Below are 288,358 nucleotides of genomic sequence, written 5' to 3' on the forward strand. Positions count from 1 at the left end.
TCTCTTGTTGGTGATGCCAAAGTTTTCATAGGACCAGTTCTCATAAAGGAGCATGTTAGATAAATGCTGATGGCAGTTCAGTCACCCGTGTAGTAAGGATGATGATGAGACCTGATAGAATAGTTCATTCATGAGTGAAAAAAATATATATCATGGATGTTGTAGTTTTTTAGGAACAGAGGCATTTTCTTATAGCTTTCCCTGAATGTTACTGCCTTAAAAAATAATAATTGAGTAGCACTTCTTTCATAGTTGTACTTCTAGAAATTTCTCATAACTCAGTCTTCATGGCAGAAATGCTTTCATTAGGGCCTATATTAGTCTTAGTAAGTCAGGTTTCTTAAATTAGAATGCCCAAGGAGGAAAGAGGAATCCCGAATGTTTGTTCTCATTGTACCGCACGTGAGCTTATGTGACTTGATCTTATATATGACTTGTTTTGTATCCTCTTAAGTGGGATTTTTCAGAATTAAAGATCCAAAATTAGGAAACATATTTGGAAGTGAATATACTCTAACAATTCCAGGTCTTCTTTATCTTTTATTTATTTATTTAATTAATTTATTTTTGGCTGCATTGGGTCTTCGTTGCTGCGTGCAGGCTTTCTCTAGTTGCGGTGAGCAGGGACTACTCTTCATTGCAGTGCACTTCTCTTGTTGCAGAGCACAGGCTCTTTATGACTCTTATGTTATTGCTGGTTGCTACAGTTGCATTTGCTTTTCTCTTGGGTTTTGTAGTTACTTGTAAGCACACCTTTCTAAGTTCTTACTTTCTTAAAAATGTGGAAATGTATTCTTTCATGGTGGCAGTAAGTCAAAATAATATTTCCTGTTTTTAAACTTTTGTCCAGATGTCCTAGGTCTCCAATGATCTAGGAGGAGGAGAGATGGGATTAAGTTGGATGTTGGTATTGGAAGAATTTTCACTGTTGGCTTGATATTTTCTAGAAGCAGCTTATTTTTCCTCTTTACTATAGAAATGAAAAATAAAAAACTGAAAACTCCTAGCTCTGTTTTGCTATTAAGCATATATAACTCCAAATTTAACACATAGCTTCACAAAATATTTCCAGCGCCCTCTGACCCTACATAAAAGTACATTCACTTATGGTATGAAAGATACATTCCAATCAAATGTGGTATAAATATGTCGTAGGGTCATAATAAATTACAACTAAAGGGCCCTGGAGACCTTCTGGTTTGCCTTGCCCCTTCCTATGTCCTGTATCCCATCCACACGTTAGCAGTCAGGCCACTGTCCTCCCAGTGGGTTGTGATTTAGCCATCGTCACCCATAGGGAGACCAGCTTACCCTGGTTTGCCTGGAACTTTCTTAGTTTTAGCACTAAACGCACCCCCATCCTGGGAAATCCCTTAGTCTCAGGTGAACTGGGACACTTGGTCACCCTAGTGTCAGAGCACGCCTCAGAAACCTGGTTTTCAGACTTTTGATTCAGTACTCTTTGGACATACTTTTTTTTTTTTTTTTTTTTTGATAACTTCAGAAGGCACGAAGGATTTCTCTTAAAAATATTTTCTTTGGGACTTTGGGGCCCCTTTTTATAGGTCATATAAAAATCAGATGTTGCTTTTAGATGTCAGAAAGGAGGACTTGGGACCAGTGTACAGGGAACTCAGATTTTCAATAGAGTTGTTGTTTTTTTTAAATTAATTTATCTTATTTATTTATTTTTGGCTGCATTGGGTCTTTGTTGCTGCGCGTGGGCTTTCTCTAGTTGCGGCGAGCGGGGGCTACTCTTCATTGCGGTGTGCGGACTTCTCATTACGGTGGCTTGTCTTGTTGTGGAGCACGGGCTCTAGGCGTGTGGGCTTCAGTAGTTGTGGCACATGGACTCAGTAGTTGTGGCTCACGGGCCCTAGGGCGCAGGCTTAGTAGTTGTGGCGCACAGGCTTAGTTGCTCTGCAGCATGTGGGATCTTCCCGGACCAGGGCTTGAACCCATGTCCCCTGCATTGGCAGGCGGATTCTTAACCACTGTGTCACCAGGGAAGCCCTTCAATAGAGTTTTTAAATTGCAAAACTTCACAGTTGTGCACTCATTCACATACATGCAAATAAGTGCAGTTATTTCATAGTTTATCATTGCATTATTTAGAAGGGCCAGGTTGAGAAATGTCATAGCTGAAGAGGAAGTAACATGGGTTGAAGCTTTAATGGCATGTTCTGGAAAAATTCCATTTTGGTCAGGGAAGGTTTCATACACTTCTCTGTTTGTTCAGCATGCTTTCATATGGTGTTTTGCTTCCTGCCTTTCCAGACCCATCTGTACTTGGAGGACTGGGCATATCAGTTCTGCCCCTGAAAAGTAAACTAATAATTTGCTGCCCCATGCTGTTGAGCCTTCCATAGACTTGTGAAATGTCATCCACAAGCACGATTATATTGTCCCATTCTGTCATTAACTTCTATTTTTCTTTTAGCAATTCCATACTTACGCCTAAACTTTCAGATTTTTCCAATTCTCCCAGACATTCCCAATAAGCACTTAAACTTTTGACTGTTGGTGTAGCTCAATTGTGAGTTTATTATTTGTTACGGAATTGAATTGGATAATCTGCATTTTTGCTATAATTTGAACAAATTAATTTTACGTAGCTTTGATGAGCATCCTTTGATTTATATTTTAAACTATCAACACTATACCAATATACACTTAGTGGATGAAAGCCAGAGGGAGTATATATTATTTGGAGTTCACCTACCAGGACTAAGTAATGCTATATCATTTATGTCTGGAGTAGTGCTTTTACTTAATTTATGCAATGTTGTATTGAAACTAAAACTAAAATTTACCATGACTTTGTACTTGGTAGGTTTTCCCCTCCTAGACTTCAATTATTTTAATTGTTTTGAAATAATTCTATAATTCTACCCATGACAGAGTGGAGGCCATTTGTAGTGTTTATTGTTATAAAATGTTTTTTTTTTTTCCATTAGAGAAGAGAAGTGTTAGTAATGACAGGGGTTTTGCTGTATTAAAATACAGGGATTTTTGCTCGCTTCAGCAGTGCATATACTAAAATTGGAGCAATACAGAGATTAGCATGGCCCCTGCGTGAGGATGACACGCAAATTCATGAAGCATTCCATATTTTAAAAAATAAAATAAAATACAGGGATTTATTCAGCTTAACATATTGCTTTTTAACTGTACGTTACAAACTTGATCTTGGAGCTCCAGTGGAATTCCATGCTTTCCTTCTCTACAATGCAGAGGGCAGGAGAATTTTACTTCCTTAGTGGAGAGCAGTATTTGAGTTTAAATCCTCGACTCTGATACAAGAGAATTGTGTGTGTGGCCATAGCTGTGCATATTTTTTTTTCCTCATTTTTTTAGCCATAGCCACTCTTTCATATGAAACATTTGGAAGTAAAATGCAAAATTATGAAATCAATATAAGGCTTAGCTTTCAGGTCCATGTGAAAGGCTGTTTATTTTTGTTCATTGAACAGAAGTGGAAAGTTTAGATTTTTTTTTGCTTTGAGATAAACTGCCTAACTTCTTACCTGTGTTTTTATTCATTCGATAATCTTTACCATTGGAAGGTTTTAAAAAAAAAAAAATACAAATTATGTAAGTATAGTATAGTTTTATATAAGTATAGTATAGTTTTAAAATTAGAATAATGGGTCATTGTCCCCTTCTTGAAAGCTTTGGCTTACATAAGGAAAATCACCTTTAATTAGCTCTTCCAGTCACTCAGTTTAAAAAGGTCGGAAAGAAATTGAGCATATGTATGTTTGTGTCTTTTTCTTAAATACAGTTTTTATTTATGCACTTTTCTGTGCTGCAGTGCATGGCAGAGATAGGAGCATTGTAGCATGCAAGAAATTATTAGGTGCATCCCCTTTTTGTAATAAATAGGTTTCCAAACATGAGTATGAAAAAAATTTTTGTAAATTTCATCATATTTCATGTACACAATAATGGATGTGTATAGGAATTCGGTTAGGGAATCCTTTTAACCTGTGAGTCATCCTTCTGTTGTGTTATTGTTCCCTGAGCTGTATGTTTTTTAGATTTGACTTTTCATGTATGTAAGAATGAGGTCTCTTGTGAAGAATATACTTGCATGGGGATCGGACTCATATCAAATTATTGAAAAGCTGCTATGTGTGAAATCAGATTTGAGGAATTAGAACATTTAACTTAATGAGAATTGTTATCAGCTAATTTTTATTAGCTTTTGGATGTGATTTCCTGATCCCCTCAAAAGTTTTCTAAGGGGTAGCTGAAGATGAAAGGGTGGATACCTTCTTTTTATTGCCTCTTTTCTGCCTTTCCCTTTCTCAGTTTAGTAATTCACATCTTATTCTGTTTAAAGCCTCACAAGTGAGGTTAAACATGTCTTCACCATGCCAAGAGGCAAGTGAGTGGCTAGGGAGGGGAGTGAGAAGTAGTTACTGGGTATTTGACTAAACTGATGGATCAGTTGTAAGCATTGTGGTTTTGTCAGCTTTAGGTGATTTTGGAAGGTTAGTTAGGGGAGTTAAAAAGTGGAACTAAATAAATATGAGGTGGTCTTAATAATATATTTATGTATTTTTTACAAATTGAGATATAATTCACATACCATAAAATGTATCATTTTAAAGTATATAAATCTGTGGTTTTTAGTATACTCACAGAGCTATGTAACCATCACCACTAAATGTTCTAATTCTAGAACATTTTCATGTACCCCATACTCATTTGCAGTAACTCCTCATTCCTCCCTTACCCATCTCCTGACAACCATTAATCTACTTTCTGTATCTAGGGATTTGCCTATTCTGGACATTTTGTTTAAATGGAAACATGTGGCCCTTGTGTCCATCTTCTTTCACTTAGCATAACGTTTCAAGGTTCATCTATATTGTCGCATGGATCAATACTTCATTCTTTTTATTGCCGAATAATATTCTATTGTATGGATGTACCACATTTTGTTTATCTATTTCTCTTTTGATGGACATTTGTGTTATTTTTACTTTTTGACTGTTGTGAACAATGCTGTTATGAACATTCATGTACAAGTTTTTGTGTGAACATAGGTTTTTCATTTTCTTGGGTATATACCTAGGAATGAAATTCCTGGTCATATGGTAACACCATGTTTAACTTTTTGAGGAACTGTCATACTATTTTTCAAAGCAGGTGAACCATTTAGCATTCTCACTGGCAATATATAAAGGTTCCAATCTCTTCACGTCCTCCCCAACAATTATTCCTTGTCCTTTTTTTTTTTTTTTTTTAAATAGCATCCTGGTTGGTGTGAGTTAATATCTCACTGTGATTTTGATTTGCATTTTCCTAATGACTAATGATGTTGAGCATCTTTTCATGTGCTTATTGATTATTCATATACCCTCTAGGGAGAAAGGTCTATTCAAATCCTTTGACCATTTTTAAAAAATGGTTTTTTTAATTGTTGAATTTTAGGAGTTCTTTATATATTCTGGATACTGAACTTTATCAGATATATGATTTGCAAATATTTTCTCTCAGATGAAGGGGTTGTCTTTTCATTTTCTTAATGATATCATTTGCAGCATACAAGTGTTTTAACTTTTGATGTAGTCCAATTTATTTTTTCTCTTGTCTTTTGTGCTTTCGGTATTGTATCTTAAAGAACTCAAGGTAATGAAGATTTACTCTTCTGTTTCCTTCTAAAATTTTTATTGTATTAGCTCTTACTTTCAGGTCTCTGATCCATTTTGAGTTAATTTTTTATATATGGTGTGAGGTAGGGGTCCAACTTCATTCTTTTGGAGGTGGATATACAGTTGTCCCTGTACCATTTGTTGAAAAGACCATTCTTTCCACCATTGAGTGGTATTGGCATACTTATCAAAAACTGGATGACCATAAATTTGTGGGTTTATCTGGATTCTCAATTCTTTTCCATTGATCTACATGTGTACTCTTATGCCAAAACCACATAGAAGACTGTAGCTTTATAGTAAGTTTAGATAGAGGTCAGGAAATATGAGTTCCTCTTCTTTTACAAGACTGTTTTGGCTATCTGGGTTTCTTGCATTTCCATATGAATTTTAGGTTCAGCTTGTCCATTTCTGCAAAAAAGGCAGTTGGAATTTTGATAGGGATTGCATTTAATCTGTAGATCAATTAGGGGAGTTTTTCCATCCTGACAATACTAAGTCTTCCGATCCATGGACATAGGATGTCTTTCCATTTACTTAAGTCTTCTTTAATTTCTTCCAATGTTTTATAGCTTTCAGTGTACAAGTCTTGTGCTTCTTTGATTTAATTTATTCTTGTGTTTATTCTTTTTGATGCTATTGTAAATGGAATTGTGTTCTTAATTTCTTTTTCAGATTGTTCATTGCTAGTGTATAGAAATACAACTGATTTTTGTATATTGATCTTGTATCCTATAACCTTGCCAAACTTGTTTGTTAGTTCTAATTGTTTTTTGAGGATTTTTTTATTGTTTTCTATATATAAGATAATGTCATCTGCAAAGAGAAATAGTTTTACTTTTTACTTCCTTTTTTTTTTCTCTCTTGCCTAATTACCCTGGCTAGAACTTCTAGTACAATGTCAAATAGGAGTTGTGAGAATGGACATCCTTTTCTTATTCCTGATCTTAGGGGGAAAACTTCTAGTCTTCCACTATTAAGTATAATGTTAGCTGTGGGTTTTTCGTAGATGCCTGCAATCAGGTTGAGGAACTTGTATACCTAGTTTATTGAGTGTTTTTATCATGAAAGGGTGTTGGAGTCTAACAATGTGTTTTAATGAAGAGATGGGCAGATTTTGTTGTGAGTTGAGTTCTCGTACTATTTATGTCAGGAAATAATTTTCTTGAAGTGAGTTTCTAAATCTATACAAGATGCTAATCAGGTTGAAGCCATAGAAGTGCTTCTTGATGGTTTTTACAGTTTGTCAATTGATACACATTTAATGGTTTCTAAGACTATTAAACTGATCCTCTTCATTAACCCAAGTTAATTTGAGTTTGTGTTCACTTGCCTGAAGATACAGAGACACACAGACATGAGAGATAATTTGTTTCTGTTGGTTGGTTTATTTTAATGCCTTTTTATTACCTGACTTTTTGCTTCTCAGACTTAGATATTACAGGAGTACTAGGAGAATGCCAGAGGGTGTGGATAAAGGCGGACTCTATCTCCCTGAACAGTCGGGATTAGAGCTGTTGCAATTTTCTTCTTCTGCCTATCTTGGGGATACCTTGGTAGAAAAGCTTGAGAACCAGCTTCCTGGAATTGGGTTTCCTAGTGTGTTTGTCTGCATCTTTTCATAGTACTTACAGGAAGTGCAAGTATCACTGAATTACTGGGATGGGGAAGAAGCTATCTCAAAAACAACACTTGATAGCTAATTAACCTGCAGCATTGCTGTAGGAAAGGCTTTTTAAAAAATTATTATTCTTATTTTTAATCCTGTGTGTGCACGTAGTAGGAGCTTTTGCCTGACTTCAGTGCTGGGCCCTGGGGGGCACACAGGGATGACCATCATCTGCCCTTGCCCTGGCAGATGCCTTTTGAAAAAACCCTCCTGTTCTGCTCAGAAGACCTATTCTGAGCTTCCTGTACACAAATACTAAGCCCAGATTTTTTAATGTAACCCTAGCCATGAATATAATCATTCTGAAATTCCTCTAGGAAATTATGTCAGTAAAATAACTGGTGAAAAGTTCGATGTTATTTGTAAACAACGCTTCCCCAAATGGTTTGGAAGATCACCTGCAAGGTCGAGTTTTCAAGTCTGACTATCTTTTAATGGACAGAGCTCCACTGGCATTTTTTTTCATGAGTAATATTGCTAATGTAGTATTTGACTGAATACTACAGTTCTCTAATTTTGTACATATGCCCCAAGGGCCTTTGGTTAATGGCTACATTTTTAATAAATCTCATGAATGTGCTGGGTGAATGTTAATAATCTTCAATGGAAATGCAAATATCAAACCTAGTGGAGTTATGATCCTAGATTTTGGGCATGCTACATCTGTAATGTTACATGTTTACTAAAGATGTTTGGGAAAAAAAGGTTTCAAAGAGAGGTGTACTTTCCTACAAATGTATTCGGTACTATTCTTAACAACTGTTCTTAGATATAATAGGATTTCCAATTACTAGTCATCGAATGCTTGAATAATAGCCACAATTCCTAAAATTTATAGAGCAATGTAAATTATGGCAACTTTTTCTTAAGAAATAATGTACTGTTTCATAATTCTTTTATTTTTCCTTAGTACTTTTATTAAGTATTATGAAAATAAATCTCAGACCCTAGTTGGTCATCCCAAGAATCAAAATTTGCTAAGAGAAAAAATAAAGTATAACTAGCAGTATATACAGGGAAGCACGCAGGGCACCGAGGTAGTAGGTATTAATTGTAAAGATGCAGCAGCAGCTGCCTGACCAAGTCTGGCAGTTCTGATGTCTCTCCTCCTGCCTCTCAGGGTTGGCATTACTCTCAGCAGTGTGGCATCTCTGCACCTCTTCCAGTATCTTCTCTGCTTGTCGATTTCCACTGGTTGAATCTATTCTTTTTTCCCTGTTCAAATTCCAGAGTAGTATTAGCTTAGCCTTACTGTCATACGCAGGTTGGAGGGTGGTCTTCCAGGCTTGGGGAAAGCAGTCTTTTTGAGGTGGAGATGTTGCCGTGGGCAGGGTAGCTATAGGAAGGACCATGATACGGTCCGCAGAGCCACTGCACAGAACCACACCCTGGGCCACCACGTTTATGGTTTTGCTGATTGGATGTGATGAGCAGGCAGTAGTAGCAGGCACTCAGTGATTGGCCTTGTCTGGTGCACTCAAAGGAGAAAGCTCAGCCAGAGCTCCAGGTGCAGTTGTGATTAGCCACAGGTATGAGAGTGAATGGTCCTGTGGACAGAAGCAGTGGCTGGTTGAGGTGTTAGGAGCGTGAGTGACACAGGAAGGCCCCGTATAGAGCAGAGTGGGGAGCAGTGCACTGAGGCGGGCGTGGGACTGAAGAGAAAAAGAAGCAGTGGCTGGTTTGTGGCTGTCTCTAGAGGTGCAAGTGTTTGCAGTGGTATGTTGGGTTAATTACTAAATAAGCAGGTTTCTAGATCCCTTCAAACAAAGGAGCGCTTAACTTGGTATCTACACTTACCACTCCTTTCCTCCCACCCTCTGCTGTTAACCAATCAATGTCAGGACATTTTTGCAAAGAATCGAAAACTTGAGGGTGCTTTGTGCCTGTTCTGTAGGAATTGGCAAGAGGCTCCACAACCAGATGATGCCTGACATCACTGTGGAAGTGGAATTTAGGGGTTGTGAATCTTTCTGGTTACTCTGTGTATTCCTCTTTTGATGGAAACTTCCATTTTTCCATCCACAGTCTTAAATTCCTTTTTGTTCATATGCCATCAAGAATGAGGTTACCAAAATGTTTTGCTCTTAAATTTTCCAAATTTGGGATATTATTTGTCATTATTGTTATTATTTATTCAGTTACATGGTCTAATTTTTTGAACCCCATTTTGTTTTTCTTATGTTGATCTAATTTGGAAATGTAATAAGCAATTCCTGCTGCACTTCCTTTAGAACGATATTTTTCTAGAGTATTTGATTAAAGTATTAGGTGAAAATAATTAGAATATTTTTTCTTGTTAATATCACCGGGACTTTGACAGAGGAAATGAATGCTGTAATTGTCAAACTTAAAAAAAAACCACCTTGTCATTAGTTTACCTTTGTATTTAAGCATAATGAATACGGTCAATTTGCATTTTAAGGAAAACATTTTAACGTGAATACAGTTAGTAATCAGATTTTTTCACTGAATGTCATTGCATCAAACTATTCAATAATTAAAAATACTGAGGGACTGTAAGTTTTTGGACTAGAGCAGAAATCTGGGGTATATTTTTTCCACTTTATGTGGTATTAATCATTTTTTCTCTTTTAGGGCCCCAAACTGATGGCTTACATGTTAATGCACCAAATGGCCTATGACAGATTTGTATTATCTCTCATTTTATACAGCCATTGACTGGAAATATCCAAAGATAAACTGTTACACTGTTTCTAACTTGAAAGTAAAGAATAGATCTACTTTTGTAAAGGTCACAGAGTGTAGATTTTTAAAAATATATATACCAAGTTATGGATTATATTCCATTTAAATTATTTATGTAAAGCTGTGTCTGTTTTGCCCTAAAAAGTACCTTACACATTCAGTCATTTTTATATCACAATAGTTCATCTTTATTTTAAAAAAATGATAGGAAACTTTTTATTTGATGTATTTTAAAATTTGCTTTTTCCTAAATTTAATTTTGCTCCATAAACTCATCACCTCACTATCCCTCATGAAACCAAGTCCTCTCTCTTTAGTTAAGAATAGCTTGAATTTTGGTGCACACTTTTGCTATTTTCAGACCAAGTTTGAAGTAGCCTTATATCAAAGGTAGCCTTATGTGGAGAGCCTTATTGCAAAGATTTTAGAGTATTTAATTTCTAGTATTTTTTCTAGAATTCAGAATCTTGGGTATTTCTGGACATATAAGAACTTTGAGAAGAGTTCTCTATTTAGTTTTTGGTGAAATATGTTAAGCACATTGAGAATGTCCTTACACTTTCTGACATTTGTATTTATGTTAAGTAAAGTTATACCTCAGTTTTTCTGTTGAATTTTGTACTGTCATATGATAAAGTTCACCAATGAATAAATTGTTATGTATGTATGTGATAAAGATACTTGCCTTAAAATAGAGCACTCCTGTTTTGCAAACAGTCTATAGTCAAATCGTCTTTCCAGTTACTAATATTTCTGTGCGCCTGGTGAATGCAGGCCTGATTAAGTCCATGGAGGTAGGAAAGAAGATGAATATCTTTTCACTGTTAATAATCTGAACCTGGATTGAAAAGTATCTTGGACATGTAAAGATTTTATGGAAAAAATAATATGAGTGTTGTGTGGCGTTTACTCCTAAAGATAGCAAATGACTAAACAGATAAAATGTCCGTTGGTTTTAATCATTATTTTCATTGACCCTATTCTCAGTAGGAGTAGTGATTCAAAAATGTGTGTATGTCAGTTGTACCATATGGTCTATAATTCTGCTGTGTATACATAACTACTGCTAATTGTCATCGTTAATGGCCATTGCCTTTATCGTAGAGGGATCAGATGTACTATCAACCAATAGAGAGGGTAATTTGGATAGTAAAGATTGTATCATAGTTTGGGATTTAAGGTAATAATTTTATTGTTTAGAAGCTCTTTTAGGAATGATGGTTAAAATGGACATCACTTTTATCTTCTAATAAAAAGATTCTTAAAATCAGCTCAATTTATGTGTCATAATTTTGTTTTCTACTTTAATATGGGATTAGTAAAGTATGCAATCATATGGGTCATAGCTTTTCTGATTCGGCTATGTGACTTACATATTTATGTCAAATCTTTAATAGTACCTATAAATGTGCATCAAATATTTAATTAATTAGTGGTTCCTTTAGTCCCTAAGGAAATAATATTTTATTAAAAAATAACTTTGTTATGATATACATATGTTGTATGTACATCTGAAAAAAATCTGTACAGCTTGACCATTTGAATAGTTAATAAATTTTGACTTTGAGAACCACCTACAGCTGATACTAAATACATGTTCCTGTCTGGTGTGTTGACTTCACTGATTAGTGTAATTCATTCTTGGTAGACTTATTTCCCTTTTGTTTTGAACCTAAACTTCACTTTGCAATAAACCAATGGTGGATGAAGCACAAAAGGTGTCTCCTGGCTGTGACGGTGCCTCTCATGGTCTTGAGGCTTTGAATCAATCATTTGATCTTCTTCTGACCTGCTTTCACATTCTCTCTTTCTCCCTTTTAACTACTCTTCTCTGTGGTAAGAACATAAGTAATCTACGTGAGGTACGTTTCCAGTCGATGATGATGGGTACCTGTAGGCACGTAATATGTGTTGAGTTGAATAAAAAGTCTTGGACATTGAACCTTCTAAATGCCATACTTGTTTAGAGTGTGTTCTCAGTGATACAGATGCCTGCCAGACCCTTTCAGTTTTCCTAGTGAAAAGGCCACATGACCCTCTCCAACTCCCCTCTTACCCCATGTCTCTCTCCTCTGTGTGATCCTTGCCCACACCCCACACCCACAACTTCCAGGAGAAAAGGGAGTCCAGATTTGACCTTCTTGTACTCCAGTGGCCCCTTTGACTTGGATGAAGCTCTAGCCCCACTGGCAGAAGCACCTTGCTCTGGTACCGCCAACGCTTGGTGGAGTCATCCCCAGGATGGAGGCCAGCCAAGACTCAGGCCAGGATTTCCTGAGGGCAGAGATCCTGCTTGTCCTGATTGTCTCAGCAGGCTCTAGCAATGGGCTTAATTGTGAAGCTTACCCCTCCAGGAGCCAGATGCAAGGACTTCTGAGGGCAGAGAAATAGGTACCTTCCTGGACAGCTCTTCAGCCTGGTTTGAACACCTCGTTCCATGGTCTCTGTTGACTGAGGGGGGAAGCAGTCTAGTCAGCCTGAGTGCTGAGGTGAGGTTTCCTTTGCTTTATTGCTATTAAAGTTATTGCTTCAAGAGCTGGGCATAAACTATAAAAACAGTGGGGATCACGAGAAATTTGTTGATAATTGCATCTGAGATAAGAATCCATTCATCAGGTAACACTTATGTGTTGTTAATCAGAGTGATGATTTCTAAGCCACAGGGTTTGCTTCTCAACTGAGCTTTTATGTTTTATTTTTGGAACTAATCAGGTGTTTGTTTTCTTCTAAGGGAAAATAATAGCAAATGTCAGACTGAACATTATATGGTTGGCTTATTCCTCACAAATTTAAAAGAATTACAAGCCAGTGTGCATTGTTGAAAGTTTTGATATCTGTCTGAGAAGACAATGTTTCAGAAGAATTTTCAGAGTTTTTTTTTTTTCTTCCCTATCTTTCATTGATGTCTCAAGTTGACAAGGTGGTGGATATATCACTCAGAAGTTCCATCATCTCCATCCTCTTTACATCTTAGTCAGGGTCTGTGAATGTACCTCTTCATTTGTGTTAGGCTGTGAATACAGTGAGGGTCTGATGAATTTTTGGCCAAAAATGGGTTTTGGCACTCTGCTATTAGAGCAATGTAACCTTTTCAAGGCCAAGGAGTTTATGTGTGTGTGGGTGGTCCTTCTGTCTGCTGAAAATGTTGAAGTAACTGTTTCTACTTTGCTCAGTTCTGAAGAATTTGTGGAGCTTGAGGTCTTGAGCCAGAGGGAGCTGAGGAAAGACAAACTTTACTTAGGCAGCAAGTTCTCTTATTGGAGCTCTGTAGGAGAGACTGGATACATCTTAAAAATGACCTGATTTTTTTTTAAAATGTATAAAAATAGTATAATCCACATACTAGAACACATAGGAAACAGGAAGAGAAGAAATAAGCACATGGTTCCCTGCGTAACAAGTTACTGTCATTTCTTGGCTTTATTTTCTTCTTTTTGCCTCATTTCTCTCTGTGCTCTGCTCTAGACACACATGTGGAAGATGTGCCCCAGCCTTGAGGAGCTCCCAGTGGGGAAAGTGACCAGTAATAAAACATTAAAGAGGTCTAGGGGTAGGATAAAGGTTATGAAATGGCTGCTGTGGATCCTGGAGGATGGTCACCTCATTCAGCTCAGGAGTCTAGGAAGGCTTCCTGGAGGAGTGATTCTTAAATTCAGTTCAGGGAGATAAGCCCTTAAGGATTTGCAACGCTTAGAGGGTTTAGAACGCACCAAAGCAGGAGAACGTGGCTTGTTCTGGCCATTTCACTCGGTCAGCTAGCGCACAGAGGAGTGTGTGAGGGGTGCAGTTGGGTGGGTAGAGGCCAGATTAGGAAAGGCTTTATGTGCCAGCCAAGGAGGTGAGCTTTACCCTACAGGCACAGAGCCATTGAAGGATGTAAGTCAGGGGAATGGCATGGCAAGGTTTGTCCTTAAGGAGGATCGCTGGGAATTCCCTGGTGGTCCAGTGGTTAGGACTCTGAGCTCTCACTGCCAAGTGCCCGGGTTTAGTCCCTGGACAGGGGAACTAAAATCCCACAAGTGCATCGTGGCCGGGGGAAAAAAAAAAAAAAAAGGAGGATCGCTCTTTCAGGTAAGTCAAGGGTGGAGAGAGCCTGGGAACAGTAGGACCAATTAGGAAACTATTGTGCTCATCATCCAGGCAGGAGGAAGTGATGAGAGAGGACCCAGTAGCAAAGACGGGAGACACAGGGCAAGAGTGAGTAGCTTTTGATGGGAATACAGGAAGTAACCTGGATTCTGCTCCCGGAGACTGACAAATGGGGCAAGAGGAGGAAAGGAGGTTGAGGGGCCCAGCAGGGAGGTGGGGATGTTAAATGACTCCCAACAATCAGGTGAGTGGAGAACTGAAAAGTAGTCATTGGATTCAGCAACTCGGAGCTCTAGGTGGCTCCGCTGAAATTTAATCCTAGGTCTTCTCAGACTAAATCCTCATTTTATATAGATTGCCCCATGGTAGTGAGGGGATCTCCAGTTACTACTGACCAGCAGCCTGAGCTCTTAGGAGTTGAGCTGGCTTTGAAATCACTTCTGGGATTTAGCCCCATAGCACATGATTGCTGTCTGGTCTTTTCAGTGCCATCATTGGTTAGTTGTGAGTAGTTATTTATTCTATTGCAGCTGCATCCAACAAGCCCGGCACATGAACTAAATGGGAGATCTTCCTGCTAGTCAAAGGGCTGAAAGTGTAAGTTGCATTGAGTAGAATATGGAAGTAGTTGGGCACTAAGCCCAGGCTTTCCAACTCTGATTTAGCAAACCTTTGATTCAAAGTTTCCATTTCCCTGAGCCTAACCTTTTCCAAGATATCAGGAAGCACCATTTGAACTTTATTCTAATCACCTGGGAAATTACAGCACATGAGAATGTCCTGTGGGCCTGTCAGGAGCAATGTTAACACAGTTTGAACAGCGGAAATCACAGTAGCATTTTCAGTTAAAAAACAAAGGGCAGTTCCACAAGGGTGGCATTTTACTACAAATGATGTAGCTGAAACTGGGTATATTCTTAATCACATTTAGAATCTGGGAGTGTGGTACTATAATAAGCTTCAGCTTTGTTCAAAAGGGATTGTTATTACTAATAATCATTCATCATTATGAGCCATAAAATCTGATCCAGAAGAATACGAGGAAAAAAGTGATAATATTATGTGCAAGAGTCTCATTTAGTGATATATGGTTTCCAGCAGTGTGATTTTAATTTTTAATAAATGCTCTTCTTCATTTATGGATGTTCTGCGGCTGACCGACTAGTGGAACCACCCTGAGCTTTTACTAATAATTTTTAAAAACACATTTGTAGTGATTCGTTATGTTTCTTGTTAATCCCCCTTCTGATCAAAAGGAACTATTTATTTTTAAAAACCCTTATTAGTTTTTTAAATTGCATAAAAATTATTGTAACTAAATAATTTTGGAATATAAAAAATGAAGAGTAAAGGTTTTCTCTATTCCATATTGAGCCCAACAGGCACCAACTGATAGTGGTTTTTGTGTAATATTTCAGGCTTTTTTCTATGATAGCATGTTTTTGGCTGCTACTAGATCAAAAAACACAGTGACAATAGCCATAAAGATGGACACAACTCAAATGTCCATCAACAGATAAATGGATAAACAAAATGTGGGGTATATACGCACACAGAGACACACACAAATGGAATATTACTGAGGCTTAAAAAGGAATGAAATTCTGATATATGCTACAACATAGATGAACCTTGAAAACATTATACTAAGTGAAGTAAGCCAGATGCAAAAGGACATATATTGTATGGTTCCACTTATGTGAGGTACCTGGAATACACAAATTCATAGAGACAGAAAATAGGGCAGAAGTTACCCGGAGCTGGGGGTGGAAGAATGGGGAATTATTGTTTAATGGGTATAGATATGTTTCTGTTTGGAATGATGAAAAAAGTTCTGGAAATAAATAGTGGTGATGACTGTACAACATTTTGAATGTACTTAATGCCACTGAATTGTACACTTAAAAAATGGTTAAAATGGTAAATTTTATGTGTATTTTACTATGATAAAAAAGAAAAGCACAGTGACTATGTAATTTTTGCATCTACTCTAAACACTTAGAAGTTATTTAAAATGTGATACAAAATATTTTTAGGGGGCTTCCCTGGTGGCGCAGTGGTTGAGAATCTGCCTGCCAATGCAGGGGACACGGGTTCGAGCCCTGGTCTGGGAAGATCCCACATGCCACGGAGCAACTAGGCCCGTGAGCCACAATTACTGAGCCTGCGCGTCTGGAGCCTGTGCTCCGCAACAAGAGAGGCCGCGATAATGAGAGGCCCGTGCACGGCAATGAAGAGTGGCCCCCACTTGCCGCAAATAGAGAAAGCCCTCGCACAGAAACGAAGACCCAACACAGCCATAAAAAAAATATAAATAAATAAAAGTTTCTATAAAAAAAAATATATATATATTTTTAAAATGTGGTTATACTTGACAGCTTGAAGTTTGTATCCGTCACCTTGGTCTAAGTTATGCAGTGATAACCAACACCCCCCAAATCTTAATTTCTTACCACTACAAAGGCTTGTTTTTTGCTCATGTTGCATGTCTTTCACAGGTTGGCTACGGTTCTATGCCATATCCTCTTCATTTCAGGATCCAGGATGAAGGCATGGTCCCTGCCTGGGATGTTGCTATTCTTGTGTCAGAGGACAAAGAGAAGATGGTGGAAGCACTCAGACCCTTAGAGCATCTACTCAGAAGTGTCACACTTCATTTTAATCCACATTTTTTATTGACAAAGCTAGTCACTTGACCCAGCCTGACATTATTGGGGTGAGAAAATATAATCCTCCTATAGGGAGGGGCAGTGAATATTTGGGAGAAATAATACAATTACCTTACGTTTGTAACTAGAAATATGACATTTGTCTGTGGCCATGGGAGGAACAGAAGTCATCTGTACATGTGAGACCTCACTGAGCTGGTGAAGGGTCTGGAGTCACACTATCCAAATGGGGCAAAAGCCCTGAGCCCTAACGCGAGGTCTAGCTCGGATCTCTGTACTTGCTTAGGCTGGATTATAGCACCAGAGAAACCAGTTGACAGGAAGGGGCACAGCAGGATAAAATTCCCAAGATAAGCTCTCAAACATAAATTACAAAACACTTGTGGTCCAACCCTATGGAAGAGAATCAACAATTCCAAGAAATGGGAGAATTTCTATCAGGAAATAGAAATAATAGGCCAATTCAAAAGATTTTAAAATAAGTATATTTTAAAATGTTTAGATATAACAGAGGGATAATTCAGTGGAGTAAGATCTAGAGGCAATGAGACTAGAACAGGTATATGTAAAAAATATAGCCATCAAAATGAAAAACTACTAGGCCGGACACATTCAAAGGAGAATTAGTAAAATGGAAAATGGAACTGAGAAAACCTCTTTAAGTTCCAGAAGGAGAGACTAGATAGAATGACAAAGAGGCAATATTTGAAGACAAAACAGGTGAGAATTTTTCAAGATTTAAGAAGGACTCAGGTTATCAGATTGAAAACACTTACTGAATGCTGAGGCAGATTACAAAAAAATAAAGAAGAACGAAACAAAAGAAAAAAGAAAAAGTAAACGAACTACACTTAGAACATTGCAGTTAAACTACAAAATATTAGGAGTAGTCATCTTAAAACCTACCAGAGGGAAAGAGCAGATTATCTGGAAAGGAATGACAATCAGAATAACAGTATGCTTCTTCTTAGCACCAATAGTTGCTGAAAGACAATGAAATAACACCTTCAAAGTACTGAGGGAAAATAATTTGGATGTAGAATTCTATACTCAGCTAACCTATCAATAGTGTGTGTAAAATAGAGATCTTTTAAGACATGAAAAGGCTAAGAGAACTTACTACCAAGACTAAAAGAATTTACAGACCCTCACTGGAAGGACAGCTAAAAACTATGCTTCAGCAGGAATAAAAATGAATCAAAAAAAGAAAGGGCATGATGCCAGAGGTAAAGGAGAAAAAAAAATTGGTAAACCATGTTGGCGAACTTTGAATGGAGTAATTATTATTATAACAACAGGTTTGTGTGTGTGTGTTTAAAGGCAAGCAATTCTTCACTGGAAGAATAGGAATAGAATATAGCTTCTTAATCACTAGAAGAAGAAAAATAGAATAAAAATTTTATCAGTTCAATAGACAGCAGGAGAGAGAGAGAAAAGCAAAGAAAAAGTATAGCAAATAGAATAAAAACAAGATGGCAAATATACACCCAAATATATCAGTAATCATAATTAATATGATGAGGTTAAATTCCTCTATTAAAAGCAGGGATTCTGTTTTTGGATTTTGAAAAATCCAGCTACATACTGCTTATAAGAAATAATTCTAAAAAACTTGATATGGAAAGGTTAAAAATAAAGGAATGGAAAAAGACATTCCAGATTCCACTGAGGGAGAGAACTGGGTAGCTGGTAGCTTCCGTGGATGGAAGACGTCACTGGATAACCTTTTAAATTTTGAACGATATGAATGTTCTGCTTTCTTCCAAAAAAAAAAAAAAAAAAAGAAGGCAAAACCCCTCAATTAGTAGGCTAAAGAAAGTTGGCATATAACAATATAATATTATATCTAACAAATATAATAATAATATCAGACCAAAGGAATTAAAATGCACAAAGGTTATTTTATGCTATTGAAAGAAACAATCTACCAAGAAATTATAAGAACCATATATTTTACACCTTACAAAAGAACATTAAAATATCTAAAGCAAACCTAATAGAATTTGACAAATTTACAATCATAATGGGAGATTTAAACGTAGCTATCTAAAGAATTGGTAGATCTTTGTGTTTACAAACACAAACAGAAGATATAATGCCAGAAGAAGACCTTATTATTCAATAGTCACACAAAAGATAAAATACTGAATCAGGGTTCCATTCAGGAAACCAAAACCACTCCCAAATATTTCAAAGCACAAAGGAATACAAGGAATTAGGAGCTTCCAAAATCACTGCCAGGGCTGGAAGTAGCGTAAGTAATCACAGATATAATTTTAAAAATTTGCGTATACCAGCTTCTGGCAGATGGCATGTGCTATATGAGTGTTTATTAGATAAAATTTGAAAAGATATATGAAGTTGAGGGCTGTCATAGGATTAACGATTTCAAAGTCAAATCGTCATAGCCGTAATTCAGAGGTCAGGAAGCTGTTGCTGCTTCTGCCACCACAATTTCCTCATGTCCTTACAGGTGGTGACTAGATACGAGAATATCGAGTCCAGGGCCTGGAAACACTCGTGTCAGTCCAGCCTCACATCCAGCCACCACAGGGTCTCCACCTTCCTGCTCTTGTAGGTACACATGTGATTTGTCAAAGCTAGTTATATCCAGAACTCCAGCTGTTACAGTCTGGGAAATGTGTGTTTTTTTTGTTGTTGTTCTTTTAATATTTGCCTTTCAGTCCCAGCAATTGAGAGGGGAACAGAGAGTTAGGTGGGAATGAATGTCAAGGGCCAATTAACTGTATCAAGCACAAATACCTAATAATCCACCTAATAAGAAATGTATAAGACCCCTATGAAGAAAACTTTAAAATACCGCTGAAGGACACCATAGGAGACCTGAATGAATGAAAAACATTCCATGTTCTTGGATCAGAAGGCTCAACGTCACACTTAATTTATAAAAGTGATGCAGGAGCAATAAAAATGCTAACTCTTATTTACAACTGGAAATGGTGATGCTGTGATTCATATGGAAATAAGAACAGTGTGGAAAACTGAAAAAGTAGGTCAGTGAATGGGAAATAGCCCTTCCAGGTCTGAAAACACACAAACTCTCAAAAATGAAAACAGAGTATTGATGAATGAATAAAGAAAAAGCAGTGAAACCGAATAAAAATTTTTAGAGGATTAAAGTACATAAGAAAATGTTTATATATGTTAAAGGACTATCCCAAATCAATGGGAAAAGAGATTACCATATGGAAAAAAAAAGTTGAATCCCTACCACAAAGCGTACACCAGAAAAACTCTAAATAGTTAACGATTAAAGATAAATGTACAACATAAAACCATAAAAGTAGAAGGAAACATAGGAGAATTCCTTCATAACTGACATGAAGAAAGTCTTTCCAGCTTTGACCACAAAGTTCTGAGTAGGAAAAAAAAAGGAGGGGGGGAGGAAAAGAAAGAAGCCACCATAGTAGTAAGCAAATCAAAGTCAAAAGACAAATGAGAAATTAAGGGAAAACACTGACAACAAAACCCTATAAAATACACAAAATCTCAAACATTGAGGGATGCAGATAAAGCAGTGCATTTAGTAGGAAAAAAGGAAGATTGAAAACATATTATTTAGGGTTCAACTTAAGGCTAGAGAACAAAAAGGCTAGAGACTGAACCCAATGAATGCAGAAAGGACAAAAGGATAAAGATGAAAGCACGAACTGATGGAACAAAACAAACAAAAGAGGATCAATAAAACCAAAAGCAGGATTTTCTAAAAAGACAAAATAGGCAGATATCTAGCAAACCAATTGAGAAAAGAGAGAGAGGAGGCAGGGATAAACAATCTTAGGCTAACAGAGTGCACATAACTGCACATAAAGTAGAGATTTTTAAAAAATCACGAGATGGATTAGATATAGTTGGCTGGCAGCTGGCAGTTATTTCCACCTGCTTCGAGTGTGTCTTCCTGACTACAGAGGCTGCAGAGCTGAAAACAGTATTTCAACGAGCTTTCTAGATGAGAATTAGATTTTGCCAGCAGCTGCACTTGTGTGAGATTTGGTTGGCAGAAGAGAAGCAGCGGGCATGATCCTTTTGACTCACTTCTTTGGCTGCCAGACAAGGGTGTGGAGACGCGGAGTCCAGGATCCAGCTTTGAAGGTGTCGGTAGGTGTAGCCACCCTGGCGGACGCTGGAGTCAGTCATGGCTTCCTGATTCTGGGTTGCAGCCATTGCCGTGTGTACCTGAATTCACCTGTCGCCATGGCAGCCTCTGGCTTCCCACCTTTCTGATGTTGGCATAGTTGGCAGTTCCTCTGGAGGGTCAGTTCTAGACTCTCCTGGGAGTCATTCCTGGGGGCCCCACCCAGAGCTCACTCCTCCAGCCCTTTCAACAATTTCGTAAGCAGCTGGTTTGTTGTGTTAAATCAGTAGTTCCCCTTCCCTGCACTCAGACACAACTGATGGAAAGAATACTATCAACGATTCTGTGCCAAGAAATGTGAGGGACTTCCCTGGCGGTCCAGTGGGTAAGACTCCACTCTTGCACTGCAGGGGATACAGGTTCGATCCCTGCTCGGGGAGCTAAGATCCCACATGCCTGGCAGCCAAAAAACCAAAACATAAAACAGAAGCAATATTGTAACGAATTCAATAAAGACTTTAATAATGGTCCACATCAAAAAAAAAAAAATTAAAAAAAAAAAAAAAAAAAAGGAAATGTGAAAACTTGGGTGAATGGATAACTTCCCAGAAAATACAAATTACTAAAATGAACCCACGAATATGAAAACCTGAATAGACAATAACAATAAAACTGAATAGGTAATCAAAACTGCCAGCTCCCCTCCCACCTCATACAAAGGCTACTAGGCCTCAACATTTTTATGAGCTGGTTTTCCAAGAAAAGATAACCCTTATATATCATGCAAATTGTTCTGGAGACAAGAAAAATAGGGAAAGTTACTCAATTCACTTTGTGAATATTGTATATAACCTTAGTACCAAAACTGGATAAAGAAAGGACAAGAAAAGGAAATTAAAGTCCAATCTCAAGAACATAAATGCAAAAATTCTAATTAAATTAGCACATTAAATCCAGTATTGTATTAAAAAATTCATCATGACCGTACAGGGTTTATTTCAGGTTATTAGAAAATATATTAAATTAATTCATTATATTACATTAACAGATCTTTTTCTTGGTGCCAATTTTAAATACAGTTGTATTTAAGACATTGCATTTTTCTACTTACAATACAGTGCTCATAAAGTGCAATGCTACTTCCTTTCCCTGTGCTCATAGTCAATATTCACATATCAAGAATGTCCTATTCTTTTTTTTCTAGTTTTACTGAGATACAATTGACGTGCACCACTGTATGAGTTTCAGGTGTACAGCATTAAGGTTCGATTTATATACTTGTGTAATGAGTATCACAATAAGTTTAGTTAATATCTGTCATCTCATATACACACAATGAAAAGAAGTGAGGAAAATAAAGAAAACAATTTTTCTCCTTGTAATGAGAGCTCTTGGGATTTACTCTCTTAATTGCTTTCCTATATAGGAAAGCTTATGGCAGTGGTAACTATAATCATCATGCTGTGCATTACGTCCCTAGTACTTATTTATCTAACTGGAAGTTTGTACCTTTTGACCACTTTTGTCCAGTGCCTCCTCCCCCTATCCCCTGCCTCTGGTCTGATAACCACAAATCTAATCTCTTTTTCTATGAGTTGTTTTTTTTAAAAAAAGATTCCACGTATAAGTACTGGATCATCCAGTACTTGTCTTTGTCTGACTTATTTCACTTAGTATAATGCCCTCAGGGTCCATCCATGTTGTCGCAAATGAAGAATGCCCAGTTATTTACTATAGCAGCTCAACTTTAAAGCTACCATGGAATTTGCTACAAATTTAGGTCCTTCGATGCTTTGTGTGGAACAATGCTCAATCTATGCTCAGGTTGCCTTAATCGACCTCTTCTATGATGGACCCCGGGAAGACACCACCAGATGGAGCAACTCCACCACCAGGGAAGCCCCCAGGCATTCCTCCTGGCATGCCTCCTGCACTCCGTACAGCTTAGTAATGATGGGGTTTGCAGACTCTCCAGCTCTTTCTGCTGATGTTCAGATTCTTCCTTCTCAGCAGCCTGGTTCTCATCAAGCCTGTTGATGATTTCATTACACTTGTCAAGGCACTTCTGTTTATCCTCATCATTGATCTTTCCTTGAAGTTTTTCATCTTCAACAGTTGCTTTCATGTGTTTTGTTGTTGCTGTTTTGTTTTGTTTATTTATTTTCTTTATTTCTTGGCTGCACTGCGTGGTATGCAGGATCTTAGTTCTCCGACCAGGGATTGAACCCATGCCCCCTGCAGTGGAAGCGTGGAGTCTTAACCACTGGACCGCCAGGGAAGTCCCAATAATAGTTGCTTTCACGTTGAATGCACAGGATTCAAGCAAATTCTTGGAAGATACCTTGTCCCATTGCTTATCTTTAGCTTTGTACTTTTCAGCTTCCTGGACCATATGCTCAATGTCTTCCTTACAGAGAAACACCATATGATTTAAGTAGATTCAGAAAAGGCATTTAGCAAGATTCAACACCCATTCATTACATTTCTTGGCAAACAAGGCATCATAAGGGCCTTCTTAGCTTGATAAACCAAAAGCCCACAGCAAATGTCATTCTCAGTGGTTAAACTGTAGAAGCAGTTCCACCAAAGTCAGGAACATGACAAGGACGCCTGTGTTTATTACTAGTATACAGCACTGCGCTAGTGGTCCTAGTCACACAATGTTACCAGAGAACCAAGAAACCAGGAAAGTAGCAGAACTAATAAGGGTATTTGCGAGGTGGCTGAATTCAAGGTCAGCATAAAGAAAGCAATAACATTTCTTTGCATGAAAAATAACCAATTAGAACATGTGTAAAAAGTAAGAGAGGGGGAAACACTTATTAACAAGATTATACATTATTTGGGAGCATTATCCTCGGAGCTGTGGATCTAGTCCAGGTCCTAGTGTAAGCAGGACTCCAGGGGGTCTGTCCTGTTGGCCCTGAGTCCCTAGAACAAGTCCCCTCTCCTGTCCCCAGGGCACCTGGAAACCTTTCCCCCCTCCATCTCTCACCTTTGTGCACATGTCCACAGCTTGTTGTCATCTTGTGATTCCCCTCATTTACAGAGCAGAAGGGATATACCTACTGTCGCAAATTGTTTTGTTTCATGGCCATTTCAGAATTAATAATTATATTACATGTGTCAAAAATACCCACTGCTTTAAATTGTAATGGGGTTTCCTTTGGAAGCAGCTGCTACATTTTGCGGATTCTTTTTCTGTGTTCTTTGTCTCTAAAGGATTGGCTTCTGTTGGAAGATTTTTTATTTAATTTGGAAGGTTATGATAGTTATCAAAGCCATTCTGAGTCTTCTATAACGTGTGTCTCAAAAACCCATTGTAGAACTTAGGTTAGTCACGGGTGGTGGAGCCAAATCCCTGTTCCCCAGGCATTTCCTGGGGGGCTGTTGTCTCACCTCTAGCCAGAGGAGAAGGCTGGATGCTAGGAAGATCGGGCTGAGCGAAACAAAGGCCACGTGAATGCTGGAGGCAGCAAGGCAAAGAGCACTGATCTCAGGGTCCAACTACAAAGTGTTATTATCTTGCCTTGATTTTTTTTTTTTTTTTAAAAGCTCCCTCTGGCTGCTGGGTGCAGAATGGATTTTTTTTATTTTTATTTATTTTTATTTTTTTATTTATGGCTGTGTTGGGTCTTCGTTTCTGTGCGAGGGCTTTCTCTAGTTGCGGCAAGTGTGGGTCACTCTTCATCGCGGTGTGCGGGCCTCTCACTATCGTGGCCTCTCTTGTTGCGGAGCACAGGCTCCAGACGCGCAGGCTCAGTAGTTGTGGCTCACGGGCCTAGTTGCTCCGCGGCATGTGGGATCTTCCCAGACCAGGGCTTGAACCCGTGTCCCCTGCATTGGCAGGCAGATTCTCAACCACTGCGCCACCAGGGAAGCCCCTGATTTTTTTAAAATTAATTAATTTATTCATTTATTTAATTTTTGGCTGTGTTGGGTCTTCATTGCTGCTGCCAGGCTTTCTCTAGTTGTGGCGAGTGGGGGCTACACTTTGTTGAGGTGCACGGGCTTCTCATTGCAGTGGCTTCTCTTGTTGTGGAGCATGGGCTCTAGGCGCACAGGCTTCAGTAGTTGCGGTACGTGGGCTCAATAGTTGTGGCTCGCAGGCTCTAGAGTGCAGGCTCAGTAGTTGTGGCGCATGGACTTAGTTGCTCTGCAGCATGTGGGCTCTTCCCGGACCAGGGCTCGAACCCATGTCCCCTGCATTAGCAGGCGGATTCTTAACCACCGCACCACCAGGGAAGCCTTCTCGCCTTGATTTTAAAGACAGTGTCTGCCTGTTAGAGTTGTGAGAATTAAATGACGGAATATGCATAAGAGTGAACTGTAGACTCTGAAAGGGCCATAGAAATGCAAGGTTTTCTAATATATAGCACAGTCGGCCACGTCTTCTTAAAAATAGATTCTCGGGCTTCCCTGGTGTATCCTTTACAAATTCCTTTACTGATGCTTTAGAGGAGTGTGAGGAGGGAGCAGGAATAATACATGTATTTACCCACCAGCTTTATCCCCTCTTTCATTTAGAAAAATGCTTTGATTGGTCTGATGAACTTGTTGGTTGAGAAAGACATGTGTCCAGGTATTCAGATATAGATGAGGGCAGTGCCAGGGGGAAGCCACATTGCCCAGCATCACACTGAGAATTTTGAATTTCTGGAGAGAAGGAAGTGTCTGAGACTAGGGAGAAAGGGGAAGGTGTGAGAAGGGTGCAGATGTGACAGAGGTCTAGGGAGACAGAGACAGGAGCTAAAATGATGCAGGTAAGTTAGCGCACAAGGAAAGAAAGGTAGCTGATGAAAACTTTCCTGTGGGAGGGGCTCGCTGAGGAGCTTTGGAAGACATGCCTAATATCCAATTTTAGGTTGTGTGCTATGCTGTGATGTAGTGGCAGAGATTGTTTTCTCTCCCTACATTTATTCTTCCCTATCTTTTTCATGGTTCTTAGCTGGGCATGTTATCACCTGGAATAAAGAGCACATTTCCAAGCTTCCCTTACAGCAACTCATGGTCATGTGACACAGTTTTGGCTAAAAAGGTAGAATCAGAAGTGTGAGGGCTTCCCTGGTGGCACAGTGGTTAAGAATCCACGGGCCAATGCCGGGGTCACGGGTTTGATCCCTGGTCCGGGAAGATTCCACATGCTGCGGAGCAACTAAGCCCGTGTGCCACAACTACTGAGCCTGCGCTCTAGAGCCTGCGAGCCACAACTACTGAAGCCCATGCACCTAGAGCCCATGCTCCGCAACAAGAGAAGCCACCGCAATGAGAAGCCCACATACCACAACGAAGAGCAGCCCCTGCTCACCGCAACTAGAGGAAGCCCGCGCACAGCAACGCAGACCCAGTGCAGCCAAAAATAAATAAATAAATTTAAAAAAGAAGTGTGACTAAGTTCAGGCCAATAAATGTAAACTAAAGTGTTAGGTTGGAATCCCAAGAGGGATAATTAAAGGAGAGCTCATTCAGCTGGGTAAATCTCTTTTTGCCCATCTGCCTTTTGTCCTTCTTCTAGACTGCGATTTGGATGCAATGGCTGGAGCTCCAGCAGTTATCTTGTGTCACGGGGTAACATTGAGGAGGGAACAGAAAGACAGGAGTATGGGTCTAATAGTACCACGAAGCTGCCAGCAATACCAGCTCTGGACTGCTTACCTCTGAACTTTTTTTTTTTTTAATGTAAAAGAGAAATACAGTTCTTTGGGTTTTCCCCCCTGTTTTATTGTAATAACCACTTATCACATGACAAGTAGTGTTCTAAATGCTTGGCTTACATGCTAATCTAATCTTTACACTGCCAACCCTATGAGGTAGGTACTATAATTATCTCTGTTTTACAGATGAGAAATGAGGAACAGAGAGATTGACTTGCCTATAGTCACAGCTAGTAAAGACTAGTAACTAGGCAGTCTGGGCTTGTAAGCACTATGTTATTCTGCATAACTGTGGCCAAACCCAATCCTCATTGATACAATTGTGCAGTGCCACCCCAGAATCTGCCACCCACCACAGCCATATATTCTCAGTGAATTTTCAGTATTCCTGGTGAGTGATTTACAAGACACAAGGCCCACCCACCCCCAGTACCCCCAAGTCACCTGTCCCCTGACACTAATGTGAAGAAAAGAGATCCCGAAGTTTTAGTTTGTGACCAGTAGTGGTGTAAGCAAAGGCCCAAGGAGAAGCAGAGACTGTAGGAAGGAACCAGGTGACCTGAAAGGGCAGGGGAATGTGGGCTGCAGGGGGACCAAGAACAGATTTCCCCAAATATATTAGAGGAAGGTGGCCGAGAAAGATGCTTGTATTCACGCCTAAAAAGCATTTCCAACATTTAGCTTCATTTCCTCAGGACTGCTTCCCAGGCATGGGCTTTGGTACATCTTGACTTCATTTGAATCGAATTGATGGAAGAATTCTTTAGCCAATTTCAGATGCTCTATTTGTTATAAATATAGTGATCACCACAGATTCCGCTATATCCCTGGTAGGTAAAATTAGGGGCCAAATTTTAAGATACTAATAAGAGCACTTGACACCATAAAACCATCTTTATTGATTGAATTAATCAAAAACAAGAGATATAAATCATTAAAAGAGAGATCAGTGTTTGCTAGACATCACTCCTTGGATGAATGCCCAGCTTTCTCAGGAGGCTGTAGTGAGAAATTTAGGCTGTTCCTGTGCTGCCTTCTCTCTCTGATACTTCCAATACCCAGGGGCATAAGTTCCAGTGGAAGCTGATTGTAAATAGGCCAACTTCAAGGACACCTTTACAAGCTAGCAGGTGCTTGGGGCAGAGTTTGAGCTCATGCTAATTAGTTGCAAGGGGGCTAAGCAGGTGCCAGTCTGCCCTGGGTCGTCAGGCAGCTCTCAGGGGCTTGTCTCCTGGTCACAGAAGTGAGGAGAGTAGAGGAGGGCAGACTTCTTTGGGGGCTCCATGAGGAGGCTGAAGGATCTTAGACATGCTCTTCTGCTCTGATTTTCCCCCTCATTCTTAATAAAGACACAAAATACAATGAGGCAAATGGGCCCTGCGTTTGGAAAGCAAATCTGGCCTGCAGAGCCACATTCTGGCAGAGCTGCCCTGGGAGGAAACTAGTCACAGAAGCTCTCACCAGAAGAGTCCTTCTAGAAGATTCCCCAGGAGAACCCCGAGCTCGGGCCACAGCACTTTCCCTCTGAGGGAGGGGGATGGCGATGGCCTGGAGGAAATCAGAAGCCAAAGCTGGCCTGCCTGGAGAAACAAATGGGTGTCCCCAAGGAATCTTGCTGAAGAGTCCAGATTGGACTCTCAGAGAAAATGAGAGAAAATGAAAATATGAGTGAATCAGTCATGGCTTCAGACATATTTGGAGCTGGGAAGATAACTCAGGCTATGAATGCTGGGCCGAGGATTGCTCTAATAGCTCACTAAATATTTGTTAAGTTTTCAAGTCACCTCAGAGAAACAGGCCTTTCTAAGGAGAGAACAAAGTCTCTCAAATAGACAGTTTTGAGAAAGGCACAGAGCTGCTTCACAGATCAAAATGGCCTTATTCAGAGGAGTCTGATAAACAACGCAGCAGCCTTTTCTTCTCAGCTTTTCTTTTCTCCCTCGTGATCATTCATGTACTTCATGACTTCTTCTTCCTTCATTCACTTTAATCCCTGGGGACAGGGTTGTGGAGAAATCAGGGATACACCCAAGGACAGGATGTTAAGGGTACCATCCTTGTCCTGCATTAAAGACAGAACATCGTAGAGCCATGGAAAATGAAGCCAATCATTCACCTAGGACGGCTCAGAATAGATCATTCCCCGGGCTCTGCACCCACCATTCGTAAGCGAATCCAGAGCTTTTCTACAGGAGCTTAAAAGATTTTGTTCCTAATCCATTCCCCCACACCCCACCCCAGAGCTTTGGAAATATGGCTCTGTAATTTAATGATTACAGGAGATGAACGAAAGAATGAACTAAATAAGCTAGCATCAAATTTGTAATGAAGGGACAAATTTTCCAAACATAGAGTAAAATCCAATTGTGGTGCAGTTGTTTATGTTTCCTGCATAGCACTGACATGAGAGACCCCTTGGGAACGCACACATGTCCTCGCCCACATAAGGAGCCTCCCCTTTGGCTCTTTACAAAGTTTGGGGAAGAAATCCACCCTCACTGCCTTGTACCATAGTAACTTGGCTGATGGAACAAGCATAAGCTGGAACAAGTCATACCCCGAAGCAATGAACAATAACCACTAGTTAACATTAGAGACAGCATGCCCCCAAAACACCACGGGACTTTTCTGCGGCTGATAAAGAGTAAGCTATAAAAAGCGATGCCGGGACTTCCCTGGTGGCACAGTGGTTAAGAATCCACCTACCAATGCAGGGGACTCTGGTTCGAGCCCTGGTCTGGGACGATCCCACATGCCGTGGAGCAACTAAGCCCGTGCACCACAACTACTGAGCCTGCGCTCTAGAGCCTGCGAGCCACGACTACTGAGCCCACGTGCCACAAGTACTGAAGCCCACGCGCCTAAAGCCCGTGCTCCACAACAAGAGAAGCCACCGCAATGAAAAGCCCGCGCACCACAATGAAGAGTAGCCCCCGCACGCCGCAACTAGAGAAAGCCCGGCAGCAGCAACGAAGACCCAACGCAGCCAAAAATAAATAAATAAATAATTTTAAAAATGCACGTCAATATATATTAACTTAGTTGACTGCCATAGCAATAAGCAGTAAGCAAGGCAGGTAATATCGCTCCTCATGAGTGAGGCTTGGGAAGGTTGCATGACTTGCCCAAGGTCACCTGCCTAGTGATAATGGAACTAGGACCAGGAACAGGGCCTCTTGACTCCAAGACCATTGCCTGTCTCTGCTATCAGTTACTGACTGTCTAGCTCTTTCTTTTGCAGCAGCCCTGGGCCATCTCATGAGTAGGATTCAGCGAGCTGGCTCAGTCCTCCAGAGTCCCCCCAACCCCCAAATCCCTAGGCAAATTCTGGTCTTCATACATTTCATATTGGAAATAGAAAGATGTTAGGTTCTCCTACTTCCATGCCAACCACGAGCTATTTCTGGGTCGTGTGTTTTCCAGAACCTCAAAGGCTGTGAAGGCTTTGATAGAGTCTCGAACAGCCAGCCTTGATTTACCCTGTGCATCCACCTGGCTGCAAGGTGAAGCCTGGACCCTGGGCCCCAGAAGGAAGGTGGCACTTACTGAAAATGGCTCTGCTAGAGAAGGAAAAGCCAGGATCTGTCAGTGTTGGGATCTAGCTCAATATCTATCTATTTATGTATTTGTTCTGCACTGGCAGGTATGAGCTTGGGTAACCATCTTTAAATCCTCTTAGGGATTTTGCAGTTTTTGCATTAGTGAGTGAGAGCAGTTGCAGACATTGGCACTCTTCGCTAGATTTCTTAAAGTTAAGTAAAAAATGTGATGACTAAATGGAAGAACCAGGAAGAGATTATTTTGGCATGGGGATTGCTATTGCTCTCTTTGACTATGGAACTTAAAAAATGAGTTTACTTATTAAGTAGGAAAATAAAAAGAGCATCGTACTATATGTGCATTCAGCAGACATATCAGTGCTTGAAATGTGCAAGGCATTGTGCTAGGCTTATAGGAAAAAAAGCTGCACTCAAAAGTAATACCTGCTCTCAAGGTACATGCAGCCCACTGGGGAGATAGACATCTACACACATCATTGTTATCCAAGGCAGTAGTGTTTTCAATCCCAGAAGGTGGTTGGAAATGTGAAGGGGATCATTTTATTTTTTAATTTTTATAAACTTAATTTTTAATTTTAGTTTATTATACGTTTTTTAATTGAAGTATAGTTGATTTACAATGTTGTGTTAATTCCTGCTGTACAGCAAAGTGATTCAGTTTTACATATATGTCCATTCTTTTTCATATTCTTTTCCATTATGGTTTATCCCAGGACATTGAATATAGTTCCCTGTGCTATACAGTAGGACCTTGTTGTCCATCCATTCTATATGTAATAGTTTGCATCTACTAACCCCAAACTCTCAGTCCTTCCGTCCCCAACCCTCTCTTCCCCTTGGCAACCACAAGTCTGTTCTCTATCTCTGTGAGTCTGTTTCTGCTTTGTAGATAGGTTCATTTGTGTCATATTTTAGATTCCACATTTTAGATTCATATTTTAGATTTAGATTAGGAATCATTTTATTGTTTTTTAATGAGATTTTTAAAAATTGAGGTATAATTGACATATATTTGTTTCAGGTGTACAACATAATGATTCGATATTTGTGTATATTGTAAAGTGATTACCATAATAAATCTAGTTAATAGTTAATATCAGTCACATTATGTAGTCACAAAAATTTTTTTTGCAATGATAACTTTTAAGATTTTACTCTCATAGAAACTTTCAAATATGCAGTACTGTGTTATTAACTATAGTCACCATGTTGTGCATTGTTTGTACCTTTTGATCCCCTTCATCCATTTTGCCAATCCCCTTACTCACCGTGCCTCCCCTCCCCCCATCTCTGGCAGCCACCACTCTGTTCTCTGTATCTATGAGCTTGTGGAGTTTTTTGTTTGTTTGTTTGTTTGTTTTTAGATTCCACATAGAAATGAGATCATATGGTATCTGTCTTTCTCTGACTTATTTCACTTAGCATAATATCCTCAAGGTTCATCCATGTTGTTGCAAATGGCAAGATTTCATTCTTTTTTATGGCTGAATACTATTCCATTGTGTATATCTCACAGTTTCTTTATCCATTTATCCATTGATGGACACTTAGGTTGTTTCCATATCTTGGCTATTATAAATAACGCTACTGTGAACATGGGTGTACATATATCTTTTCTAGTTAGTGTTTTCATTTTCTTCTGATAAATACCCAGAAGTGGGATTGTTGGATCATATGGCAGTTGTATTTTTAATTTTTTGAGGAACCTCCATACTGTGTTCCACAGTGGCTGCACTAATTTATATTCCCACCAACAGTGCATGAGGGTTCCCTTTTCTCCTCATCCTCATCAACACTTGTTATTTCCTGTCTTTTTAATAATAGACATTCAAACAGGTGTGAGGTGATATCTCATTGTGGTTTTGATTTGCATTTCCCCGGTGATAGTGATGTTGAGCACATTCTCATGTATCTGTTGGCCATCTGCATGTCTTCTTTTTAAAAATGTCTATTCAGATCTTCTGCCCATTTTTAAATTGGATTGTTTGTTTATTTTGCTATTGAATTGCATGAGTTCTTTATGTATTTTGGATATTAACCCCTTACCAGCTATATGATTTGCAAATATTTTTTTCCCATTAGGTAGGTTGCCTTTTCATTTGTAGATGGTTTCCTTTGCTGTGTACAAACTTTTTAGCTTGATGTAGTCTCATTTATTTTTGCTTTTTTTTGTCAAATCCAAAAAATCATCACCAAGACTGATGTCAAGGAGCTTATTGCCTATGTTTCTTCTGGAGTTTTATGGTTTCAGGTGAGAGGTATTACTTTAATTATTATAATCACTAGAGGTCATCATGGAGGCAGGTCCAGAGATGCTGAACGTCCTGCAATCTTGGGAAGAATTCCATATAACAAAGAGTTGTCTGGCTCAAAAGGTTGAGAGTGCTTTGAGTGAGGATCTGGAAAAAGGACAAGCACAGAGCTAGGTGGAGAGGCTGAAGCTTCTGGGGAGAGGCCACTGAGGTGATACCTACAGACAGGTGGGGTTCTGACAGGCACAGATGGGCACAGGGATATTTTATTCAGAGGAGCAAGGTGAGCCAAGGCCAAGAACACACAGGGCATAGTCTCAGAATGACAGTTCAGGGTTTGGGGAGTAGAAATAAGACTGGAAACATATACTAGGTCATGAAGTGCCATGCCAAGAAATCTGGATTTTATTTTCCGAGGAGTGAGTAGGTTCTGGAAAGAAGTTCATGAATGAGACAGGAACAAGAGCAAAACCACGCTCAGGAAGGTTGAATCTGGGCCCAGTGTATGGGACGGGGTGGAGAAGTCCGCTCCACGACGTCTGGAGTCTGTGACTCTGGGCAGCCTTACTTCACCTCTCTTGGCCTGGGTTTTCTCATCTGCAAATTGTCGTAAGGTTTAATTAAACAGACATAATGTATGTGAAGTGCCCAGCACTCGTTGCACGAGCCCAGTAAACAGTGGTTGTTACTGTTTGTGGTTTTGGGTTGATTGGTTCCTGCTGCTACCACTACCAGCTACTGGCCAGTAAAGCTGACCATAGCTGTGCAAACTGGTGTGTCTTGGCCCACAGGTGTGTTAGGGGTTATGAGAGGAACAGTTCTGGTCTTTTCCCCTTGACCTTCCTGGGGGACTAGAAGAGGCTAAGCCGGAGCCCAGACCCATCCCTGTTCCCAAATGGGCCATCAGGTTGGAGCGCTCAGAGTGGGACAAGCCTCAGAGTCAGCTTGCTCAACACTCTCTACTCCAGAAGAGGAAATTCATACCAGAGAGGGAGCGGCCTGATGTCACACAGCCGGGCAGTGTGATCAGAGTTGGGACAGACCCATATGTTTGAATCCCAGCCCCTGCCTCCCCACACGGTCACACAGGTGAGGAGAGAGGGGGAGGCTGGGCCCTGGCCCCTTCCCTACTCTATGTTCATGCCCGGAAGGTGAGAAGGCCCTAAATGGGAATGGGGTGGGGTGGTGGTGGTGAGGGGACTCGAGTCAGAGAAAGCAAGAATATGGGATGGAGGCCCTCCCCTCTGAAACTCCCCATGGCTCCCAACATGTTCAAGTCAGGTTCAGACTCTCCAGCGTGGCCTCCAAGATTCCCCCGCCGCCAGCCCTATCCCCGTGGCAGCACATCTCTCCCTGCTCCTCTGCACACTCCAGCGGCTTTCCTTGAAGCCCTTCTGCGCTTTGCTGCCACCGGGACTTTCTGCATCCCGTTCCCGGGTCACCTTCTTTCCCCTGCTGAAATCCTGTGCCTCTTTCTCAGTCCCGCTCAGATGCCTCAGCCTCCGGGAAGCTTACCCCCGTCCCTGCCTTGGGAAGGGCCCCTCTGCCGCCTTGAAGCACTTGGCCACGGCCCGGTGTTCAGCCTTGTGTCCCAGCCGGTTGACTGGCACCTAACCATTTGTCTCTGGGGCCATACGTTCCTTAAGGATAAGGACTGCGTCTTCTGTCAGCATCTCAAAGGTGGGCGGCACTTGTGGCATTCATTTCGGCATCCTCAGGGCCAACCTCAGCGCCTTGCATATCCTTGGTAATGATAAATATTTCTTCAGCGGGATTGCAGTTTTCTCTCCTCCTCCGTTTGAAGCTTAGTAACTGGGCAGCAAATCTTTGTTGAATTGATTTGAGGAGGGACTGAGGGAAGACTAGCGCGAGACAGGCATTTGTTTCTCCAGTTATTTACAAGAAATAGCCCAGGCCTGAAGTTATAAATGACACTGGCAGCCCTGCTGATGGTCCACGTGTCCCAGCTTCCTGGAGCGGCAGTGGCAGACTTGCTAATGACCGCGCTCAAGAAACCCGCGAGGCTGGCGCCCTGCGGAGCTTGGGGGAGACAGATGGGCAGGAGAGGGGAAAGGAAGCTTGAGCACCGTGACATACTCTTCCAACATTTCCTCTCATAAAGCCAGTAATAGAATCATTAATGCTGGTTTTTAATTTAGACAGTCCCTTTCACCTGAGCAATTCTAGGGTTTAATGACCAGTAAGCTGATGGCTTGGGAGGTTGCTCTAATAACTTTATTTATGCAAAATGAAAGAAAATGGCCCCAACGAACTAGGTGGTGTTCAGATAACTGCACAGTAAGTTCAGAGTCAAACCAGAACTGGAGATCCAACCCCAACTCCCAGTTTCAGTAAACCCACACGGCTGCTCTGGTCTGGAAGTCTCGGAGCTGTCGTCCATATATTTAAGAACTAAGAAGTACTGCGGTGGGCCTTGTACCAAATTCTCAGGCCTTTGCTGTTCTCCAGAGAGTCCCTGAGGAGGAAAAGTCTAGGAGGGTGGCTTACTGACCAGCAGCGGAACTCCGTGTGTGGGCCTCACCGCAAGGTGTCAGGCCTGTGAACACTTTGGGTGGTGTTTCCATTGCTGTGGAAGCACAGTCCGTTCCCGGCCCTTTACTGGTTTCCCTTGTACCACAAGCTTGACCGGCTTCTGAAACCCAGGGAGTTAGCTCAGGCTCAGGTGGCAGGCCCTGTTTATCTAAACAATTGGCTCTACGCTGGAGAAAAGAAATGGGCTTAGGTCACCGAAACTGTCTTAGGTCACCAAGAGGTGACCAGAGACCAGAGACAGGGCTAGAGGCTGGGGAAAGGATGTGGGGTATGATTTCCAGCCTTCCTTCTCTAAGGACAGATACAGGGCAATGACAGACCCATTGAAGTTGACCTTTGAATGCCATCTCTTGATTTCCAGGCCACACTGACCTCTTCCCCTTGCAAAGCTTACCACAGACTGCAGCTGCATAGCTCAAGGCTATTGGGAAAAGTCATTTGTTCTTAAAAAAAAATAAAAATCCTTTTTTGAAGACTGCAGTGCATCCCACCACCCAGGGCGTGTGTCATGGAACAAACACGGGTCTCTTGGTCTCTGTTTCAGGCCATTTACTTAATGGCTCTGGTTCTTGGAATCTCTGCTGAGGACAAGAGTCACCCTGTTACATAAACATTCATCTGGCTAAAAAAATGTGTGTTATTGTTTTCTGAGTAATGGTCGTTTGAAGTTCATGTGTGTTTTTTCCCATCTGATTATTGTGAATATTACTTAGGCTCCTTTGGAAAAATAGTAACAGCCCCAAGAAACTCAAAGAACAGCAGAATTTCCTTTCCTCCCAATCAGATCCGGTATTATAGTCATCTTGCACAAGTTGAGGACTGGTACCCAACCATCACTGCTGAGAAGAAAATCAGGAGATAATGTCAGTGGCAGAGAAAGTTGTCAGAGCAGGGTGGTCTCCTGCCACTCTCAGAGTGCTGAGTGTATATGCCAGGAGGGCGGGGGGAGTCAAACCCTTAGTGGAAGTAAATTTGGAGGAAGAGCCAACTATTCCTTTGCACCAATATTCTGCCTACGGCGTTTCCTACCAAGTGCCCATCTGAGCCCCTCCCTTGAACTCCCTTACATGGATGTGGGAAGAGGGGGTCACAGTTAAGATAAGGAGGCAGCTAATTGAATTTAATTCACTAAGGAGGCAACCAAGTTTGTGATGAAGCTTAGCTTCTAGATGCTAAATATTTTGCACTTGGTGCTCATCCCCTGAAAACTGAATGCCAGTTGTTTTGCAAGACAGATTGCACAGTGGATGGGCAGAACGGTGGGCAATCAGGGGACCGCAGGCAGGCGACCCCAGGCCCGGGATCTAGGCTGTGTTAGTGGGTTGGCCTGGTCCTCTGGCTGCCAGGGCTTGCTGTAATGAGGGACACAGGCCTGATAGGGACCAGGGTCTGTGAGGCAGGCTTTGTGATGAGACTGTAGATCCAAATTTAGATTTGCCAAAGTAAACAAAAATGCAGCCCTCCTTCTCCACTGTATGTGACATGCCAGTAGAGCATTCTGGAATGTGTGTGTGTGTGTGATGCTTATTTATGGAAGCACTGTGTTCTTTAAGGTTTTAGATAGGATGTGATACCCTGTCTTTGTAAACTTGGTCAGTCACCAGCTGCCAGCAGTGGGCAATTTGCTATGACTCCAGTGCTTCTCTTGGGTAGGGATTATTTGCTCCCTCTCCCCTTTCTGTTTCCTCCCCACCCTTATTTGTTCCATTTCAGAGCTGACCAGATAGCATCCCAGGCATCACACATTTTATTCCTCTTGGGAAAAGTAATTCCCATTTAACCTTTGATTGAATACTTAGCACAGTGCCTGGACCATAGGAGATACCCTACAAGAATTTGTGGGGTGAATAAGTGAAAAAAAGTTTTTCGTATTCTTTCTCTTTCTCTTCAAGAAACTAGACAGGAGGACTTCCCTGGTGGTCCAGTGGTTAAGACTGCATGCTTCCACTGCAGAGGGCACGGGTTCGATCCCTGGTCGGGGAACTAAGATCCCGCAAGCTGTGCAGCGCGGCCAGAAAAAAAAAAGAAAGAAAGAAAGAAAGAAAGAAGCTAGACAGGAGAGGTGACTCCAGTGCCTTTAGGCTGTGATGCTTCTGGTTTGACCCTTATCCACCCAAACCCAGGTGTCCCCTGGAAGAGCTGTTATTATGATCTGCACCTGGGAGTGACCACAGGGACTGCTGGTAGGGACCTGCTATGTTGTCACCGTGGACCCCAAGGGCACCCACAGAGCCTGGCAGTTCACTCGAGTTCTTCACACTCAGAAGGTCCAGTCACTTATGACAGCTAGTTATATGGTCTTTTTCTTCATAGCCCAACACTCCAGAATCAAGGAGTTGAATGTAGATATTCATGTAGACAGGTCCCAGGGTGGGGTATTGTCTGAAAACAGTCAGATAAAAACAAAATTAATTATATCAAGAAAATAAAAGAAAACAGTTTATCCTAACGGAATGAACTAGATGAATTTATAATTACTGGTATTTCTTTTCTTTTTTTTTTTTAATTTATTTTTGGCTGCTTTGGGTCTTTGTTGCTACACGGGGTGGGGGGTCCTTTCTCTAGTTGCAGCGAGCGGGGGCTACTCTTTGTTGTGGAGCACGGGCTCTAGGCACGCAGGCTTCAGTAGTTGTGGCTTGCGGGCTCAAGAGCGCAGGCTCAGTAGTTGTGCACGGGCTTAGTTGCTACACAGCATGTGGGATCTTCCCGGACCAGGGCTTGAACCCATGTCCCCTGCATTGGCAGGCGGATTCTTAATCACTGCGCCACCAGGGAAGTCCCATATTTATTTTCTTTTGAGAAGAGCCTATTGATGATGAGAGATGGACTCTGAGGAACTGTGATGGGAAAATGATAACTGTATAAAGATCGTGGCAAACAAGGGGAGTGAGAGAGAATTTTAGTTAAAGTCAGAAATGCCAGAGGGATGTTTTCTGTACATGTATATCACACTAGGAAAATCAAGGTGGCAGCTTTCTTAGAAGCTGAAAACTGATCATTCTCGAAGGACCCAACTGTAGAGTAGGATCTTGAGGGGTGGAGAATACATATTTCCTATAATTATCTATATTTTTTACAAAATGGAAATATTCCTCTTTTTAAATTTAATTTATTAAAAATTTTTTTAAATTTGTTTTTTATTGAAGTACAGTTGATCTACAATGTGTTAATTACTGCTGTACAGTAAAGTGATTCAGTTATACATATATACATTTTTAAAAAAAAATATTTATTTATTTTTGGCTGCATTGGGTCTTCATTGCTGCGTGTGGGCTTTCTCTAGGTGGTGGCGAGCGGGTGCTACCCTTCATTGTGGTGCATGGGCTTCTCACTGCGGTGGCTTCTCTTGTTGCGGAGCATGGGCTCTAGGCCCATGGGCCTCAGTAGTTGTGGCTTGCGGGCTCTAGAGCACAGGCTCAGTAGTTGTGGCACACGGGCTTAGTTGCTCCGCGGCATGTGGGATCTTCCCGGACCAGGGCTCGAACCCGTGTCTCCTGCATTGGCAGGCGGATTCTTAACCACTGTGCCACCAGGGAAGCCCCTACATTCTTTTTTTAAAATATTCTTTTTCATTATGGTTTATCATAGGATATTGAATATAGTTCTCTGTGCTATACAGTAGGACCTTGTTGTTTATCCATTCTATACATAAAAGCTTACATCTGCTAACCCCAACTTCCCACTCCAACCCTCCCCCAACCCCTCCGCCTTGGCAACCACCAGTCTGTCCTCTATGTCCATGATTCTGTTTCTGTTTTGTAGATAAGTTCATTTGTGTCATATTTTAGATTCCACATATAAATTATATCATACAGTATTTGTCTTTCTCTTTCTGACTTACTTCACTTACTATGATAAGCTCTGTTGCATCCATGTTGCATTATTTTGGGGTACATGTATCTTTTTGAATTATGGTTTTGTCTGGATATATGCCCAGGAGTGGGATTGCTGAATCATATGGTAATTCTATTTTTAGTTTTCTTAGGAACCTCCATACTGTTTTCCACAGTGGCTGCACCAACTTACATCCCCACCAATAGTGTAGGAGGCTCCCTTTTCTCCACATCCTCTCCAGCATTTGATATTTGTAGACTTTTTAATGACGGCCATTCTGACTGGTGTGGAAATATTCCTCTTTTTTTTTAAAAAATTAATTAATTAATTTATTTATTTTTGGCTGTGTTGGGTCTTTGTTGCTGCACGTGGGCTTTCTCTAGTTGCGGCGAGCAGGGCTACTCTTCATGGCGGTGCGTGGGCTTCTCATTGCGGTGGCTTGTCTTGTTTCAGAGCATGGGCTCTAGGCACGCAGGCTCAGTAGTTGTGACGCACAGCCTTAGTTGCTCCGCGGCATGTGGGATCTTCCCAGACCAGGGCTCGAACCCGTGTCCCCTGCATTGGCAGGCGGACTGCAACCATTGCGCCACCAGGGAAGTCCCAATATTCCTCTTTTTAATGAAATTTTGTAAAATTTAAAAATATTACAGGGACTTCCCTAGTGGTCCAGTGGTAAAGAATCCTCCTTCTAATGCAGGGGACGCAGGTTCAATCCCTGCCCCGGGGAACTAAGATCCCACATGCCGTGGGGCAACTAAGCCCATGCACCACAAGTACTGAGCTCGTGTGCAACTAGAGAGCCCGCATACTGCAAACTACAGAGCCCACGCACCCTGGAGTCAGTGTGCCACAACTAGAGAGAAGCCCGAGTGCTGCAACGAAGAGCCCAGAAGCCACAATGAAAAGATCCCGCATGCCTCAACGATGATCCCGTGCGCCTGCAACTAAGACCCGACGCAACATACATAAACAAATAAATTAAAATATTTTAAAAACAATAAAAAAATGAAAATATTACAAAAGTAAATAAAGTCAAAGGTGTACATCCATCATCCATGTAATCTCACCTCATAGTAATAACCATGTTGAACAGACAGCATTGGTCCTGCTACATCCCTTTAGGGCCCCCTTCAGGTCACCTGTACACAGCTCTCATATGTACAGTCCAAGCAAGGGCAGTGAATGTCCCTGTAGATGCATCTCTGTGGGACAATTCTGAGGGGCCCCCAGGAGGTTGGGACCCAGGTGCCCACACTGCCCATCAACACACTCTTACTTGGCTTTATGCCATCCAATCTCATTACTCCACTCCTTCTCTGTGCTTCCTGGGATCGTCTCCCAAATAATGTTCTTGCACCCAAATCCTTGCCTTAGGGTGTGCTTGGGGAACCCTGCCACACTCACAACTACCTCCTAGACTTATACTGTCTGCACCCAGGACTCAGGGAGGGGCCATGGTTTGGGGCCCTCCTGCCCTTCCACCTCACTCTTTTCTCTCCTACCCAAGCCTCTCCGCTCTGCTCCTTTTGCTGCTCAGAATTCTGGTCCAGAGGCCATTTCTCTTCCCACCGAGTCACATTCTCACCTAACCCACCTTTTCTTGTTTATTTCCATAATATAAACACATTGTTAGAGGGACACCTTAATTTACAATTCAATATGTATTCAATCAGCATTTGCTCAAGCACATGTGTTAATCATCATTGTGTCAAGCACAGGGCGGACTTGAGATGAATAGCTGTTGTCTCTATCCTCAAAGCAGGGGAGTAGGGAGACAGACCTTTGTGAAATAGCTACGAAATTGAATGCCAAGTGCTATCATACAGATGGGTGAAGAAAGAGGTGTTGGAGTTAGGAACTCAGAATGTCTTTTGCAATAGAAACAATGTAATGTGTGATGGGTGTCAGGCAGGTGTAGTAGGTTGAATAAGGGTTCCCCAAAGATGTCCACATCCTAATGCCCAGAACCTGTGAATATGTTACTTCATATGGTAAAAGAGACTGCAGATGCGATTAAATTATAGCTCTTGAGAGGGGGAGATTTATCCTGGATTGTCCAAGTGGGTCCCATATAATCACAAAGGTCCTTGTAAGAGGGAGACAGAAATGTCAGAGTCAGAGAGGGATTTAAAGATGCCTCACTGCTAGCTTTGAAGACAAAGGAAGGGGCCATGAACCCAGGAATGAAGGCATCTTCAAGAATCTGGAAAAGGAACCAGTCCTGCCAACACATTGTCTTTAGTCCAGTGAAACTGATTTTGGACTCTGGCCTGCAGAATTATAAGAGAGTAAATTTGTATTGTTTTAAGCCACTAAAGTTGTGGTAATTTTCTACAGCAGCAATAGGAAACTAATACATCAGGTTAATAAAAAATATCTGGGGACTTCCCTGGTGGTCCAGTAGTTAGGACTCTGTGCTTCCACTGCAGGGGACAGGAGTTTGATCCCTGGTCGGGGAACTAGGTTCCTGAATTCCGTGCGGCAGAGCCAAACAAAAGAAAAAAATGTGAAACAAATTTTTTTCTTGTTACAAAAGCAACACATTATAGAAATATTGAAAAATACAGAAAAACACAAAAGTAGAACACTTGTGATTTCACACCCCCTCCATCCTCCCTTCTCATGGAACATATAAAGTAAAATAGAAATAGAAAAGATCCTCCCACTGTCCCAGAGCTAAACCCTGTGAGTTAGATTTTGACACAAACCAGGCAAGACTTTTGTTTCTATGTTTATACTAAATGTAATCTCTCTCCATATTCATCTATCTATCTACCTATGTATCTACCTAACTATCTTTCTACCTATCATCCTGATAGACAGGAAGCTTGTATTCCCTCACTCTTAGCAGTTCTTATGCCCAGAACCCAAGGAGTTTCTGCTATGCTCTCTCCTTTATATTTGCTGTCAGAAAGCTCTGTGGAACATGAAAAGGTGCTCAATATCACTAGTCATTAGGAAAATGCATATCAAAACCACAGTGGGATACCACTTCATACTCATTAGGATGGCTATTAAAAAAAAACAACAAAAAAAACAGAAAACAGGTGTTGGTGAGTATGTGGAGTAATTGAAACCCTGTACATTGCTGGTGGGATTGTAAAATGGTGCAGTCACTGTGGAAAACAATATGACAATGCCTCAAGAAATTAAATGGAATTACCATATGATCCAGCAATTCCACTTCTGGGTATATACTCAGAAGAATTGGAAGCCAGGTTTTTTTGTTTTTAAATTTTTATTTATTTTATTTATTTATTTTTGGCTGTACTGGGTCTTCGTTGCTGTGTGCAGGCTTTTCTCTAGTTGCGGCGAGCAGGGGCTACTCTTCCTTGTGGTGTGCGGGCTTCTCCTTGTGGTGGCTTCTCTTGTTGCGGAGCATGGGCTCTAGGCACGTGGGCTTCAGTAGTTGTGACGTGCGGGCTCTAGAGCGCAGGCTCAGTAGTTGTGGCACATGGGCTTAGTTGCTCCGCGGCATGTGGGATCTTCCTGGACCAGGGCTCGAACCTGCGTCCCCTGCATTGGCTTGCGGATTCTTAACCACTGTGCCACCAGGGAAGCCCCAGGAAGCTGGGTTTTGAAGAAATAGTTGTACACCTTGTTCATAGCAACATTATTCACAATAAGCAAAAGACAGGAGTATTCATTGATGGGTGAATTGATAAACTAAATGTGATATGTACGTACAATGGAATATTATTCAGCCTTAAAAAGGAAGGACATTTTGACACATGCTACAACATGGATGAGCCTTGAAGACATTGTTCTAAGTGAAATAAGCCTGTCATAAAGGACAAATATTGGACAATTCCTCTCCTATGAGGTACCCAGAGTAGTCAAATTCATGGTCGCAGAAAGTAGAAAGGTGGTTGCCAAGGGGAATGGGAAATTATCGTTTAATGAGTACAGAGTTTCAATTGGGGAAGATGAAAAAGTTCCAGAGATGGATGGTGGTGATGGTTGTCCAAAAACGTGAATGTACTTAATGCTACATAACTGTACACTTAAAAATGGTTAAAACGTTAAAATTTATGTTGTGTATAGTTTATCCTCCCCCTCCTCCCACCCCCCGGCCACACGCAAAGCTTTGTGAAGAGGAAGTCAAGGGTGGTCTGTTCCACAAAGAAGCGCAACTGTTCTAGTAATAAAACCTACCACTTTTCAGTTGTCAGTATGTGCCAGGTACCTAAGTCAGCAGTTTATATGTATTCTTTTACTTTCTTCTCTCAACAAACCTGAGGTAGGTATGACTATTATCTTCATTGTACAGAGCAGGAAACTGAGGCACGAAGAGGTCTAAGGGACTTGTGCAAAGTCTCCAGCTAAGAAGGTACAGTCAGAACTGGAACCCTGGGTGGGTGGCTGCAGAACCCTATCGTTAGCCTTCATGATATACCCTCTTTCTAGTAAAAGACAAATCCATCATCCAAATAGGCCATAACTCTTGCTAAGGGGCTAAATGCAGGTTATGAAAAAGTGAGCACCAGTGGAGTCTTGCATTCATGGGACTTGGATAAATCCCATGCATTTGGAGCAGTTCTGGGTTCCCAGAATTTTCAGGCAGAGATGATGGTGGTTCCCTGAACTTTTCACAGTACCCTGTATCACTACTGCTGCCACTATTTTTCCCCTGCGGTGCCCCCCTCCCCTTCTCTTAGAACCCATTGCTTATTTGACATGAAAAATGTACTATAATGAGTCTACTGGCTAATTAATTAAAAGGGGAAAAAAATCCCAATCTTCGAATATGAGATGATTGATTACATAAGCATTAACACCTCTGCACACTCAGAACAGCACGTCTTCAATTTAAAACTTTTCCAACACATTATTTTCTGCCGACGTGTGTGTTTTCTGCCCTTACAAGTCCGATTTCTCATACACCCCAGTCCATTTCACAGCAAATGGCCCCAAATGGTGTTTTTCCTGCTCATTAGGAGCCTGTATCAATTAAGCAGGCCTGACCGAGCTGCCTCTCCTGGGCTGGTGTATCTGTGCGCTTCCCATCCGAGCGCTGGCTGGGACATCCCCCACTCTTCCCCGCCACTGAGGGGCCCCCCTGCCACTTAGGGGCCCTGGTGCTTTTCACAAGACCAGGGCAGAACTCTGACATCAGAGTGTTCTTGTGCGGTGCTTGCACTTTATGGAATTTTAAAAGCTTGTTGTCTGGCTCAGACACGCGGCTCCAAGCTGCTGGCTGACTGGTTCTTTCAGTTGTTTGTTTTTAACCAGAAGAGCCTCAAACCAATACACACCGCACCCCCCTCCCCCAAGCTTCCCAGCCTGTGCCTTGCTTGAGATGCCGTTTTTCCACCTCACTCATGCTTGACCTTTGTCCCTTGCAAAGGGGGAGGCCTGGGCTCAGGGCTGGCACCGAAAGGACCACTGGGGGCTTGAGCTGTGGGTAGGCAGCAGGTGTCCTGCCCCTTCCCTGGTGCCCGCTCTCTGTGGGAAGAGGCCACTTCCCCTCTCGGGATTTGCCCAGGCCCAGGGCTAGCGCTCAGAGCCGCTGACGTGAGCTGGAAGCTGAACAACAATCAGTACGTGTGAAACGTTTCTCAGAGGAATAAGTTGTCACTTCGCAAGCAGAAATGTTGAAAGGCAGTGAATTCTTGGATGGAGCGGTTGTCTAAATCAGGGTGGGAAACCTGACCTGTCATTAGCAATAGGACTTGTTTGTGCTTCTGACTGTAAAAATCATAACATGACGTTAGAAGCCTGCAGAGACAAAGCTCTACGGGGCTGGAAGACGGAGATATTAATGGTGGGCACATGCTGAGAATGACACTTCTATTTTCCAGAAGCATATAATGGTATTTTTCCCACCGAAACTGTGAAAAAGAGAAGCCATTATGGTTCAACATTTAGACAGGCATTAAAGCACACTTTCAGTACAAGTTGAAATTATTTTTTACTCCTGTGGCCTGAATTTATTAGCAAATGGGTTGGATTTCCTTCTCTCAGGACTTGGACAAACGGGGAGGTTGTTTTTTTTTTTTAATTGAAATATAGTTGACAGGGAGGTTGTTCTTTTTTTTTTTTTTTTTTTTTTTAAATAAATAAAGCAACCTCTAGGTGTGGAGGATTGTTTTTTTTTTTATTAATTAATTAATTTATTTATGGCTGTGTTGGGTCTTCGTTTCTGTGCGAGGGCTTTCTCCAGTTGCGGCAAGCGGGGGCCACTCTTCATCGCGGTGCGCGGGCCTCTCACCGTCGTGGCCTCTCCTGTTGCAGAGCACAGGCTCCAGACGCACAGGCTCAGCAATTGTGGCTCACGGGCCCAGTTGCTCCGCGGCATGTGGGATCCTCCCAGACCAGGGCTCAAACCCGTGTCCCCTGCATTGGCAGGCAGATGCTCAACCACTGCGCCACCAGGGAAGCCCCCAGGGAGGTTGTTCTTATGTCTCCTTTCTCTTTCCCACACTGAACCCCTTAAACCTGTGCTATCCAACACCATCGCCACTAGCTGTAGGTGTCTATCCAAATTAAAATTAAAAGGACGTAAAATTACAAATGAAGTTGTACTAGCCACCTTTCAAGTGCTCAGCAGCTACATCTGGCCAGCCCAGACGAAGAACATTGCCGTCACCACGGAATGTTCTATTGGGCTGCTAATCTATCTCTATTACCAGAGTTAACTGTGCCTTTTGGGGTAATATTTATTGAATAGCATTTTTGTATCTTATAAGTACTTTAAATAACGAGTCAGTGAAACACTTTGTCTTTTTGTCCCCCTAAATCTCCTCCTCCCCAAACCCCACCACAGACGCAGACCCCACCACCCCAACGCTCTGGCCTCATGGCTACACGAAATTCTTTTTCACTTGGCCCTTCTCAGAAATGAAAACTTCTCCATGATTTTCTAAATCCTAGGTCTGCAAGCCCAGGAAAGGACATAAATGTCCAGTGGTCTCAGACCAGCATCCGGACATCCCTCAGCCAACGGCTTCACTGTGTCAGGGCCACTGTTGCTGTCCCGCCTCCAGCTGCCCCCCAGAGCCCCCCAAGATCCTAATCAGCCTGGCTCCACCCATTTTCCTGGGGGGGGGGCCATCCCGTAATTGTTTGGACAATGTCATAGTGGTGAAAACTTGGCCTGAGGCCATAAGGGCAGAACTCCACTTGTGCCCATGAGGTGCTGCTACATAGCTGTGGGCCTCCAGTGGCTGTCAACACAGGTTACACGTGGCTTCACCAAGGGAATTTAACAGAGAGTGATTTCTTCACTACAATATTTGCAATCACTATAAAAGTATGTTCGGTCTTTTCTGCTTTGTTTTTAATTCCGAAGCACAAAATCATCACCGAGAGTAGCTGTTTTTGCATCATTTAACTTAGAATCCTACTGGGCTGTTCACCTTGAAGCTTGCAGGATAAATGACGCTTTTACAACCCACCAGAAATTAAGTGCTAGTTGACTGACAGCATTACAGCTCTCTTGGAAAAGTCTGTGGCCGCTGCTCTCAGTTCTCTAATTTGATCAGCTTCTGCAGTGGGCTCGGCTGGGGACGGACAGCCTCCAGCATTTCCAGAGCTTGAAGGAAGTAGGCCTGCTGGCCTGGTTAGCATTCCTGTGGCTAAGATGTTGTCCTGGGACTGAACGTTGGCTGGACAGGCTTTCAGCTCGTAAGGCAAAGTACCTCTGTGGAGCCTCAGGGAGAGAGGGATTTGGAGAGCCCATGGCACCCCAGAGGGCTCCTTGGGTTTTCTCCAGGACTGGCCCTGGCCTTACTGCCCTGCCTTTACCCATTTCCAGGCTGACGAGGCTTCCCTGTACCTGCTGGTGTTGTGGATAGTCTGAAAAGCCCTCCTCTAGATGAAAGCCCTCTGAAAATTCAGTCCCATTAGCCTATTGAAAAGCAGTAATGCTCTATTGTTTCTGAAAGAATCCTTGCAGTTAGAGCCAGCAGAGGAGAAATTATTACCGAACTAAGTTATTAGATCCATTCCACGGAACATTTTTTAAAACCCAAGATCGTTTTCCTGAGGGAAAATGTAATGCAATCTCTCCCTCCTTTAAAGCACCTGATGCCACCATTCTCTGCCTCTAGCAGCAAGCCTGCTGCCAAAAACAAGGGAACCTCACAGCGACGTGCCACTGAGAACGTGGCTGGGGGCGGGTACCAGGAAGGACAATGCCGAGAAGCCAAAAACAATAAGAGAAGAAACAATAAAGTGAGACCCACCCCGAAGGTAAACACAGCACCAGAGTTCAACAAATGCGCACACCCCTTCGAGGGTGGGGGAGTAGGGGGGAGCCGCCGGGCAGGACAGTGTAGAGAGGGACAGAAACTGCTGGGGGTCCAGGAAGACTGGGGCACTGACTGGGGTTGTTATCACCATGCTAAGTCTGAGAGGCGCCCTTTGTTGTGTGTCTGCTCTGTGCCAACGTTGGCGGAGGGGTGCCTCAGAGAAAAAGATTCCTAGGATCTGGCGAAAGCCTACTCCATCCTGTCTGCCCAGTAACAACAGTAACTGCTATAGTTTAATAGCAAGTGCTCACTATGTTCTAGGCATGCAAGCTCCACAAATTAGATATAATGCCCATTTTATAGATAAACTGAGGCACAGTGAAGTTAAGTGAAGAATCCTGTGGTAGGTGCATAAACCACCAATTAAACCCTGCTGATAATTAGCATCACAGGACTTGCAATTTACTGGGCTAACAAGATCCTCCTTGTACAATGATGGAGAAGGGAAAGTGATTTTTATGATTTGGGAGCAGTTGTTATGAGCTTGGTAAATAATACGCAATGTTCAAATTCAGTTGTTACATGTGTTATTCATAAATCATTTATTTTGACTGAGTAAATGGAATTGGTTTAGAGAGAAGCTTTATTTAACCTATTCTTTAAATTTGCGGAGATTTTCATAATGCTCTCAATGTTTCTTTTTAGTGGGTGTGGGAGAGCTGGGGAGAGGAAGGAACGTGGGGTATTCAAAGGCTAACATAGAAAAGATTCTCCATAAAAAAAGAAAACACGTCTAGAGACGATTGCTCCATAAACAAAACATGAGTGCACACAGCAATTTCATGTTCTCATTCCACCCACTCGGTTGTTCTTAATGATTCAAGAACAGAACTGCCTGGGCAGATTTACAGGCTCGACATTCCTGACATCTGCGCCGAAACAAGGCTGTGTGTGTTTGCAGAGCGCTTGCTTCTGCTTGGGGGAGAAAACACAAACACCTTGATTCGATTTTTACTTTTATTATGTTTGCATCCGTGGGCTGTTGGGATCTAAGAATGGGTGTCAGGAAAGAGGACAGTATAGCCTTGAAGTTTGGGGGTTGAATGAAACGTGAAGATCACACAGTTTCACGCCAACAATCACGTCTTCTTCTGGCTCGCCCTACTGTTAGAAAGCCAGACTTCAGGTGGAAATCTTTGGTTTGTTTAGATTGGTGCTTTAGCAAATTCCTCTACTGGTTCGGAGGGCAGGGGTGTGGCTGGGAGTTCCAGGCCCAGGGCCGGGGTCTCTTGACTTGGGCTTTCTGGGTTTCTCAGCTGGGGTTTTGGGAATGTCATACTCTCTCCAGCCCCCTTTCTTTTAAGGGGAAGATTTGCTTTCCATTAGACACTTTCCTCAGATTTATAACTTTCTCCTACTTTTTTTTCGTGGCCTTGCTTCCCAGACTATCAAGGTGATAGTAAGAGGCCTGTCCATTTCTTAGAAGAAAACCCAGGCTGACCTCCCTGGCCCTCTTCCCCAAGTTATTCTGGAATTCTGGAATCACCTGGCAAGCTGCACCCAGGTAGCAGTGAACACAGGCTGGTACTTTTGCTACCTCATAATGCACTGATAATCCTGTGATTTAGAACCTTCATTTCACCTCTGAGACTCAGAGTGGGGAAGTAACTTTCCCAAGGTAACAGAACTTGTCAGTAGGAAGAGCAGGGATTCAAACCTAGGCTGGTCTGGTGTTACAGCTCATGTACCCGTCAGCCACCTTAGAAGGTGATCTTAAGTTAGGGCTATGACTTTGGGTTTCATGCCAAATCTCCACTATTTCAGAATCTGTGGTGGAAGGGGAGGCGAGTAAAATAATGGATTTGGCATTTGAAAATGATGTGATCTTTTATTTTAATGCTGTTGCTGAAAGGTTGTCTATATTTTAGTGGGACACCTGACTCCTCTCTTTGGCCTTCAGACTTTAAAGATAGATTTCATGTCTTTGGGGGCTGTTTTCATACTGGGTTCCACCTGACAGCTCTAGTCTGGTTGTCCCATGGCCTTTGCTATCCTTGCGGAAGGGAGAAAGGAAGAGAGAAAAACAAAAGAGAGAAGGGGATGGGGGTTGAGGACATGGAAAGGTTTTTAGCTTACAGTTTTTATTATAACCAAGTACTGTAACTTTACCAAACACAAAACCCACTAGACTTAAAATTCTAATGCTTTATATCATGCAAAATTTATTTTTGGCATGTATTGGTGACTACAGATCCAGTTGTATTATTTTTACTCAATATTATTTCCCATATAGGCTTTCATATATTTACATATTTTTTTTTAACTTTTTCAGCACATATCATCTAATGTAATCCTTGAATACACCCTGTTAATTTGAAATTTTTGCTCTGTGGCCAAGAGAGGTTAAGGAACTAGCCTAAGGTTGCAAATCTAGTGCAGGGCTGGGATCTGGATATATAGGTTTCAGTGTCTATGGAGCACCCCATGTTTTTTGTTTTTCTTTTTTCCCCACACCTTTATTGGAGTATAAATATTTTACAATGTTGTGTTAGTTTCTGCTGTACAACAAATTGAATCAGCTACATGTATACATATATCCCCATATCCCCTCCTTCTTGAGCCTCTCTCCCACCCTCCCTATCCCACCCCTCTAGGTGGTCACAAAGCACCAAGCTGATCTCCCTGTGCTATGCGTCTGCTTCCCACTAGCCATCCATTTTACACTTGGTAGTGTATATATGTCAGTGCTACTCTCTCACTTCCTCCCAGCTTCCCCTTCCCCCTCCCATGCCCTCAAGTCCATTCTCTATGTCTGCGTCTTTATTCCTGCCCTGCCACTAGGTTCATCAGTACCGCTTTTTTCAATTCCATATATATGCGTTAGCATACGGTATTTGTTCTTCTCTTTCTGACTTACTTCACTCTATATGACAGATTCTAGGTCCATCCACCTCACTACAAATAACTCAATTTCATTCCTTTTTATGGCTGAGTAATATTCCATTGTATATATGTGCTACATCTTCTTTCTCCAATCATCTGTTGATGGACATTTAGGTTGCTTCCATGTCCTGGCTATTGTAAATAGTGCTGCAATGAACATTGTGGTACATGTATCTTTTTGAATTATGGTTTTCTCAGGGTATATGCTCAGTAGTGGGATTGCTGGGTCATATGGTAGTTCTATTTTTAGTTTTTTAAGGAACCCCCATACTGTTCTCCATAGTGGCTGTATCAATTTACATTCCCACCAACAGTGCAAGAGGGTTCCCTTTTCGCCACACCCTCTCTAGCATTTATTGTTTGTAGATTTTGCATGGCAAAGGAAACCATAAGCAAGACGAAAAGACAACCCTCAGAATGGGAGAAAATATTTGCAAATGAAGCAACTGACAAAGGATTAATCTCCAAAATATACAAGCAGCTCATGCAGCTCAATATCACAAAAACAAACAACCCAATCCAAAAATGGGTGGAAGACCTAAATAGACATTTCTCCAAAGAAGACATACAGATGGCCAACAAATGCATGAAAAGATGCTCAACATCACTAATCATTGGAGAAACACAAATCAAAACCACAATGAGGTATCACCTCACACCGGTCAGAATGGCCATCATCAAAAATCTGCACCCCATGTTTGTTTTGATACTGGATAGAGTCACATTTTCCTGAAGACAAAAAGTTCTACTATTTCAAAAGAAAATAATCCATCAACATTTACCTTCTTGAGACCAGGGTGTATGGTTCTTAATCTCCTCTTCTACTTGATCACCAATTTTCATGTAATCAGGGCACTCATGGTAGTAACAGCCCGGTATGGTTGCTCATTTTTCATGGCAATGTGTGGAGATGATGTCCTTTCTTCCTTCCTTCCTTCCTTCCTTCCTTCCTTCCTTCCTTCCTTCCTTCCTTCCTTCCCTCCTTCTTTCCTTCCTCCCTTCCCTTCTTTTCTCCAGCAGCCCTGTGGAGAACCACTACAGTGTTAACTCTCATTTGTTTATTCACTCATTCATTCTTTTCTCCAAAAGCTTTGTGGAGAAGAACCACCAGAGTATTAAGTGTAATGGTCAGAATGGCCCTTGAGTGACACTTCCTGTGGCTTAATACTTGGAGACTGTCACTCAATAGGCTCCTCACATCTATGCAAGGGATGATTAAAGAATATTCTAAATGAATTGGTAGTTTAGGGTAGAAGTACATGGAAACATTTAAAAATTCTAATTTTTTTGCCTTTTGAGGATTTTGTATTATTTATCAGTGTGTTTATGGGCTTACAAGAGGGATACATGACCACTGTGAAATATTCCAACACTGAAGACATTTGTGATGCAGAGAGTGAGAATCTCCAGTCATTAGGAACAATGCACCGACCCCAAACTGGACAAGGCCACTGCTAATCCTTTCATTCTATGTATGGGACAACACTACATCTACTATATTTTTACAGACGATGTTCAAGTAAAATTGCATGAATCTTGTTCTGGATCTCAACTTTTTTCTATGCATAATTAAGTGTATTTAAGATGATTTAAAATAAATTATGAGTCATACCTCAGCCTTTCTTAACCAGTGAAATGAAATGTGACGTGTCAAAATTGAGTTAAATCCATAATCTCGGTGGATGTGCTTTTGACTTGCACATAACGAAAATCAGGCAGGCAAAAGTGAGGCAGCTCACACACCATATTGATATCCAACAATGAGAAGGTCAGAGCAGGGAGTTGATGTCAATATGTTCATCCCAAACTGCAATAAAGCTGTCCCGGCAACTGTAATCTCAGCTGCCATTCCCCTCCTTTGGGTGAGAAAGGCACCATTCAGACCCTCAACTCCTTTGCTATGAAAACACCATGCTTTAATGATGGTTTAATTGTTTTTCAATCATATCGATATAATCTAGATTTCAGGTTTCAAAGACAAACTTAAAATTTCCACACCAGATAGGGCTTTACTTGACAAAAAGACTAAGAGATGACAGCTATGATTTCTAATTCTGCCACATGAAAATTACTGAATAATGGCACAAATGGTGTCATTGTTCTGAGAATCATAAAGTGCATGTAGCTTTCCATTTTGTTTTCCAGTATTTTACTGGGGATGTTTTCCTTGGGATATCACTAGCAGTTTTAAATGTTAGGAAAGTGCTTTCCCTCTACCTTCTTTTTTTGCCAAAGAGAGGGCAGACACAAGCCACAATAAAAAAGGTAACACTAAAAAAAAAAAAAAAAAAAAAAAAAAAAAAAAAAAAAAGGTAACACTACACTATAACATGACACTATTATAGTCTGTTTTCCACCAGGGGAACTACCTTAGAATGGGCAAAATCTATATGCACAAACGTGCTTCTCCAGGTTAGAAAGTTTCTACAGTTTGCAGATTTGGCAGCAAAGAAACAGTAAAGTGGGGGAAAGCAGCACCTTCTGGACATCCATATCCAGGAGATGCCCTCCCCATGGTAAATCAGCCTGGAACAAATGTTCATCATTCACATTTCCGCTCCCAACTGGTGACACCAAAGCCAGGTGATAGATGGCTGAAGACAGGGAGGGACCGAAGGAATCAGTAAGAAGGGCCCACAATGACCTCAACAACTGGAGGGCTTGCACACTTTAACTCTGCCAGTCTCACTAGCGTCAAATTTTTAGAAGTCAATTCTGAGAAAATTGGAGAATTAAAAAAATTAAGAACTATTTCACAAGGAGTCATTCCTATCTACATCCAGCACAGCCATTTAAAATTTATATTGGTCTTCCATCCATTCCCGAGTGCTTTCACAGAGCCACCTGCCAGAGGCCATTAGTGCACAGCCCTCACAAATGGAGAGCCAGCAGCATTCTGACTCACTCGGAGCCAGACTGGCATTTGCACTCACTCAAATCACTTGGCGATTAACAAGCTTCTCTGCACTAGGAATTGTGGTCACTTCCCCTCAGAACAGGATCTAGGAAACAACCTGAAGGGATCATGATCTAAAGAAAGATCATGCTTTGATGTTGGGTGGGATTATGCAAATAAGAATGAGAATAGGGTGCTTCAGTGCTGTCAAGAGTGTGCTGTGTTTTATTTGGGAGATGAGACAAAATCTTCCTATGATCAGCCACTCCATGTGACATCCCAACCCACACTCTGCTACTGACATTTTATCTCCCACTGAACAGCCCGGCTGTTGTAACATTTTCAGGATTCTTAATTTATGTCTTGCAGAATCTAAAATCAGTTGGCAGGAACTTTAAGAAAATAACCAGTGTTGACAGGCACCTTTATACTTCAAGAAGCTGGTACACCTTAGTGCTGCTAAAAGTTGGGGAATGTTCTCTACCTTTTTCTTCCAAAATATGTCTAGAAGACAGTGGGATGGAGATAGGGAGCTGTCCTAAATCATTTGATTTCTCTTTTCAATCTAAACTCTGTGAAAGACCTTTCTTTCCATCCAATATCTGCTAACAAGCTCATTCTCCTTTCGTGGTATGAGTGACTCCAGCATTTAATTAATTAATTAAATTAGAGTAACAAAGAAAAATTAACTGAGATTCTTATATGTAGCCAAGAACCATGGAAAAGTAAAATGACTCAAAAGTAAGATCAGCAATGTAACGCTTGTGTAAGCTTCATAACCTACCGAACTGTTGATTCTCAGAACACTAGGGAGAGAAGATAGTCCGATGATGACGATTCCTACTTTACAGAAGAGAAAGCGAGGCCCAGAAAATGTAAGTAACTAGCTACAAATCACTCAGCCTTGAAGAAATTGCGACTCAAACCCAAATCAAAGGTTCTTTCCATTCTATCACAGTGCTGCTTTGTAAAAGTAGCGACCTTGAATTGGTCGATCACATGAATATGCTAAAACCTTTGCTCTTGAGTCTTGGCAGTGCTGAACACTTGGCGCTCTCGGGCTTACACCTGTCAAAGCCAGGATGCTGGTGTACACCCTAACTCTGGAGTACTCAGCCTCCATCCTCCGAGTGGAGTTATATCTACTTATCCATTATGTAGTGCTTCAGAGCATAGACTCTTGAGCCAGGTGACTGGCTCTGCCACTCACTAATAGCTGACCTGGGCAAGCTACTTAACTTTTCTGGGCCTCATTTTCCTGTACAGTAAGATGGAGATGATAACAGCGCCTATCTCATAGGATTGTTGTAAAGATTAAATGAGTTTATGTAAAATGCTATGTACAGGTTAGTATCACCCATCTGTTTGCCACATGCTTTCATAAATGCACTACAGGGACTTCCCTGGTGGTCCAACGGTAAAGGATCCGCCTTACAATGCAGGCGACGCAGGCCCAATCCCTGGTCAGGGAACTAAGATCCCACATGCCGACGGGCAACTAAAGCCCGCGCACCACAACTAGAGAAGAGAAAACCCACATGCCACAACTAGAGAAGAGAAAACCCACACGCCACAACTAGAGAGAAGCCCATGCACCACAAGGAAGAGCCCGAGCATTGCAACGAAAAAAGATCCTAGGTGCCGCAACTAAGACCCGACGCAGCCTAAAATAAATGAATAAATAATAAATCTTTAAAAAAAAACAAAAAGAGCCAGTGCTTTCTTTCTAAAAAATTTTTTAAAAAATAATGAACTATAAATGCACCTGTAATATGCTTATGAAAACCTCTGGTTAGATGATAAAGCCAAAAAAAGCTTTGCTCCATTCCAGGAGGTAGGAAACTAGTATACTCCTTTTACACAGTACCTTGCACATAGTGGCAATTCAAAAAATATTTAAAAATTGAACTGAAGTGGATAGTACCATAACTGAAAGTGGGAGTCCTGATCTTTCAGGCTCAACGTCCAGATTTTTCAAGTATTTCTAGTCCACCTCCCCTCCACTCCCCACCTCATCTATCTCGAAGGGCAGAGACCAGGAAAAGGATGGGCAATCAGTTCCCACAAAGCTCAGGTAAGAGTAAAAATCAGTTCTGAGAACTGTGCAAAATTTATGTCCCGGTGCCTGAAGTTCAAAGGGCACGATGTATTTCCTCTACAAAAAGCCCAGGAGGCTATCTTTATATATTACTGGGGTGAAAATCCTACCAGCCCTCAGTACCAAACAGCTTGCAGCAGGTGTTTCCAATTTTTCTTATTTGCTCCCCCCACTCCTAGATTGCCAGAGAAGCCTGGCCGACGGATCCATACACCTGAGCCCACTGAGCGAGAGCGGGACGCTTCACCAGGTGACCTAGGTTTGGGAGGAGTTAAGTTTAGGAAAGGGAGAGACGCCTTCAAGACAACTACCAGGTGGCGGCCTCGCAGCACGGGATCTCTGGGAGGGAAGGAGCGTACTCACCCCGCCCAGCCCCTCCCCTCCCGCCCTAGGCCCCGCCCCGAGCCCGCCCCCTCAACCCCGGCAAGTCCCTCAGCCTCCCGCATGATCGGCGGGGCGCTTGCGCAATTCTTAGGGCGTCTTGATACTGCCCGAATCTAAACGTGACGGAAAGAGGAAGGCTCTTATTCCCTACACACCGCGCTACAGCGGCTTTCCGCGCTGCCCCAGAACTTGTTTTGCCTTTTTGGCCCGGAGAACCTGGCTTCTCATTCCCTTATGTGGCTTAAGAGGGCACGTTTTAAATTAGGCGATCCCCGGGCAGCCCGCCTTTTGGCGCAGGGTCCTTGGGCTGTGCCTTCGGCAGACACCCGGGAAGGCGGGGTCCTTCTCTGTGGAGGTCGCGCGGGCAGTGGCTGCAGGAAGTAGACACCGGGCAGCATGTATTATAAGTTTAGTAGCTTCACGCAGAAACTGACGGGAGCGTGGGCTTCCGACGCCTATAGCCCTCAGGTACGGGTAGCGCCGCGCCGGTTCGGACGGGAGAAGTGGCGGCCCGAGTCTGCGCCTGGCAGTCTCAGCGCCGGAGCCAGGCGAGGCTTCTGCCCGAGCTTCGGTTTAGTTGGTCCCTCACCTCTTGTCACGCACTTGCCGTGGCCATGGAGGCTCCTAATTCTGTAGCTGCTCCCCGGCGAGGCTGGCCTGGTGTGGAAGTTGGGCCTGGCACTCAGCAGCGGTCAAGGTGACCCCCGAGGTCGTTGCTTGTGGCTCGTGGGGTCGGCGGGTCCCAGAATGTGACCCGACCGAGTCCGAAGTTTGGCCCAGTCCTTTTTTTAAGGAGGTCTAGCTTTCAGTCTCCTCAGTGCTCCATTGTCATCCTCCTGCCGCAGCCCAAAAGACAGCCTCATCCAAGCACCAGATTGGGGAACTGGGGTGACGGTACCAGCGGAAGCCATAGGGGCAGAAGGGGCTGTGTGATCAGAATTGGGAGACTTAAAGAGTTAATTCAAATGTTTGGGTGAGTCTTCGCAGTTAACGTGCAAAGAGCTGACATTTTTCCAGCTGTAAAATGGTTGATGGTTGCTCTTGAGTGGTCTGAAAAGTATTGCGACTTCACTCAGATTTTGCCAATTTGGAGTATCAGTCTCCAGCTTGTAGTGTAGAGATGAAAAACTTTAGAGTCCCAGACTCTTAATTTGGGCTCAAATCCTGGTTTCGGTGCTTTAATTTTATGACCTTGACCAAGTTAATTCATTGTGAGCTCAGTTTCCTTTAGGGCAGGTGGAGTACAGATTAAAAGAGGTGTGTGTCATGTGACTGGCGATCGTTGACAGGTGGCTGTTACTGGATAAGTGGTAGCTATTCTCGAGAAGCTAAGTCTGAGATTATTTTCATTGTCATTTTCATTGTCAATCCTCAGGGTAGGTAGGGAAGGGTTGATGAGATATGCAGTTGGAAAACTGTACTGGAACAGTAAGGGCCCCAGGTGGGGTGTATAGAATGCTCCATTGTTGTTACCTCCTCTTTCTTCTGTGGAACACCGCAACTTGCTCAAGGGGAAGGATGTTTAAGAATGATTTCAATCTAAGATTAGATGCGCTGTTAACTAGGATAGGGAGGGCAAGAAAAAGAGCAAGTTTTTTGGGGGTGTGGGGTTGGGGAGGAAGGGTCCAGGTTTATAAATATTGAGTTCGTGATGAGATGTCATGTCTGATTGCAGCTGGATTTATGAATATGGAGTTTAATAGATCTAGGTGTCTTCAGCCCATAGGTGGTAGTAGAAGCTGTGGTGGGGGAGATCATCCAGGGAGCACATGGGGAAGAAAGATGGAGTTAACGATTAGATTACAGAAACAGGAAGGGAGAGTGGAGGAGGAAAATTTATCATAAGAACAATCCAGGATTAGAAGGGAAAGCAGCATGGTGTCATTGAAACCAAATTGGTAGTGAGGTCTAAAGAAGGAATTGACAACAGTGACTTATCTTACAGATTATAAGAAATAGCTATTTCTATTATATTTGTTTCTATAAAGAAGCAAATATTCTTATAATATAAAGATGTGTATTTTTCAGCACACTTTTTATTTTTAAATTTATTTATTTATTATTTTTTTAAATTTTTGGCTGTGTTGGGTCTTCGTTTCTGTGCGAGGGCTTTCTCTAGTTGCGGCGAGCGGGGGCCTCTCACTGTCGCGGCCTCTCTTGTTGAGGAGCACAGGCTTCAGACGCGCAGGCTCAGTAATTGTGGCTCACGGGCCTAGTTGCTCTGCGGCATGTGGGATCCTCCCAGATCAGGGCACGAACCCGTGGTCCCCTGCATTGGCAGGCAGAGTCTCAACCACTGCGCCACCAGGGAAGCTCTTCAGCACATTTTTGACAAACACATTGTGTAACCCACCGCCTTATTAACATATACAACATTACATCACTCCTAGGAAGTTCCTTTTTACTATTGCCCTGTCAATCCATGTCCATCTTCCTATTCTTATTTTTATTACTATAAATAGATAGTTTTGCCTGTTTTTGAATTTCATATAAATGGAACCACACAGTACTGTTTTGTATAAGCCTTCTATTTCTCAATATTTTTGAGGTTCATTCATGTTATGTGTATTAGTAGTTGGTTCCTTTTATTGCAGTATAGGATTTCATTGTATGAATATATCACAATTGATCTATTCCATTGGTGGTTGTAGAATTTCTTTTAATAGAGTTTTAAAATAATCTAGATTTTGTTATCTAGTAAGAAAAAGTGAAATTTTAAACTAAAACTGACACATCTTGAAATAAATTGGCACTTAGAGCAGATATTACCCCAAGATGCATTTGGTACAGAGAGGGATTAAAGATTTCTAGCTCCACTTGAATTGTGTTTCTCTTGAGAATTTGGACTTTTTAATTACTTAAGGATTTCTTAAGTTATGTTGAAAGAAGTGATATTATGTAGGCTTTATATGAATATTGTAGGCTTTATATGAATTGCAGATTTCAGAGTGATTGTGACAGGTATCCCCAAACCAAGGGTTCTGACTTTGGTAATCAGGAGTACTTCAGTTTTTCCTTTCTTGGAAACATTTAAAATGTTAGCACACTGTAAAATGTAGGTGTTTGTAACTTTCAGTATTATGTAAAGTGAATAATCTAACATGCATTGAGTAACCTTGTATGGAAAAGCTAGTTCTCTAACAATAGTACAGGTAGAGATTTATAAATCAATCTGATGGCAAGTAATTGTCGGGAGGGTATTTTCCAGTGGTTGAGTGAAGAGCATTTTGCTTACCTTTCTGTGTCCTTTGTCAAAAATAAATCGAGGCCAATAAGCATATGAAAAGATGTTTGACATCATAAGTCATTAGGGAAATACTCATCAAAACCACAAGGAGATACCACTTCACACCTGCTAAAATAAAAAAGACAACAGGTGTTGGTGAGAATGTGGAGAAACTGGAACCCTACTACATTGTGGGGGGAATGTAAAATGGTACAGCCTCTTTGAAAAACAGTTTGGCATTTTCTAAAAAAGTGAAACATAATTTTATCGTATGATCCAGCAGTTCCTCTCCTAGTTAAGATGGCAGGATATTCTAGATTAAGGGAACTGTGAGACTGAAGGAGGAGAGGGGGACTGCAGGGGAATCATTGAGTAGGTAAGTTTGGCTGTGGTGGATGGAGGTAGATCATGAAGGGCCTAGGATGGTAGGACTTAATTTTGTGAGAAATGAATAGGAATTTACAAAGCAACTTGATGCTGAAAGTTGTGGTAGAGTCTTGTCCAGAGGTTGAAACAAGGGTATGGCCTCTTCCCTTTAGTTTCATGAAAGGTTTATGATGGAGGAGTACGTATCATAACCAGAGCTATGCTTTGAAAAGATAATCTGATTGGGAGAGACCAGTGCCAGGGATGCCTGTTATACCCATAAAAGAGTTCAGGGTCTTCTCAGTAAGAATGGAGAAAGAGTCAGAGGCTGGAGATGAGTACTTAGCGCCTGGTGGAGGAGATTTTGGAAATGAGGAAGGAGGACTCCAAGATGACTGGGTAATGGGAGGATGGTGGTGCTTTCACCAGAAACAGGGAGCTCCTGAGTAGGCTTGTGAGAAACTGGGTGAATTTTGGATGCACTGAGTGTGAAATGTCAGGGAAACATGGAGGTGGTGGTACCTAGCTGGCAATTGGAAATGAAGGACTTGATCACTGCGGATTGAAACTTGTTTGTAGTCCTGAATCAGAATGGAAGAGCTCGTAAGTTTCTATCATTTAAAAATTAAAACATTTTTGGGATAATTTTCTTATTTCTCCACTCTCCTTCCTCCTCCCCAAAGTTAAAAGGTAGAAGGAAAGGGGAAACTTTGGGCCAGTCAATTTTGAGGTTAAAAAAAATCATGTTTACTTTTCTCTCTTAAAATTTGGAGCAGCTAAAGTAGACTATGAAGAACTCAGTTACTAAACGTGGTAAAACAGTTGAATGTCTCCTAATCAATTGTAGTGGTAGTGATTGTGTAAACAGCTAAGAGATTTGATACTCAGCAAAACCTGTGATTTCCACGTGGTCTACAGTCCACTTATTTTAAGAACAACTTTCAGTTTTCACGTTGCTGTGGGCTGTGTGGGAGGCTCTGCCATCAAGTGCTAGTTTTCACGGCTTTGGTTCTGAAATAGTCACGTCTACACTGGTGAAGCTGTAGACTTCCTTAGCTTATTTATACATTCAACAGATATTTACTAAATGTGCTCTGTGCCAGTTGCTTTTCTAAGTCTTGGGAAATAAGAACAGTGAACAAAATGTGTCTAAATCCTGACCTCCTGGAGCTTCCATTGCAGTAGGGAGAGATGCAGTATACAAAGCTGAATATGGTATGTTAGATAGTCATAGGTGCTATGGAGAAAAATAAGGCAGGGAAGGCAGGGGAAGAGGTGGTTAGCAGTATGGAGGAGGACATGCAGTTTTAAAAAAGGTGGTAAGGGGATGTCTCACTGAGAAGGCGACATGAGGTGAGGGTGCAAGCCATGTAGATACCTGGAGAAGAGCATTCTAGACAGAGGGAACATGCCTGGTGCTTGGGAGTTTTAAGGGGCTAGTCCAGTAGACTGGGACAGAGAAAGAGGATGATGTAAAGGGCGGGGGCGGTGAGGGGTGCATCTCGTAGGGTTCTGAAAGCCATTTAAGTACATTGAGTTTTGCTCAGGGGGATAGGAGGCCTTTAGGAGGGTTTGAGCTGAGTAGTGACATCCTCTGTTTTTTGTTTTTTTAAAAAAAATGTATGTATGTATGTATGGTTGCATTGGATCTTCGTTGCTGCGCGTGGGCTTTCTCTAGTTGTGGCGAGCGGGGGCAACTCTTCGATGCGGTGCGTGAGCTTCTCATTGTGGTGGCTTCTCTTGTTGCGGAGTACAGGCTCTAGGGTGTGCGGGCTTCAGTAGTTGTGGCACATGGGCTCAGTAGTTGTGGCGCATGGGCTTAGTTGCTCCGCGGCATGTGGGATCTTCCCGGACCAGGGTTAGAACCTGTCTCCCCTGCATTGGCAGGCGGATTCTTAACCACTGCACCACCAGGGGAGTTCCCGACATCCTCTGTTTTAACACAATTACTGGTTGCTGCATTAAGAGTAGACTGTAGGGCAGCAAGGATGGAATAAAATCAGGATGACCAGTTAGGAGGCTGTTTTAAAAATCCAGGAGTTTGGACCAGAATGTGGATTGGTGAAGATAGGTGAGAAGTGGTCAGATTCTAAATATAGTTTGAAGGTAGAGCCAAAAGGATTTTCAAATGTGTGAGTGAGAGGTATTAAGAACAATTTCAAGGTTTTTGGCCCAAGTACCTGGAAAGATGGCGTTATCATTTATTGAGATGAGGAGGGGCATATTCGAGGCTCATAATTCTTCTAGGTTGGGGCAGCCGTAGCCCTGGAAGAGGCCTAGGCAAAGGGATTTGCTCTAGATCCCTTCCTGTAAATATAGCTTCCTGGTCTACTCTTGAGAACACTAGTGCTAGTCTTATCTAGCTGCCTTGAAACACTGGAAACCTTGACTGCTCTTATATTGTTAGGAGGTTTAATGATGGGTAGGGTGAAGTACCTTAGCACCATTTGGATTCTTTTTACCTGTGGGACCGAGACAGCTGATTACTGATGGTGTGGTGTAATAAACATGTGTGGGTTTGAATCCCATCTTACTTGTGACTTTTTTTTTTTAAACATCTTTACTGCTTTACTTTTTTTTAACATCTTTACTGTCGTAAGTATAATTGCTTTACAATGGTGGGTTAGTTTCTGCTTTATAACAAAGTGAATCAGCTATATGTATACATATATCCCCATATCCCCTCCCTCTTGCATCTTCCTCCCACCCTCCCTATCCCACCCCTCTAGGTGGTCACACAGCACTGATCTGATCTCCCCGTGCGATGCGTCTGCTTCCCACTAGCTATCTGTTTTACATTTGGTAGTGTATATATATCAGTGCTACTCTCTTACTTCGTCCCAGCTTACCCTTCCCCCTCCCCGTGTCCTCAAGTCCATTCTCTATGTCTGCGTCTTTATTCCTATCCTGCCCCTAGGTTCATCAGAACCTTTTTTTTTTTTTATATTCCATATATATGTGTTAGCATACGGTAGTTGTTTAAAAATATGGAACGCTTCACGAATTTGCGTGTCATCCTTGCGCAGGGGCCATGCTAATCTCTGTATCGTTCCAGTTTTAGTATATGTGCTGCTGAAGAGAGCACGCTTATGACATTTCTGAGCTTTGTTTTAATCATCTGTAACATGGGCTGGTAATACTTAATTTATGGGGTTGATGTGAAGAGTAGATTTAGTTATGAAGATTGTGTAGGAACCTGAAAAAAAATGTTTATTATAAGTGAAAAAAGTAGAATGTGGGGTTTTGCCCTGTGACTATAAAGATTAAAATATGCCTATGAAAAGATTGGAGGAGAATATACAATTCATAATAATTGATGGGATAAGATAATGGGATTATAGGTAACTTTAAAATTCGATATTCTAAACTTTTACAGTATTATAAATGGAAATATGGAATTATTTTAAACTGTTAAGATGGTTGATAACTCCTGTTTTGAGATGATCTTGTTCAAAAACTTTGCTATAGTTTTGAATCACTTGACAGGTAAACAAATACAAAGCAACTAGGTATAATCCCATCTAAAAATGCTCTCACATTAGTCCTGTCAAAACATGAATTTAATTTCAAACCAGTTTTCGAGTTGCTTGGTAGGAAGGGTTTTTAAATTTTTGCATTCAAGGGGAAATGATCATAAGGAGAAAATAACAAAGAGCTCACAGAATGATAAGGGAGTGTCTAAAATTCTCCATTTTAAAGAGAGGACTTTTTTATAGCCTTGTTATCTCAGTAGTTGGAGCCCCTGTTCTGTCTCTGACTCCTAAGTCTCTGAGTGTGTTATATTCCAAATGTAGACTAACAGCTTACTAAGCAGACTTTCTCTTCAAATGGATTGTTGATTTTGAGCAGTAGTTGACGGGAGGTATCAGGGGCAGGTAGGTACTTAAATGCCAGGGTTCTGGACTTGAGAGAGGCTTGAGTTCCCACACTTGGCTCTTTTTGTTATAGGGTCTCAGGCAAGTCACCCTCTCTGATCCAGTTTTCTCCTCTGTAAAAAAAGGGAAAGGTAACATCTCCCTAGGATTGCTGTAATGATGCGTATGAAATGCTTAACATGATGCTGGGCACATAACAAGAGCTTGGTAGATATTAGCTGCTATTATTCCATAACACTGATATCCATAATGGCAGAGATTGAATGTGTCTTATTCATTATGTATTTTCAGTATAGAGTAAGTACTCAGTAAAATATGTTGAATGAGTGAAAGAACAGAAAAAAAGGCTGTGATTCATTCCCATTTATGGGACTGTGTCAGAAGAAATAGAAGCCAAAATTACTTTAATGCCTTTTTGTTGCTCTGTTGATCCCAGTGCCTGCCTGGTGGGAGTAACATTGAGGTTTTCAATATGTGATCTTTAGAATAGGTCTCTTGTCAATTATAGGTAAAGTTAGATATTTTTGAAGAGATCAAGTACAATCTGATAACTCTTATTAATTTGAGCAAAGGATTTCCTTTTTCATCTGTAAAAATAAAAGAGGCTGAGCTTGAACTTTGCTTTCTAACTTTAAGATTTTATTTTTCTGAGTTAGAATTTAATATAAAAGGATGTGATTTTATTGATTTGTAACTCTAAGTTCCTTAGTGTGATCTGTAGGTTATTTTGGAGAATCATTTATCTATCTGCCACTGTAGGTTTACTCCATCAGATAGAAACCCAGAGTTCCCTTTAGGTTCTTTTTTTTTTTTAAACAGCTTTGTTGAGATGTAATTCACATACCATACATTTACTCATTTAAAATGTACAATTAAATGGTTTTTAGTGTATTCACAGATAATGTGCAACCATTACCATGTTAATTTTAGAGCATTTTTTATCACCTCAGAAAGAAAGCTATACCTTTCAGCTATCACCTTCCTCTTCCTTAACACCCCCCCCCCCCCCCCCCCCCCCCCCCCCCCCCGTCCCTAAGCAACCACTAATTTACTTTCTGTCTCTGTAAATATCCCTATTCTGGACTTTCATATATTTGTGGTCTTTTGTGACTGACTGCTTCTACTCAGCGTACTGTTTTTAAGGTTTATCCATATTGTAGCATGTATCAGCACTCCATTTTTCTCCCCCCTTAGGTTCTTTTTAAGGCTGTGTGTTTGTCCTTCCTTTCTCTGTCACGTGTGGCTGAGGCGGCTGCTGAGCCCCCGAACCTCATTCAGCTTATGTTTATTGAATGCCTGCTGTGTACCAGACACTGCTTTAGGCACATGCTACTGCACTCAGTCCTTTCAGTGGTAGACACTCTGTGTATGTAGTACATGTGTATTGTCGTACACACGTCACAATGAGAATGCTGAGTTTTCCTTTTTTATTTTTACAATATATGTTTTTTAACTTACAGGTTTATTAATGCCAGAAGGTTCAGTTGCTCTGCTGTAATTGTTTTGTTTTCTGGTCCATTAATGCCAGAAAGTTCAGTTGCTCTGCTGTAATTGTTTTGTTTTCTGGTCCTGAAAGACAGCTCTCTTCCCATTACAGGCTCTTCCAGACTGAGATATTTCTTTACTGTGTGTCTGGAAAGTTTCTGAAGTCCACTTCAGGGTTCGAGATTCCATGTTGGTACACCTACTCACCCAGAGGAGAAAAGGCACAGCCAGGTTTCTTTTGAAATTTAACCCAAAGTTCATATAGATGATAAATGTTTTACTGGTTTGATGAGAAGATAGACACAATGGGTTTATCTGGAAGCTTAGATTGGGCCTTTGTTGTGGTTCGCTTCTCCCCCTCCCCCTCCCCCACCTTAACAGGCAAGAGAGTTCTTGACTGTGTTTGCTCTGGGAATGGGCGCTAGGGTGTTTTGTTGGAAGTTTAGGGACTTTAAACCTAAATGCTTTGTAATGCAGAGTTGGGGACTTGCCTTCTCTCTTGTGTGGTGGAATCACTGCCTCCACTCTTGCGGACAGCCTTCTCCTGGAAAGGCTTGTTCACATGCCCAGACATACTTTCAACTTGACCTTTTCCTTTTTTCCTGCAGGGATTAAGGCCTGTGGTTTCCACAGAAGCACCGCCTATCATATTTGCCACACCAACTAAACTGAGTTCCAATTCTACTGCATATGAGTATGCTGGGAAAAATAAAGTTCCAGAGCTGCAGAAGTTTTTCCAGGTGAGAGAAGACACTAGAACAGTGAAGGCTGTGAAGTAAATAGACCTAAAAACCCCTACAAAACGGAGTCTTAATCTAGTTTGCTACTCACTTCCCTGTTTTTCCTTAAATAGAATTCTCTTGATTTTAGTTTAAGCCATAAACTGGTAGAACTTCATGTAGGTAGAAACTGATAAAAGAAGAGAGGGTGATTAATTTCCTCATCAGTATTTAAGGTTATGCAGATTTTTAAATTGCATATGTAGCTGTTGATCATCCATTGGATGGAGGAAGCAATAGCGTATATAATATATAATAACACTGTGAATAATCCAGTATATATTAGGCTTTGTGACACATGAGGTGACTTTTGGCAATAAGTTTTCTTCTAGTTGTTTTTTGCTTGCTTTATATTAAAATTCACTGAACTGTTGGCTAGAAGTGGAGGAGGCTCTGTTGGGTTTGCTGATTAGCAGAGAAGCTAGGATTGGACTTAAAAATATTATTAATGTTAATCTACCTACAGATAATTGAGAGGTCAGTGACTCGACTATATCTCAGGTATCGTGGGAGTGGCAATAGCTGTTACTGCTGTTGCTGGAAGATAGCTTTCCCCTCCTCAAAAATATGTCCAGATTTAGGACCAGCTTGGGGACTTTGGATCAGTTTAATCTCTTTTAATCTGATAACTCAGACTTGAGTGGGCATTTGGGGTCTTGAGTTGCCGTGGGGAGGGATTTTGGAGACTGTGCAAGATAATGGATTAAACATTTTATGGAGTCTCATTATTAAATAGGGGTTTAGCAGCTTAATAGAAAGAAGGTAGTTGAGTACAAAATGGACATGAACCTGTTAACTGACCTGGTGTGCTTAGACTTTATCCACTAATGATCAGAAGTCAGACTAAATGTAGAGTATTTCTTGTGCCTACAGGTCTTTGATTAGCTGCTGATTACCTTTGCCTTTAAAAAAAATTCACCAGTGCTCCTTTTGTAATTAAGCAATATATGATAAATTCCTTAGAAATTTGGAATTTGTTGCACACATGTTCCTGAAGCTGCATTTTGGAGAATGACTTTGGACTTACAAACTTTAGCTACATTAGTAAGAAATATACCAGTATTTCAGTTAGCATTCTAGTAGATTTGGGCTTTTTCCACTGCGGTGGGTTGATGGATTAGTTATAAAGTAGAGGCATTTGTTCTATATTAGCCTAAATTGTAAAATCTTTTTCTTATCAGCCATATCCTTGATAATTCTTTCTTTCAAGAAATCCGACGGTGTGCCCATCCACCTGAAACGAGGCTTGCCTGACCAAATGCTTTACCGGACAACCATGGCGCTGACTGTGGGAGGGACCATCTACTGCCTGATCGCCCTCTACATGGCATCACAGCCCAGAAACAAATGAGTTAGGCTGCAGAGGACTGGTTTGCTTTTTAGCATAAATCCTTTGAATTTTCATTTTTCATTATTTCTGTAAAATTTTTTTTTTTTTTTTTACTTGAATGGCCTACTTAACATTCTTCAAGAAAACAGAAATTAAGACAGTATTTTGGTTTGTTATGAAATGCACATGGCCTGGCAGAGCTCATCTGACAGTTAAAACTGTTGTTTAAAGAAATGCTGCTGCTCTCTGCATTTGGGCTTCTGATTTCCCTGGAGGTTCTGAATGAAGGTTGCACACAGACCCATTATGGCAGTCTGTGCTGAGGTCCTTGGGGACTTATGGTGGAGTTTTGAGCTTGGGATGGAGAAGCCCTTTTGGATTTGGATGTGACTGAGGAAGGAAAACAAGCTAAGGCCAGGCACATGAGATGAGAGATTTTGAGTTCGTAGTCACCTTGGGGATTTTTCCATCCTGCAGTAAACTGTTAATAGAAATTATTTGCAGTCTGCCTCTGTTCATTGGGCAGTTTGTTTCGAAGGGTTATTTGCGTCATCTCAGATCTTTAGTGAAATTTTATGTGTAATTGTTATGTATTTATTCCACCATGGGAACAGAGAACACCTGTTTAGTGTTGCACTTTAGACCAATGTCTGTTTTATTAATACAGCTGTGACACAAATTCTCCTTTACCTTTTAAAAATGTTATGGCTTTAAATTATGATTTATTTTAATTGTGGAATAAATACATGAATGAAAAAATCTCAAGTTTGAAGTCCTTTTAAATAAGCTTTCAAAATAATTTCAGAACATACCAGAGGCATCTTAAACCCGAGTCTAATTTCTTTCTTTTTAATTAGACACCAGATAATCTTTACAAAACGGTTCCTCAAAGTCAAGTAATAGGAGGCGAATGGCATACTGATGATTACCATATGGTTCCTTATAAGAAACTGCCTTACCCCTTAGTGAAATGTGCATGTAACACACAGTTCATTTAGACAGTAATTTCCTGTGCTGTCACAATTGGTAGACTTCACATACCCTGTATTAATGCTGGAAAAAGGTGGAATTTTATTATATAAAGTGGTGGTCTGTATTTTGCCATAGCAAAGAACAGTAACCTCTTACTGAAGATAAAATATGGCATGTGAAAACAGTATCATTCTCACAGGCTAGGAAGCCCTTATTTGTCTGTACAAGTCTAAACTTCCTTGGTATTTCCCCCAAGTTTTTATTTTGAAAAACTTCAGAATGCAGAAAGATTGTAAGAATAGAACAATATACACCTGTATGTTCTTCACTTAGATCACCAGTTATCAATATATTGTCCACTTTGCTTTTTCTTGCTCTCTCAAACACAGGCACACATAATGAATGTATATACATAATACACACACACACACACACACACACACACACACATTTGGTTTTTGCTGAATCATTTAAGATTAAGCTATGGAATTGTAATTCAGCCATAAATACTTTAGCCAGTATCTCCTAAAAATAAGGACGTTTAGTTGTCATGTCCCTTTAGTCTCCTTTTATCAAGAAAAGTCCCCACTGTCCTTCATGACATTGACCTATTTGAAGAATTCAGGTAGTGTTTTGTAGAACATCCTTCAATTTGGATTTGTCTTACTGTCTCATGATTGGATTCAGGTTAAGCAGTTTAGTCAGGAATTCTTTGTATATGGTGTGGTGTTCTTATTGTATCAGGTGGCACTTGATACCAGTTTGTCCCATTATTGGAGAGTTGAAGTTGGTTAACTTAATTAAGATGTTGTCTGCCTTGTAAAGATACCCTTTCCCCTTTGTAATTAATAAGTAATCTGTGGGGTGATATTTGAGACTGGGAATATCATGTCCTCAGTGGTTTTGCACCCAGTGTTAGTGTTCCTTGGTGATTCTTGATGGAATCATTTATTACTAAGGTGGTTGTAAAAAAGTGATTTTCTAATTATTATTGTTGATGTATCTCAGTGAAGAGGAGTACTCCCCTTTTAAGAGGTTTTAGTGTAATTTTCTCATTCAAGGTAATAACCACCCATGCCATTGTTCATGCTGATGCTCAAATTTGGCCCAAATTTGGCCCAAATTTGGCTTCTATGTCCCACTGACATGCCCCTATCAGTCTTTGAGCAATTTCTTACTTTCTGACACACAGAATGCTGTCCACGTTTACCTTGTATTTTCTCTACCCCAGTTTCTTCTGTTCACTTTTTGGTATGTTCTGTTCATATATATAGATGCATTTTCCTTCTCTGTCTGTTTTATTTTTGCCTAACTGATACTGTACATTCCTACTACTCATAGTTTGGAGATTGTTCTCTATCTCATTTTTCTGCATTGTATTCTATTTTATGAATACCCCATAGTTTAACTAGTCTCTTTTTTTTTATTTAAAAAAATTTTTTTTAATTAATTTATTTAATTTTTTTTTTTTTTTTAATTTTTGGCTGTGTTGGGTCTTCGTTGCTGCGTGCAGGCTTTCTCTAGTTGCGGCGAGCGGGGGCTACTCTTCGTTGTGGTGCGCCGGCTTCTCATTGCTGTGGCTTCTCTTGTTGCAGAGCACAGGCTCTAGGTGCGCGGGCTTCAGTGGTTGTGGCGCGTGGGCTTTAGAGCGCAGGCTCAGTAGTTGTAGCTCACGGGCTTAGTTGCTCTGCGGCATGTGGGATCTTCCCGGACCAGGGCTCGAACCCGTGTCCCCTGCATTGGCAGGCAGATTCTTAACCACTGCACCACCAGGGAAGCCCCTAACTAGTCTCCTTTTGATGGTTATTTAGTCTTAAATTTTTTGCTTTTACAAACACTGCCTTAAACATATAATCTTTACATGTCATTTTACATATTGCTGAATGTATTTGTAGAATAATTTCTAGAAGTGAGACTTTTAAGGCAGAGAGAATGTGTCTCTCCAACTTCAATAGCTATTCCTCACTGTGAGAGATTGTGTAGATGTACAATCCTATTTAGCCATGATGAGGGTGCCTGTTCCTCCCCACCTGTGTCAGCCGAATGCATTGTCACACTTTTTCATCTTTGCCAATCTGGTAATGATAAAATGTCTTTGGTTTAAATTGTCTTTCCATTGTAATTAGTGATGTTGAATATCTTTCTTTAATTTAAAATTTATATTTAAAATTTAAAAAATCTTTTTATTTTTAAAGGTAAAATATATTTCTTTTTTTGTGAACTATCTAATCATGTACTTGGCCTCCTTGTTTCCAGGTACTTTTTGATAATGCTGTAAATGTTATTGGTCCATCAGGCCGAATTCCTCAGAAACACTCTACTGACTCGTCTGAGCCAAACGTCTTCTGATTGCAAGTCTCAGAAATTCATTAGAACCAGCCAATGCAGAAAGGGGGATTTTCTAGAACCTGAGTGGAGCTGGGCCACAAGGCCTACCTTTGGGACCAAGGTGGTTGTCCTTTCTGTTATTCTCTTGGCTGTGCAGCTGTTTAACTCTGTTTCTGTGGACCAGCTTTATCTCTGTTTCTTGTTGCACATGGTAGGAAATGGTTGTCTAGCTCCAAATTCCAGGAGAGAGAATATCATTGGCCCCTTGTGGGTCAGGTGTCTCCCACTGGGCCAGTCAACTGTTTGGTGCCAGCCTATGGGGGGATGCAGTGAAGGAGCTCAGGGTGTCCTCTTCTTGGGTCTTAACTGAAGGCTCCAAGCCTTTCACCGTGTTCTCAGTTAGGATTATTCCTTCTAAGCATGGTACTTTGAACCCTTGCCAGGTTGGATTGTTTACTTAGAGGGGGGCCACCCTCCTTGTCAGTGCTGTCTCGATGAGATGCTGTCAATAGAGGGACAGTTACTCTCTTCACCTCTTCCAGGCCATGTGGTTAGTCTTCACAACAGTGGTCTGAACTCATGTAGCTCTGGGGGTAGGAAGACTCCATGGGGTACCCAGGCAAGGATAGTTTTAAGGGAATCAATTTTTAGGTCCTCAACTTCTGTTATACTTCTAAAGTTGAGCCGTCTGAGAACACGCCTAGCATAAGGGGTCCCTTATCACCTTTTCCATTCTGCAAAAGGAAAGCAAACCCTCACCCATTCTAGTCAGGACCGTGGTGTGTTGCCCTGCTCTCTGGGGTGCCATGGGGATAATTCTAAATATAAATGTTGAGAATATGAGTCTAAAGACTAGGGAACAATCCTTTTACAAGTTACAAGTTCTCTGAGTCTACTTTTAACAAAATTGGAGGAACCAATTGAGTTGTCAGTTGATCATTAAAAATAATTTTGATAATAGATCACTGCATGACTTCGGTGTATAACTCGGGAGTTCAAGGAATTCAGAGATGTTGCTATTACAGAACTTCCATTGCCACCTATTTATTTATGAGAACAAGGTGTCTCAGGGCTTAATGTCTATAAAAATGAAAAACAGGAATGGAATTGGTGCTGAAACTGTCTTAATAGTAAGCAAGATTCATCCCTGGAAACATGAACCTTCTTACTCTCTCTATCAGGATGCATTTCTAGTGAAATTTTGCTCATATTTAATAATGATCAGTATTTATATTCTGTTGTTTTGAAATATGTGCTAATAGCAATCATAATCATGCAATCCAGAATAAAATATTTTTGAACACTTAGAGCTTATGAGGTCACAGGAAATTTGGTATGTTACAGGGAATTATAAGTATGGTCAAAAAGAGACTTTCAAGCCTAAAAATGTGTTACATTAGGGTAAAATTCTAGATGGAGGAGAGTAATGGAGCTCCCAATTCAAGAAGAAATTTCTGACTTAAGTAGACATTTGTATTTTTAACTAGATGAAGGTAGGTGTCTAATTGTGATGGTATTTACAGTCCACTGGATACATTTATAAGAGTGACTTAATAGTTTACGCCATTATGTACAATACACCAGAAACTCTCTTTGCAACTATTTAAAATTATAATGAAAAACTTTAGATGTTAAGCTTACATAATACAAAGGGGAATACATAGATTTTCAAAATCCTTTTAGGGTAAACAAGAGCAAGAAAGGTTGAAATGGCAGCTTTATACTTTTCCTTTCAAAGAAGTGCCCATTTACCCCTTCTCTGTTTTCTCTCTCAGCCAGAGTCCCTTTCTGGGTCCAGCTAGCTTTCCCTCTCCTTCCTGGCCGCTCATATCCTGTGACTCCAGTGTGAAGCTGTCAGTGGCCTGGTGAGGGTGGGATTGGCTGTTACAACACTGGCTGGCTTTCTTTGGTTTATATACTTTTCCTCTCCGTTATGTGTGTGGCCCTGGGCTGGCTTCTCAGGCTTGTCTGATGTTGAGGTTCCTAATGCCCAAGTCTTCTTTCGGACTTTTCTTATGGCTGGAAGCTGTGCAAACCTTTCACTTTCTGGCCTGTTGATATTCAGTAGCTAGAGGTTATACCAGGGACAATAATGATTGACTGCTTAGAAATTCTGATACTGTCTGGTTCCAGTGATTTAATACATTTATTTGACATTTTGACTGCACATATCCTGGATTGGAGCACTCTTTAATCTAGCACCAAAGACCGCTCGTGTCGGGGTTGAGAAGTGGGACCCTGTCCTTAGTGCTCCTCTTGTCAGATTCAGTGGCTGTCAACCTTGGTCATCCAGGGCTGCCTCTGACCCACAGTCAGTCATTAAGGAGTTCCACTAATCTGCTTCTTCCAGGTATTTAATTAGTGTGCAAAAGCCTGGGACCCCAAGATGAATCAGATACTTTGCCTTTGTAAGCAAACACTGTGATTATATTTAAGGAAACTGTTACAAGAATTATTTTTAGGTCCTTTTCAGGTTGTCTCTCAATCGCTTAGGGTTGGTAAACCATATGGTCAAGAAACTCTGTTATGAAGGAATTCTGCTGTTATCCTTCACCTGTCCTGATCTGGGAGCTCCATAAGACTGGTGGGGTTTGGTCGCTTGTGGACAGGTTGCCCCCTGGCTGGGTGCAGGTAGAGGAAGCCTGGCTGTGGCTTCTGTTCCGGGACCCATGTTGCACCTTGGCTTAGTGGGTCGGCCCCATAGTTATGAGGGGAGCATCAGCTGACCCTGGCTCTCATTACATGAACAGAGCAACTGGGGTGGCCCAGCCACCTCCTGGCGGAAGATTAGAGGGGATGGGTCATTTGCACTTGCATAAGCTCGAATCAAGAATCCTGACCTTTGTGTGGCGCGGTGGTGCCGTGCTGCTGCAGGATGTGTTGGGATGGCCAGATTGAGATCAGATGCTGTTTGCTCAGGGTCCAGAGTCTGTTAGAGCTCTTTTCTAAGGAAGCTGCTGCAAAATCCTAATGGAAACAGGGCAAGCGGGGTGGCTGGAATAGCATTCTTTAGATACTTTTTTTTTTTTTTTCTTCTGTCACAGCCCTCCTAGGACATCATGCCCTGACCTTGTCCATGACACTGAGCTTTGTCATGGTCGCATGGTTGTACCTCAGGGCCCAAGCACAGGTCCTTCACACTGTCCAGCATGTACCAGCCAGGTTGGAATCCTTGTCTACTCCAAATAGCATTACAGTGGAAGTCGGCTGAAGTGCCCTAGGCTGTAAGAAGTGGTGGGGTTGCCTCCCAGTCGGCAGGGAAAAAGTTTTAGAAAGAAGCAGAAGCTCACTGCGAAAGGGCCTCGATATGGCTATAAACTGCAACTGACAAAATTAGGGGCCTGGGTTTTCAAAGGCAGAAAAGGAGAGGCTGGTACTGGGGCGGGGGGTGGGGGTGGGGGTGGTGGTCGGTGCTGTAAGGGAAGTCGTCTCGAAATAAGGGTGTTTCCTGAGGGCACCTCGCCAGGCAGGAAGGCCACGCCCCGGCTTTTCACACATTTGCGCACTCTGAAGGACAGGGAGAGACAGGTGGTGGGGGGCAGGTGGGCAAGGTAGAGAGGAGGCGCCTGCGGGGGCCTGCTGGCCCCAGGGTCCGCTTCAGGCTGTGGCTGTACCGGGCTTATGCTGAAGGTGTTGAGAGAGTGGAGCCTGAGCCCAGGACTGTGGGAGACGCCAAGGAAGGAGGCAGCCTGGTCGCTGAGCTCAGCCTGGGCCTCTCCCCTCAGGGACGTCCTGGCAGGGGTTACGGAAGTGCCTTGCCACTGGAGAGGGTGGGGCAAAGATGTAAGATGCTCTAGAATTGGTTAATACCTGTCAGGCTCCAAGCCCATGTTCCGCATCCCGACACCTCCCCTGCTTAGGCCACAAAACCTTGTTTGAAAATTGAGCTGCAGCTGGATGAGTTGATGTCAACTTCAGAGTTCAGTTGTGTTTAATTAAAGCCATCCAGAGACTCAACCTGCTCCCAGGAAATTATTCTGAGCGAATAATTAAAGAGAATAAAGGTTAGATTTGTGTTTCTGGCTAAGTCTCTATTGCATTCGGCATCTACAAAACATGAATTCCATTAACCTTTCGTGAACCAACATTAAATTGCTTTCAATTAGTTATTCTAATTAAAGTAGAGTCACACAGAAGAGCCTTGTTTATACTTGGTGTCTGTTCCTTTTTCTTCTCTGGAATTATGTCCTTGAAGAAATGGTCATTTGGAAAATCGGTTCATAACTTTATGTGTCTGCCCATCCCTCCCTTAGTCGGGTCCTGTTCACTGAGCATCAGAAGGAATTGCACCAGGGGAAGTAGGCCGCAGCTGCAGAGGAGGGCTGGGGTAAGTAATCACTGCCGGTGCTTGGGCTGAGGTGTGTAATTTGCAAAAACATGTCCTGCGGCCACGGGAGATAAAACGAAGGACTAGTTAAGGTGGCCTGCCCAGTTCATGCTAACTTGGGCAGGGGCAGGCCCCAGGGAAGGTCTTCCCAGGAGGGCCTTGTGGGTTGGGAGAGGGTGTCCTGCCATACTGTGACCTAAGTCTCCCTGGCCCTCTATGCTTTGGGTGTGGGTGGCTTCATTCCTGCTGAGTGATGGGTCAGAGTACTCAACCGGGCCTGTCTGCAGCCTCAGTGTCCTGAAGGAGTCCGCACACTCAGGCTCCGGGCTCGTGACTGCAGCAGAGGGGAGGGAGGCGGGGAGATAAAAGCTCTGTGTCTCTGCTCCAGGACTTACCTATACCTTGTCATGCAGCATATTTTCTTGCATGATTGTGGATGTGAGGTGTTATGACCAAGAGTCTCTAAGCCAACCCAGGATTTCTCAAGGTGGATCACTCACTCCAGGCCCCCAGAGCTCAGGAGGCAGGGAGAGGAGATCTGCTTTCTTCAGCTTCAGGTCCGGACAGAGGTCAGAGGTGCCGACTGTACCCTTATTTGTGTATCTTGGGAATGGTAATGTGGGGGGGGTTGCTTGCTGGTCTTTGCTGAGCTTGTGCTGTGCTCTGGGCCTAGAAGAAGCTCATAGTGGTCTGGGATCTGGACCAGATGCTGTTAAAAACAGAAGGGGCAGCCTGACTCCACTTGGGAAGATGGTCATGCCTCTGGATTCAGACCCAGGAGCGGCTTGGGTCTGGGGTTTCCTAGTGGTGCCAGGCGACCTGGCCACTTCTGAGCTGGGGCTTGAAGTCAAGTTGGCTCTTCTCTTTCCTGGTGCCCCAGCTCCCTAGGCTGTCTCTGACTCCTGACGAGTTTTCTGGCCTTCTCTTAAGGGCCATCAGGTGCTCTGTTGTCTTTTCCCATAGGGCTTTTCCGTGAGCAGATCTGGGGTTACCTGAGGATTGGCACCCCGTTTCCCTAGCAGACTGGGGACTTGCCCCAGCTTCACCGTCAGGAAGCCTTAACAGCACGTACCATTCATTCCGTAATTGCTGCGTGCCAGATTCTGTGTTGGGCAGTAGAGACCAGAGAGAGGTGATGCCGTCCCTGGTCCCCGAGGTCAGAGAATGATGGGCACAACCAAAGTGCAACAGAACTGTCCAGAGGCAGGGCCAGGGTCCAGGAAGGCCAAGGAGTGGCAGGGACACCCTCAGAGGGGACACTGTGGAAATTGCGTAGTGATGCGTCAGGAGTTTCCTGCTAAATACAGTGGGGAAGGGCATTTGGCCTGAGGGAAGGGTACCTGCTGATGTGTGAGAGGAGGTGGGGGAGAGGCAGGCTCAGGCCAGGGGCCGGGCCAGAGCAGGCTTGGACTCTAGTTGGTAAGCAAGAAGGGTGTGTGTTGGGATGGCCACAGAATCCACTGTTCTTTTGGTTCTTTTGAATCCATGGTGCCGATATGGAGGACAGATTGGAGGGGAAAAAGACTCACAGCATTGGACTAGTTAAGAGTTATTAGAACAGTTCATTTGAGAGATGATGAGAGCCTGGGGACCAGTGGCAGTGGGCATGGAGAGAGAGGCGTGAAGCCCAGGGATGTTAAGAAGGCAGAGTGAACACAACCTGACGCTTAGTTGGACATCGGAGGTCAGGGTGAGGCAGGCTTCCGGGTGCTCCCGGGATGACTCATCCTGGCTCCTGGGTGAGTGGAGGTGCAGGACTGGGGGGTCAACAGGGCAGGGCACGTGTCGGAAACAGTGGATTGCCTGTGAGCCCTCTAGGCAAGGAATTCCAGTCAGCAGCTGTGTCTGGAGGTAAGCCCAGGGGTCTGGACTGGAGGTAGGAATTTGAGAGGTGGCAGGACGCAGGGGCAGTGGAAGCCTGGGGTCTGCTACATTGTTAGGAAGTATATGAAGGTGAGGAAATAGAATGGGGGAAATACCACTATTTCAGGAGCAGGTGGAGAGGACAAGAGCTTGTGATGGCTCCTAGGGTCTAAGAACATAAGGAACACAGACATCATGCTGCGTGAAAGAAGCCGGACACAAAAGAGAGCATACCCTGTGATTGCATTTAGATAGAAGTCAAAGCCGGGCAGAACCAATCTATGGTGACAGAGGTCAGAACAGAGAGGGAGTACTGACGGGAGGGCATCACAGGGCAGGCTTCTGTGCCGGAAACGTGCCAGCTCTTCATCTGGGTGGGTGTGTACATGTGTAGGCAGATAGGCAGATACCCTGAGATGTCTGCACTTTACTGTAAGTTATACCTAAAAAAAAAAAATCTTTAAAAACTTAAGAAAGAAAGGGAAGATGGAAGTGTAGGGGAGGAAAAATAATTTTCCTTCCACCCTCTGAGTTCTTGGCTGAGACCCCTCTAGTAAAAGACAGATTAACAAGAGAAAAACAAATGGAAGTTTACGAACACATATACCTCATGTGTACATGGGAGGTACTCAGGGAAAAATGAGCAACTCCCCAAGTGGGCTTAAAATTCAGGCTTAAATACCATCTTAGTAGGGAAAAGGGAGGGAGGGAGGCCTCCTAGGGGAGAGTGCATGATTTTTAGGGAAGATGAAGGACCTTAGAAGGGTGGATAGGAGGTGTGATGGTTTGTGACAAGTGTGTCTGGGTGTGGTGTGGACTCCAGTCTCCTCTCCTGGGATGAGAGTCAATCTCCCTTGGTTGATGAAGCTCCTGGGAGGGGATCTTCGACAATTGAGTTCCTTTTGGAGCATCTGTCTTTAGGCAGATGGGGAGTTCAGAGAAAGCCTCTCATTGGATTGGCTGTTTTTCAGGTGCCTACAGCTCAAAATAATCAACATACCAAAGTGGCATATTTGGGGCTGGCATATTCTGCTGCCCTTCAGAAGGAAGATGGAAGGAAGGAAAGAAGGGGAAATAAGGAAGGAGGAAGGGTGGATGGAGGGAAGAAAGAAAGAAACCTGAAGCCGGTGATGCCTGGCAGGAGAGGGTAGGGTTTTCAAGAAAGAGGGTGATGACCAGTGTCGCTCACCCGCGCAGAGATGAAGCCCTGGGCGAGCTTCGTAGAGGGACCTGGAGGCTGCCCTCCCAGCCCTACCATGGTCACTAGTGCGTCCCCAGCACTGCTGAAGGAGTGGCACGGAACAGACCCTAACGCTGAATCAGAACAGGGAGGTGCGAGGATCCTCAGGTCAAGGGCATACCTGAGAAATCTCCCGTGCTTGGGTCACAGTTCCCAGCAGCGCAGATGGCCACTCTGTGGTTTCCTGAGTGTCCTCCCAGGCAAATCCCGGTGTAGAAATTTGATAGCGTTTAATAAAAAATGTTATTATCTACTATAATTTAAAAGAACTTCCTTCTGTTTCAATGTGAGGGTTTCCCATAGAAACCACTTCAGCCTGGGCGGCTGTGAATGGCGGCTTTATTAGCAGAGCCATCTGCAGGCTGTCCTGACAATCTGTCGCCCTGCTCATCGCTTCCGGTGCAAACATTGTTTATTGTGATGGCGGCCTCAGCCCGTCACCCGTCACCCGAGGGGAGAACAGCTCATCTGCTTCCCTCAAGCCCCTTGGACGCGGGGCCCTCGCGGAGCAGCTGGGGGCAGAGCCCTCAAGCTCGCCAGGAGGTCTCTCCCCTGAGAATCAGATGCTCCCAGTGGGCAAACCCTTACTCTCTCTTTCAGATGGAGACCAGGGAGACGGGGCCTAAACTTACCTAAACCCATGGTGAAACATGCCCTGTTCATTGCAGCCTTAGGTTTTTTATGTCAGATCCCTCACTTGCCCCCACGGAAGGGCTGACTCACCTTCAAGTGGGACTGGTATGAGAGAGACCTCACCGATGCTCCAGGGGCCTGAGGGCTTGAAGCTAACACATTCTTTCAAGAGAAAAGGGACTCTTGGCTCAGCTCAGAATTAATTCATCTTCTAAATGGAAATGTCAAAGCCTGGCAAGCACTCCTGCTCATGATTCTGGTGCTGAGATATTCATGGGCAGCAAACAGTAGGTCACACGAAAATGGATTTTGCCAATGAAACCAGAGAGGGCTATCACTCTCAAAGGAGAAAGCCTGATCACCTAATCTCAGTTTCACCAGGGCCTGCTATATAGTGGAATTCTTCTTTTTCTTGTCATTTTATTACTTCTGAGTAAGGGAAGGTGATTCGGCCCAAGCACCTGAGGGAAGGCAGCTGTGGGGCGGCTTCAGGAGAGTGTTTCCAAGAAAGGGAGTGAGCATCAGTGACACTCAAAGCAGTCAGAAGGGGAAGCCAGTGAGGACCCAGGAGGAGGGAGAAGGGGTGCAGAATGCCCAGCGAAGGGGGGCACTCCTCTGGCTGCAGGGGTAATGCACTGGCTGCTTCTGGGGGGGGCAAGCAGGTAAAGCCTCTGTGTTCCCAGACACACCTCTGACCAGCGCCCCTCCCTTGCCTGGGGCTCCTCCAGGCCCACACTCAGCTAGGAAGTCTCGCACAGACCCTGTGGGGGCAGAGAAGTGGCAGGGAAAGCTGCAGGGAGCGCCGTTTCACATCAGCAGTGTTTTATTTGATCACAGATGGAATACCTCAAGTGCATGAGGACAAATTTTATTTAAAAATTTTTGTTGTTTTAAGGCCCATTTTTGTTTCCATATTCCTTTCAAAAGTATAAAGAGAAGGGAGTTTCTATATCATTATTTGAAAAAAACTTATTTGGAAATAATTATAGACTTAGAGGAAGTTTAAAAAAAGAGTCTGGTGAACCCTTCCCTCAGCTTCCCTCAGTGGTGACATCTTATATAATGTGTAGTTTTAAGTCCAGGAAATGTTCATGGGTACAACAGAGCCCTGCAGACCACAGACCTTAATCAGAATCCACCAGTTCTGCCTGCATTCCTGTGTGCGCGTGTGCAGTTGTGCGATTTAGTCCCGCTTACAGGTTTGTGTAATCACCACCACAACCAAGATGCAGCCTGTTCATCATCACAGCAGAACCCCCGTGCTGCCCCTCTGTAGTGACATCCCCTCCCCTCCGTCCCTGTCCCCTGGCAACCACTAGTCTGTTCTCTGTAGCGTTGCTCTTTCAAGAATGTTATAAATGGAAAGGTACAGTTGGTAAACTTTCCAGATTGGCTTTCCAGGATCCATGCGCCGTGAGGGTAGGGCCTGCATCCTCCCATCTCTGGATTCCACGCCGAGCCCAGTACAGTCTGCACATGTCCCCGATGAAACAGTGACTCCTGTGGATCCTAAGTCTCATACAGACTCGCCGGGTTCAGGCTGGCTGGCTACCACTTTGAAGGTGTCGGCAGCACAATACGTTTTTACTGTAGAGAGACTGAAGTCTGTAGAAGGAAGAGGCCCTGCCCTTCCTGGACATCCGACTTACACCGTTGCGTTAACCGAGCGAGAGTTCTGCGGCTGACACGGTAAGAGAACGCCAGCTTCTGGTTTCCCTGCTTCCAACCAGGTCTCCAAGTCAGCCCGACCCAGTGTTGGCTGACGGCATCGGTGTGCTGAGATGGGCTCGAGTACGCTTTGACCCTTCCCAGGAGGCACTCTGGCTTGGTGGGGCATCGGGAATGAAACGGGATGACCAGGCACGGGGGCTTTGCTTTTTATTAAAAAGTTATTTTTCTTCCCTGAGGCCCTTTTAGCGCTTTGTCTCCAGCTCCTTTAGTGAGGTCCGGCAAAAACGAACTCTGCCAGGGGTTGAAATCTGCATAATCCCACTGAGATATTGAGTCAACAGTGGCAATTATGCATATTCATGCCTGTCCCTGGGTGGCTCCCTAGGAAAATCTATTTTCAGGACTGCGTGTTTACATTGCTGAGGGAGAAGAGAGGCAGGATCAAAGCCCTCTGGCTGAGCCTGGGCTGGAGGATTAAGGGGAAGAAGCACTTGACTGGTGAAGGAAGCAGCTACTATGCTGCTTTTTTGGTGAAATGGAAATTGCTCAAAGGTTGGAAAATAAGGGAGCAGCTTCTCCACACAAATAGGTTTAAATTGAACATCAGGGACTGAGGACACAGGAGCCAAGAAAGGCAGGAAAGGCAGGGAGTCGCTGGCAGCAGGTGCCGCAGCACGCCTGGAAGCTCTGCCCCGCACTCCAGTTGTAGGGATGACAGGAGGGGACTTGTGCAAGGGAAGGGTCCCTCCAACTTTGTGACACTGTTCAGAGCCCAAAGACGCCTTTTCCAAAGCCTAATCACTTTCTGTGGTTTTTCCATATACTGGTCTCAAATCCTTCCTACCAGAAGCTCAACCCATTTCATTCTTTTTGTTACTAGTAATCACTAAATTACTGTTCTGCAGTGAGCATCTCCTGCAGTGCCGCACAGCAGAGCACGGGGCTGGCCCCGGGAACTCTGGGGGCAGGGGGACCTGCCTTCAAATCTTGGCTCAGCCACTTGCTACTAGGGTAACCTGGCTTCTCATCTGTAAGTTTACTCGTCTGTAAAATGGAGATAATCGAATTCAGGATTGTTGGAAGAATTGAATGAGTTAGTACGTGGAAAGCACTTACGTGTTACATTATGTGTTAGCTGTTATGGCTGAGTAGCATTTCGTTCTATGGATGTGTGCCATATTGTAATCATTGAGCACTCAGTTTCTTATTTTCCACATTTCTTGATGTTTTTGTCCTTTGAGATACAGAAGTGGCACCCTTAAGTTTTTCTGCTAGACTTCTGGATTGGTAAAATTAAAACAAAAAACACAAACATGTTCAGTTCCGTAAGCTATGGTCTCCTGAGGATGTCACCCATGGATATAGAAATGAAACACACTGACATTTCTAGAGACAATGCAACTTTTTTTTCTCCATTTGGGATTCTTTCTCTTTTAGTTCTTTTGTCTACTTTGTATCAGAGGTTACTGTAGGGGTCTATTAATGAGGGTGGAGTCGAAATTCAGGTTTCCTTTGGAAAAGATGAACTGATTAGCACAAATATGTAATATTATCAGAGTCCCTGAGGAGAGCAGGAGTTGCCCCTTTACAAAGGGCAGTGCCCTCACCCTCTCCTGAACTGAGGACTGAGATGACATAGGTCCTCTGCTGTTTCCCCGTCTCCTTTCCAAAAAATCTCTGAATCTTCACCCACATCTTTTCCTTCTTCCTCCATTTATAAAGAATGTCTTTCTCCTCGTGTAAGTGGAAGAGGCTCCAGCTTTCAAGTTATAACACACGAAGTCCTGGTGTGGCAGTTATCTGGGTAAGTGAATGCAGGCCTGCTCCTGAACCTCCCCAGCCTGCCCCTTGCCCACAGGGCAACACGCCCTGTATCACTGAGAGCTGGGGTGTCTGGGGGTGCACTGGCTGCACGGGGACTCCTCCAGCGACAGCTCTGCTCCGCTCCACCCAAGTCCTGCACACCTGCTCTTCAGCCCGTCTCCTTTGTCCTAAAAACATGTCCTTGTCCTAAACTCTCGTTGTAGTTCCACCTTTAAGCTAGAAACCTAGTTCCTTCTAGAAGTTACACTAACAAACACCTCAATATGTCCAAGATCTAATTCATCATTATTTCCCCATAGAGGTTCCTTTTTTGGATCTCCTTTTTTATTAAGAAGAAAAATCACATTGTTTAGTGGGGTGGTTCTGGTGTCTGTCAGCCGTTTTGTCTCTGAATTCTTGAAAGAGGAATTTCTGCCCCAAGACAGCCTGTCACAGGTTAGTATATGCGAGTGGCTGTGAACATATATTCATAGTCAACAAGGATGAATAAGATGCTGATGAAAACCCCATTATTATTTCCATGACTGTAAAACTGGGAATGTATGGAATACTCTTAGTCTAATGCTTCATCAAGAAAAATTTGTAGCAGCTAATTTTTGGTTGCGGTGTACAGAGGATGTGTCACTAAGCAACACGGGAGAGACGGCAAAAGCGGGACGCTGAGTTCAAGGGCTTCCGGCAGGCTACACCGGGGAGGCAGGCAGTGGAGGCGGGTCAGGCAGGTAACCAGGATCACCAGGATTACCTAACGTTAAACACTGGAGAGAGTGTAGACATGTAATAAATTAAAACAAATCTGTTCCCTATTAAATGGAAGCATAAATCAGAAGTAATTTCCTCTAACATCATGAGATAGCGTCTGTCACTCCAGAATAGCTGTATCCATAGCAGTGGCAGTGGTCAACTGATAAATGTGTCCTTCTGAACTGTCATGTCTTCTGATGATTGGACAGTCACGGACACTAGCAGCATAAATGAAAAAAGACTCAAGACACATTTAGAGAGACAAATGAAACATCTTATTTTATTTTTTAATCTTCAAAATTTTCTGCCATAAGACAGGAATGCATGATAGAAATGGCTCAACATCTTCACATGAAACACTTGGATTCATTTTCATTCACAAGTTTTTCTAAAAACATCTACAATTTCATAATCCCACCCACTTCCAACCATTATCACAGATTTAATTGACTGTTAAACAGTAGTTGCCAGCAATAGAGAGCTGGAACGCTTTCTGCGTATTAGTAGTGTCTTTTGAAACTACCACCCAAGATATCACGAATATAAATTTCATGGTACACAGCAACCCCAAAGGTGACTGATGTCCCCAAATAAACTCCCTGCTTATCATGGAGAGTGGTATCCCCCAGGTACTTAACGAAATGCTTTTTCTTCTCCTAGAATTACTTGTTCATCTCATAGTATTTTTCTTGCAGGGTATATAGCACATGCCGACCTGATGATTCAGTCACCACAGCTAATAGGCAAATATATATGCCTGATACTACTGCTGCTCTCTGATAATTATGTACAAACATACTGAAAAATGATGGGTTGCTTGGAGTCTACCTCCCTTCTTTTGAAGAGAACTACTTTGAGGTTTTTTTTTTTTTTGAACAGTTGTAAACAAGAGGAAAGAGAAATACATGGACATATATCTATACACAGAGATAACACACTGAGTATTTTCAATGTGGCGCATATCTTCTTATATAGAGATACGCACACAGAGTGAGTGTCTACACTCACCCCTTCACACATACCCACACCCTTACATACAGCATGTGAATACAAATGTTGTGAGTGTCCTTGGGAGTTCACTGAAGTTTGTGTATTACCAAATGATGATGAAATACCTGATTTGTATTACTCCTGAGAAGACAGTAGAAGGGAATGACAGTTCTGATGCACTTTGGAATGGCACAGTCACGTAAACACTTGCATACTTAAGACTTTTGAACTCATCCAAAGTTTCTAAACATGATCTAACCAAAAAAAAAAAAAAAAAAAAAAGATATCAAAACATTGCAAGTTAAAAAATAAAAGTCTTTTTATAATCAAAGTATAAACAAATATATAGGAAATGCATATTTGTCAGTAATTATTTTGAAAATAGGAAACACATACTTAAGAAAAACATAATCTGACAAAACTTAAAAAAAACAACTATCCAATGCATAATAACACATGCACTGCCCCCAAACAGCAGAGGATAGCCACATCAGAATTGCAAGGCTTAAAGCAACTCCACCAGAGAAAAATCACTGTGTGTAGCAGGTCTGTTAAGTATGCAATTTATAAAAAATGCCTGACTATTATTCACACTTACATAAAAAAGAATTTGCAATTTGTTGAGTATTTTATCCCTCAATAATCTGTATAAAAATTACAACTAAACCAGTGAATTTCAAGCACCAATTCAATCATTTAAACTTTATTAATATTTCTGTTATTGAAGGAGCAAATTATGATGAAGGCTAAGCTAAGATTAGCCAAGTTTAATTTTATAGGCGTGCGGTTTCTTCTGTTCACTCACTTGAACGCCAAACAAACATTTGAAAATGTTTAGGCCAGTAAAGGAATCCTTGGAGGAATCCATTATTTCGGCGTATCAATGGTTTAATATACATTAAAAGCTCTTTAACAAACCACTGCTTTCTTAGTTCTAAGATAAAATAGATTTGCGCACAGGAAATTAAGGGACTGTTCCTCACTCTGACTTAGAAAAGGCAGCACCTACATGGTAGACTAACAAGCACATCTGGACATCTGCTGGCTATGTAAGAAAAGGGTGTTATTATTTAAGAAGGCAACACCACTGCTCATGGCACTAATGAAGTTTTTCTTGACTAGAAAATTTCCACTAGACATTTGGGGTGGGAGGGAATCTCAGTAAGAGAAGGTTTTTTTTGGTTTTTGTTTTGTTTTTCTGATTTTCAGCATCAGGAAAAAAAAAAAAAAAAGTAGCAGTCTGAGCCAGCAGATGAGTAACAGTGTTTGTGATGCCTCTGGTTGTTCCTGAAGAAAACCTGCTCAGATAATGAGGGGTTTATTTAAAATCTATACGACCGCTGTTTTTGTTTCCAGTATTAACATCATACCACTCACGTACACAGTAATTTCTGAGACACAATTAATGTTTCAGTCTTTTCCTACTATTAAGTTTGGTTAATTTTCAGCACACATCAAACCGAACCTTTAGGTTGACTGCATTTAAGAGACGGAAGATAAGACTATTGAAAACAGATTACGTGGAAACCAAAATCTCCATCAATAGTGATTCTCCATCACTTCTGGCCTGTTATCTGAACTTTATCGCAAGAGCACATCATGCAGTTGAAGGAAAAAGCGAGCCGCACTGAAGTCCTGGCGTTAGGGCAGGGGTGAAGGGTCTCGCTGGTCCCCGGGAAGAGCGCCTGCGCTCCGCCCCTCGCTCATCTCGGGGGCTGGCTCTTCACAAGCAGGCTCACCGAGGTCTTCGCTGCCCCCCTCGCTCTGCTCCTCACTGTGGTCTTCGCCGGGCCCCGCAGTCTGCTCCAGGCTGTTCTCCAGAAGCGTGGGAGAACTGCTTATCCTGCTCTCTTCTTCAGCTGTCTCGTTGACGGGCTGCGAAGGAGGTGGTGTGGGAGCATCTGACTGCGTGACACTTTCAGTGGAAGAGATGGGGGCTTTGGTGAGCGCGGTATCAGCTACAATCTCATTTTGAGGCAAAGATAACTTTTCCACAAGTTTCCACTGAATGATGCTCATGTCTTTTCCACCAGTTGAAATCAGGTGACTGTCATTATGAGTGAAACTGACATTGGTGACATGGCTGCTGTGGGCACTGTACTTGTGACTGGGAGCCTACATGAAATAAATCAGATAGGAAAATTAAACTCATTCTTCACATGCCTACTTACAGCAATGGAGGTGACTAGGTTAGGGAGATCATTCAGTTTGTGAAACAGGTAATTCAGATCAAAACCACAAGTCATTGACTCTGAGGAATAAAGCTAGCAGTGATTTCCTTTTAATACCTATTTATATGGGAGAAACAAAGTAATTGGACAGCTGTACTTTCAGACTGTAAAAAAAATGTCTCTTCTGCATACTTGTTAGAGTTTATTAGTGACTATTCTACTGAGACGGCTAGGGGAGAATTTACTAGGTTGGAAAGATTATACATGATTTAGGAGTCATAATGTTGATCATGTACCAAAAATAAAATATTTTAATATGTTTAGAAGAAATTTAAAACTGCCAAGGTATCAAAATGAAAAAAAAAAAAAAAGGACAATAAACAAAAATGAATAAAACACCATCAAGTGGCTTCTCTGTCTTCTCCTTTACCTTAATGAGGAAGGAAAAGACAAGCACTGCCTGCTTGGATGCTTACAGATGGCCCTATTCCCTCCACCCATGCACTGTAGTATCACAGACAGTAATTAGTAACCCTATGAATATTTTCCCACCATTGACACAATATATCCCCAAACAAAAATTATCCCCAAACAAAAGGCCCTATAACACTAGTTTTTATTAAGTTGATTTTACCTTTGCTTTGGAGCAGGGATACTGAAACAGATGGACTTTGCAAAAGTCATCAGCAACAGCTATCACCTTTCTATTGTGGGATCGCACCAGTGCATTGATATCTGTCCCATCAGATCCTTCTGGCCAGACACCTTTGATATGGAAACATGGGGGGGTGTAGAAAAATTAGCCTGAAAAATACAACTGCCATGCTACGTGTGTTTATTTTAGAATCTTAATTTTCATCCGTGTTCAAACTCTTAGCTGCTAAATTTCCCTTAAAGATTTCTTAGTGGCTTAATACTTCAAATGATGAAATTTTATCCAAAATCTAGTAATAAACTGAAATAACCTCAAGATGGAAAATTTAAGACTTAAAACTTTAAGATTCAAAAATACTCACTGGTAACCAGCAGGTGGTGCTAATAATTTTAGTTTCAGCTTGTCTCACCTTGACAATAAGCTCCTCCTGTCTAAAGTTTCCAGTTGGAGGGGAAATTCTCAGTTATTTCTGTAGCAAAGTGCAGAAACAATGCCACAGCACTAATTCTTCAGAGTGGACTCTGTTCCCTTTCAGGAAGGCACTTAAAAAAAAAACCTCATAGAGATTCTTTCTTAATGGAAATGTATAGGCCATCCACTAGTCTATCATGTTATCCATAGGAGTTTCCATAAACTATTACTTATGTCCAAAGGTCGACACAGCAAATTTAATTATTCTGAATCATTATGAGGCACTGGTGGGCATGTTCAACATAATTAGCGCAAACCTCTACTAGACTAAAAAATATACAATATATAACAGTTGAGATGCTGGCCTCCTGTAGTTCAGTACTGCTCTAGAGAACAATTTTTTTTTGGTAAATTCACTAAAGATGAAACACTTCTTGACTGACATCTCTTAATAAGTAAATTAAATATTGTTTGTTTCACTAAAATAACAAGGTAAGTTACTAGCTATTGGCCACTGCTTCAGCTTCACCCAGAATAATGAATTTGTTTATGGACTAGTCAGGGTTATTTTGTTTTAATTTCTTCCAAGCCTGGTAGGCTTCTTCATCTCAGCAGCAGCTGTATTTAGAACAAGTACCCATAATGGATTATTTTTCTAATGCACACAGCATAAAGAAATGTTCAGATCTACCATGAGAGTGGAGGAGAGAGTCCAACTTTTCAGAAGGCAGAGATACACTGTTAAAGGAAAAATACCTAATATTTTGGGAATTGCTTTAGGTACTGGTGCCACATCCATATCCAATATTCTAATTACTGAGTATAACATCTCTTTTTAATCCTAACTTTCTCAGAAGGATTCCTACAGATTGGCAAAGACTGAGAAAACTGTCAAAGGACAGATTTCTAGAAATGTCCAAAACATGAGATCAGGGATGATCTCCACACTTTATCTTTAAATAATGTCTACTAAAAATGCCTTTATATGTCAATAAATGGTACTGGGATAATTGGACACCCACATGCAAAAGAATAACAACTGTTGACAATGATGTGGAAAAACAGAACCCTCATACACTGCTGGTGGCAATGTAAATGGTGCAGCCACTTAGGAAAACAGTCTGGCAGTTCCTCAAAAGGTTAAACACAGAGTTACCATTTGACCCTGCAATTCCACTCCTAGGTATAACCCAAGAGAATGAAAACACGTCTACACGAAAACCGTTCATAGCAGCATTATTTATAATAAAAAGTGGAAACAACCTAAGTGTCCATCAACTGATGATGAACAGAACGTGGTACAGCCATACAAAGGGATGTTACTCAGCCATAAAGTGAAGCCCTGATACATGCTACAACACGATGAACCTTGAACATCTGGTGCTAAAGGAAAGAAGTCCGTTTCGATGGATCACACAGTACATGATTCCATTTATATGAACTGTCCTGAATATGCAAATCATTAGAAAAAGAAAGAAGATCAGTGGTTGCTGGGAGGTTGTGGAAGGGGGAGGGAGGGAGTGACTGCTAATGGGCAGAGTTTCTTTTTGGGGTAATGAAAATGTTCTAAAATTAGATAGTGATGACGGGTGCACAATCCTATGAATATGCTAAAACCACCAAATTGTGCACTTTAAATAGGTGAATTATATGGTATGTGAATGGTATCTCAATAAAGCTGTTATTTTGAAAATGACTTTACAAATTTGAAAGCTTCAATTTTCACTTGGAGGAAAAAACTGTGAAAGGCAATCTATACTATTATGTAAATGCCTTTCCTTTTTAATTGTCTTTCATATTTATTGGGGACCAAAAGTCTGCTGAATTCTGCAGAGAACAAACCTCATATTGGTTCAATCCTAATACATTCAGCTTCTCTGAACTGTGCATTAATAGTGATAACACTAAAGAGTACTAAGTGAAGTGAGTCAGAAAGACATACTATATGATATCACTTATATGTGGAATCTAAAATATGACACAAATGAACTTATCTATGAAACAGGAGTGAGAGAGTGGCATAGACATATATACACTACCAAATGTAAAATAGCTAGTGGGAAACAGCCACATAGCACAGGGAGATCAGCTCGGTGCTTTGTGTCCACCTAGAGGGGCGGGATAGGGAGGCTGGGAGGGAGACGCAAGAGGGAGGAGATCCGGGGATATATGTGTACGTATAGCTGATTCACTTTGTTATACAGCAGAAACTAACACAACATTGTAAAGCAATTATACTCCAAAAAAGATATTTAAAAAAAAATACACTCTGCATCTTTATTAAAAAAAAAAAACAAAAAAACAGAATCAGGGACATAGAGAACAGACTGGTGGTTGCCAAGGGGGAGGAGGGTGGGGGAGGGTTGGATTGGGAGTTTGGGGTTAGCAGATGCAAACTGGTATATACAGAATGGATAAACTACAAGGTCCTATAGCACAGGGAACTATATTCAATGTCCTGTGATAAACCATAATGGAAAAGAATATGAAAAAGTATGTATATGTATGTATAACTGAATCACTTTGCTGTACAGCAGAAATTAACACATCGTAATTCAACTATACTTCAATAAAAAATAAATTGAAAAAAACACATGTAGACTATTTTTCATTTAGAAATTTAAGTATTATACATAAAAACACCACAAATCGCCTTTTCCCATCAAGTGCAATGTCCTTACCAAAGACTTGAAAGCCTAGCACACAGGTGTATGTCGTCCAATCGATGTCCTTACAATCTGATCGATTCCTGATTAGTTTGCAGCCATTTGGAATGTCCCCTTTAAATTTAGAAACAGGAAGTATAATCATAGTGCTTGTGTACAAATGTATTTGAAAATGCACCTTGACTCAAACTAGCCACGTTTACTTGTATTTATAATCCATACACTGAAAATATTAAGACACACTTGGAAAGGAAGTGTTTAACACGGTTTATAGAACTATAAACTGTTTCCCACCGAAGTTGTTTTTTCTTTAAAAAGCATAAATGCCCATGCATTGTATTCCTTCCTGCCTCCAGGAAAAGCTGTTAAATACAGAACCATTCAGAGCAGGATCAGTCCCCCTGAATAATTTCTCATGACATTTAAGTGAACTCATTACTGTGAGATTCTCATTCCTTAGCCAGCTCCGAGTGGCACGTGCTTCTTCAGGTCAGAGGGGCCAGCGTGCAGTAGCTGCGCGATTCAGATGCCACGCAGCCCGCTCTTTACTGCCCCTGATGGGCACATCTCAGCCGTATGTGAGCATTCATACTTACAGTACAGGATCTCATAGTCTCCCGAGTTAGACATTATGTACTTGTTGTCTGGAGACCAGTCAAGGTGTGTGATATAGCTGGAATGTCCCTAGGAAGGAACACATCAACTATTAGAAAGCATTTAGAGTTCTGAATGATAAATAGTCTCATAGTAGCCAGTCCTGTCTTCTGAGTAGCCATTCACTGGGAATTCCTGAAGTAGAGAGAGCAGTACCACGGCCTCTGGAACTGAACAGGGCTCAGAACAGGTCTTTGGTTCTTTTTCACACTATCTTGTTGGGAGCTAGAACTGTGGAACTAAAGAGATCTGACCACAGTGGAAACGGTAAGCACTTGGAACGTGAGAGTATCCTGCTGGTCTCTCCATTTTGACACCAGCACCAAGTACTACCTGTGCTACACTTCCAAGAAAGACAGTCTCTTAAAAGACACTGAAACAGATACCACAACCTCGGGCCTTATTTCAAGTCACTAGTGTCCCTAATTAGAGTGACTTCCTTTCTGATAATGAAGTATTGGTTCCATGTTGTGTACAAAAAGAGTACAGTTTTCCTGGGCTGCTTCTTCAGTACCCATGGCACATGGAGGTCTCCTAAAAAAACTCCTATCTCCAAAGAATATTTTTGGGGAAAAGTTATCCAACATCACACTCCCTCCAAACAGCTGGATCCAATAATCATCTGACTCCTTAAACAAGAGGACAGTGATCTTTTTCTGCTTAGGTTTTACTAACACCGGGAATTCAAACAAAAAATTACCAAATGCCATATTTTGTTGGCTTCACATGTAAGCATTTGATTATTTCCAATAAACTACTGCAGATAAATCACACAGGTCTTACAGTTTACACCAAAGCTGACAGAGCCTCAAAAATCACTTTTATCTCCTGCACTCCGTATTAAAACGTTTAATTTCAATTGTACTTTTTGAATTACTAGCTTTCTGCTCACATGGTTTTTATTTTTAAAGTTAATAAATTCAGAATACCTTAGGTATAGTTTTCAATGATTTTCACAAAGTATTTTAATCATTCCAGTAGCCTTCTGAAGTCAAATGACATATCCTAAAACCTCTCTGGAGCTATATCTCCACCAAAGTGCTGCATGGCAAATACCCACATTTATACATTTAAATGAATTTAAATTATGTGAATTTGAGACCCTGTAAAACTTCCTGAAGTCACTGGAGATTAGCTGGGCATGTCAGCAAACAGGTTGGGAGTCACTTGCTAGGCATGTGGGAGACCTCCAACTTAACAAGAAATCAATTTCAATGCCAGAAAGACACATGTGGTTCTTGGGTATTTTCTGAATATGGCAGGAGGGTGGGGTTCACACAGATCTTTTTCATAGTGTTCACGGATCTGATGCCTGGCTCTGGAATCTAGAGAAGCCAGGCTTCTAAGATAAGAAAACTGGTGCTACATGAATGAAGGATTTAACCAGATTAATCATGGCAAAGTGTTTGAATCTTTGTGAAAAGACTTTAATAGCATTATTTAGAAAAGCATCAAAAGCAATGTATGGATACATAACATTGATGTAATTCGTATCTGTGTTGGACACAACATATTTAGATGGTAAATCAATATAAAGTATTCTCAAAAAGAACTCGAGTAGGAAAAGCCCCCAAATTTAGCAAAGACCTTGGGGGAAGTTATCAATTTATATTGGAATACAAAGTGAGTATTTTTTCGCTGATATGGAGTCCAATAAATAAGCAAAGAAAAGATTAGATGCAACTGTCTGTTGGGAGTCTATGGTGCTGCCTTCCCAGAACCACCTCAGAGTGTCCTTGTCTCACCCAACTCTTAGGCCACGAAGGGTACATACAAGACTTGGGGGGAAACACCCTCAAACGTCACCCCACAGGCACAGACACAGTTGGGAGCAAAAAGTACACCTCGCTGAACAGAAACAGGAGAGTACTCTTAAGCTGGTACTTTCATCACTGCCTTTAAGCAGCTGAATGGCGTAACCACAATAACAATCACAAGTGATGGTGCCTAAGAATAACTCTGGAAAAATAAGAAATATCTCAGCTGAATCTTTGTTAATCACATGGAAGGTCATCATGTGCCTCAGTGGTTTGCAACCGTGGCTGTATATTAATATTACCTGAGGAGTTTTCAAACAAGTACCGAGGCCTTGAGTTAGGGCACTAACTTTTTTCCTAAGTAGGTATCCGGGTGTCCCCTCACCCTCTAGGGCAGTGACATCCAATGGACCTTTCTGCAGTGATGAAAATGTGTATCTGCACAGTCCAATGCAGAAGTAACTAGCCACCTGCGGCTTCTGAGTACTCAAAATGTGGCCAGTGCTCCCAGGAAACTGAATTGTATTTAATTTCGTAAACAAAGTTGTGGTTAGTAGCTGTGATGCTGGACAATGCAGGCTGAGAAGAGTCCATTGTCTCTCTACTGATTTGAAATACCTTTTATTATCTAGTAAATTTCCATATAAACAGAGATTTGTTTTTGGACTCTCTTTTCTGTTCCATTAGTCTATCTGCCTATTCCCAGCCAACTGTGATAGTTCGTGGTATGAGGAAAATTTCAGATGAACTTTAGAACCATTTTATCAAGCTCATAAACATTGTGCTGAAAATTTAAGTAAGTGCATCAAATTTAGAGAATAGTTTGTAGAGAACAGACATGTTTATGAAGTCTTTTCTTCTAGAAATATGTTATGTCTATTTTTTCATTTCTTAGTTTGTGTTTCAGCCATGTTTCACATAGCTTCCTGTGCTTTTCTTGCTAGGTCTATTCTCAAAGCATCTACAGTTTTTTGTTACTACTGCAATTAGGATTTTTTTCCCATCACATTTTTGACGTGCTTTGCTGGTGTGAGAGAAAGCTGACCTTTAGAGTGTAGACTGTAGAGTGTAGCCTACCCAATCCGATCTTTAGACTGTAGATCTGTAGAGCATAGTTTATCCATTCCACATTCTCTTAAGTGCCCAGCTAAAACACTGTTATTTCCTAATCTCTTTTGCAGCTATGGGTGGCAGAAGTCACTGAGTGGGGCTTCCAGGAAAACTTTAAAAATCGACTTAGGAGGAAGAGTGTCTTTTTCCCCCTTGCTCTGTCCCCCTAGAACTAGGACGGGATGACTGGAATTCCAGCAGCACCTTATTGAGGATGATGGAGTAGCAAGAAAGAAGGACCCGGAGTCCCTGATGACTTCTTTTAAATGGGAACACATCCCTCATTTGTTGAAGCCACCAAGTATTGCAATATAATTCCTAACTGTTATGGTAATATTGAAATACCTACTGCATTAGTTTTATGGGTAATTTTCTTGGAGATTTCTAGGTAGACAGTTTTAGAAGTCTTTTACTCTTCTCTTCTTTATATATATTTTCATTCACCAAAATCCTGACCAAAAAACACTTATTTTACCAGCACTTCTTGCCTATTCTAACAGACTTTGTAATGCTTTTTTAGTATACCACTGCAACTTCATTACACTCCCTCTCCTGGGCTAAGATCTCTGAGTAGCAGTGTTAAAAGGTATACAGGAATTGGAGTCAAACACAAAGCTATTACGCTGGCACTCAGGGACAGTTTCAACTGCTTGGTTACACTTTATTAGAGGGACACTTCCTAAAGTTCTAAGCCCAGTATGTTTCTGAAGCTATAGGGTCACTTAAATGTTAACTAGTAACAGGAAATATTGGAAACAAAATAGAAAACAGCATTTGTATCTGGAACTCTGAGAGTAGGTCCAGTTGCCACATTTTAATCTTTACAACAATCCTATAAAAGTAGGAACTATTATAATCTCCAGTTTTAAGATAATAAAATTAAGACTCAGAGAAGTTAATTAACTTGCCTAAAGTTGCAAACTAGTAAGCAGCAGAGCCAGCATTAACCCAGTTTTGTCTGTCCTGTATCATAGCAGACAACAGATAAAAGGAGTTAATATGAGACTATAAGACCAGCTGGTGGAAGCAGACAGCAAGGAGAAGTGAGAGCTGGAAGCAAAGCACAGAACAGAAGATAATTAGAAAAGCAGAGTAGCTGAGCCTTTCATTACAGCCGCAAAGAGTACTATAGGCTTTAACAGTTCCTGAAGATATTTCATAATAATACTTCATATGCTCTAAAGATAAAAGCTGCCTAACTGGAGAAGGCAAAGTGTCATGAAATTGATAAACTTGGCAATTCTCAACACTTCCAAGGTCGTCTCATTATCCAGTGTCCAACACTGCTCTTTCCTTTCTGCATCAGTTGCTGTACTCTAAAAGCACAGTACACTGATATACACATTGAAAAATCTGAGGCCTTTTTGTATCTTGGGAAGTCTGCTCTACTAAGAGTTAGGAGAACAGGGTTCAGGCCCCAGATCTGCCACTATGTCAAGATGTGACCAAGGACAAGCCATTTATCTTCTCTGAAACTCAGTCTCTTCATCCGTAAAATGAGAGCTGAGCTAAGTTAAGTGCTATAGTGCGACCTGTAAAATTTTATGATTCCACAAGATTAAATTATATTTGATAATGCTGTTTATTAAGACATGGACTTTTTAAAAAGGTTGGGGTAAAAAATAATTAAGAAAAATTTGGTGCCTGGTAGGGTAAACTTAAGTAATCTGAAAATCCTTTCAGTGGAATATTTCATTTGATCATGCTGTACAATGAGGCACTATTATACTACTATTCCCAAATATTAAGATAATAAATCGATTAAAAGATGTATTTAAATAAATTAATGGATACTGATTCATAATTTTTGTCAAAGTAAATAAAAATATTTTGGATAAATTATAAAACTATAAGGTTGCTTGTAGATCAGTTTATAGGCTGGTTTTAGCACATGGTACAAAATACACCCCCCCCCCCAAAAAAGCAAAAAGCAAATAAACAAAAAAAAAGCAGTAAGTTGCTTCTCTGAATAGAAAATGGCCTGGGTTTTACTTATGTATATACTTTTAAAAATTCATTCTTTTATTCATTCCCCTAAAACTCTTTTGTGATAAGAACTGTTAAAGGGGGATTTCCCTGGTGGTCCAGTGGTTAAGAATCCATCTTCCAATGCTGGGGATGCTGGTTCAATCCCTGGTAGGGGAACTAAGAACTTACATGCTGCAGGGCAACTGAGCCCACATGCCACAACTACAGAGCCCGTGTGCCGCAACTACAGAGCCCACGTGCCACAACTAGAGAGAAGCCTGCACACCACAACTAGAGAGAAGCCTGCGTACCACAACTAGAGAGAAGCCCGCACACTGCAACCAAGACCCGATGCAGCCAAAAAAAATAAAATAAATAAATAAATATTTTTTAAAAAAAGACTGTTAAAGGATCTGTGCCACTAATTCATCAAGTAATTTGCTAATCCTAAATTGACTGGTAATATAGATACCAAACTACCTCATTTTCTGTAAATTCATAGTTAACATATACTGAGTACTTCTTACTTGCCAAGCACTATTGTAAGTATTTTATAGGCCTTAACTTGTTTTAATCCAGTGAAGTAGAAAGTACTACTATCTTCACTTTACAGATGAGAAGACTGAAGTAGAAGGTTTAAATAACTTGCCCAAGGTCACATTTGTGGGTGGTGAAACAAGAGTTAAAATCCAGGTAGTCTGATCCCAAGTTTATGCCCTTAACCACTATGCTATACCTCCTGCCTTTCTCATCCTGTTATCAGCTTGAATGTGTACTTTTTGAGGACAATGAGCAAATCTTATGTATATCCCCAGTGCCTAGAACATTACCCTAGTTAGCAGACTGCCTGCCATAAGATAAGTACTCACTATGTCTAGAATTGAATCTAATCTTCATCTTAAAATGATAAACTAATCAATCAGAAATGCAGTAAATTAAAGGAAATATGCTTCTATTAATTCTCTTAATACAGACAAATCTCCATATAAATTATGTTTAGTGCTAGAGAGGTCACCTAGGAAATTGCGGAGTGTCAAGGATGGGCAGGATCATGGGACACTGAGATTAAAATGTTAGAGATACCCTTCCATTTCTGACTCACTCCATTTAAAAAAAGCGTTATTTTCTAAGGATTTCCTAAGGAAATAGCTTTGATTTAAGAAACTGCATTAAAACTAGTAGTCAGAGAGAGAGAGGTAACAATATTAAACTCTCATCAAAGGAGAAACCTTTCTAGAGCATACAGGGAACTGCAAGATTCTACTGTCAGGTAATTTCAGTTTCAAAGATAGAGATTAAATTTTAAATCTGCTAAGTTTAAAGGTGATACATCAATGTAAACATTTAACTCTCTTTTTACAGAAGTAAAATTTTCCAACAATTTTATAGATTTACTTCACTACTTACAGTGCACTTTCCATGTCTGCTGTACTTTCTTCCATTTTCTGAGACTACATAGAGGTAAATAAAGTTGTCATGAGATCCCACAGCCAGGAAGGTGCCATCTGGAATGAAACAGGAAAAAATGTTGATTATAGAAATACATCGATAGGTTTATTTACTGTCACTTTACTGGACCTACACCAAATGATATTTTACAAATGTTGTTAAATCTCATCAACTTAACTATTCTTCGGTGTTTAATGAATGACTCCTTCCATCACTAAACATACTTGAAAACCAAATGGTCATCTGGTTGAGTACACAATCCCTTCTTGGAAATGCTCACGGGTCTTGGACTCTTCCCTTAGTCTCATCTCCTCCTAGTTAGCGACAGACTGGCCCTAGGGAGGTTAACCTACTTTTATGGGTCTAAGTATACAGTATTCATATGGCAAGCTGAGTGTACAATTGCTCATTTCAGCTGAGGACATATGATCTCTCCAACTACAGGGTCCATTCTCTTGGGAAAGGACCATGTTCTCTCACAAAGGACCACTGTACTCACCACGTAACAGATGGTCAATAAAGTCCATTTGATCTTTGGGTTTTAAATGCTACATCTGCAGTAGTTATTTGCTATTACAGCATTGAAAAAAGCCAAACCAAGACAGAAAACCTTTTCTGCTTCAAGACAATTCTTGCCAAGCTTACAGCTTGAAGCAAATACTTTTCCCTCCTTGTTCAACACAGAGAATAGCATTCTGAGCTTCCTCTGAAATGACTTAGAAGAAATCAAAAAGATCATTTGGACTCCACACTGATCCAACAACTACTGGAATATATTTTTGAATATAAGAAAATGTCACTCGAACTAACTCCAGGGAAGAATTATGTGGCTCAAAACCATATTAATAGCAGGAAAAAGGAACCAACTATCATGGAAACTTAATTAACATTTTGAATAAAGTATGAAAAGAAGTAGCTAAACGAACTGATCAAATTCATCAGTTGCTGAGTATTTTATCTAATTAACAGACCAATCATTACTATGTAACCAGTAAAAATCAAACTAGATTTTAAAGCACTTGAAGGGCCTATAAAATTTGTATATTTTGAATATTATTATAATTTATTTTCTATTATCTTATATACAAAGAAAAGGTTGCTAAATAGATTAACATTCAGCCTAATACAGTACCTATTCAAAGTTCTAAGTATTTGTAGTTCCAAAAAAATGGGATTTGATTGCACTGTATTCTGTTTTCAATTGCAAATGCAGTTGTAACAGTTTGTTCTAAATTTATGTTTGCTTGATGATTTAGAATGTTGTTTAACTTTAGCAGATCTTTTGCTGTTTCCTGCAGCAGAATTTAATCTAATGTTGGGGGAAACATATTCAATACTTAACAACTCCAGAAAGTAGAGAAAAAAGTAGTCAGCTTTACTGGAAGTGAAAGTATGCAATTACAGAGAAATGCTGTAAATGCCAGGAGTGGGAGTAAATCTGCCTACCTAATGAGTAGCGCATCACAGAGAGCTGTTCATTCCCGTCTGTGTGGATAGAAACTAGATCTCTGGTTTCTGCATCCAGAACAAACCACCTGTTAAGAAGTAAAAAATCAAAAATTTTCTCAGATATTAGCATTTATAGAAAAAAAAAAGGTTGCTGACTTTTTCTTCCTTTTAATAAAGAAATTCTAATAATGCCCTTAAGCTGGACATGTTTCCCTTTTCTAACGAAGGATGAGTGCAAAATGTTGCGAGATACAATATAAATATACTTATACGGGCCTAGGCATGTTCTCATTTCTATTTAGGTATTCACTGAATGCCAATAGTGTCTCTTTGCGAGGCACTGTCCAAATAGAAAATGACAGGATTATCAGTGTTCTTGAAGATTACACTAGAGCCAGGAAAAAGGAAATGAGCCAATTAAAACAAAGAACGATTAAGTGCCAATCTCACCGATGGTGACTACATATAGCAGAAGAACTCACAGAAGGGAAATGAATAGCAGACAGAGAAAAACCTTTAGGGAGGATGTAGAATATGAGTTGAGCTGAATGTTGAGGGAAAGAAGTAGAGGCAGTTGAGGCAGGAGGAGTGACAGACAGCTGCACTGCCATGGAGGTGGGAAGGAGCACGGACAGTATGATGGTGGGAGGGAAAGGCAGAGGGCCATTCATTTGGTGAGAGTTCAAAGGGACCAGCAGGGGGCACTCCTCCTCTCCAGTACCCCCAACACCTGCACATGCAAGCTCTAAGTTCTTTGAAAAACAGTTCTTCATTCACATTTACAGGAAAAGTCAAAATGTAAAAAGCCTCTTGACAGGTAAAACAATGACTTAAATCCAACTACAGAATAAGTGACTCTTATCAGACCCTGTTCTAAGAGCACCTGAAGGAAGAGATGGTGCTTCAGAAGAGTAGGGTGAGATACTGGGTACAAAGCAAAGACTGGGAATTAAGGAAGGACAACTAAAGGATAGATAAGGGAGAGGAGGGCAGGTTATGGACAGCACACGCAGTTAGTTGGAGGAGTCTGGAGGTGAGCACTGCCTGGCTCAGATCAGGCACTAAAATAAACATTTATAGAACGTACAAATGAACAAATAGAAGATAAGTCTCGAACGTGACAAATGCAAAGGTTTAGCAAGAATTACGTGGCAGCAGTGCAGTGTGTAGGAAGAAGTGGTTGGGGTGGCAAGAATGGAACAAGAGTAGAAAAATAAAATCATTCTTAATCTCATGGAACTGGATGGGACAAAAGAGCAGCAAGTTTTGTTTCTAATTATTCAGATGGGAAAAATTCCACCACTAAATTCAGTAACAGCAATCATAACAACAGTTCCTTTTAATTTTGAAGCTTTATAACTAATATCTGGACAGAGACCACTATCCCTTCAGATAAAAAGAAGTATTAGGGCTTCCCTGGTGGCCCAGTGGTTAAGAATCTACCTGCCAATGCAGGGGACACGGGTTCGAGCCCTGGTCCGGGAAGATCCCACATGCCGCAGAGCAACTAAGTCCACGAGCCACAACTACTAGCCTGCGCAATACAACTACTGAAGCCCGTGCACCTAGAGCCCGTGCTCCGCAACAAGAGAAGCCACTGCAATGAGAAGCCTGCACACCACAATGAAGAGTAGCCCCCGCTCGCTGCAATGAAGACCCAACACAGCCAAAAATAAATAAATAAATTTAAAAAAAAAGAAATTTTAGGAGACAGTAAAGGGCTTAAAAGAATTTTTTAAAAAAAGAATATTTAGTGATGTTGCTTAACATGCCTTCGTATATTCAAGGTAGAAGATTAAAAAACTAAAGGATCCCGACTCTTTACCTATCACTGAAATCTCTTTCTAATTAAACATGTTCGTGAATGAATTAGTAATTTGTGAGTTATGGGTTGAAACTTCTACATAGCTAACCTAATTCATAAATTCTGTCTTTTACTCGGGTAAGAGAAATAGCTTCTATCTGTGAATACCTGAGTTTATTAAAAGCCAATCAGGGCTTCCCTGGTGGCACAGTGGTTAACAATCTGCCTGCCAATGCAGGGGACACGGGTTCGAGCCCTGGTCTGGGAAGATCCCACATGCCGCGGAGCAACTGCGCCCGTGAGCCACAACTACTGAGCCTGCGCATCTGGAGCCTGTGCTCCGCAACAAGAGAGGCCACGATGGTGAGAGGCCCGCACATCGCGATGAAGAGTGGCCCCCACTTGCCACAACTAGAGGAAGCCCTCGTACAGAAACGAAGACCCAACACAGTCAGTCAGTCAGTCAGTCAGTCAAAAATAAATAAATAAATAAATAAATAAATAAATAAATAAATAAATAAATAAATAAATAAATAAATAAATAAATAAATAAATAAATAAATAAATAAATAAATAAATAAATAAATAAATAAATAAATAAATAAATAAAATCCAGGAGAAATATTTTTTAAAAAAAAAAGCCAATCAGCAGGTAACTGGCACTTTGAAGCCCTGCGCTGAATGTTTGATCATTTCCACTTCAAAAGGTGCATAAAGAACATATCTTATTGCAACTGGACAGCACCCACAGATCATAGGTTTCTTCTGAGAATGTAATTCGTTAATCAATTTTTATGGCTGCCACCATGGAACTCCTAGAGCCAAGAAATGCCAAAGCTGATGCCAAGTGAACCACCTTTTCAGAGTAAGGGAACAAAATATTCCAACGTGGAGTGAAAAGACATACCTAAAGAACACTGAGACACAGCACCGCTCTGTAGGTATGAGGTTTCAAGTTTTTAATGAGTTTATAGAAACTTTACTATACTTTCTTAGGCATTTAAAATTACCAATTTTTATTTTGGAGAAGCCTCAACTGATACTGTCTATTTCCAGTTCAGTTTAATCTTCCTAGGGAAACTGCAAACAATTTTATCTCTTTGAAAACTCCCTTTAAAAGTAATAAAAAAGGGAATTCCCTGGAGGTCCAGTGGTTAGGACTCTGTGCTTCCACTGCAGGGGGCACGGGTTCAATCCCTGGTTGGGGAACTAAGATCCTGCACATCACACAGTCAGCCAAAAAAAAAAAAAAAAAGTAATGAAAAAACCCAGAATGTCTGTTGGTATAATATGTAGAAACCTAAAACCCTGAGTCATTTACTGGTTAGAGATGGCAGCTCTCAAAAAAGAAAAAAAAAAAACCAACAACAAAACCCTACCTACTTTTTCTATTTCTTTAATTACATATCAGAGATTAATTCTTCCACTTTTGGCAAGTAATTTTTAGTAATAATAACTTTGCTGTTAAAAGTATACAACTTCCATATGGATCCCCAGCAATAATTTTAAAGCTCCCACCCTTTTCTCTGCATGAATTACGTTCTACCTTGAGAAAAGACTTTCTGGCTCAGGACCTCTATCCTTAACAGAAGTATGGAGAGGATAACAAATCCTTTAGCAAAGGGAATTTTCTAGAAATAAGTATTAAGTTTTCACTGTGCTCAATTGCATTCTCATTCTAGTCTAGAGTATATACATTGAAACCAAGCTTCTGCTTTAAGGTAATTTGGAATCATTATGGGGCTCTATAGGGCCTAAAGGACTTAAAGAATCTTTCTAAATGTAACTGCTCAGCATCAGAGATGGGAAATCTTCGGCCATATATTTAAACTAATCTGACTTGTGAGTCAAGTACCCACACACAGTACCACCATTAACTAGATGACTTTTTAAAAAAGACACTTACTGATTTCTTTAGTGGCAAAAAGAGAATCATAAGATTTCAGAGCTGGAAAGTATCATACTTTACAGTCCCTAAATGAATATATATGTGTTCATAATATGAGTTAAAAAATATTCATCATAATATAAAGTGTATCCTCTGGGTGGCAGGTTTGTAACTTTTTCCCAACTGCTTTTATGAAGCTTCTCCTTATAAGAATAGGAATGTGGCTTTTATAATCGGAAAAACATAAAGTCAAAATCAGGGGAAAGAAAAGCCCAATTCAACCCTCTTATTTTACAAATAAGAACACTGAAATCCCATGATGTCAAAACACTTGGCCAGTCATCAACCAACTAGTTAGTGGCAGAGCCGGGATAAAGCTTCTAGCCCTTGTGCTTTTCACTACATCACACCAGGGAAGGGTGTGATCCCATGGAAAGTGCTCTCTCTGCCTGAGATACACTAACATTCAGGATCTAGAGAAGAAAGAAGTCAGCAAAGGGGGCAGAACTGGCGTTTATAACCCAACTGGGGAGACGGAGTGAGTTCATAAAGTGGTAGTTTAAAGTAAAATGAATGACACAAGTTAAGGATTATGAGGTTTCAGAGCAGGGAGTAATCACTGAGGATGTGGGTGGTCTTGGATATCATCACATCAAATGTGGCAAGGAGAGGTGGGACATAAACAGGTGGAGAGGGATAGGTAAGAAACTACAAAAAGGGCTGAGGTGTATCTGAAGGACAACGACTTAACCATTCTCGCTGGAATGGTGAGGGGAAAGATTTTTAATGGGCTTTAAAGGCCAGGCTAAACAAGTTTGGATTCCACTGTTTAGCAATCAACAGGCCTTTAGGAACGTTCTAGTCCAGTTAGCTCATAGTTTCTTGTGTTTGCTCAATCCATTCCTCCTGCTTGATATAAGCTCCTAACTCTTCACTGCCTCTTCGAAATCTCAGAACTCCATCAAGGCAGGACCAATCCCATCTCCTCTGTGAAGTGTTCTCTGACCACTCAGGCTCACAGTAATTTCTCTGTTGATCTTCAAGCATTACTGCCTGTTTATGCAAGTAATACTAAACTACTGATATGACATGCTCTGTATCTTTTTATGTAGTATCTAATTAGGTTATAAGCTACTTGGGGTAGGGACCATGTCTTATATAATACTTCTTTGTGCCACTCACTGCATCTAGTGCTTTACAACTTGTAGGAGCACAGAGTGACTCCGAACTGCAATTTTAACAGGGCAGAACTCAGGGAGATTCATGCTGATAGAGTTCAAAGACACTGTACACCCTGGGAAATGAGCTCAGGAGTACTGATGGGCCAAGTTCAGCACCATCAAATTACAGAGGGAAACAAGCTATTCTTTTCTAATTAGAAGTTTTCTCTTTTAATTATGTCTAAGAATAAAGTCTCAGCTAGTGCTAATATGTCTTCGACATCTCCCTTTTGAGCTAAAGGAGCATTTCTTACACTCAGAACCTTTCTAGTCAACAGTAGAATTTGATAACAGTACTTCAGCTACACTGCTGGTTTGCCAAGGTTACAGTCATCATCAAAACTAACCTTTAAAAATTGTATAAAAAATTCAAAAAAAAATGATGAGTGGAGCTGGATCACTTAAGTCTCTCCAGGTCTAACGTTCTGTGATTCCACATCGAAAACTAAATCAAATTTTTTACCTTCCTGCCCACCAGGTGCATTTTCCCAGCTTGCTCTTCCTTGTCAAAGCTGTCACTATAAATCAGAAACTTTGGGGGTCTCTTTTGAAGTCACCTCTCTCAGTCTGCCCTCTCCCCTTTCCATTCCAATATGGTTATATATAGTATGTTTTATATACTGACTCAAGTCCACGGATTTCTTTCTTTGAAACAATTTGAACTTTAATCTTTGCTTTTTATTCTCCCTACCATCATTTCAAGTCTATTGATTTCCCTAACTCTGGGTGTCTCACCTCCATTTACCAGCCTATAAAATGACTATGGCAAAAACTCCTTTCTTAAATAGTGTATGGTGGTTTAGAAATAGAAATGGGTCCAACCAGGAAAAGAGTAAAGTTCTGTGCAAACTGCTTGGGGAATTTTGTCTGAGCTGACACCTGACATCCTGATGGGATGGCAAATATATTTGTGGTTTCTCTAAGGCCTGCAAGTGATATAAAGATTAAGTGCCTTTTGAGAAACTAGTTTAAAAAAAAGGAAGGGAGGGACTTCCCTAGTGGCGCAGTGGTTGAGAATCTGCCTGCCAATGCAGGGGACACGGGTTCAATCCCTGGTCCAGGAAGATCCCACATGCCACGGGGCAACTAAGCCCGTGTGCCACAACTACTGAGCCTGCGCTCTAGAGCCCGCATGCCACAGCTACTGAAGCCCGTGCTCCACAGTAAGAGAAGCCAAAGCAATGACAAGCCCACGTTCCGCAACGAAGAGTAGCCCCCGCTCGCCTCAACTAGAGGAAGCCCATGTGCAGCAACAAGGACCCAATGCAGCCAAAAAATAAATAAATTAATTTAAAAAAATAAAAATAAATATTTATTAAAAAAAGGAAGGGAAAGGATGATTAATTGGGGTCTTGGAAAAATCAAGCAGAATGTATTTTACCAATAATTCAGAGATTATAAACTTTCAAATTCATAACGGTTCAGGTTCACATGTATTGTGAGCTTCATGAAGAACTTTAAATTCCGTCAAGAAACACAAATTTAAAAAAATTGGAGAATGTTATATTTGAAAATGTGTGGTATGCCTAAGTGCAATTTATTAATTAAATGGCTTATATAGTCAGTGGTTCAACAAATCTAAAATTTTGATAACTAATGATTAACAATTACCAGTGTATACTAATTTTTATCCATTTGTATGCTTTAAGGCTTCATTTCGGTTTAGGAGGTATCAGGTCTTATTTAAAGACTTATTGAAGTGCCAGTATCACCCTGGCAAAACCAAAGACATGACAAGAAAACTACAGACCAATGTACCTCAACAATATAGATGAAAAAAATCTTCAACAAAATACTAACACACTGAATCCAGTAATATATAAAAAGAATTATATGCCATGACCAAGTAGGATTTATGTCTGGAACACAAGGTTGATTAGACATTTGAAAATCAATTAATGTAATACTCCATATTAATAAAGGACAAAAACCATGTTATTTCAATAGACTGGAAAAGGCAGCTGAAAAACCCAACACTCTTTCATGATTAAAAATTCTCAACAGAAAGAAAATTCGTCAATAGGATAAAGGGCATCTATGAAAAACCCACAACTAACATTATACTTAATGGTGAAAGGCTGAATGCTTTCCCTCTAAAATAGAGAACAAGATCAGGATGACCACTCTTGCCATTTCTATTCAATATTATACTGGAGGTTCTAGTCAGGACAATTAGGCAAGAAAAAGAAAAAACAATTCAGACTGGAAAGGAAGAAAACTATATTGCAGATTACATGATCTTGTATGCAGAAAATCCTGAGGAATCCACTAAAAAAACTATTACTAAGAAAATAGGTCAGCAAAGGTGCAAGATAAAAGATCAATATATAAAAGGTAGTTGTATTTACATATACCAGCAATGAATATTCTGAAAATGAAAATGAGAAAGCAATTTCATTTAAAATGGCACCAAAAAAATGAAATACTTAGGTGTAATTTAACAAATGTGCAAATTTGTACCCTAAAAACATCTTTGAAAAAAACTGAAGACCTAAATAAATGTAAAACATCTCCTGTTCATAAACTGGAAGGCTTAAACCGTTAAAATAGTGACATTCCCAAATTGATCTATAAAGAGAAAAAACAATCCTTATCAAAATGCCAGCTGGCTTCTTTGTAGAAATTGACATGTTGATCTTAAAATTCATGTAGAATTCAAGGGATCCTGAATAGCCAAAACCTCCTTGAAAAAGAACAAAGTTGGAGGACTCACATTTCCCGATTTCAAAACGTACTGCAAAGCTATAATAATCAAGACTGTGGTACTGGCATAGGATGGACAGAGAGATCAATGGAATATAACTGAGAGTCCAGATAGAAACCTGTATGTTTATGGTCAATTGATTTTTGACAAGGGTGTCAATACGATTCACTGCAGAAAGAAAAGTCTTTTCAACAAACAGTGTTGTAACAACTGGATATCCACGTGCAAAAGAATGACGCTGGATATCTATACAAAGATTAGCTCACATCATATACAAAGATGAACTCAAAATGAATCACAGACTTAAACGTAAGAGCTAAAACTATAAAATTCTTAGAAAAAACCATAGGAGTAAATCCTGAAGACCAAGAGACAGAGGAAGAATAGATAAATAGGACTATATTTTTATATAGTAAATTTATATAAATTATATAATTTTTATTTAAAACTTTAGTGCAACAAATGTTACCATCAAGAAAGTGAAAAGACAACCCTTGGAATGGGAGAAAATATTTGCAAATCATGTATCTGATGAGGTACTGTGTCCAGAATATATAAAGAGCTCTTACAACTCAACAATAAAAAGACAAATCAATTCAAACATGAGCACAGGATATGAATAGACATTTCTCTAAAGAGGCTACACAAGTGGCCAATAAACACATAAAAAAGATACTCAACATCATTAGCCATGAGAGAAATGCAAATCAAAACCACAATGAAAAAGTGCTTCACGGCCACTAGGATGGCTATAATCAAAACACAGGCAATAACAAGGGTTGGCGACGATGTGGAGAAATTGGAACCCTCATACTTTACTGGTAGAATTGTAAAATGGTGTAGCTGTTGTGGAAAACAATTTGGAAGCTCCTCAAATGTTAAACATAGTTAATTCTACTCCTTGGTATATACCCAAGAGAACTGAAGACATATGTCCATACAAAAACTTATGTATGACTATAACTCAAGTGGTTATTCGAGGTATATCCACACAATGGAATATTTGGTGACAAAGGGAATGAAATGCTGACACATGCTATACAACATGGATGAACCTTCAAAACATTATGTTAAGTGAAAGAAACTAGTCACAGGGCTTCCCTGGTGGCGCAGCGGTTGAGAGTCTGCCTGCCAATGCAGGGGACACGGGTTCGAGCCCTGGTCTGGGAAGATCCCACATGCCGCGGAGCAACTGGGCCCGTGAGCCACAATTACTGAGCCTGCGCGTCTGGAGCCTGTGCTCCGCAACGAGAGAGGCCGCGACAGTGAGAGGCCCGCGCACCGCGATGAAGAGTGGCCCCTGCTCGCTGCAACTAGAGAAAGCCCTCGCACAGAAACGAAGACCCAACACAGCCAAAAATAAATAAATAAATAAATAAATTTATTTAAAAAAAAAAAAAAAAAAAAAAAAGAAACTAGTCACAAATGACCACATATTATATAATTCTATTTATATGAAATGTCCAGAATAGGCAAACCTATAGAAACAGAAAGTAGATCAGTTACTCAGGGCTGGAAGCGGGTGGGAGCAATGAGGAGTGACTGCTAACGGGTACAGGAATTCTTTTTGGGTTAATGACAGTGTTCTGAAATTAGCTTGTGATGAAGGTTGCACAACTCTGTGAACGTCTTAAAAACTACTGAATTGTATACTGTAAATGGGTCAATTTTATGATACATGAATGATATCTCAATAAAGCTGTTAAAAAGACTCCTTACTATATGAGGATTAGCAATGTTAAGGAAGTACTATGTCCACTTAGGGCCATGCACTGAATTTTCTCCCCTTAGAAATATTAGTAACATTTTCTTTTAAAATGATAATTTTTTTAAATCACTGTGATAATTTATTCACACTTGTGCTTACTTCTTTTTAATTTTTTTAAATTAATTAATTTATTCATTTATTTTTGGCTGCATTGGGTCTTCGTTGCTGCACGCGGGCTTTCTCTAGTTGCGGCAAGCAGGGGCTACTCTTCGTTGCGGTGCGCGGGCTTCTCATTGTGGTGGCTTCTCTTGTTGCGGAACACGGGCTCTAGGCACACGGGCTTCAGTAGTTGTGGTACATGGGCTCAGTAGTTGTGGCTCGTGGGCTCTAGAGCACAGGCTCAGTAGTTGTGACACACGGGCTTAGCTGCTCCGCGGCATGTGGGATCTTCCCGGACCAGGGCTCGAACCCGTGTCCCCTGCATTGGCAGGAGGATTCTTAACCACTGTGCCACCAGGGAAGCCCTTACTTCTTGACTACAAGAAGTAGAAGATTTCTACATATGGACATGAAGACATCTTTAAACATTTTGCTAGTCACCTTTTCTGGATCATGAACAATTTGGACACATGTTGTATTAAACTAACAACAACAACAACAAAAATCCTTGCCCTAAGTGTGACTTTTTTCAGGCTTAGGTTCAGTGATAATAATCTGAATGGCTACATTGAGGAATTTTCTGTTTTAGACAGTACAGCCACATATTCACAGATCCATGTAAAAAATAATAAAGGAGAAAGTTCTCTAAGAAACAACAGACTAACCAGATGTGAAACCAAAGACAGGAATTAAGTATAAAATGAACACTGATAACTACATCTCCCCTAGATTTTAAATAATCCCCAACTCCACACCAGAAAGGATTTTTTTCCACTTTTTATTTAGTTATCATATCACTCTCATTCATAAGGTGTTTTCTACTCACAACTCCAAGAGGAAACAATTGGCTTAGCTTTAGCTTAAGTCACTTAAATTAAGTGACTTTTCCTGTTAAGCTTGTTAATGATGACTTCACAGTAACACTAAATGTTAGAAAGTAACTTCAGTGCGTTTAATCAGATCAGTCTTTTCCTTACAAATTGGGGCAAACTGTATTTATGTGTATGTATATATTGTACATTCATCCAATGAAGTGGTGAGTCTTAATGATTCAAGTCCTTCTAGCCCTTACTACTCCACTTGGTGTTTAACTCCTTCTTATACACAGTAAATGCTTTTAAAATACTATGTCAGCCAGTGATTTAACCTTCAAAGATAAACTTTCCTTATAATATTTCTAAGTAATGCTACAAACACGATAAGCACATCTCAAAGAGTACTGGTGGAGTAGTGGAAAGAGACAAGCTTTGGAACTATGTAGAACCTGAGTTAAATCCCAGCTCAATCACAAGTGATCGAACCTCTATGGATCTTGGTTTCCTGTTTGTGCAAAGGAGATATTAATGAACATTTTGTTGCATTCTTGTGAAGACTTAAAGTACTATATGAAAAGAATTTAGTACAAGGTCTGTCATCAGATACTGAATAGATGGTAGCTCTTATTCTTACTATTTCATTGATTTTAGCATTTGTGATATTTGTTCAGCTGCCCCCAAAATAGATCCGACCTGCCATATGCCTGTTTAGTCCAAGTAATAATCTATTACTGACATGTATTTTGGGAAAATCTGAGATAGTAAAGCCGTCTATATTTGCAAGTTATCACCAATTACTCTCCCAAGCAGCCTAATTCTAAAATTCCACTATTTCAGAACCACTCAAATAGCACCTCTGGTTACATGTCCACATTTCAAAGTTTATCTTTACCTTAAAGATCTGTTTTTCCATGATTCTGAGCACTATATATGAGGAGGATTTTGAATATGTTTTGACTTTCTAGAGGTATTAATTTGTATCCAACAGCCAAAGGGGAAAACTTGCTACAAAAAAACTCTACATTGTTAAATTTAGTTAGAATTAAATAAACTGGCTGATTTGAAATATTTGTTACATAAATAAAAATATTTATATAAGTGTGTTCACAATATTTTCACCTTATTAGAAATCAGCATTCCACATTTTCTATGGGTTTAACTTTTGAAAATTGACTTTATCTTTTTCCTCTGCCTCTTTAAAAAAGAAATTAAGTTATTTGTGATGAGGGCTACTTACCAGCAGAGGCAATAAAAAGGACTCAATTAAAAAATACAGATAATAAATATATATTACCTAATAACCTTGGAAAGGTACTATACAATGTCTGCAAAGATAAGTAATTAATAATGATTTCAGGAAACATACCTTTATTATCTACCTGTGTAGCATTTAAAAAAGAAAAAAGCTATAGCACAAACAAAAGCTCAACTGGGTTATTTCAGGTTCAATTTCCTTCCCTAAAAGATAACGAACGAGGAGAGAAATTTTCGATACCACAGAAAATTTCACAAAGGAGGTCAAGTCTGCTGAACTGTCACCTTCCTTAATGAAGACTATTCTGACCTCCCTATTTATCGTTTTGCAACTGCACCCCTTCCAGATCCCTCTTCCTATGCTCAACCCTCCCCCACCATAGCTCTTCATTTGCTAACTTAATTAGTTATAATGCTTATTTTTCATTCTGCCTCTACCCCGACACACACTAAAATGTGGGCTCCACAAGGGCAGGGATTTTTGCTTTGCACTCTGATGTAGCCTGAACACCCACAATAGTGTCTAACAAATGGTAGGTGCTCAAATAATTACTGAATGATTAAATGGGTATACATAACAGAAAAGAACAAAAAGCATAAAACTGTGCCACTTAAAAGATTAATTTTCCAGATCAGATAGAGAACATTCCTGAATAATGGTTAAACATCCCACCACTGAGATTACTCAGCTCACATTTCCCTTAAAGACCCTACCTGCCTGAGTGCGTTCCTATGGCCACCACTGTGCCACTTGGATGAAAATCTGCACAGTGTCCTGGTTCCTAGAAGAGAGACAGACAACTGTTGGGGAGTACATGAGAAAGTCTCCCTAGATCTATGGGAAGAGTGGCAAAACATATTTGAAAATAACTTGTTTCACATAAACATGGAATCTCAATCAACTTTACTGTAGCCAATGGTAATACCACATGGACTTCAGAGGAAAAAGGATTTCAGAGCAGGAAGGGGACATGCTGGCAGAGTGGTGAGGGGGAAGGACCACCAGCTTGTGGCTAGGCAGTGGAACAATAATAAGGATAATAACAAACATTTGTACAGTTCTTTAGAGTCTGCAAAGAACGTGTATACACCTTTTAGGCTAGAAAAGGTGGAAATCTGGGTGGGGTAGGGAGAAAACACAGTAAGAGACCAACTCAAAAAGAAGAGAGCAGAATCTGTTAGTGGGCAGTACTTACTGAACCCAACTGCACCACCACCAGAGACCCAAACATATCCATAACAATTAATACTCCATAAAGATGTGAAATATTTTTTATTTTTACTACTGAACCTGACAGAAAAACTGAGCTTCTGTCCTGTTAATTTGCTACTTTGGAGTGGGTTCATGTACTTTGTGACTAAACACTCTCCCTCTGCCCCTTCCCCTTTACTGAACTATAGAAATACACTTGGTTTTAACCAATGCTGAGTCCTATTTGCTTTGCGGCTACCATCTGCCATTTTAGGGAGAGTCTGTGGAGAGATTATTATCACATTCTGCTTTACTCACATCTACGAGCCTGGTCCATTCCAGCCTGTGTTCCACCGAGTTCCACATGCACACCTGTCTGTCCTGAGCACATGTCAAGAGCAAATCTTTGAAGGGATGCGTGGCAAGACCCCAAAGCTCATCAGTATGACCCTGAAAATGAAACACACCCATTGGTATAAGATGCAAAGGGTATCATCAAAAATACTCAGTTAATGGTTAAAATCATACAGCTTACCTGTACTTCTATTTGGAAGCCATCATTAAACGTTCCCCGTAAAATAAAGTTTCGTGATGTGCCTACCAAAAATTGATCTGCCTTTCCTTCTGCTACAGCTCTGATTGTTCCATACTGATCAGGAACCTAAAAAAAAATTTGTAAAGTCACCATACACATGCTAACATGCATTAATTACTACCTGAAGACCGTAGTTATAGCTATATGCAATTATGTGGTAATAAATGACAGAATTCCAAATTTGAAAGTAATAAGGTAATCTTATACTAATAAATTATTTGTTCAGACAATTACGTTTTATTACACAGAAGTTATAATGCATTAACAACATTCTTTGGTTCAATTTTAAATTCATATTTTTTATATGATTTCAAGAGTTAAGGATTAGGAGTAGGGAATAAAGGAATAAGTTCTGATAGATCACATGAAGACTGTGATCTGGTTTTGCTACTTACTGGTTATATTATTTTGGGTAAGTCATTTAGCCTGAGACAAATTTCTTTATCTATAATATGGGGATATATCTTCTTGGAAATGAAACCCAAGAGCAGTACTATCAGAATCCTCTTTTTTAGAGAAGATTTTGTCTACAAAGCATGTTATAAGTAGAAAAGACTGAGCATAAATTCAAAATTTAAGTCACCAACAAACAGAAGCAATATTAAACTGAGTGAATTGCCTTTGCTCTGGCAATCATTGACTAAAATACTATTCTTAACCCATTTCACTTCCTGAGATCTCAGTTCAATTAACAAACTTTCACTGAGCACACAATACCTGTCAGGTTTTATGGATACACTTGGTTCATGCAATGAAGCAGACACATACATAGATAAATAGCAATTATCATTAAGCCCACTGTTATTATTTTCAAGTTTTAAAATTAAGCTGGTCATTTTGTATACCTTGGAGTAGGATATAGTTTTCAACGAATGTCTGTTAAATTTTAAATTTATATGCTTATATTTTTGGGTCACTAAAAAAAAATCTCAGAAATAAATAAGCAAGTTAATTATTCTGCTGATTTTTCTTATTCTTTCAAACTATTTTGTTTAGTGAATAGTCCTTTTTTGTTTTTGTTTATTTTGAGGGAATGAAATGACAAGAATGTGCACCAAATTTCCCAGAAAAGTGTAAGTTATCTCAATGTGGGACAAAAGACATGAGTTTAAAGGGTTTAATATTTAAAAATTTTTATGTTCCGTTTTCATCCTTACCTCTATTTCTCTTTCAGGATTCAGATCATGATCCCACAGAATTATTTTTCTGTCTTTCCCGCCTCCAGTTAATAACATACCATTTCTCATCTGACAAAGTGTGAACACACTGCCATCATGAGCTTTGATTTGTTTGCTGATCTGATAAACACCTAATATGATGAGGAGTAAAATAAAAACATGAGTGATAACATTTTCCATCAGATTTTAGAGTCTTTTTGGAAGAAAACTTTAGCAGAACTGTAGAGTGATTGCTGAATGACTCAATAATCAGAAACCTATTTTCAGCAAGTCTTCTGCAAGGCAGGGAGTAAAGCTTTAATATAATCTTTTGCATTTATGTCAATAATCAGTTACTCTGAAAATATTTCAAAATACATTCTTACAAAAAGGTAGGCTAAAGCAGTGATAATTCCACAGACAACAGAGGGTATATTAGCCTCAGAACTTTACTACCTTTTATAATCATCTTACATGGTAGTTAGGGTAGGTATTATTACTCTTCTGATTTTAGAACTAAGGACATAGGTATAGAATTGGCTTAGCCAATACCACACAGTTAGCTAGGGACAAAGCTGTGACTAGGACTCACGTCTCTTTACTCGATGTTCTTTTACGTTTGCAAAAAAAGCCTTCATTTCCTCTCGAGGCAACAGTCATAATATTTAACATTTAACCACTGCTGAACTGGAGGACTTCTGCTCTGTCAGGGATAATAACCCCTTTTATGTGCTGAGATACTGGGGAAGGTGTGGGGCAGAAGAGGCACTGGCAGCTTGCAGCAGTGGCTTCTGACCAACCAGAAAAGTATTTTAAAAACTGATCCAGCCACACCAATGTGATAGCTGAATGACAGCCCAGTTTTCTTGTATGCCCTCAGCACTTCACAAGTACCCAGGAAGGGACAAGGCAGGTACGAAAATATAATCAGAGCCTCTTTCTTAAAGGTGAACATAAGATTTCATGATGCCTTACTCAGAGAAACTCTTCATTCAGCTAGTGAAGCTGCTAGAGTAAGAGAAAAACTTTTTAGAAGATGACAGCTTGCAGAATTAGTTACCAGGTTCAAAATGGCAAGGTAGAACCTGGTTTAAGTATGACCAAAGTCAGTTAATAAATACACCTTAGATCCACTGGAAATGAAAAAATTACAAGTTTAAAAATTGTTCAGTGGGGGGCTTCCCCGGTGGCGCAGTGGATAAGAATCTGCCTGCCAACGCAGGGGACAAAGGTTCAATCCCTGGCCCGGGAAGATCCCACATGACGCGGAGCAACTAAGCCCGTGCGCCACAACTACTGAGCCTGCGCACCTAGAGCCTGTGCTCTGCAACAAGAGAAGCCACCCCAGTGAGAAGCCCGCTCATCGCAACGAAGAGTAGCCCCCACTTGCTGCAACTAGAGAAAGCCCGCGAGCAGCAACGAAGACCCAACGCAGCCAAAAATAAATAAATAAATAAATAAATAAATATTAAAAAAAAAAAGAGTTCAGTGGGGAAATGGGTAAAGGTGGTTAAAGGTACAAATTGCCAGTTATAAGATAAATAAGTTTTGGGAATTTAATGTACAGCATGGTGACTACAGTTAACAATACTGTATTGTGTATTTGAAAAACGTTGCTAAGGTAGTGCATCATAAAAGTTCTCAGAACAAGAGAAAAACCTCTACTATATGAGGTGATGGATGTTAAATAAACTTATTGTGGCAATCATTTTAAAATATATACATATATCGGGGGCTTCCCTGGTGGGGCAGTGGTTAAGAATCCGCCTGCCAGTGCAGGGGACACGGGTTCGAGCCCTGGTCTGGGAAGATCCCACATGCCGCGGAGCAACTAAGCCCGAGCGCCACAACTACTGAGCCCGCGCTCTAGAGCCTGTGAGCCACAACTACTGAGCCCACGTGCCACAACTACTGAAGCCCGTGTGCCTAGAGCCCGTGCTCCACAACAAGAGAAGCCACCGCAATGAGAAGTCCACACACCGCAACGAAGACCCAACACAGCCAAAACTAAATTTAAAAAAATAAATGTATTTAAAAATAAAATGTGAGTTGTAAAAAAAAAAATTTTAAAATATATACATCAAATCATTTTGTTGTATACCTTAAACTTACAAAATGTTATATGTCAATTATACCTCAAAAACCTGCAAAAAAATTGTTCATTTTCTAATAAAATTGTTCATCAACTTTAAATGGATAAACAAAATGTGGTATTATTCAGCCACAAAAAGCAATGAGGTATTAATACATGCTATAACATGGATGAACCTTGAAAACATTAAGCTTTGACTAAAAGTCACAAAAGACTACATATTCCATGATTCCATTTATATGAACTGTCCCACACAGGCAAATCCAGAGACCAAAAGCGACAAACGGTTGCTAGGGACTGAGGAGAGAGAGGAATGGGAAGTGACTCCTAATGGGCACAGTGTTTCCTTTTGGGATGATGAAAATATTCTGAAGTTAGTGGTGATGATTGCACAACTCTGTGAATATATTAAAAATCATTTAATTGTACATTTTAGAAGGGTGAATTTTATGGTATGTGAAGTATATCTCAGTAAAGCTGTTATTGAGATTGTTCATTTTTACTCATCTATTTGAGCTGCCATTACATTGTTAAAATTAAAATTTGTAGAGTTTTGGTATCCTAAAAAAAATTATGCTATAGCTGACTCTCAGAATTACTCAGTGTGAGGCTGCTAGTGGTACAAATACTTAATAGATGGGTATATTTGGCAGGGAGAAAGGAACGGGCTTGCCTACTTTGGAGTAGGGCTTGCCTGATTCAGCAAAGCTAGGAGCAGAACTCCAACTAACTTGCTATTCAGGTCAACTGCCTCGGCTCACATCAACATTCATCACCTAAAAATACTTTAAACATTGAACAACACAACTGTGCCCAGTAGGACAGCCAGCCAATTATCTATCATAGCTCTGATGTGACCAAGAGAGTAAGAACATCTGAGAGATGTGAATTTTCTGAGAGTATTGCTGGCTTTATTTGGGCATTTAAAAGTGGGGAAAAAAGTGGGGGCAAAGGGCTTATTTTTCTCATGCATGGTCAAATTAACAAGAGTAATCTGAAAGTACCACGGTACCATGTAAGAAATTACAAAACGCAGAGGTGTGGCATTTCATAGCTCTCTATCAGAATGCAGGAAAGTGAAATACAGTTTCTCTATTTTTAATTCAGTTTTCCCTACTTCTAAACATGACAAATACCTTGTTAAACACTTAAGATCTTCCTAGAAAAATGGAATCTTAGAAAATAGAAAAACTGAAGAACAAATGCTCCATCAAGAAAAAAAATACCTCTATATAAGTAATCAACACGGTGAGATACCCACTTTCTACCTCCCACCACCCCAGGATAGTTATTTCCTGAGGAGGACCTATATTAATTTAGCTAAAAATATGTCTGTGCTTTAAATTTAAACAAGTTACCAAAGCTTGCTTTAGATAGTATTTACCCACAAAATAATTTATAATCCAAGATTTCCTTCTCATGGGTCTATATTTCTGACACTTTAAGCCAAATAATGTCTGAAATACCTGCCAAGAAAAATAATTATCCTTGTATTAAAAACCTATTGTACCTCCAGGCACAATCATGGCCAAGTCTATCCAAGCTTACTTGCAAATCTCCCCTTTCTTCTCAACTCTAGCAGAAACAAGCTTCCGTAAAAAGCAAGTTTACCTTGACTGCCAAATAAAGATCCTTTGGAGGGCTTTCTGTGCCTGTTTAACTATAGAATCAAATATCAGGGAGACTTTGAAATTTATGTTATATTCTTAGCAACGTGCAAATGGGTCCATGTTGATTATTTGGAGACCAGGTAAAATGGTAGTGTTTCTTAGTTTCTTAAAGAAACTTGGCAAAGATTTCAGAATAATGAACATTTTAATGGTGGTGTTGATACTCTCAACTTCCCCTCCCCCACTTAAAGAATTATGAATTATTTCATATAAGAAAAATTCTGAACTATTTCCTGTATGTAGGAAATAATAAATACCTTATACCCACATAAGAAATAGAAAAAACTGAAACAACCTAAATGTCCATAGATGGATGAATGGATAAAGGAAATGTGGTATATATATATACAATGGAATAAAAAAGAAGGAAATCCTGCCATATGCAACATGAATAGACTGTGAAGACATTATGCTAAGTGCAAAAAGTCAGACAGAGAAAGACAAATGCTATCAACATATGATCTAACTTATATGTAGCATCTAAAAAAAATAAACTCACAGAAACAGAATAGACTGGTGGTTGTCAGAGGCGGGGGAGGTGGGTAGAAGAAATGGGTGAAGGTAGTCAAAAGGTACAAACTTAGAAATTTAACGCAAAGAGGGTGACTACTGTTTACAATACTGTAATGTATATTTGAAAGTTGCTAAGGGAGCAGATCTTAAACGTTCTCATCACAAGAAAAAAAAACTGTGAGGTGATGGATGTTAACTAAACTTATTTTGGTGATCATTTTGCAATATATACGGATATCAAGTCATTATGTTGTACACCTTAAGCTAGACAAGGTTATACATTTAAAATGTTATAAAACTGGAAAAGAAAGAGAACAGAAAATAATTCTTTGAAGAGTCCTGTTAAATTACACTTAAGGTAAGGAAAAAATGGTTTGGAAGCAAGAGAGCTCCTTATGAGGCATAAAACACAGTTTTGGTTTGTCTCCTATTTACTAGAATAAAAGCATTAGCTGTGAAATTATACTTCTGCAATCCCCCAAAGTCCCTTTTTCAGATGCAATATCACAGTATAGTCAAATTTTGGTTGATAAAGACTGCCATGGGCACAGAAATATCATATTAGGGAATATGCAAACTGGATCAATCTACTGAAATTTTGGGCAAGAATTTTTTTTTTTTTTTATATACTTTTTTTTTTTTTTTTTTTTAATAATTCTTTATTTTATTTATTTATTTTTTGGCTGTGTTGGGTCTTCGTTTCTGCGCGAGGGCTTTCTCCAGTTGCGGCAAGCGGGGGCCACTCTTCATCGCGGTGCGCGAGCCTCTCGCCGTCGCGGCCTCTCTTGTTGCGGAGCACAGGCTCCAGACGCGCAGGCTCAGTAGTTGTGGCTCACGGGCTTAGTTGCTCCGCGGCATGTGGGATCCTCCCAGACCAGGGCTCAAACCCGTGTCCCCTGCATTGACAGGCAGACTCTCAACCACTGCGCCATCAGGGAAGCCCCCTGGGCAAGAATTTAAAAATGGAAACTATGAACATCTGTTCTGATCTGGGCTTACACATTTATTTCACTAAACTCACCAAATCCTTTCCAGCCATATTTACATACCTCAAAACCCTAAATATAAAGGAAGAAACAAAATTCTCAGCAAGTTTGCCCAAAATACGGTCAATCATTTAGCAAATTTCATGCGCCCAGCAGTTTACAAGATTAGAGTTTCTGTTTTCTGTTCGTGCATATGCAGATTTTCTCTGCACAAAGGCTAAGCCACAAGTTTTTCAGATGAAAACCAAAATAAAAACAACTTCTGAACCCCTCCCTGCCTCTCACCTCGCACATTAAGGCTAATGAAGGGTGTATTTATACCCAAACTCTGCTCAGAGTGGTAGGATAATATGTCAACAATGTAAGTCACTGTTTTGATAATACTGTTCCTGGCATTTCTGATACTGAAAAAAATGTGCCCAGGAAAAAGAAAAGAGAGGTAAGTGGGGAGGGCAACTGATAGTACTGTTCTTTCTTTTTTCTTAAGAATCCTCAACCAGGAGCTTCTGGGTTGGTGAACACAAGGGGATTCGGGGAGAGTGGTACGCCTGGGGAGGGCATGTAGGTTCTTGGCGGGCCCTTTTCCCAGGCCTTGCCCTGGGCATTTTTTCCATCTGGCTGTTCCTGAGTTATCTCCTTTTATCATAAACTGGTGATCTACTTTACACTGGCTACAGCGCTCAGGCCAGGTGTCAGTACTGGAGGGAATTTGGTGTCCATACACCAAAAAGTCTGTTGCTATGTTGGGAAAAGGAGAAGAGAAAGGGAGGAAACGTACCACAAATGTAGTAATTGGGACTATCTTTCTATATTACAGATAACTATGTTAACCAACAGCTGTTAAGAAAAGGTCCTTGGAACCATCCTTTTGTGAGTTGATATGGATAATTTTAATCACTAATTATTTAGAAAATAATACCTCTAAATTTGTAGGTCTTTGGTTTTAGTATTCATTTATTATAATAAATCCAATTCCATAGGCAAGTCAAAGGTTTCAGCTGCATTCCAACAAGTAGAATTCTGAAGTAATGGAGTCTGATTATGTGATATTTTACTATATTACTATTCTTATATTATCCATTAACAATAAAAACTGCAAGTTTTTAACAGGGAGCCACTTTTACTGAGAGCAATGTCATCCTGCATGACCTCCACCATTTAGCCACATAAGATCTCAGGATAGAATGTAGGCTATTACTCTTTTTCAAGGACAAAATCTTTCTTCTTACGCCCAAACCAGTTATTCTCATCTCTCTCTCTAAGATTTTTAGTCTTTTTTTCCACCACAATACCCATTTTACTCTCAGGTTTTAGGCAACCTTAAAAAGACTACTGATTGATTCTAGTAACTTTGCCTTCCATTCCATTTTCAACTGGGATTCTAAAAATTCTCCATTATTATTTTTTTTAATACATTTATTTATTTTTGGCTGCGTTGGCTCTCTGTTGCTGTGCACGGGCTTTCTCTAGCTGTGGTGAGCAGGGGCTACTCTTCGTTGTGGTGTGCGGGCTTCTCATTGCGGTGGCTTCTCTTGTTGCAGAGCACAGGCTCTAGGTGTGCAGGCTTCAGTAGCTGTGGCTCACGGGCTCTAGAGCGCAGGCTCAGTAATTGTGGTGCACTGGCTTAGTTGCTCCGCAGCATGTGGGATCTTCCCGGACCAGGGCTCGAACCCGTGTCCCCTGCACTGGCAGGCGGATTCTTAACCACTGCGCCACCAGGGAAGCCCAAAATTCTCCATTTTAAAACTGGCTATTCTATACTTAGCTGTTCTACGGCCTTAATGTTCTATTGAAATTGCAAGCTCCTTTGGTCTTTTCTTGGTTCTTATTCTTCTTGATCTCCCTATAGCACGGAAACTCCTGGGAATTCTCTGCTTCTTTGTTCAGGCACTAAATAAAAAGTTCTATCTTGCTAACTTTTTTTTTTTAAATCTCACTTCTGTAACCCTTGTAGGCTCTTTTCTGGTCATCTAACTGTGGGACTAAGGATCCTTGGCCTCACAGCTCTTCTCTCTTCCATGGTGAACTCAACCAGTTTTTAGGATTCTTGTGGATAACTCGGAAAATCTGTATCTTTAATCCCTATGTGAATTTTCATCGGCTTAGTATATATTAGTTTTAATTGATAAGAGGAACTGCAATTCACTACTATTTTTTAAAATTGTATTTCCTTCATGCTAGCTGTCTCTTGTTTTTGTTAACACATGACAAGTTTATTCACACTATCCTGGATGCTTCACGTTCATAACCATCTTTCTCCCTTAACTTACACTGATCCCTAACTGGGATCAAAGTTCCATATCTTTTGTAGTGTTGCACATCCATTATGGCTTAACAGAAATATCATTTCTTCTATGAAGGCTTCACAAAATACTGAAGATTGGGATGACTTCTCTCTTAATCTTTATGGTGTTTAATTAACATGTATCTGTATCGTCTCTAATTATTTTGTATTAACCTCCTGGAAGGAAAGGTACAGTGTAGTCAAATGTAGGTTACATATGCTTAATAAATGAGTAAATAATTTGAGATTTAAAAAAAGACTGTCATGAAGAACCTTAAAAACAAAATGTATGTTGGTGACTCTCATACTGTCTCCCTGCAGCTCTCTCTCTCCTGGTCTGGGTAAGAGATGGGACTGCAATAGCAATATGCGCAAACTGAAAGGAATGACTTTAATATGAGAATACTGTACCTTTAGGCCCTTTCCCAGGTGTGGGTTCTACAGTAGTTTTGCTCCATATAAGTATGACTCCACCTGAGTCTCCAGTAAGAACATCTCCATTCCCCAAGAATGTCAAACACTGCACAAATTTTGGTTTTTCATATTTCTACAATGGAACAATGAGAATTTTCAGTTTTCCCTTTGGCATGATGACTTTAAGCTTACTCAACAATTAAAAAATTAAAGTTTTATAATGAAGTTATAACATTCTGGTCCTTACCCCAAAAACTCCCTGTTTTCTTGTTAGTGAATTGCCACTCCAGGTCCAGAAAAAAATGTGAGATTTACCACAGGTTATTATGGTATTTGCATCTGTTGGATGGAATTCCACAGCCAAAACAACTTCATTTGTTGTCTGTGGAAAGAGAAATAAAGCTTTAGATGAATATATATCCTTATCTCCATTAAGTACCAATTACAGGTACTGATAATCAAAGATAGGGAAAATTTTTAAGGAAATGCCTTTCCTTCAAAGTTCTATTTTCCTGAAAAATTTTAATAATAGATTTTTAGAATAATGACTTAAATTTGATGTCCTTATCCTATTATATCATCTTTTATGCTATCTATATATAATAACTCTGCACTAGGAAGACATTTACACGAATTAGTTTTAGGTTGTTTTAATTTCTTGCACATTCAAGGAAAAGTATGCTAAAACTAGCAAATGAAAGAGCAATGTACATGCTGTCTTAAAGACATTGCCATTTTGGTCTTAAAAAAAACAAACCAGTCTTATCTTTCTTTGTACTATACTATTGACCATTCATTCAGGAAAATATTACTGATTTAGAGATTCATCCCCATGCTGAAGACATAATAAGCAGATACAGAATGGTCACTACTGATTCCTACAGAATGAAAAAACAAAAAACAAAGAGCTTTTATGCTCTTTCCTCAAAAAAAACCTAGGAAAGGGACCTCATTAAACTTAAAAGCTTTTGCACAGAAAGGAAACCATAAACCAAAACAAAAGACAACCCACAGAATGGGAGAAAATATTAGTAAACGATGCAACCGACAAGGGATTAGTCTCCAAAATATACAAATAGCCCATATAGCTCAGTATCAAAAAAACAAACAAGGTAAATCAAAAAATGGCAAAAGAGAAACAGACATTTCTCCAAAGAAGACACACAGATGGCCAAAAGCCACATGAAAGACGTTTAACATCGCTAATTATTAGAGAAATGCAAATCAAAACCACAATGAGGTATCACCTCACACCAATTGCAATGGTCATCATCAAAAAGTCTACAAATAATTAATGTTGGAGAGGGTGTAGAGAAAAAGGAACTCTCCTACACTGTTGGTGGGAATGTAAATGGGTACAACCACAGTACGGAAGTTCCTTAAAAAATTAAAAATAGAACTACCATACGATCCTGCAATCCCACTCCTGGGCATATATCCAGAGAAAACCATAATTTGAAAAGATACATGCACCCCAATGTTCACTGCAGCACAATTTACAACAGCCAAGACATGGAGGCAACCTAATGTCCATCAACAGATGAGTGGATAAAGAAGATGTGGTACATAAATACAATGGAATATTGCTCAGCCATAAAAAAATGAAATAATGCCATTTGTAGCAACATGGATGGACCTAGAGATTATCATACTAAGTGAAGTCAGACAGAAAAAGACAAATATCATATGCTATCACTTATATGTGGAATCTAAAAAAATGATACAAATGAACTTATTTACAAAACATAAACACTCACAGACATAGAAAACAAACTTATGGTTATCCAAGGGGAAAGGTTGGGGGAGGGGCAAATTAGGAATTTGGGAGTAACATATACACACTACTACATATAAAATAGATAAACAACAAGGACCTACTGTATAGCACAGGGAACTATACTCAATATTTTGTAATAACTATATGAGAAAAGAATTTGAAAAAGAATACATACTGTGTGTATATATATGTGTGTGTGTGTGTATACATATGTATAACTGAATCACTTTGCTGTACACCTGAAACTAACACATCATTGTAAATCAACTATACCTCAATAAAAAAATAAATATATAAAAAAGTACACTACTAGGGATGTAATGTACAACATAATAAATATTATTAACACTGCTGATGTTATATATGAAACTTGTAAAGAGTAAATCCCAAGAATTCTTATCACAAGGAAAAAGATTTTTTTTCTATTTCTTTAATTTTCTATTTATCTGAGATGATGGATGTTCACAAAACTTACTGTGGTAATCAGTTCATAACAAATGTAAGCCAAATCATTAAGCTATACACCTTACACTTATACAGGGCTGTATGTCAATTATATTTCAATAAAACTGGAAGGAAAAAAGAAGAAAAAGGAAAAGATAATGTGTTGATAACAAAGCAAAATTAGTCACCTCTCTTCCAGAATTGGAATCTTTTAAAAACTGATTCAACAGTCCTTAGTTTTCACTTGGAAAAAATCAAAACTACTTGACAGTTGGATCTTATGCCAAACTGATTAATCAAGGATTATAAAGCTAACTATAAATATTCCCAAGTATACAAACCCATGGTTCCAGTGGTAAGATATTCAAGATATAAACTGAATAATCTATGAAAATAAATCACTTTGGGTATGAGTGTGGCCTTACAGGATATTTTACTTTAACTTTTTATTGATGTATACTATATAATCAGAAAAGCTCACAAATCCAGAGTACATAGCTTGATAAGTTTTCACAAATTGAACACACCTCTGTACAGCATCTAAAGCAAGAAGCAGAACATTACTAACATCCCAGAAACACCCCAGATCCCTTTTCTACTCACTATCCCCTCCCACTGCTGAAGTAACCATGATCCTGATTTGCAGCAGCAAAGATTAGCTTTGTCTGTTTTATTTAAATGGAATAATACAGAAGGTATTCCTCTGTGTCTAGCTCATTTTATCAACATTACATTTATGAGATCCACAAATGTTGGTGCATATATTGTAATTTGTTCATTCTAATTGCTGTATAGTATTCCTTTGTATGGAAAGACCACGTTATTGATATATCCATTCTCTTATTGATGGGCATTTGAGTAATTTTTTCTTTTATTTTTGATTACTTGTTTTTTGGTCAACACATGTATATACTTCTTTTGGGTTTATACCTAGAAGTGGAACAGGATGGGTCAGAAGGTATGCATATGCATGTGTTCAACTTTACTAGGTAATACCAAACAGTTTTCCAAAAGGGCTGCACCAATTTACATGACTAGCAGCAGTATATGAGAGTTCCAGTTACTTTACACCCTCACCAACCTTGGTGATTTTGTCTATTCTTACTGATTCATATTTCCACATATATTCAGCTTGTCAACGTCTATAAAAATCATGCTGGGATTTTGACTGTGTTGAATGTATAGACCAATATGCAGAGAACTAACATCTTTATGATACCGGCTTCTATCCATTACTACTGTATAATCCTCCAATTATTTAGGTCTTCTTTAATATCTGTCAATAAGGTTATGAGTTGCCTTACTGAATTTTAAATTTACATAAATTAACAAGTAATGTATTAAATCCCCAATCCTTGTGACATAAGCCAGGACAGAGCTTATCTACAGAAGAATAAAGTTAACACACAGGGAGAAGCTAAGAGGGGTGACAGAGAATCAGTGATCTAGTCCCTGAATCAAATCATTCCTGAGGCAAAATCTCCCTCTGACCTTTACTAGAGGTTTTCTTTAACTCCCTAAACATGAATCAATAAACCCTCGTTAAATTTGCTTTAGTTGTTTTGAAGTCGTTTGCAATGAAAGAGTTCTAATATAGATATTTGGGATACAGAGTTGAGTGAACTTGCTGACTGACTGGGTGTGAAAGTGAGGGAAAAGGAATCATGAATGATGCCCAAGTTTCCAGCTTGAGCAACTAAGTGGAATGTGATGTTAGTCACTGAGAGGCAAACTGGTTGGGGGCTAACAAATATGATTAGTACAGATTTGGACACATTGCTTGTGACTTGCGGGATGAGGCATTCAAATAAAGATGTCCAGCAGGCAAACAAGAATTGCTCTTGCTACTCTGGGCTGGAGTTAGCTGATGTGGGACATGGCAGGTAGTAACCAAGGCCATGGGAACAACAGGAGCAGCATATGATATCAACAGAAGACATGGGATGTAACTCTCAGGAACACCAACACCCAAGGTTCTGGAAAGGAGATCCAGGAGTGGCCACTAGGAGGAAAATCGTAAGACTTCATCTGGTAGCCTTTCCTACAAAGGACCAAAATTCACATATTTCACTTCGGTATAACTTCCCTATGTTTCAATGTTAAATTACTCTGAATGATGGCTGAAAGACAATCTATCTTCATTTATGTTTTTTAAAGTCTGAGGTTTCCTGACACCTTGTATTCCTTTCAAGTACAATCTAATCTACTCTACTACTTTCAAAAGATTAACTTATACTATTTAAAAGAAATAACCTCTTTTCATCCAACAAGCTGAAAGCTTGAAGCTTACACAAAACTAAGAGAGAGCACAATTGAAGAGGAATGTGACGTTATTTAAGAGTATAGCAAATATGTCATAGGCTTTTAAAAGCCATCCTGTCGGGGCTTCCCTCGTGGTGCAGTGGTTAAGAATCCACCTGCCGGGCTTCCCTGGTGGCGCAGTGGTTGAGAATCTGCCTGCTAATGCAGGGGACACGGGTTCGCGTCCTGGTCTGGGAAGATCCCACATGCCGCGGAGCAGCTAGGCCCGTGAGCCACAACTGCTGAGCCTGCATGCCTGGAGCCTGTGCTCCGCAACAAGAGAGGCCACGATAGTGAGAGGCCCGCGCACTGTGATGAAGGGTGGCCCCCACTCGCCGCAACTAGAGAAAGCCCTCGCACAGAAACGAAGACCCAACATAGCAATCAATCAAGCAATCAATCAATCAATAAATCTTTAAAAAAAAAAAAAAAAGAATCCACCTGCCAATGCAAGGGACACGGGTTCGATCCCTGGTCCGGGAAGATCCCACATGCCGTGGAGCAGCTAAGCCCGAGCGCCACAACTACTCAACTTGCGCTCTAGAGCCCACGAGCCACAGCTACTGAAGCCTGCGTGCCTAGAGCCCGTGCTCCGCAACAAGAGAAGCCACGACAATGAGAAGCCCACGCACCGAAATGAAGACAGCCCCTGCTCGCCGCAACAAGAGAAAGCCCACGCGCAGCAACGAAGACCTAATGCACCCAAAAATAAATTAATTAATTAAATAAATTTAAAAAAGTTTTTTTAAAGCCATCCTCTCACTTTGAATCCCTTTGAAAGCCTGTCAGAGGGAGGCCATTTCTGAGCCATATGAATGCAGTTGCAATGCTAACCTCATTCCTCTCTTACAAGTTATAGCCTGCTCTAAACAAAAGGATTAACACTATTCTATGGCAACTATAAAGGCTGTAGCATTTTATTTAATAATCCCATAAACATAATTAAAACCAAAAAACTTATCATTACATATGCTTTTCAGTTATGTCAGCCATATTCCAAAGGTTGAATTTTTCCTTTAGATTTTCTAATCTTTAAAGATTGAAAAAAATAACATATTTTGTTAATGAAAAAAATAACATATTTTGTTAAAGAAGAAGAAGCCAAGTAGAGTATACAGTCTTAACTTTGAGATTACACATCCAACTACTTTGGCATTTCAGTAGTACAATGTGTCTGAAATATCACTGAAAGTGGTTGAAGCTGCTTGACTACTGTATCTTAAAACTGACTACCATAAGAATAATGACAAATCAATAAATTTGATGAATTTGGCCAGCTGGTGCTTTCTTGAAACCTAAGGATATGCAATATACTTCCAAGGATTTACAAAACAAATAATGTATTCTAAAAGATAATACCCAATTAAAATGTTTTTACCTTTATTTCTGCTCCTTTTGATTTCTTCTGCCAATCCCACACAGTAAGCATATGTTCATTGGAGTCATCGATAACACATAAATGAACACCTGAATCCTAAAGAAAAGTCAATTTAAATAGGCATTTAAAAATTTTCAGATAAGGCTGACTTTCTAAAAAGAAATACCATATTATTAAAACTGCCAAGTTTAAGATAATCCAAAATCCTTTAAACTCATGGTTCCTTGAAATATAATGAATATACTATTTACTAAGACTGTATTTTCTTCAGAAATACAATAAAAAGTCTTAAAAAAATTTTTTTCCATTTCTAATTTTTTCCCCTAGGTTGATCTCCACTTGCTATCTAGCCACTTCTATTATTCAGAGATAGCAAATAATTAATTTGGAGGATACCCTAGTCCCTTCTGCATCTTAAAGTATTTTCTGCTTTAAAGTAGTCTGACTGCATTTAAAGTATTTTCCTTTGAGGTAGATGTGAAATGTATATAATTTTATAACTTTGCTCCTAAATTTTGGTAGTTTGATAGAACAAGCTAAAATTAATGGCTATTTTAAAGTTTTCCTATTTGTTTTCCATGATATACCTGAGTTACATTAACATGAATAAACAAGATAAAAACATAACTAATGCCTCCCAGTTTAAGAAAAAGAACTGTGGATGATACTAAAAGATTATTTTTTTTCTAGTAGCATTTGTAGTATATGCCTTATGATGTCTATGGAACAAAGAAATATTGTGGTGATAAGTGAGAGGTACCGAGGAAGGGCAGAGCTTACTTTCCTCTTTATCTTTCTTTTATCCTGTATTGGAATGATCATCTAAATGAGGAAAAGTCAGAGTGTGAGGCAATCGAAGATAGTCTTAACACTGTAACAATGGTATCAACAAGATGACAACAGTTCCTGTTATAGAGATTTTGGGGGGTAAAAAAGGTAGTAAAAGTATTTCCCTTCTGTCCTCTCATCTCCTTTTCTAAATGCCTTTCTCCCAATTCCTGACTCATTATACCCCTTGACATTCAGGGCCTGCAAGTAAAGTTCCTATATCCACCCAAATTGATCTTTCTGCTCTAAAAATGTCCCTTGCTCCTCCATGTCCCACAAAACACCCATAATCCAGAATATAGCTGCTGACAGTTAGGAACTGAAGAGATAATATGAATACATAAATATATTCTAAAGCATGAATGAGGCCCAATAAAATCTGGAGGGATATTTGTATTTGAAATTAAAAATTATGAACCTAAAATAAAGAAGTTTTCCTGTATACTCTATAATAATTACATATAATTCAAGAATAAATAGAATGTTTAAGTGAGCAACATCTTGTTTTATTTTCCCCAAAATAAAGTCTCAAGGCTTAGGTAAGATGGCTGAACACTGAATTTTAAACTTAAATTTAAAATCATGCTGTCGGGGCTTCCCTGGTGGCGCAGTGGTTAACAATCTGCCTGCCAGTGCAGGGGACACGGGTTCGAGTCCTGGTCCGGGAAGATCCCACATGCCGCAAAGCAACTGAGCCCGTGCACCACAACTACTGAGCCTGCACTCTAGAGCCCACGAGCCACAACTACTGAAGCCTGAGCGCCTAGAGCCTGTGCTCCCCAACAAGAGAAGCCACCGCAATGAGAAGCCCGCACACCGCAAGGAAGAGTAGCCCCCGCTCGTTGCCACTAAAGAAAGCCCGTACGCAGCAACGAAGACCCAACGCAGCCAAAATTAAATACATAAATAAATAAATTAATTAAAAAAAAATCATGCTGTCATCAATTCAGAACCAAAACAATTCATGATTTTAGTGAACACAAAAGGTCTGATTGTTTCCTTTACTCCAATATGACATTAAGAAAAGACAATACTTGTGGCAGAACTGGCCAAGTTTCACGTCTGTACATTTTCTAAATAAAATAGATCTCCATGATTCAAGCTGAAGCAAAAGCACATCTTATTGCTTGTTTCAATTTTACTATGCTATGTATGCATTCCTTTAACCATTTCCTGCTATTACATTAGAATCCTATTTTAGGACAGAACAAAGTAAGTATAATTAAGCGAAATATCCTGGATCCTATCTAAACCAAAGTACTTTAGCACTTAGGTTAAAATGCTGGCCATTGTTAAGCAATAGCTAACATCTAATTTTTCAATTCAATTATCACTTTCTATGAACACAGACACAAACAAAACTGAGCTTAACTTCTTTTCTGTGTCTTTGTGCAGCTGGCTAACTCCCTTAAATACTTACTGCTTTTGAGAAATCCAGGCATCCTACTCCACGCTCAAAAGTTCCAAGTCCAATAATCTGCAGTGTAGATAGACTAACTGAATCCCACACTCTGACATGGGGTTGCAGGGGCTGCAGAAACAAGGGGAAAAACACAAGACAGCAAGACAACTAGTATTTAGGGAGATGAAAATAAATACCGCTCCCACAAGAACTGTTAACATATGCCCCCAAAGAATCTTGAGCAGGTATTTTCTTCTCATACCATGAAAATAAGGAAATAACAAAAGTGATAACAGTAGCAGCAAATGATTTGAGTATTTACTATGTGTTATATACTATTCTAAGTTTATTACATGTATTAATTCATTTAATTCTCACAGACCTATGGGTTAGGTGCTATTTATTATAACCACCATTTAACAGATGAGGAAATTGAAATGGAGATAATAACTTGGCTATAGTTATCCAGCTATTAAAAGGTGGAGTCAGGATTGTAACACCAGCAAATTTGCTCTGGAAATCCTGCTTTTAGCATTACTTTCATTCCTGAGAAAATAATACTTTTTAAAAGAATCAGTGTCCAATAAATTGCTAAGCAAACAGTCCTTAAATAGAATTTACAACTGGAAGGGGTCTTAAAAGTCATCCAATATAACCCCTCCAAATTCTTTTTCTTTAAAGAAACTTTAAGTCAGAAAATGTCATGAGTAGTCATATACATGCTAATCAGTCATCATTAATATTCACTGTTGATCCTTACAAATAAGGGATTTGTTATATAAGCCAATTTAACAGTACTGAATACTAACTGAAAAATTTTAAGTGTTATCATTTCTAGTCATATATAAAATCAAGGGATTCATCAATTTAGGGAAACATTGATAAATTATTCTATGTTTAAAAAAATTTTTTTAACAAGCTTATCAGTTCTCCCATTTTTACAAGTAAATAGTTTCCTTAGGGAGAACACTTATTTTTTTTTGAAAAAAAATTTTTACTTTGACTCTCTTTTGTTTTTTTGGAATGTTATTACATCCTAATATTTTTTTCCCTGCTTACACTAGAAATCCCTTAATAGTTAAGTTTTAAGAGAATAAAATAAATGAGTTATGGTTAAAATTACAATCAATTCCATTCTAATATCAATATCACTAGGTACAGAATGCATAAAACTGTGCCACTCACCCTTCCATCCTTATCCACTCCAGCTATCTGTCCAGTTGCAATCCTAATTTTGTCAGGATGTATAGCAAGGCTAAAAAGCAGTATTAACAACAATTTTAAATACAGGAAAGACATAAAACAGCAGAAATATGCCTAAGTATCAACATTTTTCAAACAAATAGTTTTTAATCATTAAAAAAATCTCAACGTGACCCATTTGTTTTATTTTCTTTAGCAAATCAAATAAACATCAATTACCTAAAGGATTTCTTTTCTAAGTTTTCAGCTGTACTACTTCCTTCTTTGTTAAACTGAACAAATTATCAGAACACTAAATCTGAAGAAAATATTTACTCATAATTGTGGCATGATAAATTAAACTGTTCTCATTTGTTCAAGTTCCTTTCTAGTCCTGCACCTAGGAATAAATATTCACATGGTTTTATTACAGTGAAGATGCAATATTGCATTGTGTAATTTTACTTTATTAAAACATAAGCATGGGCTTCCCTGGTGGCGCAGTGGTTAAGAATCTGCCTGCCAATGCAGGGGACACGGATTCAAGCCCTGGTCCGGGAAGATCCCACATTCCACAGAGCAACTAAGCCCATGCGCCACAACTACTGAGCCTGCGCTCTACAGCCCGCGAGCCACAACTACTGAGCGCGTGTGCCACAACTACTGAAGCCCGTGTGCCTACAGCCTGTGCTCCCAACAAGAGAAGCCACCACAGTGAGAAGCCTGCACACCACAACGAAGAGTAGCCCCTGCTTGTCGCAACCAGAGAGAAGCCCGCGTGCAGCAACGAAGACCCAAAAGCAGCCAAAAATAAGAAATAAAATTTTAAAAATTAATTAGAAAACAGAAACAAAAAAAGCATAAGTACTTTCCCAACTGTCACATAATCCTCATGCATATTATTGATTTAATACCTCTTTCGTCATTTCTATTTTTCTGCAAAGGACACGGCAGTCAACATCTTCACACACAGTGCCTCCAACCTTTTAATTAGTTCTTAACACTAAACTCTTCTAAGTTAAACTTTGGGCCAGAAACTTTTAAGTACAAATTAAAAATACTGCAAAATATATGCCCACATTTCTCATGCTAAACATATGAGTGATGAGCAAGATTTTTAAAAGGATGTCTTCACATCCATATCTAGAATTCTTCTACATCTTGCAACCAAGGGGTAAGCGCAACTGAGAGTATAACTTTTTTGTTCTTGGTATGTATTGCTCATTACTTTCGGGAAGAGTAGTATCAATTTAAATTGTCATAAATAAAAATGTTTTAAAAGTATCACTAAAACTTCCCCATATTAAGAATTATACCTTTTAAAATGCCTTGATAATTTGATTGGTATAAATGGTATCAATTTTTTTTTTTGGGGGGGCCACTCTGGGTCTTTCTTGCTGCACGTGGGCTTTCTCTAGTTGTGGTGAGCGGGGGCTACTCTTTGTTGCAGTATGTAGGCTTCTCATTGTGGTGGCTTCTCTTGTTGCAGAGCACGGGTTTCAGTAGTTGCAGCACATGGGCTCAGTAGTTGTGGCATGTGGGTCCTAGAGCATGCGGGCTTCAGTAGTTGTGGCATGCAGGCTCAGTAGTTGTGGCTCGCGGGCTTAGGTGCTCCGCAGCATGTGGGATCTTCCTGGACCAGGGATCGAACCTGTGTCCCTGCATTGGCAGGCGAATTCTTAACCACTGCACCACCAGGGAAGTCCAATGGTATCACTTTATTTTCTTTTATTACTAAGGAGGCTAGAGTTTATCAATGTTTCTTTAATTCTATTTTCTCTTACTTAAATAGTTCACATCCTTTATTGTGGTCAATTATATTAAAAGTAATTAAAACCCTAACATTAACATTTTGCCATATTAAAATCCAAAAAAGAGGGGATATATGTATACGTATAGCTGATTCACTTTGCTGTACAGTAGAAACTAACACAACATTGGAAAGTGACTATACTCCAATAAAAAAATAATAATAAAAAAAAAAAAGTTGTGGAAAGAATTTAAATACAAAAAAACCCAATCTTTTAAAACACATTTTAAAAAGTGAAATTGCTGGATTAGGTAATATATATGCATGGCTCAAATATCAAAAGCTATAAGAACACATATTGAAATTCTGCTAAAATCTCATCTACCTCGCTATTATCCCTACTCCCTGCAACCCCAGGTAATCACTGTAATCAGTTTCTTTTTATTAATAATTCTGGAAAAATTTTACATATGTGGAAGCCAACATAAATATTTATCTTCCACCTCCTTTTTACACAAATGGTAGAACACTACATACACATTTTCTTGTTATTTAGATTTTATACTTAGGAGTATGTCTTAGGGATCTTTCCATATTAATACACAAAGACCTTCCTCATTCTTTCTTTTTTAAAAAAATTTTATTGAAGTATAGTTGATTTGCAATGTTGTGTTAATTTCTGCTGCAGAGCAAAGTGATTCAGTTATACACATATATATTCTTTTTCATATTCATTTCCATTATAGTTTATCACAGGATATTTTTTTATTTTTAAATTTTTAAAAATTTTTTATGAGGTGCGTTTTAAATTTATTTATTTATTTATTTTTGGCTGTGTTGGGTCTTCGTTTCTGTGCGAGGGCTTTCTCTAGTTGTGGCAAGCAGGGGCCACTCTTCATCGCGGTGCGCGGGCCTCTCACTATCGCGGCCTCTCTTGTTGCGGAGCACAGGCTCCAGACGCGCAGGCTCAGTAATTGTGGCTCACGGGCCCAGTTGCTCCGCGGCATGTGGGATCTTCCCAGACCAGGGCTCGAACCCGTGTCCCCTGCATTGGCAGGCAGATTCTCAACCACTGCGCCACCAGGGAAGCTCCCTATCACAGGATATTGAATAATTCCCTGTGCTATACAATAGGACCTTGTTGTTTATCCATCCTCTATATAGTAGCTTGGGTCTGCTAATCCCAAACTCCCACTCCTTTCCTCCCCAACCCCATCTTCCCCTTGGCAACCCCAAGTCTGTTCTCTATGTCTGTGAGTCTGTTTCTGTTTTGTAGATATGTTCATTTGTGTTGTATTTTAGATTCCACATATAAGTGATATCATATGGTATTTGTCTTTCTCTTTCTGACTTACTTCACTCAGTAAGATAATCTCCAAGTCCATCCAACCTTATTCTTTCTTTATAGCTGCATGGTAACCTATAGGTACACCACAATGTTACTAGTCCCCAGCTAAAAGATATTTAGGCTGTTTCCAATTTTTTCTATCACAAATGATGTTGTAATAAATAAGTAATTCTGTACACATATTATTCTTCTAGTGAAAAAGGCAATATTTTAATCATCTCTAAAAGTTTAACAATCTATATAATATTTTAATAGTCTAATATATATTAGCATAATTTTTTTCTAGATAAAGATATAGTTGCCAGAATAGTACAGACATAGAAGATTTTAAATGTTGGAAAGTAATGAATTTAAGCAATAGATAATTAAAGTTAACTAAGAAGTAGTAAAATTAATTGAGTACTTTAAAAACATGCCAAGCATATAAAAGGAGTTCTCACTTTTTTACAGTTTGACACCCTATGGGATACTTTAATCCTTATTCAGCCATGATTCCCTCTCCCCCCAAAAGCATCAAGTTCAAAATTTACCTACATAAAATAAATCCTTGAGAAATATTTAGTAACCAATAATCACTCTCAGAAGTATGTAAAAGTCTAGAATGCCCCACATATATTTGATGTTATAGGCCAGAAGAAAAAGACCATAAAAGATGTGGGAAAGAAGAAGAGGTCCCAATTGAGATTTATAGATGATACGTTTTATTGCAGTGGATATCACACCAACCATTTTGGAGGCCTGTAAGTCTTTTTTTTCTTTCTGAAATTATCTACAGAATGCCCATAATATCCTTAAGTTCTGAGTTTTCCATAGGAAATCATTTCCAATAAAAATCCAGATTTAAAAAATAAGAGCATGAAATTAAAAAATGAACAAATGTAAACAATACCAACCATTTCACACAGTCTGTATGACCCAGGTAGTGTCGTTGAGTTCTCTCCTCATAATTAAATAGTACTACTACTGATGCTATGAAATAAACGATTTCCCCGGTAGGAAGAAGGTAAACATTAGCTCGACAGTCCTTTCCTCGATAACCATATCTTAAAAGAGTCAAGGTTTTTAATAAACATAATTTTCAAAGTTTAAATAAACAATTTTTTCATGGATACTTAAGGGAATCAGGAAGGTATAAGAAAAGAGGACTGGAATGGAACTAGAAAACTCATGTCCTGCCATTAGCCCTTGTGGAACCCCAAGAACTTTTATTATGCTTAAATCTTAGTTTCCTCATTCAACAAACAAATACATATTGTGCTCCTAATATGTGTCAGGCACAGAGTTGAACACACATCTGAACAAATGTGGGCCTATGTCTCTAGAGGTTATGCTTTGCAAGGTGACAAAAATTAACACGAAATATATCATTAGAAATTGTGGAAAGAAAAATAACAGGATGCTAGGAGAAAGCATAAAAGGAGTATCTAATTTAAATGGAGAGAGAAAAAGAGAGAGATCAGAAGAAGGGCTATCTGACAAAGTGACACTTAGGCTTGACCTACATGATGAATAAGAGATAGCCAGGCACAGTCTGGTACAGGCAGAGTGTCCACTAAGAAGTTGTACAGAATAACAGGATTGGTGAGTTTTCTCAAGCTAATTTCCGCCAAAAGGAGGAACTGATTCAAGGTGTCGGGGAGGAGGATGTAGGAGAATGAAGGCAGAAAGCAGAGTTCAAACTATTAGCTCCTTCTGCTTCACTGAGAGTTTCTTAGAGGGTCTAAGAGAAATGAGACTTTCTAAGTGAAATAAGGAGCACTTTGTTTTATATACTCATTTTTTTAAAAAGTCTGGTGGTGAAGAAGTTAATTCTCAAATTAGAATCCACCTTGCTAATCTGAGCTCTTAATAAAATAATTCACATTATTTCACAGCTTACAAAATGCTTAACTGATGTTTTCTTACTTAATTCTTACAATGGACCTGTGAGATAGGGATTATTAACATCTTTTTATAAGTGAAGGAAGTAAGGTTCATTAGGGATAAGTGGCAGAGCCAAGACTCAAACACTAGCCTTCCAATTCTAATCTGACGTCTCTTCTACCACACCACAAGCACCTGCCTCGATGTTCGTAGGATACTGTTTACCCTATCTGAAAATATTAATTTTGGTGGTTTTAAATTGCTAATAGCAAAATACATGTAATATGTGAAAGGATTAGAGATGACATCTCCTTACTTTCTCAAGTGGTTGCTATGTTTATTACATTTACTTTTTTTGGCATAAAGACAATTTTGATAGAGGTCACGTAAACTAATTTTTCTTAAACTAAAGACAAAGCAAACAAATCTGCTGTCACAATAGAAAAGGATACACCCACTCCAGTTTGAGCTTCTCAGGAGGCAGCTCTGTTCTGATGTCATCATAGTTGTCAACATCAGAAGGAATGAACATTGTAATTGGTCGACCTCGCATAAACATTTTAACATATTCTCCTTCTGTTAAGACACAAGAAAAAAATTAAGACAGATGTATTTGCTGAATATTCATAGAAAAGTGTATTATTAATGTGATACAACAAAAACAGATAAAAAATAGCTACTTCAGAGTTCTAGTCTCATTATACATGATTGCTTTTGTATAAAGACCTAGTCCAAAACATTGTAGGAAAAAAACCATTGGTCATTTCCTTAAGTAAGAATAACTATTTTCATAATTAAAATATAATTTATCTATAAGTTGACACATTTCAACAAGATGGCCAGGAAAGTTGAGGTACAAAAATGAAAAGAAAATAATTTTGTGATGGCAGTTTCTCTGACAATTGAAAAGAGATTATCCGAGTAGACAACAACCATGTCCACCACACTACCTGATCAACCTACTGACGTTTAATGGCATACAAAACATGTCCTCAGAATATACCATGAGGAGTGAAGTCAGACACCCTCATAAGTCAGGATGGGGAGAGAGACTAAGCACTCTGCTACACAGGGCAGTGACCAGAGCTGGATGGAAAGAGCACCAAGGTCCCCTACTTCACAATCATGCCTACAATCAGCCTTGAGTCTAAGCAATTAAATTATAATACACTAACATTTTAAAGACAGTGCAAGGAAACAGTTTTCTAGTTAGCAGCAAAAACATCTTTTATTTATATAAACCAATAGCTGTTTGTAAGATGTGCAACAGTCTAAATCTAAAAATGTTAAAAAGACAACTCCAGAATCAAATCAATATTTATTGTACACCTTTTACAAATGAAAACAATACTTAAGTGAACAAACGAGACTGTGTGTGAGACTGTGTTGGGATCCCTGGCCCCAGCATCCCAACCTACATACAGACAGGTTTAATAAATATTGATGGTGGTCGTGAAATGTTTACAAAAGAACCTAAGCAGGAAGCAGAAAATAAGGGACTGAGTACAAAAGCATAGGCAATGTCTAGAACTTGCTAACTTGTCTGTTATATGAAAATCATGTTAAAAACAGACTGAAAATGTGATCATCAACCAGAGGCTGATACAACCTTAGGACCTCTAATAATGACCTAAGCTACTAAGGAAAAGAGTAGATAATCCAATAGCTTATGTAATGCAAACCATGGAAGAAGGAAAGAAATTATTTGCTGAATGTCTGTAAATATTTCTTCAGAGTCAGATTTTAAAACTGTGCTTGTTATGGGTTAGAAGTTCAAGTTATTTTTATTATTATTACTCATAGTGTGTTCGGCCTCAGGGTTTGATCTAAGAACAGGCTAAGACCTCCCACGCCACAGTTTTAATACCACATGATGTATGTCTCTATTACTTCTGAATCTAAGAGTGGGCTCTGCTTCCTGATGAGTTGTAGCATAGCTGGACTTTGATGATAACTAAATGATTTAGTTATCAGCTGTAACTACTTCCCTTCAGCAATCATCTTTATCTGTATCTCCTTGCCATTTTTTGTATAGTTCACTTTCTTATAGGTGTCAATTTGTTACATACTTTTCCCTCTAGTTGTTTTTTTTTTTTTTAAAGAATATGAATTCTTAAAGGGAAATATCCTGTCCTTTGGAATTTCTTCCAAGATCACTGATCAGAGGTGTATAGCATAAATGCTTTCTGAATGGAAAAAATAAAATATTTAACAGATGCTTCTATTGCCAGTTAGAAGAGATTATATGTCCAGCAAAGGGAATGGGTTAGGGACAGCATCAAAGAAAAAAAAAGCCCTCTCCTTTGCTAATAGAGACAGCTCAGAATACTGCATTGATTCCTTTAGCAACTGTCAAGCAGCACAAGCAACTAACTATAAGCAAAGGAACTATGTATCTAGCGCCTGTGAACTTTTCTAATATAAAAATGGCAGTGCATGTTAGAATGAAAATGCTTTTCCTGCCGATAAAGTGGCAGTATGCATGCTGGACGCAGAGAATATAATCTAGACACTGGGAACAATTCCTGAGACTGAGAGGGAGGCACCACATTACAGTGGAAAAAGCAGGAGCTTTGGAGAAAAAGACTGATTGGGATCTGAATCCCAGCTTTACCCCTTCCTAGCTATGTGACTTTGGCTTCATTTTCCTAATAAATAAAATGATAATACTACTTACCATTCAGAATTATGACTGAGTAAATATCACACTGTAAAGTGTAAGGTCTTTGACAAATATTTATTCCCTTCCCTTTGTGAAGGATTTATGACCATTCTAAACACTGTCTAGGAATTGCTTGTAATACATGATTTAACACACTGTAATCTCTCTTCATAAGCTTTAAACTGACTGTCCACAGAACAGCAAGTGCAGCAAATAAGTTAGAATTCTGAGGGTTCTATCAGGTACACTATAATACATGGGTCACAAGTTCAAATATCTACAGGCCCAGGCAGGAAATGCAAAATGAGAGCAGTGGGAGAATACAGGACGACCGGTTGGGGTTCGGGCACTGGCATACACCAGGCCCCATCTCAGGAAGGCAGCAGTTAATCATCCTCAGGAAAGATGTGAGCCCAGTGCTGCTAGATCTTCTCATTTTTCAAGAGAAACAGAAAATCTATAATTTACTGTGAAATCTCCCAATTTTTAAACGTTTACTCCTTTGCCAAAAAAAAGAGAGAATACGATGTGAAAACACACCTTTGGCCTGCATGTAGCTCACTAGTTTGCAACCTAAGAAGAGTCTTTACCTTGGGAATTAGGTAAAATATATAGATGAAGAAGAACCTCTCTCCTCCTCAATCACTGTTGAGTCAAATTCTCACTGCAAACCTTTTCTTGAGGCTGTCAGGCTTATTGATCTTATAGTCGAACAACTTAACAATTTGTTTTACCCAAATGCTACTTTCTGGCTGTCCTCACTGTATACCAGCATGAAAGTCAAGGGGAAGAGACGGGCCATGGGACTGGTCAAAGAAGAGTATGAGATCAGTAACATTAATTAATACATTAATAAGGTCTGGTGGTCCAGAAAAGGAATGTGAGAAAGAAATGATTAAATTATCTCATAATAATTAGTAAACACACTAGAGGGTTATCTGTATTCAACAGTGAAGCTGCTGCTTCCTGAAATGGAATTAATCTCAACATTTTATCTCCTATTTTGACATTGTGAAAATTCCTGGGACTGAGAGGGAGGCTATACAGTATAGTGGAGAGAACACAAGCTTTGTGATAAACACAGACCTTGTTTGAATCTCAGCTCTACCACTTACTAGCTTATGCTCAAATAAAATATTCTTCATTGAATCTGATCAATGCTTAATTATAAAAGAAGAAATTCAGGGAATTCCCTGGCGGTCCAGTGGTTAGGACTTGGTGCTTTCATTGCTGGGGCCCAGGTTCAATCCCTGGTCGGGGAACTAAGATCCCACAAGCTGCGTGGTGTGGAAAGAGAGAAAGAAGGAGAGAGAGAGAGAGGGAGAGAGGGAGGGAGGGAGGGAGGGAGGGAGGGAGGAAGGAAGGAAGGAAAATTCTGTGGGATATTGTTGATACCATAAATACCATAAATTTTATTCGTTCATTTCTCAGACACATATAATGCTGGAACTGGAAGAAATCTTAGAGCTCACCTAGTGCAAACGGCTACTTTTACAGAAGGGGAAACCAAGGCTCAGAGAGGTCAAATGAGTTCCTAGACTGTGTTCTGTTGGGAAATATTTTCATTCTAAACTATGTTCTAGATCTGCACTATCCAAAATGATAGCCACTGGTAGAACACTTAGAAGGCAGCTAGTGTGAACTGAGACATGCTGTAAGTGTAAAATACACAACAGATTTTGAAGATTTAGTATGAAAAAAAAAGTAAAACATCTCATTAATGTTTTTTTATATTGATCACACATTGAAATGATATTCTGGATATACTGCATTAAATATACTAAACTTAATCTTACCTGTGTCTTTTTATGTTTAAAATGTTGCTACTAGAACATTTAAAATTATATGTGTGTTATACATTATGTTTCTATTGGACAGTACTGTTCAGACCGTGGTGATATCTTTAGGCTAGTCCACATAAGTCCAATTACCTGACAGTACAGCTTCCTTATAATCCAAATAGTATTAGCCTGAGCTCTGGATCCCAACAACAGGAAATCAGAGAGTACAACAGAAGAGGAAGATGTTTCTGCTCTATTATCTTTTGGAAGAGTGAATGCTAGGCAAAAATTTGAAATACTGTATTTCCATGTCCTTCTCGCACACCTCTTAGTCCTTCCCCTTCAGTCTCCTCATGTGCTTCTACTTTAGCACCTCCCCTGGGCTGTCCTATCCTCCAAAGTGCTTCAAATTGCAAAATGATCATTATATTCCCTAATCCAAACTTTTTGGCATAGTTATTCTCAGGTGTTCTGAGAAAAGCAGTATTGCTGAAATAATTCATACTGATATAAATAACTGGTTATTAACATTACATGTTTAAAAGATGCTTATCAAAATTTATTAATCTTTCACAGATTATAACAAAGCAAAAGGAAAAATTCAAGGAGAGTGTAGAAGAAAATTAGTACTGGGCATACTCTGCTCCAAGATTGGTTCCTCCTGTGCTTTTTTTTTTCTTTTAAATAGCTTGCTCTATTTCTGCACCTAGAGATTTTAAAGAAAGCCTTTCAAAGGCAACAGCAGAGCTTCAAGGGTCTGGACTATGACTTGTACTTGTTTATGTAATGGGTGCCGCTTGTAGAAAGCCTTCTGAACTTCTAGAATGTTTACAATTTAAAGCATCTTTCTCCTAAAGTTTTCACTTTAGGAATTCATTTTTATATTTTACGATCTTTAGAACTAAAGAGCTCCCCCCACAACTGAATTTGAATTTTATATTTAACTAAAATGTAGCTAGCTGTGAGATGCTACCTAATTCCAGCAAACAAACAGAAAATTTAAGAATCTTTACTTAATTTGAGCTTTTTCTCTGACACTACCAGTTCTATTCCCCAAAACCACAGAGCTACAGAACAGGCTGGTAAACAAGGTGCTAGAAATACTGTTCACAATTTTATGGTAGAAAGTGACAAAGACCATTTAAGGAAAGTTAAAATCTTTTCTTAAAACTCATTTATTTTTAAACAAAATATTTCAAGTCCCAGTTAATGATCCAGTTACACTCGAGTAATAATTTTTAAAAATTCCAATGAAACAATGTAATCTGTAAGGATCTTTGGTTTTTGAACAAGGAAATTGATTTGTGCTATAATAAAGTCTCAATTTCACCCCTTTTCAAAGGTCTAGCTGTAAAAATAGATCATAAATGTAGACTCCAAAATAAAAAGGGGAGTCATGAATTTAGAAGGATATATAATCTAATCTTATTGTGCTCATTTAAAAAATTCCTAAAAAAAAAAAAAAAAATTCCTAATTGTGCTTGCCAAATATTATGTAGTTAGTTTTACTGGCTGGGACAAGAACACAGGTCTGAAAAATCTGACCAAATACTAAAATGCTACCTTAATTTTCGTTGTTCTATAGGTAGAGTTCTACTAGCTGGTAAATTTTATTGAATTCTTAATTACATGGGGGTGGGGTGAGGTTACACAATGAAGATGTAAAAGATGTTAACCTAGCCTCTTAGGAGCTTACAAGACAGACATAACCAAGTCTTATGTATCTGCTGGTCAACACTTATCTAATTACAGTAAAAAGCCAATTTGCAGTTAATTACTTTCTTGAATCTAAACCTCCTTTAATCAGAGTTTTCTTTGCTGTTTTGTTTTTTGGTTTTTTTTTTACAACTGTGATTGCCATAAAATTACTTGAAAATATCAGACATGGGAGTTTGTGTAAGCATTTTAATTATTTGTACTGTGTGAAAAAGGCTTTCTTTGGTAAAAGATGGGAAATACGGCTATTCCAACAATATAAGGCACATAAAACTTCTGAAAGATTTGCTATACTGCTGAAAACATTTCTGAACTAAGCAAAACATGGTTGTACTTTACAAAGTCCCTCAAATCACTCATTTATATCCCCAGGAAAAGTTATCTTAAACACTAAATGAAAAAAATTCTTCATTTTATCTGAATACACCAAGTTGTATTTAATTTTTTAAAAATAAGAAATCAAATAAAGAAACTTCAGATATCGAAATATTTATCCCTCTAAGTCTTTCTCAATTAACTATAGCAGAAAGAAAATCAAGAGGCCCAAGGGGAACAATAAAAACCCATATATGAAATTCTAATTAAAGAGTATTGAGAGACTTCATCTTTAATGTTTTATTTCTTAAAAAAAAAAAAAAAAAAAAAAAAAAAGGGACTTCCCTGGCAGTCCAGTGGTTAAGACTCCATGCTCTCAATGCAGGGAGCATGGGTTCGATCCCTGGTCGGGGAGCTAAGATCCCACATGCCGCATGGCGTGGCAAAAAAAAAAAAAAAAAAGGTAATTAAAAAAACCCCCAAAACCCAAAAACCTGAGTCAAATAAAGCAAAATGTAAAGATCTAATAAATCTGGGTGGTCAGTATATAGGTGCTTGAAATATTATTTGCATGTATTTTTAGAAAGATTAAAATATTTAATCTTTAAAAAGTTTAAAAAGCATTACTTAAGGAAATAATCAATAGAATATTTTTGGTGAAATTGTTCCTTGGAGAATCAACTATGAGTATAGCTCAGGAATGTGGCATGTGATTCACTATGCCTTTTCTTGCAGTTTTGTATATGTCACTGATCATTTGTACCTCTTTTCTGCTACACTAATCACAAGTTTCAGAATTCTTTTCAAAGTGCTTCAGGAAAACAGTAAACAATTGATAGAGTGGGCAACACATTGTGGAGTCTAACTGCGGTTTCTGGACAGAACGGATTTCTAACTATACGAGCTCAGTTAACTGGCATGCTTAAGGAATGGAGATTTTCTAGTTAATTGCATTTTCTAGCTTAGATTTTTTTTTTAATTAATTTATTTATTTTTGGCTGTGTTGGGTCTTCGTTGCTGCACGGGGGCTTTCTCTAGTTGCGGCGAGCCAGGACTACTCTTCTGGGGTGGCTTCTCTTTGTTGCGGAGCACAGGCTCTAGGCATGTGGCTTCAGCAGTTGTGGCACGAGGGCTCAGTACTTGTGGCTCACAGGCTCTAGAGCGCAGGCTCAGTAGTTGTGGCTCACAGGCTTAGTTGCTCCGCGGCATGTGGGAATCTTCCCGGACTAGGGCTTGAACCCGTGTCCCCTGCATTGGCAGGTGGATTCTTAACCACTGCGCCACCAGGGAAGTCCCTAGTTTAGATTTTTTTTTTAAAAAAACTTATGCCTACAGTTGTGAAAATTCAGTATGGGTGAAAAGTCTTCAACTGGAATAAAATAAATATGCACAAGACTAGGATACTCTCATGAAAAGTCATATTCTCCATGTTCAAAGGGGGCACTTGGGACTTTTTTCTCAGCTGAAAATAAGGAAAGAGGATGTCAAGAACACATACTCTTAGAAGTTGGGATAATTTATACTAAAAAAATTGGACAGCATTTAAATACATTTTAATCTATAAGACTGTTACCAACAAGATATCAGATCTCTGCTTAAAAAAATCTCCAAGAGAGAAGAGGTTCCCCCTTTTTGGTCTCCTTTTAAATACAGAGAATACCTGGACAAAGCCCAGACCTAGGGATCCAAGTAATGATTATATATCCTACTTAACATATGCCAATAGGTAAATTTTAGAAGTGAGTGTATTTTTTTGGAGGTGCAATATTTGGTTTCCTGCCCTTCCTGCTTATTCACATTTAAAATAGACTTAAAGCTAGCACTCTTCTTTCCAAATTCTGGAACTGCAAAGTTTTGGATATCATCTCAGAAACAGCAAGGAAAGATTCTATCTGTAGTGCAATTAAGGCCTTTTGATTTCTTTGGTTTGTTTCAAACTGTACCCCTCAGCAGGGGACAATATACTTCCTCTCAGTAGGTAACACAATATACGGACAGTGTCAGTAGGACTGCTATCCTATATTCTTACAGGTAAATTTTAGTTATTCTTTCAGATACAATGCTTAGTTTACACAGATGTGATCAGGTTTTAGGACAGAACATGCCTGGAGCCAACAGGTCAGAAAACAATACAAGGCACTGAACAAAAGCACCTGTATTCAAGTTTTTTAAAGGTAGATTAAACATGAGTTAGTGAAGGTATGGGGGCTGCCTTCCATTTTCTATTTGCTGCAAGAAAGAGCTTTCAAAAAGTTATTAAAGAGACTCTTGGCAACGTCTAGTCTAAGCCTAAGTATATGTAAGGAAACTGAGGTCCAAGGTCTCAAGAGTCATAGGGAAAAATTTATTATCAGAGGAAGGATGTTTTATTTTTTTTTTCATAATTTCCTTTGGCAAATGAAATTTTTAGTTCCTCCCCAACCAACACTCATAATTTTAGTCATTGTAGGATTCTGATTTTTTAAACTTCTGTGATTCACCCCTAACTAGGTCTCATGCTTATTATTATTCTTACGCTCTTTCCACTAAACAACTTTGCTTCCCTTTCCTAAGTGAGGTGTCCAATGACTCTTCTGTTGCTTAGAATGAATCTATATTTTATAAACGCAATGGTTAACAAATACAAAATTGTGTGCACACTATGATCAAGGACCTCCTTGCTACTCCTAACACAACAAGAAAGCTCTTGCCTCAGGGCTTTTGTACTTCCAGTTTTCTCTGTTCATGAAATTCTTTTCTCCAGACACCCAAATTGTTCACTCACTTCATTCAGGTGGCTCAAATGTCACTTTATCACTTTATCAGAGATGTCTCCCCTAACCACTCTATAAAAAATAGCAATTGTCTACTCTCCTTATTCTTTCCCAATATGTATTACCTACTGACATATTAAGCATTTACTGTCTGTTTCTTACAGGTAGAATATAAGTTCCACAGAGTTCAGACAATGTAACTGCTGTATCCCTGTTTCTGGGACAGAAACTCCTGTTTCTGGGACAGGTCCTGACAAAACACACTCAATAAATATTTGTTGAATGAATCTTTAAAATTTTAAAAATGTGTATCTGATAAAGAAACAATAAAGAAACACATCAGAACTGTAATAGTTGTTAAAATGACAGGATTATTCAGAGTTTTTTTTCTTTCTCCAATTTTGTAAATGAGTTTATATTGTATATTTTTAGATTATTTGAATGACTGTTTGGCTAAAACAAACTACTGAAGGATTTTAGACAGTATGTATTTCAAAATGACTTTTAAAGTATTTTTCATCTGAAGCCATTTTGGACAGATAGCTAGGCAGCTAGTAAGAATTAGTCACCTCTCAATTTTCTAAGATGTTACAGTAATAGTTCTTCTATCTAAATACACCTGTAGTTAAGCTACTACTGCACTGGTTTGGTAGTTAAGCAAGAATGAATTTAATCATAGAGCAGTGAGGCAGCTCTATAAGAGGAAGTAAAAGTGTGATTTGGTGACTGAGGAGTTCTCTTTTCCTCAATTAAGCAGATTTCTCTCCAGTAGGAACCTGAATCATTCAGGTTCTCAACATGACCAGACAATTAAAAGAGTTTAAGATGTAACAAGAGAAAAGTGATTTAGGATTACTCGAGCCTGAAAAGGACAGTTAACATGCAATAATTTGAAGACATTCAGGTTCTGCTCTAGAAATGAGAACATGTGACACTTATTTTCCATATTTTAAAAGTGTAATATACTAGATAATGATTATAAGGATGAGCTTATGAGCTGTACTCATTTTATTACAAAATTTACCTAGTACATTTCTCTTGTGATGGGAGAGGATCCAACAGAACTAGGGAGAAGAGTAATGAAAAGGGGCTTAAGTTTCAAGGATTTGAGTGTAGATAAGGATCTAATTCAGTAAGAGCCTCTTTTTATAGGACATGGTGTAACATGTCCTTCCCCCCACATCTAGCCTCGGAGATTGTCCTGTGTACACATCTCATTTCACCTCCCACTGCTTTCAACCGTGGTTTCCCTCCTTCTAAGTGCTTATCAGAATACACAGATTTATGCTCTTCTACTCTGCTGTGTCTGAAGGACACAGTCATTTCAGGTAAAGTTTTCTCTGCTACCACTCACTTATATGTACCAAATATAAATCGGCTTGTTCCCAAAACAAAGCAGATGACTTACAGCAAGTCACACTTGTCACTGTCAAAAAAAAGAGCTAAAGAATAAATCACATTTTAAAAAGACTGTCCAAAAATGACAGATTTTTTAAAAAATGACAGATATTTTAGATTAATACCTAAAGCGTAAGAAAATGTGCTGTGAAATATGTTATGCAAAATGAATACCAAACTTAAATTTATCCACAACTTACATCAAGTGAAGATCACCTATTTAATGGTCATCTTTTCATCTTAACTCCACGTATTTGAGTACAAGGTTGAGTACTGTCACACTTATATTAATAACTAAAATTTATTTGGTGCTATGTGCCAGGTACTATGTTTAAACACTTTATTATCTTTAATTTTTATAATAACCCTTTGAGGGTTTATTATTGTCTCAATTACAGATGAGAAAACAAAGACTTAAGAAGGTGAATTAACCTGCTTATGGTCACAAGCTAAGTAAATGGTGAAACCAGTCTTGACTTCAATTACACATGTTTAAACATCTACACTATGTTGTTTGTTACACACCTCTATGAGTAAATTAAGATTTATAGACAACTCAAGTGTAACTGTCCAAAACCAAACTATTCTTTTCTACACATCTACTCCTCCTCAAATGTTCCTTATTTTAGTAGATGCCTCTTACCTACTTTCAAGTTAGCCTTCATAGATTCCCTCTGTTCCTTACCTCTCATACCCTACCTGTAATCTCCTAAACCATCTAGAATCCATCTACTTCTTTCCATAGGCTCTGCCTCACAGGCAGGCCTGAATTATATAACAGGCTGAGGCACCAGAGTTTTCCTTCAAGATACACTCTAATGATAAATATAGCTGATTAAAATGGCAAAGGAACAGGCTCAAATTCCAAAAATAAGGCTTAATGCAAGCAACATTTGACATTTTAAAATTCCAACATCTGGAACAATCTTCTTCAGTTAACAATTCTTGTAACAGAATTTAACTGACTTTTCCAGTTTTTCATTCCATCCTTCTTCCCCACTTTAGTGATGCTTCTCTAGCAAAACCCTTCCCTTTTAAATACATTTACTTACCTGCCTATTTGAATGGTTTTGAAAATTGTCACCAACACAGAGCACTCACTTATATACTAATCATAAGTTAGATCCCTTTTCCTTCCAAAGGACATACCACAGCACGACAAAGAGAAAGGTAGCCCTTTCTCATTTACTTTCTAAGGATTTTTATAAAATGTAAGCTCTTTGGCAAAACATGTAATAATAGGAGCACCTTTTTATAGGTACAGTGTTTTCTGTTTTTAAAGTACTTTCATACATATTATTTCATCCTTCAGCAGTCTTGTGAAGTAGGCTTTATAGTTATATTCTCAGATTAGAAAACTACCCAGAGATGTTGCCATTTTGCCTGGGTCACAAGGTTGTTATACAGTAGAGCCAAACACTAAACAGAGACTCTCCATTCACTGCTCTTGCCACTATATATCACTATCTCTCTCTTTTTAAAATGTTCTGACACATAATAAGAATTGTCTTTGTAAATAAAATTTCATTTGTCTTTAAGGTATTTCAACTATTACTTAATCTATACTTAACTATAAATTATAAAAGAGGGAGTAAGACCTAACTGAAGGAGAACAGCAGCAATAATCAGCTTTATTTAGAATTTCTACGTAAAAACAAATGATCCAAAGAAGATTGCAAATACTTTTCTTATCAGAATCAAAAGTGAAAATCTACAGAAATCAAGTTAAATCTCTAACAAAAATTTTAACCACATATATCGTTAATATAATAAATAACCCAGAAAATAAAGATAACTATGACACATAGAAATGAGCTGTAAAAAGCATGCACGGGAAGGACATGCTTTTATTTAGAACAGCATGCTTCAATTAAATTTGCAGGCAATTGAAGGAGAATGTAAAACTGATGTATAAATCTTACCTACTTTGCAATTAAATTAAATACACATTTACAGAAAGTCTCCTCTCCCTTTTTGGGTCAGAACAAGCCAACAACAGCAAGTAGCCAGAAATTACAATTAATATAAAAGAAAAATTTAAGAGGAAATGGATTTGCTAGACTTATTATATTTTAAGTCTTAGCTTCAAGAAATGAGTGATTATTTGCAATGAAGTTGGCAAGACAGGAAATTGAGTTAAAATTTATCAATCTTTTAAATGGCTTTTCTAAGTACAACTTTTACTTTTTTAAAAAAGAGGGAAATTCCCCTTGGTATTATACCTCTTTGTAATGATATCTTTATTCCTACTGTTGACCTTGAATCTTCAGAGCTCAGAGAAATAGAAAAGTGGTTGGATTCACTAGTTCAAATTACTATATTTCCTTTATTAAGAGGAAAGTCGGGTAGTATAAATAATGAAAAGCCAAATAAGAGATCCAGGAAGAAATTAACTAAGAAGGCGACCAACTGTGTAGCTTATTCTTACCTTGGCTGTTTTTTTCACGGGTTGACATTTTTGCTGGTTGAGACAAAAATGACATATCTTACAATAAAAATTAGATCTTTTCTTAAATGACTATAACAACACACTTCTTTTTTATCACTGTGAGCTAATAAATAAAGTACACTGAATTAAAGTAAGTCAATGTTCTTATCAAAAGAAAAAATTTAACTGATGTAGAAAAGATAAACATTTTTTAGAAAGGATTTTTAACTTACCTTGGTTGATGATGACATCTTTATGCCTACAAAAGGAATTCAAAGACATTTATTTTATAATTTTATTTGGCTGACCGTTATAATCACCTGAAGAAATTGCAAAAGATTCAATGTCTAGGCTACACCCCAGATAAATCTCCAGACGTGAAATTCAGGCATCAGTATTTTTTAAAGTTTCTCACTGGTCTAAACTACTAATATACTGTTTCATAAAAGAAGGAATATTCCATTAGGATCACTTAAACAATAAAAGCATAGAAAGAATTTATGAAAAATACTCAAATTTTACGAGATTATTGAAATTTATTATGAGTTCAAAAGCATTAACAGGAAGACAGCCTTATTTAAAGACACAAAAGGAAAAATGCACTTAGAAGAAAAAAAGATATAAATACAGATTTTTAGAAATGACTCAAATGTGGCATATAATTGTACATGCAAACGTGATAGTCAAATAATTAATAATTTTCAGATATAACTTAAAGTATAATACTTACTTGTCTGCATTTTTTATAACTTTTGATATTAATTTTGATGTTGAAACTGCCCTCAGTAATTTATTACGGGTATCGTCTGAATTTTCCCATGAATTATGTGACTTTTCAGCTGTTGGTGGTCGTTTTATGCTGGAAGAAACATATTAGTTTCTTAGAAAAAAATTCTATGAGTAGCAATTGACAGTTTGACTAGAACATAAAAGCAGTAATTAACATTTTCTTAAAGCTAATCCAGAAAAGAGAAGGAAGGATTAGTTGAAAGGTTCTGTGCCTGGATGAGTCAAGGAGTTAAACAAGGCAATTACCAAGTCTGTTTTTTAATTTTCACTATTATTCAGAAGATTCACTAGAACAAATATTACTTGATTAAAAAAAAAAACAAACCCATTTGCTTAAATCTGAATAATTACTATCTCTCAGAATTTATGAAATTGTGTGAATTTGTGAAAAAACCTATACTTATTCAAAATCATTACAAGGCTGCTATTTTCATTTTTTATGTCCTCATGTAATTAAATTATACATGGTACAAATGACAATTTCTAAATAATTGTGGGACTAAAAGTAAAACTCTTGTTTATATCTTTTAGAGTCAATTTTATCCATGAAGTAAAAACAATTTAACACAAGAATGTTATATTATCAAAACTGCTTCCACATATTCATAACTGAAATTTTTTAACTTATAAACGATTTTTTGGCTGCACTGCTAACTGTCCTACAACTCATCCAGCCTTCAATACTTCTTGTAATAGTATATCCAAAGAGCAATTCAGAATGGCAAGCACATTTCCAAGAGACCTTAAGAAGCTGAAAAAAAGATCTGGGACAAAGAAGATGCCAAGTCAAATCAGAACCTTAAAGAGATTGATTATAAAAAAAGCCACCTTTAACCACATACAATCCAAAGTTGCAAAACATTAATAAGCTATATCCAAGAAAAACTCCACATCAGACCAGGCAAAAGAATTACAAACCATTTAGATAGCATAAGAATCTGCATGAGACACACAAAGCATTTTTAAAATGTTAAACATGCATCAATCAAGTGAAGGGTGTTGTGTTTTCCCAAATTTCCATTAGAGATTTGAGGCAAAATATTAAGCTAATCAAATAAAAATATATTATAAATCTTTTAGGAATGGATGTCATTTATTTTTATTAAAATCCTAGCCAGTTCTGGGAATGGTTTAATATTTTCCTAAGATTTCCAAGAGGAAGTATGATGATAAAATACATCTATACCTAATCATAAAGCCTGAATCAACATCCCTAAAGCAGGCAAATTTCATTAAGTTGGTCTAAATATTTAATTACAAGGCAGCTGTAGTGTTGAACTCCCAGCATGCAGGTTTAGATCCCCAATTTAGGCTCACACACATTGTTAGAATGTTTCTCCCTTCTCCCCTTCTCATAACTTTAAAATATTAATTATTATAGACACAGAGAGAAGCCCTCAAGCAAGCCTTTAGCATAGAAAAGATTAGGTGAAATGAATTCAATTCTCTACTCAAGCAAGAACTTATCCTCCCAAAACCCAAAACTGAAACTGAGATGCAGTCACAATGAAGAGCCATTTGTTGAGAAGGGCCCTTGCAAGTTGAAGGTTGTAATGATGCCAAAATATGGTGAGGATAACAACATATGGCAATTTTCTATCCATGGCTATAAATTTATGCACAGTTATATATAAATTTTAAAATATTCTATAATTTTACTATAAAAATGTTGTTTTGGTTTTAGAGTAGGTTACTTTTGCCTTCCTTTCATCAAAAATTGTTTATAACTTAATTTTTTTCCTCCAGTTTTAACTGATAAATTTGACCTCAAATTTTCATTCCCCAATGTGTTAACATACAGATTATAGCAACAAAGAAGTGGGGGAAAAAAAGCCACCAGGCTTTTCTCTTGGAATCCATGGATAGCCATTTTTTTTCTCAAGTCACAGAATTTAGGTATCGTTACAACCATTCCCTAGCTCTGTACTTGGGGTCAGTTAAAACCTTTTGGTGGGAGTAGAATTCTTGCTTTCTTGAGTTTGTCTGTGTATTTGGAGAGGCTGTGAAGAGGGCTGGGGAGAAGGTGATGCTCGAATTTGTGGACTTTGATCATTAGAGTGAGAGTCCTCTTTTTTTTCTCTCTGTCCTTGTGGTTTTTCTTTCTTTTTTTCTGTACCACTGTAAAATAAAGTATAACATGGAACAACACATATTTAAACAAATAAAAAAGATATATCAAACGATGGAAAAAGTTACTATTATATAATTCAAAATCATAAATCATACAGCTAATACAATTTATACTGCTTTCATTCAATAATAAAAATATTTCTTTAAAAAAAAATCTTCAGTAAAGATTAAAATCTTCAGCAAAGAACTTATTATAATTCTAAGGCAACATATCCTAGGAAGATTGCCCCTTTGGACCAAATTGGCCTCTAATGCATTTTGCCATCTTGGCAAATTTGGAAGGACAGTAGAAGCTCTCTTAACTGACTTCAATTTACCCAAATCAGAGCATTAGTGACACTTTACCTCTGTAAAGCATACTGATGCCCAAGGAACACTAAATGTTCATGTTTTGTAGGTTATTCTTTAACTCCTGTTTCTTCTGTATACTTCTGCTTCCGCCAGTTGAGTTTCACACTTACCAAGAGTCAACTATGTTTTCTCCCCCGAACCTGTTTATGCCAGTTGTACTTGTTATTTTAACGATTAAGTTAATAAAATACAAAGAAAATTGACAAAATGTACATAGGAAAGAGAATGATAATTTCTATGTAAACTAAGCTGAATGCTTTGGAAAGACTCCATAAAAATGAGTTACTAAAAAAACTGCTGTTAAATTGTGTAGGTGACACAATTATAAAAGATTATGAAAAAAAATCATAGAAAGAGATGGGTTCTAATTCATATTGTTTTGCAAGTTGTAAATTTCTTACTCTGTCTTAAAGAATGAAACTAAAAATTATAAAAAATGATTTATGGGTGTATTTTATGCAAGATAGTCAACAAGCAATCTAATCAGAGATGCATACTTAGAAAGAAAGAAGGGGGAGACTCAGCCTTTCATTAAAAAATTGACAAATGAACATATGTGAACATATTTTAAGTTAAAATATTTAAGATATATATGTATAAATTCTTATGATTCCACACTTTGACTCTTGATTAATGAAGCATCTCCTATTCCTGATCACACTGGATAAGAATCCTTATATTGCACAAACACTTATGACAGTATTACAAAGCAGATGGAATCAACGATTCCAGGGTTGAAAAGGTATAAAACTATCAAATATCTACACTTCTTTTTTTTTTTTTTTTTAATTTGGTTGTGCCGGGTCTTAGTTGCGGCTGACAGGCTCCTTAGTTGCGGCTCGTGGGCTCCTTAGTTGTGGCATGCGAACCCTTAGTTGTGGCATGAGAACCCTTAGTTGCGCCATGCATGTGGGATCTAGTTCCCTGACCAGGGAACTGCACTGGGAATGCAGAGTCTTAACCACTGCGCCACCAGGGAAGTCCCTACACTTCTTAACCAAAGGACATTTTTTAATTTGACCATAAGCTACAAAGAAGTATGTTTAAGAACATTCTAAAGAAATATAAGTAGTACATACAATTTAATCACATGATAATAGTGAATAATGTTAAAATACAATTTTGACAGTAACATTTCTTAATCTGATTCATTCTGATACCTTCTGACTTCAGACTGACTTTCGACTGTCTTGTTCATATTCAGTTTTTTAATTATGTGCTGAGAAATACAATTCTACCTGAAAAATATCAGATTAACTTTGCAACTTAAAACTCAGTTAGAAATTACTTCTTTCTTGTTGGTCTTCAAACTATCCTGAATGCATAGTATTAGGCCAGTAGTCTTATGTGGGCCCAGTAGATTTCTCTTCTGGGTTATTTAGAAGCAAAACACAAAGCCCCTGCATCATAAATTAACAAACTTATCTGGTTTTAGATTGTTGAGTCACTACTGTACATAATACTGATCACTGTACATAATACTGACCACTGCACGTAACTGCAGCTATGTAAGAAAAATGGGCTGAATCCAAACAATTACTGGACACAAGGAAGTTTATTATTAAAAATTGTATTAAAAATTTCTACTACATATTAGTTTTTCCATAATTTGTCCTTTTCTCCTGAAACTGCAGCAAAGGTAATAAATTTTGGCATGCTTTGGAGGAGAAAGTCTAGATTTTGTAACAACAATGACTTTAATGACTGAATTCTAGAAGGGGATTTTTAAGAGGCCTAAATATCTTGTCATTTCTTCACCATTCCTGTAGTCAAATGTCTGGTTAACATTTGTAAATACACACTGTTAAATAATTCAGTCACTGGCATTAGTTTATTGAGGCAACCATTTTCCATCAGCACATTTTAAATACTATTCTATTACTGAAAGTTTTTCTCCAATCATTCTTTGAAGAAAACAGCTATAAGATTATGTGGCTGATCTCTTATGGTCTCTCCAAACTCTATATGGAATAATTTGCTGGGTATTACACAAAAGCAGAAAAATCCAGTAAGCAATTTTATTGGAATACATTGAATTAACTAATTGATGAAAAGAACACAGAGAACGTAGTCCACTGAAACTTTTATATTACAATAGTTCCACTGCCCTCCTGCCCACCACCCCTAACATACACACACAAACACACAACACAGTAATATAACATTTTGAATTAAGCCTCAATTTTATAGTCATGATTAAAAAATAAAAGTTATAGCATTTAACCTCCCACTAATATACATATATACTGAAGATTCTACTCCTTTAAAAATGCTATATCAAATGTATCACTTGCCATGGAAAATTCACTTATATAATTACATTAAATATAGTGATATTTATCGCATCAACAAATGCCTATTAAAAAGAAACAAAACCAAACCAGGAAATGAAACTGCTTGCTGTCTTTAGTAAGAACCAAAAGCTTCCTCACACTACTCCATAGGTGTGATGAATGTAAACTCAGCAAGTACAGGCTGGATATCTCTGCATTCAGAGACAAAGAATTCAAAGGACATGCTCACCTGAATTCCATACAGCTCTATTTCACATTCGTTTCAAAAGTAGACTGAGTTATCACATTCAATTTTGCAATGTTAGCTTTTTTTACAAATGCATACCTTTTAGCAGCAGATGAAAGAGTTTCTTTTCTTGCGATTGAAACAGAGCTGGTGTGACTTGGTTTTCTACTTGCACCACTCCCATTGGTTATACAGGACATGGAAATAGCTTCTCGAATGCCTGGCTGGCCTAGATATGGTTAAGAAAAAACTTTAAAAATCAAACTTCAAAATATTCCTCAAAGATTGGAGCTTAAAAAATTAAGTCCATTAGTGGTTAAGTCCATTAAGTCCGCTAGTAAGCAGACTGTCCCCCCCATATGCAGCATACAATATTATTATTTTTCAATAAGTGTTTATTGAGTATATAGATAAGAAAGGAATGAGCTCATTAAGATAAACATTTGTAAACTGAGACAATTCTATGTGGTATATATAAAGTTATAGGAAAAAGTAAATAAAAAGACAATGAAATACTTATTTCCTCTATAGAATAATGAACTTTGCTGACTTGTACACCCAACTTTAATTAGCTACATCTCCAGTATGGTCTATAGTTCAAAAGGAAATGAATAAGATCTGGAGGTCTCAGAGGAATCCATCATGCAGCATACAATATTACTGTCTGAAGATTTAATCTCATCAAAATAGATCTATAGAAAAGCCATGCTAAATTAAATTGCTAAATAGCAACTAGAGTCATTCTCTAGCTAAACGGTTTGCTATTCAAACATAGCAGCTTTAAAGTGCATGATTCAAAGCTATGCCTCAAGTAAACCACAACTCCCCACATATCAACAATTTTCAGAAATAGCTCAGGTTCTGTTTAAATTTAATTAGAAATCCTAGAAATCATAAATGTTGAATCTTAGAATATTGTTCCATATAAATAAAGCATAATTATATAAAATAACCTGTTATCTTAATTTATACAGTAGAAAGTTTGGAACATTTATTCCAGTACTCCAATAATCCATGTGACGGATATGCTGCTATGGTCAGGAAGACTCACAGTCACAAGATAAAACAGCCACATCTACTAAGGGGCAAGTTTATCTAAAAATTTGGGAATAAAGAATAATTTTGAATTTTTGGACTCAGTTTTCTCACATGCACACAAGAAAACCTAACTTTTACATCTGGCTTTCATGTTTCTTTGTTTGCTTTACTTCATAAAAGTACAGAAAGCAAAAACATTTATGTATAGAGCCTAAAATGTTTTGCACCCTAGAATGTTACATATATGATAGTATAGCACTGCATTTCTGACAATAATATGCTGTTGGGAGCCACTTATATCATAATCATCTAAAGTGCTTCTTTAATATTGAGATTCCTAGACCCTTCCTCAGACAGAATGAATCAGAAGAGAGGAAGGAAGAGACCTACTATATTTATTTTTCAAACTTCCTAGGAAATTTTTCACAAACAATAAGGTACAATAACCCCTAAATTAGGCTAATATCACTGGTCATCAGATGTAGTGCTAGTCTGCCAAATAGGTGACTTCTTGTTATATTGACTCTTTTTACTCTGGTAAAATACTCATAAAATTTACCATTTTTTTTTTTTAATTATTAGCACCTTTAATTATTATTTATTTATTTAGGCTGTGTTGGGTCTTCGTTTCTGTGCGAGGGCTTTCTCTAGTTGCGGCAAGCGGGGGCCACTCTTCATCGCGGTGCGCGGGCCTCTCACTATCGCGGCCTCTCTTGTTGCGGAGCACAGGCTCCAGACGCGCAGGCTCAGTAGTTGTGGCGCACGGGCCCAGTTGCTCCGCGGCATGTGGGATCTTCCCAGACCAGGGCTCGAACCCGTGTCCCCTGCATTGGCAGGCAGATTCTCAACCACTGCGCCACCAGGAAAGCCCTACCATTTTAACCATTTAAAAATGTGCAACTACGTGGCATTTAGTATATTCACAACGTTAGGCAACCACCACCACTGCCCAGGTCTTTATTGCTAGCTTTGGCTTTTTTTTTTTTTTTCCTATTTCCTTAAGATTAAATTTATGTTATTGATTTGAGATCTTTCTTCTTTTTTAATGCAGGCATTTACAGCTATACATTTTCCTCTGAGCACTGCTTTTGCTTTATCAACAGCTGATTTCTGAAATATAATTTTTAAAACATTTTGTTACACAAAAAACCCATTAGCCACTATATTAAAAACATATATAATCTAAAGCCCACTGCCCATGCTCTCTTCCAATGTTCCAAACTTCATCTCAAAAAAAGAGACCAATTATACCCATTAGGATGGCTATTATGAAAACAAACATATAGCACAGGGAGCTCAGCTCGGTGCTCTGTGAGGACCCAGATGGGTGGGATGTGTCGAGGGGGTGGGAGGGAGGTCCGAGAGGCGATATATGTATATATATAGCTGATTCACTTCGTTGTACAGCAGAAACTAACACAACATTGTAAAGCAACTATACGCCAATAAAAAAACAAACAAAAATAACAAGTGTTAGCAAGGATGTGAAGAAATTGGAATCCTTGTGTATTCCTGGTAGGAATGTAAAATGGTACACGTGGTGTAGAAAACAGTATTCGCTGTTTCTCAAAAAATTAAACATGGAAGTACCATTTGATCTGGCAATTCCAATTCTAGGTATATACAACCCAAAAAATTGAAAGCAGGGAGTCAAGCAGATATCTGTATACTCATATTCATAGCAGCATTATTCACGATAGCCAAAAGGTGGAAACCACCCAAATGTCCATTGACAAACGAATGGTACATATATACAATGGAATATTACTCAGCTTAAAAAAGGAATGAAATTGTGAAACATGCTACAACACGGACGAACCTTGAAGACATTATTCTTAGTGAAATAAGCCAGATGAGAAGAAAAGGGCAAATATTAAATGATTTCAATTATTTAAGGTACCTAGAGTAGTCAAATTCATACAAACAGAAAACAGAATGGCAGTTGCTAGGGGCAGGGGTCAGGGGGGTGGGGCAAGGGAGAGGATTGGATGGATACACACTTTCAGTTTGGAAACATGAAAGAGTTCTAGAGATGGATGGTGGCGATGGTTGCACAACAATGCGAATGTGTTTAATGCCACTGAGCTGTACACCTAAAAATGGTTAAAGGGGTAAATTTTATGTTCTGTATGTTTTACCACTATAAAAAATGTTAAAAAAAATCAACATATCACCAATGTTTCTAAGTCCTACAGTTTACTGTTGAAGTCTTCAAAGGCTTTCAAGGTATCCTGTGAAACTACCATTCATCTTCACAGGATTAGATGGCAGTGTTATGCCTCACAGTTCTGATCAGTCTCAGGAGGCCCTCTATTCTCTATTCTAGGCTCATCCTAAATACTTACTCAAAAAAAGACAAGGGCTTCCTTGGTGGCGCAGTGGTTGAGAATCTGCCTGCCAATGCAGGGGACATGGGTTCGAGCCCTGGTCTGGGAAGATCCCACATGCCGTGGAGCAACTGGGCCCGTGCGCCACAACTACTGAGCCTGCGCGTCTGGAGCCTGTGCTCCGCAACAAGAGAGGCCGCGACAGTGAGAGGCCCGCGCACCGCGATGAAGAGTGGCCCCCGCTTGCCGCAACTAGAGAAAGCCCTCGCACAGAAACGAAGACCAACACAGCCATAAATAAAAAATAAATTTAAAGAAAAAAAAAAAATCTCCCCAACTACTTTGTTATAAACCAGAAACTAACACACCATTGTAAAGCAATTATACTCCAATAAAAACGTTAAAAATAAATAAATAAAATAAAATAAAATCTCCCCAACCTAAAAAAAAAAGAGACAAGATATCTTTTGATGTCTTGGCCATTTCAAGGCCTATATATAATGGCTTCCTTTTTATTATTCAATATAAAGGTTTCCAACTACTGAGCCAGTTACAAAATTTACTCTATAGAGTAGTAACAATTAAAAAAATTGAAATGTTTGTGCAATTATCTAGTTATTTTATTATCTTTATTATGTAAAATAAATGGAAAAATAGAAAAATGAAGATGCTGATGTGAATAAAAAGGTAGGTCTCAAAACATAATATATGATTGAAAATTATCAAGTACTATATGTTGAAAACGACAAACCTTTAGCCAAAACTGAATTCTCATTGAATTTGGTTGACTGTATAGACACTTGTGAAAGAAAACAAAATTAAAAACAACACTGAAGGGGCTTCCCTGGTGGCGCAGTGGTTGAGAATCTGCCTGCCAATGCAGGGGACGCGGGTTCGGGCCCTGGTCTGGGAAGATCCCACATGCCGCGGAGCAACTAGGCCGTGAGCCACAATTACTGAGCCTGCGCGTCTGAAGCCTGTGCACGGCAACGAGAGGGGCCGCGATAGTGAGAGGCCCGCACACCGCGATGAAGAGTGGCCCCCGCTTGCCACAACTAGAGAAAGCCCTCGCACAGAAACGAAGACCCAACAAAGCCATACATACATACATACATACATACACAAATAAAAAGAATGTAAGCAGACAAGAATAGCATTAAAAAAAAAATTAAAAAAAAAAAAAACAACACTGAAGAAATTCTGGAGCTACACCACAGACAGAAGTACAAATAATTTTATTATATTTTATTTTCTTTATCAGAACCCCCCCGAACATACACACATGATGTAAGCCTTTCAGGAATGAATTATGCTTTGATGTTCTCTTTCTGAAGAACTGGAGTGTAGCAGTGAGATAGGCTGTGGATCAACAGTTACTTCTGAATTTTCTGTTTTAAATTATTTTAGATCCTCTCTTATAAACAAATATGTAAATAGAGAAAAGTTACTTCATGTTCTTTTACTTCAAGGAGAAAGAAGAGCTTATATTTCATACACACCAAGCTAGCAATTGTCTCCAACAGAAAAACAAACACATTCTCCCAGTTAGTATAAATGGGATACTCTCTTCAGTTTCTAAATATTCTGATTATGGTCACAATTTGCATGAGGAGTAATAAGTCCTCTGTAACTCATTTAGAATTTAATAACCTGTAGGTATTCTATCCGCTAAACACCAGCAAGATTATTGGCATTGTTCAACATATATATACATAATTCTGTATATATGTATAATTTATAAATACATACAGTTGTCCCTCGGCATCCATGGGGGATTGGTTCCAGGACACCCCCCTCCCACATGGATACCAAAATCCACAGATGCTCAAGTCGTGGGCCAACTATACTATGCCACTTTATATCAGGGACTTGAGCATCCTAGGATTTTGAGCATCCGCCCTCAGGGGTCCTGGAACCAATCCCCTGTGGACACTAATGGTGACTGTACACTCAAAATAACTCCTCGATTCTGTATTCCCCCTAATCACCCCACCCCTGACATATGCACCCACCCACCCCCATTCCAAGTCTAATACAGTATTTGGAAAAGAGTCAGTGGTCTACACTTTCCTATCTGTACCTCAACCTTCTGCAATCTGGTTATCATCTAACCACTTCACAGAAACTTTTCTTGCCAAGATCATCAATGACTTTTTTCCCACTAAATTCAATGGGTATTTTTCAGTCCTTATCTTGCTCAACTTCTCTTCAGCATCTAATATTGCTGACTATTCAGGCAAGGACAGAATTTAGGTAAGGACAATGTCCTTAGTTTCTAGGACACTGCCCTTGCCTGAATTTCTTCTTAGCTCTGACCATTTCTTCTCTCATTTGCTGGATATTCCTTTCTTGCTCAGATTTCATATCTTGACTCTTCAGTTATCTTGTTACCATCATACCCTTCTCATAATTGTTTATATCTAACTGCTACTGAACATCTCCCCATCAATGTATGTGTCCCTTCTCCCACCAAACAAAACAAAAACTGGTACTCTGTGATATACTTTATTCATGGTGAAAGATGTTACCACCCATTCACTGTACGAACCAGAAAACGAGAAATCAAGTTTGATTCCTCCATTTCCTTACTGCCAACATTCAGTGGGTGACTAAGTGCTCTGTTGCATCTGTAACTCTTTAAAAAAATATTCCCCCCAGTTCTGTTGAGATAAAACCGACATACAGGGGCTTCCCTTGTGGCCCAGTGGTTAGGAATCTGCCTGCCAATGCAGGGGATGCGGGTTCAAGCCTTGGTCTGGGAAGATCCCACATGCTGTGGAGCAACTGGGCCCGTGCACCACGACTACTGAGCCCGCGTGCCTAGAGCCCATGCTCCGCAGCACGAGAAGCCACTGCGATGAGAAGCCCGTGCACCGCACCAAAGATCCAATGCAGCCAAAAATAAATAAATAAAATAAATAAATTTAAAAATAAAGAAAAGGCACAGGTAATCCCACAGTACAAATAGGTTGAGGTTTAAATAAAAAAGAAAAAAAAGAAAAAAAGAAAAAAAAAAACCGACATAAAGTTGCACATACATAAAGTGTACAATTTACTAAGTTTTGACATACATATATGCCTGTGAAACAATCACCACAATCAGGATAGTGAACATGGCCATAAGTCTCTAAAGTTTCCTTGAGCCCCTCTGTAATCCATCTCTCCCTCCCTCACTCTTGTCCCCAGGCAACCACTGATCTACTTCCTATCACTATAGTTTGCATTTTCTAAAATTTTATATAAATGGAATAATACAGTATATATAGAGATAGATACATTTGCCTTTATTTGTTTATTTATAGCTGTGTTGGGTCTTGGTGGCTGCATGCAGGCTTTCTCTAGTCCCAGCAAGCGGGGGCTACACTTTATTGTGGTGCACGGGCTTCTCATTGCGGTGGCTTCAGTAGCTGTGGCGCATGGGCTTAGCTGCTCCACCTCACGTGGGATCTTCCCGGACCAGGGATCGAACCTGTGTCCCCTGCATTGGCAGGCGGATTCTTAACCACTGTGCTACCAGGGAAGTCCCCAATTTGCATTTTCTTAATTCTAAAGGTGTTAAATATCTTTTAATGTACTTATTTGACTTCCACAAATATATTTTTTGGTGAATTGTCTATTCAAATCTTTTGCCTTTTTTAAAATGGGTTGTCTTCTTCTTTTTTATTTTTAAAATTTTTTAGCTGCACTGCATGGCTTGCGGGATCTTAGTTCCCCGACCAGGGATTGAACCCGGGCCTCTGCAGTGAAAGCACTGAGTCCCAACCTCTGGACCACCAGGGAATTCCCAAATGGGTTGTCTTCTTAATAACTGACTTTTAAGATTTTTTAATATATTCTAGTTAAACTCCTTTGACAAATATATGTTTGGCAAATACTGTCTACCATTATATAGCTAGCCCTTTTATTTTCAAGATAATCTTTGGAAGAATAGATTTTAAGATTTTGATCAAGTTTAGTTAATTGATTTTTCTCTTATTATTTGTTATTTGTTTGTGTCCTATTTAAGACATCTTTGCCAAACGCAAGGACACTAAGATTTTCTCCTATATGTATTTTCTTACAGAATTTTTAATGCTTTTTTAAAAATAAATTTATTTATTTATTTTGGCTGCGTTGGGTCTTCGTTGCTGCGCGCGTGCTTTCTCTAGCTGCGACGAGCGGGGGCTACTCTTTGTTGCGGTGCGCGGGCTTCTCAATGTGGTGGCTTCTCTTGTTGCGGAGCACAGGCTCTAGGCATGCGGGCTTCAATAGTTGTGGCACGCAGGCTCAGTAGTTGTGGCTCACGGGCTCTAGAGCGCAGGCTCAGTAGTTGTGGTGCAGGGGCTTAGTTGCTCCGCGGCATGCAGGATCTTCCCGGACCAGGGATCAAACCCATGTCCCCTGCATTGGCAGATGGATTCTTAACCACTGTGCCACCAGGGAAGTGCAATTTTTAATGGTTTTAGTCCTCACATTGAGGTCTACGATCCATTTTGACTTAACCGTTTATAATTATCTGTAATCTACCTGGAAACCTTACCTGTTTTGTGATCCTTGCATATATCCCCATGCTTAGCACTGTGCTTGAATCCTAGAAAGCACTTCATCAATATCTAAATGACTAAATGAATGCATCTTTGCCACTACTGCCTCAAATTTCTCTTCCAGATTATGTTCAGTTTCTCTATTCTCCCTTCTAGCAGTACTATTACCTTGCTCTTAATGCATTCTGTACACCGTGCCAGAATATCTTTCTAAAACAAGCTGTATTATCTTTGAATTAATATGCCATCAATTGTAATATGTACCATTATCACGAACAGCACTAGAAAGAAGTGTCACTTATGAGAACTGTAAGACACAATCAACAGTAAGATGCACTGTAATTCCAGAGATGTTAAAATGCAAGAAATACAGCCATCTTAGAATTAATGGATTAGTGTAACTCTACCTGTCATTCTTCAATTTAAAATCCTTTAATGGATCTCCAGTCCCCTCAGGATAAAAACTAAATTCCTTAGCAAGGCATAAGAAAACCTTTCACTATGGGCCCTCTCCACCAGTTGAGGCTCATTGTTTGACACTCCCAACCTCACACCTCATGCTTCAGTTTATTCTGAACTCCTAAACTAAGTACTTTTACTCCCCTGCGCTCTGCACCTGGATGGTCCTTCTCTCTGGTATAAGCTAGTCACCCCTGCTTGCCTAAATTAACATATATTCATCATCCATCTACCCATCAAATATTTACTCAGGGCCTATTATTATCCTAGCCTTTTGTTTTCAAGAGAATATAAGGGAACCAGGGCATCAAGGAATTAAAATCTTGCAAGAGAATCACACTAGCAATGAAAACATGTGGTAAGTACAATAACAAAGTGACCACAAAAGTACAAAGACACATAATTCTGTAAGGATGATTAGAGACACAGAGCTCAAGAAAGGCTTCCTAGAAAAAAATGCAGAACAAAGTCTTAAGGAATAAGTAAGAGATAGCCAGGTAAAAGGGAGGTGATGAAATACTGGGATCTTATTCCAGTGTGTGTAAAGGAACAGAAAGAAGGTAACAGCAAAGTGGGGTATGTAAGTGTGTATGGCATGGGGGCGGGGTAGACAAAAAGCTCTTTATGTGGTGAGAACGTAGAACAAGAAAGGGCAGAGTCCAGATGGTAGAGGAAAGTCCAGATGGTAGAGGTAAGCAGGAGTTAGATCATGGAGATTTTATCTATAGGAAATAGAGACCACCAAAGGGTTTTAAGCTGAAAAAAAGACTTCAGTTTACATTTAGAGAAATCCTAGTGGCTATGTGAAGAGCAGATTTCAGGGCAGTGGTCTAAGCATAGCACGATGGGGACCTGAAACAAGAGCTAGGTAGCACAAATGAAAGTAGGGGGCAGTTTTAAGAAATATTTAGGTCTTAAAAGATGATTTCAGTTTGGGGAAATTTTACATTTATGAATTCTGAGGGACATACAAGCAGTACAATCTAATAAGTAGAAAGATAATTCTTAAGTGCTCAAGTCTAGAAAATAGATTAACAATTTGGGAACTGCCACCAATAAGTGGATGTTAAGACCACGAAGGAAGATGAACGCTGATTTCATCTCCTGCAAGGAACCTTCAACTCCAGTTTCAGTTAGGAGCTCCCACAACACCCTAAATTTACTTTTTTAATACCAATTATTATATAGTTTTATAATTACTGACTTAGCTGTCTTCTCACTTTACCTAAGGCCCTGTGGAGGCAAAAGTCAGTATCTTTTATTTCTTTAATCTCCAGCACCTAAAACAGTGCCTAGTGCACGAAAAGATGAAGGAAAGAGACAACTGTCAATACAGTAAGTGGTGTGAAGTAATATTAATTATCAAGCACTTGCTGAGTGCTAAGCATTGTTATCCTAAGTACTTTATAATTAAGTCCTTTAATCTTCACTATAATCCTGAAAGGGATTTACTATTATCATTCCAGTTTTGCTGATGAAAAAAACTGAAGCCTAGAGAGATTATTAACATGCTCAAGGTTATACTGTAATAGGTAGTGAAATCAAGATTTGAGTCCAGGAAGAAGGAATGGTAAGTAAGTGGAAAGAAATAATTCTGCCTTGTGGAGAGTGACATTTTGAGCTTTGCCGGGATAACAGATAGGAATTCACCAGATGGAGTAGGAGGAAAGCAAATTCTAAGCAGAGAACAGTACTAATCATCAAGGTCCCCAGATATTTACATAAATAGCAAGAAAAGACCAAAATAAGATTTTCATGGTCATTTTCCATCCTACAGTTTAATTTCAGATAACTCTCAGTACTGGGAATCCTTAGTATTTGGATAAAAGAGTGAATGATCTCCCAAGGTAGAGGCAATGAGTTAAGTAAAGCAGGTGCAGAAAACAAAAAGGAACGTGGGTGAATGATTGTTTGTCACCTGAGAAGTCTAAAGTATATTCTTTGAAATTTAGAATATTAGGAACCTAACTGGAAGAAAGGAGCATAAAAATGATTATTGCAGTACACAAATTTATAACTAGAATGCATCATTAGCTATATACATCACATGTATGTATGTTTGTACATATACATCCCTCTCCCCCAAGCCTTGGACATTATAAAGTCTGAGCCACAATGCTCTCAAAGATTAGCCTGCAAGACTGGAAGTAACAGTGACCTCTAGTAACCAAAGGTACAAAAGTAGTTCAACTTCTGAGCAGCAACCCAACTGAAATAAGAGAAATTTAGGCTAAAAGTCTATAAACCAGGAAGGTACTAATTTAGTTTTAATCACAGTTTCAGTTTTAACCATCATAATGCCAGGGTTGAAGGCTAATGATAAATTTTATACTTTATCTTACTTTATCATGACATAAGAATACTAATCATTATTGTTTATATTCCTTGATGATAGACCTAAGCAGATGAACTTTCTGATACCTTAGCCTGACAGTTCCTAAAGGCTAATGAATTTCACTGAACTCTAGAGTCACATAGTAAAGTTACCACTAGGGACTGTTGCATATGTTGCAAATCTGAAATCCATCTTGCTACCCTCATCTGTAATATCCTCTTATTTCTGCATCTATCCCAATCCCTCCATCCAAAGAGCAATTTTTAAAATAACTTCCTACTTCTATAACTTTCTTTTTCCCACATTTAACAAACATTTATTGAGTCATTCTAAGGCTAGTTATGTAAGAAACTGTCCCTGCCTCCAAATAGTTTATAATCCAGCGGGAGCAACAAATATATATACCAAAAGAAACATATAATAAAATTTTAAAACAATTCTAACAAGAGACAAAAAATAGATCATTTTCAGGAATTAATTTGAGGCCGTAAAGAATGGGAAAATTTTTTATCAGGAGAAGGGTAAAGATGGTCTATGAAGGAAGAACTTTAGTTAACACTCAAAATCTTTTTTCTCAGATTCCCTATCATATGCCCCAGAGCTCCAACTGCATACCTCTTCCACTCTCTTCACATTTTCAAGCTCCGTGCCACCTTTTGCAATCTGTCAATTACTTTGCTTCATTCTTTGAAAAGATTGAGGACTACATGCACTTCATCAAATTTTATCTTTTCCATTTAGAGTTTTATGTGTACTTTTCTCCATTCCTCTTGTTTCACAGGAAGGTGTACTTTAGTCCTCTTGACTCATTTTTTTAAAGTATATTTTGAGAAGAAATGACCAAAGAGCATTTGACTCTCATAGAGGAATGGAGCTCTGTACATGGTAATTGCTGCCTGGTCTGAGGCAATATCCACCCATTTACTGTCATATACAAAGAGCAGCTTAGAAGTCTTTGATCTGCTGTCAAAATAATAATACATTCTCCCACCCCCTACCATAGTATGAATCATTTAAGCCTAAGGGCCCCACCAAGGAAATTCACACCTTCCAACCTGATTAATGTAATTTACTTATTAACAACATTTACAGCAAACTCATGACAATCCCTGTCTTCTCCCAAATGTTATTTGGAGTAAGAGCCAAATGATACAGATCTGTGCCTATACACTGTCCCATAGTCTACATAATTAGGAATGTTTTTTTTGGGAGAACTGACATCCTCTAAATTTCAATTTTGCCTCTGGGCTCTCTCATTTCTCAAGTAGCAGTCATAGTGCTTGGTATTTCTGGTTTACCAGCAGCTTCCTGGTTTAAAATGACAGTTTCCCACCTTCAGATAATTTGACTCCTGTGCTTTTATACCTCTGTGTACTAACAGCTTGTCTTCACATATTGCCACTGGGTTGTATTCTCAAATTACATTCATTTGGTCACCCCAAGAGGTCTTAATGGGTTTCCCAGGCACCAGCTGTGACATAATTTGTCTTCCTGGCAGTTAAAACTGCCAGAGTGTTCCCTGGGCCTTCCCTTTTGCTCCGAAGTACAGGTAATTTTTTTTCTTTTGGCAAGGATTCAGCTGCAACTGGTGCATATATTATGAACATATGCCGTCAAAAGGAAAGAATTCTCCAACAGAAGAGAAGGTACATGAGAAATTTAAATGACTGGCCACCTTAAAAACTATTGGGAAAACTTTCTACCTAAGTGTCTGACATAATATATTCAAGAAAAAATGGGGTTTAGCTTTTAATACCGCTGGCACACTGGAGAGGACAAACTAAAAGAACAGAACTAAAAATATTGAAATGACTAGTTAGGTGTGTTTCTGATTTTGGCATTTACTGAATGGCAATACTACTATGAAATGACAGAGAATGTCCTTAATCCATTAGCATACACATTTAGTTTTAGCCATACCTGAAGCCAAGTCATGTTTCCATATCACCACCACCTAGCAAAACTATGTAATAGTTGTCTACATCAATAAGGAAGCTGACCTATACTTTTAACCACAGCTTCATAAAAGGTTTCCACCTATTTATCCATGGTAGTTTAGTCTCCCCTCTAAAGAAAAATCCTCTAGAAAGTCTAAATATCTTAAGAAGATGGTAGTGATTACTGTCCTGTCAGTAATTTGTGTGAAAGTGAATACTACAAATTCTAATTTCACAAGGGACTAAAACATTTCCATATAAAATTTTTCTATAGTATCAGAAATGATTTTACTTTTTTTTTAAAAATTGAGGTATAATTGACATATAACATTATATTAATTTACTTTTTAATTGAAGGAGAAAATACAAAATCCCTGCAAAATAATTTCATTGTTTTTTAAAAAATTTTTTCAAAAAAAATTTTTTTCATTTGTTAGAAAATACTTTGCTTAAAGTATTTATTCCAAATATTTATACCATTAATATATTAATCCTGTTTTGTCAAAACTGATGATCTTTTTAAGGTTACATACAAATGACAATAGTGAAGAATCACTTAATATTTCTTTTCCAATTACTTTCTGTAGTATATTATATATAAATTTCAAGATAAAGCTGTTTAGAATTGCAAATAATAAAATTAACAAAACTTTAAATATGTATTTCTCTTGATGTGTTAATATCAATATTAGAGAACATAACTGGTCGGGCAAGTTTTTTCACTAATGGGAAATACAGTGGTTAATCCTTAATGAATTATGCTCATTTCTTAAATAATATTTCCCCAAATTATTATATAATCAATCTTCTCCCCAGCAATCCATTTTATATCCAGCAATTCAAAGCCTGTGTCTAAGGTAACAAAGTAACTTAAAGAATATTCACTAGTGGACTCCACTTCAAAATGTGAACCACATCAGCATATTATAAGAACGGCAGTCGAAGTAAACTTATGATGTAGAATTAATGGAAAGGAACTTAGTATCTCTCTAATTAATAAAGTTATTTATAAGAAGTAAGAGCCGGTACTATGTGGAAAGAAAAAGTTCCAATGTAGAAGCTGCAGGTGGCTCCAGAACTGGATAAATCTCCACTAAAGAGCCTGTAACAAAACTGATTCTAAATTCACTTTACAGACAAAGGAATTATAAAGGACAACTTACAGAAAGTATGTTCCCAGGGGATAGGAACTCCAGCTATTTAAACTGTATTTGTATTTCATGAAACTGAAACAGGTAGGTGCTAAGGAACTGATGTGTCATACAAAATATCGTCTTATGCCAAATTAAAAAAAGAGCAGTCTTTAAATTTCTCTATAAATATTTCTTTACTGAAATACCTTAGTAAATAAACAATGAGAGAAAACGTTTAATTTTTTCTCAACACAAGATTATAATGTACTATTGTTTTAGCGTAATAAAATTTTTTAAAAATTGTAGGTCAATACAAATTATTTAAAATAAGCTTTTAAAATGAGATAACCAAATACTATGTCATTTTGTCTTATAGGATTTAAAAATACTTTAATAGATCCAGAAGCTGAGGGTACACATATTAATTATAGAAGAGAAACCTGTTCTTCTCTCTTTATGCACAGTTTACCTTCCCTGTAAAGCCCTTATACATTAATACTCTAACAACTCTAGAATCCTCTTAGAAAAATCAATTTATAACCAAATAAGTTTTTTTTTCCTGGCTTGATCTTGGCAATCCTCAAAGTTGGTTCTCAAAAAATTAAAAACCCACTTATACCATTATTAACCCAAGTGGTTTCAATCAAGTCTTTCGCCAAACTCTCAGGTCCCTTACTTATCCCATGCCACTGACACATTTATCTTACTAACCAGTAATGGAAAAGAACCATCCTGCTATCTAACTCTCCACTATTAACACAAAGGCCTGGAGTGCTGGAGGGTGGGAGGTATGAGAATGGGAATCAGAAAACCAGGCAGAATGAATGCCCCTCCCTCAAAGTTTCACACCTCGGTAGCTGGTACCCTCAGGGTCCCTGAGCATTTCTTTCATGTCTGTGGCCTTCCATTCTCTGCTCTCTAACCATTCCAAATGTCAACTCCCTTTTTTTTTTTCACCAGCCAGGAACTGCCTTACTTTCCTAAAGGGCATAACTATCTCCTGAGGAGAAAGTGATAAGGAATGAAACTTCCAGCCCTGACAACTGTGAATATATATCAACCTCCACTTAGTTTTTTTTATCTCTTTCCATTCTATTGGAATGGAATCTCAATATTCGGAAGTAGTCTTTTTTCCATCTAAGACTAATAGTTTTTAACTTGCTCTAACATCCCTTCTCAAACTCTCAGGAAACTTGCCTCAATTACCACTACCCCTCCCCCACCAACATCACCTTCCTTTCTGCTGCCTTTTTGTCCTCAATGTATTTTTCTGCTCCAGTCTATAACGTCTTAAAAAATAAAAATAATTAAAACTGGTCTTCGATTTAGCATCCTCTTTTACTACCCCTTCCCCTCTCAGGTTAATTTTCTGAAAAAAGTGGCTGGCTACAGTTGCTGCTCTTAATTCCAGAGTTCTCCTCAATTCCTGCTTCTCAAAATACTGCAATTAGATTTGTAATCCTATCAGTCCACTAAAATTCCTTTTGGAGAGGTTTCTAATATTCTCACAAATGTCAAATCCAATGGTCACCTCTCAGTCTTTGTTTTACTTGACGTCTTTGTAGCAGCCGGCAACATGAATCACTCTTTCTTTGCTATGCTGAAATACTGGAGCTCCTGAAAGAACTATCCTGAGCCACTTTCTTGTTTTACATCCTCCTTCTATGGCTTCAACTATCATCCATAAGCTGAACATTCCCAAATTTTTATTCCTAACCAAGACTAGCCTGAGCACTAGACCTATAATTCAGCTATCAATATGTATCTATCTATACACCATACGTACCTCAAACTCAACATTCGGAAACTGAATTCATAATCTTTCTTCCACATCTGCTCCTCATATTCTGGTTAACTATCTAATCTCTAGCTAAAACCTAGGAGTTATGTAAGACTCCTCCCTAGGTTAATCATCTGCGTTGACATATTACAGTAGAGAGGTTAAGCTGATGAATCTTTTCCTTTTCCCACTGCCAAATGGGGATAATCATGCCTATGTCCATCTACTTTACCAAGAAACCAGTGAGATATACGAAATGATATGTTTGACTGTTTGATTAATGTGAAAGAATTTAAGATTCCTTCTGGGTAGTTGGAAGAAGAGAAAGGCTACATGACATCTGAGTAACAAAGGTCCTGATAACAGTTTATTTCAGTCTGAAAATCCCCAATGTCTAGAAGTTAAAATTTCCATTGAACTGGGGTTGGCAGTAAGTTTCAGAGTTTAAATTAAATTCTTCATGATTCTGCTGACTAATGACCACAGAAGGCTTAGAATGAAGCTATATGAACTATAATGCTTTAAATCCTTTCTGTAATGATTAAGAGAGTTCATTTAAAAAGTATGAGTGCCCACCTGCTATGTTCAACATACAATGTGAAGTCTATGGGAGACACAAAAAGATGATTCAGTTCCTGCCCTCAGTAAATTTTTTTTCTAATTTTATTTTATTTTATACAGCAGGTTCTCTTTTTCTTTTTAATTAATCAATTTATTTTTTGGCTGTGTTGGGTCTTTGTTGCAGTGCACGGGCTTCTCATTGTGGTGGCTTCTCTTGTTGAGGAGCATGGGCTCTAGGTGCACGAGCTTCAGTAGTTGTGGCTCACAGGCTCTAGAGCACACAGGCTCAGTAGCTGTGGCGCACGGGCTTAGTTGCTCTGCGGCATGTGGGATCTTCCCAAACCAGGGCTCTAACCTGTGTCCCCTGCATTGGCAGGCGGATTCTTAACCACGGCGCCACCAGGGAAGTCCAGCAGGTTCTTATTAGTTATCAATTTTATACATATTAGTGTATATATGTCAATCCAAATCTCCCAGTTCATCCCACCCCCTCTGCACTCAGTAAGTTTGTTAATGTAGTTGAAAGATACTAAATTCACAAACACTATGACATAAAAGCCAGTAAGTACAATCAGTGGCATTACCCCAAAATTCCCAATTTAAAATAATAAACTTGCAGAATTTCTTAGGAATAAAGAAAAAGGAAATGGAAAATAAACTATAGTCATAAGTAATCCAAAAGAGAAACTATAGTTTTATATTCCCAATCTTAATGTCACTGAAAAAATACACGTTTAATATATTATTTCAAAGAAAATGTTGCAAAAAGCAAAACTCTTCCTACTTACAACACACTTAATTACCTTTACTTGGGACTGATTTTTTCACTGAGGCTACATGATCTTCAGAGATTGTAAGACGCCTCAAAACATCAGCCAAAGCTGCCTTTAGCACAGTGATTTCATCTTCTTGTTGCTGAACTCGTAACTCAAGGGCTGAGAGGCGATCTTGCACATCAGAAGTACTTGCAGCAGAAATACTATCATCTATAAAGAAAAGAAAATGTGGAATATTTTTAAGGTAAACTTAAGAAAGAATCTAATGACATGTAAGAAAAACTATACCAGATAAGTCTTTTAAAAGATGAGAAAAATTGAAAAAAAAATTTTTTTCCACAGATTAATTTCTGTAAAGATTTTCATAGCTACTTGAACTAATTTAAAATAGTAAAAGTTAATACAGCTGACATATAATTAAAATTTTGAAAATTTTCCCGTGGTCAAATTTTCCATATATTATACCATCACCTTAATAGTTTTTTCACCAAAATGTTCCCTAAATATATCACTCTGTAGACATTTGGAAACTTGCAAGACTGTAAACTATTCAAAGCATCCTTCTTACTTATTATATAATTATCATAATTATTTATGAAAATAAGGAGTACAAATCACTTCAATTTTGCTTTATGTATCAGATTCAGCATCAATGATCAGAAAGCATTCTTTACTTCTATCTTTATTATTACACTCCCAATCTCCCCCCCGCAAATATGGCTACATAATTAGTAAAAGACTTGTTGCTGCTCCTTCTCTCTCCCCAATGCCTCAACCTCTCTTAAAAAAAAAAAAAAAAGTGGTTTCTATACAGCACATAGCTAATATCTGCCTTAGGTATGTAACAAGAACAACAACAAAAAATAAAGTTTGGCTGTACCATAGCAATTACAAACTACTTCCAAAGCTACGTAACTTGAGAGTACACTACTTTGTTGGATCAATCTGAATCCAAATGTTTATAAAAGATCAATTGCTATTGGCTAATTCACTATAAGCAGGAAAATTCAGGGGGGAAATTAGGTTCTCACAGAAGAATGGTTTGACCTGAGTGAGATACACTGACTGGGTCAGTCATTCACACACTAAGCCATGGTGTGCCATTTTTCTCATACTGAGATAATGTGCCAGACATCTTAAGTAGACAATTTAACTCAAAGTTTGAGTTAATAATAACAACAACAAAACCCTCAGCATTTTAAAACCAAAGTTATCACCCTTTATTATGGAGCAGTAAACATATTCATATTTAAGACCTTATATGCCTACAGACAGCTCAGGCATACATATGTACTCTCCTCTGTCTTTAGAGGTATTTCAATGACAATCTTTGGAGAAGTACTGGAATGGAAGGAAAAGTTGGGTTTTATCTTCAATTTAGACTTCAAATTCTAGTACCATAGTCAATCAGTTGTGTAATCTTAGGAAAGTTATTTTACCTCTTTGAACCTCAGTTTCTTCGTCTTTAAATATTGTTATGAGGAAGGTACCCAGGACATGTTTGACATTCAATAAATGTTTAACATACAACAGCAAAGTACAAAAGGTATCATTTGAGAGCTTTGGGCCCATGTATTACATAAAAGGCAGATATGTCAAACTTCGAGATGCTTAAGAAAAGGACTAATAAGAACAATTCAGCTTCTTGTTTTAGAAATTTTTATATTTGAGGTCTTTTTCATTTCCAGAGTGTTCTAGCTGAATTCTAGCTGATCCATACTCTGTATGTGTGTTACACTATGGTTACTATTATATTTGTCTGCCCAGAATACTTTCCTATTTTCCTTCTTCTGGTAGGAGAACACCAGCTGTTTTGTGGAACTCCACCAGTTTTTGAGGTTCCATTAGGGCTGTCAATCTATGATGCCTCATTCTCCTCTCTACCACCCTGCACTATTAATAGGTTGAAGCATACGAAGTGACCTTTTTAGTTGGTAAAAATAGGACTATTGGTAATTTCATATGGTTCAACCTAATACTAGCATAAAATGGTTGTGCGATATGGGTTAGGCCAAATGGAGTCCTCCCAAATTTCAGAGAGAGAGAGAGAGAGAGAGAGAGAGAGAGAGGGGTGTAGCCCATCCTTCTTGGTTTATCAACTATAAGGACACATAGACCTAGGGCTGTCAGTGATAAAGAGTCTTGTCTGCCCTGAGTTCCAGTTCTAGTCTCTGAAGCCCTGGACCTTCAATTCTGAGAGCTACTCTAATATTTCTTTTAGCTAATTATGTAACCTAATAAACTCTCTTTTTACAAGCCATCACTTGTAAGCCAAAGGTCCTGATTAAGTCAGTAAATTATAGATATGCCTTTCTAAATTGTTCTTAATTTATGAAAGATGGGTTATATATCTAAATTATAATCACAGGTAAAATATTTATGTGATTTTTATAAACACATGATCTCCTTAATTCTTTTGAGAAAGCAGCCAAGGCTAGTGGAAAGATTATCAGACTATAATGCCAAGGGTATAGTCCTGGGTTTTAGTACCAGCACGGTAACTAGCTTTTACTTTTGGTAAGTCACTTAACTTTTACAGACACTGATTTTTTTTAAAAATGACTAAGGTTTTTATTTTGTGAAACTTGGGACAGTCACATGAAAGGTGGTTCAGCTTGTAAAAATCCTACCACGACCTGCTAGATACTGTGATAAGATACAAGGACAATTTTTCAAAGGACATAACAAGCAAAAAGTTAACTATTAACAATGTCCTGCATTTATATAGTACCTTTCCTGTTTATTACCTCATCCCTCTCCTCGGTCTATCTGTATTTTGTATTTGAGGAAACAGCTTGAGAAGTTAAATAGCTTGCTCAAGGTCACCAAACTAGTCTTGATATCTGAAACTCAAACAGAGGACTCGACTCACAGTTTAAGTGCCCTTTACTCTATTTCATGCTGCATCTTAACAATAATCACAGGAGGACCGAACAAATATATTCTTTCACAAAGCCAGACAGGGTTTAAACTATGAAGTGATATAATCAGATTTCTGTTTTAAAAAGGTTATTTTGGTTTCTGTGAGAGAATGGATTGGAACAGAATAAGAGTAAATGTAAGGAGAGCAGGCAGGAGGCTAACGCAGTAACCCGTGTGAAAGGTGAAGGTGGCCTAGGCTAGGAGTAAGGTGTTCATGTGTCTCGATTTGTCCAGGACAAACATGTCTGCTATCTCAGTAAAAATATTATCATAACGTTCCTTCTTTCTCTCTAAAGTTTCTCAGTTTGAATGATCAATTACAGGGTCACTCAAGCTAAGGCAACAGCAACAACAGAGATGCAAAGTGGCATAGTAGTTGATTATAGTCCTGAAACCCTATAACATCTTCCTAATATCTTAGCCCTTCACCTTTTCAGAGGCAAGTAGAACTGTGCATAAATTCTGGTGTTACACTGCCTGAATAAATCTGTTTGCTACTTACCAGCTCTGTGACTGGTTTCCTCATGTAATTTTTTCATGCTAATTAGTACTTATCTCAGGTTTGAGATTATTAGGTGAAATAGTGCACAGCACTGCCATACAGTGAGGGTTCAGTAAGTTACTATTTTGTATAGTGGTGTTCTTTACTACACTGTTTATTATTATTATTATTTAATATAAATTTATTTATTTATTTTTGGCTGTGTTGGGTCTTCGTTTCTGTGCGAGGGCTTTCTCTAGTTGTGGCAAGTGGGGGCCAGTCTTCATCGCGGTGCGTGGGCCTCTCACTTTCGCGGCCTCTCTTATTGCGGAGCACAGGCTCCAGACGCATAGGTTCAGTAGTTGTGGCTCACAGGCCTAGTTGCTCCGCGGCATGTGGGATCTTCCCAGACCAGGGCTCGAACCCATGTCCCCTGCATTAGCAGGCAGATTCTCAACCACTGCGCCACCAGGGAAGCCCAACACTGTTTATTATTGCTACAAAATTGGAAATGACCTAAAGTCCCTGGATGGAGTTAATAAGCTATATGTTCACACCACAGAAAGCCATGCAATTAAAAACAATAAGATAAGTATATAAACCAGAAATTTGAAAGATCTATAAGACAACTCAAGTGGAGTAAATAAGCAAATTGGGGAACAACATGTACTAAATAATTTATTGAAACACACACACACCGAAACATACTTCCAAAAAATAAACAAAAAACTTCATATTTATATATGTATATAATGTACACATAGAAAAAAGTCTAGAAGCATACACATCAAACTGGTAATTGGGTTACTTTTGACTCGGAGAGTGAGATTAGAAGGGTAAGGGTAAAGGGAAATTTTTGCTTTTTAGTGTAAGCATTTCTATATTATTTGAATTTCACAAAAATGTATCATATGTTACTTTTCATATGTTATTTAAACTTATATTTAACAAAAAAAAAAAAAAAACATATTTAAGCTAATATACAGTGCTTCTGAAGCTTAATTTCTTAAAGCAAGTTTCCTTCAGACACAGTATTCCAATTTCATAAAGGAACATATCAGAGCATAAGGCAATTAACTTAAATTTGTACTCATTGATTATAAAAGCTAGAACAGAGACTATCTTAAAGATCAACAGCACCTACTGTCATTTTATAGATAAGTAAACTAAGACTGTGAAATTAGGTGAGTTACTCTTGGGCACACAGCAAACTGGAGTTAGAGCTCCTTCCTCAGATGACTCGATAGAACCCATCGCTCTTGCTCTTTCCATTTTCAAAACTTTGTTCTTATTTTTTTCTCTCCCAATCTATGATGTACCACACGTGCACTCACAATAAACATTTTAAGAATACATATGTTCAGTAAATATATCTATTTTCTGGGGGCTTAATTCCACTCCCCTTTCTTAACGCAAGTACACTGATTCCTTTTCCTTATACTGTGGTAGTCTCTTATTTCCTTGCTCCCGCTCAAAATAGTTTCTAGCCTTGAGGGTTAAAATATGAACTACAAATAAATTCCCAAGGGTTCTTAAACTCACTAAGGGGGGGAAATAAAAAGAGAAAGAAAGAGAGAAAAGAGAAAGAAGGTCCATAAACCTCTTTTCCATCAGTCTAATCTATTTATTGGCGTAAGTAAGGTCTCTTTTATTAGAGATGCAAGCAAAAAAAAAAAAGTAACTAGTAAACTTTAATATCCAATATGACAGTTTTAAAACTACAACGGTAGCCACTCATGCTTTTACTACAGTGAATCATAGTTAATTTGTCTTCTAAACTGTCAAGAAATACATGTTACCTTTGCAGAGGTATTCTAAATATCTAAAAGTTGGCAACCCAGCATCACATCAGAACGAGGCATGCCTATACATTCTAGCACCTTTTCAATGTCAATGGTTTTATGTAAATCTTTCTAAAATGGATCACTTATTTTCCTGTCTTCTTAACAAGGGCATATAATTATAACGTAGCAACTTCTAGATGACTCAGTCTTCACTGAAAATATTAATTACTCTGTGCTGCAAGCACTGTGATAAAATGACACCCTGGAGGCTATTATATTTCTAATTAAATAATTTAAAGTACATTTTCAAACCTGTAGTCTTTCTTCATACCTTTTCTGCTTCTTTCTTTGCAGTTAGTATTAACTATGCCAGTCTATAGCAATACTCCTTTCCAATCTAATTTCCTACATTATGGGATATTGGATAACCAAGCCTTTTGAACTGTTTATAAGAAGAAAAAATAATCTCTGAAATTAGGACCTCTTCTATTTAAAAAAATTATATTATGTATGTATATTATATGCACATACATTATATATATGATGTATACAATTTAAACACAGAGGAAAAAAATGGACACAGCCTCAGGCCTAATATTCGTGTCACTGGAGTCCCAGAGGAAGAGGAGAAAAAGATTCTAGATGAAAAAAGTATGTGAAGAAATAATGGCGGAACTTCCCAAGTTAAATTAAAATTCACAAATTCATTAAAATTCAGTATATTGAAGTCCCTATCTCCACCACACATGAAAATCAAATCCAAGCAGATTAAAGAATTAAGGGCAAAATTATAAAACCTTTAGAAAAATAATATAGAATATTTTCATATCCTGCAAGTAGAGAGGAGGTTCCTAAACAGGATACAAAAAGCACGATCCATAAAAGTAAATATTGAAACTACATTAGAATTCAGAATACATGTCCACTAAAAGACACAAGCAAGAGAAAAAGCAATTCACAAACGAGGAATAGTTCTAACACAAGCGATAAAGGATTAGGATCCTGAATACAGAATTCCTACAAATCAATCAGAAAGACAATCCGACAGAAAAATTGACAAAAGCCTTGACTAAACACCTCATGGAAAAGAAAACATAAATGGCCAATGAACATATGAAATGAGGCTCAAGCACCTCATTAATAATCTTGAAAAGGAAAATTAAATTAAAACCATATGAAACACTATTTTATGCTCACCAAACCGGCAAAAAATTTTAAGCGTGACAATATCAAGTATTCCCTAGGATATAGAGTAATGTGAATTCTCATACATTACTGGTAGGCGGTAAACTGTTTCAAGACTTTGAGATTAAAAAACAAAAACAAAAATAACACCAACTTTGGCATCATCTGGTAAAACTGAAGATGCATACATCCTATGACCCAGCAATTCCACTCCTGGGTGTATAGACCCTGACCTACAGCAGGGTTGGCAATCTTTTTCTGTGAGGGCCAGACAGTAAATATTTTAGGCTCTGCAGACCACATCATCTCTGTAGCAACTACTCAAATCTGCCTTTGTAACACAAAAACAGCTATAAATACGTAAATGATTGTGTGGCTATGTTCCAATAAAACTTTTTTTATAAAACAGGTGGCCTGCCAGGCATAGTTTCCCAACCTCTGCTCTTGCATACATACACCAAGAGAAATGTTCAATAATGTTCACAACAGCAAAGTTCACAATAGAAACAAACTGGAAACAACTTAAATGTCCATTAACTATAAAATGTGTAAATAAATTGTGATATAAACATTCAAAAGAATACTACAAAGTGGTAAAAATAAACTATGGCTACATGAAACATCATGTGTAAATCTCAAGAATATAATAATGAGTGTAAAAAGCAAGTCGGACTTTACATAAAGTTCAAAAAATATAAAAGTAAATAATATATTGCTTAGAACAAAACCACAGAGCAAGGGAATGATATATACAAAATTTATGACAATAATAGTTACTTCTAATGGTGTAGGGCAGGGGATAGTATAGGGAGGCGTCCACAGGTAATAGAACATCTATGTCATAAAGACAATTAAACATATATTGTATTATACTTTTTTGAGGTGGAAGTTAGTGATTTTTCTCTTCTGAGAGAGGATGGGGAACGTGGATGACTAGACTATATAACTATTCACTTTTTTTTTTTTAAGAACAATGAAACCATTTTTGCAAATTAAATCCCAAAACAGATAAAACAGATAGAGTTGTACTTCCAAAGAACCCTGAGGTTCTGTGTCATGAAAACAACTAAACCAGGTGGTTTTTATGACTGCTTTGAGGGCTAATGGAATGACCATAAGATTAGTTGTTACCTATGAACCTTTGGGGAAAAAAAAGTCCATCTCAAAAAGGTATATGATATGAGATATAATACCATCCAAAGAACAAATATTTAAAAAAAATTTAAAACAGTCTCTGATCTCCCCTTCCTAAAGCACTTATGTTAAGACACTGGGCAGGCCTTAATGGGTAGAATGGTAGTGGCGAGGATTAGAAGAGCTAATATGGGTGAAGAACCATGAGAAACCAGTAACAACACCATGCATTGTTTACAGTTAAAAAAAGTGAAGGCACTAACCTAAAGGACTATCAATGGGGAACTGATTAAATAAATAGTTGTATTACGGTACACTACGGAGCTCTTAAAAAGGATGGTATATATTTAAAATCATAAACAAGAAAGTTTACTAGGAGTAACAACATACTATAAAGAAAAAAACTGCAGGCAACATTTATAGTGTAGTTGTATCTGTGTAGAACTGTATATCCACAGGCATACATACACCGACAGACGTATAGAGAGACTGGAGGTATGTCTCTGGCAAGTGGGATTTCGGAGGTTTTTGCTTACTTATACTCTTTTATTTTAGATGAATTTTCTACAAAAAAAGAAAAATTCTTTGTAGACAAAACTTAAACTATTGGGGCTTCCCTGGTGGTGCAGTGGTTAAGAATCTGCCTGTCAATGCAGGGGACACGGGTTCGAGCCCTTGTCCAGGAACAGCCCACCTGCCGCGGAGCAACTAAGCCCATGCACCACAATTACTAAGCCTGTGCTCTAGAGTCCGTGAGCCACAACTACTGAGCCCAAGTGCCACAACTACTGAAGCCCGCACGCCTAGAGCCCGTGCTCTGCAACAAGAGAAGCCACCCAATGAGAAGCCCGCACACCGCAAGGAAGAGTAGCCCCCGCCTGCTGCAAATAGAGAAAAGCCTGCATGCAGCAACAAAGACCCAAGACAGCCAAAAATAAAAATAAATAAATAAATAACAAAAAAAAAAAACTTAAACTATTTTCTCAGTAAAGAAAAGCAAAGCTAATTCAGGCTGTGATGTAAACCTACTTAGTAATGCACCCAAATTTTCAATACAAGTTTGGTTAATGTGTAGATTTTTATGCATAGTGAATGAAAACATTTCTGTAAAAGTATACATCTCATAATGTTTGAAAGAAATATTCTCAGGCTAATAAGAGACACAAAAATCAAAACAATACATCCAAAGGAAAACTGGGTCTTTAAACATCATTTCTTCAAAAGAACAAAACAAAATCACAACTGATTTGTCACATTAGTAAATTCCCATCAGAAAGCATTTAGCAACTTAAATGGTTTTTTCTTTGTTTTAAAATGGAATTAGTTGTCTTCAAATATTGTCGCATCAAGACAAATATTTAAGTATTATATCAAAAAGTTATGCACTATGTATTCTACAACAGCTAAAATTTACTTTTGGAAATAAACATAAGAAAATATATTCATAAAAACAGCTCATAAAAAGATATATTTATGCAGGAATTAATGTTTCCTATTTATCTTAATATTCTACTTCTAAAAGTCAAAGCTTTCTCTCAAAGAAGTTTTAATTAAATAAGGCATTTTAACTGTTAAAGCTTGGATATTTTATTTCTCTAATAAATGACAATATTAATTACCTCCACCTAGCGATATTATATGAAAATAACACTATCTGTCTTCAATTGAATAACACAAACAATGTTGACTTATATTTTCTACTTTTAAAAACTTAAGTTTGTCTTTCCTTGTAAGATATTCTTACTAAAATTTCCCCTGCTGGCATAAATTATATAAGAAATTGTGTTAAATAAAATATAAAACCACTTTTGCTACAGCACTCCGGACATGAAGGCTAGTCCCAGGGAAGGACTTTACTTTGTTCTATCGCTAGGATTCATGCACAATTAAGACTTTTTTCAAAGTCTCACTTAACACAGAATTAAAAACAGATAATCAGATAATTCTGCTTTTGATGTTTTTTGGTTAGACTTCACAGAAGCAGAAGTCAAGCTTAATTACACAATTCTGATTTCTTATTGAGAGGCGCTTTTATTTTTTTATTTTTTTACTATTTTCCACTAAAAGCTGTTTTAATTTTTTCCCTCACAAATAATATAATGACCATCTTTTGGGGGGGCGGGGCACAGGGAAAGAACAAGTTGAACAAAGCCCATCCTGCCCTTACAACAGGAATATATTTGCTTATAAAGGGGGTACAGTCTTAAGTACTTTATAAAAGTAGGTAGGCAAATATTTATGCCATTACTGACACATATTTAAAGGAAGGAGGAGGGGAGGGACGGAAGAGACCTAGATGCATTCCCACATCCTCAGATTTCTTTTGTCACGAGTAGTAAAGTTTGTGACACAAGTCTCAATTCCGAGGAAAGGAAAGATACGTTACCAGTGCAGAAGCTCCTAAGTGTAGAGGAAGCACACACTGAAGCGAGACCAGGCAAGCGGTCTTCCATTCTTGCCACCTACGTTACAAGCAGTATAAACCAGTTCTGTCTACGTTTCCTGCTGCCTTCCCAGATAGTTCCAGAGCAAATCCCAGCTCTCTAAATCTCACGACATACTTTACATTCTGAGGAAATCCTCCCGATCCAGATGGCCTACCACCAAGCACTTCTATGTTGGCACAAATAAAAACTTCTTAAGATAGTTCTCCTGCCCCTTTGCTCTCTGATCTAAAGAAAAGTTTTCTACTTATTTATAAAGAGAGACAAAGAAACTGAAGGAGAGAGAGCAAACAGAGCACGCAGGCAAAAGGAGGGTAAAGATACAGAAAAAAAAAACTTGGGCTGCTTTGGGGAGTGGCTAAATTCCAGGCACAGGCAGAAACACATTTTTAATGCACCACATGAATATTCACTACAATTATTTGGTTGTCCTCAGGCACTATTTTTCTGATCTTCTTTCAATTGGTTAAGAGTAAGGTACAACTGCTTCAAATACAAAACCCAGTTCTGCCTTCTGAAACTAAAACATAAAACATATTAAATAGTTTCTATAAGTAACAGAGTTAAAGCCCCCCAAATGAGTATTTTTCTCTACTAGGAAATTAAATAAACAATGTGTGTGCAAAGTGGCAAGTCACATTTCCTTTTTCCTTTTGCTTTTGTTTAAAATAAAATGAAATCCACATGAACTGTAAAGAAACTAAAAGAATGATCACTTTTCATTAATTTTTAAAACCTAAGTGTAACATGGCTGATTTATTACAACCATTTCACTAGAGTAAGATAATGAATACAATTAACAATGAGAATAGTCCCTTTTCTTAATTCACTAATTTTCCAAATTATTTTAAAATAATACAACTGCATTAGTAGTAACCTATAATGATTTACATCTGGTCAGATATTCTGATTTCAAACCACATATGCTTACAATAATGTAAAAGTATAGGGAACTGAAATTATAAATATCTTTAGTCTCTCTTATAAAACCATGTAAAAGCAGGTGAAAGTTAATGAATGAAACGTGTATTTATTCTTTTGATAACTACTTCTAAAGCTAATTAAAGAACAAATTCATGGAGATAAGTGTCAAAACAAAGCTACTGACAGATCATCTCTTCAGTTTGTTGCTTTTAAGCTTTATAATTAAGAAAAGCAAATTTAAACCAAACCAAACCAAAGTAAAACAGAAACAACAGGACTACTGTAAACACACACACCCACACACACACAATACTGCGAAATGGATAAAACCTAAACCAAACTGAACATTAAGAGCTATGCTACAAAGATTGAGATGAGGATAAACTAAAAGCAAAGTTGATAAAAGACAGAGGAATGAAGCAAAATGACCTAGATTAATATTTACAGAAGAAAGTGGGAACCATCAAGAGTGTTTCCTAAAGTGAGACTTGGGAAAGTTCTTCTCTATAGATTAATACCTGGTACAGATTCAGCAAAATACAGGAGCTACTTGGAAGATTAACAGGAATTAAACGGGCTGGGGTGTGTGTAATGTGTCTGAAACAAAGTACATTTAGGGGATACCAAGTAGGATGAATAAAAGCAGACAGAATGGGAAATATAATGATACAAAGGAAATGTAATGCCAGGCACAGACTAGGACGGAGTTCAAATTCTTGCTATTGATTGGTGAGAAGCTCTGAAGCAGATTGTGCTTTATTATGTTTCTCTTCAATCAACAGACAAATGTAAGACTGTAGTTTTATAATTTAGGTCTCAACTACTCTTCTTTACAACAAATGCAGCCCAATCAAATGACTGCTCACAGACTCCTAAGGTTATAGAAGGACTGTCAGGAAGTTCTGTAACCTAGTGCTTTCTAACTAGTACATAACAAAAAGGCTCCCCTTACACATACACTACAGTACATGGGCTTCTTTTTACCACCTCCCATCTGTAAATTGCTACTAATTTGTAGATTATATACCTTGGGCATTCCTTTCTTCTCAAATCAAAATTTGATGTAAGGCCAGAAAGTATGTGGTTCCTAATCTCAGCTTAGTTTCTTTGCTCAAGAATCATCTTCTCTCTTTACTATTACAGTCAATCTTTCCAAAACGCTTATTCATACATTCAAGTATTTGAGTACTATGATGTACAGAAACTCTTCGAGACGCTGAGGTGAATTAAAAGGAATTTTACCTACTAGAAATTAGAAATTAAAGGACGCACTTAAGAGATGCTACTCAAGACACAGGATTGATGGAATACGGTCACTGACTGGATGAGGGGATGAAAAGTAGGGGAGGGTCCCCTTGTTCTATTTGGAATAGTGAGTAAATGGTTAGGTAACATTCACTGAGCTAGGAATAAAGGAAAAGAAACAAGGTTGGGGGGAATGAGGGAGTAGAATGATGAGCGCTTTTGGACCTGCTGAGTTTGAGGTCACTGCAACAAAAGTATAACCAGGTCTTGGGCTTAAGACAAAGGCCTAAACTAGAGACGTACTTTTGAAAACTGTACTGGGATATAATAGATAGCTAGAGTCACTAGAATTGATGGCTGGGAGTGAGAAGAGAATAGGGCCAAGGTTATTTTTAGGGCAGCCAGAAGGAAAGGAATGTGCAAATAACAATAATAAAAACTGTCAGAAAGGTAGTAATAGACTCAGGAAAAGAATAATAATTTCTAAGACTGAAAGGACATCAAAAGACAAGGACTGAAAATGGTCCACTGGATTTGGCAATTATAAGGAGACGTTTACCAGAGAAGTTTCAGTGGAGTGATGGGGAAAGAAGCATGACTGCAATGTACTGAATTGTGACTTGGAGGTAAAGAAGTCTTTTTAAGGAATCTGGTTGAAGATGGAAAGGGGGAAAATGGAATGAGGTGGGGAATGAGTTGTGCAAGGTTGCTGAAGGGGTTTTTGTTCAACATTTACAGGGTTTGGGGAAGGAATGGATGAGAAAGTGAGCTGTACTAACACGAGAGGGCATGCAGCAAAGCTCTTGTGTTAGAGACGATGTGAAGGACTAAAGCAGAAAACACAGACCAAAGGACGAGCCTTAAGAAGGGACAGCCAACACTGTCCTCAATGGTGAAAAACTGAAACCATTTCCACTAAGATCAGGAACAAGACAAGGTTGCCCACTCTCACCACTATTATTCAACATAGTTTTGGAAGTTTTAGCCACAGCAATCAGAGAAGAAAAAGAAATAAAAGGAAGCCAAATCGGAAAAGAAGAAGTAAAGCTGTCACTGTTTGCAGATGACATGATACTGTACACAGAGAATCCTAAAGATGCTACCAGAAAACTACTAGAGCTAATCAATGAATTTAGTAAAGTAGCAGGATACAAAATTAATGCACAGAAATCTCTTGCATTCCTATACACCAATGATGAAAAATCTGAAAGAGAAATTAAGAAAACACTCCCATTTACCACTGCAACAAACAGAATAAAATATCTAGGAATAAACTTACCTAAGGAGACAAAAGACCTGTATGCAGAAAATTATAAGACACTGATGAAAGAAATTAAAGATGATACAAATAGATGGAGATATATACCATGTTCTTGGATGGGAAGAATCAACTTTGTGAAAATGACTCTACTACCCAAAGCAATCTACAGATTCAATGCAATCCCTATCAAACTACCACTGGCATTTTTCACAGAACTAGAACAAAAAATTTCACAATTTGTATGGAAACACAAAAGACCCCGAATAGCCAAAGCAACCTTGAGAAAGCAAAACGGAGCTGGAGGAATCAGGCTCCCTGACTTCAGACTATACTACAAAGCTACAGTAATCAAGACAGTATGGTACTGGCACAAAAACAGAAATATAGATCACTGGAACAGGATAGAAAGCCCAGAGATAAACCCACGCACATATGGTCACCTGATCTTTGATAAAGGAGGCAAGAATATACAGTGGAGAAAAGACAGCCTCTTCAATAATTGGTGCTGGGAAAACTGGACAGCTACATGTAAAAGAATGAAATTAGAACACTCCCTAACACCATACACAAAAATAAACTCAAAATGGATTAAAACCTAAATGTAAGGCCAGACACTATCAAACTCTTAGAGGAAAACATAGGCAGAATACTCTATGACATAAATCACAGCAAGATCCTTTTTGACCCACCTCCTAGAAAAATGGAAATAAAAACAAAAATAAACAAATGGGACCTAATGAAACTTAAAACCTTTCACACAGCAAAGGAAACCATAAACAAGACGAAATGACAACCCTCAGAATGGGAGAAAATATTTGCAAATGAAGCAGCTGACAAAGGATTAATCTCCAAAATTTATAAGCAGCTCATGCAGCTCAGTATCAAAACAAACAAACAACCCAATCCAAAAATGGGCAGAAGACCTAAATAGATATTTCTCCAAAGAAGATATACAGATCGCCAACACACACATGAAAGGATGCTTAACGTCATTAATCATTAGAGAAATGCAAATCAAAATTACAATGAGATATCATCTCACACCAGTCAGAATGGCCATCATCAAAAAATCTACAAACAATAAATGCTGAAGAGGGTGTGGAGAAAAGGGAACCCTCTTGCACTGTTGGTGGGAATGTAAATTGATACAGCCACTATGGAGAACAGTAGGGAGGTTCCTTAAAAAACTAAAAATAGAACTACTATACGACCCAGCAATCCCACTACTGGGCACATACCCTGAGAAAACCATAATTCAAAAAAAGTCATGGGGCTTCCCTGGTGGCGCAGTGGTTGAGAATCTGCCTGCCAATGCAGGGGACACGGGTTCGAGCCCTGGTCTGGGAAGATCCCACATGCCGCAGAGCAACTAGGCCCGTGAGCCACAGTTACTGATCCTGCGCGTCTGGAGCCTGTGCTCCGCAACAAGAGAGGCTGCGATAGTGAGAGGCCCTTGCACCGCGATGAAAAGTGGCCCCCACTTGCCGCAACTAGAGAAAGCCCTCCCACAGAAACGAAGACCCAACACAGCCATAAATAAATAAATAGGTTTAAAAAAAAAAAAAAAAGAGTCATGTATCAAAATGTTCACTGCAGCTCTATTTACAATAGCCAAGACATGGAAGCATCCTAAGTGTCCATCAACAGATGAATGGATAAAGAAGATGTGGCACATATATACAATGGTATATTACTCAGCCATAAAAAGAAACAAAATTGAGTTATTTATAGGGAGGTGGATGGACCTAGAGTCTGTCATACAGAGTGAAGTAAGTCAGAAAGAGAAAAACAAATACCGTATGCTAACACACATATATGGAATAAAAAAAAAAATTCAGAAGGACCTAGGGGCAAGACAGGAATAAAGACACAGAGAATGGACTTGAGGATACGTGGAGGGGGAAGGGTAAGCTGGGACAAAGTGAGAGAGTGGCATGGACATATATACACTACCAAATGTAAAATAGCTAGCTAGTGGGAAGCAGCCACATAGCACAGGGAGATCAGCTCAGTGCTTTGTGACCACGTAGAGGGGTGGGATAGGGAGGGTGGGAGGGAGGGAGATGCAAGAAGGAAGAGATATGGGGACATATGTATAACTGATTCACCTTGTTATAAAGCAGAAACTAACACACCATTGTAAAGCAATTATACTCCAATAAAGATGTTTAAAAAATGCAAAAAAAAGAAGGGACACTGTTTTATCTAAGAATGAAGGGAAGAAGATGAGAGCAGGCCCACATATTTGTTTTTATACCTAAATTTTTTATCTTGTGAAGCAGGAGACAAGGTCACCTGCTAAGCGGAGCTGGTTAAAGCTTAAGCTGAGTGGCTAAGTGTGGAATTGTTTATACCATCTGACTCATCACAATGTAGGACATTATAATCATCTTTTAACAAAGTTACACTTTAAATCCCTAATTAGATTGTAAAGTCCTCTAGAGAAGAAGCTATTTCTTTTTTGTTTTCCTCTACACCTGGAAGTACCACATGTAGCAGTAACTCTCCAAATAGTGGTTGATTTATCGTGGCTGTACTTTAGAACCAGCAGCAAAGACCGGATAAAACAAAGGACGAGATAGAAACCCCTATTACCTTAGTGACATGCAGAGGACTGAGGTTGCTTTAGAAGAACAAAACCCCCCACATGAGAAGTTGCATTGAGCTGGGAGGAGGATCTAGAAGAAACAATTTCAGCCAATGACTGCATGATAGAAAAGACAGGTATCTCTCTCCTATTTTCTTCACTACCTTAAATACTTCTTCCTTTTTCAGCTTCTTTTTCTGAATATCCCCCTTTCCTCTTTTGTAACTGGACTCTGAGACCATCTACCTACCTACCTACCTACCTACCTATCTCGCTGCCTTTCCTCCCCCTCCTCCTCCTCTCTCTGCCACAACATGCCTAAAATGAAGTACATTTTTGTTACTGCTGTCTCAGTTTTAGAGATTTAGCCTAATCAAAAGGTTAGATATTTTTGCACTACTGTGCCTCAACCCAGACTTATTTATTTCACCACTAGATGTTTTTTTTTCTTATTTTCATAAGTCAATGAGCTCAAATGCTTATATTTCTCTTAAAAAAAAATTTACTTTATTCCCCTCTCTAACTCCTCTCACAAACTCATAGCTTTCTACAGGTATTTAGTCCTAAATTTACTCACATTTTCTCTCTCTCAAGCGCACACACACACACACACACACAGTCCTGGTAAATCACTGGCCCTTGGTAGAAAATATAGCATGTCTTGCTTTTAAGAAAAATATTCTACCATATTAGTTTCTGTTAAAAAAACTGTTCCTGGAACACAAAGTTCATGTGTAACTGAAAACTTATTTAATATGTATACACTGCTTAAGAATATAATGCTGGGTTTAGACTATCTGAATTCAAAAACTGGCCTCACCGTTTACTAAATATATAATAACCCTGTGGGCTTCTCAGGTGGCGCAGTGGTTGAGAATCCGCCTGCCAATGCAGGGGACACGGGTTCGAGCCCTGATCCGGGAAGATCCCACATGCTGCGGAGCAACTAAGCCTGTGCACCACAACTACTGAGCCTGCGCTCTAGAGCCCGCGAGCCACAACTACTGGAGCCCACGTGCCACAACTACTGAAGCCTGCATGCCTAGAGCCCATGCTCCGCAACAAGAGAAGCCACCGCAATGAGAAGCCCACGCACCACAACGAAGAGTAGCCCCCGCTCGCCACAACTATAGAAAGCCTGCGCGCAGCAACGAAGACCCAACACAGCCAAAAATAAATAATAATAATAATAATAATTTAAAAAAAAATGTATAACCCTGGGCAAATTTTTAAACTTCTCCATGCCCCAGTTTCTTCATCTTTAAAATGAGGCTAAGAGCACCTAACATATAAAATTATAGAAAATTTAATAGATAAATCACCAAACGCCATTTTAAAAAAATGACAGTAAGAACTAAAATAATTATTAAGATTCTAAAATAAAGGCCTGGTAAACCCACACCTAGATTGCCTTAATTCTTAATGATTAGTAAGATTTGTGGGGTCAGGTACCCAAATAGGTCAAAGATTTCCTGAAACAGTCTCAAACATCAGCAGAAAGAGATGCTACATTATTTTACTAATTATTTATTCACTAAATTCCATTTCATCATCAGAAAGTTAAAAAGACTAAATTGGAATTAGCAGAAAAGATTAAATACAACACAAAAACATGTGTTATTTATTTGATAATCACTTTTAACATTCAGTGAACTTGTAATTATATGCCATTCATTGTTAAGAGTTTGAATAAGACGGTCTCCAAACCTAAGAAGCATGGATGAGTGGAGGAGAGAGAAACTGTAAACAAATAAATACAATAGAGTATAATACAACAGTTGTCCTGATAAATATATACAGAAAATAGTGGGACCCAAAAAAGGAAGTTAGCCAATTTTTAATGGTGGAGAAGGTCTAGTCTCTGGAACAAGTTATTTTTCTGTTAAAAGAAAAATACCAATGAGAATTTTTTTAAAAGCAATGCAACTGGAGAGCTTACTATGTAAGCCTATTAAACATAAGGCAAAAATATAACTTCTAAATAATAAGATTACAGACATAACCCAAATGATATGATTATTAGTACTGAATATCAAATATTAAATGATAAACTGAGTACATGATACTTTTACCTACTTAAAAAAAATAAAAATAAAAAAAGAGGAGGAGGAGGAAGGGAGAGGAAGAAACCCAGAGGAAACATATCAATTAACAACCACCAGTTGTATCTACAAAACTCATCTATTTCATTCCTAAAACTATGTAATTGAAGGGCATATGTATTGCAGTGTGTCACACAAAATTGAATTCTTTGACCATGAGCACGTTTAGGGTTTTTCTTTGTTGGGAAGGGGTAGTCAAAGGAATAGCCTTAACAGGCCCATATCAATTTTGAAAGCAGGTAGGATGTAATTCTTTAAAACTGAAAAGGAGAAGGGATACTATTTTACATATTATATAAAACTAAAAGTGGAAAAAGACAGGATTAAACAAGTACAGTACAAGGCCCAAGAAAATCCTGCTTTCTGAGGGGATTCCCTTTGCTGAACCTCAGAGAAATTGTGTGGGATCCTGCTACTACAGTCAAAACTGTATTTTTATACAACTGCCATCCATCACAGGCCTGAGAATTATCTGCAGTATGTGCATCTTTATTCAGAATTTAAGTGTATCTGGAAGATCTAACAGATTAACTCTTCTTTAAATGACTTTCAGACCAAGCCCAAACTGACAAGAACTCTCTTTCTAATCCACTTGCAAATAAATGTACCTAGGGCACTCAAACAATGGGAGACCCAATACACTATTAGATAACCATAAAGGTACACTTTACACATGGCGGTGCAAATCATTAGCACTCATTTGTCACTTAATTTAGGTAGCGTTATTTCTTTAAAAATAAAACAGGGGCTTCCCTGGTGGTGCAGTGGTTGGGAATCTGCCTGCCAATGCAGGGGACACGGGTTCGAGCCCTGGTCTGAGAAGATCCCACATGCTGTGGAGCAACTAAGCCCGTGCGTCACAACTACTGAGCCCACGTGCCACAACTACTGAAGCCCGCCCGCCTAGAGCCCGTGCTCCGCAACAAGAGAAGCCACTGCAATGAGAAGCCCGCGCACCGCAACAAAGAGTAGCCCCCGCTTGCTGCAACTAGAGAAAGCCCGCGCACAGCAACAAGGACCCAACACAGCCAAAAATAAATAAAATAAATAAATTTAAAACAAATTAAAATAAAAATTAAAAAATAAAATAAAATAAAACAAATTTTTAGATTTCCACAAAATATTTATTCATTCTACATTTTACTGAGTGACTAATTTGTCAGGCACCATATTAAATCCCAAGGACACAAATTCAAATTCAGTTCTTCCCACTTTGAAAAGTAAAAAATTTTAAAGGCAAAAATTAAAAACAGACATTATAATGCATATAAGAAATATGTAAATATTGCCTACAGATCAATAAGAAAAGACAACCTAAGAGAAAAAATGTGAAAAAGATATGAATAGGCAAACTTCTGTTTGTAGGGAAGATGGATCAACCTCACTGCTAATTAGGGACATACAAATTAAAATCACAAGCTACTATTTCATATCCATTAGATAAACAAAAACTGTAAATTCTGGCAACACCAAATGTTGGCATCAGAACTTTTATACATTTTGAAGGAAAGTATACATTAATAAACTACTTGGGAGCAAGATTTACTGAATTTGAAGGTACACTTACTCTACAAGCCAGCAACCCCACTCTCAAAAATAGGCCATGGCCTTGAATAGACATTTCTCCAAAGAAGATATATAAATTGCCAATAAGTACATGAAAGAATGTGGAGAAATTAAAACTCTGTGCACTGCTGGTGGAAATGTAAAATCATGTAACTGCTGTGCAAAACACCCCGGCAGTTCCTCAAAAAGTTAAACATAAATTCAGCAATTCCACTTCTAGGGATATATACCCAAAAGAATTGAAAGCAGGGACTCAAACAGATACATGTGCACCAATGTTCATACCAGATTATTCACAATAGCCAAAAGGTGAAACCACCCAAATGACTACCCACAGATGAATTAATAAACAAAATGTGGTGTATACATACAATGGAATATTATTCGACCTTAAAAAGGAATAAAATTGACACGAGCTACAACATGGCTTGTAATTATTATGCTAAATAAGTCGGACACAAAAGGACAAATATTGTATGACTACATTTAAATGAGGTATCTAGAATAGGCAAATTCATAGAGACAAAAAGTAGAACAGAGGTTACCAGGGCTGGGAAAGGAGGGGAATGTTGAAATATTCAATGAGTATGAAGTTTCTGTTTAGAATGACAAAAAATGTTATGAAAATGGACAGTGGTGATGGTTACACAACACTGTGAATTATATACCTAAAAATGGTTAAAATAGTAAACTTTATGTTATGTATATTTTATCACAATTAAAAAAAAAATCACACCACAAAAAAAAAATCACACCACACATAAAACAATCACAGTGTGGTATCACTTCACACCCACCAGGACGGTTGCAGTCAAAATGACAATTGGTGTTGGTGAGGCTGTGGAGAAGCTGAACCCTCGCACACTGCTGCGTGGAATGTAAATGGTGCAACTGCTTTGGAAAACAGTCTGGCAGCTCCTCAAAAAGTTAAACATAGAGTTACCATATGACCCAGCAATTCCCTCCTAGATATATACCCAAGAGAAACAAAAAGATATGTCCACACGAAAACTTGCACGTGAATGTTCATGGCAGCATTACTCGTAAGAGCCAAAAAGTAAAAATAACCCAAATGTCCACTGAATGATGAATGGATATTCACTCATGTGGTATAACCATACAATGGAATATTATTTATTTTCAGCCATGAAAAGGAATGAAATACTGATATATGCTGTAACACAGATGAATCCTGAAAACATGCTAAGTTAAATAAGTCAGTCACATATTGTATGATTCCATTTATATAAAATGTCCAGAACAGGCAAATGTGTAACAGAAAGTAGACTCATGGTTGCCTATAGATTATAGGAGATGGGGGAAATGGGGAGTGACGGCTGAAAAACAAAGAATTTCTTCCTGGGGTGATGAAAATGGTCTAAAATCGATTGTAATGAAGGTTGTACAACCCTGGGAATATACTAAAAACCACAGTGTTGTATACTTTAAATGTGTGGTATATGAATTATAGTGCAAAAAAGCTATTACCAAACCAACAACAAACCCTTCATTCAATAAGCAACAAAAACTTTCATTTCATAATTTAAATTGTAAATTCCCTTAGAAGGTATAAGTAGAGTTGACATTTTCCCAAAAGTATAAATGACTGGCAGAAGAGCACACTGGGGCATTACTGAGTATGCAAAAAGGGTACAGGAATCACCTAAATAAGGGTACAAATGAGGGGAAAAAGAGAAGCTGGAGTTGTAAGAACAACTTCAATTTTTTCATAATGTAGCTTACAGCCAGCATTGCTTAGAAGACTGTTATCTCTATTTACTAAATTGTCCAAAGATTAACAAAAATTTAATGGCCTCTGTAAACAAAGATGTTACTCACTGTAACTAGATGTGTTTTAGTGAGGATGTTTTTCATATACTGAGAGAGATCTGGGCTAAGTAGGTCAAAACCTCTCAAATGGTACTCTTGTAATAGGGACAGACTTGTAAGCAAGAAGAGGAAAGATGACTGGCTAGAGTAAAATTTGTAATTTGTGGCTGCGGACATTTAAGATCTCTTCAAAAACAGAAAGAAAAATGAAATGTTGAGATGATGAAACTTCAGCTCCTTTAGCATGTCTTTATAAGTGCAAATGGCTTAGCTTCTTCAGTCAGCAGGAGACTTAAAACTAAAATAATTTTTACTGATCTTAGGGGCAAATTTTTTTTTAAATGACAACAAATAGTGGCCAGAGTGTTAGGACACAGGCAGTTGTACTGGTGCACTTGTGAACTGCTACGAATTTTCTGAAAAGTAATCTAGTAATAGCTACTTAAATTAAATAATTAGAATTACACATACATACTCTGAAGCAACAATGTATGTAGTATATATAAACAGACCTAAAGGTCTACCTAAATGAGATCAGGTGAATGAAATATGGTATCTAAATATGGAATACTGTGCACCATATATCAGTGTAGTATGGACGGCTATCGATCAGCAGTGGATAAGCGGAAAAGGTCAGTTACCAATAAGTATAATATAATGCATATCCATTGCACACACACTGTATTTTATGTCCTGCTTTTGAAAAAAACAAAGACAAAACCTGTTTATGTATTACAGGGGTCAGCTAACTTTTTCTGTAAAGGACCAGAAGGTAAATACTTTAGGCTTTGAAGGTCAAAGATCTCTAATCCAATCATCGCACTCTGCCATTGCAGAACAAAAGCAGCCATAGACAGTATCTCTACAAATGAAATATGTTCCAATAAAACTGTATTTATGAACATTGAAATTAGAATTTCATATAACTTTCATGTGTCATGAAATATTATTCTTTTGATTTTTTCAACCATTTAAAAATACAAAAAATATTCCTGGCTTACAAGGATGTACATACAAAAATAACAGATTTGGTGCAAGAGCCATAGTTTGTCAATCCCCGATGCAGAAGAATACAAACTAAACTGTTAACAAGAGTTATCTTGTGCAAAGTCTGACTTGTTAAAATGAGCAAGTATATATTTATAATTCAAAAATATATAAAATAATTTAAAAAGTATCTCTCTTCTCAAAGGACAGTAATCAGTTTTATTGACAAAGTAATTTTTATTAATAAGACTAAGAAATGTCTTCTCCATAATCAAAGTAGGTGGCATATTAATTTTATGACTCTATTACTCCATGGCTATAGAGAGAGAAGAATAAGGAGAAAATAAAGAAGGTAACTTTAAATTTTTTTTAGCCCCAAATTAGAGAATTTGGCATTTCATGGTACTTCTTGCTTCAGAGAATAAAATCTTTGCTTATTTATAGTGAGGGTTCTTAAGCTGGTAGAAATGATAAAGTTCTACAACAAAGAACAGAAACATAGTATCTGAGGAAAAATATGAGACTACTCAACCAGAGTTCTATGAGAGGATAAATATGCTCACATTTTCAGAAAAACCTTCCTAGGCTTCCCATAATAGAGCATATTTTAAAAAAATCACCAACACGTAGTATTCAAAGGATTTGATATTGTGAATAAGGAACTGACTGAGAGACATAAAAAAAAGTTATTTTCCAAGCTTCTATCATATGCTCACCACTGTATTGAGTCTATGGTAGGATATTAAAGTGACGTAAGAGATAGTCCTTACCCTCAAGGAGCTTTCAAAGATGCAAAAATCCTAAAGAAAATATTAGCAAACCGAACGCAATAATATATTAAAAGGATAATAAATCACAGTCAAGTTGAATGTATTGCAATCAACTGATGAAATTTATCACATTAACAGAAAATAAGATCATGTTCATTTCAACAAAGACATTTCGTAAAATTTAATATCCATTCAAAACAAAAATATTAAAATACTATGAATAGAAGGAAACATTCTTAATCTGATAACTATGAATAGAAAGGAACATTCTTAATCTGATGAAAAGGCACTGTGGCAGATCATATTTTCTGCATTTCTCTCTAGCTAGACACACACACACATAAATGTGTATGTAAGTATGTACATATGCCATCCCTAGTGCTCATCTTACAATGTGACTGACAGACATTCCTTTAACCAAAAAGCAGGGTCTATATTCCTTCCTCTTTTATCTGGGTAGGGGCCTGTGACTACTCAATCAGAGTATGCAAAAGTGATGCTTATATGACTTTTGAGACCGGGTTGTAAAAGGATACAGCTTCTACCTAGCTTTCTCTCTTTGGGAATGTTTGCCACCATGCAGTGAGGAAGCTCACACTAGCCCACTGGGAGAGACCACATGGAAGACCTCAGGTGGAGAGGAAATGAGGTTCCCTGCCAAGAGCCAGTGTCAACAACAGGACATATGAGTAAATTAGCTTTCAGATCATTCCTTCCCACTACTTTGCACCTTGCAGCCAAGGCATGAGACAACACAGAGCAGAGACAGCCTTCCATGGTATGCCCTATCTAAATTCCTAATCCAAAGGATCCATGTATGAAATAAATGGTTGTTTTACGCCACTAAGTTTTTAATTGGTTATGCAGCCATAGTAACCAAAACAGGCATATACCAGAAATCGAATAGCTACAGCATCATATTTAATGTTGAATACTGAAAGATTTCCTTTTGAGATAGGGAACAAAAAAAAAACAAGGATACCTACTTTCACCACTTCTATTCTGTACTGCAATCCTACTCAGTTCAATAAGACAAGAGAAATAAAGATTAGAAAAGAAGAAATTAAATTATCCTTCACAGACAATATGATTAGGTATATAAAAATCCTAAAGAATTCTAATAACTTATTAGAATTAACAGCAAGTTTAGCAACATTGATGGATACAGATCAATACACAAAACCGACTGTATTTCTACATCCTAGCAACAAACAGGAAAAGAAAAAAAATTGAAGACATCATTTACAGTAGTACTAAAAAATAATACCTAGGAATAAAAATAATAATGATGTTCAAGACCTCTGCATAAAAAACTAGTAAATTTTGTTGAGAGAAATTAAAGACCTAAATAATTAGATAAATATACCATGTTCATGGATTGAAGACTCAATGAAAATATACCACTTTTACCCAAACTGACCTGGAAATTTAATGCAATACGGAAACAACTCCAATAATCTGTGTGTGCACATCCGTGTGTGCTTGTGCGCATGGAATTTGATAAGCCTATTCTAAAGTTTATACAGAAAAGCAAAGGGTCAAGAATAACTAAAACCCTCTTGAAGAAAAGGAAAATGGCAGGAGCACTTGTTCTATTAGATATCAAGACTCATTATGAAACTATAGTAATTAAGACATAGGTAGACAAATGGACCCATGGAACTGAAAAGAGAATCCAAAAATAAACACACTCATATACAGACCAAACGCAGCACTTTAGAGATCTGGGGAAACAAGAATCAGGCCAATAAGTAATACTGGGTCACATGGATCTCCATATGAGGAAAAAAAAAAAGAAACCTGACCCTTACCTCACAACATATCCAAAATATCAATTTCAGGTAGACTGTAGATCTAAATGTGAATGACAAAACAATAAAGCTTCTAGAAGATACTTAAATAAGACATGAAAATTCCTATTGATAAATGAAAAGATTGATAGTGGGATCAGTCTTAAAACTGAGAATGTCTATCCATAAAAAAAAAAAACCATTCAGAGTAAAAAGGCAGGACTTCCCTGGAGGTTCAGCGGTTAAGACTCTGGGCTTCCAATGCAAGGGGCGTGGGTTTGATCCCTGGCCAGGGAACTGAGATGCCACATGAGGCTGGGCACAGTCAAAACAAACAAACAAACAAAAAAACCCCCCAAAAAACCCAAAAAACAAACAGTAAAAAGGCAAGCCAGAATAGGAGAAAGAGGTTGGAATATATAACTAACAAAGGGCTCATATCCTGAACATACAAAGAATACCCACAAATCAATTAGAAAAAGACAGTCTGATAGAGAACTGTGCAGGTGACTTGAATACGAACTTTACAAAAGAGGGCAGCCAAATAGCCAATAGTAAATATACAAAAGGTGCTCAACCTTATTAGTAATCAAAAAATACAATTTGAAACCACATTAAAATACCACTGCACACTCACTGAATGGCTTAAAGACTAACAATATCTAGTGCTGGTGAAGATGTGGGACAACAGGAACTCTTGGAACTGCTGGTAGGACTGTGTACTGGTACAACCACTATGGAAAACTATTTGGCATGATCAATTAAAGTGGAATAAAAACATTTCCCATGACCCAACAATTCCAGTTCTATGATTATACCCAACAGAAATGTGTACACATGTGTAACCAAGAAATATATACAGGAATCAGAGCAGAATTATTCATAATAGACACTGGAAACAAACTAAATATCCATCAATATTAGAATCGACAAATAAACTATGGCATATCCATATAACCATGATACTGAATGAACTACAGCTACATAGAACACAAATGAATCTCACAAACATAATATTGAGCAAAGGAAACCAGACATAAAAGAATATATGCTTTAGGGCTTTGCTGGTGGCGCAGTGGCTGAGAATCTGCCTGCCAATGCAGAGGACATGGGTTCGAGCCCTGGTCGGGGAAGATCTCACATGCCGCGGAGCAACTAAGCCCGTGCGCCACAGCTACTGAGCCTGCACTCTAGAGCCTGCGAGCCACAACTACTGGAGCCCATGTGCCACAACAACGAGCCTAGAGCCCGTGCTCCGCAACAAGAGAAGCCACCGCAATGAGAAACCTGCGCACCGCAACGAAAGAGTAGCCCCCACTCATCGCAACTAGAGAAAGCCTGCGCACAGCAACAAAGACCCAACGCAGCCAAAAATAAAATAAATAAATTTAAAAAGTATATATATATATGCTTTATGATTCCACTTATATTAAAGTGCAAAACTATACCATATTGTCAGAAATCAAGACAGAAGTTATTATTAGAGATGTGAGAGGGGGTAGTAATTGGTAGAAGCATAAGAAGAGGGGGGGTCTTTTGGGATTTTGGATATATTCTCTTTAGTGACCTGGATTATGATTACATATGTTATACAGCTATAAAAAGGTTTTTAAATATTGAGCTCAGACCCCCAATATACATATATTTTTATACATGTACTACCGTGGTAATATGTTATGAACTCTACAAAACATATATTAAAAAATAAAAACGTGAAAATTATGGAATAAAGATAAAATAAATGATATCTTAAATGTCTTGTTAGCATTAATAGCTTCATACTTTCATTAGTTTGTTTCTGTGTGTATGCTGGAAAACAGCATACTTACTTCCTCCAAGTGAAGCCAATATTTTAATCTTGTGGTTGCAATTTTTTTTTTTTTTTTTTTTTTTACTACTTTCACACACTCCAATACATTGCCTTTTATTCTCCCAATAGGACTTAATCCCCAAGATGCATATAATATTTAAATTTCATGCAGACCTGGAGTGGTGAATAATATTAAGACATGACAAACAAACTACTTTTTGGTTTTTCAATCATTAGTTAATACTTTAAGGCACAATACATACACTTAGGGTTCAAACAAGTCTTCTCAATAATATTGACTTTGGCAAGATGATTTATCAGACATGATTAGATCACTGGTGTTAAAACTGTAACGTGGCTGACAAAGAGCCTGAACTAAGACTAGAAGGATCAGCTGTGCCATTTTCTTATTATTCTCCTGTGCTTGACTTACTAACATTATCTTAAACCTATGGTTTCTTCGAAGAAATCTTTTAAAGTCACTTATCTATTTTGTGAGATTTAGATAATATGACAAGTAAATGCACTTAATAAAGTACAGGTAAATAGCAATATACTGCAATACATGGACAGTATATGAAAGACAGCTCCACCGTCAATCCCTGTGCAGTGCGGAACTTCCACTCCTGCTTATGTGATAGAGGATTATCTGACAGACCGAATGAGGGAGCATGTTAATTGTTCTATTCAATATTGGTAAGGCATAATTTCTTTATTTTAGGTTTAAAAGGTAAATTTAAAAATTCTAATATTTTTTCCTGTACCACCAAGAAACCATCTTACACACCTCACTCTTAAAACCACTGTCTTGGAGAACAGCAGGAGAGTGGCCAGATCAAAATCACAATTTAAGTAGCTCATCCCCCTGGCAGCTAAATGGAGGATGAAAGGCAAAGGATAGGTTTGAGAGAGATGAGACTAGGCAACAGATAAGAAAGAGGCTGCTAGAACCATGCAGGTTATTAGAGGTAACAGTCATCTAAATAAGGCAGTGGCAACCTAAATAAAGGGGCAGAGGTGGAGTGCCCTGTCAGTGGTGGAGTTAATGGGTGGCTTTACCCTCCCCCTTCCCTTTACCTCTATTACTAGCCTCTCTATCAAAGTTACCCAAAGAGTAACTTTCTTCAACTGACAAAGTATGTATTTGATATGGACAATTGGTATTTTTAAAATCACAGGTGTTATGTATGCATTATATGTAAATAACATCATTTCTGGAGAAATTTCCTGCTTTGAATGATCTATAATGTACAGTATTAGTGAAAATAATGCACTTATTATTAAAAAGTAGCTTAAAAACAATCCCACACACACTCACAAATTGACACTCCTAGCCCCTTCTTACACAGAAATTTCAAGAAGCTACTCATGGCCGCAAAAGGGTTTCAAATGCTCCTGCACCAAAACAAACCCCCAAACACATTAACAAACTTAACTTTTAAAGCTTATGTTAAGCACAATCTGTCATTTTTTAATTTGTGAAAAGAAAAAGAAGAATCAATGTAAAAACTAAAGCAATCTAAAGATTTGCAGAACTTGGAAATGTATAAGGTAGTCCTTTTCAAAGACATCTGATATTTCCTTTGAAAAGGGGCTCTTCTTCAATTGATGCTGTTTCTGCAATAATTAATCAATTCAAGGTCTACAACTAAACTTATTCCTGGCTTCAAAATTCACTTGTTTCTATGTTCACTGTGAGTTCCTCATTGCCAAGAGTCATAACTGTTTAAATGATGAACTGATGAACTGGCAAATGTGTCTGATGAACAAGGCAAATGTGTCCCAGTTAAATTTTAGGAAAATGCATAACAAATTACTCAACTACATTATACCTATACTAAAAGTTTTCACTGATTTTGAAAAAAACAAAGGAGAAGCCACTACCATACTATTGGCTGAAATCCCCAAAGCCCAAATATTCTTATTGTCAAGTAAAGCACCCTCAAAATTTAAAGGAGTACCCATATACTCCTAGTACGGAATTGTATTGTGTGGTCCAGGTAGGAACCAAGTATGAAAGGCTGACATCAAAGTAAATATGATGGGACAAATTTAATTCTTCTTTCCTCCACCCTCTATTCTCTTCAGATGGGCTCTGGAGGATACATATAAACGAGAGATCCAAGTAGTAATTCTCAAGTGTAGAACACATGGGATGTCCTAGAGCCCACTTTGTAGAGGACGGTGCAATCTTATGGGATTACCCCAGATCTGACTCAGACCCATAAATTAACCCCAGGATCAATCCTACATCCTAGGAATTTTCCAAAAGTGAGATGATCAGAACCCAGATCAAATTCCCCATGTCTTCCCCAAAGTAAATCTACACATTCAAAATTCAGATCAAATCCAGACCATTTTCTCTAGTGAGGCAATCTGCTATAATATTTGCTGATAGATTCTGATACTTGGGCATATGTTCTAAAAGCCCCAGCAATCAAGCAGTGTAGTTCAAACTACATAACAAATTACATACTCATTAAGACAATGAATATATGCACACACAAACATGACCAAACGTAGTCCAGAAGCATATTTTAAGAGGTGCAATCTTTTTCATGGGCAGAAAGCTCTGTTTAGGTCTGTATTATGTAAATAACTTAATTCAAGCACACTGAAGCCTAAAAGACAAATGTTAGGTTTCAAGTATCTAAAGTTACTATATGAAAAACAGTAATCATCTGTTTCCACAGAGGGTCAAACAAGATGAAGTATACTCAGTATATAACATGAAGAACATAGGACTCAGATACAAAAAAAATTTTTTTTCTTTAGTGGTAAAGGTTAATTCTAGGAAGAATAACTCTTGACAAATAAGAACTGCTTTCTCTGAAAAATCTTTTAATAAAACAAGATTTAACTGCTTTGATGGGGTAAGTATAATCCTATATCATTGTAGGAGAACTCATAAATTATCTTCTACAAGACTCTGTTACCCCTAAGATTACAGAATTCAATTTGTTTGAATATCTCTAATTAGCTAATTATGCTCAAGCTGGGAGAAAATTTTGAAACCACCACTTATGAAAGTGTACATAAGCAAGTGGTAGTTAACTGGTTACTGCTTCTCAGAGTTCATAGAGGAGTTCCACAACAGGAATAAAATTCACTGAAAATACAATATACATATCTAGTCCTTATACTCTGACACCAAAGATTTCTAATATGCTTAAACTTGAAGGTAGACTTTAAATAGGAAATTACTCAGCCTAACTCTGAGATACTGGTAAAAATGAAAATTTCTTAATTGACAAAATGTCCCATCAAAGTTGAAAGTATAATTTTTTTCTAACTTTCTTATTTGCTCCTGATGCAGTTACAAAGTCAATCAGAACTGAAGTTCATCTTGTTCCTTCTAACTTCTTTGTTTCTCTGCCATTTCATCAGCTTCAACCCTTAAGGTAGTGCAAGTCAGAGGGGTGGGATAAACTTGTATATAACCAATTTCACACAATAAGTAGTAATATTTCATTGGGTTTCAATAGCTTTTCTCAATTGGAAAGCAACTTAATTGTCCAAAAGTGGCAGGGTTAATAACGGTGATCTAGCCAATGAAATATCAAACACTCATTAATTATCAGGCTATAATACAATAATCTAAAAACTTCCCATATTTAAAAAAAAAGATTTAAAAACTACATATTGTTGACCCTTGAATAGCATGGGTCCACTTACAACCTGGATTTTTTTCAACAGATACCTACTACAGTAATACACAGTCCAATGTTGGTGTAATCTGTGTATGCGGACCCAGATACAGAGGAACCAAAGATACAGAGGGCCGACTGTAAAGTTATCCACAGATTTCGACTCCATGGAGGGTTGGTGCCCCTGATCCCCACGTTGTTCAAGGGTCTACTGTGCAACACACCAGAAATAACTATAAAAATACTAGAATGGAAAAAGAACAGGAACACATTAATGAGAGTAGCTGTGCTTATGCTGGGGATTGTGGGTAATTGTTTTTATAACTTAAAAAATGATTTCTTCTTTTCCCTCAAAGATCTTAGTGAGACTCTCAGGCTTAAGAGTTGTCAAAAACTAAACCAAAGTTTGGCTGGATATGCGATGAATAAGGCAGGCTGAAAAGTTCCCAACAGATAAGTTCTCAAAGAGAGAAGATATAGCACTAGAGATTCTTTATATATTCTGACTATCCTCCAAGGTGAAAGGATCAGAAGGAAAAAGTACCTTATATCTACATCTGAGTACCTGCATCTCTTGAAGTCATCAGAAAATAAGACAGGCTGATGACAGATAGACATGTGATAACCCAAGTATAGCAAAATGTTAATTACAGAATCTAAATGGTGGTTATATGGATGTTCACTGTAAATTACTTCATCTTTTGTACATTAAAACAGTTTTCATAATAAAACAGAAAAGAATTATATCTGAGGTACATACATTTCTAGGGGAAAAAATAAATTGCAGAGTACTCTGGAAGGTTTTATAGGGAAATAAAAATATTAAGGTAGTTGGGCTATAGGATTTGAATACCATCCTGTTAAAAAAAAAAGTAAGTTTCTATATATACTATGCAGAGTTATAGATCCTTAGATCCTGTAGTATTGCTAGTCTCCAAAGGTGACAGCCCAATAAACCATGCCTCCCAGTATTCATGCCCTTCCACAGTCCTCTTGGAATCTGGGATGGCCCTGTGACTTGCTTTTTGACTAACAGAAGTTGCATAACTTTCAAGACTAGATATTAATAAGCCTTGCATATTCTAAGATTCTGGTTTCTTTCTTCAGGAGTACTGAGCTGCCATTTAAGAAGTCTAACTAGTCGGAGACACCATGCCAGAGAGGCCACATATACGTACTCAGTTTGACAGTTTCATCTAAGCCCAGCCTGCCAGCCATTCAGACGTGTACCAGACATGTAAATGAAACTGTCTGACCTTCTAGTCAAATATCACCGAGTGACCTTAATGTAGAACTGCCTAGTTAAGCTCTGCCCAAATTTCTGACCCACAATAATATGATATATAATAACGTAATTGTTGTTTTAAGCTAAGTTTTTATTTATTTATTTATTTATTTATTTTTGGCTGTGTTGGGTCTTTGTTGCTGCGCATGGGCTTTCTCTAGTTGAGGTGAGCAGGGTCTACTCCTTGTTGCAGTGTGCGGGCTTCTCATGGCGGCGGCTTCTCTTGTTGCAGAGCATGGGTTTCAGTAGTTATGGCACGTGGGCTCAGCAGTTGTGGCGCCGCTAGCTGTGGCGCACGGGCTCAGCTGCACCGCAGCATGTGGGATCCTCCCAGACCAGGGCTCAAACTCGTGTCCCCTGCACTGGCAGGCAGACTCTTAACCACTGTGCCACCAGGGAAGCCCCTAAGCTGCTAAGTTTTGGGGTGCTTTTTAAAAACCAGAATACATAAATAAGGTACCTTACACAGTAAATATTTAGTACAAATCCTTCATTTTTATAAATGATCCATTCTCAATGTACTGAAAAATAAAGAAGAACCCTGTAATCTCTAGGCAAAGCAAGTGAGAATAAAAAAATAAGGAAAAGGGCTAGATAGTTAGAAATATCACTGTCTAGCCTATTCAAATATAAACACCCCACTCACTGTAAAATAAAAACTCAGCTAAGCAACAAATAGCAGGCTATTTCTTAACCATTAAATTTTTACATATTGGGTGATATGTACAGAAGAGCAAACGTGTTACATGTAATTTTTGCTATTTAAGTTCATACTGAATCCACCAACTGACACTGTCAGTGATCTGAGACTCCCATACAAGTTGCTACCTTAATAAAGAGTTAATACATGGCACCTTCTAGAGAACAAACAAGGGGGAAGCGGGGGGCGGGGGCTGGGGGAGGGTGGTGGTGGGATGAATTGGGAGATTGGGACTGACATATATATACCAATATGTATAAAATAGATTACTAATAAGAACCTGCTTATAAAAAAAAAATAGATGGGACTTCCCTGGTGGCTCAGTGGTTAAGAATCCGCCTGCCAATGCAGGGGACACGGGTTTGATCCCTGGTCCGGGAAGATCACACATGTCGCAGAGCAACTAAGCCCATGTGCCACAACTACTGAGCCTGCGCTCTAGAGCCCGCGAGCCACAACTACTGAAGCCCATGTGCCTAGAGCCCGTGCTCCACAACAAGAGAAGCCACCGCAATGAGAAGCCCGTGCACTGCAATGAAGAGTAGCCCCCACTCACCACAACTAGAAGAAAGCCCGCGCAGCAACGAAGACCCAACTCAACCAAAAATAAATAAAAAGTAAAAAAAAAAGAGTTAACAGAGAATTGACTGCATCTGTAATGATAAAATGTCTTAAGCCTCTACCAGTGAATTTGGTATTCAGTGACTTGTTGAGAAAAATTTTAGGGATCACAAACTCGTATATGTTATCCACCAATTAACACAACACTTGATACAGGCAATAAAACAAAGTTTATGACTATACATGTAATAGGTGCTTGACAAATGTTGACGGAACGAATATAGAAAGTCTACACATTCAGCTTATAAATTATAATTGTGAGAGAACCATAAGTTGATGCATCTAAATAACACAGTCATTAATACCCTTAATTTTATACTTCTTTAAGAAAACACAAAGTACCTTCTAAATAGTTATAAAATATGAATTAAAACTATAATTCTTATATCTGTTCTAGAAGTGAAAATTCAGAAGACATTAAATTACTGCCCTTATTAATCTTTTACTTCTTTAATATGTATGCTTCTAGAGTTTTTTCATGCTATTAAAGTAATAATCAAAGTATTCCTTTCTTCCGGTAAAGGCAGCAGAGCAAGATTCAAGTGGCTGCTAGGAAAAAGCAAAAAAGGGAGACATTAGGCTACTTTAAGTTGAAGAACCCATTCGCAACTTGAAGTCTCATTTAAACAGTATATAAAAGTATAAATTGGAAAGATTCAATCCTGAAGATTAAAAAACTATCAGAATTCTTAACTTTAAGGTAGTTCAATTTATTTTCTTTCTTTATGATTAGTCCAACAGAGGACTGAATAATCAATGTATATTTATACTAAGAACTCTACACAACAATGAAAATGAACAAGGTACTGTTATACACCTGAAACTTATATAGTATTGTAAATCAACTATACCTCAATTTTAAATATAAATTTTAAAAAAGTGAACAAACGACAACTCTACTTATCTTGCAAATATAATGCTGAGAGAAAGAAGCCAGACACAAGAAGCCATACTGAATGATTTCAAAACAAAGCCAAAATTAATCTATGATGTTAGAAGTCAAGACAACAAAAAAAAAAAAAAAAAAAAAAAAAAAAGAAGTCAAGACAACAGTTATCCTTTGACAGGGGAGGAAAAGAAGTGACTAGGAATTACCAAGGGGCTTCTGAGACTCTGGTAATGTTTTGTAATCCATGTTCTGTGTTGTTATGATCTGTGTACTTTTTTTGTATGTATGCTATACTTTAATTAAAAGCTTACTTGGGTGGAGGGTGGGCAAAGCTACAAGATTTAATCTTTTTACACCTGAAGCAGAGGTATGCCAACATTTTATTCTTTTTTAAAATTTATTTATTTATTTATTTTAGCTGCACCAGGTCTTAGTGGCGGCACACGGGATCTTCGTTGTGGCGTGCAGGATCTTTAGTTGCGGCGTGCAGGATCTTTAGTTGCGGCATGCGGGCTTCTTAGCTGCAGCATGTGGACTCTTAGTTGCAGCATTCATGCAGGATCTAGTTCCCTAACTAGGGGTCAAACCCGGGCCCCCTGCGTTAGGAGCACGGAGTCTTACCCCACTGGACTACCAGGGAAGTCCCTCCAACACTTTATTCTTTTTTCTTTTTTAAAATTAATTAATTAATTAATTTATTTATTTATTATGGCTGCATTGGGTCTTCGTTGCTTCGCGCGGGCTTTCTCTAGTTGTGGTGAGCGGGGGCTACTCTTGTGGCGGTGTGCGGGCTTCTCATTGCAGTGGCTTCTCTTGTTGCAGAGCACGGGCTCTAGGTGCGCAGGCTTTCAGCAGTTGTGGCACACGGGCTTAGCTGCTCCGCAGCATGTGGGATCTTCCCGGACTAGGGCTCATACCCATGTCCCCTGCACTGGCAGGTGGATTCTTAAACACTGCCACCAGGGAAGTCCCCAACATTTTATTCCTCTTTTTTTTTTTTTTTTAAACATCTTTATTGGAGTATAATTGCTTTACAATGGTGTGTTCCTTTCTGCTGTATAACAAAGTGAATCAGCTATACACATATACATATATCCCCATATCTCCTCCCTCTTGCGTCTCCCTCCCACCCTCCCTATCCCACCCCTCTAGGTGGTCACAAGCACGGAGCTGATCTCCCTGTGCTATGCAGCTGCTTCCCACTAGTTATCTATTTTACATTTGGTAGTATATATAAGTCCATGCCACTCTCTCACTTCGTCCCAGCTTACCCTTCCCCCTCCCCGTGTCCTCAAGTCCATTCTCTACATCTGTGTCTTTATTCCTGTCCTGCCCCTAGGTTCTTCAAAACCCTTTTTTTTTTTTAAGACTCCATACATATGTGTTAGCATACGGTATTTGTTTTCTCTTTCTGACTTACTTCACTCTGTATGACAGACTCTAGGTCCAACCACCTCACTACAAATAACTCAATTTCGTTTCTTTTTATGGCTGAGTAATATTCCATTGTATATATGTGGCCACATCTTCTTTATCCATTCATCTGTCGATGGACACTTATGCTGCTTCCGTGTCCTGGCTATTGTAAATAGAGCTGCAATGAACATTGTGGTACATGACTCTTTTTGAACTATGGTTTTCTCAGGGTATATGCCCAGTAGTGGGATTGCTGGTCCTCTGGTAGTTCTATTTTTAGTTTTTTAAGGAACCTCCATACTGTTCTCCACAGTGGCTGTATCAGTTTACATTCCCACCAACAGTGCGAGAGGATTCCCTTTTCTCCACACCCTCTCCAGCATTTGTTGTTTGTAGAGCTTTTGATGATGGCCATTCTGACTGGTGTGAGGTGATACCTCATTCCAACATTTTATTCTTGATACTTTAACACTGTATGCTCATTTATCTGCAGAACATGGTGTAAAATGATATACTTATTGAAGGTGGCTTGGAGATCACATAAGCCAATGAGAATGCAGAAACTGACTTCCAAGTTTTATATAACACAGAGCAGAACCAGGACTAGAACACAGGCCTCCAAACTCCTATTCCAGTGCTTTACTACTACACAATACTGTCAAATTCTCTTTCTCTAGTAGCTGCTTTTACAATATCTGCAGATATGCTTTCCTAATTCCCAAGTCCTGATCAATGTACTGTGGTACAATGCTGCCCTAGAAGAAACACTGGAAAATGTTACGAAGATACAGAAATGCAAGCAAGGGATAATAATCTGCCTTACTATGTACCAAATAACATACATACAGAAATGTATCTGTCATGTCATGTCAATATATCTGTTAATTGGAATAGAAAAAGTTCTAATGAGAAGAAACTAAGATAGAATTTTAGTAGTGACTTGTTGGGGAAGGGAAGCTTCTAAAAATGACCCCCCAAAATAGTCTCAAACATTTATAAAGCAATTCTGATTTCTTGTGATAAAATTTATGTAGCTAAAAACATTTACTGCAGCATTTTTAAAATATATCTCCCTTCCTTCTCTTTAAAATGCTGAAGCAGTTAAATAAAAATTTTAAATGGATACTGAAGGTAAACCTGGAAGTCTAACATTTAATTATTAAAAGTGACTTAAATACACACTAGTTCAAATTTCAAACACCATATACTACTTTGTAAGTAAAAAAAATGCAATAAATGAGAACTTTTCATTAAGAAATTAAAACCAACAAAAACTTTATAATCTTAACAGATGATCAAAAGGCCCAAAGTAGTCAAGTACCATGATGACTAAAGAATGCCATCATACATGTTTACATACCATTTTAAGTGGGCTACTGCATGTCTGGGAAGAAAATATCACTGTTTGCTGCCAGCCTAAGTTTATATACCCACCAGACAAAGGGTAATTCTTACCCTAATCAGAACATGACAACACACTATGCAGTAACAGGAGCAAAGTTATACAATTTAAATTCCATTATTTCAATCAGGAAGTATATAACCTTCCTGGAAGGATAGATTTCAATGTCTCTAATAACACTGTATTTGCAGATTTTAAATATCCAAGTCCTTTAATAATTAGAACAGACCCCTTTAGGCATGTCATACTTTAAAGCAGTGGACCTTAAAACTTCATTACAAAAGACAGAGGGAATCCATTGGTTCAGATACTTTTCAACTACTCCAGTATATATCCCAAGTATATATCCAGCATACATCCACCTAAGCCAATTTCTTCATTGTTCTACAGATAATAATGCTCACTCAATTCACTTTCTGGTCTAAAACAACTCTGCCCATCTCCCATATCCTACCTTCAGGACCCACTCCCTTCTCGCCTCCAAGAAGTTCCTGCTTTTATTCTATTCAACATGAACCCTTGCTTTCCTAAACTCTCATAAGCCTCACCTCTATCATTTAGTACTCTCTACCCAGCAGTATATGATTGATTTTTCTCAACTGTGCTTATAGACTGTCAACCAGATCCAACTGCAAGCCCCTTCACGATAGGAGACCATATTTCCTACTTTTAAATCTCCCACAGTACCCACCACATTATAGGCATTTTAATAAATGTTGAAGCAAATACTAAAAAAAGAGTTATAATTGCATAGGAAGTGGCCTGCTCCAGTGAAGTGTATGAGAGATGAGAGACAGAAGTTTACACAGGCTTCTTTCTGATTACTTCAAGAAGAAAGTCTCAGTTTTTAATAACTCTCTAACACTCTCCTAATACTTAAACATAACTGATTTTTAAGATAACATAAGAATTTTCCATAATTTTTTATGGATATAATTTTGAGGGATATAAAATTTTATTTTACTTTATTTTTTTTGGCCAGCTGCACAGCTTGTGGGATCTTAGTTCCCCAACCAGCAATCAAACCTGGGCCCTTGGTAGTGAAAGTGCGGAGTCCTAACCACTGGACCGTCAGGAATTCCCTAAAATTTCATTTTTAAAAAAACTTGTCTAAAAACTAAGTCAATTTATAGTGCTAGAAAGTAATGAAGTTCTCAAAAAAAAAAAAAAGGCTGAACAATCTAAGCACCAAATGAAGTAGTTAGGAATTATAACCCAAAGTATAAAATATCCATGAGTCCATACTGATAGAAATAAATGAATAAATTAACTATGGGGGAGAAGAGATAAATACCCCATGTAGAAGAATTTCAAATAAATTAAGAAGGTACACTGCCTTCAAGGAGGTAGAGCATAACTCCCTATTCCTTAGGTGTGGGTTGTACCTTCGAAAGAGTACAGTTATGGAAAAAGGGGGGGAGTAACTTTACAGTGGAGAATCTGATAAACACCTTAGCCAAGTAATAGAGGTCAATATCAAGAGTCATAAATCAGACTTCTCTGGTGGCACAGTAGTTAAGAATCCACTTGCCAATGCAGGGGACACAAGTTCGAGCCCTTGTCCGGGAAGATCCCATGTGCTGCGGAGCAAACTAAGCTTGTGTGCCACAACTACTGAGCCTGCGCTCTAGAGCCTGCGAGCCACAACTACTGAGCCCACGCGCCTAGAGCCCGTGCTCCGCAACAAGAGAAGCCACCGCAATGAGAAGCCCGCGCACGGCAACGAAGAATAGCCCCCACTTAGCCACAACTAGAGAAAGACTGCGCGCAGCAAGGAAGACCCAACGCAGCCAAAAATAAAAAAATAAAAAAAAAAAGAGTCATAAATCATGTTGCTACTATGTACCTTTATATGACGTGATGAGAATGGTACTTTATCTCTGTGGTCTTCATCCCCCAAAACCCATAACCCCCAGTCTAATCATGAGGAACATCAGACAAATTCTAGTAGAGGGATATCCTACGCTGTACTCAACCAATACTCCTCAAAATTGTCAAGGTCATCAGAAACAAGGAAAATTTAAGGAACTGTCACAGCCAAGAACAGCTAAGTAGAAATGATAACTGGTGGGAACTTGTAACAGAAAAAGAACACCAGGTAAAAACTAAAGAAATCTGAATAAACTATGGACTTTGGTTAATAATAATGTATCAATATTGGTTTGTTAGTTGTAACAAATGTATCATACTAATGTAAGACGTTAATAACAGAGGAAGCTTTGTGTGTGTGTGCATGTGTGTGCGTGTGTGCGCATGCACGTGTGTGTGTCTGCGTGCAGGGGGTTAATGTGGAAACTCTCTGTGCTATCTACTCAATTTTTTTGTAAATTTAAACTGTTCTAATAGTCTATTTAAAAAAAGGTCATGCCAAATAAAATAATTAAGTAAAAACAGTACCAGTTATAAGAGACTGGGAAAAATATGAAGGCAGTACTCAGATGACTGAAGTTCAGAAAACACTTAAGAGGAAAGAAAGCCTTTTCAATCACAAGATCCAATCAAGGCTCTACCACCTACTACTTATACCACTTCCTTACCCATAAATGGAAAGAAGAATATGCAGACATCATAAGACTGTTGTGAGGATTAAATCAGATCATGAATATCTGCTTTATAAGCTGTTAAAGCCCTGTAGATATGTTATTCAATGTACAAGGAATATAACATATTCTCCTGGAAAGAAAGATGCATGTTGAATGAAGTAAAGTTAAATACTATTCTGGGGCTTCCCTGGTGGCGCAGTGGTTAGGAATCCGCCTGCCAATGCAGGGGACACGGGTTCGTGCCCCGGGCCGGGAAGATCCCACATGCCGCGCAGCGGCTAGGCCCGTGAGCCACAATTACTGAGCCTGCGCGTCTGGAGCCTGTGCTCCGCAACGGGAGAGGCCGCGACAGTGAGAGGCCCACGCACCACGATGAAGAGTGGCCCCCGCTTGCCACAACTGGAGAAAGCCCTCGCACAGAAACGAAGACCCAACACAGCCAAAAATAAATTAAAAAAAAAAAAAAAAAAAATACTATTCTGCTTTGTGGTACTTGTGTGTAAGAGAAAACACACACACACACACACACACACACACACACAGAAGGTAAAATATAAGTGTCTAAAAAAATTACTTCATGTTTTGAAATCGCATTTTTGGTTATGTGGAGCCTTGAGTTTCCAAATAACTGCTTTTAGTACTATAATATTAGTGATTTATATTTTTTATTATTATAATTTCTCACTCCTTTTATAATCTGATAAAAAAAAGACGCATTTGTAAGTACTTTAATAAAAAAAAAAAAGAGTGTGACTAAACTCTAGTGCCCAGTGATAGATACTTATAGGGGATAAAAACCATATGGAAAAAATGAAGTAATTACTACAAAAGTCAGGACTGGTAGATAATTTTGGATAGAAGACACTGTGATTGGAAGGGCATATGTAGGAGCTTCTGGAGTGGCTGACGAAGGTCTATTTCTTCTTCTGAATTGTGGTTACAAGGGTGTTCACTTCATAGTATTGTAGTTACTAAGCTATACATTTGTGTGGCTTTCTGTATCTGTTTTAGTTTTACAATAAAAGGTAAAAAAGAGAAAGGAAATAGGCTTCCAAAAATATATATTGTAAAACAACATTTAACCACTGCGAACACAAAATCTTAAATATAAGTCTATCTTAGTTATTTGATTATAAACATATATACAAAATTGGTACCTAAAAAATTCTGGTTCTAAATGATGTGAGGCAAAACTGCTTAAGCTTCAAAGCAGGTATGAGAATGGAAGTTCACCTCAAATCTGAATACTTATGAGCGTAACAAATATTCTTAAACAAGTCACTAACCTCTCTACTCAGAAGATAAAAATAAGACTTCTCTTCCAGGGTAAGTGGGAAGAATAAGTGGAATAAATACACAAACGGGGTTGAAACCAACGTGGTAGACAAATGTAATTTGTATCTGTCCAGTGAAGAAGAAGAGATGAGACAAAAATCTGAGTGGCCATCACAAAGCAGGATCTCAAATACTCATTCACGTCTGACTCCACGAGGTGTCAATACTATAAACATGCTCATCTCCAAATACTACCCATTTTCAGAGGACTCTCCATTACAAACCTGTACTGCAACATTTAAGTTAGGGGAAAACGTCCCACAAATATAACTGCAGATCAAATATGACTGCCTAAAATATAGAACAATCAGGAATTAATGACTCATCAGGAAAGCAAAGGTGAATAACATTTTCTTTTATGCCAAATTCAGAGAGAAGTCATTTATTTTTCAACTCCAACCAACCAGAACTGAGCCAAGAACCAGGAAGTAACCAAAAAAGGAGCCTAAAACAGTTAAAACTGAAACCATGAAGTTGAAGTAAATACTAGTTTGAAAACCACTTCATTTATTTTCAGGAAGTTCCCTCTGGCCCTCATAATTTACCTCTTAACTAAGTTTATTAGAACTGTGTACAAACCAAAATAATCTGGTTTTCCAACTCACAGCAAATGAAAAGCAATAAATTAAAAAGTGGTTCAGGTGAAGCTGCTAAGGTAAGCAAGAACAACTCACCAATAAGAACACAACTATTTTTAAAAAGACACAAGAAATCAAAGGCCTAGGGTCCAAGATCATTCAGTGCAGAGGCAAACTACCCTAAGACATTTTCAATCACTCTTGAGGTATTAGTTGTATTTTTAAAATTATTTTATGTGAAAATTAGTTATACCTGATATTATTATATTACCATGTATTTGGAGATTGTACATATATACACATATATATATTTAGTTATACACATATTTATTAAAATTTTGGTATGTTTGAAAATCACTTATGTAAAACTATAAATGATAATACCAGATAGAGGTGCTGTATATCCAATACAAAATGACTTCATTTTAGAATGCAATCAATAATCATGTTGACATATTTTAATAGTATTTTTATAGAAGTATATTGAAAATAACAACAGTTACATTACTCATGTGTATTGAAGATGTATTCAGTCCTCCATGCACTGTCTCATTCAATCTTCACAAATCCAGAAATATTAGACAGAGCCATATGAACTGTCAATATGCAACTGTTTTTTTTGACCTACAAAAAGATTTAAATATCTGCATATTACAGATGTAGAAATTAAGCAAAGAGAGGTTAAGCTAAAGGTTACATAACCAACCACCGGAGGTCCAGAATTTGAACTCAGGTTTGTCTTTTTTTTTTTTAAATTCCTGGAGATTTAGCTTATAGTCTGGTTTTTTTCAGTCCTCTTAATGATTCTGTAAGCCATTTAGTACCACTTAATAAATTCCTTTCTGCTCAAACTAGCTAGAGAAGACTCTGGGTTTTTGCAACTGAATGTAACAGATAGATAATGGTTCTATTTTTCCCAAATATAATTCATTAATGAATCCATCCTCTTCCCCACTAATCTGAAATGTAACCTTCATCATATGCCAAATACTTATATGCTTGAGTCTGTTTTCAAAATATTTTTCCTGTTTATTCGACTACCAACACTATACTTTTTTGATTACTACAGCTTTACAGTATCTTTAGTATGTGTTTGGATAAATGCCCAGGCCTCTCTGATCGCTGTATTATTCAAATTCCCTAGTGACTATTAAAATTCACTGTGATGATTCAAATTTTATTATTTACCAAATTAAACAGAAGTTGATATCCCTCAAGTTAATGCAGGTAATGCCCTCAACTATTTCTTATTTAACTAGCTCCACTGTAGGAGAGCATTAGGTCCTGTTAAGAAAAAAGAGAACCACTTTAACCAAGTGATCAAAACAAACATCACAAATAACAGAAAAAACATCTATCATGTGCCCCTTATATGATGCACTCTAAGGACACAACATCACTTATAGAGTATACATGTGCCAAAAATGCATATTCTAAATCTAATCATGATGAACCATAAGACAAACCCAAATTGAGAGACATCCTACAAAATAAATGGCTGTTAATCTTCAAAAATGTTTAGCTCATTAAAAAAAAAAAAAAAGACAGAGGAATGGATCAGTCCCAGATTAAAAAAAGCAACAAGACTAAAGAAACAACAACTAAATGCAATGCATGATCCTGGGCTAGAACAGAGGGAAAAAAATGCTACATGGAACAAATCAGTGAAATATAAATAATGTCTACAGATTTAAAACTAGTATTGTACAAATGTTTATTTCCTGATTTTGATCACTGTACTATGGCTGTATAATGCCCTTACTCTTAGGAAATGTACACTGTGATATTTAGGGATAAAGGGGCATAATACTTGCAACTTATCCTCAAATGGCTCAGTAGGAAAAAAATGTATGTAGAGAAAGAACAATAAAGCATACACAGCAAAATGTTAGTAATTGTGGATCGGAGTGAAGAACATTCAGTTGTTTGAACTATTCTTGTAACTTTTCCATATATTTGAAACTATTTCAAAATAAAAGTTAAAGAAGAAAAAGAAAGGAGAAATAATACACTTTAGAAAAAAAATTTCATACCCACAAACATGGAATTCATGAAGTTTTACTTTCCTCCCAAGTTCTAAAATACATCAAAACAAGTACAAGATATGGTCTCTATTCTCAAGGAGTTTTCCATCTGGCTGGGATGACAAAGCAAATACATAACATTTTTATAAGCAATGTCACAAGCTGTAACTGTCAAATGTGTGAGAGAAGCAGTAAGTGCTAGAAATTTAGAGGAAAAAAAGATCACGATGGATAAAGTGGTCCTACTGAAAGAAAAGAGATTGGATTCAGGTCTTGAAGTTTAAGCAAAACCTGGCTAGGCAGAAAAAGAAGAAAATTCCAGAGAGAATATTTGTGGACAAATGAGTAACAGCGATTGACTGCACAGTTTGTTAACACCAGAGAATGAAAATCAAGGCTGGAAAGAAAGGCTAGGGCCAAATTATGGAGCGCTTTGAATCCTACCCTAAAGAAACTGGATATCATACTATATGTAATAGCCAACCACTAAATGATTCTGACATAGTATTATTAATACAAGTAATTTCCCCATTTCTGTCTAGAATCTGACTGATTCAATCAACTTAACAATTCCTAAAAGAACCTTTCCTTTTGTACTAACAGATCTTTTGATTCCTCCACTTGAGTGCCTGCTGACACAGAATTTAGTATCACACATATGAATGCTTATTGTGGGTTAGGCAGGCCAGGGAAGCTGACTCAGCACCAACCATATAGTCCCTATAAATGGCCATTTAACACCGTCGATACTTATAATTGTTATTGGTGAAACTGAAACTAATTTAGTTTTTGTATATCTCTTTTCCTTGCCAAATATAAAAAAGTAAACTTTTGCTGATAAACTTCACCATGTGTAGGGACAGATTTTTATCAGTGTCGATGTGTCAACACTAAAAGTTTCATAAGCATTTTAATTCAGAATCATATATCAGTGATCACATCTGGAAGTATTTTTTGTTGCACATAACAATCTTACACTAAATTCATTCTACAAGGTCAATAACAAATTGTAATCTAGATGCCCAATTTTGTAAACTCTGCACGAATCATCTTTTTTGAGAATCCTTCATTATATTTCCAACACCCCTTTTCCTTAACAGAAGAAAACAAATTACAAAAGAAAAGGCCCCAGAATCAAAATATTTTGATGGTTATAGAACGAACTGGCAATTTAATAGGAATGAATAAGAGTTGAATATTTATGATTTCTAAAAGCATATGGTATGGTAATAAGAAATAAAATACTAAAGAGTCTCATAATCTTAGCATTTCATGAATATCTGCTCAAGGAACATTTACCTAGATTCACTTCTAACTTGTAACTGTACCTAACAATACCAGTTTATTCTAAAGAACTGTTAAGAAGAATTCTCCATTTCTGTTATCCTTGGTAGGGTAAAGAACAATACATCAAGCCATTCTGCAGGGGTCAACAAACTACTGCCCACAAGCCAAATCTGATCCCACAACCTGCTTTCGAAGGGCCAGCTAACCAAGAATGATTTTTCATATTTTTAAACACCTGAAAAATGATTCAAAGAAGAACAGTATTAAAGGACCCATGAAAATTACATGACATTCAGTGACTATAAGTAAAGTTTTATCACAGTCTCACCCATTTAAGTAAAGTTTTATCACAGTCCTACCCAAAAGTTAGGTATTCCTTTAGGTATTCAGAATTGTTACGATGTTTAGAGCCAAACTGCTGAACCTGAGGATTATTGTCTCTACAAAGAAAGTTTTTGAGTCTTAGTGCCATAATTTCTGAAACTATCTTTTTTTTTTTTAATTTATTTTTATTTATTTATTTTTGGCTGTGTTGGGTCTTCGTTGTGGTGCACGGGCTTCTCATTGCAGTGGCTTCTCTTGTTGTGGAGCAAGGGCTCTAGGCACGTGGGCTTCAGTAGTTGTGGCACGCAGGCTCAGTAGTTGTGGCTCACGGGCTCTAGAGCACAGCCTCAGTAGTTGTGGAGAACGGGCTTAGTTGTTCCGCGGCATGTGGGATCTTCCCGGGCTAGGGCTCGAACCCGTGTCCCCTGCATTGGCAGGCGGATTCTTAACCCCTGGGCCACCAGGGAAGTCCCCTGAAACTATCTTTTCAACTAGAGAGCGTTCAAGCAAAAGACAGCTTTTGATCCCAATGACCAGCAAATAAGAACTCAATATATGTATTTGTTAAATGAACTAATCAATTTGCTTGACAACCACAAATTAATATTTATCCATATAAGCATTTACACTGAATTCACAAAGATTGCTGTCTGTAGCCATATGTATATATAGCAAAGGTCATTAAGTATTACCAATGAAATTCTTACTTCCTTACTCATGTGTACAGAGCACTGGTATTTCTATTCTAAATATTAGCAACCTTATTTAACCAACCACTGTTCATCTCATTAAGGAATGATACCATACAAAACTGTTTTCAGATACTGGCATAAATTATGTGCCATGTATCATATCACCATCTCATAGCAAATGGTCTCCTTCCATGCTTCCACAATAACACATAAATCATTTTTGTTTCCTAACACATTCACCATCTGACTAGTAAATGACAGACCTCAAATTTCTGTAAGGTTTGGTTCCTTCTCTCTCTACCCATCCTCTCTCCTGATAGGTTGCCTTCCTTTTCCAAAGCTTTTCATTATGTCGTTTGCAATGCTGTGTCTTTCATGAGTAAACTTTCCTAGACCCTTTACAGAACCTCATTCCACCTATCTTTCTCTGTACCTCTCATATAAGAGACCAGGAGATATCAGCATTTTCTTATCTTCTTCCTATTGTGACAAACAGATGATTACTCCAAAAGTCTACTGTTACAACCCTTTCTCCCATATTTGTAATTAGGCTCTACTTAAAACTTCATCATTATCATCAACCAACTTCCCAGTCACTCCCCAACTTAACAGAGAAGTTTTAATACCTGTCTCACTACCTCACTTGCCTTTTCAGGTATCATCAACCTGGTGACTTCCAAATCCATGTGAACATCCTAGCTGCTCTCCTCCTTAAGGAGTGAGGAGATATCCAACTACAGTGGTCTTCACCTCCAATACTCAACTGAATAATCTACCTCTATGACCACTCTAGACCTTATCACCCAGAACAATTATTCACCTGAAATCTTAAAATTCATGGCTTTGACCTATAACCACCAGTTCTTATCCTTATCCTGCAGCTCTTCACACTTTTCCCCCCGTCACACTTTACTCTAGCTTCATGGAAACTTCTGGTGTTATGCTCCTCCTCCATTTTTCTCCCTATCAGCCTTGTTTTGGCTTCACTTCTTTCCCTATCCCGCCTAGACATCCAAGATATATCCTTTCAAACCACTCTCACTACAATATCTTTAATTTTTGGTCCCTGGTTCTTCTTACACCATTCTCCTTCTTTCTCAAATTCTGTCCCCCACGTTTACCAGAGTACTGCTGGGGTGGGGGGGCGGTGGGGGGGGAGATACACACCACAGAGGACACCACAAAATCCATGGCCATCAAACTCATCTGAGTCTCTCTCTACATTTCTCAGTAAACTCCACTCCCATTAGCCTCAGTAACTACCTCAAATTCTTACAATTCTATTCCAGCTTTCAACTCCACCATTTCTACCTCATACGTACTCTCTGAAAGTGTCCTCACCTCTTCTTTAAAGAGAAAAGAGCAGACCTCAGGTAGAAATACCCCTCCCCAAATTAGTATCCTTACCTCCTTTTCTCTCAACTCAGTGAAACAGCTGTCTCTTTGGTTAAAAACTAATCCTTCCCCCAGTGCTCCGTAGTACATCCCCTACTACTATCTGTGGAAAGCTTATGTCCATCAGACATGGCCCCCTTCCCTCACATCTGACCTATCTACTGGTCATTTGCCCTCAGCATATAAATATATTCACATCTTCATCAACTCAAATCTGTATGATTTCAAAACTCTCAGTCAATTATAATACTCAACTTAATGAAAATAAAATATTTTATCTAAATGTAGTGCAAAAGTATGATATGAAGTATGATCAATATTTAAACAATCATCAAACATACACCTGTTTGCCATGAAAAGGAATAACTAATCCTATACCATTTGGTTAATGAAATACTAGGCTCTACAGAGAATTCAGTTACTGACAAATAATTAACTTTAATAACACCTGGTACAATAAAGATTAGAGAAAAAAATCTCCAATGATCTGATGCTCCATTTCCGTCCAGGCTTCCTGTAGTAAATATGTAATGTTGCAATAAAGCTCCTTGAAAAATGAGTCATCTTCAACCAAACATAATCAACAAGATAATGATTAACCAAAGGTTGGCACAAACCCTACCAGAGTAATATAATTCAAATTCAGCCTCTTAAAAGATAACTCATGTTTAATGCTGGTATCTCAAAAATGTAAACCAATGATTGGGTCTATGTAATGTGTCTATATATTGACACAAGTACATGTAGAACTACATTTAAAATTTTCTGTGTCTTAAATTTTTATAATAATTATCATTTACCCACAAAACCTAACAACGAATGGACTTTATAATGTCATGTCTCTATTTTCCACTCTATACAAAACTCTGGAAAATTATTACCTAATGTTTACTAGAATTAATGTATTTCTGCTTATTTAGTAAGGCACAAAAACTGAGCATGCCACATTAGGCACTACATTACTATGCATACTACATCCTTAAAAAATGTAATAATGTATTGTCTTTCACACAAAATCAAATTAGTGAATTATCATCAGGGGATATGCTCTAATGTTTTATCTGGTAGCACAACGGAGTTAGGCTATACCCTCTTACTTCAGAACAATACAAGTCTACCAAATGGCTAAAGCAGATTAGAAATATATCTATGGCCACAAAACAAGGCCAAGTTAACTGGATCCTGAAGGAATGAACCTGTAATACTGAACTTAGAAGCACAGTTTCTATAACCAATGAGCTAGCTAACTATGTAACTGCTTGAAGAATTATTTTATAATGTAATATTCAAGCCTAATAGGAAAGTTAAGCAAGGTCTTTAACAAACAGTGCTGTTTGTTATTGACCATAAGGAAAAAATTATCTTTATCCCTTATCTCATACCACATACAGAAATTAATCTGAAGTATAATTAATTTGTCACTGACCTAAAAGTAAAAGCAAAAGCACTAGTCATAGGGAACAAATGACAAATTAGACTTCACCAAAGTTTAAAATTCCTACTAATCAAAAGACACCATTAAGAAAATAACTACACAAGCCACAGTGTGGAGAGAAATATTAATAGCACATATAGCTAACAAAGGACTTGTATTAAGAGTACATAAGTACAACAAATCCACAATAAAAATATAAATAATCAAATAGAAAGCATATGAAGTGAAAGATAAAATAATTGAAATATATACATATATATTTTGTCAATCTTATTTTAAAAGACTTGATTTTCTTCAACAAATACTGTAGGATATTCTAATTTTTAAATAAACCCTTGGCCTTTCTCACCTTCTGAGATGGCCCACATGCTGTCTGCGGAGCGTGTTTCTCTCTAAATAAATCCACTTCTTACCTATCACTTTGTCTCTCACTGAATTCTTTCTGCGATGAGACATCAAGAACCTGAGGTTCATTAAATCCTGAAACCAGAAGTAAAACCCTCCAACAAATGGAAGACTTGATGAAGCATTCTTCATTCCAGAGAGAAGGTCACCATTTCATAACCTGGAGAACCACAGAAGCTCATCCAGAGACCACCTGAGGCCAGATGAAAGGAATGCAGGCCCTGTACACACCCTGATCCTTATCAGCAACCCTGCCCTTGAACCATTACTACAAAACTCCTCACCAAACCCCCCCCCCAGCTTGGGACACGCAGTTTTGAGGGTACTAGCCCACATGTCCCCATTTGCCTGGCAAAGCAATAAAGCTGTTCTTTTCTACTTCACCCCAAAATAAATAAATAAATAAATAAACCCTTAACATTAGAAGTGAAAAGTTTATGGTAACCACCTCTTTATATGTATTTTATGTACAGGCTATAAAAAATAATATATTACAAATATGATTTAAAATAAACAAAACACGAATTGCCCTAAAAATGATAAAAGGGAAATCTTACAACCATCTGACAATAAAGTAATATCAACACATTTAAAAATAAGAATGTATATAACTCTTAAAAATTAACAGAAATGAAAAAACTAAAACAAAGTATATAAAAATGTCCCTTTAAGAAATCTGAGATGAAAAACGGCCAAAACTTAAATGAATTTAAATCGTTTTAGTCCTCATTACAGCATTAGATTGGGTTTGGCCCTAAGAAATAAAACCTCGACAGTAATTTCTTTCCTAAGAAATTTTTCCACTGTCCGTTTAAACAATTATACAACAGACATAACTCTAAATGAGACTGGGTTTGGCCCTAAGAAATAAAACCTCGACAGTAATTTCTTTCCTAAGAAATTTTTCCACTGTCCGTTTAAACAATTATACAACAGACATAACTCTAAATGATTTTCCTCTTTTAATTCTTCATCCTCAAACCACCTTTTATTACTTTTTCCTTCAGTAGAATAAACTGTCTGCACACTGTAGTATTTACTATGAAGCATGCTGTGATGCAGCTAAAGACCAATGTTTAGCTAATGGATCCAACCAGCCGAAACATGTCAATTTCCACAGCCTCTCAGCCATAACTTTCTACAATCTCAGATCCTGCAAAACAATTTTACTACTGTTGGGCTTCACCTATCACTCCTCTAGATTAGCAAAACCCTGAATGCTTTGTACAGATGTATCAGGAATCTCAGGTTCTCTAGATAACGACTGGAGAAAACTGAAAGTGAGAGTGGAATCAATTATTCTGAAAACTCTAAGACAGCAGCAACTGCTTTGGGGGTTTTTGAATTCTAGAGTAAGCCAATTATTCTACCTAAATATACTCATATTTTAGTGTCTTAAGTTTCCAAATGATCCTCACTTATTTCTCATCTATCACTGTTGTTACAGAAGTGACAAGAGATTGGACCAAGATCTTTGCCATAAAAGCGTATTAGTATTTGAGGGACTGGAGTGGTCAGGAAACAACGGAAAGAGTACGAACTTTTTAAAAGAAAAGAGTAATTTTCACTGAGGTATAAGACCTAGAATCTTGGGACTTTCCTGGTGGCACAGTGGTTAAGAATCCACCTGCCAATGCAGGGGACACGGGTTCAATCCCTGGCCCAGGAAGATCCCACATGCCATGGAGCAACTAAGCCCGTGTGCCACAACTACTGAGCCTGCGCTCTAGAGCCCACGAGCCACAACTACTGAGCCCGTGAGCCACAACTACTGAAGCCCACGCACCTAGAGCCCATGCTCCGCAACAAGAGAAGCCACCGCAATGAGAAGCCCGCGCACCGCAACGAAGAGTAGCCCCTGCTCGTCGCAACTAGAGAAAGCCCTCACACCGCGACGAAAACCCAACGCAGCCAAAAATAAAAATAAATTTAAAAAATAAAAAATAATTTTAAAAAAGACCTAGAATCTTGAGAAAGAGACATTCAAAACTAGGGATTTTAAAATTCAGTTTGAGATGGTGTTAATAATACATAAACAAGAAAGTGGCAATGAAAACTAGAGTGTAGGAAAGAGAATTGAGTGTGATACAAACAAGTAAATGAAAAGAACAAAATTAAATCAGAAAATTAAACAATGATTGTAAATACACACAATTTTGGCATGGCTGTCCAAATCATAATTCCTCCAGGTGGCCACATGTGTGCTACCCTTTAGACCATCATTTGAGAAACTACTAAATCCCCCTCTTATTATTCTAAACATTGGTTCCAAAAGAGAACTGTTACCCTCCTACATGATGACCTTGCCCTTCCTAAACCTAATGATTAGCAGTGGGATAAAAATTTGATGTAAGCAGGACCAAAGTCCTGTCCTTGGATTTTTCAAATTAGTGCCAAGGGAAGGAAACTTTGAGGATGCAGTTGCAGAGCTACTGGGATGACCCCTGCTGCTGAATAAAGCTTATTTCAAAGAACAAATCAATACGTACAGAGAAGCGGAGGTAAGAGACAAAGAATTCCAATGAAAATGCACATCCTTGCCCTCAATTATGTACACAATGTGTAATTTATGTTAAGCATGGTAAATATTTCCTGGTAATTTTCCATGGTAAATATTTACAGTTATTGCAAGAATTAAAAGAAATAATATAAAAGTACTTCATAAACTCTAGGTTTATCAAGGCTTGTATTACTGCAATCACAAAACAAATGCATAAGACAAATCTGGTCTGCCAGTGGTTTTTGTATGGCCTGTGAGCTAAGAATAATTGTTACATGTTTAAATGTTTGCAAGAAAACTCAATACCAGGATATTTTGCAATATGTGAAAATTAATTGAAATTCATGTTTCAGTGTCCATAAATAAAGTTTTATTGGAACACAAGCACACCCAATTATTATATATTGTCTATGGCTGCTTTCATGCTACAACAGAGTTGAGTAGATGCCTTTATAGAAAGTTTGCCAGCTTCTATACAAGACTGTAAACACACACACACCAAAACACTTTAAATGACTGTTAGAAAGATAAGATCATAAGTAATTTCATCTTGTCTCTACCTTCTCAGTCTGAGATGTGATATTACTTTCTATAAAAACCAAATTTTAAAAATATAACTACCATATGACCCAGCAATCCCATTCCTGGGCATATACCTGGAGAAAACCATAATTCAAAAAGATACACTATTTACAATAGCCAGGACATGGAAGCAACCAAAATGTCCATCAACAGAGGATGGATAAAGAAGATGTGGTATGCATACACAATGGAATATTACTCAGCCATAAAAGGAACGAACTAGTGCTATTTGCAGAGATGTGGACAGACCTAGAGACTGTCATCCAGAGTGAGGTATGTCAGAAAGAGAAAAATATATATAATATCACTTGTATGTGGAATCTAGAAAAATGGTACAGATGAACTTACTTGCAAAGCAGAAATAGAGACACAAATGTAGGCAACAAACTTACAGATACCAAGGGGGAAGAGGGGGGTGGGATGAATTGGGAGATTGGGATTGACATATATACACTACTATGTATAAAATAGGTAACTAATGAGAACCTACTATATAGCATAGGGAACTCTACTCAATGCTCTGTGGTGACCTAACTGGAAGAAACCTAAAAAAGAGGGGCTATATATATACGTATAACTGATTTACTTAGCTGTACAGCAGAAACTAACACAACATTGTAAAGCGACTACATTCCAATAAAAATTAATTAAAAAAATTTTTTAAGTAAAAAAAATTTTTAAGAGGGCTTTAACAGCTTCTATCTGATTCCATTCCTCCACTGTGTAGCTCTTCCAATTCGTCTAAGTCTTCCCCACACCAAATAAATAGCACCACCAAGCTGATCAGGCTAAAAAAATGAGTGGATAATCAAGGGATCATATTCATTCCTTTTCTTCATCCCTTACATCCATCCATCAGCACATCAATAGACTCTCCAAAATACATTCCCAAATGCTACCACTTCTTTCACCTCCACACAAACCCCAGTCGTCATCATCTTTTACCAGTACTCCTGCAAAAACCTCTTAACTATGATCTGAGGTTGTGGGGATTTGGGGGAAAGGACTTAAGGTAGTGGCAATATAAGAGAATACTACAGATAACACACCACACACTCAAATAGTCTAAAATTAAGTTTTATTGTTCTTGTTCTCACTTTGGCAAGAATATCCTCATTTCTTAAAACAGTTCTTTTAGAAGGAATTTTTTCAGCTTTTCATTTAACAAATCTTGCTGCTTCCTTCCTGCATTTCTAAATTTAAAATGAAACTATAAATACCTATTCTGGTTGTAAAACACACCACTGGAGAAAAAAAATGAAGCCCAATTTTAACTTCTCAATGTGTCTTGTGATGTTGGTGACCAAGAAAACAGATTAACTGTTCTTCTATAGCTCTATACTTTAATTGAATTAAATTTACTGATTGAATTTTTCATAAAACAGTCATTCTCCAACATTCAACATGAGAAGAGTAGCAAATGAAAGTAGTGTGGTATAGTGGAAAGCATACTGGATTTTTGAAGGCATAACATTTGGGCTTTAGTTCTTCCTTCATCACACTACTTGTATGATTTTAAACTATTAATTGTATGATCTCAAACTAACACAACATTGTAAAGCAACTATACTCCAATAAAAATTAATTTAAAAATTTTAAATATTATAGCTTCCTCATTTATGAAATATGGATATTAATGTCTGCTCTAACTCCTAAAATTGTTAGTAAATCAAGAGATCATATTCTTGAAAGTAATTTTAAAAGGTAAACTCTAAAGTATGAATATAAAATGTTAACAACAATCATTGAATTAATGTAATTTTCTGTCAGTCGACAAAGTTTTAAAGTTAAATTTATTTCCTCTAAATTATTTTTCAAATATAAAAAAACTTAATTGAAGTCTTTACAGCTATAGTAATCAAGACAGTGTGGTATTTACTTAATGATAAACATAGCAATCTTTGGGACAGAATACAGAGTCCAAAATAGACTGACACATATGTAGTCTACTGATTTTCGGCAAAGGTGCCAAGGCAATTTAAAGGAAAAGGGCTAATCTTTTCAACAAATGTTGCTGGAACAAAGGGATATCAATGTGCAAATAAATGAACCTTGATTCTTACCTTATACTATATGTAAAAATTAACTCTAAAAGGATCACAGACCTAAAAATAAAAGCAAAAACTATAAACTTCTAGAAGAAAATAACAGGAGAGAAATTGTGACATAATAAGAAATATATATATATATATATATATATATTCGAATTCTGTCCCCAGTTCCTGGCATAGAACTTCTAAAACCCTTGGAATTTTCTGAGTCATACGGGTGAGAGGAGCCCCTTTCAACCATACCTGAGTTTATGCTAAAGAGGTGACTTTTGGAGGGTGGAGGCTGGTTGCCAGAGGAACCAACCCTGTGATTAGAGGGTTGGAACTTTCAGTCCTACCCCTCAACCTCTAGGGAGGGGAGAGGGACTGGAGACGGATCTCAGCCACACTGGCCAATGATTCAATCAATCATGCCTACGTATTGGAGCCTCCAAGAGAACCCTAAATGATGGGCTTTATAGAGCTTCCAGACTGATGAACACATCAAGGTGCTGGGAGGGTGACGCGCCCAGAAGAGGGCATGGAAGCTCCACACCCCTTCCTAAGTACCTTGTCCAATGCATCTCTTCCATTGGGGTATTTCTGCATTATATCCTTTATAATAAACCAGTAATAGTAAGTGAAGTGTTTTCCTGAGTTCTGTGAGCTGTTATAGCATATTATTAAACCAAGGAGGGGGCATGAAAATCTCCCATTTATAAGTGGTCAGTCAGAAGTACCTGAAGTCTGAACTTGTAATTGGCATCTGGAGCAGGGAGGCAGTCTTGAGCGACTGAACCCTTAACCTGCAGGATCTGCACTAATTCCAGGTAGTGTCAGAATTGCCTGGTGTGGAAAACCCACACATTTGGTGTCAGAAGTGTTGTAAGCAGAGAAAGAGTTTTCTTTCAGAATCTTTGTGACCTTGGGTTAGGTAAAGATTTCTTAAATGGGACACAAAATATACTATAAAAGAAACAAATAATACATTGAACTTCATCCTAATAAATTGATAAACTGGATTTCATCAAAATAAAAAACTTTCAGGAACTTCCCTAGCAGTCCAGTGGTTAAGACTCCACGCTTCCAATGCAGGGGGCTTCGGTTCGATCCCTGGTCGTGGAACTAAGATCCCACATGCCCCACAGCATAATAAATAAATAAATAAAAATTAACTTAAAAAAAAAACAAACTTTCACTCTTCAAAGACACTGTTAAGTAAATGAAAAGTTAAGCTGCAAATTGGAAGAAAATATTTGCAAAACACATAACTGATAAAGGACTTGCATCCATAGTATACACAGAACTCTCAAAACCTAGTAATAAGCCAAACAACCCACTTTTTAAAAAATGAGCACCGGATAGGCAAATGCATAGAGTCAGAAAGTAGACTAGTGGCTGCAGGGCTACAGGGAGACATGTATTCCAATGTTCACAGCAGCTGTATTCTTAATAGCCAAAAACTGGTAACAACTGAAATGTCCATCATCTGGTGAATTGATAAACTAATTGTGGTATATTTATACAATAAAATGTTATTCAGCAATAAAGAGGAACAAATTACTGAAACATGCAACACAGATGAACCTCAAAAGTATACTAAGTTAGGACTTCCCTGGTGGTGCAGTGGTTGAGAATCCGCCTGCCAATGTAGGGGACATGGGTTCGAGCCGTGGTCCGGGAAGATCCCACATGCCGCGGAGCAACTAAGCCCACGCGCCGCAACTACTGAGCCTGTGCTCTAGAGCCTGTGAGCCACAAGTACTGAGCCCGCGCACTTAGAGCCCCTGCTCCACAGCGAGAGCAGCCACCACAATGAGAAGCCTGCGCACCACAACGAAGAGTAGCCCCAGTTCGCCGCAACTAGAGAAAGCCTGCACGCAGCAACAAAGACCCAACACAGCCAAAATAATAAATAAATAATAAAATAAATAAATTTATTTAAAAAAAGTATACTAAGTTAAAAGCACAAAAGACCACAGATTATAAGATTCCAGTTATATATTCTAGAAAAGACAAAATATAGGGATAGAAAGCAGATCAGTGGGGGTAGAGGGAAGGGACTGACTGCAAAGAGGTACAAAGGAACATCTTGGGGTAAGAGAGATGGTCTATATCTTGAATGTGGTAGTGGATACACAACTATACAAAATTTTCAAGACCCATTATACACTTGAAATTGGCATAGTTTATCGCAGGTAAAGCATAGCTCAATAAAGCTGATTTTAAAAATTTGAATTCTCAAAACTACTCTGTAGTTCTACTCTTTTTCACTAAAATCAAGATACGATAATGAGGTGTTCGGTGATGTTATAAAACAAATGACTGTGAGAATCTGCTATCAAGAATGCACTGTATTTAATAACAAAACTACCAAATTCCCAAAAGAACAGAATATACTCAGTTTTAAGGAAGTCCAATGAGGTTTGGCAAAAAAGCAGATTGGCTTATCCAGGGTTATACAAAAGACCAGCGATGAGAGGAAGGAACAGGTTAATAAGCAGGAAAAGAAAACAATTCACAAAACCTTGCTCTAAAGACACTTTCTCATACAACTCTTAGGAACGTGTCATAATCTTATCTGTTGGTTTTCAAATTCCCTAATTTCCCCTAGGGTATATGGCAACTCTGTCAATATATTATATATGTAATATATAATATAATAAATAATGGCATAAGAAGAAACAAGGTAGCAATAAATGAGGCAAGAAAAGGGATACTGAGAGAATCCACATAACATTCCCCAAAAAGGGGTGAGACTGGAAAAGTAAAGTTGGAGCCAGGTGGCCCAAGCTAAGAGTTTATCTCACAGAAACTGAAAATGATAAAAACCTTTTAAGCTGGAGAGTGACAATAAAAATGTTGTACTGAAAGAATAACCCAGTGGCCACATGCAGGTTAAATGAGAGCAGGAAAGATCAAATGCGAAGACATTAATTTCTAGACATTAAAACATTGCCTAAAACTACACTTAAAACTACATCAGTGGTTTTCAAACTCCTGAAACAACTTTTTTGTTGTTGCTGTGACACAGTCACACCCCCGTGAGTCCCATCAAAAAAACATCTAACATTACCTTATAGGTGCTACTACTAAACAACTGTTCAGAGCACAACAAGAGCCCAAACTGCTTTAAGTACCAAAGTAGGTGTTAAAGTCCGGAAAGAAAGAGGGCCAGAAGGTAAAAGAGGTGACCTCACCCTGGTCACACAACCCACTGTTTGCCTCTACCCTCACTACCACCCACAAACAGCTGTCTGGAGAGCTCCACAGCACCCTGGGAATTCTCCTTAGTAACTGAATAGGGGTCCTGAATCCAGGTTGATAAACAGTGATCTATAGTAATTAACCTGGAGGAAAAAAAGATTTTATAGAAATATAATCAACTTTTTCCACAAGAAAAAAAATACTAAAACTCAAGGGAATACATATCCAAACACATAAAAGTATTTTAGTAAACAATAAAGCCTTAAATATGAAACAAAAAGGACAAATTAAGAATCTGAGAATGGACATCTAAGAAGTATATATACTATTCCAAAACCCTGTCATATGATCAGATACAGTGACTAAGATGTATGATGATAAAGTAGCCTTAGCACAGTTGTCAATGTTTTACCTACCTGTTTTTGCATCCCCAAGATTACTTTTCTCTAAGCTTATCTGACACAACCAAAGTCCACACAGGCTATATCACCATCTATTCTATGAAAAAAGGATGGTATATTTATAATGAACAATGCAGACATCAATGTTTATACAGGAGTCACTGATGTCTGAAGAGTGAATAATTTCATGAAAATTGCTTTTGAATTTTATTTATTTATTTATTTATTTATGGCTGTGTTGGGTCTTCGTTTCTGTGCGAGGGCTTTCTCTAGTTGCGGCAAGTGGGGGCCACTCTTCATCGCGGTGCGCAGGCCTCTCACTATCGTGGCCTCTCTTGTTGCAGAGCACAGGCTCCAGATGCGCAGGCTCAGTAATTGTGGCTCACGGGCCCATTTGCTCCGTGGCATGTGGGATCTTCCCGGACCAGGGCTCAAACCCGTGTCCCCTGCATTGGCAAGCAGATTCTCAACCACTGCGCCACCAGGGAAGCCCCATGAAAATTGTTTACTGTCTAAAATTGTTTACTGTCTATCTCCCTTCATTATAATATATACTTTAGTAAGAATTTTTGTTTCTTTTCTTCACTGATATATTCCCAGTATGAAAACAATTCCTGGCATGTAGCACTTGCTGAATTATTAGATTTTCATACTGGCATCAATAGTTCATTTCAGTCACAAAAAGTCTGTCACTACAATCATCATCCTCATATGAAGGGTTGTAGTAACAAGTTCAGTTTTATTCAATCTACTTAAAAGTTACCCTTGAGGGTATTTTTTTAAACTGAAATTAACAATTTTTTTTGCCATTTAGTTATTACAGTTAAGTTATGAAAAGTGTCTGACATAGTTCCTGAAATAACAGCTGAATAAAAGTTAGTGCCTTTGCTTTGCTACTCCCTTTCAAAAAGTTACCCATGTGAACCAAATTTCTTGAAATGTAGTCCATAACCTGCTGCATCAATGATTATTTCCTAAAGCAAGCATACTGAAGACCATAGATTTAATCACAGGACTCATACTGCAACAAACACATAGAAAAAACAAATATCTTAGAAAAGTACCACTTATATAGATAACAGAGAGAGGATAGAAGTTATTGAATTCATTGACTTAAATTAGGACGACACCAGGAGAGCATAGCTGACAATGGTCTCCACACAGGTTGAAAACTGCAACAAAAGTGAGCTCTACTGGTAGTTTATCATTTTCTCAGGTGTATGCGTGTAGGAAAAAAAAACTAAATGTCATTCCTTTAAGCCATTTTCAAGAGCTGGGAGGGCTACTGTGACCTGACTTCTATTTTCTGCTTACACACTAAACAAAGACATGCATTTGAAAAAAAACATAAAAGGTTGGATGGTGGAGGTTTAAGACAGCCCTCCTTTGTTTCCAAAGCTTCCTATACTTCACCATCACAATCCTTATTACTCTGTATTTTAAAGCCAACATCATAAGCTCCATAAGGACATGTTTATAGCTGGAAGAGTGCTGAGCACATACCAAGCGTTCAATAAATATTTCCCAAATAAATATTGCCTGAATTCCCCACAGAATTATAAGCTTCATGAGAGCAGGGATTTCGAGTGTCTTATACACCAATTTTCCACTGCACTTAGCACAGAGTGTGATCCAAAGAAGCTAATCAAAAGCTATTTACTTAATGAATGTGTTTATGACCAGGAAACACACACAAAAAGTGACCTATATGAGACTCGAACCCATAACCTTAGCCCCATTATAGTATGCACTAATGAACCAAGATCAGGAATTTCACAGTGTGCAAGTTTCAGTGTGGATGTAATCATTAAATCTCACCCACAAGCACTCACAAAAATTTCAAGAAAATTAGTCAAATATTGATTACTTTCCCAGCCATTCTCTTTATTCTAAACTTTGTTCCCCAATACCTTATCTCAATGACCCATAATAATAGATCCTAAAAATTAAGAAAATGTTGTTTGTGCCAAAAAACATGTCCTCACTAATTAAAAACTGGAGAGGATTAAAGAAATAAGATAAATGCCAAGAGGTACTCAAAGCAGTCAAAGAAAATCAAAGGCTATGCCCCAACTAAACTGAAAAACAGGATATCCTTCAAATTAAAAAAAAAAAAAAAAAATTCCCACTCACTCATCAACAGAAGTCAGTTATGACACTTTCTGGAACAAATGGCTCAAAGAAAATGCAAATTTTGTCATTTGCTCTAACGTGTCACTTAAAGATCAGCATAAGCAGTTGCTCGAGACCAACATACAAGAGTAAAAAATGATTTAAGGAAAAATGTCAGATATCAAAACTAAATAGTTTTGTTTTAAAACAGCAAGTCATCTCAACTTTAGGAACTCACCAATTTTGGAAAGTCTGAAGAAGTACATTCTCTGGAAAAAAGTTTTTAAATGAAAATAGTGTATTCTTATTATGGAATATGACAAATATAATATAGCATAATTGACTCTCTAAGATACTAACACCTCACTGATCCAGAGATTTATCCTAAAAGAAAAACAAAAGACAAAAGAAAGATAATCTTAACAAAGAAAATACAGGGAGCATAAATGGTCTATAATTTAAAACATGCACATATCATCAAGTCTGTGAACTAAAAGCTCAGGTATTTTATTATTAAAGGCCTCATTCAGAAGTCTATTATTTTACTCTGAGGAACATCTGGTATTATGTTATCCACATATTACTAACATTAGCAATATTTATTAGGTATGATTCTGTCCCTGTAGGTGCTATACCATACAATTTAAAAAGGCACAGACCTTGATCTCTTGGTTCTTTTTGAGGTCCAGAACAATCCTTATGTACGTCAAACCAGCTTTGTTATCTGGTTCCTAGCCTACAGCAGATTTAAAATTGGAAATCAAAAGAATGGCTAGATTAGAAACAATAACCAATTTAGTTAACAATGAGCACCTCTAGAGCCTAGAGTACCACTTCCTACCAACAGGAACCACAACTTCTTAGAGAAACAGCTGACCGCAGAACTGGAACAGGAAGTGTAGAGGAAAAGTTTGAACATCTTGTCACATCAGAAAGCAAGGAAACTAACAAAGAGCACTAGGACCAGGACCCAGGAAGCAGTGTGAAGATGCTCTCAGAAGTCAAAGATGGGAAACCTAAGCATCAAATTTTAGAAGAGTAATGGTAGCAGATCAAAATACATCAAATATATAAAAATCTGTAAGTTTCCATTTAAAGGATAAACAGAAGACAAAGAAACATGTTTAAAAAAAAACACACCAAAAGATACAATCAGTACTTATGTTAAAATTTACAGGAGGAAGGTCTAGTTTCTTTAACGAACTGCAAAGGGAAAAAGAAAAGGGAAGGGAAATATATAGATTAAAATACTTGAGACATAGCAACCAAATGCAATGTACGATCTTGTTTAAACCTTGATTTAAACAAACCACTGTAAAATGACACTTTTGAGACAATCAGGGATATTTGGCTGGATATTTGACATTAAGAAATTACTGTCAAATTTTAGGTCTAATAAGAGACTAGTCATCTTTCCAGATATATAAGCTCAAATATTATGGTGAGATTTTTTTAATAATTAAATAAATAAAAAGAAAGGAAAGGATAAGTACACTGACACTAGGTGCAAACAGCAAGGAAGACAGTTATATCTGTCTAGGGTCATTGAATGTATGGAGCAAACAGTTCTACACAAATAGCTCTCAGAGGCATCACTGTATTACAGCACAGAACCATGTCTAATGCTCATAGTAACCACCATCAGTCATCAAGAATAAGGTAATTATGTTCTTTCTATATTCACAGCTTAGGCAGATCAGATGTCCAAATGATGGAATACGACACATTAAAGTTATGTTTATACTCACTGAGAAGGAAAGATGATCACAAACATTTTAAGGGGGAAAAAAAGGTTGATTTTGCTGCTTAAATCTGTTTCTTTTACCCAAGCCCCCCAACACACACACCACCTAACAGTACCTTGCTCTAAGATAACTGCTGATTGTTTAAATGTAGAAACATAAGAACAAACATCCTGAATGGCTTCCCACTTAAGAGCAAACACCTTCAAACTAATTTACATTAACGGTCTAGTCCATGTGTTTAACACAATTTTTAAGTGTAAGATAAACTATTATGCAGTTACAAAATTACAAGAACCATAAAGAATGTTCGCTAATTTAAAATGACTTAATTCAAAAATCTCACCTGAACCCTACTTAAAATATATATGCAAGTTATTATGGGCTGAATTGTGCACCTGAATCACCTTATTGTGTCAAAAAGCAAGAGAGTCCTCAAAGAATGATGGGAACATGTCAAAAGAATACAGAAGCCAGCATGAATGGGTACCCGATAGCCAAAACAGGGCCAATTTGAGTATCAAAATAAATAGTAATGGATTATAACCCATTGGAAAAAAATAGGATACCTGATTCATACAGATATAAATAAACCAATAATTTGAAGGTCTGATGAGGAACAGAATATTTACAAAGTTTCAAAGTACCTCCTACAAAACACTTACTAATTACAAAGATTTTTTAAAAAGTAATTTTACAGTGGAAAGGCCTGGCAGACACCACCTTAATCAAATGGTCAAAATGGACATTACCAGAATGGGACAAATCAAAACTGTGCGCCACCTGGTAGGATGCAATGAGACAAAACACAGCTTCACCTGTGTGGCTTTTGTGCCAAAGATACATAACTTGAATCTAATCAGGAGGAAACCTCAAATTTAGGGACTTTCTACAAAACAACTGGCCTGCCATCTTGCAAAGCATTAAGGTCATGAAACCCAAGGAAAGACTAAGGAACTGTTCCAGATTGAAAGAGACTAAAGAGACATGACAACTAAATATAACATTGATTCTGAGCTGGATCCTTCTGCTATAAAAGACATTATTAAAACAATTAGCAGAACTTGAATGGGTCTGAGGGTGAAAATAGTAGTAATGTATCAATATTAATTTCCTGATTCTCTTCATTGTAATATGGTTATGTAGGAGAATGTCCTTGTTTATAGGATATATACACTTAAATGTAAGCAGGTGTTAGGGCATCATTTCAACAACTTATTCTCAAATTGCCATGACCACAAAGAAAGACACCCCCAACATCTCCTGGGCAAGATAAAGGCTGCAACATATGCCTATAGAGGCAGGCAATAAGGTAAATACTTGAAACAAGCTAGGTATAAGGCAAGGACTGAGGCTGTTTACCTGACGCATCACTCAGTGAGTATATATCATCTGGAATGCAAGTCCACAGTGGCAATATCATTCCATTTTTCAAGAGAAACCAAAGATGCAGATTTTTATGTGAAATTTCCCCAATTTTTAACACACTCAAAAGGGCCAAACAAAACATGTTCTGTCGACTAAATTTGAACCACAGCTGTCTCTGGCCCAGAGGCATGTTTCTCAAACTGAAGCCTAGGGATAAAAGGAAACCACATGATATACGTGGAACATATTCTTGGAGCCGCAGTTTTATCCCAAGAGTTTGCCTGGAATTTTCTGGGAGAAGAGCTATTTCTTTATTTTTAAAATGCAATATTTTGGAGTTTAATGCAAAGTTCATATGATTTTTAAAAACTTCTCATTTAAAAATAATTTCAAGCTTACAGAAAAGCTGTAAGAACAAGAATAGTACAAAAAAACACCTGTACAGTTTTAACCAAATTCATCTGTTGTTAACATTTTACTCATTTGCATTACTTGCATAAGAGCATCCTTCCACCCTCCCTCCTCCTCTCTATGCAAACATACAAATACATACATAAATACATAGCTCTCTCTCTATATATATGTGTATATATATAAAACATATATACATGTTACATTATTTTTCTGAACCATTTGAGAGTAGGTTATATATCATGGCACTTTATTCCTAAAAATTTCAGTGTGTATTTCCTAAGAATAAAAACATTTATTTTATAGAACCTTAGGACAGTTACCAACTTTAGTAAATTTAACATTGATGCCATACCTTATCTAATCTACCATCCATATTCCATTTTTGCCAAATGATCCAATAATATCCTTAATATCATTTCCCCCTCTAATACAAGATCCATTCTAGAATCAGGTACTACAAATAGTTATCATGTCTCTTTAGTCTCCTTTAATCTGGAACATTTCCATAGCCTTTCTTTGTCTTTATAATATTAACATTTAAAAAAGTACAGTCTCGCCCCCTACCCTTTTAAAAAACAGGATGTTCCCCATTTGGAGTTCAATGTTCCTCAGGATTACATTCAGGTTATGCATTCCTGGCTGGCGAACTACATAAGTGATGTGTTCTTCGCAGGCATCACGTTCAGAGGCACACGATGTCCACTGGTTATTTATTTGATCATGCACTCAAGGTGCTGTCTGATTTCATCACTGCATAGAGTTACTATTTTTTTCCCTTGCAACTACTAAGCAATATATGGGGAGATATTTAAGACCATGCAAACATTCTGCTCCTCATCAAAAATATCCCCATAGATTTAGCATCTATCAATGATTCCTGTCTGGACTAATCTTTATTATAATGATTGCAAAATAATCATATAATTTTTCAGTTAAGTAGACTCAATTTCTGGCTACACTCCCAGATCCCTTAGGTGTAAGCACTCGGTCTCCTCTACTTTAGGAGCACTACACTGCAATGGTTTGTGTGCAACACTAGAATAATTAGGTGCAGCTTCCAGAAAAACAAGCGTACCTGAGCCATGCCTTAGAGACTGGATAGATTTTGAAAAGCTAAAGAGGTGGAGAACCAGTCAAGACACAGACAACTCCATCAGGAAAGCTGAAAAAAACAATATGGTGAATGCTTGCCAAGTAAATAACATACCCTAACTTCCAGGTTTCATAAACCACATTTCTACATATGGAGTTTGCCTGAATTACACTGATTCTAGAACTACAGATATACTTTCGCTGCTACTGATGACTAACTATATCTAATCATTATATTCAGATTCTAAAAATTTTTCAAAAACAGCACAATTCATTATAACCACTTCTGATTGTTCATCCACATTTTATATATATGTGAGCCCTCCCACCTCGTCTCTCAAGATAGGGAATAGACACTAAAAGTGTACCTTTCAATCTGATTGTGACCCCTAGAAAGAAATAAATTTTATACTGCCATCTAAGGCAAACATATAAACGGAATTAAAGGTTCTTGAAGCAATATCATGCAAAGCACCAATATTTTATAATCTTTCTTTCCTTCCTCTCTTCCTCCTCATTCTTTTTAATTATTGTCTTGACTGCAAATAAATTGATTCTAAATTCTTAATAGGTGATGCATAAGACCTGCACTTGAAAAACACTACCCTAGAACCTGGCACAGAGTTCTTTATCATATTCCCAACAAAGTCTGGAAGAAAGTTTTCATTTATTTCAGGTGAAATAAGAACAGAAGAAAACAAGAACATAAAGAGTTATTAATTTTTTAAAGGATTCTGAGATTGTGTATGATAATTTTTTTGGTCTTCAAGTTATTATCTTTTTATGCAACGATGGTAAGAGCGAAGGTTGTAAGTTGCCAATGATATACTGGTTCCCTAATAATTTCTCCCCCAATTTTATAGGGTCCTGAATCTCCACTGCTCTGCTATGAGATTTCAAAAACACATGAGAGTGTCAGCCTCAATGGGTTTACAATTTGGCTGGGGAATAAGACTTACAATAATTTTAGGACTTTTAATAATTACTTCTATCTTTTGAGAAGAAATATTCTGTGATAAATGCCCTAAGAATGTTCTTATGTTAAAAGTTCAAGGGTGAATATTTTAAGCTGGGAAAGAAAGAGAACAAATAACAAAAGGTGTTCAGAAAGGAAACAATATCTGAGTTGGGCCTTGAAGGGTACTCAAAAGAGAATAGTCACAGGATGGAAAAAGCCAATCAAATATGGGGAAAAAGAAATAGGTCAATTAGGCCAGAAACATGTTAAGACAGTAGAAAGAGATAATGGAGGACCCTTGACAACAAGGTTAAGGTGCTTGAATTTAGTCATTAAGGCAATGAAGCAATTTGAAAGAGTGAATGGGACAGTCAAAGCACTGTTTAAGGAGATTAGTCTGAAAAGTTCACACACACACACACAAAACAAATTATAGACAAGTGGAGATTCTTGAGGCTATGCAATAATCCAAACACAGAAAAATAAGGACTTCACTGTGGGTGGTGGAAAAGGAAAGTAAGGAATGGGAAAAGGTGACAAGAATTGATAAGTCCTTAGAAGAGATTTTAATGTGGTAGGCAAAAATGGCCAGGAGTCAAACATGGTTCTAAGATTTCAAGGCTGGGTGATACTTACAGACAGTGGAAAATAAGAAAAAGAAGCTGATTTAGAGGATGAGGAGCTCAGATTCAGGTATGTTAGAGTCAATGTACAAGTGGGTTATAAAGAGTCAGTAATAGGGTAAGGAAAAGAACATTAGACCCCATCAAAAAAATCTGAGTTCAAGTGGAAAAAAATGGGGACTTCCCTGGTGGCACAGTGGTTAAGAATCCACCTACCAATGCAGGGGACACGGGTTCAGTCCCTGGTCCAGAAAGATCCCACATGCTGCAGAGCAACTAAGCCCATGAGCCACAACTACTGAGCCTGTGCTCTAGAGCCCGTGAGCCACAACCACTGAAGCCCGTGTGCTCTAGGGCCCATATGCCACAACTACTGAGCCCGCAAGCTGTAACTACTGAAGACCGCACACCTAGAGCCCATGCTCTGCAACAAGAGAAGCCACAGCAATGAGAAGCCCACGCACTGCAAGGAAGAGTAACCCCTGCTTGCCACAACTAGAGAAAAGCCCGCGCGCAGGCAACAAAGACCCGACGCAGCCAAAAAAAGAAAGAAAAAATGGTTAGGATCTAATGAAAAAACCACCAGAATGCACAATTATATCTATAGTATAATTTTCACTGTGTAAAAAAGGAGGCATAGGAAAAGAGTAAAAATAAGTACATCAACATGTTAATGTCAGCTGAATACAGATAAGCTAGAACAAAAGATAATTTTTTTCTTTCTTCTTTTGTATGTGTTCTCATTGGATACAAAACCTTACAAGTTAGGCTCCCCACCAAAAAAAAAAGAAAAGGAAAAGAAAAATCTGGATTTGAATAGCCTTTATAAAAACTGCAAACTCCTTGAACCTTAGTTTCCTCATCTATGAAAGGGGAAATAATTTCTTCTCTCCCAAGGTTAGTGTGCAGATTAAATGAGATAAAGTTTTGTAAACTATAAAGCAATATGCAAAGTTAAAGCATTATAACAGTGACAGCTAAAACTATAGGACAAGAGATCACACAGAGACGTAGAAATATACTACAGATTTGGGAAGTAGATTATTTCCTTAGACTATTTTAAAGTTTTAGAATCCATCTATTTTAAAGTCAAAATGTTGGGACTTCCCTGGTGGAGCAGTGGTTAAGAATCCGCCTGCCAATGCAGGGGACACGGGTTCGAGCCCTGGTATGGGAAGATCCCACATGTCGCAGAGCAACTAAGCCCGTGTGCCACAACTACTGAAGCCTGCGTGCTCTAGGGCCCGTGCTCTGCAACGAGAAGCCAGTGCAATGAGAAGCCCAAGCACCACAATGAAGAGTAGCCCCCGCTTACCACAACTAGAGAAAGCCCCCGCACAGCAATGAAGACCCAACACAGCCATAAATAAATAAATAAATAAAAATTTTAAAAATAAAAATAAAATAAAAATGTCTATTCTTATGAACAAATGTTGAAGTTTTACATGTAATAGAAATGGACTCATATACATAAAATTAATACGGTACTTGTCCTACATGCTATTCAAACTTAAATACAAAGCAGAAAAAGACCTAGTAATATCATTCCCTAATATCTGGACTTCTAATTATTTCATGGTTTTAAAAGGCCAGTCTCTATAAATTCAGAATCTCCAAATGTTGTCTCTCAGAAGTTACGTGCTTGATACACAACACTGCATTCTAAATGGTGCTTCCCCCTTCAACTCCCATTTCTGGTACTTTACTTATATCTCTAGATATGTATTTAAAACCAGATAGTAAGCTCCTAAAGGGCAAGAAGAATGTCACAAAAATAGGTACATGTTAAGAAATACTCTAGCTAACTCATGTTACAGATGTAAGAGTTACTACTCATGCCATATTATAACGTAAGCCTATCTTGAGCCCTTCAAGAGACAACCATTAAGAAATTAAAAGTTAAGAAAAAATTCCCCAAGTAATATTATTACATGGGAAACATTTTTATATGAATAATATATACAGAATGCTTTAGACTAGATTAATATTTGAAAATCATATACTACACTGTTTCCTTTAAGAAAGCAAGAGTATACATGAGATGAGAAATAAGTTCTAATATTGTGATGTTAAAGAGATAGTTTTAAAATATCTCATAAACTGAAGCATACTACTACTGCAATGAGACTGTTACATTTCTTATACTAACCCTACAATTTCATCCATTACAATTTTTCTTTAAAAAGAAGTTTTGGAGTTTTGTTTTTAACCTTTGGAGCAGAAAAAGTTAAAACTGATGTGGTTAACAATATGCTTTCTTTAAAGCATAAACACAGACTAAACCTGTAGGCTAATCCCAAGACAAGTCTTAAAATTAAAACCTTTATTATGAAAAAGAGATGCTAAAAAAACTAACCATGAAATGCACCTAACCCCTGCCTTAAGAAAATCAACAAAAAAAGCTGTATCAAGTTTCCCACTTTTGCACATAGACCTGAGATTTAAAATATTTACTGTATATATGTTTTGTACATGTATGTGTGGTGTATTCCAAACTGATTTGGAGACAGGACATCAAGATAGATTGTTTTCCCCTCACTAAGTTAAAAAAAAAAATTGTTTCTGAAGTATTGCTTTTTTATATTACCCTCTTCATGAACTAAAAGACACTATGCCTGAAGTAAACGGTGCCACCACCTGCCAGCCAAACTGCCTGAAATTCATCAGCTGTAGAGATTAAAAGCACCCTTTAGTTGTTTTTATGTAAAACAAAAGTAATACAAAAGGTATATAATTTCAATGTGGCACATATAACACAATCACCCACAGACAATCACCTAACGTTCCTCTCAGTGATCTCAAAACCACTACACACAGTTTTAATTGCCATTAGACATCTTATAAATGCACATAATAGTGTTTTCCTTATCTAAACACACAACAATCAAGGGTACAGTTTGAATTTTAAAAGTTTTTCACTTTATGAAATGATGCACCATAACATTCCCTTAAATAATCAGCTTCTCTAGAACCACTGTTTACAAAGCACTGAGCTTTCCTGCTTATAAAAATGTAGTTTTCTTACATTTTTTTTCAAGAACTCATCTAGTATTTAAAAGGAGACACACATACACTTCCTTGAGAATAAATGTTTTCAATACTTGTGACCCCAGAAGAACTTCACATGTTTTGAATTCTTGTTTGGTTAAAAAAAAGTTTTTAAACATCTACTAGAATACAAGACTTTGCCTTTACACTCATGGCTCTCTTGATGATAAAATAAAGATCAATGTAACTCTACGCTCTAGACTAATGAACTGCAGGGAATACAAACAAGCAATTTGGCAAGAGCTGGGTAAAGCTATGTTTAAAGACTACCAGTAAAATATACCAGCATTACCCTTCCCTCACTCCCAACTCTTTAAGGTTTCAATTAAGATGGGGCCTAGTTTTACTCTTTCAAGGGGGACAGAAAGAGAAAGCACAGAGCTCCTGCTGAGAAGTATCTTCATGAGAAGCAGCTCCAAAAATACTGCCAGGAACCATTTCTTTCCCTCCAGCTGACAGAGGTTCCTCTCTTTAAATACAGGTATATTCCCTGCTCCTGATCAACACCATACTTAAAGAAAGAAAGTCTCATCAAGGTACCATCCAAGGATGGCATCAAATAAATAAAAAAATTACCAAATGAATAAAAAAATTCAACATCAGGGTCAGCTATAACGTTCCTGATGAAAAGTGGGAGCCCCAACTAAAATTCATCTTCATCTTTCAGTCTCTCCTATCAGTTGCCTCATGAATTGGATAAGAAAGGATAGCTGTCTAACAAGGATATCCACTGTTTCAAAATAAACTTAAATGCCCCCAATTAGTGAGAAAGACTCCCACAAAACACAGAAGATGAAGCTTCGGCAAGCCTTCCAGGTCCTCAGAACCAATAGGAAAGAAGTAAAAGCTGATTCTAATTTGAGCAGTGATCCCACTATTCCTACAGGCTGAGGAGCCAACAGTGCAGAGATATCTCAGTCCCACCACATCCCCCAAGACACTGTTTTTTGGCCAAGTATATGATCACCTCTTTGTGAACATAAAGGACAAGTCTTTCAGTCCAATATGATTAGGGAATAAATCCAGGCATAAGGCTTAAAAAAAAAAAAAAGCAGTGAAAAGTTGATCCCTCTTTAAAAGGAGCCCAAGAATGAAACAACTTCACAATGTAAGGAATTATAAGACATCAAAGGTTAGATAATGGACAACAGGTGCCTTTGGGGAGGAAAGAGTAACACTCAGTCGCCTCCTATTTTAGGATTTCCACTCTCAAAGTACTTGTGTGTGTGTTTCCCAAAGAAAGTGTGTGTGTTTTTCCCCAAAGAAAGTCAAGGCCAAAATTGTGGGTTTTACTATTTAATACCTATAATGGATCCATTGCTCTTTAACCTACTTTTTTATTTTAGATTTTAAAAAACCCATTTACTCTCAGTGTGTCTGAATAAAGTATGGCCTATGGCCAGATTATGCACTGATCCATGAACATTAACCAACTAGGAATTTATTATCAAGAAATGCAAAGAAAGGCATCTGAATACAAGCTACCTCCACATAAAATACTCAATATACAAATCCAGCAGCAGGTATCACATTAACTGCAGTATCAACCAAAGCAGAAACTGTTTCTCACCATCATGACAGTTGAGCTCAATCTTTACAGTAACCAGATTCCAATAGCCTCACAGAATAGTAATTCCAGACACATTATAGGGCACTGAGTACCAGCCTTGAGTTCTGATTCCCCAGGCCAGTTACAAAATTTACTACCTTTATCTGGGTGAAAGGGAAACACTGAAAGGATACTTCAGCCTACTTCCCTTTCTCCATTCCACAAAGACAACATATTCCAAAAATGGAGAATCCTTTCTTTCCCTGTCAGAGGCCCCCTTTCCTATGGATTAACTGGGCAGGGTTACTTCTCCCCAGCATGCGTGCAGAGCCAGCAAGCATAGTTCTGCTTTCACTCCTCTTTTAAAGAGGGTCCCCAGGCTTCCCTGGTGGTGCAGTGGTTAAGAATCCGCCTGCCAATCCAGGGGACACGGGTTCGAGCCCTGGTCCAGGAAGATCCCACATGCTGCGAAGCAACTAAGCCCGTGGGCCACAACTACTGAGCCTGCGCTCTAGAGCCCGCGAGCCACAAATGCTGAGCCCGCGTGCCACAACTACTGAAGCCCGCGTGCCTAGAGCCCGTGCTCTGCAACAAGAGAAGCCACCACAATGAGAAGCCCACGCACCGCAACGAAGAGTAGCCCCCGCTCGCCACAGCTAGAGAAAGCCCGCACGCAGCAACGAAGACCCAACGCAGCCAAAAATAAATAAATAAAATAAATTTTTTAAAAACCACTCATGTTAAAAAAATAAATAAATAAAAATGAAGAGGGTCCCCCAACACAGATGCACCTCTTCGTTTCCTGTATTAGGCAAATGATGCTTCAGTGCTTCTGGTTCTCTCCACCACTGCAAAATGTTCAGAGAAGTGGAGGAAGTGAAGGGAAGTTGTCAGTTACTCTGAGGTATACTTAAAAGAAGACTCCAAATTTAAAGTGAATACTTGGTGGGGCGGGGGGAGTGCCCCCCTCCTGAAGAGGGAATGGGGGGTCCCTTCCCTAAAAGGGAGCCTCTGCGTGGCTAAGGGGTGTCCCCAACCTGAAAGAGAGCTCGGTATGTGGGAAGGGGGAGGAATGTTGTACCCAGAAGAGGGGTCAGGGTTTGAAAAAGGTGTCCTAACCCTGAAGGTGGGGGGAGCCGTGAGTGTATGGGGAGGGCTGTACCAGCTTTGGGGGGCCGCGCTGAGAGAAGGGGTTCCCACTATGGTGAAGAAGGGCCCCGCACTGAAGAGAACGCTGGGAGGAAAGGAGGGTCTTGCTGAGGAGGGCTGGCATGGGGGAGGGGTTCTGAGTCCATCGGAGCCCGGAGAGGGGCAGCAGGCTCGAGGGGAACATGTGCAGTGGAAGTGCCGCCATCCCGAGGGGCAGGGTGGAGAGCAGGCCCGGGCTGCGTGTGGAGGGAACAAGGTTCCCACCCTGCGCAGGAGAGGAAGGACTCCCGGCCGTACTCACCGAGGCTGCCGGCGAAACCGTCCATCTTGCGGGGAAAGCGCCGGGCTCCGGGCTCAGCGGGGCGGGCACTTCATTCAGCGGACCGACTAGGGTCGCCGACGCTGAGCCTGACCCGCTAGCTTTCTCGGGCGCCCGGCTCGGCTCCCACCTCCCGCCTCCGTCGTCCGTCCGTCCACCACGGGGCAGTCAGCCGCGGACGCCCGGACCACTTCCCCGTCAGGTTGTGAGCCGCGCCGCGCAGCTCCGCCGCCTGCCCGGCCTCCCTCCCAGACAGCAGCCGCAAGCGCCCCGCCGCGCCCCGCCCCCGCGCCCGCGCGCAGCGGTAGCTCCGCGCCCGCGCGCAGCGGTAGCTCCACCCCCGCGTACGCCGTCACGCTTCCGACTCCGCCTCCCACGTGACGACTCGGAGGCGGGGTCTTGCCGACCCTTCCCTCTCACCTTGCCTCGGCCTCGGGTTCCGCCTCCCGCGCTCTGGAGGGGTGGCTACGCTTGCGCGGTGGGCCGGCTGAGGGCCTGGGACTTGGGGCTTGAAACTGCTTCCGAATGGGTGGGGATAAGGGGAGACCTCCGGCCTGGGATCCTCAGGAGCTTCTAGGGATTCCTTTTTCTCGCAGCCCCTGGGGAGTCCGCGGAGACCCATCGAAGCTTACGTCTGGAGCCCCTCTGACAGGAGATGGTCACCCCGTGTGTCCTAGAACACTAAAGAGGCAACCAAGTGCGGGGAGGGGTCCAAATTTCCCGGGTTCTCCCTTTGCCCCAGTAGGATGAGGGACAAATGAGGGCGAGTCTTCTTGACTAGCTCAAGGCCACCATGCCACAACCCAAGGCACACAGCAGAGCCCAAGACATACCAGAAGCAAGGAATGTTAGTACTGGACAGGACCCAAGAGTTCATCCTGCCTCCCCTTCAGGGAGGACACTGAGCCTTAGAAAAGACATGAACTGCGCAAGCTCATGGAGCCTGGTAGAAGCAGAGTTAGAACCTAGGCTTCCTAATCCCCCTGGTGTTTTTTCCACCAGGGATGCAAAGCCACCCCTTATCGGGGATATCGTAGGATTGCCTACTAGGGAACTATAACAAAGGGTTGAAATGAAGTAAGCCTGAATTCCAGGCCCAACTCCATGTGACTCAGGAGGTGACTGTCAAGTCTCTAAACTTATTTGGACCTCACTATTCATTTGCAAAAGGGAGGACTGGACTTGTAACCAAAACCTCTTAAGTATACACAGCCTTCTTCTTCCTCCTCCCTCCCCAACCCACCTCTATTCTCCATCCTTCTAAAGACCTTCCAGTGATTTCCCAAGTCCCTCTTGGGACTAGGTTTTGTGGATCAAAGTACTAGTTACAGAGGAGAAATGTAAGGTGCCCAGGAACTAAATTGATCTATACAATAATAAAGAGCTGAGTTAGAAGAGAATAAGAGTCATTGTAGACAGAGTTCCAGGAGAGAGGGAGGTACTAAAGGGAGGTGAGAAAAATGAAGTAGCAACTGTCATGAGAGGGACTTGGAGGAATTAGATGGTTGAAAGGATAGTTAAACATTTTTTTGTTGTCTTGCAGTATACTTCTTCCCTTTGGTGCCTCTTTAAAAATCTTCCCCCAAAAATCTAAATTACTTTAAATTTCTTTTTTGGATATCAGACCTGTGTGTCTTCTGAATACCATACTATGTGGAGAATGGCCATAAGGCAGCCAAGATAAATTCAGATTACAGACAAAATGGTGTTTAAAGTTTAATGTCTTAAGTTTTCAAAATTAAGTTATTTACCCAGTGTTTCCTTTGCTATGGGCATTTCATATCTGTATGATTCTACCAAGTCTAATCGCTAATATTTGAGACATCCTCAGTTCTGACAGCTGCTCTTCTGTGTCTGCATGCAAAAACTTTCTGCCTTACGTCAATGAAAAGAATAAGAACTTGCATGTTATATTGGTATACATTACATATATACACATTTTTTTTAGTTAAACTTTTTAATTTTGAAATAATTGTTGATTCACATGTACTTGTTAGAATATCCTTTACCCAGGTCCTCCCAATGGTAATAGCTTACAAAACTATAGTCAATATCACAACCAGGATATTGATACTGATACAATCAAGATACAAAACATTTCCATCATTTCCATGAGCACAAGGATCTCTCAAGTTTTCTTTTATAAACACGCCTTTTTTTTTCTCCTGATAGCACCCCTCCTTCACTCCTGGCAACCACTAACCTGTAATCCATTTCTATAAATATGTCATTTCAATGGAATCATATTATATGTACCGGTTTGGGATTGGCTTTTTTGACTCAGGCATAATTCTCTGGAGATTCATCCAGGTCACTGTGAGTATTAAGAGTTTGTTTCTTGGGCTTCCCTGGTGGTGCAGTGGTTGAGAGTCTGCCTGCCAATGCAGGGGACACGGGTTCGAGCCCTGGTCTGGGAAGATCCCACATGCTGCAGAGCAACTAGGCCCGTGAGCCACAACTACTGAGCCTGCGCATCTGGAGCCTGTGCTCCGCAACAAGAGAGGCCGCGATGGTGGGAGGCCCCGCGCACCGCGATGAGGAGTGGCTCCCGCTCGCCGCAACTGGGGAAGGCCCTCGCACAGAAACGAAGACCCAACACAGCCAAAAATAAATAAATTAATTAATTAATTTAAAAAAAAAGAGTTGTTCTTTTTATTGTTGAGAATTCCATGGTATGGATTATCACTGTTTGACCGTTCACCCTGCCTGAAGGACATTTGGGATGTCTCCAATTCAGGGCTATTATGTATAGGTTTGCTATAAATGTTCATGTACAAGTATTTTTTGTGAATATACTTTTCATTTCTCTGGGATAAATACCCAGGAACTGGATTAGTTGGTTGTATGGTAGCTGTACATTCAGTTTTTTAAGAAACTGCCGAATTTTTTTAAAGAAGAATATGATCCAGTTTTATTTTTTCTTCCATTTTTATTGAGATATAATTGACATACAGCACATATATGTATATTTTTTAATTCGGAGAAGGATCCATGTTTTGTGGGGCCTGAAGCATTTACTATTTGCGGGGCCCTTTTAAGAAAAACTAATACAAAATGTACAGATACAAAATTAGGTTAAATGGAGTATTTCTTTAGACTAAGAAAAGAAATCACAATAGGTTACACATTTTAAGAAGACTGTAAATACTATAAACATTACAAAATTGAGAAATGTGACATTTAATTAAGTGCCCAACATACCTCCAATACTTTTTTACTTTTTTAATATTTGAGACATCCTCAGTTCTGACAGCTGTTCTTCTGTGCCTGCATGCAAAACTTTTTTTAATAGATGTTATTTACTGGGATCCTGCTATATGACAGGTTTTGTATCCAGGTACTTTGTATGTCTAACCCCATTTCAATGTCACAGCAAGCCTATGAGATCAGTGTTATGAATATGATAGTGATTTTTTAAAATAACTTTTTAATAGAGAGGATAAAAGAACTTTAGTTTTTCCTCTAGTTGATGGTTGATCAAATTTGTCTTTATTTTTGACAGTTGGGATGCCTAAAAAACCACCTCACACATATCATATAGGCTGTTCGTAATATTGCTGCAGGAATTCTGATTAATACCATTTCATGTGATTCCCGTTTAAAAAAAAGAAAAGAAAGAAAGTGTATGGTGAATTTAAAAAGGATTTAGAAGGATTTTCCCTAGACTTAGCTTCTGGCTCTTTATGTTTCAAACCTTGTTTCTCCCACACTACCCACATACTTCCAGTGCCAGGCATGTGTTCATATCACATTATGACCTCTAGCCCTGTAACCTCCATGACAGGATGCCAGGTGAATCAGTGCAGGGGGCCATAGGAATATTCCTGGAATCTGTTGCTAAATAAAGACAGCCAGCAATAACTCAATTAAATGTGACTGTAACACATGTAATTATGTTTCATTAAGCCTGAAATTAAATGTATCCCCAACTCAACTTTCCCTTAGCCAGATACCCAAAATATCCAGGGTCACTCCAACACCACCTGACATCAAGGGAAATGTGATAAAGTGGAGGTTGTAGTGGAAAGACACTTTCCTGGAGCCTTGGAAGAAATCCCCTAGAGCTTAAGTTTCATTACTTTCATGATAAATCTGCCTCTGTTTTAGTTACTTTTATTTTACAAAGTAATCCATGCTCATCCTAACTAGTAAGTCAACCAAAAGTTTATTTAAAACAAACAAACATACAGGAAAGGACAGGAAAAATGAAATAAATCCTCACTCAGAAAAAGGACAGATGGGAGGAGAAATATGGCAGTCACTTATCCACAGCAATTACAGAATTCTGCTGGGATAGATATTATGAAGTGTAAGGAAAGTTCTTTGCTTAAATCTTACTCTTCTTTCCAAGGAACTACCTTATCCACTGTACTCCAGGGCCCCTGGCTTTGCTATTCTACAAAAAGAGGGTGTTGGGGAATACACCTTCCTCATAGGCTGCTCAGCTCACTTGCTATTGGTGCAAATATGAAATCCAAAGATTACTTTCAACTCAAATAATCAAACGATTTCTTTGAGAACATGATTCACTCAAAAACTTGGTAGACATTTTATCTGTTTGCTTCCAGTCAGCAACGTGTGCCACACCCAAAGTTCTTTACTATATGTAATTCTCAAGCATGATTATGTCTTTGCTTGTCTAACCCCAGTTCCTCTCTCTCTCTCTCTCTCTCTCTCTCAATTTAATGGGGGCTATCTTCATGCCATTAAACTTGGATGAGAAGACCACACTCTTAATCAGGTCTTTGCAGTGAGTCTGGGTCTAACTGGACCTTTATTACTCAAAGGTTTTTAATATTTTGTTTCCTATCTCGGTGTCTAGAAGTAGTCAGCTTTCTAATCTTTTATCCCCCAAATTTCTGGACCTCTTCTAACTCTTTTACTCCTGCTTACAAACCAGCCAATTCTTGCTTGAGCTTTTCTCTTTGTTGTAATGCTTTACTAAAGTTAGGAAATAGTAGCTACCACACACTACCTCTCTCTTTCCAAAAACTTCCTCTAGAGCTTTAGGCCTGCTAGGCAAGTAGTGTGCCATCTTCTAAGTTGTCACAATCAACAGTTGTAGCAAATCTTTTGCCATGACATAACAGACTCTCGAGTATTCCAACCTCTAATGTCTGTTTCCACACCATCCCTGACCCAACCGCAAATTCAAAGCAATATGTTTTAGGTATTTTTCTTTACAGCAGCATTCAACTTCAAGTTTTCATCTTCCGCATTCAAGATAGGCTGACTGCTACTAAAAACAATCCCAAAATTTCAGCTAGCTTAATACAATAAATTTGTTTTTTACTCTTATCACTATCTAGTGCATATCATCAGGGACTCTGCTCCATGAAGTCATTCAAGGCTTCTTCTGTGTTAGTCCACACTTTTCAGCCAGCAAATAAGGGTGGTGGTAGAAGAACAGGGAGAGTCAATCAGGAAGTTTATGGTTCAGACATGGAAGTATGAACCTCACTTTCATCCACATTCCATGGTCTGGAAGTAGTTGCATCACCACACTGAACTGCAAGGGAGGCTAGGAAATATAGTCTGTGTAACCAGAAGGAAAAGAGAAACATTTTGGTAACAATGACCCAAATAGTTTCTCCCATATTCCTTTTCATAGCATTTATCTGAGTTATAATCTTTCATTTACTTAAATGATTATTCAATTAGTATCTTACCCATTAGGTTGTACACTACAAGAAGAGCTTTTAGAAAATGGGAGAGGTAGTACATCCCAGTGCTTAAGAGTGCAGACTCTGGAGTCACACTGCCTAGATTGAAATCCCAGCTCCACCACTTACTAGCTATGTAACATTGGACAAATTACCACATCTCTCTGTGCCTCAGTTTTTTCATCTGTAAAATAAGGATAATACTATTTCTACTTCTAGAATGTTGAGGGGCTGCAATGAGATAATACATGAAAAGCTCTTAGAACAGGGCCCCATATGTTGTAAGTACTTGGTAAGTATTAGCTGGTGTTATTATTAAAAGTAGGCTTGCATTGTGTCTGGTTTTACTCACCATTATATACTGAGTGCCTATTACAGAGTAGCTGTTCGATATCTAGTGAATATCGAACAAACATAGAACTCTGAAAACTAGTCAATCTGAAAACATTATTTCAACAACCAATGCCCAATTGTTTTAAAGCAGCCAGTATTAATTTTTGTGTTTTATATTTATCAAATTAGATCTTGTAAACTGTCTAATACTACTATAATAAAGTGAAAGATTTAACATAAATCCCTCAAAATGAAAATATAGCTGCACATTATCGTGAAACACATAAAAATCCAAATATACTAAACAATTACCAATTACTGGGTGGTTATTTGGAGCTTTCACTCTAACAAAAGATTTATCTTTAGATTATTTTCCATACCGAGCTCTCCTTACCCCTCACTTTGAACCCTTTAAGTGCAATTTAATTCAAGTGTAAAAATATGCACCAGTTTTTAGGAGCTCAGTTATTGCAAAGGGCTAAATATAGCTCTCAAATAATAAAAATTAGAAACAGTTTCTTGATACACAGAATCTTGACTCCGTGTTTAGCTACCTTCCCCTCTACGTCAAAATAGGATTATTGTGGGAGGGGTTTCAGAATACCTGTGAAGACACACAACACCTATTGTCAAAGAATTGACCTAAGATTTGAAGAAAAATAAAAATTCCTATAATGGTTTCTTCGTTTTGCTCTGGTTAGCTAGATGACCTTGAAAGGTAACTAGAAACTCTTTGGTTTCTTGACATTCTCTCCCTCAGACATTTTTAAAGTGACATCAAGAGCAATTAAGTTTGGGTTTGTTTTTTTTTTAAAGTATGCTGGGCTTTCCGCTTTTATTTCATTGTCTTAATGTTATTTTTAAAACTAAACTCTATGGTCATGGAATTGTATAGATTATATAAATCTATAGTCCACATGAGCATAAGTATGGTAGAGAAAAAAAACTTAAATGTTTTTCTTTGGCCTTCAGAATCAGAAATTAACAATTTCCAAGTGGGGGGAAAAGGGTTCTTTTAGTTCTTTGTTTTTATAATATGTTTAACATAAGCAATGTACGGAAGAGTTCCAAGGTCTGTCAGAGGCTAAATGGCAATGTTGTTCTAGCTTCTAACCATAAGGAATGCCTAGGGATAACTTTAAAATTATTTCAAAAGAAAAAAAAGTGTGGGAGGATGTACCCCAAAGTGTTAAAAAGTAGTTGCCGCTGGAAGTGAAATTGAGTGGGGGAAGGAAAATGTAGGGAGAGTTACAGGGGATTTCACTTTTAAGCATATCATATCATATTATTAATCATAAAATAATACTTAATAATCATAAGTATTATTTTAATCATATTAACATGTGTTCATTTTAAAAACCATTAGAGAGGCGAAAAATGCATTGCAGTGCATATTAATTCACATACCCACAAACTATCTGCAGAGACTGGTTTAAAATATCATGCTTATTAAATAACTTTTACCAATCTTGGCACGATTGTTATCTTCAACCTAAAGTCTTACTGACCTCAGGGGGAAAAAATCAAGCAATTAGCAGTGCTGTAAATTCTTGGCAAGAGCTTATGAGACTGAAATCTATACTGTGGGGTTCACCAAACACGCCTGACTGAGGGGGATTTGCTGCGTGGATGCATGAGTGAGTGAACGAATGCTGACTGAGGTTAATTTGGTCACTCTGATGGTGCCATTCATGACTAGCAGAGAGAAGACCCAGCCTGGGCTGCAGAGCTGGATTTTCCCAGTGCTGACCCAGAATTTATGCCATGAAGTGGGGCTGGTTGAGATTGTGGAACAAATTTTAAAGTTTCTTTTTATGTGCTAGAGCTTCACCACATTTACAGAATGCTGGGTGAGCCTTAGAAATAATAGCTAATAATTTTCATCTGTCCACTATAACTATATACTTTTTCCCCGTAAGGAATTCGTAGCAGCCTCTCACAAAATTGAAATTCTGCAGGGAAATACTTTAAAATAGCAATGTTATAGTGGAAAGCAGCCAGTCAGGGAAATTCAACTCCCAAAATTAATAACACAGGATGTTCTCCACTTGCAAATAAAATATTTCCAAAAGGTCACTTGCAAGTCAGCTGTTTGAAATTAGGAACAATGCTATAAATGGTGGTTAGATTTCCACTTAACTCCCAAAACATGTAGCATACTGATCCTAACGTGCCTTCCTTAAAACCACATTGATGACAACCTTACTTAAAGTTTTGAAACAGACAGGTCTGTAATTGAATATTGTTCATTATAAGCATCTGTGAGTTGATGTTGTAACCTAAATACAACTCATAACACCATTCCAACCTTCAAAGAGCTGACTTAAAATGCCCTAGGAGGTAGGTTTTATTATTCCCGTTTTTTGGACCAGGAAAATGAGCCTCAAAAATATACAACTAGAAGGTGGGAAAATCAGGGTTTGAACCCGTATCAATCCTCATCTGAAGGTCAAGAACTTTTCACTGCACCAGTTTGCCTCTCAGTCTCATTAGAATTCTATTGTGGAGATCCTTGAATGCCAGGCTGAGAGGTCTACAATGTAGTTTCAGCAGCAAGTGATAAGATCAAAGTGTTGCTATAGAAAAAATTAACCTGTGGGTGGATAAATTGGAGGAGGCATTGAAAGTGGAGAATGCAATCTGAAGCCTGTAACGAGGGAGGAGGAGCTGCAGAAAGGTCCAGGAAGAAAATAGTGTAAAGGAAAACAACAAATGAATGAACAACAAACAAATCCTTGCAAACCTGGATGACTGATTGCCTCAGAAGCTGAGGGAGAGAAAGGAGTAAAAGAAATCATCTAGATTCAGCTCCCAGTAATGGAGAGGATGGTGGTGGCATTAAATGCAAATGGGGACTTAAGGAAATGAAGTGATTAGGGAAAAGAAAATATAGTGGTTGATGGCCATTTTTTGGTTGGCCTGTGTCGATCCCCTTTCCCTCTGTGGGAAACTGAAGGGAATCAGGAGTCATCTTTGGCAGCTGGGGCCCAGGCACATGACCTGGACCAATTGGAAGCCCCAGCCCAGGTCTTTGAGTCTGGGGGGAATGACACAAAAACTAGCAGTTAGGGACCACGCGGGAAGGTGGCTGAGATATTGAAGACCAGCTTTGATCGTGTGCGGGGAAAGTCAGCTCCAGGGCAGTGTCCTCAACAGATTCTTCCTATGGAGTGAACTTGGCCGTGCTCTCTGTGCCCTAGACTGCCTGGGTCCCTGCCCATTTTCCATGCTTGGTCGTCTGGCTTCCCTGTAGACCCAGTGAGCCACCTGATATCCTCCCAGTGAATTCTTTTCCTGCTTGAGTTAGCCAGAGTGGGTTCTGTTGTTTGCAGTTGAAAACCTTGTGTGGTAAAAAATACTGCCTTCAGTTTTAAACAGATTGAACTGGCATCATGAGCAGATGCCCAGATGGAAGCCTCTAGCACACAGTTTGAAATGTGAGATTCAAGTTTGGGAGAGGGCTAGGTCCTGGGAATATAGATTTAGGATACTTCTACATAGAGCCAATGATTTAAGACATGAGAAAATTACCCAGGGAAAAGATTTGAGACAGAGAAATGAAGTGAACAATGTGTAGAAATGGAAGGAGCCACTAAAATTTAAGAGGCAGGAGAACGAGTCAGGGAAAAAGCAGTAACAGTCATAGAAGGCAAATCATGCTAGTGTCATATTACAGAACCCAAAAGAGACAAGAGTTTTAAAAACTGATGGAAATCAGATGCTATTAAATGCTACAGAATCCAAGGAAGATGGGAACTGAGAAAGGGGCACTCGATGTAGTGATTAGGAGGTCACTGGTCTTTAGGAGAGCTGTTTTATCATGATAGTGGGAAAGAAATCAGGTTGGGGGGGGCGGGGTGGAGACTGAGAGGCTGGTGTGAAAGCCAAAGAAGAAAATATAGGCTAGAGTTTAAAGAATTTTGACAAGACTTTGTTTTGTTCACTAGACAAGCACCTGGCATATGGCAAGTGCTCAATAAATATTTGCTTAATGAATGAATAGAGAAGAGCAGAAGCAGAGAATTCACTTGAGCTGAAGCATGATAAAGGCACAAATTTTTAGAATTGGGGTACCTGAGTATGCTTGCCAGCCAGCGTTACCAATCCTCTCTCCTGCTTCCTCCTTGGGCTGGAGAACCTGGTTTCCTAGACTCTCACTAGTTACCTAGTAGACGCTTTTTCCCCACCCCATACTACTGTCCTCCTTACTCCACTTTTCAGTTTGTTTTGTACTATAAGCTAATATAACAGCCATTTCCCTAAATTACAATTCCTTATCCTTATTTATTTCTTAATTCCTCAGAAAATTCTTTCCTCTACTTATTTATATCCCATACAGAGGTAAGTCAAATATTCCTTATCCATATTTATTTTGTCCCATACTTCAGTAGAACCTCAGCAAGCTATTGTGGATGACCTGATAAAACCAAGTCTGATTAACTAGAAACTTAATTTCAGCTATACCATTAGGTGATATCTTGATTGCACATTTCTAGAAATTCACTACTCTGTGGTGCTTTGAAACACCAATTTTTAAAAAAAATTAATTTATTTATTTTTGGCTGCACTGGGTCTTCGTTGCTGCATGCGGGCTTTTCTCTAGTTGTGGTGAGCGGGGGCTGCTCTTCATTGCGGTGCGCGCGCTTCTCATTGCGGTGGCTTCTCTTGTTGCGGAGCACGGGCTCTAGGCGCGCTGGCTTCAGTAGTTGTGGCTCACGGGCTCTAGAGCGCAGGCTCAGTAGTTGTGGTGCATGGGCTTAGTTGCTCCGCAGCGTGTCGGATCTTCCCGGACCAGGGCTTGAACCCGTGTACCCTGCATTGACAGGCAGATTCTCAACCACTGCGCCACCAGGGAAGCCCCCAATTTTTTAAAATAAATTTATTTATTTTATTTATTTATTTTTGGCTGCATTGGGTCTTCATTGCTGCGTGCGGGCTCTCTCTAGTTGTGGTGAGTGGGAGCTACTCTTCGTTGCAGTACACGGCCTTCTCATTGCAGTGGCTTCTCTTGCTGCGGAGCTCAGGTTCTAGGCTTGCAGGCTTCAGTAGTTGTAGCATGCAGGCTCAGTAGTTGTGGCTTGCAGCCTCTAGAGAGCAGGCTCAGTAGTTGTGGCGCATGGGCTTAGTTGCTCTGTGGCATGTGGGATCTTCCCGGACCAGGGCTCGAACCCATGTCCCCTGCATTGGCAGGCAGATTCTTAACCACTGCACCACCAGGGAAGCCCTGAAACACCAAATTTTAAATCCAATAGCTAAATGACCAAATACAGGATCAAAACCTTGTAAAGAAATCTTATAAAAGCATAAAGTTAAAATGGCCTCTGATTTAAATAACAAGAAACATAAAATGTAAGATTTATTTTATTATCAGTCTTTCTCCAAATGTCAGAAGTCTATTAGTAAAGAACCGGCATTTAAAAGATAAATTGTAACTAGAAATGTAAGAAGTCATAAGTGGTTCTTAAGTGCAATGAAACGTTTGCACTATAATAATAAGATTAAAGACCTGGAGATTTCCCACCCCTGGTTTATGGTTCTTCATGGATGTAATTAAAGCACATAAAGCTTTTCCAATGAGTTTAAGAAGCAGTTTCCTTTTTGTCTGCAAACTTAAGGGAGGTAGTCTGAGTGCCTATCATAGGTTCATCAGAGCAGTAAGCTGTATGGGTGTTACTGTATTAATTTGCCTTTAGAAATTATTTTTGGAAAAAGAAAGAAATATAAAATGAATAATTTGCTTTCGATCATGTCATTCCGTTTAGTTTCTTTTGTTAGTAATTTTATGTACACAATACATGCAAACAGAATGCATTTGTGGGCACATGAGTATGTGTGTCTCCAGATAGGTGGTCAAGAAATTTTTATATCATTCCTCACCCTCCTCCTAATCTAAAACTTGGTTTTGCCCACACTGAGTGCTTGACTGAGGTGGGAATGGTCTGACGCAGAACATTTCCAGTTGCACAGGCCAGTGGTGCTCATCATCGAAGTCCTTCCAGTCACAATAGGGCTGTTTCATTCTTGGGTCTTGGGGACTTGCACTCAGCTGAATGGTCATTTCCAGATAAGGCCTCCCCGGCCACTTTCCTTCCATTGAAACTGTGACAGCTGAAGTTTTGGGAAGATCTATGAAGCTGTTAGTCTACGAACTAAAATGGGTATGAGATTACCTCAGACCTGGAACCTTCTTTCCAAAACGGTGGCATTTTGGCACCCGCCTGTGCAGTGAGATATGACCCAGGTACCATGGTGTGAGATGGACCATTCTCATCCAAGAGTGAGAAGCCACTTCTGTGGAAGAGCCTCAGGGGCCTCCCAGGGACAAGGTGTGAGAAAGGCATCTTCTCATCAGTGCCAGTCTCAGTCATCCAGGATTCTGCACAAAACCAGGCTCACCAAGCTGGCCCGTTGGCCAGTCAAGAAATGTAGGAATGGCAAAGGACACAAACAAGCATTTCACTAAGGAAGCAATACAGATCACCAATAATTCTGTTTAAGAAGAAGAATATTGAAAGAGCAATACAAATTAAGATAAGGAGATACCATTTGCCAGAAATCAGTTTGGAAATTTTCTCTTTAAAAGAATTCTATTTAGTGTAGATGAGGAGGCAGGTAAACAGGTAGTCTCACATACTGCTAATAGATGTGGAAAATGGTCCATATTTCTGGAGGGTATGTTAGTACTCTTTATCAAAAGCCCTAAAATGTGACTACCTTTAACTCAGCAACTTCACTTTGAGGAATTAGCCCAAAGGAAATAATCAGAGCTACATACAAAGATTTATCTACCAAGTCTCCTCACAATATTACTTTTAATGGTGTAAAATCAAAAACAACCTACAACACGAGAAAAAGGAGATTGCACAATAATACTGTGTGATCTCAGGATTACGAAAGAGATGACTGTATGTCTATAGATCTATGGATAAAAGAGTGGGAAAAAACATCTACCAAAATGTTAATAGTGGCAATCTCTGGGTTCTGGAAGTATGGGTGATTTTTATTTTATTCTTTGTACTTTTGTCTATCTCTCCCATGCACATGCATTACTTTGGTAGTCAGCAACAGTATTGTTGAGAACAAATAAAACAAATAAAAGGAAATGTACAGCACCAGTCCAGGTTCTTTCATGATTTAGTTACGATTCAGGAGATGCAACTAAACCTCTTTCTTAGTTTTCACATCTGCTCAGTGGAGGATTTGTGACGTCAAGTGTTGAAAGTGCAGAATGGAGCTCTAGTGAATTCTAGAGAACTACTTCCCATGAATTAATGAAGTCAGAGAAATTGAACGGCTTACAGAGAACAGTTTGCTTCTGTTTGGAAGCAGGCTCAACAACATGGTAGATGTTTCTGAGTGGACTGTGCCCTACATGCTCCTGCACACTTGGGGTGCTGGGGACTCAGAGCTGCCCATGGTTATCCTTGGACTGAGGGACGCACTTAAGGGAGAGCCAGGACAGCTAGTGTGAGCACATCACTCGTGATGTTCCTCTCATGGCTATGCCATCAGTTCAGCCCTGAAACTCGTCATGTTCTAGTGGATAACATTACACACGTCAGTCTGGTCCTGTAAGTGGTCTCCACGCCCCCATTACACTTTGCCATCAATATTCCCCATAATGATATGTAAAGTCACGATCACTCCAAGTATGTTATGTAAGACCTAGTAGGCATTTACCTAGAGGCAAGATACCTACTTGTGGGGATAAACTTGAGAGAGTCGGAGACAAGGTTTTCCCTCAGTCATGCCACCAGAAGATAGATTATTTCACCTTGCTTTCAAAGTAGAGAGAGGAGAATTAAGAATAAGCTTCCTTTAAGGGAAGCTGGAGAGTTCTCTCTGTAAGGAATATCAGTGTTTCCTCACAGCCAAATCTGCTAAAGAAAGACCATTGTGGAAGTAAAGAAAGGCAATTCTTTTGACAAGGAAATTGAGATATTTTTCGGTGAAATCTCTTGGTAACAAGGAAATGCCTTCCTGTGTCTGTCACATTTAGCCTCTTTAAATGAACACAGCTTCCCTGGTGGCGCAGTGATTGAGAATCTGCCTGCCAATGCAGGGGACACGGGTTCGAGCCCTGGTCTGGGAAGATCCCACATGCCGCAGAGCAACTGCGCCCATGAGCCACAATTACTGAGCCTGTGCGTCTGGAGCCTGTGCTCCGCAACAAGAGAGGCCGCGATAGTGAGAGGCCCGCATACCGCGATGAAGAGTGGCCCCCACTTGCCACAACTAGAGAAAGCCCTCGCACAGAAACGAAGACCCAACAGAGCCAAAAATAAAAATAAATAAATTAATTTTTAAAAATTAAAAAAAAATAAAAATAAAAAATAAATAAATAAATGAGCACAGCTCATCCCCAAAATGTGCAAGTTACCCTGTGAAGATGGGGCCGTAATGGTTATGGAGGCCTTCTGGGTATGATCTTTCCAACGGCCAATTTGTCAATCTATATCAAAAGCCTAAAACCGTTCATACCATTTGGCACAGAAAATAGACTTCTGAGAACTTATCTTGAGAAATAAATTTTTTAATACACCAAGAAGAATATGTCACTGCAGTGTTATTTACAAAAGTGAAAAAGTGAAAAAAAAAGTCCAATAATTGGAATTAGTTAAGTAAGTCAGAGCATAATCATACCATAGGGTACCAAGAGGTCATTATTCATTATACACTTGTTATATACTTGAATAATATTTAAGGATACTAAGAAAACTCATGATATAACGGGAAAAAGTATATGACATAAATCCAACGTTGATATAAATACGTGATACACGTATGCACGCATGCACACGACACACATTTATATGCATATGGAGAGAGAGAAAGTGATTATCCAGATTTTCCAGCTTTATTGGACTACCTTCTTTTCCTCTTTCCAGGTATTTTCATATTCCCCAATCCATGCTGGTTCCCACTGGTCACCTTTTACTCAGTAGCTCTGCTCTAGAATTCTTCCCCAGTCACCTCTGGCCATCTTATAACAGCTTTTCCAGCTGGCTGTCACTCTCTAATATCTACCTTACCATGAACTATGAAAACCTTCTTTCTATTTCCCATGACGCCGCTAACATAAGGCTGCAATTTTAACAAACTTCATGAAGTCTGAAGGATCACAGAAGGGAATTACAGTGCAGAAAAAGAAAATTTAAAAGTGGATATTGGATATCACTGCTCCTGAAGTTCCCCTGTAAGGCTCTTTCTAGGGGCTCCCTCCTGGAGGTCCCCCTCCTTAGCTCTCAGCCGCCACTGTGGTGCGGGAGCTTGTCCCACCTCCTGGATGGGAGTCTCCTGTAGTCCACTTGACCCAAGTCCTGAGACCCCCAACTGCTTAATTCAGACCATCAACAGAGGAAATGAGACATTACAATAATCTGGACAGAGGTACACCTGTCCCCAATAAAAATGGCTCTTTGAGTTATTAAACAAATACCTCAGTATCTCCATCTAAAACGTCTGCATCTGGATTACTCCACCAGTCCAGGGCATCCCCAATAACAACTGATTGCCATTTCTTTGGATCCTCAAGAACATAAAAAGAGTTGTCACTAAAGACATAGTCCACCTTCCATCTTTAGAACATTCAAGAAAAAAACTTTTTAAATTTGCAATGCAGAGACAAGAATGAAACAGATGTCCACAGGGGAGCAGAGATGAGAGCCTGGCAGTGGGAGAGGGGGAGCCGGGAGCGGGGCAGAAGAGAATTGTATGGTTTTCTCTTCCTGGCTTTCCACTTTGGGACACAACTTTTTCTTGTTTTGCTTTGTTCTGCTTTCATATATATATAATTTTTGTAATAACAGCTTGAGATATAATTTACATGCGATAAAATTCAACCTTTTAAAGCATACAATTGAGTTGTTTTCAGTATAATCAGAAGAGTGCAACAACCATCACTATCTAATTCCAGACCGTTTTTATCTCCCTCAGAAGAAACTCTGGGCCCATTAGCCGTCACTCTCCATTCCCCACTCTGCCCAGGCCCTAGCAACCAACTGGGATCATACTATAAGTGACCTCTTGTGTCTAGTTTCTTTTACTTATTCAAGGTTCATTCATGTTGTAGTATGTATCAGCACTTCATTTCTTTTATAACAAAATGATATTCCATTGTAGGAGTATACTAATTTTTTTATCCATTCATCAGTTGATGGACATTGGAGTTGTTTCCACTCTGCCTATTATGAATAATGCTGCTGTGAATATTGGTGCACAATTTTTGTGTGCACATATGTTTTCATAGGAGTAGAATCATAGGGTCATATGGCAACATCACTATGATTAACATTTTGAGGAACTGACACTAGTTTTTAAGAGTCCTGGCTGCCCTTGCGCTACTTTAGCATCCTTCACATAAACATGTGAATTCCTTTTCCTTTTTCTTCTTTAATCAATATGAGTTAGTTTCAGCAACATTATTTGCAACCTCAAGAGCCTTAACAAAGTCACCTACTCCCACTGCTTTTGGCTTAGACTTTCCTGATTTCTCAGTCCCCTTTATTTTGGCTCTAGTTGTGCCTGCCTGTTTGATAATGCTTTACTTTGGCTTTTTTGGCTACAAGTATCAGGCACTCATTCCAGCTAGCTCAAGTATAAGAACTTTAAGAAAAATACATGATAAGATAAAGGAAGCTTTCAGAAACCCAAGAACAGAAACCACAATGGGCTGGCCTCAGAGAAACTAGTGCTAAAAGCTAGTTCTCGATTTGAGATGGCTGGACAGATTTCACTAATAGAAATTCATAGGTGTTTGTGGGATTTCATCATTATAAATATAGTTCAGCCTTCCACCTATCTGCCCTGCTAATAACTGGTACTTTCTCTCTTTGCTTTCATGTCACCTCTCTGAGAGAGAGAGAGAGAGACTCTGATTGGCCCAGCATCTCTTTTCATACCTGGTCATGGAAATGACTACAGGTCATGGAAATCTAGTGAATTTATGGATTGACTGCCCTTGAATCAGGTATCCACCTCTTGTCCAATCAGCCGTGAGAACAGACAGCTGGATTACATGGTACAAAATATGGCTGTTGCACCTACTTCTTCAGCAGGGACCAGGGTTTACAGCAGTTTCCATTAGATGAAACTGGAGCGGGAGGGTATGGTGATTAATTTTGTGTGTGTGTGGTTGATATTTTTAATGAAAAATGGATCACTTCTTTTTCAATCAATTTCTGTCTTTGGCTTAGCAATTCCACCAGGATCTAGTTTCCTGTGTTCAATCTCCAGCATTATGCACTGTAATTAAGTAAGACAAGCTCACGGTCCCATCCCAACGCAATGCCTTCTTGCTCAACTACCTCCCTGTGAGAAGAGTTGGATTAGACATACAGGCATACCTCAGAAATATTGTGGGTTCGGTTCCAGACCACAGCAATAAAGTGAAGATTGCAGTAAAGCAAGTCACATGAATTTTTTGGTTTCCCAGTGCATATAAAAGTTATGTTTATATTATACTGTAGCCCATTAAGTGTGCAATAGCATTACATCTAAAAAAACAAAGTACATACCTTAATTTAAATATACTTTATTGCTAAAAAAAACGCTAACCATTATCTGAGCCTTCAGTGAGTAGTAGTAGTAACATGAAATATCATTGATCATGTCACCATAACAAGTACAATAATAATGAAAAAGTGTGAAATATTGCTAGAATTACCAAAGTGTGACATAGAGATACGAAATGAGCAAATGCTGTTGGAAAAATGGCGCTGATAGACTTCCTTGATGCAGGGTTGCCATAAACCTTCAATTTGTATAAAGCACAGTATCTGCAAAGCACAAAAAAGTGAAGCACAGTAAAGTGAGGTGCGCCTGTATGTGTAGAGGCAATTCATCCCTTTGGATGATGCAGAGACTAAAGGAGTAGAAAGAAGGCCCTCGGAAGACCGGAAGACCCTATTTCCTGTTCCCATCAGAGATCCCCCACCTCATTCTCTCCCTATCTCCCACCCTATTTCCTAAGACATAAAGCACTAGAGCCATAGCAAAGGCTCAAAAAGTATAGCAAGTTGTCTCCAGTTGCCAGGTTTATTTTCAACATGTCACAGCTGGAACAGGACAGGAAGCTCCTTGAGCCAAAATTTAAGCTTCAGGATGGGGTAGAAAACTGGCCTTAAGTACTTTCTTTCTAAAAGACAGAACCCAGAGATAGAAGTTTATTTATAAAAGGAAAAAACACAGGTTTTAGTATGTTAGAATAAGCAATAACTTTTGAAATGAAAATTTAAACTCTAATCATTAATAAGAACTTTACGGAATATTAAATTATGTATGTATACATATTTTTTCCATTAACTAAGCAAAAAAAATTCAAACCCTTCAGTTTGATAAGGTCTTCCATGTGGAAAGATATTCTGATTTCTAAAGAGGGTAAGTCCATAGTCTGCCCTAATTTTATTTTTTGTTCCTCTGGGTTTTTTTAAAATAAATATTCTTCCCTGTGGCTAACGTCAAGTGTGGATTTGCCAGATTGTCTGGACATACTCCAAAAGAAATATCTCACCCATATCTTTAAAGAAAAAGGCATTTAGTGTACACATGTCTAAAAGCTAAAGTAGCTTGAGGGTAGGAATGGGGGCAGTGATGAAGGCAGGGTTTCATATTTAACTAGCAAACTTTGCCCAGACTTTCTGAACCTTAGTATTTTAGGAATTTGAGTTGGCCAAGTCAGTCAAAGACTCATACACAGCAAGAATCAGAAAAAGGAAAGATTATTTGCATGAGTTTTGCACTACCTAATTGGATACACACTGTTCCATAACCGGGCACAACACAAACATGTTTGTTTATTTTAAGGCCGTCTGCTGACCTGCATTGTGAGTTTGCGCAGCGGGCCAGCATGGCACAGAGAGGCAGAGTTGAGAGCCCAGACCTGGGGCCTCTGAAGACAATGCTGGTATCATCACTTGAAGGGCTTTCTTGACTTTGGCTGGCTATTGGCAGGACAGTCCTTAGAAAAGCTGGCTCTTGGTAGTTTAAGGAGTCAGGTTGATTCAGCAATCACGTTCTCGTTTAAATTGCCTGTATATTCCAAAAAGGCTGAATTCCCATCCACAGTAGGGGTGTGAAATGTGACAAGATGAGGCTCAGGGTCTTATTGAAGTGATGCCACAGATTTTAGATCAAAGGGAGGTACACAGTGTGGACAGGGAGGTCAAGAAAATGGACTTGGGAGCCAGACTGCCTGGGTTCGAATCCCAGCACTCCTTTTCCCAGGCATGTGATCTCAGGTAAGTTACTTAACCTCTCTGTGCCTCAGTTTCCCAATCTGCAATATGGGGATTAAACAGCTCCTACTTCAAAAGCATCATTATGAGTATTAATGAGTTAACATTTTAAAGATGATTGGGACATGTGTGTGACAGGTAGTAAACGATACATATGTTTGTTAAATAGATAAAGTGAAATACACTTATGGCAGGTGAAGCTTATGCTGATTGACTCTAGAACTCTGTATCCTCAGATGAGAAAGGGCTGAATGCTAGAAACAACCCAAATGGGGGCACATCTAAATAAATTGCAGTGTGGTTATACTATGAAACACCATACTAGCTACTTTTAAAATGAGGTATGTCTATACATACTGCTGTGGAATAATCCCTAAGATATATTGTTAAGGGAGAGAGCAAGTCCCAGTACAACATATGTAGGAATAATTGTGAAAACTAGCACTTACTGAGTATTTTCTATGCATTAGAGCTTTACATATATTAACTCATCTAATCTCCACACAAGGAAGGTACTAATTTTTTCCCCATTGTGAAAATCATGAGAAAACTGAGTCTCAGGCAGGCCAGAGTTGAACCTAGCGTGCTTAGGTTATTCTTCCAAACTTGTTTAGTCAGATAAGTCACTTTGGACCCAGGGAGTAGAGGAATTAAAGGGACAGAAAGGGGCCTGGAATTATTTTAACTGAATGCCTTTCATCTGGAAGGTACAGTCTCTTAACAAAGACTATATGGACTTCCCTGGTGGCTCAGTGGTTAAGAATCCGCCTGCCAATTCAGGGGACTCAGGCTCGAGCCCTGGTCCGGGAAGATCCCGCATGCTGCGGAGCAACTAAGCCCACGAGCCAGAACTACTGAGCCCGCGCACACCTGGAGCCCGTGCTCCGCGACAAGAGAAGCCACCACAATGAGAAGACCGCGCACCGCAACGAAGAGTAGCCCCTGCTCGCCGCAACTAGAGAAAGCCCCCGTGCAGCAACGAAGACCCAACGCAGCCAAAAATAAATAAATTTTAAAAACACACACACACAACAATCTTCCTATACTTATCATTCTACATTTTGCTTTTTTCACCTAAAATGCTATCTTAGAGATCTTTCCACCTGTGCGCTACAGGTATACTCCCTACTTTTAAAAAAAATAATTAATTAATTTATTTTTGGGCTCTAGGTGTGCACGGGCTCAGCAGTTCTGGCTCGCGGGCTCTAGAGCACAGGCTCAGTAGTTGTGGCACACGGGCTTGGTTGCTCCGCAGCATGTGGGATCTTCCCAGACCAGGGCTCGAACCTTTGTCCCCTGCAATGGCAGGCAGATGCTTAACCACTGCGCCACCAGGGAGGCCGCTATTTTTCTTTTATACCCTTTTCATTGCTTTAATTTTCTTCCCGTGTGTATATTACTTTCATTGTTTAAAATGCTGTTAGGGTAAAAAAAAAAAAAATGCTGTTAGGGTTATCTGGACTGTGGGATTAATGATCATTATTGTTTTCATCTTTATTCTTCCCTGCAAAAATAAGTTATGATACAATAAAAACAAGGCAGCATAAAAAAATAAAAAGTGCCTCCTAGCCTTAGGAGTCCTAATGAGCTATAATCATAGAGACGCCAGGCTAGTCAAAATTGGAAGAAAGAGCTATAATCACAGGAAAAGGACTCTCTCCACAACTTGAAGTATCCCAGAAAAAGCAGCAGTAATGAGAGCAGGCCTGACTTCAAGAAAAGCAGAGACAAGAGTCGCCGTGGCATGTCCTGCAGTGGCTGGTGTGGGCGATAACAAGAAATGACATCAGAAAACAAGAACTGCCACGCAGGACCCAAGAACCCCAAGAAAGAGAGAAACTGAAGGGCCTGAGGTGTGAAGTCAACAAGAGGGAATTTAGGAGTAAACGCTAAAGTGATTATGACTCATGGTCTGATGGTCCTCAAGACTTGAGTGGCCTTGAGGAAACTGGATCAGAGTTGTGTAACCAAGGCGCTGTGCTGGAGAAACATGATGGATGGATGATTGAGTGTCTTCCTGCAGCCCCAGGTGATCAAAATGAGGTCAGTGTGCCAGACCCTGCAGCGAGGCAAGACAGGGGCCTCAAACAAGCGTTTCATCTCGCTTCCTTCTGCCTGCCAAAACCCTGGCAGAGAGAAGCATCATTACAGGAAAGCACGCATGTGGCCTTATTATTTGTCATACTCTGTCACTAGACCAGACCCTGTAAGAGAATTCCAAAAAATTCATTTCACGGGTACAAAATACAGTAATTTGTGTTGCAATCCTGCCCAAATCACTGAACAGATACTTTTAAGACCCAAATTCCTTAAAACCAGCTTTGATTTACCACACGCTACACGTTCCAACTAGAGTTTGGAGTGGAGCTGCCCACGTGAAGCCATTTCTCACTGATCTCTGGCAATTAAGTGCTCAAGAAGAAAGAGATTTCTTAAACTTCCTTTGGGTCTCACAAAACGAAAGCAGCCGTTACATAATAAAGCCTGTAAAAAGCTCCATGGGTTAAGAAGTCCCCGATGTTTTTCCTGCCTTCAGTCATTTTCTTTGTTTAAAATATTCAGAAACTGAAAATTCACGAAGAAAAAACATCTTCGGCAGGAAAAGAAGTGTGAGTTAGTCAGCAGCTCGACTCACTCATAGGTCCATGAGGTTGTAACTTAATCTTGACAACATAGCCTTTCCTGGAAGAGCTTTGAGCAGCGATTTATCATTTTATAATTTGTGGTTTCAATGTGAGCCATAAACCAAGCAGCTGTATTGGTTTCAGGCACTTTTTGAATCTTTTTAAAACCCCAGGAGGCCAGAAGACAGATTCAAACTCCAGGCCCCAAACTCTTGGGGCTTAAGGGAGAGCACAAAGGACGAGGTTTCTGCGTGCACGCTCGTCTTTGGAAGTGTATGGAACGCATTCCTTTGTTTTAGACTTGCGGGTGGGGGGGGACGGGGGGAAGCATACTTTGATAGCTGGAGCCCTGAGCTGGCCCCCTCATATCTCAGTACGGCAGCTTTTCTTCTATTGCAGGGTCCCATGGGAAATGAGAAGCTGGAAGCTGAGAGGGGGGAAATGGGTGGAGAAAGGGGAAGCAAGGGGGAAGGGAGGCGTGCCGGCGATAACTCTGCTGACTTCACAGTTTTCCACCAGGACCTGCCCTGCCTACCTCTGTAGACATCAAAGCTCGCAGAGCGCATCTGCGCGCGTGCTCAGTCAGCCCTGCGGCCGCCGGTGGGAGAAAGAATTGGCTATTAGCCCGAGAACAACATCGAGAACATTTCTGAAATTAACTTTGCCTTGAACAAAAGGCAGCTCTGGGTCACCCCGTGCTGGGGGGGTTCCGGCATCCACCAGGGCTAAAGGCAGCTTTTACATGGATGTGTCCAGAAACTCGGGCAGCTTCGCAAGGTGTCTCACTGGTTCTGCAGCAGTGTTGGCTGTCTGTGGGCCGACGGGTGTGGCTTTTGCAATCATGTTGGGGCGCCTGGATTTGGGAAGACTTGTCTCCTCTCCTCCCGGGCAATGCAGGGCATCAGATGTTTGCTGGCAGCTCCCACTGTCTGTCAACATTCTCTCTCCTCTCTGCTCCCCATGCTGGGATTGACTTGTTTTCCTTCCCACCTCTTTTTTTCTCCGGAGTCCTCCCACCTCTCCCCGGAGAGGAAGCAGAGGAAATAAGAGGACCATCCTGTCGGCTTCACTCATGACCTTCAAATCTGCTTATCATTCTAAGCCCAGGGCGGAAAGAGGCACAGCACCTTCGTGGAGCAAAAACAGTCCTTACAGATTCCACATGTTAAAACCAAGTTGTTAAAAACAGCACAGGTTTAAAATATATATGCATGTGTATGATGTTTCACAGTTCTCTCCTGCACTAGCCCCAGATAGTATTGGAAGTGTGAGCTTTAACCATTTTCTACTGTTCGATGTGAATTTAAAGATAATCATAGGCTAGAAGTAGATGCCTTGGAAATACAGCTCTGGCAGCAACCCTGAGCACTACCAGCAGTTTAGAAGGTTCTGTAACTGATTACAGATCCCAGTTACAACGTTCTCCCCCTTCTAACTTTCCCACTGCTAGCCCTAGGTCCTGGCTCGAGAAAGTTCTTAGAGGAGTCTGGCCTAGGCTCTTCTGGAACGTGGCCACACTGTGGGCTGTCTGTGCCTGTGGTGTCCAGCTTTGAACTTGGATGGAAGGGCATTTGAAAAAGAACACACGATTCTTGTCCTTAAGAAAATTAACAGAAACATCAAAATTTAGCTAGGAAATCAGTGAGCAAGATAGCCCAAACGCTCTATAACTAGAGAATTTAAAATTGGGAAGTGAAAACTTAGACAAGTTAGTTAAGAGACCTGCTTAAGGTAAATGTTTCCTTGGTTAATCCCACAAACAAGAATTAGAACGAGAGTCAGTTTGTAACAAATGCATTCTTGTGGACTCAAATCCGAATATGAGTGTTACTCAAAACCAGGCTACCATAGATGCACTGAGGTTCTTTTACGGTTAAGGTAGCTGATGGGGAAACCTGCCCTAGGTTTTCTAGCTCCACCCACCCTCAACCTCCTTCTGGGGTTTCAACCAAGTACTGTCAACACATTTGAAATTGATTCAAAATGCTTTTTTGGAGAGCCATCTCAGTTGAACGTGCAGGAACTCTTGGGGTCCCCTTCCCAGAAGGAATGGACCAGCATTCTGCCTGGGCTAGATCCAAGTTAGGCTCCGCCTGCCTAGGAGTGTGTTGTCTCCATCTTTGACAGTCTGATGGCTAAAGCTACAGGTTCTTGCTCTTCAGTCAGCACCACCAAATGTCTGCAGTGTTGGCTCTACTCACCAGCCTGAATCTTCAGCTCCCACATAGTTGAGACAGTTCTTTTTTTAAAGAGACATGAAGGATATATGTAGCTTCTTTTTCCTGAATTCTCTTTCTCAAACTTCCATTGTCACTTTTTACTACTATTTACTGAGTATCCTGTATGACCTGCATACTAGGGAAAACAAGGTGACTTGATCCATGCCCTCATGAGATCTGTAAGTGCCACAGGGAATCACTGTATAACCAAGTTAGAGATGAAAAAAACAAAATAAGATGAACATCCCACAGCCTTCTGTCTCATTAATCCCGCATCTACCCCACCTAACAAAGTAAAGGATCTAATATTCAAGTACTTCAGAGTTCTCTTGGCTCACTTCCCAGCTGTGGTCAAATTCTCTGCATGCTCATTCCTCCTTTTCTGGATTACTTGTGGAATTGCCAGGAGGACAGAGGCCTGAAGAATGCAGGCAGTGAAGAAAAAAAAAAAAGAGCATCTGCAGATGATTGACTGAAACCAGTTGTAGCTGGACAGAGTCAGGGTTCTCAGTTGCAAGCAACAGAAACTGACTGATTTAAGCAGAAAAGGAATTTGTTGAAAAGCTATGGAGTAACTCATAATCACTGAGAAGCTTGGAAAACAGGCTCAGAACACACAAGAACTGGGAACTTAAGATCCTATCCAAGGCCACAGGTACAGTCACAGCCTAGAAAAGGTGAGATGAGGGTACCCCTGCAGCCACTGCCTAGGGCTGCACCTCCGCTTGCACCGCCACCATCTTCAGCCCTGGACACTAGATACCACCATGGGCACTGGGAGCCTGGATATTTTTGTCGCCCTGCAGCCTCCCCCAGAAAGGATTCTCCAATGTCCCTGTTTGTTGGTGCCAGTGACTTCTGATACTATCTGGAGCAAGTGCACCTGATTGGCCAAGTCTTGGTGTCCATGTCCTAGCTGCAAAGGAGACTAGTCTCTTGGAGAGACTTCTAGAAGACTAGAAAGCTCTTTCTTAGGGCACTGAGATTCATGAAGTGATAAATGTCCCAAACATGAGAAGGGAGTTCAGATGCCGAGTAGCCAAAAATGATCCTAAGCTCCCTCCCTTCCTCTAATCCCATGTGAAAGGGAGAGCCTGAGTCAACACTGGCCTGCCAGAGGATTAGAAATGAGTTCAGTATACACATTCCAGCACTAAGGCCAGTATCCACTGACCTAGAAGCAAGCCCCCTAGGCAAGCAAGGCCAGCACAACCAGATTGAATTTCCCTAAGAGAAGAAGGGAGAGACTTCTCCCTGGCTGCCTGCTCCCTCCAGCCTCAGTGAGGAGGGGAGAGGGAGCGGTGGAGAGGCTCCCTGGGAGTGAGAAGAGCGGTCCCTCCGGCTCTAGCAGCCTCTCCACGTGCACCTGGATTGGCTCCGCCTACTCCAGCCAGCCTTTTCTCAGCAACAGGAAGGAAATCCAAGCTGCCGCCATCTGAAAACAAAAGCATGTGTCAAAGATATTTACTTTTGGCCTTGATCTCTCATCCCAGACCGGCTGCTTAGACTTTTGAGAATTTATGGATCCTGACATATGGTGATTCATCTTGGTTTTGTCACTGCTAGCCGCCAAGCACAGGGCTGGCATCCGAGATGGGGCTGGGTGGCTAGGGAGAGGGGATACGTGTGCTCATCAGCAACCCCTCAAAGCCCCAGGCCACAGTTTCCTCTTACTGATGTTGCCCAGCCTGGGGTGGGGGGGTTAATCTGTGGCTTATTTTCCGTTTGTTTATTTTAGCCCACCACGCATTTAGCAAGTTGGTTTAAAAACAAAACAAAACAAAAAAGCCCCAAATAAAACCAAAAAAGGAAACTCTTTTTTGAGTCATCTGATTATTTGTTCCCTGCCTTTAGAAGAGAGGCAAACTAACCCCAAAGTGTAGCGCTTATTGAAGGATGATATACGGGGTCAGGCAGTCCCTCAAGCCACTCTCAGGCCCCTGGGGTGGGCCCTTGGTGACACACTGTTTTCCTTTATCGCTTTCCTGGGGATGTGGCTGGGAAGTGCCTTCTGGGTAGGGTGGGTAATTCCAACCATCTGCTTCTAGCCTGGGGAGAGGAAGGTTGGGTGGGAAGTGGAATGTAGCTTTTCCCAGCCATGCTTCCTCTACCTCTCACCACAAACCTAGATTCTTACAGCATCCCCACCTTTTTCTTAAGGCTGTTAGAGTTCCTGGGGAAGCCACGCATGAAGCCTTCATAAAAGCTCTGGGCTGCTGAAAACGTCTGAGTTCCCCCTTATTAATCAGCTCATTAGAAAAAAAAATAGCATATATTAGCTCAACTCTTTATAAAAATGCCTTCACTGAGCCAAAGTTCAATACTAGAGTCCCAAATTTCTTACAAAGTAAACATAAGAAATAGAAAAACAAACAAACAAACAAACCACCCACATTTTTGGTATCTTCTGAAAACTCAGTTAAAGACATTTTCCATTATGTTTCTCAGTGTCCTGTCTTTTAGGATCTATGTGATAAATTTCACTCAGAATTTATCATGAGGAAAAAGATTGTTTCCTCATGAGCTAATATTGCTTCCTTTTCTTCAGACAATAAGACTGACATAACCAATTGTGTTTCCCATTTTGCTTTGACTGTCAGGGAGCCTGGACTTAAATTTAATACCCATTTACAAAATTATCTATCTCTAGCTCCTGGTCTTCCCCTTCTGTGTGGTCTCTCATCTCCCCTTTCATCTTTACTTGAACTGCCTCACCTATTTGTACATTTAATTTCAGCTACATCACAGTTTTTAAAGAACAGGCCAAGTGTAACAAACGGCAAAACTAACCACCAAATCAGTAACGTGACCAAGGTCACCTAGAACTTGATCTCACTTCCCTGATGTCCCCTTGGAGAGACTCACAGGCTAGACACATGCAACTATTAGAAGAATATGTTCAAGTATTAAATGAGAATAAGGGTTTTAGGGACTGAGGAGACAGATCAGTGAAGACTGGGACAGTCAAGGAAGGCTTCTCGAAGGAGGCAGTACTTATTGTAAGCTTTGAAGGCTTGGAGTTAGTTTCAGGGGTTCATTTCATTGGACCAGCTGTATGGTTTGGTTGAATTACAGGAAGCATTGGGGCAAGTACCTGGGAATTTGTCTGATTGGCTCTTTCCTGGGGACAGTTTCTGAACTTCTCTGAGCAGCCAGTGCATTGCTTTCTAGGAGAAACTATGTGAAGGCGATCAGGTGAGTCCTCAGTAAAGGGTGGGACTGGTCTAGCCACTATATTGGCATTTTAGATGGGATAATTCTTCATTGGAGCTGTTCTACATACTGCAGTATCTTTAGCATCCAGGTTCACACCCACTAGATGCTCATAGCAATCCCCAGTCACTGGGACAGCCCCAAATTCCTACACATTTTCCCCAACGCCCCCTGGAGGACAGTAGCCACCCAGGTGAGACCTACCCCTCCCTCAAATACCCGAGATTCTCCTCTCTGGTCTGCCATCCACAACTAGGATTTCCAGATTTAGCAAAAAAAATGTAGAACACCCAATTAAATTTGAATTTCAAATAAACAATGAATAATTTTTTAGTGTTAAGTATGTCCCAAATATTGCACTACTCGTTGTTTATCAAAAAATTCAAATTTTACTAGTGGTCTTTATTTTATCTGGAAGTCCTACCCACAGCCCATCACCATCACCTACAAACCCGTCTCCCAGAAATTCCCTTGGGCTGGTCACTGTGGTGTGTGCTGAGCCACCCCCTACTTCTTCCCTGCAGGATCCGTCTATTCTGTATTTCAGTTCCTGGTGTTCCATCTCTGTGGGATAAGTCTCAGCGCCATGGTAAATACTTTTAATCAGATGAACAGATTATTCCTAATAGGTAGGCTAGTTACCCCATCTAGGTATCATCTTACATTAACCTGGTTAAAGTATACACCAGTCTCCAGAAGTCTCTCAGATTGAACGGTGGTGGGGAGGACGGACGGAAACAGGAAGCATTCCTAGGGCCAACAGCTTATGCTATGTGACCCTAAATTCCAATGAGTGTCAATTTTGCCTGCACAATGGGGAGCTTTAAACACTGTTGATGTCTAGTCCTACCCTCAGAGACTCTGAGTGAATTATTCTGGGATGGAGCCTGGCATTGGGGACTTTTTAAAGCCCTAACCTCCCCCACCCCTACCCAGGGTCTCCCTAACTTACAGCCGAGGTTGAGAATCACTCCTCCACTTCCTGAGAAAAGCGAGAGAAAGGAGAGAGCAAGATAAAGGTCGAGAGGGGAAAGAGAGAGAATGAGACCTGGTTTCAGGGGCTCTGCCCGGCATTGGTCATCAAGGGGATTTGGAAGAATCCAGAGGCAAACACATTCCACTCGAGCAGGGGAAAAAAAATGTTCAAGAAAGTAATATACTTCGAATGCGTTCCATTTAGAGCAAAACAGATGTGAAAAAGCACTTCTGAAAAGCCCAGAGAGTGTTTCATTTTGTGCCAAACACTGTCCTTAGAGATGCCCCAGCTTACCAAAAAAAAAAAAAAAAAGAGTCCCCTAGAGAGAGTCCCATTTTTCTTTATTATCCGGTGAGTCTAACCCACGCCAGGATCAGGTTCAGAAGCCGGGCTGCTCACACGCGTGGCCTTCCTGGTGTTAGCTGAGGAGCAAGCTTCCGATATCACCATGGGCACCTCAGCGAAAGAGCCTCCCCTCCTGGCTCCATGTGGGCTCTGAGCCCAGAGTGTCAGTCCCTGTGCCGTCAGCACACGCCGGCCTCGACAAGTAGGGCAGCATCGACATGGCTCTACCGAGAGGTACTTGCCGCTGGCAGGAAGCTGCTTCTGCAGAATTAAAAACCATCAGAGTTGATCAAAGGAAGTGCAGGGTAGGCTGGCGGGCGGGCCAGATCCTAATCTCCACTTGTTGGCCTCACACATCACTGCACATGAGTCACCCCGCTGAGCTCAGCGGACATGCTGTTTGGATTAGGCTTTTACAGGCGAGGTTTGCCAAGCTTGCCTCTGCCGGCTCGCTGCACAGAGCAGCAGAGAGGCGAGGGAGGAAGGTGGGATGTGGGTTAGATGTGGTTGCCCAGGTGCCAGGGGGGAGGCGGTTGGCTCCCCAGCTACACAGGACAGTGGCAGCAGGGGGTGGTTGTGAGTCCCGCTGTCCCCCGCCCATCTTCTCAGCTCAGCTCCACGAACCCCATTAGGAGCAACGGAGCCCACACCAGGCCTACACATCCTTCCTCTCTTGCCAGCTCTCCAATTAAGATGTACTATTACAGGACTCACATCTTGCCTTCACTCAACCATTTGCCTCTCAACGAGCAGGAATTCCTTTTCTCAAAAGCAGGCAACACTTCATCACTCAGGCATCTTGCTCAAATGCAGTGGAGTCCAGCAAAAAAGGGAGGGAAGTCAGAAAATAAAAATTCCTAAATTAAGAGCCAATCCATAAAAGCAGGGCTTCCCCTAGTGCCTAGCTGGTGTGACATCACCATGAGTTACTCAATGAAAATGGTGTCAGAGTAGCGGCTCGATGACATGTGGAAGATTTCCTCAAGAAACAGAAGTCTGCAGAAAATGAATAGGGGTAGAGGATATTCTGCACTTAGGTCTTTGGGGGGCTGCCTCCAGAGGGGCTGATTTCCCTGGGCAGAGAGCTAAATGGGATTCTCTTCCAAACAGTGCCTAGCAGGGTCTTGGTACTAAGGAGTGGCAGTAGAGGTAACCCAGTGGTTTGTTTTGCAATGGTAGGAACAAGATCAAAATCCTTTGTCTCCGATTCTGCCAAGTTTTGCTTCTGTGCATGGTAACTTGGGAAGCAGCAGCCCCCATTACTTTGTAAGCCAAGGATTCTTGGCTTGTAGTCTCTGCTGGGATTCTCTTTAGAGTATTTTAGGCTCTCATTTATTAAAAGCATCTAAATGGAGGTGGCAGTTCTTAACACTTTCAAAATAAATGTTGCCACCGGTCCTTACACCACTCTTGACTCTAAACCACAAATTTCCAAACTTAACCATTGCTCAATTAGCTGTAATTTAAAAAGTATTTCTTGTTCCTGGCTTCAGGTTTCTTTTCACCTATCTATAATTCTCAGGGTGCTCAAATTTGCTCATGAAACCTGTCCTTTCCTTCCTTTCCTCCTTTATTATTTTCACTTAAAAATGCAAATGGAGACAGAAGGTACTACCCTGGGTAGGATTCCAGTCACTAAAGCACAGCACAGCAGTGACTGTTAGGTGAACCTGCTTGAACGCCAGCTTGGCCACCAACTCCCAATGTGACCTTGGAGCAATTTTCTTAACCCCTCACAGTCTCAAATTCCTCAGCTGTAAAATGTGGATAAAAATCACCCTAAACTCATTGATGAGGACTAAATGAGCTAAGGCAAGAAAAACATTCAGTAAAGTCCCTGGCACCCAGTAAATACATAATCAATGCATTATTATTTCTATTACAGTAATTACTCTGCAACCAGCGTTACATAGCTAATGGTGGGAAGCTTAATTGGATTTTACCAGTAACGTTTCTTCCTTCTGAAATTCCTCAGTGCCCAGAGAGCTAACATTTGCTTTAATCAAAAGTATTTGCTTGATGGTGCCTGTGCATCCTTCGTTAGGAAAAGACCATAGGAGGGGAGGAGGAAGAGAGGATTGTGTATCAGTTATGAAAAGAAGGTATTTTCCCTTGGGGATTCCTTTCTATAACTAGAAGGAAAGTCTCAATTCTTGAGGGCTTGCTATGGATGGGGGACAGAGGGTGCAGATTCACATCTTAATGGAATCTGTTAGTGGAGGAAGTCATAGGTAGGAATGTGATGTGGCTCAATGTATCAAAAAGGCACATCTACCGAGTTTCTGGGTAACAGGGGATGATGTAAGGAGTAGAGGTCTTTCTGTTTAGAAAGGCACCGTGATGGGCAGCATTTCCAGTGCACGGGTAGGCCCTGGGCATAGTCTACAGGGGGGAGCTGAGAAAAGGGGAATTGGAGCTGCTTTGCATAACAAAAGTAAGGCATGTCCCCATTTAGATTTAGTTGGGGAGAATATGTTGGAAGACTGGAATATGTGTAGGAAGATTCTCCCCTCCCTTCCTTAATATGGATTTGGACTGAGACTAATGGTTTGTCTTTGGGGTGTGTGTGTGTGAGAGAGAGAGAGAGAGAGAGAGAGATATCTGAGTGTTACTCACAGGCAATCAGAAGACCGCAGGAAGAATGAGGAGGGGTATCTTGACTACGTGCTGGCAGAGGGACCCTGAAGAGAACAAGAACTGGAGAAATGAAGCCTCCCTTGGATTGTTCTGGACATCATCTAACTACGTGGCATTATTTCTAACTGAGTAACTCAGACTTTGAGAAATGCATGGCTGTGAATTATCTTTACCTAACAGATGATCCTATTTGTGGTGGGGGGTAAGGGTGGGGTGGATCTTGTTGAGTGGGGATATCATGGGCTGGGTAGGGGGGTTGCATTAAAATGTAAACACAGTGATAGCTTGTATTCTTTGTCTTTTGTGTGCTTTAATCCCAGCACCTAGAACAGTGCCTGGAACATCGTTGGTACTTAGTAAACATTTGTTGAATGAATGAATTTTGCCATGGAGAAAAGTAGGCTCACAGAGGAAAAGAAGAAACAGAGGTTGGGCCTTGGGGCTGGTCATTAAGGATAGGAAATGGGCCATGCCTATGAAGACACCCTGCTAAGGTTTTTTTCCTTCTTCCCTTGGCCTGTGGGAACAATCATATTTAATATTCAGACTTTTTCCCCTTCTACATATCCCCAAATTTTCAATGAAGTGGCTCACACACACACGTTAGAGGTGTACAATTAAGTGACAAGACAACAAAGGCAAATGTGGCTTCCCTGCATTGTCCCTTGTATTAGTTTCCTATGGCTGGTATAACAAACTGCCACAAATGCCACAAATTTATTATCTTACTGGTCTGCAGGTTAGAAGACCTGAAATCAAGGCATCTGCAGGGCTGCATTCCTTCTGAAGGCACCAGGCGAGAATCTGTTTTCTTGCCCTTTTCAGCTTCTAAACACAGCCTGCATTCCTTGGCCTTTTCCTCACATCCCTCTGACCTCTGCTTCCATTGTCACATCTCCCTCTCTGACTCTTACTCTCTTTCTCTTATAAGGACCCTTGTGATTACATCGTGTTCACCCAGATATTCCAGGACAATCTCCCCAACTCAAGGTCCTTAACTTAATCACATCTGCAAGTCCTTTTGCCATGTAAGGTAACATATTCACAGATTCCAGAATGTGGACATTCTTGGGGGCCATTGTTCTGCCTACCTCATCCCCGAGGCACCATCGGTGTCACGTCCAGGGAAGATGGCAGCCCCAGAACATAGGCCAAGACCCACACTCCAGCGAGCAGAGACCCAGGCTGAGTGTGGAGTTTAAGGGCAGGTGAAAGCAGAGGAATAGGCAGCAGCCTGGAGTGGCTTTGGAGATGAGAGACCCATCTCTTTCTGCAAATATACTGGAGGAAAGTGATTCTTAGTGACAGAGACAGAAAGATAGAGTCTGCTCTTATGGATAGAGGGGCTGTCTAGGCAGCAGACACTCAGGTTACAGCCCTTTTCCAGTTTGGGGGTTAAGAAGAATTTGAAACAATTTGTAAAGTGCAGTGTCTGGTTTATGGCAGGTGCACAATTCAATAAGAGCCATCTATTATTAAAACCAGAAGGAAAGGGGGCAGGGGGGCTCCAGAGCCCCAGCTGCCGGAGGAAGCAGGTCATACACAGCTCTACATCCCCAACCCCGGGAAAACAGGAAGAAGACCTGTCACGAGGGAATAAGGTATGAGGCAGGTGTGCAGAGGTAGAGTTTCAAATGCCCTTTATCTTAACTTCTTCCCATACAAGCTAGGAGGAAGCATCTGGCCAGTTCTCTAATGAAACTTGGAACTCACTGCTGAAGTCAAGAAGAAAATATTTTTGTGGTTTTTCTGTGGGGGAAGAAAGCAATAAATTTTTCTGTTGTTGAAGGAACACCTTTCAGTGGTGTAGCTCTGAGAGGGATGTATTATTATTAAAGCATACATGCCTGAAAGTTTGTTAGTCAGGACACTGGGAAGCTTCATGTAGACCCTGAAGGGTAAGAACAAAGGATGAGCTGGTGGTCCCAAGCTCAAAGGTAGTCACAGTAGATACAGATTTAAGAAATTGACATTCCTAATAGAACAGCTAGGTTTTTGCGGTGAGTGTTGGCTCTGGAAAGCTCATCTGTATCTCCCCACGGATTTCTTACACAGCCCCTGCTCAGCAAGGAGCATCTGTTTTCAGTCGGCCTGCTCTTATCAGTCGGGTGTGGTAGGAGAAGAGGACAAGGTCTTGCTCTTTTTTTTTTTTCCACTTTAAAATTTTTTTTAGTTTTTTTTAATGTTTATTTATTTTCTTATTAGTCATCCATTTTACACACATCAGTGTATACAGGTCAATCCCAATCTCCCAGTTCATCACACCCCCACCCCCACCCCCCGCCGCTTCCCCCCTTGGTGTCCATACGTTTGTTCTCTATATCTGTGTCTCAATTTCTGCCCTGCAAACCGGTTCATCTGTACCATTTTCTAGGTTCCACATATATGCGTTAATATACGATACTTGTTTTTCTCTTCCTGACTTACTTCACTCTGTATGACAGTCTCTAGACCCATCCACATCTCAACAAATGACCCAGTTTCGTTCCTTTTTATGGCTGAGTAATATTCCATTGTATATATGTACCACAACTTCTTTATCCATTCGTCTGTCAATGGGCATTTAGGTTGCTTCCATGACCTGGCTATTGTAAATAGTGCTGCAATGAACATTGGGGTGCATGTGTCTTTTTGAATTACGGTTTTCTCTGGGTATATGCCCAGTAGTGGGATTGCTGGGTCATATGGTAATACTATTTTTAGTTCCTTAAGGAACCTCCATACTGTTCTCCATAGTGGCTGTATCAATTTACATTCCAACCAACAGTGAGAGAAGGTTCCCTTTTCTCCACACCCTCTCCAGCATTTGTTGTTTCTAGATTTTCTGATGATGCCCATTCTAACTGGTGTGAGATGATACCTCATTGTAGTTTTGATTTGCATTTCTCTAATAATTAGTGATGTTGAGCAGCTTTTCATGTGCTTCTTGGCCATCTGTATGTCTTCTATGGAGAAATGTCTATTTAGGTCTTCTGCCCATTTTTGGATTGGGTTGTTTGTTTTTTTAATATTGAGCTTCATGAGCTGTTTGTTATATTTTGGAGATTAATCCTTTGTCTGATGATTCCTTTGCAAATCTTTTCTCCCATTCTGAGGGTTGTCTTTTTGTCTTGTTATGGTTTCCTTTGATGTGCAAAAGCTTTTAAGTTTCATTAGGTACCATTTGTTTATTTTTGTTTTTATTTCCATTACTCTAGGAGGTGGATCAAAAATTATCTTGCGGTGGTTTATGTCAAAGTGTGTTCTTCCTATGTTTTCCTCTAAGAGTTCTATAGTGCCCTGTCTTACATTTAGGTCTCAAATCCATTTTGAGTTTATTTTTGTATATGGTGTTAGGGAGTGTTCTAATTTCATTCTTTTATATGTAGCTGTCCAGTTTTCCCAGCACCACTTATTGAAGAGACTGTCTTTTCTCCATTGTATATCCTTGCCTCCTTTGTCATAGATTAGTTGACCATAGATGCGTGGGTTTATCTCTGGGCTTTCTATCCTGTTCCATTGATCTGTATTTCTGTTTTAGTGCCAGTACCATATTGTCTTGATTACTGTAGCTTTGTAGTATAGTCTGAAGTTGGGGAGTCTGATTCCTCCAGCTCCGTTTTTTTCCCTCAAGACTGCTTTGGCTATTCAGGGTCTTTTGTGTCTCCATAAAAATTTTAAGATTTTTTGTTCTAGTTCCATAAAAAATGCCATTGGTAATTTGATAGGGATTGCATTGAATCTGTAGATTGCTTTGGGTAGTATAGTCATTTTCACAATATTGATTCTTCCAATCCAAGAACATGGTATATCTCTCCATCTGTTGGTATCATCTTTAATTTCTTTCATCAGTGTCTTATAGTTTTCTGCATTACAGGTCTTTTGTCTCCCTAGGTAGGTTTATTCCGAGGTATTTTATTCTTTTTGTTGCAATGGCAAATGGGAGTGTCTCCTTAATTTCTCTTTCAGATTTTTCATCATTAGTGTATAAGAATGCAAGAGATTTCTGTGCATTAATTTTGTATCCTGCAACTTTACCAAATTCATTGATTAGCTCTAGTAGTTTTCTGGTGGCATCTTTAGGATTCTCTATGCATGGTATCATGTCATCTGCAAACATTGACAGTTTTACTTCTTCTTTTCCAATTTGTATTCCTTTTACTTCTTTTTCTTCTCTGATTGCTGTGGCTAGGACTTCCAAAACTATGTTGAATAATAGTGGTGAGAGTGGACATCCTTGCCTTGTTCTTGATCTTAGAGGAAATGCTTTCAGTTTTTCACCATTGAGAATGATGTTTGCTGTGGGTTTGTTGTAGATGGCCTTTATTATGTTGAGGTAGGTTCCCTCTATGCCCACTTTCTGGAGAGTTTTTATCATAAATGGGTGTTGAATTTTGTCAAAAGCTTTTTCTGCATCTATTGAGATGATCATATGGTTCTTCTTCTTCATTTTGTTAATATGGTGTATCACATTGATTGATTTGCATATATTGAAGAACCCTTGCATCTCTGGGATAAATCCCACTTGATCATGGTGTATGATCCTTTTAATATGTTGTTGGATTCTGTTTGCTAGTATTTTGTTGAGGATTTTTGCGTCTATATTCATCAGTGATATTGGTCTGTAATTTTCTTTTTTTGTAGTATCTTTCTGTGGTTTTGGTATCAGGGTGATGGTGGCCTCATAGGATGAGCTTGGGAGTTTTCCTTCCTCTGCAATTTTTTGGAAGAGTTTGAGAAGGATGGGTGTTAGCTCTTCTCTAAATGTTTGATAGAATTCACCTGTGAAACCGTCTGGTCCTGGACTTTTGTTTGTTGGAAGATTTTTAATCACAGTTTCAATTTCATTACTTGTGATTGGTCTGTTCATATTTTCTATTTCTTCCTGGTTCAGTCTTGGAAGGTTATACCTTTCTAAGAATTTGTCCATTTCTTCCAGGTTGTCCATTTTATTGGCATAGAGTTGCTTGTAGTAGTCTCTTAGGATGCTTTGTATTTCTGCAGTGTCTGTTGTAACTTCTCCTTTTTCATTTCTAATTTTATTGATTTGAGTCCTCTCCCTCTTTTTCTTGATGAGTCTGGCTAATGGTTTATCAATTTTGTTAATCTTCTCAAAGAACCAGCTTTTAGTTTTATTGATCTTTGCTATTGTCTTCTTTGTTTCTATTTCATTTATTTCTGCTCTGATCTTTATGATTTCTTTCCTTCTGCTAACTTTGGGTTTTGCTTGTTCTTCTTTCTCTAGTTCCTTTAGGTGTAAGGTTAGATTGTTTATTTGAGATTTTTCTTGTTTCTTGAGGTAGGCTTGTATAGCTATAAACTTCCCTCTTAGAACTGCTTTTGCTGCATCCCATAGGTTTTGGATCGTTGTGTTTTCATTGTCATTTGTCTCTAGGTATTTTTTGATTTCTTCTTTGATTTCCTCTTTGATTTCTTTAGTGATCTCTTGGTTATTTAGTAACGTATTGTTTAGCCTCCATGTGTTTGTGTTTTTTACAGTTTTTTTTCCCTGTAATTGATTTCTAATCTCATAGCGTTGTGGTCAGAAAGGATGCTTGGTATGATTTCAATTTTCTTAAATTTACTGAGGCTTGATTTGTGACTCAAGATGTGATCTATCCTGGAGAATGTTCCATGCACACTTGAGAAGAAAGTGTAATCTGCTGTTTTTGGATGGAATGTCCTATAAATATCAATTAAATCTATCTGGTCTATTGTGTCATTTAAAGCTTGTGTTTCCTTATTAATTTTCTGTTTGTATGATCTGTCCATTGGTGTAAGTGAGGTGTTAAAGTCCCCCACTATTATTGTGTCACTGTGGATTTCCTATTTTAGAGCTCTTAGCAGTTGCCTTATGTATTGAGGTGTTCCTATGTTGGGTGCATATATATTTATAATTATTATATCTTCTTATTGGATTGATCCCTTGATCATTACATAGTGTCCTTCCTTGTCTCTTGTAACATTCTTTGTTTTAAAGTCTATTTTATCTGATATGAGTATTGCTACTCCAGCTTTCTTTTGATTTCCATTTGCATGGAATATCTTTTTCCATCCCCTCACTTTCAGTCTGTATGTGTCCCTAGGTCTGAAGTGGGTCTCTTGTAGACAGCATATAGATGGGTCTTCTTTTTGTATCCATTCAGCAAGCCTGTGTCTTTTGTTTCGAGCCTTTAATCCATTCACGTTTAAGGTAATTATCGATATGTATGTTCTTATGACCATTTTCTTAATTGTTTTTGTAGGTCCTTTTCTTCTCTTGTGCTTCCCACTTAGAGAAGTTCCTTTAGCATTTGTTGTAGAGTTGGTTTGGTGGTGCTGAATTCTCTTAGCTTTTGCTTGTCTGTAAAGCTTTTGATTTCTCCATCGAATCTGAATGAGATCCTTGCCAGGTAGAGTAATCTTGGTTGTAGGTTCTTCCCTTTCATCACTTTAAGTATATCATGCCACTCCCTTCTGGCTTGTAGAGTTTCTGCTGAGAAGTCAGCTCTTAACCTTAGGGGAGTTCCCTTGTATGTTATTTGTCGTTTTTCCCTTGCTGCTTTCAATAATTTTTCTTTGTCTTTAATTTTTCCTGTTTGATTACTATGTGTCTCGGCGGGTTTCTCCTTGGGTTTATCCTGTATGGGACTCTCTGCGTTTCCTGGACTTGGGTGGCTATTTCCTTTTCCATGTTAGGGAAGTTTTCGAGTATAATCTCCTCAAATATTTTCTCAGGTCCTTTCTCTCTCTCTTCTCCTTCTGGGACCCCTATAATGCAAATGTTGTTGCGTTTAATGTTGTCCCGGAGGTCTCTTAGGCTGTCTTCATTTCTTTTCATTCTTTTTTCTTTATTCTGTTCCACAGCAGTGAATTCCACCATTCTGTCTTCCAGGTCACTTATCCGTTCCTCAGTTATTCTGCTATTGATTCGTTCTGGTGTATTTTTCATTTCAGTTATTGTATTGTTCATCTCTGTTTGTTTGTTCTTTAATTCTTCTAGATCTCTGTTAAACATTTCTTGCATCTTCTTGATCTTTGCCTCCATTCTTATTCCGAGGTCCTGGATCATCTTCACTATCATTATTCTGAATTCTTTTTCTGGAAGATTGCCTATCTCCATTTCATTTAGTTGTTTTTCTGGGGTTTAATCTTGTTCCTTCATCTGGTACATAGCCCTCTGCCTTTTCATCTTATCTATCTTTCTGTGAATGTGGTTTTTGTTCCACAGGCTGTAGGATTGTAGTTCTTCTTGCTTCTGCTGTCTCAGTCTTGCTCTTAAGGAGGTCATTCATTCTGTACAAATGTGGTGAACCCTTGCTGGACGTTCTAGGCACTGATCTAGGTTCAAGGGATATTACAACGACCAAAACAGACAACAAATGATAACCATGTATCAGGTTGTGATAAGTGGTCTAGAGACAGACAAGGCAGAAGAAAGGGCTGGAGAGCGGCAGTTGATGTGGGGTGTGGGAGGAAGGCCCCCCTGATAATGGGGTACTTGTGCAGAGACTTGAAAGAAGTGAAGGTGGCAAAGGGGCAAGTCACACAGACATTGGAAGAGTGGGCCAGGTGGAGGGACATCTATTGAAGCCTATGAAAGTAGCTCAGTTTTCAGTGGGCACTATGTACAGTGCTGACGGGTTTGCAATACCTGTCTCCCTCCTCATGCAGAGTCCTCACCCACAATGGTGGGTGGCAGCTCCTTTGTGTAACACACCCCAATCTCCAGCCACGGTGGACTGGACCTGAGGAGGGAGGGCATCCATCCAAACTGAGCAATCTTGCATAAAGTAAGGGCAATCATCAGGGAAAATCAGCAGTACGCTGCGACTGTCTCTCTGCGACTGTCTCTCGCAGCTCACCTGGGGTTTTGAGTCTAGGAGGCTGGAGTTAGAAGGCCCAAAGCCTGTGTGACTGAGAGTGGGTTTATCAGCCTGTCCTTGAGGCAGAGACACACCCCAAGGCTATGCTTGTGCAGTCGAGCCTTTCCTAGGGTGAGTCAACCCAGTGCTGCTCCTCTGCCTGTATCTGCTGAGTGCAGGTACATAGATTAGGTGAACAGATTGCAAAGGAAGAGCACACAGCAAACAGAAATACTTACACTGAGATTGCTTAGGCTTGAGGCAACAATCCTCTGGTGCTCCCTACGCACACACACTTGATGAGTAGAAACATAAATTGGATTTTTTAAAACCCTTTTTATGAATGGTGGGGTTTTTTTGTTTGTTTGTTTGCTTTTTTAAGGCACTACTTTTTTAAGGAGCCTGCGTGTTTCTATCTCGAAAATGTAATTTATGGGTGTGAGGAAGGTTTTTTGTTTTTGTCTTTTTTTTAAAGAAAGTTTTCAGATGAGGAAGCTTTGTCCTTTTAATACTCTGAATATCCAGCGGGGATGGAGCAAGTCAGGCTCTGACACGCCTCTTGTTCCAAGCTCTGCCGTCTCTTGGACTGCAGCCTCTCCACAGCTTACCATGAGTTGGCTGAGCAGTTTTCTTCATGAGTAAAATGCAAATAGCAATGTTCTCAAGGCCAGAGCATTTCTTTCTCCCAGGGAGGTTGTGAATTTCCAAGGTGCTTCTCTACTAAGCTGAGATTTCATTAACTAAATTGTGTAAAGGGGCTTTTTGTCATACCTTGCACTAAATATCAATGCCATACAAATACCAGTAGTTGCTAAATACTAGTGCCTATAGAGGTTATGTCAAAAAAAGAAAGTCCTTTTTAGATAGAGATGCATGCTGAAGTATTTATGAGTAAAATGACATTGTGTCTGGAGTTTGCTTTTAAAAATTCCAGTTAAAAAAATGTGCATATTTGTGGGGGAAGGAGATGGAAGTAGGGTGCTAGTTGCAACAAGATTGGCACCTGTAGAGATTGTTCAAACTGGGTGGTAGGAACATGGGGGTTCACTATTCCATTCTGCCTCACTTTGTGTGTGTTTGAAACGTTTCATGATACAAAGTTAAAAGACAGAGAGAGAAAGAAAAAAAAAATAGTCTGACCCACTCTTTTCTCTCTGGACTCTGTTATTACATAACGTCAGCAGGGATCCGAACATGGGGAATTTGATTATGGGAGTTTTTGCAGTGTGACTTCAACAAAGGGAAAAGTTTGATGGATTATTTCTGGAGAGTGGAGCAGTCAGGGTTTCCAAGAGGAGTGATGTTGAAATGAATAATGAAGATTCCTTGCTCAATGATGCAGCCTGCGGGCTCTTGTCAAACGTTCTGGGAAATCGAGGAAGGGGCTGGTGTCGATCTGGTGGCTTAGCGCTTACTTGTGCAGGGCAGGAAAGATCCAAGTGCTCCCTGCAGTTTCCCTCAGTCCCTCGAGGACGGTAGTGGGATTTACTTGTACTTTATATCCAGGGCTATGGCCAGGACAGTGCAGCCGTCCAGGTCAGTCGTGCATCCTGGCTCCAAGGACGTGGCATTCTCAGAAGCCTCGGTGTCTTGCAGGGGAACATGGTTGAGGGAGTGTGTGTAGGGCAGTCAGGCCTGGCAACCAGTCTCCAGCATTCTCGCAGATTCCCACTAAGCCCAGAAAGGAGCACCGGAATGCAACACAGGAAGTTCCCTCTTCTCAACACCCCCCCCACCCCGCCCGTCACTGGGCTTGTAGGGTGGGGTGGAAATTGGCCTATGGGTGACCACACCCAGCTCCCTATCCACCCCAGCCAGAGACTTTACATCCTCAACAGCTGCTGTCTGTGTTTGGCTTTCAACTCAGGTTGCCTTGACCCAGCTCCCAGAAACCAGTTTGCAGGGGACAACTGTGACACCGACGTTCCAGTCATAACTGACCTGCAACTTCTTCCTACCGTCCCCCTGCCATGCACATAGTGTGTCCTCATTTCATTGCTAAGACAGGATTTATCTCAGGAGGTGCATCATTGATTTGCCCATGATTTTGTTCTGGAGTTTCTTAAAACTTATTCCAAAAGCTCATCTCATCACTTAAAATGTGTGAGGAATTTTTTTTTTTTTTTTTAGTGGGTTTCAGTGGAATAAAGAATAAGGTAATGGAGATGCCTTTATTTGTATTGCTCAAGCTGCTCTGTGGGATAAGATTGGACAATGAATGGTGCTTTAGGAAGTAACTTGGCTCTTCCATATCATAATTAATTCAACAAATCAAGAGATGACATGGGCTATGAACTCTGTGGTACTGCCTTTTTAAGAGCTCGTAATCCCTGAAGATCATTCAAATCCTTCAATATGGTAATAGCACTCTTGGAAACTTCTACAAAGGAAATAATTCAAAAGAAGAAGGGGGGAGGAAATCTTTATATGTATATAGATATTTATGGGAGAATCACTTGTAATAGTGAAAATTGGAAACATAGCAGAGGAACAGTTAAACAAATTATGATATATCTGTGGAAAACCATGTAGCCACAAAAAATGATGATTAGGAAGACTATACAAGGAAAGTGATAGGTGTTTACTAAGTGATGCTAAAAAAGTGGAACACAAAAATTATATGAACATTAAAATTATGTAATTATATTATAATAATGTAATTTCTATATCTGACTGAAGACTGAAAGGAAATTTGGGAGAAGGGAAAGTGGTTGTGTTACATGGTGGAAAAAATGAGTGATGTTTTTCTTTTTAAATACCTTTAGTGTTGTTGTAGACTTATTTTAGTAATAAATAATTCTTTTAAGAAAAGAAGAATAGTCAAGCTCCTTAACTTGTGGTTGTTTTAACCTTGGGCAGTAAGTGAAAAAATATTCAAAATCTAAAGGAAGCCACATCAGCAACTATCAAATCTTGAGCTCAGAATGTGACTTATTGACAATAGTAGGAGTCAGGTGGGAGAATCTAAAGATAACAGTTACAGGAAATAGGTCCAAGAGGCAGTGGGGGAAAGGATTTGCATAGTTGAATATTTACAAAAAGGAACAAACTCACATCCATTCATTAGTCTATATTGCGTCTGATGATACCTGTGAACAACAAGAGAGAGCCAAAGAGGCATCCTATATTAGCCTTTCTCTAACATTAATGGTCCAATTTGGGTGCCTTCCCTGAAGGCAGCTGAGCAACTCACCTGGAGGAATGGTTCAAATCATTCCTGATTTTTAAATATTAACCCTTGGCCAACTTAATTAATCATAGCACCAAGTACCAGCACTTGGAAGCACTCAAACAAAACACCCTTTACCCACCAGAGATGCATCCACCCCAAGCTGCTCTTCCCTTATAATCTTGCCCCAAACTTGCATGGGTAGCTCAGGACAAATTCTGGTCCCAGGATGCCAATGTCGTGTATTAATGGAGTGGAGCAGGCTGACAGTCTGCAGCCTGAGAAGGTTTTTGGAGAAGAGCCTGTGTTAAGTGCCAGTGTTAATTACAGCTTGATTTAAACCTTAGATTGTGGATGGACCATGAAAAAGGCAGATTGATGACTACTATGTGGTCAGATGAACCCAGATACTTAGATCTTTCAAGAGAAAACAAAAAGCCTTAAAATCATCTCCAGGGTACAGACACTGTGGTAGGTCCAGTGAAAATTATAAGTTTAGGGTTAGACACGACTCCTGCCCACAACCCAAAAGAGTGTGTTAGGGGAACAGAATGGAAATACAGACAGAATTCGAGTCAATAAACCCATCTCATAGAACAAAATATAAGTACCTCAAAGTAAAAAACTTTGAGTTAGGTAACCTGGGTTTAAATCCCAGCTAGGCTCTCTGATCAACTGTGTGATGTTGGACAACTGTCTATGACTCAATTTCATTTTCTGTAAAATAGGAACGAATAACGTCTACCTCAAAGGCAGGTATGAAGATTAAATAAGATAATGCATTTGAGAATCTGTTGAATCCACAATGTGGACTGCATAAGGCAGTGGTTCTCAAACTTGACTACACATTGGAATCACTCGGGGAGTTAAAAAAAATACTGATGCCTGGGTCACGCTCCCAGAGATTCTGAATTAATTGGTATCATGTGTGGCCTTGGCAGTGGGATATTTAGAATTGTAGAAGAGAAAGAAACAAACCTATAATTATAGTTGGAGATTTCAAAACCCTTCTCTCAATAATTGACAGAACAAGTAAGATAGAAAAATCAGTAAGGATATAGAAGACTTGAGCAATGCTATCAACTGATTAGACTTAATTGACATTCCACTTAACAATGTCAGAGTATATATTCTTTTCAAGAGCACACAGAAAATTTTCCAAAATAGACCATATTCTAGCTATAAAATAAGCCTTAAGAAATTAAAAAGTATCCAAATCAGAAGAGTGTGTAATTTGATCACAGTGGAATTAAGCTAGATATTAGTAACAGAAAGATATCTGGGAAATAGCCAATTATTTGGGAACAAATTTGCATACTTCCAAATAACCTACAGGTCCAAGAAGAAATCAAAAATCAAAAGGGCATTTAGGACATATTTGGAACTAAATGAAAACAAAACATATCAAAATTTGTGAAATTCAGCCAAAATATATTTATAGGGAAATTTATACCACTAAACACTTACAGTATAGAAGAAGAAAGGTCTCAAACCAATGGCTTTAGATACCATCTTAAGCAACTAGAAAAAACAGCAAATTAAACCTAAACTAAGCAGAAAAGTGTAAATTATAAAGATTAGAGAAGAAATTAGTGAAATAGAAAACAGAAAAACAATGGAGAAAAATCAATGAAATCAAAAGCTGGTTCTTTGAGAAGGTCAATAAAATTGATAAACCTCTAGCCAGACTGATCAGGAAAAGAAGAGAGAGAAGACACAAATTACTAATATCAGGATTGAGAGAGGTGATATCACTACAGATTCCATAGATATTAAAAGTATTATAAGGGAATATCAAGAACAACTTTGTGCCAATAAATATGACCAAATTAGAGGAGATGGAAAGATTCTTTGATGCAATTTACCATTTAAGAAAAAAAATAGATAACCTGTATAGCTCTACATCTATTAAATAAATTGAATTAGCAGTTAAAAATCTTCCCACAAAGAAAATTTCAGTCCAAGATGGTGAATTCTATCAAATATTTAAGGAAGAAATAGTACAAATTCTACACACGAACACTTCAAGTAAATTGAAAAGGATGGACTATATCCCAACTCATTCCATGAGACCAGCATTACTCTGATACCAGAACTAGACAAAAATATTACAAGAAAAGAAAACTAGAGATCAATATCTCTCATGAGTATAGATGCAAAAATTCTTAAGCAAATTTTAGCAAATAGAATCTAACAATATTTATAAAAGCTAATAAATAATGAGCAAGTCGGTTTACCTCAAGAATGCGAGGTTAGTATGATATTTGAAAATCAATCAATGTAATTCACCATATTAACAGACTTAAAAGAAAAACCATATGAATATCTCAGTAGATGCAGAAAAATAATTTGACAGATTTCAAAATCCATTTCTGATTTTTAAAAAAGCAACTCTCAGCAAAGTAGGGAACTTCTCAACTTGAGAAAAGGCATCTATGAAAAACTTAAAGCTAACATCATACTTAATGGGAAAGACTGACTGCCTTTCCTCTAAGACCAAGTACAAAGCAAGGTTGCCCATTTTCACTATTTTTATTCAGCAATGTATTGCTTCTAGTCAGCACAATAAGGCAAGAAAAAAATATAAGAGGAAGTCAGACTGGACAAGAAGTAAAGCTGTCTTTATTCTCAGACAACATAATTATCCATATAGAAAATTCTATGGAATCTACCAAAAAGCTACAAAACTAACAACTGAGTTTAGCGAGGCTGCAGGATACAAGATCAATATCAAAAATCAAGTGTATTTCTAAATAATTTCAACAAATAACTGGAAACTGAACTTATATAAACATCAGCATTTACAAGTGCATAAGAATATCAACTACTTAAAATTAAACCTCACAAAAGGAGTCTAAGACGTGTATGCTGAAAAAACATTGCTGAGAGAGACCTACATATATGGAGAGATATACTGTGTTCATGGATCGGGAGATTCAAAATTGTTAAGATGTCAGTCCTCCCCAGATAGATCTATAAAATCAATGCAATCCCAATCAAAACCACACTACTAGACTTTTAAAACCCAGAAATTGACAAACACTGTAAAACTTAAGTTCATTCTAAAGTGCTTATCTTTCTTAGAAAAAGAATAGAGTTGGATTTCAAGACTAACAGTAAAGCTATAGTAATCAAGACAATGTGACATTAGTATAAAGATAGATCAATGGAACAGATGGAGAATTTAGAATATACCCACAAATATATGGCCAACTGGCTTTTGCACAAAGGTGCAAGGGCAATTCAGTAGAGAAAGGCCAGTCATTTCAATAAATGGTGCTGGAACTATTGCATATCCACATGCAAAAAAGTAAACATCATTCCAAACCTTGCCTCATACATAAAAATTAACTCAAAATGGATTATAGACCTAAATATAAAACTTAAAATTATAAAACTTCTGGAAGAAAACATAGAAGAAAATCTTTGTGACCTTCGGTCAGTTATACCACAGAAAGTAGGATCCATAAAAAAATTAATAAATGAGACTTTATCAAAATTAAGAACTTCTGCCCTTTGAAAAACGTTGTTAAGAGAATAAAAAGATTGGGAAAAAGTATTTGTCAATCATATATCTGACAAAGGACTTGTATACAGAATATATAATGAACTCAAAACTCAACAATTAAGAAAACAAAACCCAATTTAAAAAATAAGCAAAAGACTTGAAAGACTCCCACCAAAGAAGATATAAGGATGGCAAACATACACATGAAAAGATTCTCAACATCAGCAGTCATTAGGGAAATGTAAATTAATACTACAATGGAGATATTATTATACATCTATCAGAATAGCTAAAATAAAAAATACTGATAATACCTATTTCTGGAGAGGATGTGAAGCGACTGGAACTCTTATACATTTCTGGTGAGCAAGCAAAATGGTAGAACCACTTTGGGAAACAGTTTGGCAGTTTCCTTTAAAGTTAAATGTACACTTACCATACCCACTTCTAGGTGTTTACCTAGAGAAATGAAAACTTATATGCTCATACTTGTTCATGAAGCTTTTTAGCAGTGTTATTCATAATTGCTTAAAACTGGAAACAACCCAAATGTCCTTCACTGGGGAACAGTTAGATAAACTGTGGTATAGTCATACAATGGAATATTACTCAGCAATAAAAAGGGCAAACTATTAATACAGGCAACAACGTGGATGAGTCTCAGAAAAATTATGCTGAGCAAAAGATGCCAGACCAAAAAAAAAAAGAGTATGGTTCCATTTATGTAAAATTCTAGAAAATGAAAACTAATCTATAGTGGCAGAAAGCAGATAAGCCATTTCAGAATGGGGGCAGGGACTACCAAGGGGCACAAGGAAACTTTAGGGGAAATTAGCTTGATCACGGTGATAGTTTCACAGCCATATAACATATATCAAAATTCATCCTACCATATACTTTATTTTATTATTATTATTTTTTTTTTGACGGCACCATGCGGGATCCTAGTTCCCAGCCCAGGGATTCAACCTGCGCCCCCTGCAGTGGAAGCATGGAGTCTTAACCACTGGACCGCCAGGGAAGTCCCTTTCCTACTATACACTTTAAATATGTGCAGCTTATTATATGTCAATTATAT

At 39.0% G+C, this 288,358-nt stretch overlaps 2 protein-coding genes and 2 non-coding genes across 10 annotated transcripts; 2 read left to right on the forward strand and 2 right to left on the reverse strand.

Moving 5' to 3' along the window:
- The first annotated feature begins 3,014 nt into the window (after positions 1 to 3,014).
- LOC118906551 lies at positions 3,015 to 3,116 on the forward strand. The gene has a single exon (XR_005022532.1). It is a non-coding gene; the product is annotated as a U6 spliceosomal RNA (small nuclear RNA).
- Positions 3,117 to 55,572: 52,456 nt separating this feature from the next.
- LOC118906386 (cytochrome c oxidase subunit 7A-related protein, mitochondrial) lies at positions 55,573 to 67,126 on the forward strand. Its single transcript, XM_036873885.1, has 3 exons — positions 55,573 to 55,726; positions 64,819 to 64,950; positions 66,200 to 67,126. Exons 1-3 carry the CDS (start codon positions 55,655 to 55,657, stop codon positions 66,338 to 66,340), a joined length of 345 nt encoding a protein of 114 aa, XP_036729780.1. The 5' UTR covers positions 55,573 to 55,654; the 3' UTR covers positions 66,341 to 67,126.
- LOC118906545 lies at positions 61,832 to 61,935 on the reverse strand. Its single transcript, XR_005022526.1, has one exon. It is a non-coding gene; the product is annotated as a U6 spliceosomal RNA (small nuclear RNA).
- A 15,051-nt stretch (positions 67,127 to 82,177) lies between the features above and the next one.
- On the reverse strand, positions 82,178 to 241,802 carry EML4 (EMAP like 4). Of its 7 annotated transcripts, none has more exons than XM_036873505.1 (26): positions 241,518 to 241,802; positions 169,669 to 169,851; positions 152,872 to 153,001; positions 149,716 to 149,889; positions 147,713 to 147,841; positions 147,216 to 147,241; positions 146,983 to 147,015; positions 134,382 to 134,505; positions 132,960 to 133,109; positions 128,972 to 129,041; positions 127,805 to 127,915; positions 126,337 to 126,378; positions 125,557 to 125,652; positions 119,904 to 120,038; positions 119,654 to 119,789; positions 111,698 to 111,849; positions 110,481 to 110,606; positions 110,264 to 110,395; positions 109,468 to 109,535; positions 97,199 to 97,287; positions 95,711 to 95,808; positions 89,411 to 89,498; positions 88,830 to 88,928; positions 85,717 to 85,847; positions 84,651 to 85,026; positions 82,178 to 83,165 (listed from the first exon to the last, which is right to left on the reverse strand). In XM_036873505.1, exons 1-26 carry the CDS (start codon positions 241,540 to 241,542, stop codon positions 83,155 to 83,157), a joined length of 2,934 nt encoding a protein of 977 aa, XP_036729400.1. In that variant the 5' UTR covers positions 241,543 to 241,802; the 3' UTR covers positions 82,178 to 83,154. The 7 variants fall into 7 exon arrangements, with proteins under 7 accessions (XP_036729400.1, XP_036729396.1, XP_036729399.1 ...); XM_036873501.1 differs by having other exon boundaries at positions 84,540 to 85,026; XM_036873500.1 differs by lacking the exon at positions 82,178 to 83,165 and having other exon boundaries at positions 83,586 to 85,026.
- Positions 241,803 to 288,358: the final 46,556 nt, after the last annotated feature.

This window comes from Balaenoptera musculus, chromosome 13 (genome assembly GCF_009873245.2).
Source record: "Balaenoptera musculus isolate JJ_BM4_2016_0621 chromosome 13, mBalMus1.pri.v3, whole genome shotgun sequence".
Classification (NCBI taxonomy): Eukaryota; Metazoa; Chordata; class Mammalia; order Artiodactyla; family Balaenopteridae; genus Balaenoptera; species Balaenoptera musculus.

What these genes read in the sequence shown, in the direction of transcription:
- LOC118906386 (XM_036873885.1), top strand. Translation starts at nt 55,655, where the DNA reads ATGTATTATAAGTTTAGTAGCTTCACGCAGAAACTGACGGGAGCGTGG. An exon ending in CCGACGCCTATAGCCCTCAG is followed by an intron (nt 55,727 to 64,818) that starts GTACGGGTAGCG and finishes TTTTTCCTGCAG; the next exon opens with GGATTAAGGCCTGTGGTTTC. An exon ending in AGCTGCAGAAGTTTTTCCAG is followed by an intron (nt 64,951 to 66,199) that starts GTGAGAGAAGAC and finishes CTTTCTTTCAAG; the next exon opens with AAATCCGACGGTGTGCCCAT.
- EML4 (XM_036873501.1), bottom strand. Translation starts at nt 241,542, where the DNA reads ATGGACGGTTTCGCCGGCAGCCTCG. An exon ending in AATTCTACTCCCACCAAAAG is followed by an intron (nt 147,842 to 149,715) that starts GTTTTAACTGAC and finishes TGTTTCTTCCAG; the next exon opens with CATAAAACGACCACCAACAG. An exon ending in ACCTGGGAAAGGGCCTAAAG is followed by an intron (nt 111,850 to 119,653) that starts GTACAGTATTCT and finishes TCATCATATTAG; the next exon opens with GTGTTTATCAGATCAGCAAA.